The following is a 288358-nucleotide window of genomic DNA, read 5'->3' as shown; positions in this document are numbered from 1 at the left end:
ATAGGGGTTTCATATGCCTCCAAGGGAGGGGTGACACTGGAATTGTCACCTGGACCATGTGTCACGCAGTCATGTGTCTTGAAAAATGAGAGGAATTTAAGCCAGGAGGAAGAGTTGATAGTGACTGTTCTATTTTCCAATAATTGTGACACGCGCTGGCTTATTTGTCCCCACCTGAATAGATTTATTAGTTTAAAAAAAAAAAAAAACAGATAAGATAGCTCCCACAAAATGGACAAATGCCATGCAAATTTTTGTAAACTTTTCATGGACTGAAAGTAGTACTGATAAGTTAAATGCAAATTAGCAATGAGAAAACGGCACGGCTGACATTTCTACCTCTCTAAACTCATCATCACCTTTAATATAAGGTAAACACAAGAGAATCTTCACAGATCTGGCAGGACATCAACAAATGTTTAAAATTATTAAAAATTTTTAAAAAATTTGAAATACATCTTTGGATCTACTAGTATTAACCGTGTGCCATGTCCCTAAGTGTTTTTCCTTGAGGTGTAAGCTAATAACATGCAGACATCATAATTAGCATGATATTTTTTAAATGTGTATTTCCTTTATATCTCACCTTTTAAATTTTCTCTCATTTCTACATAATTTTCCAGAGCAGTTGTAGATATATATTTTTAAAAATGCTCTACTGATAAGGATATGTGATCAGAGTACACTGGTTTAACAGTAAAGCAGCAAAAATTCAGAGGTAGATAAATCAGTGGGGGCCGAGGTCAGGTAGAGTTTTGTAGAATTTGGATTTAGAATATGGAGGTGCATAGAGGACAAATGAGTCCAAGTGTAAGGGTAAATCTGTCAGTGAATAATGCTAAATAGCAGATCTGACTACTCAGAGGGAGAAACAAAGGCATAAGAGTTCAGACTGGGACATACTGGCCTCCAAAAAATTAGGAAGCCTGCTGGACTTACCTCTTCCAATCTCATCCCAGTCTGTCGGTCCATAACTTCAACTGTCTCCTTGGAGATGAATCCCACAGCCCATATCCAGGCTGACCTTTCCAGGTGCTGGCTGGCTATCTCCTCGTATCTCCCTAAATTCCACATGTTCCAAAAAATTTCATCAGCCTGAAAGAACCTCCTTACTGAATCTCCATCTTCAAGAATTCCTTTGCATTTCAACCAAGCAAGGGATTCATTAGACTGGAATCTATTTTTCCGATGGCTACATTTTTTACCTTTTTAATGAGTTAAAAGCAACTGATTCAATAAACATTTATTGAACACCTACCACATGCCAGGCACTGATACAATGGCTCTCAGGATACATCAATAGAAAAAAACATACACCAAGCAATCCCTGACACAGAGCAACAAGAATATCTAAGTTTACAATAAATAGAAATACCTGGAGGTAAAATGAAACGTCAAATCCATCAATTACCTGATCTTTGATATATTGGGCAACAATAACTTTTACTTTACAGGGGCAATCAACATGCTGTTTTGTAGAGTCAAACAGATTTGGACTCAAATCTCAACTCAGTCACTGATAAGCTTCTCTCAGGCAAATTTCCTGAAGACTGTTTCCTCGCCTGCAAAATAGACATAAAAGTAGCAAATTTGAATGTCATAACTTTCTAATAAATAAAATGTGCCAGTGCTCTACATATAGTTGGCACTCAATAAATGTTAGTTTCCTTTTTCTTTAGTGAATATGCTCATGTTGGTTTCTCTGAGAAATGACCTATGTGCACAGATAACATACAAATCAATTAAATTGAAAGTGTACCTTGGAATGGAGGAACTGAGGGGAAAAGCCCCACCCAGGCACAGCTGCCTCACTGGTTTCTCAACTTCCCAATCAGAATTCACTTTTTCTGGACTCATGAACTGTGGAGACTTCTGTATCTCCATTTCCACACTCCTTGAAGGGAATGTCTTGTCAAGCTTCTTGTTCCTTTCAGCAGCCATCATGGTGCCAACCATAAATATTAGCCTTGTTGAGTTCAAGTAACAACTGAACATTAGTGAAATATCCTGGTTCTTATGCCTGAGGAGGAATTTTACATGACAGGAGGAAAGAGTTGTGGGATAGATCCTGCATGAGTCATCTTGGGCCGCCATAACAAAATGCTGCAGACCAGGTGGCTTAAACAACAGGAAGATACAGTCTTCATTTCGGAGGCTGGAAAGGCCAAGATCAAGGTATTGTTGGGGTTTTGCATGAGGCCTGTGTTTCTGGCTTACAGACAGTCACATACTGTCATGGCCTTTCCTCTGTCTCATAGAGAGAGAGAAGGAGGTTCTCTGGTGTCTTATTCTCTTTTTATAAGAACACCAGTTCTATTAGAGTGGGGCTTCTCTTTTGTGGTCTCATTTGACCTCAATTACCTTCTTGAAGGCTCTATCTTCAAATACAGTCACATTGGGCTTCAACAGGCGTTTGAAGGGGACACAATTCAGTCCTTAACAGAGTCCTCGTTTTATTTTTGTCTACAAAAAGATGTGTTAATTAAAGAGAGAAAGAGACATGTTATCTTTGATCTCATGATGGTCCAATCTGTCTTTACATGCCTGTAATTCCAGCAGCTTGGGAGGCTGAGGCAGGAGGATCACGAATTCAAAACCAGCCTCAGCAAAATCGAGGTGCTAAGCAACTCAGTGAGACCCTGTCTCTAAATAAAACACAAAAAAAATAGGACTGGGGATGTGCCTCAGTGGTTGAGTGTCCCTGAGTTCAATCCCCGTACCCCTCCCCCTGAAAAATAAAAAGACTTGAAGTCAGAGATAAAATGAAGAGAAAGACAGGAAAGAATGAGGAGCCCTGATTCAACTAATATGGAGGCTGCTTTACCAGGGTAGAACAAATACTGCCCAGAGAACTGGCACTCCAGAACTTAATGTCAACCTGACCACTGTCTTAAAATGTGCTAATCTCAGGCAACACATCTATCCTCTTTTACTTAATTTTCTAGTCTGTCAATTGAGGTTAAGACTTCCTACTGGATAAAAAATGATGATTCTATGATTTGAAAATAAACATGGTAACATTTTCCGTGTTAAATAATCTGTTACCCTTATTAATGTTTTCATACTATCTCTAAAAATATTTTTATCTTGGTTATTTTTACATTATATAATGCTTGGTATGGATTTCTTCCTCTCCTTTACAATGTCCAGCATGTAAGTTGAAATTTTTACTCAAGTCCCCAGATCAACTGAGAAGCTTCATCCCTGACTTCTTGCCAAAGCAAGAAATAAAATACTGTTTCCCATGTCTTCCTTTTGATTGAAACTCATCTACCTGGGAAATTTCTTTCTGGGCCTATCCTCCACTCCCAACAAATGCACAAATTCACAGGTACATTTTCTTAACAAAACAAATGTGGCCCACTTCTTTAATGAAGCTCAACTACTCCATACTGGTCCTTGGATATAATTTTAGTTAATTTTGCCACAGCCAACCAAGGTCAAAAACACAATGTGATAACCAATAGACCTATTTGCTAAGATTTCTACCTCCCTGCCTGTCTTTTGGATACATTGTAGGATTGCATGCCCTAGTCATTTTGAGATTGAGTCTGATCATGAGACTAGTCCTAGCCAATGAGTGGGAACTGAGTAGGGACACTTCTGGGTTTGGTATTTAATTGTGCGAGCATTCAAAAAAATTTTACAAGAAGATATAGACTCTTAAGTTCAGGTAAAACACACATATTTTCATAATTCACTTGTTGGTATCCAAATTTAAAGTGCTGAAAAGGTTGAATAATTTCAGAGTCTTTATTTCAAATCTGTGCTCTCCTCTCCAATATGCTAACCATTAGCTACATGTGCTAATGAGCATCTGAAGTGTAGCTAGTGCAGTTGAGGGACTAAATTTTATTTGAATTTAATTAATTCAACATTCAAATTAATGCGAAAGGTTGCATTAACAATACTTGTGCTGATTATATATAGAAATGGTGGTAACATTTTGATATATATTGGGCTAAATAAAATATGTTCATAAAATTAATTAGACCTGTTTCTTCTTACATTTTTCAATATGACTACTAAAAAAAAAAAAAACCCTTAAATTTATGTATGAGTGGCTCACAGTATATTTCTATTGAGTGGTGCTGGTCTAGAACCTAATCCTCAGGGTTACAATTCTTCGGTACCAGGCATTGAACCCAGGGGCACTTAATCACTGAGCTATATCCCTGACCTTTTCATTTTTTTTATTTTGAGACAGGGTCTTGCTAAATTGCTTAGGGCATTGTTAGGTTGCTGAGGTTGGTTTGAACTTGTGATCATTCTGCCTAAGCCCCCCACCCCCACAAGCCATTGGGATTGCAAGCAATTCTTAATTCAAGTCACCCATCTACCTACCAGTTCCATGTAGAGCTATGCTGTCAACAATCTTTAGTTTCTAGAGTAATAAATTTTTCCTCTATGGCCCTAGACATCCCTAATTAGCTAACAGTTGAAAGAAGTGTTTCCTGGCTTCACTGAGTCCTGACAAACTCCCCAGGAATCCTACTATGCTGTTCTCTTCTCTGAGGAAGGCTTCCTCAGTTCTGCTGCCAGGCTTTCTTCAGCTCTTCCTTCTTGGTGTGTTGCATTCTAGTTTCCTGTTTCTCAGTCTCTGTCATTTTTTATAGCTCTCTCCTGCCTGGACAGAATTTGTATTTCATGCAGACTCTATCCCTCTTGGACATCTCCATAGCATTTCCCTTAAACAAGAAAATTACCAAGACACCCCCCCCCCCCCCAACTACCACCACCACCATGTTTATTGTAGGAAGAATAAGAACATATGCTAACATAGGAGACAAGGTGCCTATCAGTTCACCACTGGGTTTTAGGGAAGGGAAGCATTTATTCTCACCTCCTTAGAAGAGACTTGACTTAATCTATTGCTTTACTTGAGCACTTCTCAAAAAGTGTGTTTCCTGGACATATTTTCCTGTTAGAAAGGCTGGTTATACAGTAAAAGACTTCGGTTAGAAAACTGTGACATTCAGTGGCATCCCTCTGGAGTCTGTCCACAGATTTTTTTCCTTAGCTTTTACATTCTCTTGTTTTTTTGCAGTCAGGGTTTAAAGGATCTTGGATGCTTTAAAGCCTTGTTACTAAAACAAGTGTGCAGAATCTCCAGAGCCTGGGAAGGAGAGAGCATAAGAAAGCCTGCACTCCTTTCTTCACCCTCCTTTGCATCAGATATTTATCTGTCCTTTGGTGCTGTCCCTCTGAATGTCAAATCGCTGACCCAGTCTCATACTCTTAAAAGGCAGGTAAAAGGTCCTCCCTCTGTGGCCTATGGCCTACCAAAGGCCACTGACAGTGCAGCAAGATATCATTTTCAAAGCCTAGAAAGATCAAACAACTCTACAGTTGCTCAGACAGCCGCAGAAAAACTCCACCCCCTCCCCAAGCTAACTTCCTGACCCCAAAACCCAGAGTCTAATCGCTGAGCCAATAGTTTAAAGTTTGGGGTTTTGACAGCTACAGAAAGCCAGGTTACAACAAAGTGGCTTACAATCCAGGTTAGAGAGGGTTGCATGAGAAATTCTGCAGGTTTACTGGCTTACTTTCAATCTGCTGAATTCTTCTAATCCACTTGAGGCTGCTTTGGACACATTTTACAGGTTGAGTGACTTGTTCCAACCTTTGGAGCTAATTAGTCCCAGAGATTAAAGGCAATTGTTTCTATAAACCAATAAGTAGAACAGAATTCAAGCATACTTTGCACCATCTCTATTCCAAACTGGGGAGGTCTGGAATACCTGCTGAATACAGATTCAGACCCAGCTAGGTATCAAGCTTCTGACCCCAACTCAATGATCTGACCTCATACTTATTTAAATCCTTGGGCTTGGAGACTAGAGCTGTCCCAGCATTCAATGAGTTCCTGGACTAGTCTGCCTCAGCCTTGAGCAGTGAACGTCACTGCAAGTTTCACTCAAGCCAAAGGCCCCTCACTGTTCTGCAGACGGGTGTGGAAACACAGGTCATTTAAGAGTGAAAAGATGTTTTATTTTTATTTTAAGTGTGTTCAAGAGTGTAGACTAGGGGTTAGTGTTAGGGTTAGAGTTAGGGTTAGGGAGGGGGGCAAGAATGGAGGCAGGAAGGACTGTATAGAGGGAAAAGAGGGGTAGGAGGGGTGGGGGGAAGGGAAAAAAATAACAGAATGAATCAAACAACATTACCCTATGTAAATTTATGATTACACAAATGGTATGCCTTTACTCCATGTACAACAGAGAAACAACATGTATCCCATTTGTTTACAATAGAAAAAAAAAAAAAGAGTGTAGACTACTGTCTGGGCACAGTGGTGCACGCCTGTAATCCCAGTGGCTCGGGAGCCTGAAACAGGAGGATCACAAATTCAAAGCCAGTCTCAGCAAAAGCAAGGCACTAAGCAACTCAGTGAAACCCTGGGCTCGCAAAGTAGCTCAGTGGTCGAGAACCCCTAAATTCAATCTCCAGAATCCACACCCCCCCCCAAAAAAAGTGTAAACTGCTATGTTTTTGCATGTATGAATAGGTCGCCACTCATCATTTCAGGATCCAGAGCATATTGTCTGCCTATTCTACCTCCCATTCATGAATCATTGAAGCCTGAAATGTACCATCATCCTTACCGTCATTTCGCTTAAGGGTAAGATACTACATTAAAGCTTATTAATTAGGTATAATACTATAATTCTAAAATATCTTCTGTATCATGAAGTAAATGCATTTTATCAAACCCTTTCTGAGATTTATTTTGAGAGAAGAAAGAACAGATATTTAAGCTACCTAAGGAGGTATTTTAGAGAAAGAAAATGGCATTGTGAATTCCCCTCACATTTCTGCTTTAGGCCAGCTCTGGGTGGAAGTGGGAATCAGAGAAGCAGGGTGAAAGGGCAGCAAGGGAATTGGGCAGGACTGGAGGATCCCAAGTGTATTCTTCTCCTGTCTATCCAATTGCCCTTCACTTTAGACTGCTTATTGTTGGAACAAAGGGGCCAGACCAGCAGGGTTATCTTTGTCACCTGGAGGGGAAGGAGGTGTGGTTTTATTTTAACTCCACTTCCTTTGCTACTTGGGTGTAGCTCTTACAGGCATTAACTTGCCCCATTTGTTGGAGCTGAGTAGTTGCTATCTGAACCCAGGTACCTCAGCAGAGAGAAGGGGAAAAAAAAAAAAAAAAGCATACCTTTGAAGGGAAGGTGGGTGAAAAAGAAAGCCACATTAAAAAGGCAACCAGTGTTAAATTTGGGCTTGCTCCCATTTGTAAGAAGTTTAAAAATACCCTGGGCCCTTTTCTGCTTTTGCATTTTTTTAATTTAGCAGCTTGTCCCCATTTCCAACAGTCCCAAGTAAAGGAACTTCTTTGGACTGCTTTTACCCCTACCAGGAGCTTTTCTGTCTGTTCTCTGAAAAGACTCAGTGGCTCTAGAAACTCCCAGAAGAAACCTGAAGACTGGCCCCAGCAAGGGAAGAAGATCTGAATTCAAGCGTGACAAACAAACATGAAGAACTATTCATCCTGCCCCACCTACTGCGGCGCACACCCCACCCCAATCAAACCAACCTAAACCCACACTCCAGGGGTGTGTCCCCCAGGAGCTGCCTATTCAAAGATAAGTAGACTTCATTGTTGTTGTGAGAGAATCATGGAGTTTATTTGTTTGATATGGGGTGGGGGTGTAAAACAATTGAGCAAGCTATGGAAGCACAGAGGTCTTAATAGTAAATAAAATCTTTTCTGTGTCCTATAAGGTTGAGTTATTATGTGCTCAAAATGGGAAAACAAATGGGAAAAGACAACCGTAAAGAATGGCTAAATATTATATGGCATAACTGTAAATTAAAGTTGCAAAAAAAGAATGAGGAAGCTCTCTGGCCACTGATATGGAACAATGACCAAGAGATACTAAGTGACAAAAAGCAAAGTACAGAACAAATTGTGGACCGGTTACTAGCATAGAATAAAATATCTCCTCCCTTTTACAGATGCACACATCATCATCACCATCATCATCACTATAATATAATATAAAGCTGCTCCCTGCCCTTTACGCTGCAGTCTTTTCCCCGCCTACCAACTTACAACCTAGCTTGTCAATCTGTGAACAACCTAGCTAGCCATTGGTTCATCCATCAACTGGCAAGTATCCTTCTCTGTTATTGGTCCCTGTTAGCCCAAGGAATTCCACTGCTTAAGAATGCCTCCCCTGCCATTTTTCACTCTCTCCTCCTCACTTTCAGGCTCTTTCCTCCTGGCTTTCACTCTCTCTTGTGCGCCCTCTCTTTCTGTCTCTTTTCCTCTCATTTTCTGTCTTACCCTGCAGGGATACACTCTGCCTGTTTGCTTGATAAACTTTCTTATGTGAGTCCCTGAGTCCGGAGTGGTTTCTGGGTTCTTACAATCACCATCATTGCCATCATCATCATCATCATCAGCCAAAGCCCACAAGACAGGTGTATTTTGTAATGTCTCCCAGTGCTCCAGCACGTTCCAGTGCTAGGACCCATTCACTGGTCATCTTTTCTGTAAGGAATTTCCACAGAACCACGCCGGACAGGGGAAATCACATAAGGGAATTTATTAAGCAAACAGTGTCTCCCTGCAGGTAAGACAGAAAATGAGAGGAAAAGAGAAAGGAAAAGAAAAGGGCGCGGGCTAGAGGGAGTGGAAAGCCAGGAGGATAGAGAAAAGTGTGTAGGACAGACAGAAGAAAGGAAAAAGATGGCGGGGGAAGCTACAGTAAAACAGTTGAATTCTGCGGGGCTAACAGGGGACCAATATCGGAGAAGGATACTTGCAAGCTGACTGATGAACCAATAGCTAGCCAGGATGTTCACAGATTGACAAGTGTTTGGGAGGTGGGCAAAATGGCTGTACCTGGTGGGCGGGGGAGCAGCTTTATACATTACATTTTCAATGATGGCCTTCATTGGCTTTCTTCCCTACCTTCTTTCTTTGTTCTCCTATTAGAATGGTTATCATTTGGGAGGAAAACTGGATGCCTAAGGGAACAGGGATGTGAAAGGGATGTTTTACTGCTTCTATTTTTGGATTCTTCATTTTGAAATGTAAATGGAGTGTCTGCTGAGGAAACAAGAATAATACAGTTTAAATTTTTTTAAGTATGTAGGTTAAAACCATTGTGGAATAATAAGATTATTTCTGATAATACAGATCCTTCCAGTGGCAAACCTGGCCAATCCAACCAGAAGCCATTCTCTAGGCAGCCCAACAGCCTAATGACAGTGGGTCCAACCTGAAGATTATCCTCAGAGGGATGTGGCAACCTCTGAAGTACTCTCCTTTCCAGCCCTACACTTGTCAGGCAGAGGCTCGCATCAAGCCATTTTCACCAGGCTATCAACATGCAAACAGCACAAATCTCATGTTCAGTTGAGCTGGATTTCTCAGGTTCTCCACTGAGAACTTTCTGGGAAGAGATTTTGCTTAAGAAATAGGTTAGGAAACTCATGAGCTCCTGGATAATTCAAAATAAAACAGAATGTAATATTGATCTATTTAAACTAAATTTAAGGTCTGTTCCATGCAGATCGCTTAAAAGAAAAAGGAGGAAAAACAGAAAAACAGGAAGTTAATAATTGCATTATCCGAAGAAACTGTAGTTAATATTTTAGAGTGTGTATATTCAGCATACTGGCACAAAAATATATCTGTCATTTCATTTTCTGAAATGTTGAAGGATGATTTGGCTGATTACCAGAATGCAAGGAGAGACTCAGTGTTATGGAGGAGACCAACCAAAATCCCAGAAGCTAAATGCTAAGAAATGGAGATGAGTCACAAAGTACTACTACTACTAATTGAATAGATGCCATCTATTGAGTGCTGGTTATGTGCCAGGAATCGTGTCAACATTTTTGATTAAAAAAAATAAATAAATAAAACCCAGACAGTCAACATTGAAGGATATGGAAAATAACATCCCCCAAGAAAAGGAAAATGACGGCTCCCAGGGAGAAATGGAGGACAGGTGATCCCGGAGGGGAGGAGGGGAAGGCAAACAATAGGCTCTGGGCTCAAGTCTTTCATCCTCTCCCTAACACTGAGACCTGGAGGGGGAAGCAAACAACTGGGCTCTGGCTGATGAATTTTTATCCCGGTAACAATGAGTTTCAAGCTTTTACAGCTGTTTGCCTGAGTTAGAGTGAGTTTCAAGCTTTTACAGAGTTTTCCTGAATTAGATCTTTAACCTGCACAACTAGTTTCCTGATTATCTCACCAAGTCTCTAATGGTTAAGTCACACTAAACATTCTACTATGATTAACTCTCATTAAGAGCTATAAAAATCAGATCCCTCCTGTAACCAGTCACCATTTTCTCCCCTGAAAATGTCATGTGCCATTCCAGGGCTGCTTAATAAAAATTGCTTGTTGATCCATTTGAGGTCTGCCCCCTTTTCAGTTATTTTTGCTTACATTACAAAGAATAGCACAGTAAACACCCAGCTATCAGAGTCATTCACTCATTGTCACTCTAATTTCATCCATGACCCCTATCCACTGCCATATTTCCCTCTGACACACATTTGGTATTGTTCTAAAGGAGATCATAGACAATACATAGCATTTCATCTATAAAGATTTCACCATAAATTTTTAAAATATAAAGATTCCGTTTTTAAACTCAATCACAATATCAGTGTTACACCTCAAAAAAGTTAATAGTAATTCTTCAAAATCACAAGACCTTGTTCACATTTTTGGAATGACCAGATAAATTTGAATACTAACTGGATATGAACACAGTTTTAAATGTTAGATTTGATTTGTTCAAACTGGGCTCTAAACAAGTACATTTGCATTTGGTTGATATTTCTCCTGAGTTTTCTTTTTAATCTATGCTTTTTTTCTTGAAAATTATTTGTCGAATAAACTGGTTTTTAGTCCTGTAGAGGTTCTCACCTTCTGAATTTGGCCAACTGCATTCTCAGTTTCATTTAATACATTTCTCTGCTCAACTTTCTGTGTAAATTGATATCAGCTGTAGAAGCTTTGATTTAAATTTAATCTTTTTAAAAATAATAATCCATGTTGTGTGCACCCAGGAGGAGACGATGTATGGCTGCCTTTCTTTTAGTGATACTAGCAGTCCCTGATGGTTATTATCCGTGATCGCCGAGCTGCTGTGTCGGGGCGGAGCATCAGGCAGCGGGCAACCAATCAGACCCTGGCAGATAAACGCTAGTGGCGTCTTGCAACTGCCCGTCAATCAACAGAGTCCCCAGCCAACCCCAGGGAGACACTAAACACTCAAGCCTTTCCCTACCAATTCCGGACTATAAAGGCCTGGGGCCAGCCGGACCCACGGTCGGATTCCCAGGCCCTCCACCCTGGCCTTTTACCATGGAGGACTGGTGAATCTTGCCAGAGAGGTACCCTTAATAAAGCCTTGTTCGGCCGCTTTTGGTCTGACCCTTTTGGCCACTGGCATCCGACTTTACACCTAGAACCTTTATTACAATTAGCAGTTGCAAGATTGTGCTATTCCAGTTCTGCCATTCTTCTTTATTTATTAGTTGGAATACTCCTATACAGGAAAAAAAAAAAAAAAAAAGAAAAATTCTCATTAACGTTTGATTACCCTGAGATGTTCTTCCTTTCTACTTAGGGTAATAAGTTGGCTCTGTTGCATCCTCCAAGAGTGACCAAGTAGCTTTTTTCTTTTTAGTACAGTTATGAATTCATGGATGTTAACATACCTGGTGTATTTTAATTCATAATTTTTTCTGGTGCTCAAACTGCTCTTTGACCCACTGAAGCCTCTTCAAGCTGGTTCCTGAGAAATTTTGACATAACCACAATAGTCTTCAATAACTTCCTTGTATTCTGGTGTGACAACATCTCCAGAATGCCTTTATACATTGTCTGCCCTCAAACCTGGAACATCCATTTCCCCCCAAATCTCTTTCCTTTTGAAGCAAGAACAAAGGTCATGCAGTTGGTGTAGATAGATTATCAGTTCATGTCAGGAAGATGGCAGTTGAGTGGGGTCTGGAAAATGGAAGCTGATTCAAAGGGAATGGAACATTAATATCTTCAGGACATATCCCCTCACCCCTGGCCTTGGTCATCTGCCTCTGGGGTATTGAAATGCTGATACCTCCAGAGCCCTTCCCCTTGCTACAACCTTTTGTCAAGGTGACCTGCTTCCAGGGAATTGTTCCTTCCAACAAGGGACTATTAATGAATGCCTCTTGGTCAGGTCTCTTCCTGCCTGAACGCCTGGGTGTCTTCATTCTCCCCCTTGGTTCATCTTTTGGTCATGAGTCATTTTGTTAACAGGTCCCTTATGTAGGATGTGGAGAGGGGCCAGAGAACAACGGAATTCTAAAATGTATAAAAGGGGCAGGACACTTCCATGTCTTTGGATACCAGCTATGGCCCCCTTCTTCCTCCAGGAAGAAATATGTTTCCATCCTTTAAATAAAACTTGCTCTCTACACTTGTCTGGGCATTTCTCAGATGTTCAATCTTCACATCAAGGGAAACAGAACTCGGCTTTGATTGATTTTCATCACCTGTGGTATCACTTTAACTAGGAAAAGTTATTTAAAAGCCGCAATCTGGACACTAGTGGTGCTTATTTAAGGCCAGATTGACCTTTGTATGAACAGAACCAGGAAAGAAATAGTTTTAAAAAAGAACATCACAAATTTTATACTAATACTTTTGGTTAAACTCTATCCAAACAGGGTTTTGCTTCTGGGATTTTGTATCCTTTTTTAATATGGAAAATCTTGGTTCCTAATTTATTTAAGTAATCATGTCTTTACTTTAAAGGACAATATATGTAACCATGCAAACACTGTAATAATACAAAATAGTACCATCAAGGTTTTGACTTATTTGTTTTTGTTGTTGCTATTATCCGGCTTTCTGCAGTTCTTTTTGTCTTTACAGTGAACCACATTAGGAATGTATAGTTACGTGACTGTTTTAACTTACTTTGTTTTAAATTGTAAGAATTGCTTCTTTGATTTTGACTTAATATTAAATTATAAAGATATGCACATTGTACCAATGTTAGATCTACTAAACAAGCATATTCAGAAAAGTGTAACTTCTATCTTTATTCTCTCTACCCTTCCTCTTTCTTACCCCTTTAGGTAATTTATTTTATTTATTTGCTGATTCCTTAAATATGATCCAATGCACACATATATTCCTATTACCCTTCTTTAGATGAATTTTAGAATACTATGTGCACTTCTTTATTTTAATTTTTTGCTAAAAATTGTATTATGGTGGTCACTCCATGGCAATGTGTAGAGATATTCATCTTATTCATAGCTGCATGCTATCTTACTGCATGGATCTTCCACAGTCTATTGAGCACTCTTGCAATTGTGAACAATACTGCAATGTATAATCATGTATGAAAGTCTTTTTGGTGTTTTTACAACATATTTTTAGAATATATTCCTAGAATTTGGATTAGTGGATCAAAGGCAGATGCATATATAATTTTTCTAGATATGTCAAACTCTTATGCACAAATTTGCACCATTTTGCACTCCCACTAGCAGTGTATGAAAGTGCCTGTTTCTCTGAGGCCTTACCAAGAAAATATGTTGCCAATCTTTTAGACAATCCAATAGGTAAGAAAACTGTATCTCGGTGAAGTTTTAATGTGTATTTCTGTTATGATAGGTAAGGAGGAGAATCTTTTCATATGTTTAAGAGCCATTTTCATTTCTCTTTCTGTAAAGTATCTGCTCAGATTTCCAGTCTATTTTTCATAGGTGTGTTGAGGCTTGTTTTCTGTTCTTAGAAGTTCTCTATTTTCATGGCAATTTACTCCTTGTGATGTGAATTGTAAATATCTCTTTCCAGTTCTTATAACCTTTTCAAATACATACTTTTATATCCTCAGAGAAAGAAAATAAGACCAAAGATTAATAAACGCTCCCCAAGGCCATGAAAAAGACTAATGACATTCCACTGATCAGAGAGAATAAATACACTGTAGTTCATCTGTAAGATAAGAGGTGTCTCTCCAGACCCTGTTTCTCCAACTCAGGCTTTGGCATAGCAGCACATCTAGACTGAGTGCCGGAGTACGGGATCTGCCTGGATTATCTCAGGTATGTTGCGCCCATCAGTGCTTGGGGTCTTTGGTTTCCATGTCTGTAAAAAACCTAGCATAACACTCTGTCTCCATTTCTGCTGAGTTCATCATGTATTCTAGCAACATTTCTAGATACTTTCCATTTAGATGTGGAAGTTGGGCAGTCTCCATAAGAGGGTGATGGCTGTATGAAGACCTTAGGAGAAGAGAAACCGGACATTGTGAAGACCCAGGGAAGAGATTTCTAGTAAAGGGAGCAGCAAGTGCTAAGCCTCCCAGCGAACAAAAGTGTGAAATGCTTGAGGAACAGCAGGGACGTTCATATAGGTGAACACGGTGACTCAGGTGACTCAAGGGGCAAGTGGTAGTCAATGCAGTTGACTGCAGGGGACAGATGGCCTGGAATCTTCCCAAGAAGTTAGGAATTGGGGTTTTAATTGGCTTCTACCTTTATCTCCGGCTGAGTTCAGTTTTTTATTTGTCTCCCCCATGAGTTGATTATTTTCACTCTGCCTGGCTTCGTGTCTAGGACAGGAGCACTATTTCTCCCTCCCACCATGCATTGCCCAGTCTCTGAGATTCTGGCTGCCACTGTCTTTTCTCCTGGGACCTGGCTCCTCCTCACAGAGGAGAAAAGCAGCATAACTGTTCCCCGTGCTACCTACAGGAGCACTTCATCTAGTACACTCACCCAACAGACATCTCATTTTCTATAGATAAAGGAAATGCATGTTCACAGATGTCACTGACACACAACCTGGGCTTTGCCCAGCACACATTAAATATTTTTTTATACACGATGTAGATTCATACCATTCATGTAATCATACATGTACACAGGGTAATGATGTCTGTCTCATTCCCCCTCTACATAATCTAAAGTTCCTCCATTCTTCGCTCACTCCCCATGCCCCCACCCCCACTATATGTCATCATCCACTTATCAGGGAAAACATTCAGCCTTTGGTTTTTTTGGAGATTGGCTTATTTCTAACCCCTTGCCTATTTGGGAATCTCTTTCTCTGGTGTTAAACCTTGTTTCATTTTGTTTTCCTTTGTTTTGAGACAGGATCTTTCCATATGACCCAGACTAGTCTCCAACTCCGGGGCTCAAGGAATAGTCCTGTCTCAGCCTCCTCAATAGTCGGGATGACAGGCATGTGCCGCTCTGCCTGACTGCAAGTTGCTTCTGGCATGAAGTTTACCTAGGTACTTTTTAAGAACCTGTTGGGAAAGTATATTTATCTTTAACACCCTCCTTAAATTCTTAAGACATTGTCACATATGCAATAAAATTTAATGACTGCTTGCTTATTAATTAGCTTTGCTTAGAGATCAGCTATTATGAAGGCCCATTTTAGCTGTCATGCTGTTGTTGCAGGCCGTAACAACAATGAAAGAAATGGGGAAAACCCTTCAAAATAAATATGGCTTGGGTTTTAACATTCATCACCTTCCTCCCCACCAGTCCCCCACTGCTGATAATAAATGAGTACATCCCTACCTTAGAGGAAACCATAGAACTTAAGGACAGTGCAGAGCCAAATGAAGAACTCCAAAACAAATCACATGGTCTGCTAGGAGTACAGGAGACTTGGATGTCAAAGGCTGGCTTTTTAAATGGAATGCCTGTTTAATCTGAGTAGTAAATATTCTGGTTGAGAAATGTGTTCCTTATTCAGTTTTTATCTTTGGCTATAAAGGATATTTCTCCTCTTAATGACCATTTCTAATTTAATAATTTGATTTCCTTTACAACAGACACTTATTCCCAAACCCCATCTAAGTATGTGTTTAAGAAAAAAACCTAAAATATAGACATATTCCTTGGATCCCATTAATATTTAATGAGTGCCTACTCGGGGCTTGGCACTTTCACAAACACTGTTTTATTTAATGTTCTCCTCTACTAGTTTGGTTGTTCAGTAAATATTTATTAAGCACCTAGGGGTGCAAATACCACACCAGATGCTAAGGGCAAATATCAGTCAGGATGGATATGTTTATGTTGTAGTAACAGCACTTTATCATAGTGATTTAAAACCAAGAAGGTTTATTTCATATTCATGTGCTCCATGAGTTAACTGGGAATCTGCTCACTGTGTTCATCCTTCTCACTCTGGGCCCTCTGTCAACAGAGTTACTCCTACTGTTCACTGTTGGTCAACCCAGGGATGGCTAGGGAACTGGAGGGTGTCCCACTGGTGTTGCGCCCCTGGCACAGAACTGACACAGATCACTATCACATAGAACCCATGGACTAGAACTAATCCCATGGCTTCCTGAGATCAGGAAGTACAATCCTGTACATGCCCAGAAGCAGCGAGCTAGAAATTGTCAGTAACCAGCATTAAGAACTTTATAGGGCAGAAAACTGAAATGACATGGTCCTTGCCTTTGCCAGGGCAAACAATCTAGCAGAAAATTTTGAGTCCTATGTGCTGAGTGCCAACACTGAAGCCACCAGGGTAGCTGTGGGGCACAGAGGGAGTGTAGTAAATCCAGGAGGGAGGTACAGAGCGTAACAAGGGCCTCAGGAGCCTGAACGATGACATTCACAGGGACTGATACATATGCTGCTCATTTACCTCTGTCCAGAGAACAGAAAAATAGCAGATGGACCTTGAGACTTACCATCACATTGCCAAGGCAGATTCAGTTATAAGCTGGCTGCCTTAGAGAGCCTGGAGTTATTGGACCTGCTACTGGTTAAGCAATTCCATTTAGGCTAACTCAGGATGCAGTAAAAGAAGTCTCCTTAGGATTACTCTTTCCAACTTTACATGAGTCAGAATGTGTCCTTTAAGCAGGAATATTTAGGCCCCTGGAAAAGTTTTATTTTCACTGTGAATTGATGTACTGATAACCCAAAAGTTTGAGCTTGAAAGATCCAAGTGCATGGTAGAGTCACCGAGACAATGTCACTCCTTAAAATCTTATTTTAAAAGCCAGTTACATCTTCTTTCCCTGATCAAAAGCCACACTCTTTGTGCTGTCCAGTAGACATGAGACTTAATTCATGAATGAATTTATTTTTATTTAACTTTTAAAGTAAAAAATATTTCAAATATGCAAAAGTACCAGCAACACATAATGGCTATCCACATATCTACCATGAATTTGACCATGTCAAGAAGCTATATTTGGAGATGGGATTGTGGCTCAGTGGTAGATCGTTTGCCTCACACATGTGAGTCACTACTGGGTTCAATCCTCAGCACCGTATAAAATGAATAAATAAAATAAAGATGTGTCTATCTACAACTAAAAATTTTTTTAAAAAAATTACATTTGTGTTATTTGCTTATTGCAAATAAAATAATTCAATTACTACCTGGTATCCTTCCCCCAAATATACATCATTCAATTCAGATTTTTGTGATTTTTCTGACAAATAACTCATGCTTTTCTTACAAATAAACGACTGTTCTATTTCTAAACCTGACATGGAGTATATATTCCTTTTATAACTGACCTTTTTTTCTCAACACGAGATTTCACAAGATGTATCCACATCATTACATAAACATATAGTTCACCCATTTTTTAAAATTACATAATAATTTTACATGTTTGGGGGCTGTATTGTGATAATTCAGTACATGTGTACAATGTATAATGATCAAATTGGGGGTATTTTCCCTTTTTATATGTTTTTGTATTAGGAAGCTTCAATTTCTTCTCTTCTAGTTCTTTTAAGCAATATAATAAATTATTGTGAACTATAGTCATCCTACTCTGCCACAGAGCATTAGAACTTATTTCTTTTATACAAGCATATTTTGGTACCTGTTACCTAGTCTTCCTCTGCTCTCTTCCCCTCTGTCCTTCCTAGCCTCTAAAGACCACTAACCTACTCACCCCTTCTGTGAAATCAACTTTTTTAGCTTCCACATGAGTGAGGGCATGTGATATTTGTCTTTCCATGCCTAGCTTCTTTCACTTAACATAATGTCCTCCAGGTTCATCCATGTTGTGGCAAGTGGCAGACTTTCATTCTTTTTTATGATTGAACAGGATTCTATTGTATATAAACACCATATTTTCTTTATCCAGCCATCCACTGATGGACATTCAGGTTGATTCTATATCTTAATTCTAGTGAACCACAGTGCTACAATAAACAGAAGAGATGCACATATGTCTTTGATATGTTGATTTCATTTCCTTTGGATATATACCCAGTAGTGGGATAGCTGGATCACATGGTAGTTCTATTTTTACTTTTTGAGGAACCTGCATACTGTTTTCGATAATAGCTGTACCACATTCCCACCAACAGTGTATAAGAGTTCTCCTTTCTCTGCTTCCTCTCAGGCATTTGTTCTTTTTTGCCTTTTTGATTGTAGCCATTCTAACTGGGGTAAGATTGCATCCCATTGTGATCTTGATTTACTTTACTCTGGTAGCTAAAGATGTGTTTTTCATACACTTATTGACTATTTGTATATATTTTTTGAGAGATGTTTATTCAGATCTTTTGCCCATTTTAAATCAGAATGTTTATATGCTTTGGAGAAACTGGTGTTGAGGTTTTTTGGAGTTTCTTATATATCTATACATTAATCCCTTGTCAGATAACTTGCTTGCAATATTTTAGCTCATTCTGTGGAATGTCTCTTCACTCTATGGATCTTCATTGGCTATATAGAAGCTTCTAGCTTTTTGTAATCCCATTTGTCTATTTCTGCTTTCATTGTCTATGCTTTTGGGATCTTATCCAAAATATCTTTGTCTGTACCCATGTCTTGAAGTATTTCCCCTGTTTTCTTCTAGTAGTTTTGTAGTTTTATAATTTCAGTTCTTCAATTTAGGCTTTAATTAAATTTGAGTTGATTTTTGTACATAGTAATAGACAGGGGTCCAGTTTCATTCTTCTATGTAGATACTTATCCATTTTTTAATTGCTATAATACAGTGGTTCTCAGTCCTGACTGCACACTAGAATTAATTGCTTAGGGGATTTTTAGAAAAGATTGATTGCTGAAATCTACCACAGACTGATTCAACCCTTGTGGTCAATTTTGGTAAATGCTTTCATTGTTTTGTTTGATCTTCATTTGTTTATTTTAACCTTAAAACAAATATGTATTTTCTAACAAATATTTTACAAATATTTATCTTACCTACCATACTAGCTGAATCAGTCAAAATTCCTATGCCATTACTTGCATTTTCATCTTCTTGATCTATCAATTTTTGAGCAGTATATGCAATAAAATTTTCTACTATGATTGCTAATTTGTTAATTTATCCTTAGAGTTCTATAGTTTGGGGTTTGCATACTTTGAGACCGTGTTGCTACATATTTGCTGGCTCAAAATTGTAATTTTTCTTCAAAAATTGTTACTATTTATTGGTAGGTAATGATCATCTTCATCTATACTACTATTTTTATTTTAAGTCTGTTTTATTTTATATTTATGTGGTTTCTCAGCTTTCTTTGTGTTGGTGCTATCTCTTTTACCATTATTTTCAACTTTTTGTGATGTTATACATTATATATTTTAAAGTCATTATATAACTTAATTATAAAAATGTTTTTCTTTCCTTAATGCAGTCCAAATCTCTGTATTTCAAATCATGAACCTAGCCCATTTATATTTATAATTGTTACTGATATGTTTGTTTTACTCTACTTTTGTGATTTTTATTTTGTACCTCCTATTTACCTTTTTGTCACCTGTTTTCTTCTTTTTTCTTAACCTCCATTGGAACTATCCTATTTTCCACTTCCCCTTTTGCCTTTTTCTGGTTTTCATGTTTTATTTTCTATGTATTTTGAAATTATTCCTAAAATGTTACATATATAATAATCAACAAGATCTCAATTTAAGCAATATTTCTAACTTCCTTATAAATAATAAATGAATGTTAAAAGCTTTTAAATTCTGTAAACTCTTTCCTATACTACCTGTAAAAATTTTCTCCTATTTTAATTCCACCTTGAAATTACATCCCCCAAATAGTCATTATTTTGTTGTTACTGTTATTCTTACTGTTTTTATCACTGCTTATCAATTTATCACTAAGTTTCATGTCACTTATTATGCATCCTGGATACCAAAAACCACCATAGGTAATACAAATTTGGGTACCCAAACCATAGAAGGCTTAAAAGACTGTGGTTTCATTTTCTCAGGTCAGGATTTTTTTTCTTTTTTTTTTTTTTTTTCTTTTTTCAGTTTGCCAGGAACCATCAGAAGCAAAGAGGTTTACTTTTTGTGTCTTTGGGCATCACTTTAGGATTTTTTTTCCCTTTCCTTCCTTTCCTTCTCTCTTTCTCTCCCTCTCTTTCTTTCCACCTTCTCCCTCCCCCACTTTACTGAAAACACAGCTTTAACCTCTGCAGAAACCGCAGATTTACTGCCCACATCATCCTTGTTTCAACACTGTGCTCCTTAAACCCCCAAACCCTGGTTGCAGATCCCATAATACTGGCTCCAGGGTAGCCACCGTTTCAGTTCACAAGCTCACTGACCTAGTTTTCAGTTCCCTCTTCATTTCTGGGATCTAAATATTTCCCCCCCTTTTTTTTTTCTTGCAGGCTCAGCTATATATTTCAAAGAATTTTGAACTCTTTATTTGGTTTTCTCTGAATTTGTAGGGGGAGAGTTTCAAATTATCTTAGCCCACTCTTACCAGAAACTACAAATTTTTTATGCATTTGTGTGTGTGTTGTACATAAACTGTTTAAGAACTCCCATAATTGTATAAGAGCAAATTAATAAGAAATTCCTTATAATAAGATGATATAAAATCACTCATAGTGGTTTCTAATTCTCTGATTGAATTCCAACTAATACAAAAGTAATACTGGAAGTGGTTTAGTTGTTGCTTCCAAATGTGCTTGAGAACTCAGAGAATAAAAATTATGAACTCAGAATTTTGAATTGCCAGCTGCAGATCTTCATAACAGACCTAACGTTTAAGACAACCCTAATATAAACCTTCATATCCTGCTACTTGAAGGCCACAATTTTCAAAAGTCACACACCCCAAATCTAGTCCTACAAGTGGCTAAATTACAATGGAAATTGACCTCCTTACTTCATAGTGTCTCCTATGTTAAAATTAGGGTATTAATTGACAAAGAATGGGACTCTGAATATTGAGATGAGGACATATGTGTAAATCCCAACCAAGCAGGGTACCTCAAACCTTATCATCTAGGGCTGGGAATGTAGCTCAGTTGGTAGAGTGCTTGCCTTGCAAGCACAAGGCCCTGGGTTCAATCCCAGCACTGCAAAACAAAAAACAATACAAACAAACAAACAAAACACCCTATCATCTTTTAAGTCTCCTTTACCAAGAGAAGTAGTGTTCCCTCCCTGCCTAAGGAAGTTGATAACCTCTTGTCTGAAGAGCCTATAATCACTTCCTTAGAGGTGTTGTTCTCCTTTGCAAGGAACTTCTGGTTTTCCTTTAGTCTCAAATCCCAGGAGATTCAAGAGGTCAAAATACAAAGTGTGACTCAAGGGAAAGAACAGTAGACATAAAACGAATTGGATGTTTTGCCAAATGTATATTCACAGAAATCTGACAACCAATTCCCAGACGTTAGCCAGTTCACACACCTAAAACCACTAGAATGAAGAAGAGACTGGATTCCCTGGATTAAGAACCCTGCTGCCCAGATGAAAATTAATTATATTGTATTTTTTCCTCTTGCCTTTTCCCAAAGAGATCTACAATCATTTACTAAGGTAATTGTACACTGGAGAAAAAATAATTGAACTTTTCAAGATTTACTGGCTATTCACTAGTTTCTGGAGATCAAAATCACCACCATGGCCAACCAATCAGTAGAACTTTTTAGAGGCCAGGTGATGAATGGAATTTTGACTCATGTCTATACCATAGTAGCCCCAGTGAGAACCCTAACCCCTGAAAACATCATAATTGTATGCCATTGAGGTTTTGTGGTTGATTGTTGTGTAATATTATTATGAAAATTGATGATCGAATAAATTACTTAAATATTTAGGAGTGATTAATGCCTGTTAGAATGGCTATTATAAAAAATATAAAAGATAACAAGTGTTGGCAAAGATATGGAGAAAAGGGAAAATTCATACACTGTTGGTATAAATGCATATTAGCACAGTTATTAAAACAGTATGGAGATTCCTCAAAAATTAAAAATAAAACTATCATACAATCTAGCAATCCTGCTACTGGGTATATATCCAAAGGAAATGAAATTAGTCCATCAAATATGCCACAATTTATTGTAGCACTATTCACAAGAATCAAGATGAAGAATCAACCCAAATGTCCATCAGTGTATGAATGAATGGATAAAGAAAATATGGCATATATACACAATGAAATATTATTACATAAAAAATAATGAGATCCTGTCATTTGCAACATGAGTGAATCTGGAGGTCATTATGTTAGTGCAATAATCTAGGCAGGGAAAGACAAATATTGCACAGTCTCAATCATATGTGAAATCTATAAAGGTTGATCTCATACAAGTCAAAAGTAGAATAGTTATTTATGAGGATTTCGGGTGGTAGAGATAGGGAATGTTTCAAAGAATACAAAATTTCAGTTAGAAAAAGGAATAAGTTCAAGAACTCTGACTATAGTTAATAATAGTCTTGAAAAATGCTGAGGAAGTTGGTATAAATTGTTCTCCCCACAAAAATGATAACCACGGTTTCAAGATGGCGTTCTAAAGGGTGACTGCATCTCCTGGCACTACAGAACTCAGGATTCAAGAAGGGGAGGTATTGAGAGACTCGTAAGAACTCAGAGACACTGGGTGAGTCGCTCCCACGGGGTGAAGCTTGGCTCAGGCAGCAGGCAGGGCCAGTGGGCAGCTTCTTGGAGCAGGGCAGGGCTGCAAGAGGTTTTCCCCCAGGAGCCCGGCTCCATCCAGTGGCAGGCCCGTTCCACGGCCAGCTTCTCAGAGCAGACCTGCCCCAGTGAGAGGCTTTCCGCACACACCCAGTCCCCAGCGGGGGGCCCCAGTCCACAGGCAGCTTCCTGGACCAGGGCTGGGGAGCCTGTGGCTTTCCCGGGCAGCCCTGCTCCATCCGGTGGCAGGCCCAGTCCACAGCAGGCTTCTCGGAGTAGAACCACCTAGTGAGAGGCTTTCCGAGCACACCCAGCCCCCAATCTCACACCCAGCAGTGAGCCAGAGGCAGCTTTCTTCTGAAGCACTGCATTATCAAGTTCCTCCAAGACTTAAGGCTACTGAAGATTAAGAGGTGATATGCTGGAAATCTACAGGGACAGTATAAGCCAATAAAGGAAATCTGCAATATCTCAGAGTCCCACTGACATCTGACCAATATGAGAAAACAAGGGAAGAAAATGTACCAAACTAACCTAGATGCTATATCAATAAAACCCAATGACAGCACAGCAAAAGAAATGTCAGAAAGGGAGTTCAGAATGTACATAATTAAAACAATCAGAGAAGCAAACGAGGAGATGAAAGATCAAATGCAGGCATTGAAGGATGAGATGAAAGCAAATGCATGCATTAAATGATCACACCAATCAAGAGTTAAAAGAGCAAATACGGGAAGCAAAAGATCATTTCAAGAAAGAGTTAGAGATACTGAAAAGAAAAACCAAACAGAAATCCTTGAAATGAAGGAAACAATAAACCAAATTAAAAACTCCATAGAAAGCATAAACAATAGAATAGAACACCTGGAAGACAGAACCTCAGACGTTGAAGACAAAATGTTTAATCTTAAAAACAAAGTTGAACAAACAGAGTAAGAAATCATGAACAGAATCTACAAGAATTATGGGATATCATGAAAAGGCCAAATTTGAGAATTATTGGGATAGAGGAGGGCACAGAGAAACAAACCAAAGGAATGAACAATCTTTCAATGAAATAATATCAGAAAACTTCCCAAATCTGAAGAATGAAATGGAAAATCAAGTACAAGAGGTTTATAGAACTTCAAATACATAAAATTACAACAGACCCACACCAAGGCACATTATTATAAAAATACATAACATACAAAATAAAGAAAGAATTTTAAAGGCTGCGAGAGAAAAGAATCAAATTACATTCAGGGGAAAACCAATAAGGATATCAGCAGATTTTTAATGCAGACCCTAAAAGCTAGAAGGGCCTGCAACAACATATATCAAGCCCTGAAAGAAAATGGATGCCAACCAAGAATCTTATACCCAGCAAAACTGACCTTCAAATTTGATGATGAAATAAAATCCTTCCATGATAAACAAAAGCTAAAATAATTTACAAATAGAAAGCCAACATAACAGAATATACTCAGCAAAATATTCCATGAGGAAGAGATGAAAAACAATGATGAAAATCAGCAAAGGGAGGAACTGGCCTAAAGGAATAGCCAAATAAAGGAGAAACCAACTCATGTCAAAAAACAAAAATGAAGCAAATGACTGGAAATACAAATTATATCTCAATAATAACCCTGAATGTTAATGGCCTGAACTCATCAATCAAAAGACATAGACTGGCAGATTGGATTAAAAAGAAAAATCCAACAATATGCTGCCTGCGAGAGACTCATCTCATAGAAAGAGATACCCACAGACTAAAGGTGAAAGGATGAGAAAAAAACATACCATGCACATGGACACAGCAAAAAAGCTGTAGTATCCATCCTCATTTCAGACAATGTGGACTTCAAGCCAAAGTTAGTCAGAGGGATAAAGAAGGTCATTTCATACTGCTTAAGGGAAGCATAAATCAGCAAGACATAACAATCATAAATATCTATGCCCCGAACATTGGCTCATCCATGCACGTCCTACAAATCCTTCTCAATTCCAGAAATCAAATAGACCACAACACAATAATACTAGGAGATTTTAACAAACCTCTGTCACCACTGGACAGATCTTCCAAACAAACACTGAATAAAGAAATCATAGATCTCAATAACACAATCAACAATTTAGACTTAACCAACTTATATAGAATATACCATCCAACAAAGAATGAATACACTTTCTTCTCAGCAGCACATGCATCCTTCTCTAAAATAGACCACGTTTTATGCCACAAAGCTACTGTTAGCAAATACAAGTAGAGATACTACCTTGTACTCTATCAGTTCATAATGGATTGAAATTAGAAATAAATGACAGAATAAAAAACAGAAATTTCTCCAATACTTGGAGATTAAATAATACGCTATTATACGATGAATGGATAACAGAAGATATCAGGAGGGAAATTAAAAAATTCTTAGAAGTAAATGAGAACAAAGACACATCATATCAAAATCTCTGGGACACTATGAAAGCAGTACTTAGAGGAAGATTTATTTCATGGAGCGTATTCAATAAAAGAAGAAAAAACAATAATTAAACAACTTAACACTACAGTTTAAAGCCCTAGAAAAAGAAGAACAGATCAACACCAAAAGTAGTAGAAGAAAGGAAATAGTTAAAATCAGAGCTGAAATCAATGAAATTGAAACAAAAGAAACAATAGAAAAAATTAAGAAAATAAATAGTTGGTTCTTTGAAAAAATAAACAAAATTGCTAAACCCTTAGCCACATTAACAAAGAGAAGAAGAGAAAAAACTCAAATTACTAAAATTCGGAATGAACAAGGAAATATCACAACAGAAACGAGTGAAATACAAAACATGATTAGAAGCTATTTTGAAAATCTATACTCCAACAAATCAGAAAATCTCAAAGACATCAACAGGTTCCTAGAGACATATGAATCACCTAAACTGAATGAAGAGGACATACACAACTTAAATAGATCAATTTCAAGTAATGAAATAGAAGAAGTCATCAAAAATCTACCAACAAAGAAAAGCCCAGGACCAGATGGGTTCTCAGCCAAGTTCTACAAAACCTTTAAAGAAGAGCTCATTCCAATACTCCTCAAAGTAGTCCATGAAATAGAAGAGGCGGGAACCCTCCCAAACTCATTCTATGAAGCCAATATCAGCCTGATACCTAAACCAGACAGAGACACATCGAGGAAAGAAAATTTCACACCAATATCCTTAATAAACATCGACTCAAAAATTCTCAACAAAATTTTAGCAAATCGCATACTAAAGTATATTAAAGAGATAGTGCACCATGATCAAGTGGGTTTTATCCCAGGGATGCAAGGCTGGTTCAACATTTGGAAATCAATAAACGTAATTCATCATATCAACAGACTTAAAGTCAAGAATCACATGATTATTTCAATAAATGCAGAAAAAGCATTTGATAAAATACAGCATCCCTTTATGCTCAAAACATTAGAAAAAATAGGGATAGTAGGAACGTTTCTTAACGTTGTAAAAGCCATCTATGCTAAGCCCATGGCCAATATCATTCTAAATGGTGAAAAACTGAAAGCATTCCCCATAAAAACTGGAACAAGGCAGGGATGCCCTCTTTCACCACTTCTATTCAACATTGTCCTTGAAACTCTAGCCAGAGCAATTAGACAGACCAAAGAAATTAAAGGGATATGAATAGGAAAAGAAGAACTCAAACTATCCCTATTTGCTGATGACATAATTATATATTTAGAGGAACCAGGAAATTCCACCAGAAAACTTTTAGAACTCATAAGTGAATTCAGTAAAGTAGCAGGATATAAGATCAATGCTCATAAATCCAATGCATTTTTATACATAAGTGATGAATCTTCAGAAAGAGAAGTTAGGAAAACTACCTCATTCACAATGCCTTGAAAAAATAAAATACTTGGGAATCAATCTCACAAAAGAGGTGAAAGACCTCTACAATGAGAACTACAGAACACTAAAGAAAGAAATTAAAGAAAACCTTAGAAGATGGAAAGATCTCCCATGTTCTTGGATAGGCAGAATTAATATTGTCAAAATGGCCTTACTATCAAAAGTGCTATACAGATTCAATGCAATTCCAATTAAAATCCCAATGACATACCTTACAGAAATAGAATAAGCTATCATGAAATTCATCTGGAAGAATAAGAAACCCAGAATAGCTAAAGCAATCCTTAGCAGGAAGAGTGAAGCAGGGGGTATCGTAATACCAGATCTTCAACTCTACTACAAAGCAATAGTAACAAAAATGGCGTGGTATTGGCACCAAAATGGACAGATAGATCAATGGTACAGAATAGAGGACACGGACACAAACCCAAATAAATACAATTTTCTCATACTAGACAAAGGTGCCAAAAATATGCAATGGAGAAAAGATAACCTCTTCAACAAATGGTGCTGGGAGAACTGGAAACCCATATGCAACAGAATGAAACTAAACCCCTATCTCTCACCCTGCACAAAAATCAACTCAAAATGGATCAAGGACCTCAGAATCAGACCAGAGACCCTTCATCTTATAGAAGAAAAAGTAGGTCCAAATCTTCAACATGTCAGCCCAGGACCAGACTTCCTCAACAGGACTCCCATAGCACAAGAAATAAAAGCAAGAATCAATAACTGGGACAGATTCAAACTAAAAAGCTTTCTCTCAGCAAAGGAAACTATCAGCAATGTGAAGAGAGAGTCTACAGAGTGGGAGAATATCTTTGCCACCCTTACTTCAGATAGAGCACTAATCTCCAGAATCTATAAAGAACTCAAAAAACTCTACACCAAGAATACAAATAATCCAATCATCAAATGGGCTAAGGAAATGAACAGACACTTCACAGAAGATCTACAAGCAATCAACAGACATATGAAAGAATGTTCAACTTCTCTAGTAATAAGAGAAATGCAAATCAAAACTACCCTAAGATTCCATTTAGAATGGCAATTATCAAGAATACTAGCAACAATAGGTGTTGGCGAGGATGTGGGGGAAAAGGCACACTCATACATTGCTGGTGGGGTTGCAAATTAGTGCAGCCAATCTGGAAAGCAGTGTGGAGATTCCTCAGAAAGCTTGGAATGGAACCACCATTTGACCTAGCTATCCCACTCCTTGGCCTATACCCAAAGGACTTAAAAGCAGAATACTACAAAGATGCAGCCACATCAATGTACATAGCTGCTCAATTGTCAATAGCCAGATTGTGGAACCAACCTAGATGCCCTTCAATTGATGAATGGATAAAGAAATTGTGGTATATTTATACAATGGAATATTACTCAGCCATAAAGAGTAATAAAATTATGGCATTTGCAGGCAAATGGATGAAATTGGAGAATATCATGCTAAGTGAGATAAGCGAATCTCAAAAAAACAAAGGTCGAATGATCTCTCTTGATAAGCGGATGATGACACATAATGGGGGTTGGGAGGGGTTAGTGTTAGGGTTAGGGTTAGGGAGGGGGGCAAGAATGGAGGAAGGAAGGACTGTATAGAGGGAAAAGAGGGGTGGGAGGGGTGGGGGGAAGGGAAAAAATAACAGAATGAATCAAACAATATTATCCTATGTAAATTTATGATTACACAAATGGTATGCCTTTACTCCATGTACAAGCAGAGAATCAACATGTATCCCATTTGTTTACAATAAAAATAAACATGTAAAAAAATGAAAACCACATGAGGTAATGCATAGTTAATTAGCTAGATTTAGTCATTTCATTATGTATATATTTCTAAACAATATGTGCATTAGTAAACACATACAATTTTATCTGGCAGTTTGAAAAATATAAAGAATATTTAGAAAAGGCATTTATGGATGGTTAAATTTAAAGTGTTTAATTTTTAAATGTGACTACATGTGATATTACTCCTACTTACAGACAATGGGGTAAAGAGAGTGGAAAAAACCAACTTACTTATTCACAGTCACAAGGGTTGATATTAGAAAGTGTCTGGTCGATAGTCCCCATTGCAGTAACCCAGGTGTAATTGCAATTGCAGAGAGTTTATCATGCCCTATTCACTAATATATATTTGCAAAGTATGTAGTAAGATATTAAAAATGATGTTCTAACTTTCTTGACATTTTGATGTTGGCTAACTAGCATTTAGTCATAATGTCAATGATTGCCTATCTATCTCTACTTCTCAGCTTAGTATTTCACAGAATGGACTGTAAACACAATACTACTAATTTACTTTATTTTAAAATATGCCCAAAATGCATCACCTTTCCCTTTAACACAGTTGGAATTCAAGCTCAGCTATATACATAAACAGGGAAAGCAGCTATCTGTGAGGTATGATATTCAGTAGCCCCTCAAAATCAACTAAGTACGTCCTTTCTACCAATAATCATCCCTGGGTTTCTTATACTAAAAGGAGCTGGTCAAATCCAAATATTCCTGAAGAAGGGTGACATAAAACCCAGGAGTGGAATATTTTTTGTCACTGGTGGGAGGTTAGTGGGAGGGAAAGGGTGGAGGAGAAAGGTCAAGCCCAGTTAGGTGGATAGAAGAAAAGCCCAAGAAGATGGACAATCCCTCTTCCTGGAGTCAGGGAGATCCTTGGGAGGGATTTAGGAAGTTGGGAGCAGGTTTATATACTTCTTTTGAAGGGGATAAGTGGCTTCTTCCTAGGAGTCAAAGTGGGATATGCTTAATGTCAAGAATCAGGAAGAACAAAATAAAATAAAACAATGGAAATAATTCAGAGATTAGGTATTAGAAGAACTGGTGCTGGACTCCAGTTCCACAACTAGGGGGATGACTTTGGGCAGTCACTGTGTCTTTCTGGCCTCACTACTCATCCCCCAAGTGAGAATCTTCCCAAGGACCTTTCCTGCTTTCATTTGCTGGGAAATGCCTGCTAGCAGAGCCCCAGGATCAAAGCAAGTAATGCAACAGAAAAAATATTTCTAACTTCCAAAGATCCCAATGTTGTACTGTGGTTTGTGAGTAGAAGTGCTATGTTTAGCCCTCAGAGCAACCACATCCAGCACTAACAGAGTTTGGTTCCTTATCACAGAGGCTGATGTGCTCATGACTCGGAAGGTCTTAGCCATCATGGACTCTGGCAGCCCTTGTTGACTTAACGGCCCTGTTTCCAAAGATTAGTGCAAAGCCATCTTTGCTGTGATGTTCAGGGTAACAGGTGGTTGTGGTTTCAGAAGAGGCCTTTGTATTCAACCTCTTTCTTACTCAAACTCCTGTTCAAGTCATATCAATCTCCTGGATGATAGAAATCCTGAATCTTGCCACCAGTTGTAAGACCTGACACATCACACCACACCAAAAATATTGTTTGTAATCTCTTTGGTCCCAGGCTTTAGCGTTTATTCACCAAAGAGGCCCACAGATGAGCCATACTCTCCTCATTTAGAGGAAATGGCCTTTTAACTGCTTTCCAGATTAAGAAGACTTTTAAAATTCTCTGTAAATGCCCATTAATTCTCCCAACAGTCCCATTGGGGAATTTCTATGAGAAACAGTTTTTCCATATGATGGTGCCGAGATACCATGTCCATGAATTGCCCTTTACTACATCACAAGTTGGCCTCAGTCTAGATCACAAGACACCACAGGGACATGATATTCTCACTTGTGGCTCTGTCTCCCACATTTGGAAATCCTTGATCCATTTACAAATTTCCCAGACTCTATCTTCACAGCCAAGAATGTGTCCCTATCATTCTGTCAGACAGATAGGGACTAGCCAGTGTCATTCTGGGAATATTACATATCAACAAGTATTTATTAGGCTTCATTTAGCATACACCCACTTTCCAGAAACACACAACACACACACACACACACACACACACACACACACACATCATAATCACAATCAGCCTACGGCATCTTTCTCTCTTTCTCTTAGGCAGTAACACAAGACTCCTCCTAGCTATCTTGTTGTAAAAAATACCAGATGGATCCAAATTTTACTTGTCAAATGTGTGACTCCAAAATAAGGAGGAAAGACTTCTAAACCTGTCCTGCCTGGAATATTCATCTTAGTTCAGTTATAGTCATAGAAATTAACAAAGGTTTCTCAGGGAGCCTTTGACCATGTTCCAACCCAATTTTCCATGGGTAGCCGATGAAAGTTCAACTACCAGCGACACCCACAGTTGATCCAACTCTCCTAGTTTTAGAAGACATAACTGGAGTGGGGTCCAGGAGAGGAAGAGAAATGATCTAATTAGTATTCAAGGGGAAAGCAGGATGGTCCCTTGAACACCCACTTTAGGTTCAGATAGACCCTGGCAGGCATTTGAGCCTTGGATTTGCCCAACATTCTATGAAGTAACTTGCACTTCATCCAGGAGGAATGAATAATGGAATCTTCTTAGAAATTTAATTGAATTAGTCCAACTCTCCCCACCTATAGGCTTCCAGGCTTAATGAAGGCCTATGTCTACATGGGGAGACTGTCTCTCCCCACACATTCTTCTGGTGAGCAGGACAAGTCATTTCAGGAAACAGTCTCAAAGTTAAATCCTCCCCTCTCCCATCACTGTTTATGCCCTAAACTCAGTGACTTGAAACTACAATAATGTATTCTCAGGCTCACAGTCTGCAGTTTGGCTGGAGTGGCTCCAATAATGTGTGCGTCTGGGGTCCCCAGGTGAAGGAGCAACAGTCCCTGGGGCAGTAACTACCAGCTCTTCTCATGGAGCATTGAAGCTCCCAGAAAGGAGAATTTAGGAAGCATCTGAGACGTCTTAATGTCTAGATAGCTAGTAAGACATATTATCATTTTTGCCCATATTTCATAGATCAAAGCAAGTTACATGGCCAAGTTTAAAATAATGGTGCAGGGATAGATAATCAACTACTAGTAGGAAAAACGTCAATATAATATAGAAAAGGTCACTGATGAAGAGAAAGATAAAGAACTGGAAACAAACACCTATTGCTGAATAATAAATTATCCTTATAACAACAAATATTTATTATCTCACAGCTTCTATAGGTCAGGAATCCAAGAGCAGCTTAGCAGGTTGTTCTGGCTCAGATTCTCTCATGAGTTTGCAGTCTAGCTGTCAGTCAGAGCTTCAGTCATCTGAGACTTGATGGTTTAAAGGATGTGCTTTCAAGCTCTCCCCCACAGTTGTTGGCAGGCTCACTTCTTCTGCACGTGGACCAAAGCCTGCCTGAGTAGCCTTACAACTTGGCAGCCAGCTTTCCCCTGAGTGAGTGATTCAAGGGAGATAAGGGAGCACAAGACAGAAGCCGCGGAATTTTATAACTTCACCTTGAAAATGACATACCATCACATCTGTGGTATTCTATTGGTCATACTGATCAACACTGGTACCTTGAGGGAGGAGACAGGAGGCAGGGATCATCAGTAGCTATCTACTTAACAGAACCAGTTCTCTGAGAACTGAGAACTAAGAGTAGTCCTGAGAGTAGTTTGTTGAGTATTTCTTGACTGTTTTCTTCTCACTTGTGTTTTATCAGGGTCCCAGAACCTGCAGCCAGGAAAAGTCTTGAAGCTCTCTCTTTCATCTAAGAGGGCAAATTGTTTCTGGAAGAGTAGGTAAATTACAAAGAAGTTGAAGAAGCCCAGAGCCCTGCCATGGGCATAACTCAGCAGCAAAGTCCAGCTCCCAAAATACTCTCATACAAAGAAAAAAAAGTGGGGGCTGCTCCAGGCATCTGACTCCAGATGTCCATCACTGGAGCCAGGCAGAGAGCCCTGTGGGGTTTGACATTTAAAGGTCACAACTCCAAGTAAAGTTGAGAGGATGAAATGAGTGGTAGATATCAAAGCATTAGGAATTCTTTGAAAGAAAACTGCTATATGAATTCAAGAAAGCATTAGCATCCTTTGAAAAACATTATTTATGTTAATATCTCTTTTTTTCAGTCAGTTAATTTGGGTATGCATACATATAAAAACATATTAAAGTACATAAGAGATATCTTAATTTTAGAAAAATTAAAAATTGATTCATGTCACCAACAGGGGTAATGTGGCAATCTTCTCTTTTTTCTTTTTGGCTGTCCTTCCCACCTCCAACCTAGCAAGGTGCTAAAAACCTAGCAATAGCAAGACAGCCTCTGTGTTGTTTTCTCCCTGCGTGGATGCATACTCATACATACCCTAAGAGTATTTATTGCTTATTTTTAAATAGTAGAAAATATATTATAAAGCTTTTCAGCATTATGTTTCTCACTCAACAATATCTCATAGAAATTCCCCCAAATCAAATGCAATTGTCCTAAATTATTATTCTTTTGAAGGCTGCACAAAATGTTATGATGTGGATGGGCCTGTCATTTTTCTATTAATTCCTCTCTTGATGGACACATCTCCACATTTTTTGCTCTGCAAACTAGGTTTCAATAAGATCTAAAGATAGAGTTCCACATTTTGGAATTTCGTTTCTGTGGGTCCAGGAAGGGTATTTCTGGCTGCTGTAGTTTGGGTCTTGAATGTCCCCTAAAGGCTTGGTCCCTAATGTGATGCTATTGGGAGATGGCAGAAACTTTGAGAGGTGAGGTCATTGAGGGTGTGCCGCTGAAGGGAAGCATGGGACTCAGGCCCCTTCCTCTTTCTCTTTGCTCCTTGGCTCATGATGTAAGCAGGTTTGTTCTGCCACATCCTCCCACCATGACATGCTGCCTCACCACTGGTCCAAAATAAAGGGGACCATTTGCTCATGCACTGGACCCTCTAAGACTGTGACCCAAACTAAATTTATTCTCTTTTTAGGTTAATTATCTCTAGATTTTATTATAGTGACATAAAGTTGACTAATAATTGGTTTGAAGGGAATATACATTTTGGTTCTTAAAAAATTTTTTCAATCTGATGGGAACGAAGTGATGTGATAGCTCATTGTCACTGTGAAATATATATTTCCCAGACTACTAATGAGCGTAAGCATCTCTTCATCTACCTGTCACTGGTTTTATTTTTTCCCTGATGAATTTCTTTACTTATTTTTGCTGAATGGGTTGTCTTTACTAGTTTATGAGAGTTCTTCAAATATTATAGAAAAAAATATTGGTTTTTCTTTGTACAATAGAACTGTATGTTTCCATATGCATAATTTGTTCAATATTATTTATGGTCTCCTTTGACTTCACTGTTATTTTTGTGTATGTACCATATGTGTGTGTGTGTGTCTTTCTTGAGTTTTCCTGTCTTAGTTAAGAAAGCGTCCTCTACTAAATCATTCACAAGTTTTCATACATTTTATTGTATTTTTGTATTATTTTTTGCACTTACATCTTTAAACCATCTGAGATTTATTTTTTTTAATGTGGTTCTGAGATAGATTCTAATTTTATCTCTATCCAGATGAAAAAAACAGCTGTACCAATGCCACTTATTTAAAGAGTCCTCATTTCCCCTTGAAACACCTTTGTATGTATTCAGTCCTCATAAAAGTGGAAATTTTTCTCCAGTGTCTTTATCCATTCTTTTAGTCTATTTCTCTATTCTTATGACAACATCATATGGAAGCGATTAGAGATTGTTTTGCTAGCCAGTAAAGCAAATTCAATCCATTTTAAGCCCTTTCTTTCTTTCTAGTCACGATTTTCTGGCTATTCTTGAACAGTTGTCCTTCTATATGATATTTAAGATTATTTTATACAATTTCAAAGGGAACAATCTACTGAGCTTCTCTTTAAAGTTTGATGAAAATTTTATAGTTTATTTTAGGGAAATTACAATGCTAAGCTTTCATATCCAAAAACAAAATATGTCTCTATAAATCTTTTGTATTTGCTATGGCAAATAGGAATGGAATATTTTCTCTATGTTCATTTTAGATGCTTATGGTAACAAGAGGAAAAATTAATATTTTGTATTTATTTATATTATAATCACTTACATAATTCTTTTATTCTAGTATTTTTTACTAAATTACTACTTTTCTAGGTATACAATTACAAATCCAGCAGAAGGGATTATTTCTTCTTTTCCAAAGTCCATACAAATTACTTTGATTTTTTAAAAATATTATTACATTCATGGGAATCCCTAAGCAAATATTAAGTAAGGATATTGGTGACAGGTCATCCTGTTTAGATTTTAGTTGAATTGGTTTTAGCAAGGTTGTGTAATTTTGCAAAATGATTTCATCACTGCCTGGGATCTTATTTTCCCAGAAACCCTTTGCTTGCTGAGAGCTGCCCAGGAATTTGACAGCTTGATTCTGCTTTCCAGTTCTTATGGAAAGGAGACTGGAAAGAAGAGGTGATGAGAAGCAGTACCAGGAGGGATGGAAATCCTTTTCCTCTTCACTGAAGTGTACCAAGCTGTAAGCCATAGTGAGGGCAGAGGCCAGGGTACAAGGAGGCATCTAGGTAAGAAATTCCACCTGCCACCAAGTGGGCAGGTCCGTCTCCCCCAGTTAGGATCACTTACTTCCTATTGTCCTCTTTAATTCATCCCAAACCCAGCTTCTTGTCCTACACTCCTGGACTTGGAAAGCCCAGTTCCTCTCCAGCTTCCTACAGGCTTCCTGTCCACCACCCTGAGAACTCATGAAGTCTCACATCTTCCCCTAAATGAGACCCACCTAAGCATATACATTCCACAGGCCTGCATACTACAGACAAATAACAAATTCCTGCAGTAACAGATACTTCACTACAAATATTACAAATACAAATATTTGTGTAATAATATCTGACCACTTGGGAACTGCGCAGGGGGATCATTAACCTCCATTATAGAATTAAATCCCTAGGGACAGAGTTGCTCAATCTTTGCACTATGGACATTTGGGACAGGATCAGTCTACAATAGGAGAGGCTCTTCTGTACATTGTAGGATATTTAGCAGTGTGTTTGACTTCCACCCACCAGATGCCAATAACATCTCCCTTCCCAGTCGTGACAAAAAAGAATTACTACAAATATCACCTGCTAGTATGGTTTTAAGGAAGGAAAAATCTCCCGGTCTAGAACCACTGCCCTAGGCTATATGCACTGAAGCACAATACCTCAAATTGCCCAATTCTCATTTGCAAAACATTGCCTGTAAATTGAAGCATCTGCCCTGTCATTTTCAATTCGGAATTTATTTGAAACTTCAGTTTCTCTCTCCTCTGTTCAAAGAGATCTTAATACATATGGCTTGCTTCTCCTGATTGGCGGCCACCCAGGCCTTTTGTTGAAGGATGGTGGCTCAGAGAACCTGAAAGTTAATTTTGTGTGTGCCACATTGGGGTCAGTTCACACCAATGTCACCTATTTTTAACTGCAAGAGTGGGATCATTTTTATTTAGCTTGCTGGTATATCGCTCAGCATGAGGCTACATGTACTTTGGTTCCTATTGATGATGGAGATAAAATATGTGCAGCTTTCAGAACTGCAATTTTCAAAAGGAAATTAACTTTCCCCTGAGCAGTCTGACTCTGCAGTTTGGTTGATGACATCCCAGTAAACAACCTGCAAACAAACTCTTGACTTTAGAAATAAGTAGGAACTATTTATAGGTTAGCAATGATTTTCAAGTGGGCAGGTCAAGGGGAAAAACAAGCTGAACAAAGTCAGCAAGGAAACTCCCATTTTACCAAGTGCCTTGAAGTAGGGCCATTTGCCAAAATGGAAAGTCTGCGTCGCTATTACTAATGGAGGAATGATGCTTTAGTGAATTTTTAACTTCTTGAAATGCCAACCCATTTTATATGACACCACCACAGATTCAATTTCAAACATGACACCTGACAGATCTTTAAGACTAAAGAAACAAAAGAGGATCTTGGAAATATCAATTAGATGACACGTATCCTAGCAACAAGGATGCAGGTAAAAGGCCATCTTCTGAGAATATAAGGTTTCCTTCTCTGAAACTGTTTGAGATAGGTCCCTGTGTGCATGTAAGTATAAAGGACCTCTCAGTATTCTGCAATGGTGTCATGCCATTGCTCTTTTTGCCGAAAGCCTTGCCTTGTCCTTGAAGGAGACTGACCTGCAAGCAGCTCTAAGAACAAAGATGCAGCATGCTGAAAGGGCAACCCGATGGGTTCTGCAGAGGTAAAGGAAGGCTCTTGAGGGCCATGCACTCTTCCTCCCAATCAGTCTTTCAGGACTGCCTCTCATGGCTTCTGAGAGTCAGAGCTCTTATGGGTCCTAACTTCACAGATATTTAGGACAAATCTCAAGGCAGAGAACAACAACTGGTAGATAGGAAAGTGTAGAGCTTGGTTCCCAGAGGACAAGGATAAACCCTGCTCTCTTTGAAGACAGCAATAAACTGAGCATCCAAGACCTCTATGTAAGATGTAAGGATATTATTCATCTTGATCAGGGCCCAGCAAACTAGAACCAGGTGGTAAGCATTTTAGGCTTTATGGGTGATATGACTGCTGTCACACCAAAGCATCTATAGACAATAAACAGAAGAATGGGTGTGGCTATTTCCAAATAAAAACTTTACTACAAAAATAGGCTGTAGCCCAGATATAGCTTACCAGTCACAGTTTGCTGACTCCTGATCTCTGTGGGTGACATCAAACGCAGCCACTCCTCGCCATCTGGAAAGTCTACTCCTAGCAGCCTGGATGCCCTCTGCCTAGTACATGTTCTCCTCACCTTTTTTTCATGTTCTTCCTAACCCCAGCCTTTTCCTTCTCCAACAAACATTTTCCATTGTTTCCCTCTTAGAATACGCAGTTAACCCACCAGTTCTTTCCCTTAAAACCTTTAACTGTTTCCCAGTGCTTAGAGTAAAAAAAATCCAAATTCCTCAATATAACATTCAAATCCCTCCACCATCCACCATCTACTCTGCCTACCCCATAATAACCTGAGCTCTGGCTGTCCTGGCAAAGGCACCACTCCCCAAATAGGTGAAGCAATGACCTCCCTCCAAACCTGCCTAGTCAGGTCTCTACCCTGTGCTCCCATCCCCACAGTCCCCACCCACCAATCATTCTCATTCTCGCACTGTTGCTTCAAATTCACCTTCCAATGAAGCCATTTGTTTCCATTTACAATAAATTATTTGCTTCCTTCAATGGGCCTCCACAGAATTGGTGTTATCTTTTTCTTCAAACAGTGTGCCTTGATCCTATCTGCTGCCTATTCAATAAAGCACATTCTTTCTCACCAACACTTGCTTATATTTATGCCACAGAATGTTCAATTCAATTATTCAATCATTAATCCTTTAACAGATACATTTTATGGACCCATTATATGTTCGGCAGTGCTGGGGAGAGAGCTGTAAACTAGATAGTGGCACTACCCTCATGCAAGTAGGGAAAGACAGATATAAATATATAAACAAATCAATATATAAGACCATTTCAGATAGAGTTAAAGGCCACCAAAAAAACCCACACACACAACAGGATAATTTGTAGGAAAAGTGAGTGCTAAGGGGCAAAGCTACTTTTGCCAGGGCAAATATGGAGGACTTCTTTAAAGAGATGTTATTTAGACTGATACCAAATATTGATGATGAATTGAATATTGAATGAGGAGAGGCAAACACTTATATAATAAGCTCTGCACAGAGAAAACACTTCCAAGTGCCCCTTGAATTAATAATGAGAATATTCCTATAATTTAATAATGTATAATACAGTTGTTAAAAAGAATGAGGTAGGTATATCTATAGGTGCATATATGAAAAGTCATCTAAGATACACTGTTCAGTGAATGTAAAAACGACATTCAGAAATGTCTAAAATATGTTTTCAGTTTTGAAATTACAAATATCCATATGTGTGCACATGTGGATCCATGTCCAAGAAAGTTCAGGAAGGATATACAAGTTAAGAGTGCTGGCTAGTGCGGGGGTGCAGCTTAGCTAGTAGTAAGACACAAGCTTTCAAGTACAGGGCCCTGTGTTCAACATTCAGCACCAAAAAAAAAAAAAAAAAAAAAAAAAAAAAAAAAAAAAAAAAAAAAAAAAAAGGAGGGAGAGAGAGAGAGAGAGAGGAAAAAAAAAAGAGAGAGGGGAGAAAAACAGTGTAGCTTCTAGAGGTGATGACGTGGGATTGTGATACTTTTGCTTTCCATTTTACACTTTTCTGCACAGTTTGAAATTTTCACATGCACATATCCTTTCTAGAATCTTACCCCCAAAATCAGTTTCTTGTGGAAAAACATTTTCTTGTCCTTACAAAATCTTGTTCTGTTTTCTTTTTTTTTCCAGTGTATAACTTATGGGTAAAATTTCCCTGACATATTGGAAGAAAATTCTTCTCCATTCTTTTTACCACTGTTGAAACTTTTGTGCCTCCCCAAACCACCCCCTCAATGCCCTTCACACACACACACACACAGCTGCTTCCCTCACGATTCACAAGGAGCATCTTTTTTGAAATACCACAGTATCCTAAGGCGTGGATTGAGACTCACTATCCTAAACAGGCTGGGCTTACCAGATAAAATACAGGACACTAGTCAAATTTGAGTTTTGGGTAAACAGTGAATAACTTGTTAATGTACAATTATTCCAACTATTGCAAACTACGTCCATCTGAAATTCTAATTTAACTGAGTATCTTGTATGTTTATTTTCTAAGTATGGCAACCCTCAAACAGGCTCATGTCCTAAATGAAAGGTACTAACATCTTGAATGAAGGGTAGTACATCTTCTCCATGAACACTTGTCCCTGAATTAGAAGAATAATGGTGTCATTTTCCAAAGTCTGACTCTGTTAACATAGTCAAACATCATCCAAAGCTTCCCTTTTGTTGCCTTGCACACTAGGGTTGGATTGCAGCCTTAATATTTGTCCTATTGTCTTTTCTGAGCCTGGCCTGTATCCAAACTGCCTTAGTGGAAGTTCAGTGGAGAGAGAGGCCTCATGCTCACACAGGCCCATGGCATGCTGACAACCAACAGAGTGCCCAGAGCTCCAGAGCCAGGGCTCTGCTTCTCCTTTGGACAATGGTGCCGAGTCCTGGCACACATTAGAATCACCCAAGGAACTTTTCCAAATAACGTGCACACCTAGACCGGCCCCAGATAAATCAATACTAAATCTGGAACAGTGGTCCCAGGTTGTCACATGTTCCCCAGATGATCCTATGGTGCAGCCAGCATGGTGAATAATCACTTAACCCCTAGATCACCTGTATGTCACCCTCAAGGTTCAAGTCCCATAAAATAGTGTCTCTTAAACTCTGCACACACACAGAGAGAAGCTCAAGGTGTTAACGAGAAGCAAACTCAGGTTCTGGGTGGGCCTGAGATTCTGCATTGACAACAAGCTCCCAGGAAATGCAGATGCTGCTGGTACCCTAGAGACTTTGAGTAGCAAGGCCATTAAGGAAAAAAAAAAAAAAAAAAAAAAGACTAAGCTACCTAAAAGTCTAAGTCATTGCCACTTTTAACTTTATAATTCATACAATAGGAAAAAGAAATATTGTAATGTGACTGGTAATAAGAACTTTCTTTGGAGTCACAGTAGTCCTACGATTAGCACCATATGCACACTCCATTTTCAAGTGGCAACTTCTCTGGATTCATTTCCTACCCGTGGGAAGCTAAACAGAAAATAACATTGGTTTGTGTTTCAGCAGACAGATTTTTGTTCAGATGGGAATAGTCAGAAAGAAATTGCAGCCTGAGACTTCCTGACTAAGGGTCACAAAACCTCAACAGGTTTGCCAGGTTTGACTGTGGAATAAATTACAATTACTTATAAATAAGAACAGTATTTTAATGGAATGGTTGCATGATATGCTATCTATAGGTAAGGAAATGGGCTAAATGGCCTCAGGAAAGTCTTGCAGCCCTATGGGTGCAGGTCCCCAGAAGAGCTTGGGTTGGCTTTCCACGCAAACCTTCCATATGTCATGACAGAAACTGCCCGGGTTCTGGCTTGAATCTCTCCTCTCCTGTTAGGCAGATCTGTGACCTCGGATAAGTTATGTCACTTTCCTTAACCCTTATTTAGATTCCTCAAGTATCCTCTGTAAAATAAGAACACGAATAGATGTTTAGATGAGATTGCATGTCAAGTATTTAGGTAGCACAGGACCCGGCACATTAGGAACACTGAATCTTAGCTGTTATATTCATTGGCCCTCCTACAGTACCCTAGGTGAAATGGCAATGCACGTCTTGCTTATCACTTACCAAAAGAAGATGAATTGACATATTCAAGAGCAGCACACAGATCAAAAGTCCTGCTGCCTTCTGGGCTGGCCTTTAGTTCTAGCCTGTGTGAAGAACAACTGGAGACCACCATACGTAATAAGAATCACACCACATCTGCACATGTGAAACAAACTGATCAAGCTTGAAGGCAGACAGAGTGCACCAGCTTTTCTCCCATCCCATTGGAAAGGAAACTTAGTCTTGTGACCGGAGCTACTTACTTTTGAGATCAGGGAAGACAGAACTAAGGACAGCCTGAGTTACTTTGTGAACCCTCTGGTGGAGCAGAGACTTCCAGCCTGGTGCTCTGAGGTCTGCATACAGCAGGGGAAGGAGCCAGTGCAGGAAAAAGTGCCATAGGTTTTTAATATGGATGAGAAGCTGCCTGCTTTCTCCTAAGCAAATGAGGAGTGAGGGAAGCAAGGGATTCAAACCTATTTGCAGGCAGTCTCTGAGATGGAGGGGTAGACAGAGGTGCTGTGGTTCTGAACCATGCTTCAGTGCTGAACCTATCAGTATAAAGTCTGGCTGCTGGGAGACCATCTCCAACTTAAGGCAGCAAAGAGATGATAAAAATGTAAAAATAGCAGATAACCCTTGAAATTCCAGTGTCAGCCCCGAAGAACAGCTTCCAAAGATGAGGAGTGGGTGGACTTCCAGAGACACAGATTCAGCTTGCTAACTTTAGCCTGAACTTTCTGCAGCTTCTCAGCAGTACCAGGAAAAAGATTTGGTGTGAAGGAGGCTAAGAATAGTAGCTCAACTCAGACTGTGGAATCAAATGAGTTTCAATCAGCCATGTGTTCCCCCAACTCTTCCCCTCCTCCTTGGCCTCACTGGGACATGAGCAGCCATAGTGCCAGTGTTAGAGTCATAAGAGATGGGGTTTAGACCTAGAACAATGACAAAGACAGTTGACATTCTTTGAGTGCTTGGGACTTGCAGGCCTTATGCTAAAGCATTTCACATCAATGGATTCATTTACCACTTACCCCAATACTAGGGGTAGCTCCATTTTACAAATAGGGATTTTTATAGAGACATTAAGAATTCAATCCAAGATCAACCAGCTGATTAAGCAGTGAAGTTGGACAAAGAGTGACAAAGTGCTGGGAAATGGAAAGCCAAGAAGGCCAAGGACGTTGATAGGAAAAGCAAACCTTCAAGCATAGAAAAGGCTAAATAAAGGGTAGCCTGGGGCTGCTGCTCGCCATCTCTATTAGAAGTGAATAGAGATTTCTTGGTTTGCAGCAAGAAGATCAAAATTAGGTTAAACATAAGAAAAACTTCTAGACTGCAAAACTCTATGACATAAGTACTCATTAGTAAGAGACAATGAGAACCTGTTGAGCTAATTTTAAAAGAGGATGGGATGTTGTATTTCTACAGGTGTGTTCCACAGAACACTCGTTCTTTAAGATATTAATAGGAATAGGTATAATCAAATATTCTCCATAAATATTGTGCTAAATAGAGGTAAATATGTTTTTTTCCTTGAGGAACTCTAGAACTCTCAGCTAATATATGTTGTCTCTAATCGTGGAATAGGTAGGATATGAAGAGTAGGTGGTGTTGACCAGAACATTTTTTAAAACTGGTCTTTCCTCAAATACATTTGGGAAAAGCCTGGGGTTTCCTAAAATGTTTTACAGATGGAGCTTCCTGGAGGCTAGGGACTGGCTTTCTACTCAAAGTGCCATGTATGCACTTCATCAAGAGCATAAGCATTACTTAGGAGATTGAGAGAAATGCAGAATCTCAACCCCACCCCAGACCTATAGAATCAAACCTGCCTCCTAACAATATACCTGGGTGATTTATATGCAGATTGAATCTGGAGAAACTCAAATTTTCTTTAAACCTCAGGATTTAGTTGCACAAAATGCAGCCATAACAACCATAGCCCTAACATTAGATATATGCTGCATAACAAACCACCCAAAATTTACTGTGTCTTGAAACACTAAAGATTTATTGTTCACAATTTTGTAGGTGGAATTTGCTTCTCAGCTGGTAGTTCTTCAATTTCAAGTGGCATGGGCTGGGGTCACTCACTAGGCTATACTCATGGGCCAGACTGCTAACATTTCACTCATGTACCTAGTGCCTTAGTGCTCCTCCATGAATGTATTCCCATTGATAGGTTGAGCTTCTCAACACGCAGCATTCTCAGGTTATTGAACTCGCACATAGCAGTTGGTTTCCAAGATGGAGGAAATGGGTACTGTCAATTCTATTAAGGCCAGGACTTAGAAGACCTAGACAGTCATTTCTTCTGCATTCTACTTGTAAATCAAAACAAACCACAAGACCAGGTAGGTTCAAGAAGCAGGAAACTGGTTTCCATTTCTTGATGAGTGAAGTGGCATGCATATGAAGAAGGAAGGATTGGTGGTGGCCAGTTTTGGACTCTATCTACCATACTCCCCCCTTTGTTGATATTAGATACTGCACATAAGCACCCCTAAACTCCAAACTCTTGAAAAGTGCTCTAAAATATGTGTCCTGAACTATCTCTTCCTTCAAGTTAAATGGGTGTTCCAATCCACTTAACAAAAGACAGACATGAACTATCCACGGAGCATGTGAAGGCTGGGGACTGAAGTCCCATTCAACAATGCCAACTGCAACTAGTTAAACCTACTATGTGCACCAGGAACTGTTTTATACTGCATATTTAACAGCATATCACACAATTACAAGACTACTTTTTTTATGGTTTCCTACCATACAGATACTAAACAAAAAATCATTAAAGAAGCAAAATAATTTAAGAAAGTGACAAAAGCAATGAAGAAAACAAAAATGGGCAATGTGATTGTGAATGAATTCCTAAATTAACTAAGGAGGTCAAGGAAGGTTTCACAGAGCAGGTGTCACTGAATGGAGACCAGCAGATGAGCAGGAGAAGTTGCTGGAAGAGCTGAGGTCAGAGTGGCTAAGGGTTTAAGTGCAAAATCCCTGAGGTAGGAATATGCTCTGCATCCTCCAGGGACAGAAGGAAGGCCATTGTGCTGGCTTATGTGGCTCAAGAGGAAGGTAGCCAGAGATGAAACTGGAGAAGCGGGTTGGAGCCAGGTCTTCAGAGAGCTCTGTGAGGTACAGTAAGAACATGACATTGCATAATAACTTCGATGGAAAACCAGCACACAGTTTGATGCAAGAGGTGACACAACTTGATTTAATTTTTTGTTTTCATTTTATTTATTTGTGCATTTATTTATCGTGCAGTACTGGATCTAAACCCAGGGCTTGCCCACTTGATTTGCTTTATTTTATTTTATTTTATTTATTTGTGCGTTTATTTATTTATCGTGCAGTATTGGAACTAAACCCAGGGACTGGCACAGCATAGGCAAGTGCTCTACCACTGAGCTACACCCATAACCTTTTTTATTTTTTATTTTGAAAGAGGGTCTTGCTCAGTTGCTGGGGCTGGCTTTGAGCTTGACATTCTCTTGCCTCAGCCTCCCAACTCGCTGACTTGATTTGTACTGTCACAAGACAGTGACTAAGGGAGAACCAAATTGGAGAGAGAGAAGAGCAGAAGTAGGAAGTCCACTTAGGAAACTCCAAGAACCATCCAGGTGGGAGAAGATGGCAGCTTGCACCAAGGTGGGGCTCTGAGTGCTGAAAGACCATGAAGAAATTCCTGTCCCCTCCATCTTCCCACCAATAGGTAAATGCCCTTAAGACATCCTCTTAGTCCTTGCACTTAGAGGAATATATGTCTTAATTCAGGCCTTCACAGAGCAGAAGAGACAAACTTTGGGTTTACTGTTTCTTAGAGATCACTTTGAAGCCTTAGCATGTTGTAGCTTCTGATTTTGCAAGCCATGAGCATGGCATAGCAAGTGCAATTTTCTGATTTATATATTTATGTTTTTAATAACAATAACAATGACTCAGATGTGTAACAAATTTCATTTTCATACTTCTCTAGTTTCAGGTAAGTTCCAAAGTCAGAGAAAAAAAAAAACTACTAATCAAACTCTGTCTTCAACTTTTTTTCCAAAATACAATCACTAAAAATACTCTCTGCCTCTGAGAAAGTTACAATAAGTGTAACTTTATACATTATTGACCCCTTCAAAATAAAACATCTACGTTTTACATGCCATGCTGGTGCCAGGTGCCCTCAAAGAACTCACAATTTAATGTGGTCTTTGGCATTATGCTTTAATCAATTAAGAGTATAATTGATACCTCTGTTAATTATAAGCTAATTACTTTCTATTTTGTTGGGCAGAATTTGTAACAAACAGCCCAGGTAAACTATATGACAAGGAGAGGGGACAAGAGAACGGAAGGATCCAGCAGCTCGTAACTTTTTTCTGCTTTCACTTATTTCCACAAAACCTTCTATAGAGTCTGCATTTAAGAGGAGCAACAGGCAGTTTGGGGACTCAACCCTAATGCCAATTTGTTCAAGGACTAGTAAGAGGAAAGGGATGGGGTTTCACCAGGGGTTCAATCAATAAGGAACAATTTTCTTCCCCTGAGTCCTCTGGGAGTTTGTCATAGCAGCTGCGTTTAGGGCACTCTGTTCCAGAAGCTGTTACCTTTGAACAGAAACAGAGTGGATGGCAAGCTGGGCTGAAAGGGGAGGACAGAGAGAAGGAAACAACGAGGAAGCAAACAGAAAACAAGAGAAGAGAAAAAAGAACAGTAAGAGAGAAAATGGTTAAATGAAGGGGGAAAAGCAGTGCTCAGAGAATGTTAGAAAAAAGCAATGAATGCTGGGCATGGTGGTGCACACCTGTGATCCCAGAGAATTGGAGGCTGAGACGGGAAGACCACAAGTTTGAGGCCAGCCTCAGCAACTTAGCAAGACCCTGTTTCAAAATTAAAATAAATAAATAAATAAATAAATAAAAGTAAAAAGGACTGAGGATGTAGCTAAATGGTAAAATATACCTGGCTTCAATCCCTGTACAGAAATAAAGAATCAAGGAAGAAAGGAAGGAAGGAAGGAAGGAAGGAAGGAAGGAAGGAAGGAAGGAAGGAAGGAAGGAAGGAAGGAAGGAAGGAAGGAAGGAAGGAAGGAAGGAAGAACAATGAGGTTAGAATCACAGCATCCATCCCAAACTGGAAGTACAAACTCATTTTTCCAACCCTCTCTCAAAATGTGAAGAGACTAAGGCAAATGGAAGAGCCTGGCTCTTCTGAATTCCAGAGGTGTTTTCCTCCACAGTTCCTTTATTGCATTGTGATTTCAAGGATTCTGAGAGGCTTAGTCTCCATGTATAACCACATCTGTCATAGTACCATGTACTGTGTGGACCTTGTGAATATTTAGTGGCACGCCCCCAGCTAGTGATGCTGAGAATGCTCCTATCTGTGTTAGCACAAATCTTCCCTGGGGACCCTGAGCAATTTTCAAAACAGAAAAGTTAATGACAAGGGCAAGAGCAGGGCATGGAGCCTTGCAGAGACCTGCTGTTTATTTTTAGTGTGGAGCTCTGCTTGGCCTCAGAGTTCTTTCTCCATGGGGTTTTCTCCCTCACAGCTGCCGTGTGGGATGTAGGTGGCAGTTGGGAGGAGAGGGAGACTGATAAAGTGGCTTTCAGCCACTCAGGATTAATGGCACAGGCATAAATCTAAACAGTAACAATAAGATGAAGATCCAAAGGGGATGCAAGAGAAGAAAGAAGAGAGAAAAGAGAACTTTATAGACTCGTTCAGAAGAATCCAAAACAGGAAGGTGTCTGGGAAATGCCTGGCATAGAACATTTTATACAACTTTGATGAATAAGTAAATAACTCTGTGCCTTCTGCTTCCTCACTCTCATAAATATAACACAGCCCTGGGCACAAAGAAGAGATTTAAACATGTAAAATGAGAAGAAGCAAAAGGAAAAACAAGAAGATGGATGAGAAGGGGGAAAGTGGAAAATGAAATGCATCAGTTCTTCTATTACCTCTATGCCTCCTTTAAAGGAGGTCTATTTAAGAGGTAGGAGTTTCCCTTTTGAAACTCTTATTTAAATAGCCAAGAACTAATAAGTACACATTCAGTGGGTGGCTGAAAGTGGGGCAATCTGTAACGTGCATCTCACTTGTGAAGTAACACTACTGTCAAAGAAATGAACAGTAGGTAAGTTAAGATAAAAGCAAAACAGAAATAAGAGCCCCTCTGCATCTCTGGAGGCAAAGGGACTTGAGGACCACAGTTAGCAAATTGCACCTGGAGATTTTAGAAGTCCTGGCCTCAGTGAAGAGAAAAGGAAGAGACAATGAAGAGGATACTTAATTCCAGGTGGAGGTAGGAATGAGGCAAGCTCTATCTGTCACCATCTCTGCACTGCAGTTTCAAACTGACCTGGGCAGGTCTAAGTCTTGCAGCAGCCTGTGATACCATGACTCATGCTTAGGAAGCCAAGTGGAGAAGCAAGGCGAAGGGAGATAGAGAAAGGCAGTAATCTTGTTTTTACGTAGAGAGGCAAGCATTTAGACATCCAAGCAAACAGAAAAGAAACTCAACCTTTAACATAAAGAGTTATTCAAAACTCAGTTCGGGCCCCTTTAAACCATGTGGGTTTCACTCTATGAAGAATTCTGCAAAGGCAGGGGACTGTACTTCCTTAGAACTCACCCCTGCAGGATTATGTGTCCTAATATTCTCCGGGGTTAGTTATCTCCTTTAGGAGATAATAAGTTCCCTGAGGACAGGGCCCATGTCTAGCCCGTCACTGTGTCTTTCACAGGGTAGCCCACAATTTTTTTTTTTTGCAAAGAGTCACTGTTGAATGTCTACTGGGGAAGAGTACTACATCATCAGCTTTCCAGGAGTCACTCTGCTCTCTCCACTCCAAAGCAAGATTACCCTTCATAATGCATCTGGGTATCTTGTCCATTCTCAAAACTGGCCGTGGTTCCCCAGTGCATGCAACTTAATATTAAGTCCAGTTTTGCTGGCTGATGCTCAAGCCAATCTCATGCCAGCATAGTCACACCATTCACTCCCCTTTCGACTCCCTCTTCTTGCTACCCTCCGCCCGACTTTTCCTAACTTTTCCTCATGCTTCTCCAGTGCTATACCTTTATTCCTGCTCCCTGGAATCATAGCAGTAGAAGGACCAGATCAGGAGTCTGGACACTGGCTTTAAATCCCACATGCAGTAGCGCATGGGCTGTGTGACCTATGGCAAAATTTTTAACTACTAAGACTCGTTTTCCCCATTTTTAAAATTAGGGTCACAATATCTACCCCACAGAGGCCTAGAGATAAATTATAAAAGCAGCAAGCATAGTAGGTGCCAATAAGTGTTGGTCCCTTCTCTTTGTTATCATTCAAATTTGAGCACAAATGTCACCTCCATTTTACTGTAGGCATAGGAGCCTTCTCTTCCCCTGAACTGAGCAAGTAGATATGGGAGAATATTTATGCAACCAGGAGGGAGGGGCCTTCTCCAGGTCAACTGAGTCTGCCATGAAAGCAGGTGGGTCCGCAGACCTCCTAGTATACGTTCCCAGACACAGAAGCCTGGAGTCATAGAGCAGATTTTTACAGATTATCTAACCAGATGTCCTGTTTCATAGATAAGAAAATTGAGGGCAGTAAGGAATCCTGACTGGACTCTTCTATTTTGCTCTTCACTCTTTGCCATGCCATGAATAAAAGCCAGTATCCATGGAATCAACCAAAGGCACAGGAATGTGTTATGCTGAGACTGGAACTAAAATTGCAGGCCAAAGAGCTTCTTCAGAAGTGTCTCATCCATTGCCTTGTTCCCAAACAAGAATGCACATTTATCTTACTCACACAGCACGTATTGGACTCCTGATAAACGTAGGTCCCACCCCTCTAAGGAGAATATTCAAATGTCTGTGACACACCATCTCATCCTTAGGATTCAGAGCCCAGATAAGGAAGAGCCATGTTCAAACGATTACCCTGCAGTCCACACCACTGCAGGAGCACCCAAGGAAGGCAAGGTGCTCCCTGAGAGAGCAAAGAAGGCAGATATCCACAAAGGAGGCAGATGAGTTGGTTCTTGAAGAATAAACAGCTCACTAAGGAGACAGGTGTTTGGAAGGGCAGTCCACTTGATCATTTATTTTATTCTCCTTGCAAATATTTACAATGGCATATGCTGGAGGTGAGGCTGCACACCTGTGCCCACTAAGTACTGTCTTCTCATCACAATGGAAGATTGAGCTCCATAAAAGACAGTCCAGGACTGTTCCAAACTGTGCCAGGGTCAGGGATATTTTTGAACCAAATGCCATTTACTCAGTGTTGTCCCTAATGAGTATGTTTTATGTCATTGCTTCCATGGGTTCCTCATCACTTCTTTTATTACTGGGATCCGGGTAGGCCTAGATAAGAAAACCCAGAAGTTCAGATATAGGCCATTGGATCCAGAAAAAGGAAAAGAAAAAGGCCAGTAGGAAAGCTCGTAAGTGAGAAGTGAGTGGGTGATATCCCAAAAGAACAGGTACCTTTTGTACAATGGTTCACTTTGGTCCTCTAGAAAATGACTCCAACAGGGAGATAGAAGTGCAAGGGAGTTATCAGAGGTAAGGTCTGTGAAAGATAAAGAGAAGGGAAAGTAGCAGCATGTAGGGAAGGTCTTCAAACCACGATGAAGGTCTGACACTGTGAAAAAAACAGGGAAAGGAAGAAAGATTGGGTAGGAAGTTCAGCTGCAAAGACTGCTCATAGAGGAGAAAGGACTGGCCCTGGGTGCTGCTGAGATCAGTCATTGGCTAGAGCTAGCTGGGCAATGCATGGCTTCAGTTCACACACTGAAGTAGTTCCCAAAGGAATCGAGCACAGACAGCAAGTTCTGTCCACGGCAAGTTCTGTCTACGGAAAGTTCTGTCTTAAAGGAAGGTCTGAACAGCACATCTACATGGCTACTGAGCACATGAATCATCCTGGAGTTAAATAATTTACAGGGGAATATACTGTGCTGATAGATAGTAGAAACTTGTTCTGGGGGTATGCAGAGTAAACACAGATCTTAAGATAACAGATTAATTGTAGATTCTATCTGTTAATTATTAGTATAACTGGATGAGTATAACTAGTGTTTATGACTGGTCTGGATTGAGGGTAAATTTTTGGGCCCTAATCTCTTAGCTCTCTATAAACCAAAACTCTGCACTCTCTTAGCAAGTCATTCAACTTTGATCACTAAATGAAAAGAAATATAAGCCAAAACTCTTTGCCAGATATAGAGAGAAAATGCGGGAGGAAATGAGGAATAATCTTTGAGACTTTGAACACGATGAGGACAGGATCCCTCAGGTCTATTCCCCTGATAAATCACTAGCTGCTCTCCGAATCAGGCACATGGAAACCTCAAAAAGTGAAATAAAAAGATAACACATGAATGTTACCCACCAGTTTTCCATAGCTTATCCCTCCCTGTGTTTAGCTTCTCAGACTCACTCATTTTGATTTTGTTTTCTGTATTTTCACTACACCATGCTGTATCCATAGGTTTCAGTAGTAGAGAACAGAATCTTTTCTAGCTAGTATAGGTAAGAATGGATTAAATAGCTTATAGAATTACTTATTGGTTGAGCTGCTGGGAAAGACTCTGAAAGCGCACTGCAGAATCCAGAACCACACCACCACGGCAGTAACCAGGAAGCTGCTGAGATTGGGAACCTTCTACAGCTGCCAGCCCCAGGTCAACCCCACCTGTAGTGATATGAGTGAATGCCCCACACTTTGCTTCTGAACACCCATTCAAAGCAACAGTCACAACAAGCTTCAATAGTGCTGCCTCAGAAAGGCTAAAGATTCCACACGCCTGCTGCCCATGGAGTGTGGCTTCCACCCATTTCTGTCTTCCAAATCTTACATGAATGTCCATGGTTGGTCAAATCCAAATCACCTCAGGAAGTATAGCTACCAAGGAGTTGGTAAAATGTGTAGATTAGACTTCCAGCACATACAGGATAGAAGAAACCACTTTAATGAGGACAGAAAGAATTGAATGGGACCATTCTACCACATCTTCCTCTGAGGAAATCTCTTATGTACCTATTTTTATCAGTTGGAAACTAAGTACCTTCAGGTCAGTTCTAAGGCAGGGTTGTAACCTCACTTGTAAAGAGATTTTTAAAAATATTGTGAGTTTTTATGGAGATTAAAAAAGAAGAAGTCATTGGTCTTTAAAACCAGGAGCCACTGGTCTTCAGTTGTCTTCTACAAGGGAATATTGCCTATAGGCTCTGGCTCCCTACAAACTCTATCTATCCCATTTAGAACACCATGTAGCATGTTTGTGACTCTTTGTGTGGTCACCTTGTAGATCATCTCTCCTACAGTCCCGATTGACCTGGTGAATATGTGACTATTCTTGGTGGTCTCCTTTTTTAAAATTTATTTTAGTTGTAGATGGACACAATACCTTTATTTTATTTTTATTTTTATGCAGTGCTGAGCATCAAACCCAGTGTCTCACATGTGTTAGGCAAGTGGGTTACCACTGAGCTACAACCCCAGCCCTTCTTGGTGGCTTCTTGCAACTCTTCCTCTAGGCATTGGGCAATACACCCATAGCTCTTTTCTATGGAATTTCTCCTCTCCTCCCAAAACAGGACCCTTTCTGTCCCAAGATCCTCTACCTCATCTCTCTCATGAGGTCCTTCATCTTGTCCACAGGAAATAGAGAGATGTTTATGGTAGCCTTGCCCTGAAAAGTCACAGATCTGTCTGAAGTGTCTGAGAGACATAAAGAGGTCCTTGGGCTGTTTCTTCTGTAAATCTGCAGAGGGTGTGGAAGAGGGGGTTCTGTCTCACATTCCTTTTGGTAAATAACCATCACTGGTGCCTCAGTCAAAATGGAGACAGGAATGGTCCCACTGTAGCACCTACATATGATGTCCCATCAGAGATTTCCCTGACACTCCCTTTATTCAGTAGGTTCCACAGAGGTACAAACACTCACCTTGTTCTCCTCTGCTGTCATTATGCCTTTCACGTCCTTCAGGATCCAAGCTTGTCTCCCACTCCTTTGGTGAAGCATGAAATCTTTCTAACTCTTTCTGAAGGATTAATGTTTCTTAATCTTTCACATGTCCCCATCAGGTTTGCCTCCATAAAACCCTGATCCATTGTAACCATGACACATTAGTTCCCTCCTCAGAGCTCCCCTAGGACTTTTGCATATATATCTTAATACATTTTGTGATACTATTTTTTCTCCACTTGTTTGCCTTATCCAGGAAGTTGAAAATTCTTCAAGGACAGTACCCATGTCCTTGTCAAGTCATTCCCTAGCTTTGCACCATACCAAGCCCATACAAAGAAATCAGTTCATTCATTCAACACCTATTTATTGAGCAACTGTTATTGGCAGGCATTCAGGATCAAATGACCAAGAACTTTGCCTTCATGGCACTGGAGGGGACAAATGCATTTGTGACACCTGGTGGATTCCCCTCGCTGAGGTCCTCATCTGTGCTGGGTTCTACACAGGAACAGCCCATTTAGCAATGATGAGAGTCTCAAATACTCAGCATGGCAGTCATGGGACACCACTGTTACTCTTTGTAGATTCCATTGTACTTCTACATAGTTGCCACAGTAACTTCTGGTGAAGTCTGACTCTTTCCACTCACATGGACTAACACATTCAATGACACAGTGTACTCATAAGAAGAACTAGTGAAGTCCTGAAAGTCTAATTTGGGGGCTATTTCATGCCTCTTGAGACGGTGACACTCCCCAGAAGGGCCTGTTCTTCCCCATGAGTCACCCATGTACACACCCAGCCCAGGGCTCTCTGGTAATGACAGTGGATCAGTGTGTGCAGAGAGGAGGGAAACATAACTAATTTTCTTGCCTTTGCTTCTGATAAGGTGGTATGGCTCACTAGGTTATGAAAATACTGTTTTGTTACACTTTTGTGTAAGGGGCGGGAGGATAATAAAAATGAGGCAACTCATACCCCAGCATTGGAGGTTAGGAATGTGTGAACCTGAATCTTTCCGTGCTAACAACTGTTGTTCATTAAACTCCCTGATAGCAACAGTCTCACATGGCATGTGACCCAAGGACAGTAGGCCAAGAAAGGCCTTTGTATACAAAGAACATTTCTTCTTATAATCTCTGCACCACAGGCTGCTAAGGCAAGATATCTCTAGAAGCTCTATGTTAAGATAGCTGAGAAGGGCAGTGGACCTAAAAGACTCCCGTGATAGTTGTTAACAGTGTAGGTCCCAGAGCCCTAAACATTTGTTTCTGGGAATAATCAGAGTACAAGAACTATAGAATTTCCTATAGCCTTTATTATATTGGCTATAGGATTCACTCTAAATAGATTCAGTTTGTCAAATGCCAGTGTTTGATCTCAAAGGACACAGGATAGAGGAGAGCTGACAAGGGAAAAGTCGATGGGCCAGGTCCAAACTTTGGGCTGACAGAGAAGAACCCATCTCAGGGAAGAAAAGCTGTGGGAAGCTGGATCCTGCAGGTTGAGGTGGGTGTTTTAGAAAAGACAGACTCCACATCAGATCAAAGCACAGGCTGGGGGTTCCTGGAAGGAAGGGAAGTAGCAGCCCCGAGATCAGCATGGAGTTATGTATAGCAAACCCTAACAAGTTTTTCTGTAAGTCTTTATAGTTTCCCAGAAGCCTTCCTCAGCTAAGACTCCTCTGTCCTCAGTAAACCTTTCTTGTAAAGAGGGTGTTAGGACCACAAAACTAAGTGGTGAATCCACTGAACTGCCAACTTCCTGGAGGCCATCACTGAGCCTGAGACTGGCTCCAGCCAGACTGAACCGGCTTTTCCAGGTGTCTTGACTAAAGGAGCTGATCCAGAACTTCCCTGAAAAAAAAAAAAAAAAAAAAAGTCAGGCACCCACGGTGGAGGCCAGGAATAGAAATGAGATACTCTCAGGGCTAACTACAGGCTACCTAGCTTTACAACAAGGTACAACAGGAACTCTACTCCGCTTGCCTCCAAAAGACTGCAGTAAAAATAGGCCAAGTGAGGCCGAATCTGCCAAGACAAAAGCTCAACTGAAGCACGACTCTGCCCCAGTGGCCCTCCCTTTTGGACCTGCTGCTCCTGTTTCACAGGCCTCATTTCATCCCCACCCCGACCTGATGTTATGGAGAACCTAAATACCCTGCCTCTACTCTCCCCAGTCCCCACCTGGGATGCCTCCTACTTTTGTCTGTCTTGTACCTTCTAAGGTTCAGTTCTGCTTGCAACCTTTTATCCAGGCAAGACCTGGGCTCCAGGAACGCTAAACTCCATGGGTGATCTCTGACGGTGGTTCTGAAACCTGACTCCAAAACAAAACTCTCTGAGGAGCTTTTAAATATTTGCCCCACCTTCCTCAGGTTTTCTGATTTGAAATTTTGGGAGAAGGTCTCCTGCTGTTGTTGCTGTTGTTGCTTTTTAATGTTTCCACAGAACTTCACTTAGGAATCATTGGGCTATAAAGAACTATGGCACACTTGACATATCATATTGTTTTTCAATTGTTTCAAGTTTTAAAACTATTTTTGTTTTTTTCCTATAGTTCATCCATACTCCTTTCACCAGGGATAGGGTTTCCCACTCACACACACACACACACACACACACACACACACACACACACTACACACACATGCATATACATATGTGCACACAAGCAAACATACAGCACGCACACACAAACACACATATGCACACATTCACACAACACATACACACATATGTACACAGCACACATACACACTCCACACACACACAGCCCTGTGTGATACTGCACACAATAAGTCATTGATGCTAGATTACCATAACTGAGAAGAAAAGAAGGAAATAAAATTGTGGGAGGATGCATTATTTGTATTATCTTTCTTTTGTTGGGATTCCATGAAGAGCAAATCCTACACATGACTCACATCATCCTCTAAAGAGGTGGTCTTAAAGCGGGGGGCAGATTAGTGATCACTATACCATAGGAGAAGTCACACATTCCCATCAAAACTCCTTCAGGTGAAAGGAGAGTCACCATGGGGATGTAGAGGCGATGGTGTCTTAGTAAAGGATGTAAGTAAAGCCAAGATTTAGCAGAACTGAGAAGTCAGCAGAAATATTACTAGTAATGATAACAAGTGCTGTTTTGAGTGGTAGTGGCCACATGCTAGGTGCTGTGCTGAGTAGGTCCTGATAGAGGGCTCCCCATTCCTACCTTAAAGATGAGGAAATTGAGTTCTAAAGAAGTTAGGTGCTTTATCCAAGTTTGCAAATGACAGAGCCCATATTCTTACCCAGGCTTGTCAGAACTCAGAGCTAAAATATTTAACATCCTTCCATTTCTAAGGATCACATGACCTACTTTTCTCTGCCCTCTCAGCAAAACAACTCTTGCTATTTTCTTATCTACTTGCACGTGATCTAAAATGACTGCCTCACCCCTACAGTTTTTACAGAGACACTTATCTCTATGATTCCTATTGAAAATTTTTGAAGAATCTGATTAACCAATAAATGAGTGACCTTTGAATCGCGTGTCCATTGGGGATGCCCAGAGCCCTGTTGGTACAGTTAAGTTGCCTGGTATGTCCATCTACTAGGATCTCATTTACAATCCCTAAAGCCAAAACTCTGGAGTAGGCAATGTAAACTTGCCACTTTCCTTGCATGTGGATTCAGGATAATAATGGTACACCCCTACAGGACTATTTTGAGATTTAAAGGAGTTAATTTATGTCAAGTGCACAGAATGGTGTCTGGCACATAGTAATTGCTATGGATGGTGTTATTATTCAAGTTGTACTACAAACCACTTTTCCTCTGGTTCTCTAGTATGCTATGCCCTTGACCTCATCTTGGTTTGTTGGCTTTGATCCACCCCTTTCAAGATGTGCCTCATCTCAGAAAACATCTCTTTCTCGAGCATAGCTTTAATAACACCTTTAGACAAGAAAAGGTGGAAGATCCCAGTCTGAAAATGTGCAGTTATTCTAAAATGACTGAAGCTAAGACCAACTTTTATCTTTGAGAATGTGATTGTGAAAACCAGGTCTTATAGGAAGAGAATGGAGTTCATGGAAATGATAAGCAGAAAAGCCTTGCAACAAACTCTGCCCTTAAAGCTACATGTTTTCATTTAGCAGGAGACAAATTCACTAATGACCGCAAATAATAGGTTAAAAGGACTATCACACTGAGCTTGTTCAGACAAAGTGAGTTATGCATTTACTCAATATTCCTAAGAAATGCCACCCCAAGCAAATAGGGGGATTTAAACCTTTCAAGATGATTGCTATGAATCTCAGCACAGTTCTTCTAGAATCGACTTAAGTAGGGCCTTGTCCAAACTAAGCAAACTTGTTGATTTGAAAAAGAGTAAATAATGTACAAAGAGGGACGGCTCTGCCATGAATCATTATCCAAACAAATAAGAAAAGGAATTTCTGTCTTGGTTGTGATATGTGTTATCATAACAAACACTAACTTACACTTGTGCCATTTCAAGTTTCTCATTTGATACTCCCAACTATCACTCTGCAAGCAAAGTACAGTTGATAAAGTTGAGGCTTGGCAACAAGTTATTACTTGCTGCTGCTAATAAGAACATGGCACTAGAACCCACATCTTCTGACTCGTGTCCTTCAGCCACCCTATGACGTCTCTTTGTGGGGTGCATCTGGTGCAAGCTGTGGAATAAACCTTCAAATAGTGAAATCAACTGATTGAGAAATAATTGGCATCTTTTCAAGTTTTCCTTAAGTTACTATTGTGTCATGATACCCTGAGAATAAGCTTGAGAACCGCTCCTCATGTAGCCCATCTTGATATGTAATATGTATTAGTTTTTAAAAACTCTGAGCAACCCCATCCCAAAGAAATCTATATAATCTATACTAACTTTTCATTCTTCAAACTTATTTGACCATAAACTCTCTATTATTTGTTAATATCACACAGAGGAATATTCTCTGGAAAATATTTTAGATTATCTTAAAAAACAATTATGCAATAAAATGAGTAAATTAAACAAAAAATTATGCCTTATTCTACCTTGGCTGATCCCCAGTTTCTTTGACCCAAACTAATTAATACTATTATGAAAAGTAATACTAATTCTAAGTCAGATGGAGATGCAGGGTGTAATCAGGAGCATGTAAGGAGATGTGAGATTGTAAAGAAGTGAACAAACCTCAGGAGGGCAGATCAATACAGAAACAGAGCTCCATTCCCACCTCCCCTTGACCTACAGAAACTCCCGGTGGCCTTCGCACTTCACTTTTTCTCTCCACCTACCTAGCTTTTCATTTGTTTAGGGTTATAACAGTGGTTTGAGGAGTAAGATATTTCTCCTCCTGTTCCCATCTGTGGCTTTCCCCACAAAGAGAAATTGTCCTTCATCTTCAGGGAGAAAACTTGGGCTCTCTGGAGGTCAAGGGAAGGTCACCCTATGGTTGCAAGAACAAAGACTGGTAGCATTAAAGAAAGGGAAAAGTAACTTGTACACCTTCCAGAAACCTTTATCAAGTATTAATTAACCAGCCAATTGAAATCCACTGCACCAACAGGGAGCCCTTTCTTCATTAAATGACTTTTTCACACCTTCTTATCACTGGCTGCTACTTGCCAGTTAACTAATAAATCACCTTCCCTGGAGAGAATTAATGTTGACTTTTCTTGACTCCACATCTTTAGATCCATATTAAATTCATTGGGCTGTGTTGGCAGTATACTGTACATACGTCCCATGGATGGGGTTCAGGACATGCTCACCCCAAACGTAGTACCCTGGCATTTGCTCTTCTCACCTTCTTCCTCCCTTCTCCCAGAAATAGGCCAGAAATTCTAGCTGACCTTCCCCTGAAGTGGGTCAAAAGACTCCTTCCAGGGAGGTCCTCCCTCTACCTGGAGGAAAGGAGTCAAGGCACAGAGGTGACAAGAAGAATCTGAAGGAAGAGGCCTTGCTTAAGTACCCACCTCACCTAGGTCATTACCATGAAGTCATTCTCCCTTTCATCTAATCATACTCCTGCACAACAGCCCACACTTCATCACACCTATGCACAAGAATACAGTTCTATCTTTTTGGGTCTACATTTTTAAGTCCCGTGCAACATAAAACCCGTGTTAAATAAATGTGTGTGGTTTTCTCTTGTCATTCTGTCTTTTGCTATAGGGGCCCCAAACATGAACCTTGAAATGGGTGAAAAAAAACATTGATTTATTTTTTCTCTCCCACAGCCATTGGGGTAAACCCATGAGCATTTCAGCCTCTCCCATTCTGAGAAGCAATTGTTTTAAAAAGTTTCCTCATTCTCCACCAAAGGAAGGTTCAGGACTTAGCACCTGGGTACTTTCTGCAAAGTCATGTTTTCCTTCTTACATGATTCAAAATGGTCTAAGCCTCCCAGAAATCTTTCTCCTCAGGTTATCACCTCCAAGGTTCTTTCCTTACTATCAGGGCAGTTTTTCCAGGAAACAGTCCTGAAGTTTGAGATAATGTGTCCCAGAGGACACAGGGGCAAAGGTCATCCTTTCTTCTGGCCCAGAGTCTGCTGACATGGCCTGGGCAGGAAACATGTTTATTCTAGAAGGGTTTCTCAAGGTTGGAGGTGGGTTAGCATCTTTCTGAAGTCCAACAGGGAGATGCCCCATTTTCCTTCCAGCAAAGACTGAGGACTGGGATCCTGGAACACAGACTACCTGGCTTAATTGCTTTTATCAGAATTTTTGAGCACTTTTGAGTAACTCTCTAGGAAGCACACTATTATCTCCTTTTATCTTCCTCTTGCTCAAAGAAAGGGCAGAATTAACTTTCTAAACATGACAGAGTAAAGGTTTCTTTCTTGAGGACTTTAACCACCCAGAGCAGATATAAAAGCCCTGCTCAGATGATTCCTATCCTTGGATGGGGGGGTGTATGATATAATGGCAATAAGCCGGGAATGTTGCAAGGCCTGTTGGTTCAGATTCTCCTGTGTGTCCTCCATCTTCAGAGATGAGGGTACACCTTTCATCTGGGTTGGGGAGGGCACCTCTGGAGGGAGGGTGGGTGACCTGCTGTGGGGTAGAAGGTCCTGGGTGTTGTGACCTGTTCCAGAGGAGAAGGGCAAGAGGAAGGCAAGCACAATTGCCCTGCTTCTGCTGTTTTTGTTAAACGCCAAGGTGCCATACTTTGGAGTAGCATGCTCTGAATCTCTGAAGGCCTGTCATTTTATCTCTCTCTCTTTTTAAAAAATTATTCTTTGTCACTTTGGATTCTGCAATTTGATGGCTACCAATGAAATCTTTTCCACTCTTCAGTTCTTGTCTGTGACCTCAAATTACACCAGATACCAGATCATGTTGACTCTCAAAGGGAAGCAGGTTTAAAAAATAAAAAAGTTTTAAAGGGTTGCTTGCAAGGGAACTAACATCTGCTCAGCCATCTTTAAACAGTTGGTAGCAATTGCCTGAGGCACTGAGGCTGCACGGGTATAAAGAAAGGATGTGAGAGGTTATCTGCACTACACCTAAACTAGGGGAGCCGGACAAAGGTTTCATAAAGGGAGGGTGATATTAAAATGAAGAGAACCAGAGATAGTTCTAAGTCTCCTTCCCCCAAAATGCTGGCCTCTTTAAGAGTCCAACTTTTCTCTGCAACTCTAACACAGCAATGGAGCAGAGCCAGCTCTTATGACCAGGAGGGAGCACCAACACCACCTGACCAGCTGCCCCATTCCAGTCCTGCATTTGGTCTCCTCTGATCCTGCTTTACAGGAGCAATCAGGGTGGGAGGCCACCAGTGGTGAGTGGTCCATTGTCAAGCCTGATTCCCTACACCTCCCCTACCCTCCACCCCCACTGCCTCCCTACAGACAAAAGCAGGAGAGACACCACACAAAGGCAAGCAGCCTGATGTTGTCAGATATTGAACAGAAAGAAGACTTAAAGATCAGCTGGTTTCCAAGTATGTCCAAAGATCGCCTGCATCAGGATCACCCAGACAGCACGTTAGAAATGCAGATTCCTGATCCCACTCCCAAAGTTACTGAATGAGTTGGTGACTGGCATATATTCCATATTTGGTATGTCGTATATTTTAATCCAAATGTCAAAAAGGACGGAGTACATTCCTTATCCTCTGTGGGCCTTAAGAACTAGTGAGGGCAGAGCCAGAGTGGGCTCCAAATATTCCCCCTTCAGGCTCTGCCCACTCCACCCCACTGCTTCTTGGGCACAGATAAAGTGGAGAAATGAAACCAACTTGGTAAAAATATTTTGTTCTTCACCATCTGTTTATTGTTTTCAAGCCATTCCTTTGTTCTCATGAGCTACTTTGCCTATTAAGGCTTCAAGGAGTAATGATTAAAGTCATATTTTGGGCTTGGAACACCAGGATTTAAATTCTGTCTTTGTAACTTCCTGGCTATAAAACCCTGAGCAAGTTACTTATCCTCTCTGTGCCTCAGTTTTATGATCTATAATAATAGTATCTGAATAGATGCAGGACACACCACCCCAAATAGGGCTATACAAGACCAGAATATACCACCCCAAAATATGACTCTTGGGCGTCTTGATTATTTGGTGCTGGTCATCTTGAGAAACTACAGCTACAGAAGTTGCTCTAAAAGTTGTCCTTTTGTGTCAGAAATTGACATCTATGAAGGAAGTCTCTATTTGGAAGGGGTCTCCCGATAGATCTGCTCCAAGAAAAGGATGAGTAGATCACTCAAGATTCAATCCATGGAGGGGGCACCTACTCACATCTGAACAACAAACCTTGCCTTGTATTAATGTGCTTTTCCTGCCCATCCCACACCCTTCTTTCTTTAATTCAGAAAATGATGGAATTTGAGCCAAATATTGGGGAGGGGCAGGTAGGGGCAGTGTGTGCACCTTCCTGGAAGTACTGCAATAGCAGGTGGATGTGTGGAGTGGATGGAGCAGGCCCTATTCCATCTCCCTGCTCCAAAAATCTATTTAATGTATTCTCCTTGATAGAGGACTAACAGATATTAAACCAATAAGAACAGATAGTACACTTGATCTTAGCCAAAAGGCTGAGAAGCAATAAACCTAATGTTTAAACACTATCTTCAGGAGCTACTCTAGAATTTACTTATTCTCTGGATGTTCTCCCATGTATGTAGGAAGAGTACATGTTGATAAACTTCTGTTTGTTTTTCTCTTATTAATCAGTCTTTTATTATAGGGAGTCCCTGCTAAGAAGGGTAGAAAGAAAATTATTTTTCTTTCCCTATTATTATTGTTGGAAGTGTTGTGCTAATTAATACAAATTGTGACATTTCAGCTAAGACAGATTGTGAGAATTCAGATAGTAATACACATAGAGAGTTTTAAACAGAGCCCAGTATGGGATAAGTATTCAGTAAGTGTTAACTGTCATTCTTATTATTATTGGCTTCTCTCCTATGATTACTTCTAAAGATAGGAGGAGGTTTTAACTATGAATTTGGCTAGTGTAGGTGTAATATTGAGGGGTACTTGTCCAGTTACAATCTTAGGTCATTGGTTTTTTATTCTCTCACTTGACCATGTTAGTCAAGGTTACTCACTTCCCTTGAGGTCCTGCCTAGGTGCAGTTTCAGTGAGGACTGAGCTAGGTTAGTACAGAACTGCATGAGGCAGGGGTCAGGGGAAACTACTCATGCCTCTGTAACTATGCACAATGTCATTCCGGGAAATTCTTCCTTCAGTTAGTGTAGGAGCAAAGGAAAATTTCCCCTCTGTTCTCTGAAAGTTTGCTGGAATAAACAACACAAAGATTAAATAGGAGAAAAAGGCATACTAGTTTATTAATGTGAAAAAGGGGAAAATCATTGTATAGAGAAATAAAGCACAGGAGTAGACGACCATCTACTAGCCCAGCATCATTCAGAAATATATACCACTTTTCCTATGGGGCGGGGGAGAAGAATGGAGAATGAAGGTGATCTTGAGGGGTATAGTTGATTTTTAGGGGAAACTCTTGGGGTTTTGATAACATACAGTGGCCTAGGACAAAGTCCATTTAGCCAGGAGAACACATGATTCCTAAATGATTCTCTTTGGGACTGAAATAGTGGACGAAAGTGGGACTCAACAGAGAGCCTTTGTCTTCTATTCCAGTGACCGAAAGTGTGACAAAAGTCAGTCCAGGTGTGTTGACAGACTTCAGTCTTTCTTCCTGCAATATGAGCTTAATTAACAAAAGCTCGCAAAGGAACCTCAGCTAATTATTTTCCTCCTCAGGGGTCCAGACTGAGCAGACAAAGAAACCTTGCTGATAGCCTCTTCCTGAACTAGAAGAGGGAGAAACAAGGGAAGGTCAAAGAGACTTGGATTCTGGGGCAGGATCTCAGGTCTCAGCATGGCAAACACGTGTCTTTGGGATAATGTCTTTTGAGCCCTAACATTAGCTTTCAGTAGCACTAGAGGTGCTTTTAATACTTCTTCCCCAGACAAAAATCAGAGAGGTGTCTACTAAACAAGGGCACTGGCTCCTCAGGGAAACCACTCAGACCTGCCCCCTACCAGATTTGACCTTCTCACAGGTCTCATTCAGATATCCAGGTTAGTGACCCTCATCCTGGAGATCAATGCTGAGATCAATTCAGCACAACTTGCTGCAAGAAAAGGAGAACTAGGTTTCCTAAGCATTTATAGCACGAATCTTGTCTTTTTCAAAGAAGATGACATTAAGAAGTGGTAAGTACCCAACCCAAGTCTGTTATTTAAATAAAGAGCAAGCATTACTTGTCAGGAATCTGAGTGTGCTGAAATATGCCCTAGAAATGAGAATCACTTTAGATAATTTCTCTGCCTCCTTTTAGGAGAACTCATGAGGCTCACCATGCACACGGGGCTGGAAAGTCATCAAGACTTTCATGTTGCAGCGCACCTCTAGCAGAACTATTTGACTACCTGGAGGTAGCATCATGAGCCCCTGAGATGCTGTCTGCTTATTCAACAAATCGTCATTCTACCATGCCCTGGGGACTGGGGACCACAGGGGATGTATGAGATTCTGTTCTGCCTGGCCACTTGTTACCTGTCTGAGTTGGAATAAACAATACAAATCTCTTTGACGTTCAGGTCCTCATCTGGGTCCTAGGGAGTAAAATATTTACCTGTATTAGTTAGGAAACAGCTTTCTATAGCTAAAAATCTTATCACACAAAACGAACATGAGCACAGGTGTGCCATGCTGCTGGGCCCTGCCTCTGCTTTGTTTGGTTCTGGACTCTTCCCTCTGTTGACTGTGACAATTCCAGGCAAATGTTCCAATGGCAAAGACTGTCCTGTATGCCTCCTTTTCATCAGTGAGGAAATATTCCTTACCATCTACCCCCATCCCACCAGGCTTCCCCTTATACCTCACTGGCCAGAACTATGTTACATGACCAATCACTGGTGACATATTATATGAGTGGCTTAGACTTCAGTCCTTACCCATGGACAGAAAGCAAAATCTTTTTCTCTGAGGCACGGGAAAGAGAAAGGAAGACAAACTCCTAAACAAAAGCAGGCCTCTGCCAAGGAGAAAGCAATAACTGGCCGGTGCGTGGGCAGCCAACCATGTCTACACCTGCCTACCAAACTCTTGTGATGAAATAAAATCATGAATGAAAATGGCCTACTATAGTACCTGGCACATGAGAATAATAATAGCATTTGACATTTTTTAGGAATTATAATGTGACAGGCACTTTTATGAATTATCTAATTTAATTAGTGCTCTGGGAGGTTGGCCCCATTATTATGCCCAGTCTAGAGATGAGGAGATCAGAGCGCAGGAGGGTTAAGTAAGTTGAGCATGGCAGAGTCTGAATTCAAACTCAGGCAAGCTGACTTCAAAGTCCTACTTCATGCATTTGTTCTCTCAGATTTATGGCACTGAAATGTTAGTCAAATGCATCCCCCGAGTCCTTCCCTAATCTCCAGAAATGTATAAATATGATGCTTCATGGGATGGACCCACAAGAAAAATGGGCGAATAACATGAGATAGCCATTGGTAAGGTCCTAAGTGGAAACTAGAGGAAAGTTGGAACTCATGTGTTGAATACTGAGCTCAGGGAAAGACCGTGGGAGAATGGGAAGGCCACAGGGCCTAGGTCTTGGTGCAGTAGGAGTTTGGGAGGCAGCAGAGAGAACACCAAGCTGAAGTGACAGTTTATGTTTTCTAGAGACAAAAATCTATTCTTCTGTAACTTAGGAAAAGGAAAATGGCTTTGGAATCTGTGAGTTGGAAGAGTGGAGAAACAGAACAGTGGTTCAACTGCATTCAGCTTTAGGAAAACTTTGAAAAACTACGGACTCCTGAACTGTTAGAGTGGCCTTCGTGAATCATAAAACCTGTGTTCCAGGGAAGGCCAATCCCGTGGGTAGACTCTATAATTTCCCTAACATCCTCTTATACCTACTGCCTATCAGTCCCAATCTATAGAGTTATGAACTTCCAAGAGAAGTTTAATCTAGGTAGACAAGGCCTAGAATTTCCCCCTAAAATCAGGAAAGCATCTCCTTTTGTAGGTTTGGGTGGATCAAGAATAATGCTAGGGTTCAATCTTAAGGTAAGTATGCACATATCCTCATTTTTCACATTCCTTCATAATACATCTCTGTGTCCACAGTATGGATGCCCAAGTCTTCCAAATGACTCCAGAGATTTGCACATAACCTCACATCCTTATAAAAAGTCAGAAAAGGTTTTGAACCGTTGGATACTAGAAAATATTTCTCAGAGGAATCTGACCTAAAGAAGAGGATTTCTCTTTGAATTTTAAATCATTTCCTGTTACACCAACTTTCATGTCAAGAAAGGACCTTCAGGGACATGCTCTGGGCAGTGTTTTGTGTCATGTTCATGTTCTGTTTAAATCAAATTGATGGATCTGTATCCTTTTTAGAGTCTTGTCTATTAACAGGTTCTAATTCTTGTTAATCATCCTTTACTTTGTCTAGTCTCACTATTTCTTTCCAGATTTTTCTGCAATCAGACATCAGGCATCAGTTATCTTTCTAGGTTAGTGAAACAGAACCAGGTTGGGAAAGGATGGTCTTTGGAGTCAAATCACAGCATTGTCATTCACTGCTGGTCACTCATTGCTCAGTGCCTGTGATCCAGGGACTGAGCTTCTGAAGCAAAGATCTTGTGTACAGGACAGCACAAGGTCAGCTCCATCCTGAAAAGCTTTTTATAAAGAGGAGAAGGAAGGAGGAGAGGAAGGAGAAAAAGGAAAAACAGAATAATAAGAAAAGGGAGAAGGAAAGGATGGTCATCTAGATCAATGTCTGGTACATAATTTGTATTTTAAATGTTAGTTTCTTCTTCTCTGTTCTTTTCTCTTTAAAGAAAGGGACAGGGGAAGCTCAAATATAGTTAAAGCAAATGAACATTTGTGTACAGTTTTCATGATGACTTATCATGCCACTGAATTGCTATCTGACTTTGGGTGACTCCTTTCATCTTCTCTGGATCTCATTTTCTCATCTACAAAAAGAGCAGATTGAGTTTTATATTTTCAAAATCACCTGTACATTTAAAGTTCCATGTGTATATTAAACTGTCTAGTTCCCCAAGTTTTAAGTCACAGGAATTCCCCAAATTCATCTGCTATATCCAGGCTCCCAATTGTCTCCCTCCCCTGGGTGTGGTCCAGTTTCTTCCTTTTCAACCTTACCTGCAGGATCCCTCCTTCTTCTGATGTCTTGTGCAATGACTACTATCTAAGATTAACAAGTACCTACTGACCATTTAGGAAGGAGATGTGGCAGGGACCCAGTGATAGTGACCTCCAAAGGACCCAGCTAGACTGCTAACAATTCAATCAAAGCCACTAAGAGCAAACAAGTAGATGGAAAGGACTGTAAGGGTACCTCACACTGGTTTGCAAATTGCGTACCTCTGAGACCTGGAGGTTCTTCAGAGGCAGCAGAGGGAGAATGGAGGCAGAAAAAGATGGGGCCTGCTGTACCAGAACCTATTCACCTCTGACTCAATTACTTCCTAGGTTTCTGCTAAGAAAAAAAAACTTTTTTAATCACCAATAGTATCTTACCCTCTTCAGATTGATTCCTATATGTTTAGATTCAGCAAATTCACTTTCAGTAAGTTTTCCAAAGAAAATAATTACGGATTTGTGAAAGTGTTAAGAATATCCATTATGCTATGCTTTACATTAGTGGGGGAAAAAAACTAGAAGCACCAGAAAGAAAGAGAAGTGGTTGGATAAATATTGTCTCCCCAAACATGCCAGATGGAAATCCCATATATCATAAAAGAAATGTACTTACTATGGAAAGAAAATGTTCACAATATATTGCTAAGTATAACATACACAAGCACACTCACACACACACACACACAAGCTACCTATAATAGCTCCATTTGTGTCATAGGAGGACCTTCTGGAAGACTGCAAGTGGAACACCACTGCACCTATAATGGTCTGCAGTTGACCTCTGGTATTCGCCTGTCCTTTGTCTCATACATACACCAGCATTCTCTCTTGCATGGCCTCTCCCACTGCCACTACAAGAATAAGCATGTCCCCTCCAGATGCTTCCATTCTGGCACATCAGGACTCTGCTGAGTTCTTGACAAAAACAGATATCGCTGAGCCATGTTTTTCTTTGTTGCTGAAGCACCCAAGCATGTTCGCAGGCCACAGTCTTTCTTACATGGTTCAATCCATTTCGGGCCATCAACCTCTATGCAGCAGGTTTCAAGTCTAGCTCTTCAGCAAGAATGGAGACTTCCATGCTGTTTTCTGCTTTCACTTTCCCCTCCCCCCACAAAAACCTCCTCACTATTCATCGATTTATAACAAAAACAGGTGCATGTGCATAAATGGAGACAAACCAATAATGGAATGTGTCTTGCGATTGAAAAAGTATGATAAAATAACAGACCTCCTCAAAATGTCCACATCTTAATCCTTGGAGTCTTTGAATCTGCTTTCTTATATGGAAAAAGGGACTTTGAAGATGAAGATGAAAGATTTTGAGCAGGAGAGATTATCCTGCCTTACCCTGGGAGGCCCAGTAGAACCACAAGAGAGAGGCAAGAGGGATAAAACTGAGAAACAGGAGATGTGAGCATGGAGGTAGATGCCAGACTGCTGCACTTTGAAGATGAAAGAAGGAACCATGAGCCAAGAAATGCCAACCACTTCATTCATTCCAAGGAATGGCAGCAGTTGGAAATGTCAAGGGATCTGGTTCTCTCCTGGAATCTACAGAAGGAATGGAACCCTGCTGCCTTCCTGAATTTAGAATGATAGAACTCATTTCAGATTTCTAACCTCCAGGATGGTAAGGTAATAAACTCACATTGTATTAAGCCATGGAATTTGGGGTTCTGTGTTATAGCAGCAATAGGAAACTAATACAAGAAGGCAGAATGTTGTTGGCTTATTCTAGGAAGAGCCAACCTATTGTATAATGATGGAGTGGCAGTAAGAATGTCCTTTCCTTATATGTATTTCTTATTTTAATCAAATGAGCATGTAACTTTTTAATAAAAATGAGAAATTATTCTTTTCAAAAAAGAAGACTCTAGTGAGGTACTGCATGAATTTTCTAGAAGGGCGGTAACTTGAAATCAAGCTAATTCCATCAAGCTTAGGGAGAATGGGAAAGAGTCAAAGAGGAAACACTGGCATCGAGTCTGGAATGTCTCTAACATCCATTGATTTATCAACGACCACAATGTCCAGGAGCCCTAGACTGATGGTTAAAACAGTGCTTGGGAACATTAGGTTTCTCCAAAAAATAAACTGAGAAGGAGAAGTTTAGAAGTAAGCAGACACAGAAAGAATTTTTAATAAAAACTAAGAAAGAAATTCATTAGGAAAAGAAAAGAAAAGAAAAATCAAGATAATACATGAAAGTGAAAGTGAATATGTAGACACTGTAACAAAGAGCAGCTTCTTTTATAAATTTACAAATCTGGCCCAACCTGAGCAAACACTTAATGCAGGGGAATTTTACAACACTTTCTTCTGGCAGACTCTGTAGGGTTTCTCACCAAGACCTCCCATCCAGGCCCTCCCTAGAAACAGCCCTTTCTGCGAACTTTTCCTAACCCTTCCTTTCCCAGCAGAAGTATACCTGTCCTCTAAAAACAACTGTCATAGACACATCATTATGCCACTGTCATAAGAAAAAAGGAAGGAGGCACCACTACAACCTGCCATGTCCAACAGATTCTGCCAACCACATAAATAATTTTTAACCTTCTGGTGATTTTATTAGGAAACAAATAAAAAGAAACAAAAGAAATTAATTTTAACAATGTATTTTACTTAATTCACTATAGCCAAAATATTTCAACCTGTAATCAAAATCTAAAATGTGCTAATTTTGCTCTCTTTATTCCATGCCAAATCTTCAGAATTCAGTATATATTTTCTACTTAAAACACATATCAATTTGTATTAGCCACATTTCTTGGCTTAATAGCCACTTCTGGATAGTAGCTATCATATTAGACAGTGTACTTCTAGACTAAAAGAGATTAAAGAGACTGGATTTATCTGTTTTCTGTTACTCTAACAAAATACCCAAAACTAAGTATCTTAATTTTAAAAAGAAGTGATTTAACTCAATGTTTGGAGGTTCGAGTGCATGTAGCCAGAGGTAGATGACACCACAATGGTGGGAGTACATGCAAGAGGAAGATAGCATGCAGTAAGAAAGGAAGCCAGAAAGCAGGAGGGGCCAGTTTTACTCTTCTACAACAACCTCTTTTCATGGGAAGTAGATCAGAGTCCTCGTGCAACTACCTTAATTCATTCTGAGGGACGCATCCTCAATGACCTAACCAATTCCTACTGGGTCAACTTCTTAAAGGTCCCACCACTTCTCACATTACCACACTGGACACCAAGCCTCAGCATGTGAACCTGTGGGGGAGCAAACCATGTCGGAACCACAGCAAAGTTTTGACCCCATAAACCAGAGATTCTAGTCCACATGGAGTTCTGAAGAAAAGAGCTGTCAAAGACATTCTTAGGGCAACTGAAAACATGTGAAGATGGACTGAACAACTGGAAAAATTTGATTATGAACTGGTTATTGGATATTATTGTGGAATTATTTTTAGTTATAGATGAGATATTATAGGTGTGTGGGAAATTGTCCTTACATTCAGGAGATTAGGGCTAAAGTATTTATAAGTGAAGCATTGTACTATCTGAATATTATTATTGAAAAGAATATAAGAGCAATTCTTTTTTCCTTTTATTTTTTTCAGTGCTAGGGTAGAACACTGATGTATACCCTAACCCTTGAAAAGAATATTCATAAAAGGAAGAAAGCAAATGTGGCAAATTGTGAATTATTGGATCCAAGTGGAGGGTGGATGAATGTTCTATGTTCTTGTGCTATTCAGTTTTCTATTGCAGTGACAAAGGTTCCTGAGATGAACAACTTAAAAGTAGGGGAGATTAATTTTGGCTCATGGCTTCAGAGGTTTCAGTCCACAATCAGCTGGCTCCATTGCTTTGGGGTCTGTGAACTAGACAGAGCATGATGGCCAGGAGCACATGGCAGAGCAAAGTTGCTCACCTCACAAAGGCTGGGAAGCAGAGAGAGGAAGAGGCCAGGGTCCCAGATCCATCCCTTCCAAGGGCAAGTCCCTCAATCACCTAACTTCATCCAACTAAATGTCCCTGTCTCCTAAAGATTCCACACCTCCCAATAGTGCCACAAACTGGTGACCAAGCCTTTGGTATACAGGCCTTTAGGGACATTTAAGGTGCAAATTCTACTAATCTGTCTGAAGTTCATGGCAAAAATGGAGAAACACACAGACACAAACACATACGCACATGTGTACGTGTACCCCCACCACACACACACACACACTTCTGCCACAGAAACTCCATTTTGAACAGGGACAATATATCTGTGACAGGTTTTTAATCTGATGAAATAATTGTGCTAATTTTTTTAGAGTAGAATATTTGTGGAGAAAGCAGAATGGTTAGTAGTAAGAATACTAAATTTGAAGAAAAAAGATCAAGTTTCTGGTTCTAGGTTTACCATTTTCTAGTTATCTTATTTGAGTAGCCCTATTTTGGAGACCTCAATTTCCTCCTGTATTTATATACACAAACACATATACATACATATTTAAAACCTTAAATTACTGCACACAGGACAACATGAGTCTTTTTAAGGGGGAATTTAAATGCCTTAACCACAGGTTCATTCTAGGAATTTCAGGTCTTGGACTAGCAAGTGAGGAAGCTATTTTTGTTGTGGGAGGAGGGTCCAGTTCTATCATTTCTGTTTCTTCAACCCTGTTCACAATCCTGGCACCCTGGAAAAACAAGAGCTGTCTGAAGTCTGTGTCCCCAGCCACATTTCCCCTTTGGGGAAAGCCTTTTGCCCTGCACAGTTGTCAGCATTCAGCAGTGATGGGCTGAACTACACAGAAAGACTGTTCAGGAAGGTGGGTCATTTATATCTGGGAATGATTCTGAAACTATGAAATGACAAATGATATCTGGAAGTAGAAAAGTCCAAATGATGGGAGTGGGGAATCCCTCACAAGGACAAGGAGCATTTCACATTAAAAAAAATCATTTTTTCTAGTATGGTCTCCATTTGTTTTCAGAACACTAGAGAATAAAATGAGGAGAAGGCAAAAATGTCCAATCCACATTTGCTCAAAGCTGTCATAGTCTCAGAGAAGTTAGACAATCTTCAAGCACCAAAGGAATGAGTAAGAAGAACCCCACTGACTAGACTAAAGTCTCCAGGAGGGCAGGGATCATGCCTGAGTTCTCACTAGAAATCAGCTGCATGGCAGTTGGATTATTTTTTTTATTTGTTCTTTTTAATTATACATAACAGTAGAATGTATTTTGGCAAATTATACATACACAAACTTGAGTATAACTTATTCTATTTAGGATACCACTCTGTGGTTGTACACAATGTGGAGTTACCCTGGTCATGTATTCAAATACAAGACTAGGAAATCATGTCCAATTAATTTGACTATCTTTCCTATTCTCCTCCTCACTTCCTTCCCTTCATTTCCCTTTGCCTAATCCAATGGATTTCTACTATTCTCCTCCCAACCTCCTTTGTTTTGAGTTAGCATCCACAAATCCGAAAGAACATTTGGCCTTTAGTTTTGTGGGATTGGCTTATTTCACTTAGCATGATATTCTCCAGCTCAATTCATTTACAGGCATATGTCCTTATTTCATTCTTCTCTATGGCTGAGTAATATTCCATTCTGTATATATGCCACATTTTCTTTATCCATTCATCTGTTGAAGGACACCTAGGCTTCCATAGTTGGGCTACTCAGAGTTGAGTTGCTTTAAACATTGATGTGGCTGTGTAACTGTAGCATGCTGTTTTTAAGTCCTTTGGGTATAGGCCAAGAAGTGGGATAGCTGGGTCAAATGGTGGTTCCATTCCAAGTGTTCTAAGGAATGTCCATATTGCCTTCCATAGTGGTTGCACCAATTTGCCTTCCTACCAACAATGTATGAGAGTTCCTTTCTCCCCACACCCTCACCAGCAGTTGGATGGATTATTTTGTGCAATGCCAGAGTCAGGTATAGAATACAGATCTTTTGTTCTATGATGCAAATCTCAAAGCTCATTTATTATCATAAACATAAACATAAGGCAAATGGAAAACTAACCGTCTGCCTCAGAAAATCTATGCTAGTTGGTTCTACTTTTTATTCCACCAAACATCTTAGTATTTTTGATGAGGTTACATAGTCAAAGGTTACTTTTTTAATATTGTGAAGTCTTACTTTCTTGCTTTTACTTAATCCCCAAATCCTGAGATCCTTTCTCCTTTCCCATTCAGGTAACTCTGAGGACACTTGTTTATTTCCCTGAGTTTGCTTCTTTGAACTCCTTTGGCACTGAACACTTATCCTCATAACACACATCTGTATGTATGCACTTATAGACACATGCCAACACATGCACCTGAACAGACCCACACAGAGGAACCCTATATCTAATCCCAAAGGCCCTTAAATTGCCCTTGAAGAACCGAGGTCCTATCAGTCACCCCAAGACTCATAACTTTATGACAACTAGTTTAACTTCTCAAATTTGGGCCAATTGGTATGAAGCAAGCAAATGTCATGTTAAAAAAAGAAAGAAACTGATTTACAGAATAGCTTTAAGGAAATGGAGTTTTATGGTGTTGTTTTCATTTTTTCACTTCCAGGACAAACATTAATTGAAGATTCTTTTAGACTACTTTGCTAAACTTACCTATAATTAGCAGCAGTGCTTCAAAAAGTATGTGAATCTTCAAAGGTAGTTTTCTTCTTAGCAGGTTATGATTTGCTCCTACAATCATATGCTTAAGTTTAATAAACCCTTGCTTCATGTATATATTTTAAAAAAATGGTAAGCTTCCTCTCTTGTCTCTCCAAGTGCTGAGTATGGATGAGTGACATTTTACTGCATCACAGGTCTAATTGAAGAGCAGTCAAAACTAAGCCAGGTGAAAATTATCAGCTACCAACTGGAGCGTAGCTGGGAAGCTCAAGTTCTCAGAGGTGAGTGACTTGTCTACTGTGTTAAGCAAAGAAACAAAGAAATGAACTAACCTAAATAATATGTTTCTTAAAATCTAAGGGAAATTGCAAAACTCAAAGTCTGATAATCCCTGGCTCCTTTCTAGGTCCTGTCCCTTTTGGACTTGTTGTGGGGCATCCTGGCTGGTGCAGTTTCCTAGGAAAGAAGGAAGCAAGGAGGTAGAGCTCCAAGATCATCTGGTCCTCCTGAAGTTCACCACAGTCCTGATCAATGTTCTCAAGAATTATCTTCTCAGACAAGCTATGAAATTAAAAGATTGTTGGCATTTATATTCAAGGTAAACATACATGTGTACATTCAGTTTTCATTTCCTACTCGCAGATTAAAAAACAAAAAGACATACTAGAGACCAGCACTGGAACTCCTATTAGGAGACTAGCAAGGAATTTGCTTTCCTCAACCTCAAGACCATGTACAACTCAGAGCAAGAGATACCATGGACATAATTTCTAGACATAGAAAATGTCTACAAGCCATAAAAAAAAGGCTTACATGGCTTTCTGCCTTTCTTAATGAGGAAAAATAATTCAGCACAGAGAGAACGTGTCAAAAATCAACTTATGTAATGTGAATCAATTACAAAAGCTAATCAGGCTTTCACATAATACCTGCTAGAAACCAGGAAATGAGATTAAGAAAGGCAAAGGCCAACGCTTTCCCACCTGTGACGTAATCTTTTCAAGTAAAACTAGACACTCTGTTGGTCAGAAAGCCTGGCTGGGTTTTGAAGAGGTGATGCAATTCTGAATTTACTAATGACTCACCCTGTGGCACTTATCTCTGTGCCTTGGGAAGGACTTCTGGGGGCTATGAACAAAGAGCAGGAACGGGAAGACCTCTGTGCACTAAGAGGAACTAGCCACCTGTCCACTAACATCTCAGGAAACTTAAGAAGGTTTCCCACACCCTGATCCTGTAACTCTGGATCTGCCTGTGCAGTCAGTCCCCAGTTATGAAAGTTCAGTCTAGTCTATTTCCAGAAGTTCCTCACAACACTAAATCTCTCCCCCAAGAAACTAGCCCCCTTGAGATGTCCATGGGGTCCTGGTAGCCTCAGAATGTTGAAAGCTTCCCAGTCATTTCCAGGAGGGGAACTACTTCTTAAAGTCCACACCAGAACTGATAAGACCATCCTGTATCCTCAGGTCAGTGCTGAGGTCTGAGTTTAAACCTTTTTAAGAAACAGCTTGATTTCTATAGTCTTCAAGAGCTGTTTTTAAAACATGAAAGGAAAAAAGGAAATTAGTAAACTATAAGTTGTTTCCTTGAGCTTTATCCCCTTAGACTGTTATTGCTTTCTGTTTTATAAGTACCTGTAACTACAGCCATGCCCCTCATGAAGTACAAATGAGAATAATTGCAGATGAGACAGGAAAGGGCTACTTCTCTCTTCCCTTGCAGATGGACTTTATGCGGTGCAACAAGCCTAGGTATCTTTAGATGTGGCTGACCTGCACATCAAACTACAATCCTGCCTGGATTCCAGGCAGCACAGTTTGATGTACTTTCTCTCTGCAAAATGAGCAGCTTTGATTCAGTAAGGAGTGAAATTCTGAATACCAGGGACTAAAAGGACTTTTGTTTTAGACAGTTTTTCAAAACCTTAATTTTCTTTAACTCTGCTCTTATTTGTGTCACCCAACAATGACTTACTGTTTAGAAAGAGCTACATCTGCCAAAATCATGGGGCCTTGAGAGTTTGATTCAAAAGTCACTCCTGACCCTCAGAAACTTATCCTAGATATGGGATATGCACAAACTTACTAAAGTTACAAATATTAGGACTATTGTCAATCTCTGGCAACTCAACTCCCTGCCTCCAAGTCACTAAGGCAAAAATACAGGTCTTATCAGGGGGAAAAAAAATCTTTCACCACAGAAAGAAGTCAGGTAGGTCACAAATAATTTTTCAGGAACCTGGACCTGATATGTTTCTTTTTAGCAAAGCTGGGAGGTTGGTAAGTCTGCATTACCTTGTATTTCCTTATGTTTCATCTCTATTTCACAGGCATCCTTGCATAGTTTGCCATCTGACCCTTCCATTGTATATGTCAGGTTTAGGGCAGGATGTGGTATGTACTCTCAGGACTGGCAGAGCTACCAGGAATCCACTTTAATGAAAGATAAAATAAATACTTGTTCTCAAATGTCCTAAAAGAGTAAAAGGAACATTGAGACACTGACAAAGTAGCAATAAATAGAAGTTTATATGTCCCTTGTGAGTCTCTTCAGAGGGGCTAAAGACCAAGAAGATTCAAGATCACTGCTGGGCACCACGGTGGTGCACACCTGTAATCCCAGCAGCTGGGGAGGTTGAGGCAGGAGGATCTCAAGTTCAAAACCAGCCTTAGCAACTTAGCAAGGCCCTTGGCAACTTAGTGAGACCCTGTCTCTTATTTTTTTAAAAAAGAAGGATGGAGATGTGACTCAGCTGTTAAGCTCTCCTGGGTTCAAGCCCCAGTACCAAATATATATATATATTCAGGACCACTAGGTCAGGGACCTCTGAGCACATGAGTCATTCTGTATTGACAACAAGACAAGTGAGGCACCTTTCCCTTCAACCAGGTCTGAATAGGAAGCTGTGAGCAGGTAGGGGAGGGCAATTATGTAGGAGAATACTGAGAATACTGGGTTCCTGAGCTATGGCAGGAAAGAATGGCCTTGGCTGGGAACTTGAGAGACTGGACAAAATAATCTGAAGAAAAAAAATCAAAATTAATTCCTAATTTGACCAGGTCAGACCAAATATTTGAATTTATGTCTGTACCTCAGAAAAATATCCTTATCTTTTCAAAGTGGATTTTGAGATTGGAGCGTAATTCCAGTACTAACTTGACCATGAGAATGTTTTAAGAGTATACAAATAAGCTAAAATCCTCTTACAAATATACCTTAATGAATAAAACTTCTTGGTTTGTAGTTAGAAAAACCTGAGGAATAATGCTTGACTCACTGGATTTAATAATTCCCCCCCCCTCTTTTTTTTAAACAGGAAAAAAAATCAAAGTACTAGAGAAAGGAATCTGGGGAAGAGATTGTAGTAAGAACATGTTTCTGACTCAAGGAAATACATATGTACACACACACACACACACACACAGTGTCATACCTATCCTGTGAGAACTGATGGATTAAACTAGCATAGCCCCCACCGACATATGCATAGTGCACTGACAACACATCTACTTTCACTTTTCAGTAGCTTGAAAGCAAAAACTTGGGGCAGGGCCAAAGCAAGTCTAAGTTTAGGGTTCCTCTTCCCTCCCCCAATAGCCAAGTCATTTTTAGGGGCAATTCCCACCTGAGATAGGCAAGCAACAGCTTGTAAAGAGGCCAGATTCTCACCGCTATCTCAGACTTGTAAATGTTTAGCACTTCACTGAGACCATGAACAATCAGAGTTGATGATCCATCCTCCTTACCTCCCCTAGTACTTCATAACAAGTAGTGACCAACAAGCTCGAATGGTTTGGGCACAAAATCTAATACAGCATAAGCAAGCAGTGCAGCAAAGGGGACCTCTGGGCTGCAGAATCACATTGACCTGGAACCCAGCTTCACTTCTTACTAGATGCCTGTTCTTGCACGAATGGTTCAACCTTTCTCAGCCTCAAGATTCCTCATCTATAAAGCAGGGACAAGAACAATGGCAAATCATCAAGAAGCTGTGAAGACAAAGTGAAATAATATGTAGGTATTCTTGGCACAGTGTTTGACCTGTAGGAGAGACTCTGTAGGTTGTTGCAGATAATCATGAGGAATTTCAAAGAAACAGAAAATACAGAGAAGAAAGTTAAAAAAAAAAAAAAACATTGTTTGATCATAGTCTCTAACTCAATCTTTTAACAGAATTTAACCTATAATTCGGCCTTTCATGGTTTCCTTGTTTATTTGTTTTTGCCTCTTACCAATTTTGCCTAATAGTCTGCTCAACTTTCCTCAGTTGCCAGGTTTGCCAGGTCCTTTCTAGTCAGGTGTCTGGGTATAAAATCCCCCAGTTCAAGTCTGGCATGGAAGCAGTAAGGACTTGCCTGTGGGTATACACTTCTGAGTCACTGAGCTGACATCTGGTTGGACAGTGGAGACTGCCTTTTTGCCCCTTTAAATTAGATCCTCTGATTTTAAATGACTCTCTGGAGTCCTTAATTTTTTTTTCTTGTTTTAAATGGATTTTATTATTTTAAAAGAGCAGTTTTAGGTTTCCAGCAAAATGGATTTAAATACAGACTTTCCACATTCCTTCTTTTGCCAAGATGTACAGTTTCCCCCATCACCAGCACCCCCACCAGAATGGTACATTTGTTTCAACTGATGACCCTACATGGACACATCATCACCCAGAGTTCATGGTTTACGTTAGGGTTCATGCTTGGTGTTATGGATTCTCTAAGTTTGGGTAGGATGTTCAATGACATGCATCTACCATGATGATAGTGTCCTACGAAGTAGGTTCACTGCACTGAAAATCCTCTGTTAGAGCCCCCCACCCCACCCCTGTTTTAGGATTCTGTGTGTATGGCTCCCCGCTAGGCAAGCCCTCCCTTCATCCACTTTCCATCCCACTTCCCATCTGGCTGCTCTCAGGTGGTCCCTAAAGCACAAGGAGGGACAAGGCTCGGTAACAACAGGAAGCCACCAACTCTCCTGGAACCAAGAAAGAGCACTTCAACTTTTGGGAAGGAGCACGCCTAATTCCTGGAGCCCACAGATCCAGGCAGTTATAGGAGGAGCCCTTGGTTCTATTAAATTTCTTTTAAAATCAGACAAAAAAAAAAAAAAAGAATGTGATAATAATGAGTATGTAATAATGAATCCAGTCTATGCTGTATTCATCTTTATGTCCACAGTTATAAAATACAGTTTGAAATTATTCTGGAAGAAGAGACATGCAAATGTCAAAAATTGTACTCCTTCTAAGTTTAAACAGGTTTCAAGGGGTGGCAGTCCCACCTAGGACATGTCCCACCCCTGTCCTCTACACATTTACTTTCTCTTGATTACAAAGTAAGAGTCACATTGATTTTAGCTTTTGAGAGGATTTTGTAAATGAGCACCAAGATTGATTATATATAACTTGTTTATTTCACGCACGCATCATAAAACTAGCCCATTTCTTCACACCCCAAACCCAAATACAAACTAATGACGTCAAAGCAACTAACACCACAGCAGGATCACACCTGCATGGACCAAATTAAGATCCAGCATGATGTAAATCCCTCTGGGAAGTCTCACTTCTGGGGCACTTAAAAATCGCACATGAACAGGCGGAGATTACACTTATCACAACATATGGCAATGCTTTTCACTGATTAATTAACTTAAGGTCAATGACGCAGAACACTTGGTTGACATCTAGTCAAGACATGGTCACAGTCCATATTTGAGAATCTGTCACACAGACTACTTCAGCTGCACACTGTTCAGAGTCAGGTATTTTCATTTTAATGCAAGGTACAGGAAAAAACTAAAGCAATAAAAAACAAAGATGATTGTGTGTTTTTTTTTTTTTTTTACAGTAAATTTTCCAATCCCACAGATATGGAAATTATTTCTATCAAAATATTTGCACCTGTTGCAAACTAGACAAGGATGCGGGCCAATCCTAACCCATACTTGCAGCAAATATAAACTTTCAGCTTTGTTTCTTAATCAGTGCATTTCAAATGCTCATGATGCTCTCTCACACGTGACTTTATTATTTGTGAAACACAAATTCTATTCACAGAAAACAGGGTGAGACACATTGTCCTCAGTCTGTCTCTGAGTGCCCTGCTTGCCACTTCCAAGCTAGGCAGCACAAAAGAAATAAATGTAGAAGTCAGATTATTTGGACCCCAAGTTCTACTTTCATAAGGCTGCTCTCTGCCCTTGGAGGTGTGGCTTCCTATTACTGTAACAAAGAATCAGACTGAATAAAAAAGACACTTAAATCTGTATGTGATGGGGAAGATTGTACTTCGGCCCAGGGATAGTGGGATTGGGTATTGGGAACTCCGCTGTCAAAATCACATGGTGAAATTGACTACTTAAGACTCTTCTAAATATAAGTAAAGTATGGCCTCTTTTATTTATTTATTTATTTATTTTTTTGCGGTACTGGGGGTCAAACTCAGGACCTTGTGCTTATGAGGCAAGCACTCTACCAGCTGAGCTATCTCCCCAGCCCAGTATGGACCCTTTTAAAAAGGAAGACAATTTCTTGCAGACCTGAGGGTTCATCTGCCAATGAACCTCAGTTTGAGAAATATTCACCTACATTAAGCTGCAAGGATTTTCTCTGCTGCATCATATGCAAGTTTGTCTATTAACACTCAGGAGTTTTCATTTCAATACTATGCTCGTCACAGTACTTTTTTGACTGCATATTAAATTAAACAGTTTTTTACCCAGAAAACCACATCCTTTGATTGCTCCTGGTCATTTGAATCTTTCTATGAACTGTTTTTTTCCAGCTTTTACCCATGTATCATTGTAGGTGTTAAATTATTAAGCAGAACGAATGCTGTAAGGTGCTGGGTGCACAATAGGAGTTTTAAAAATAGTGGTTGCATGACAAAACTGGTTTGAGCATTTAAATTATTGCTGTTCAGATTGCAATGCCAGCCTTTTGAAAAGAGACCCACTGTTGAATTTTAATTAACTCAGCCCTCTTTTCTGTAGCACTTGTCTCAAGTACCCAGAGGCAAACCTGAGGAGCAGTGTTAATTGAATCATATCCAGAGTGGAATGAGGGATTTAAGGAGCTCATGGAGAATCTTCAAGGTGTGAAGCCTCCCAGACTCCATGCAGGCTGCAAGATTAAGTCAAACTTGAGAACCTTATTTATATATCGGGGATGGGGAACGGAGGGAGGAAGATATGTTCTTGAGTGTTGTGGTTCAACACGGCACCCTGCTCTTCCTTACCTCTGCAGATTCTGTTTCTCTAAAACGTCCTCCTCTCCCCTCATTTCTGTTCAGCTCACTATTCATCCTACTGGCCCACACCTCCTTTGAGAAGTTGGCCCTTCATCGAACAAGAACCTGGTGGTTGCCCCAAGAACTTGAACACAGGGCACTCACTATGTCATCTAAACACTTGGAACCCTGCAAGCTGGCACAGAGGAAGTGCTTAAAACATTAACATGTCTTCAGTGTTTACTTCATGTGAGCACTGTGGTTCATGTGTGTCCTGTGGTGCCATCGCCAGCAAGGTTATACAAGCTGTGCAATGCTTGTACCCATTTTCAAAAACAGGTTCAGAAAAGTTGTTAACCATCTTAAAGTCATATCACTACAAAGCATTAGGACTGAGAGTCAAACTCTAAGTCCAAAGCTCACACTTTTTTTTTTCTTTTTCTTTCTTTTTTTTTTTTTTTTTTTTTTTTTGGTACTGGGGATTGAACTCAGGGGCACTTGACCACTGAGCCACATCCCCAGCCCTATTTTGTATTTTATTTAGAGACAGGGTCTCACTGAGTTGCTTAGTGCCTCACCATTGCTGAGGTTGACTTTGAACTCGTGATCCTCCTGTCTCAGCCTCCCAAACCACTGAGATCATTCTGTCACTCAAACATTTGCAAGAAATGATGATAAACTTGATTCATTTGATAAACTTGAACAAAGTAGATTTGCCAACAAATTACTTTTGTGGCTCCAGTCTCTGAATCTCTGGTTTTTAAAATCCATTCAGGCCAGATTAGAAAGCAGTAAGTTCTATGTTGAATGATTTGAAATGGCATTTATTTATTGACTAGATGCATGAAAAATGGAAAAATAAAAATTAAAAAGTGGGGAACATGAAGAACCGCTCCTATCCAGAGCTATCCAATTCCCTTTCCCAGAAGTAATTATAAAGATTTACTGATGTCCTCAGGGGCAGAACTAGAACTGAATTTTTAAACTATAATCTCAACCCAGTAATTAATTGATTTAATAGATTCTGACCAGCATTTTTGAAATGAAATTGAGAAATAATAAATTTGAAGGAAACACTGTAAGAGTCAGGCCTGTAGAAGCACATGTAATAAAGATCAATATTGTCTCATGCAACTTGTGTTTCAGTTTTGCATGTAACTTAAATGTTTATCTGTCGTGGGCATAAAATGACTTTCTAACTGTCAAATAATGTTCAAAGCAGTTTGAAAGCCAGACCTGGCAGATCCCATACATTTGGAAATTAGGAGAGTCAGTTCTGCCCAGAACCTTCTACCTGTACCTCTCATTAGCCCCAGTGCTCAATTGAAGATGAAGTCAGATCCTAGCCCTTCTCTGTGCAAAACCCTCCAGGAACTCCCCTCTCACTAGGACTAAAAGTCACAAGACTTCTTTTGTCATTATTGTTGTTAGCACCCTAAAAAAAATACCAAGGCCAATTTTGATGGGACTTGGAGGAACTATTTAGGGCCATATGATTAAAAATATATAGGCTCTGGTAATGTAAATAAATATGACTTTGGGAGCTCTAGAAGGGACTTTGTAGAGGCAGGCAGCATTCTTCAAAACAGTTGAAAACAAAGATGGATGTCCACGTTTAGGGTCTGTGTTTGGGGTAATCTCACACAAAATACAAGATATATGCCCTCCATAAGGACCCCTTTAGAGAGTTCCAAGGATACCTCAAAGAGGCTGCAGTTGGAAATGTGGGTCTGAATCTTAATTGTCAAGGGTTTATATTCAGGAGAGTTATATGGGTTCTGCTAAAGTCATGGAAGAAAGTGAAAACACGTAGCTTGATTAAGGGAACATTGAGAAAATCTGATGTCCTTCTGCAAAATCATATAATGTCAGAGGCTTCATGTATAATCGTCCTATTATGGTTTGAATATGAAGTGTGCCTCCAAAGACAGCATTGTTCAAAAGTGGGGCTTTGGGGAAATGTTTGGGTTGTGAAGTCTCTGACCTCACCATTGGATGAGTAATTTGAAGGCATTATTGGGAAATGTAGAAGGTGGGACCTGATTGAAGGAAGTAGGTCTCTGGGGGTATGCCCTTGGGAACTATCTCTGGTCCCTGAACCCTTTTCTCCCCCACCCCCACCTCTCTCTGCTTCCTGGTTGCCAAGAGCTGAGTAGTTTTCCTTTGCCACGCCCTTCCACCCTGATGTTCTGCCTCATCTAAGGCCCAAAGCAATAGCACCAGCAGACCATGGACAAAACTCTGAGCCAATATTAATCTTTCCTCCTTTAAGTTGTTCATGTCAGGTATTTTGATAACATCAAGGAAGGGCTGACTAAATACCTCCCCGAATCTAAGTAAAATGTCCTAATTGAACCCCTGATTGAAAAAAGGAAAAATGACAGAGAAAGAGTCCAGAGGAATAACCCAAGGAATGCACAGAGAGTCTTAACTGCCCCTTCTTATCTGTTAATATTGCCTATCGAATAAGTAGGAGAGGCAGAAAAGAAGAAAACAAGGGTATAAGAAAAGGAAGACCAACTCTTGTTCTCAAGGTCAGAGGGGTCTCATATACCAGGGAGACTATGGAGGATGAAGAGCAAGACAGAGCTAACTACCATTAGATGTGTAGAAAAGTTGCATTGCTCAGGTAGAAGCATCCACAACACCTCAGGTGGACCCTTTCCTCTCCTGCTGCCAAGATACTAGTCCTTCTGAGGATTCTGAGGATGCTCAGACTGTGTTGGGTTGAGACTCTTACTTCCTCCTGCAGTGACAGCCCTGCACTCCTGCAGCATGGCCATGGCCTCCAAGCTTGTTTGCATCTATGCTGCTCTCATCCTCACAACCAGAGTTGACTTTCATGGAGGATCATATCAATGCCCTCAGCAAAGCAGCCGTTGTAAATGTTAAACCTTTTTGGTCTGTATTATATACAGAAACCCTGGGCAGTTTCCACCTTGAGAGCCTCAACTGCAAAATTGAGGAGGTGGGCTGCTACAGTTGCAGGTTTGCGCCAGCAGGAGATCTTGCCCTTCTACCACTGAGGCTGGGCCCACTGTGGAGAAAGTAGAGGAATCTGATGGAAAATGGAGAAATCAGAGGAATCTGATGAGAACAAGGGATTTGGTCTTTTCGACAAAACTCCTTTTGTAACACATTCAATAGAAAGCTGAACTTAAAAAAAAAAAAAAAATCTCAGGTGAACCCAGAGACAGAATCAGATACAGGCAGGTGCAGATTTTCAGGAAACCCAAGAGAAAGAGATTTGTGGAGACTGCGTAGGTCTCTTTCTTAACTCAGAAAGACTCATTTCATGAAAGAAGAAATAACCTCAATTTGTATTATTTATGTGTTTTGTGGAATTCAGGTATTTAGGTGTATGTAACTGCCTGCATGTGTGTTTAATATTATGAGCATGCACCAAATAGCCTATCTGTATATATAAACACACTCGTATATACAGTATAAGTCTGGATTATTTCCTTGACACATACAATACCTTTGCTGTCCAAAAATTCAGGAATGGATGCAACAGAGGGGCTCTATTCTCAACAAAAGCAATGAAGAAACGGTGAAGGGGACTATGAAACCTAGAGGCTACAGGCCTGGCAAGATTACCAGTTTTTCTGTACATAAGAAAACACATACCCTTCCTTCAGAAATAATCAGGAAGGATGTAAATTTCTTCTTTGAGGGCATTGTATTCCACATTGCAATATCAAATCAATAGCAGTTTATGATCCACATGTGTTGCCCAAAACTGGCTGTTCTTTGGAAGCTAAGGAAGCATAAGACCTGATCCTTGACCTCAAATCACTGACAATATACTTCTAGAGATAAGACAAAGACATGAAATATTATGTGGCAATATAAAGTATAAGTAACATTTAACTTTTTGAACGACAAAGAGCTCACACTGGGATAAGATCAGTGAAAGATTAATTGTTTACCCGGTAGTTAGAGAAGATCTCTATGAAGAAAACCAAAGCCCACACACTCATGATAATTGGGAAATAGATATGAATATAGATAAAGATATGAATCTTTACCATTCTCATCCACTTTTTGCTTGTCTGGGTTTTAGGGCTTACATAAGAGAGGGGGTATAAGAGTGCTAAAAACTTGTGGAAGTTAAAGCCCCTTAATAAGAAGTAGAGTCATTATTTAATAGTTACTTAACTTCTACCTGCCCTTCTCTCTGGTTATGAATGAAGACTTGGTTCTTTATGTTACCCAGTGTTTAGGAAGTTTCACTAAAGAAAATTTATTTCTGGTCTCTGTAGCAAGAACAGAAAGCCTGGAAGTATGGCTCAGTGGTAGAGCACTTGTCTAGCTTGTGGGAGGCCCTGGGTTCAATCCCTAGCACCAAAGAAAGGTGGGGGAAAAAGGACTCTTTATGAGGCCGTGTGTGTGTGTAGGGGGTGTCAAAATTTAGGCTCCACTGGAAGCAAATGTATTGGACCCTATGGAATACAAGTTTTTCAACGATGTCCATTCCTGGTCCCACTTTATGTGCCTTGTTTTTCATTTCACACACTTCTTTTTTGCAGGTTATGTACTCTTGCAAGCTTTCTTAAATTGTTCTTTATAACAATGTGGCATATAAATATAAGGAAATATATAAATGACATTACAGATAGAGGTCTTAAAGTCTAGAACACTGTGGCTGGGAAGACAACTATCATTGTGGCTAGAGTTAGGGAATGTGACAATGACAAGTGCTATTAAAAAAGGACAGTCAGGCAAGGGATTATAGGTAGCAGGCAGATCTCAGTCCTCTGCTGTTTGTTGATGGTGTGATCTGAGGCATGGTATTCTCTAAACCTTAGTTTTTCTGATCTCTTAACCAGTGACCTCTTTGTAATTAGAGGATTGGATTAACTGAGGTATAGAAAACACACAACACAATCAGCATCAGCTATTATTACCATCCTTTGGACAAGCTGGGGCGAGGGAGTAGGCCGCCACTTTTGTCATTGTAAGAAGTGTAAGAAGGCTCTCCCCACACTTCCACCCCTGCTCCTGTCCCCACGTCTCCCACACCCGAAGACGCCAGGCAGCTGTCTCTCTCCGGATCCAGATATGGATCTCGCCCCCGGAGCGCCATCTCCACACCTGCAGCCCTCTTGCAGGGAGCGCGCACACATTTGTGGCCCCGTCTTACGAACTACTACCAAGAGACCCAAATTCGAGGTTCCAGCGCCCCTCAGTTGTGTCGTAGTTCTCCACTCTGACTCTGACTCTGCGCTTTGATTGATATATACGAGAGAGGTCTACGAGGGTAGGGGAAGAGGTCCTACAAGAGCCGCTAGGTGAAGCCCGCTTCCTCGGGGCTCAGGTGGTAGGCAGCTGGACTTGCGGCTCCTCTGCAAGGCGCGGACTGGGCCTGGGACAGGGGATGATTCAAGGGAGTCGCGAGGGTCCGCCTCTACTGTTCCCCCCTGACTTAACCCTTCGCCTGGGAAATATGGACGGCCAAGGGTGCGAAAAGAGATCTGTTTGAGGCGCAGACCTGGGGCGCTACTGAGTAATGGGGGCAGGTTTCGGGGAAGAGCTGAGAGCCCCACACGTTTCCTACAGCCGATAACATCAGCGTTTGTCAGGTGGTTCGTGCGGGCGAGTGTGTGCGCGCGCGCGAGTGAGGAGAGGGGGCGCGCTCACACAAAGTTTGTGCCTGCGGGTGCGCCTCTGTCGGCTCGCCTAGCTCCGAGAGCTGCAGGCGGGCGGCCCGGGGTGGCGAGGGCCGGGGGCGGAGAGGCCGGGCAGGAGGCGGCGGCCGTGGCTATGCGCCGCGCCCCGCCGAGCCCGTCCCGCCGCGCTAGGTGAGCCGGCTCCAGGCGCTCGGGCCGCGGCCATGGGCACCCTGGGCAAGGCGCGAGAGGCTCCGCGGTGAGTAGAGGTGGCAGCGCCCTGAGGACCGTCAGTTTCCTTCTTGGGTAAAGGACAGCTGCGCGGGCGGCCCGTATGATCCTCTCGTTGATGGGAGGGCGGGGGGTGCGGGCGATAAGGACGTCTCTCCCAAGGGAGGTTGTTGGCGGGAGATGGAGGACCGCAGGGAGCCCGGGTCTCCGCTGAAGTCCAGGGAGACCCGTGCGAGAGGCGGACGGGTCCCGAGCTCCTAGCAACTCGGGCGTCGCGGGTGGAGGAGGGATCTGGGGCGGTGCGGTCAGTGAGGCTGCGAAACCGAGTTCGCCTGGCAGGATCCCGAATGGCGAGAGCCAATGCCCTTCACCTACCCGGTGCCCAACCGTCGACCTCTTCCCGAATTTTCCCGGACTCCGGGACACCCGAACTCATTCTCCCTCTCGCCGGCTCTCCGCGCCCCCCGCACCTGCTGCGGGCGCGGGGCACTGGCGCGCCACCTGGCGCTCTCTCTCTGCCCTGCCCAGAACGGCCAACAGCGTTCGTGCAGAGCAAGTGGAGGTGGCACCGCTTGGTTGCCCCTGCTCCAGAGAGGTTTCCAAATCCTTGGCCAACGAACCATATAACCTTCTGGATGGGAGCCCGCACTCCTCCCCTCGGCCACTGAGATTCTAGAGAGATGTTTAAGAGGGTCTTGGGATGACAGGAGATGATGGAAGAGTGACACTGAGTGAAAAGACTCTTGGTAAGAGAAAAAGGCCTGGCAGGGCCAAGTAAATGAAGAACTTGCTCCCAAAGGACCGGAAGTAGGCTGCAGCCTGGACAACGTCCGGTCTCTGTATAGGGCAGGGCAAGTTGTGCACTTCACAAATCCATTCACATGGACTCGGATAACTGCACCTACCCAGTCCGCACAGCCATACCCATAGGGCCAGGATGCTTTGTGTTGCTGAACCTTCTGTACTTAAAATCCCCTGGACTGAGGTTTTTCAGACCTCGATGCAGTCCTTGCCCCCACTCCATGTATGTGAGAGCCCAACGCTATACTTTGCACTAGACTGGGGGAGAGGAGCTTCAATTAAATGGAGTCTGCATTATGAGAAAGAAAGGACAGGACTGAAAGGAATCCTCACTAGAAGCTAATGGAAGTCACCTTTCCCTGCAAAACAAGCTGTGGGAGTTCCAGTTCTCTTCCTCCATTTCTTCCTTTACTCTTTCAAGCTGGATTTTATGAAAAGCTTAGGTTGAAACTGCGACCTCTCTGAGATACCTGAGCCTGGAGAGGATTTCATGCAAACCAGTTCAGAGTTTTGACAACCTATTTCAGCAAGCTCGGTGGGGTGTTGGCCACTTTTAGTCTCAGAAACACCTTCAAGTTAATTTGTTTTTTTTAATTTGGGTTTTTTTTTGTTTGTTTGTTTTTTGCAAATTAAATTGGCAACATTTGGCTTAATTATCCTTTAAAAATATGCTTTTGCAGATTTAGACCATTCATTTTATATGGATTGTTAAAACTCCCTTAAATCTTCCTAAAACAAAGCAGTTCATAAATCCTTATCTACCACCATTTCACCAGAAAGTCAGGAGCAAGTTGAGGATTTTTCATAAAGCAACCAGTCAAGAGACTGAATAACAAAAGAGGCAAGTTTCTGTTTATGGAGCAATTAATCCCATCGTCTTAGGGCAGAGAGTTTTTAATAAGCCCCCTCCCCTATTTCTCATGCCCAATTCCTCTTACTATCTCTCACCTTATTACTTTCCAAGTTGCATCTTTCACCCTCCCCTTTTTCTACCCTAAATACTTCCTTCTAGTTCTTTCTTCATTTCTATCTATCATAGTCCCTTCTAATTTTGGTAAAAGCGCCTACATCTGAGAAGTACCAAATGAATCAAAGTGGTTTCTCTTAATGGCCACATCAGGATACATTACTAGAACTACAGAACAGGTTGGGTTTAAGAGTCCTGATTGACCAATGCCACCAACTAAGAAATAAAATGGAATTTTCCCTGGATCTCCAGTCACCTCCCCAGTCCCAGCAGGATGAGCTGTGTTTGCAAAGCAGGACAGATGTCCTACAGGCTAGGTTGTTGCCTCTTTTCCAGAGTCTAGAGAGAAATGCTATGAAAGAGAGAAAAGAGACTTTCACCAAGAAGGACAGGCAGGACTTTTGTCTTTCTCTTACTCTGGCTTTGGGGGTGGTCTTAACGGTGCTAAGGCAGCAGGTGAGACAGAAAGCTGACTAATTCCAACTCTGGGCCAGGTTTAGGGAATTGGCTGTACTTCCAAGAAGGGAAGGGAGCCCAACTGGGATATATGGCATGGGGCCTGCTTTACCCTGGTAGCCAGTCACATTGCCTTTCCAAGACTGGACCTCTACATCTAAAGGCGAGGAGTTTGGAAAATGACTGTGAAAAATCCATCCAGCCCTGGAGTCCTGAGGAAAGTTCCAAGGACCTATAGAAGGAATAAGGGCTGACATGCAGCCTCTGTGTTATCAGCTATGTTTTTGAAAGATTCAACTTGTTTTATATTGAATTAACCTTTTCAACCTCCCTGTAAGTCTAATATCCAATTCTGAGGTAGTGAAAGGTACATGGTGACAGGCACAGTAAATATGTATTAATCTAAAGCCATGGAGGCTCCAGGTACAAATTCCAATCTAGCTTAAGTTGTGCAGCCTTTAGACTCTTTTCAACTCAGCTTCAGCATCATGAGATGAAAGTAACAACTTCAGAGACAATGCAAATCCCAGCACAGTGCCTCCATAGCATAGGTACTCAATTCACAGTGGCCATTACTGTTTTGTTTTTAGATTATCATTTTATTTGCAGATAATTATCTGATTCAGGGGCTATCGTAGGACCTGAGTAAAAATCAGTAATGACCAGAAACTTGTTTGAGTTCTGTAGCATCAGTTCAGTCTTTCGGGAATCAGTGCCTTGGGTTAGCAACAACTCAGTAAACAATTGTTGATTTGTTTTCACTGGCCTCACTCCAGGTTGGAACAGAGCCCCAACAGCTGCCACAGATCAATGCCCCAGAGCGAGTTTGAAACAGAACCTGAAGCCCTGAGGTGCTCCCTCCTTGAGACTGGCCTTGTGCTGAGTGACCCATGTTCAGGGCAAGCTGGTTTTCCAGAACCCAAGTGTGCCTAACATTTTTGGTTGATCTAAGCACTTCAGCCCCTTCTGGGTGAGATATTATCTTGTCAGAGAAGTTCTTCCAAACACTCACCCAGAAACACCTTCTCCCTCCTCTGAGGATATCTTATTTCTTACTCTTGACCCTCACAGGACACTTATTTAAAAGTTATGTAGTTACCTTTTCATTATCTCAGTCTGATTCCCCAACTAGGTTTTTTGTATTAAAGACATTCTAGAGTGCCTTTACACAACAGCTAACATATAATGAGCATATTTTATGGTATACAAAGTACCCTCAGGTAGACTCTCTCAATGTGGTCCTCTCTACCCTAGTGTCATGTCTTGCTCATAGAAAAAGCACTAACTGATTAATTGATGCCATTTTGTGCTGATCATAATGTGTATGAACATAAAGTCACAGTTATGGGGTTTATTTCTCTTGTGCTCTTCCTTTCTCTTCTTTGGGGGCAAATTGAAATAACCAAAGCCACAATAGGGAAGGAAAATTAACTACATGCCAAAAAAGTTACCAGCAGCAATGCCTATCACTATTAAATCTTAAGAGATTTTAGATATGTATCTGTGTGTGTGTATTTTTTAATAAAGAGGAAAATAAAATACTTAATCTTCATGAGCAGTTTTGCAAAATAATTTGTACTGACCAATAAGGTCATGACCAAAGGTAAATTAAATGAGGAAAATGAAGGTCCTCTGGATCCTGGGTCCAGATCCAGATCCAAACTTGTCTTCTTACATTTAGTTCTGGAACAAACTTCTCTTAGCTCAGCTTTCTTTTTTAATTGTTAAGGACTCAAACAAGTACATCATGAAATAATGTGTAATGATAAAAATGGCTCATAATGATTGCCTGTATTATCAATAATGACACAGTTTCTTAAAACTAACCAATATTTGTAAGAAAGGCAGAGCTAACTTAAAATCTAAACTCCACCACCACGATTCCTCACTCTGTATGCTTCAGTCTTTGACTTATCCCATAAAGTTCTTACAGACATTTTTGAGGCTGCCTGTCCACCTGCAGCATCTCTGCTATTGCTCATGAAGAATGAACTTAACTGAAGACAAGGCCAACTTAATTCTTAAGGTCCAAGTCAGTTGCCTAGCAGCTAAAATAAAAAATTATTGCTAGAAATAAGGACTATCAAGGTACAGTCTTGCCTTTTCCTCTCCCCTTTGGGAACCAGGAGACAGCAGGGCAGAGTAATCCTTAAGCCAGGGCAAAGAGCCCTAATTGCAATCCTGAAATCTCACCTGTCATTTGCTGGGGAGATATCTCTTTAACAGCCAACCAGTCCGTTTGGTGCATTTGCCAAGTGGGAGGGGTATGTCTTCTATCAGTTCAACTCCGGGGATTAATTGTTTTATCTCCACTCCTTTGCTGTCCAGTCTGCCCACAGAGCCTGGAGCTGTTCTGCTTGCCCTCACTGCCTTCTCTCCTTCCCCAGGAAACCCTCCCATGGCTCCAGAGCTGCCCCTAAAGCAAGACTAGAGGCGAAATCAGCCAGCAGCCCCTTCCCCTCCCATCCTAGCCTGGCCCAGATCACCCAGTTCCGAATGATGGTGTCCCTGGGACATTTAGCCAAAGGAGCCAGCCTGGACGATCTCATTGACAGCTGCATTCAATCTTTTGGTGAGTTGGCTAACTGCCCACGTGCATAGAAATTGCTATATTACTTTGTTCTTCCCTTAAAATATGTTTTATAGAATAGCAACCTAGATTGTATTTTGGCTTTAAAAATAGCTTTTGAGCCTTTGAAATGTTGGAGACAGTCTGCAGTGCCTATGTCACATGACTATGTGGGTGTAATAGGTCGTGATGAGAGGTGCAATTTAAAGTGAAAAAAGTTACTGAACAGAGTTTGCATTTCCACTTTTCTTCGGTTGGAGATCTGTCTCATGATGAAAAATATCATAAAATAATATTGTGCATCTGGTGCTCTGACACTTTTCTATCCTTACGTTCTTGGGGCAGAGAAAGTCTGTGTTACATGAGCAAACATTGTTATCCAACAGAAGTATGAAAGCCTTTGAATCATTTGGACAAATAATGTCTCCATAATTCCCCTTACAATCTGGAATTGTAATTGTGTTTGTGATTAGAAGATTCTGGTTAATAAGTGTTCTGATGGCGGGTCAACGAGCTGGGAAGTGAGCATGTGGACACACATGTGGGCAGCAAATTATCCAGACGCTGCCCTTTGTCAACACCTGTATCACCACAAAGGGTGCGCAGGTTCAGTGCAGCTAAAAAGCAATTCTCTGAAAAGATTTATTTATAATTTTATAAGCACCATCTTTCTTTTGATTATCATTTGTGTACTAGTGATTGGAAAGTGCTAAATACTTGCTTTGCTCCAAAAGGGGAAAGATTAAATTAATGGATTTCAATGAAATCTTTGAATTCAAAGATTTCCAATATCCAATTCCTCTGTGTGCCCCTTTTTGTATTCTTTCATCTCCCACTGGGAAGAAGATGAGTTTGTTGGCTCAGCTTTGTAGCTCCCACCCCAGCCCTGAGAGCCTGCCAGAGAGCAGAGAAGAGGGGTTAAGCAGATCCCAGGTAGAGCAAGAGCTATTAGATTTCAGAACTAGGGACTATTGACTGGACATGGTTAGTGTTTGCTTAGACCTGTTTATAGATTGGAAAAGATGTGGCATTGTAGAGATACTCATTTAGTACGACATTGAACCAACTATTTCAAAATTAGTTTAAAGCAGTCATTCTTAAACATCGATGCATCAGAATCATGTGGAGGGGTTTTTTGTTTTGTTTTATTTTTAAGTAATGCAGATGGCTGGACCCCACCCCTAAAATTTCTGCTCCAGTGGACCTGGGGCAGGGCAGGGCCCCAAAATTTGCATATCTAACAAGTTCCCAGGTGATACAGATGCAGCTGCTCTAAGAACCCCACTTTGAGAATCACTGCTTCACAGTGCTGTTTATTGTAAACCTTTTAACTTGGAAAAGAGGGAGAAAATCTAGGGGTGTAACTCAGTGATAGAGCACTTGTCTAGCATCCACAAGGTCCTGGGTTGATCCCCAGGACTGAAAAATAACGCAAGGATTTTATTTCTAGTAAAGTCCTCTTTATTTACACTTCGATCTTTCAGTTAAGGATGAATATGAGAGCAAAATGAATGACTTTCTATTTCAAAATATTCTTAAAACACATACATGCAAGGGGATAAATAGAAGACATTGTAGACCAGTGGACACATAAGCAGTTATTCGCATGCTGTGCTTGCATCTAGTTCCCAGCTTGGATAAATTGCAAAGTTCCTTACCCACTTTTTTTTCTGTCATATTTACTGGTCCTTATCAGAGCATGGTGACTGCTTTATGAATTATTTCCTTTCTGTTTCACTATTAAAAAAGTTGAGACCATAAATGTGTTTATTATACTATCTTTCTTCCTCAGGACCAATCATTCAACCACCTGCTGAGTGCAGGGCCCTTTTTCTAACTTTCCAGTAATCATGACATCAACTGGAAAAGTACATAACCAATTTCAAAGTCCTTCCCCAAAATAACCAAGCCTAACCAACTCCTCTCAACCAATTCTACAAAGGCACTGATACATTGTTTTTGGAATGTGCTGTACTTGAGAAAAGTGCCATAAAATACAATAGCTATAAAAATCCCACTGAATCTAATAGTCTTTTACCCAATCTCAAGAAGCATTGAGCAAGCACCTGATTGCATCTGACTCTGCTGGGCAATGTGCAAGGAGAATTACAGTGATCAAATGCCCATTCCATTAGAGCTTACAATACCTGAGAAGCGTACTATTTAGGAAAACATATATATTATATATAAAATATATACATATATACACACACACAAAGGATGAGTGATAATAAATGAAGGTATGCAGGGAGAATAAGTTCTTTACACCATACAGGTGTATACTGTGAGTAAGTACACTTCTGGGACGAGGTGGCAGATTGAGGAGAACAGCCAGTCTCCAGACTGTCTTGGGTCTGCGGAATGCTGTGGGGAAGTGGTAAGGTTAGAGCTCAGGGTTTTTTGTAGTATGTACTGCAGAGTTTCCTGTTACAGAGTTTACACAAAAGAAGCAAAGAAGAAAAGACTCTTATGTCTAGAGGGGATGGGAGTCAGAGGGGAAGGGATGATTTTTATTCTCTTCTCAATCTTCCATCTTTGGTTATCAGTTAAGGTATCTGTTGGGGATGGGGAGCTTCAGACTGAGCTACAAAAAAAGTTGTTCTGAAGATAGTCTGACTCATTCATTAGTTAATTTATGTTTCCTGCCTTCTCAACCTCACCTCCCTGCAGATGCTTGAGGAGGTTTCCTTGGCTTTGGCCTGGCTATCCAAAACAGTAGTCAGTAGCTGCTAGCCATACTGGTTTATTGTCACATGCATTTCAATTAGTTAAAAAATTAAATCAAATGGAAAATTAAGTTCTGAAGCCTCACTAACCCTAGTTCAAGTTCAAGTAGCAATACCTACTGCTGGACAAAGTAAAAAGAGAATATTTCCATCATCACAGTCTGTTGTACAGTATCAGAGAGGGTAGATGGTTGACTTGAAGGGGGAAACATAGTGGATAGATTTTCTGGAAACCATGGAATTTGCATTCACTAGCATTTCTAGGTGACAGTCCAAATACTGCTGCAGGCATACAGAAGTCTTTAGGGATGGCTATCCCTTTAGCATTATTAACCGTTAATTTTATCACCCACACTGTTCTCAGAAGAAGTATGCATTATAATGTTTTTGAGGATTGATAGCCTGCACATACAAATTAAGAGTACTTTTGAAGGTCTCCAGCAAACCTCCCAGTGCCGCATACAAGGTTACAGATCTGTGATTAGAAATTTAGTGCCTTGAGTCATAGTTCATTGCTTTAACCATGAAACAGCCCACTCCCGCCTTCTGTTCTAATCAGAGGTCATGTTTTACATCCCCAACATATTATTGCTAGTTAATCCACTCTTCAGCTGAGCATAATGAGGCAAATCATCACAACCTGGTACATTTATGTCCAATATATGTGAATCATACCATCTGTTTCAGAGGTAGAAAGACCTATGAGATCATCTGGGCTTTTATTTTATTTTATTTTTTTCACTTTATAGTAGGTCCGTGAACATTGGGGACAAATGGAAGACTTTAAATACCCAAATTCATGAAGCCTCTCCTTGTTTGCTCTCAGTGCAAGACAATTTCTGATAGCATCAGAAAAGAAACACACACACACACACACACACACACACACACATGACCCAGAAAGCACCTGTCCACAAGTAGCCCTTTTGCTCCAGGGAAGGGAGTAGGAAGAAACTTGGTGTTTTGTTTTTCCTGTCAATGCAAAGGGAAATGCATCCCAGCATCTCATATTTATGGAGTGTCATTTATTTCTTCTTATCATTTCATATGTACTGATTTTCTTTTATACTCAAAACAACTCTTTTATACTCAATAAAACTCAGGTATTATTATCTTCATTGGACAAACAAGAAAATAAATTGAACATCTGAGAATTGAAACAACTTGCTTCAAGTCCATAGCCTAGAAAAGAAACATGTTGCTCATGTTCTTCCCCTGCCCCCAGCAGCCACTACAACCTGAGTTGGGGCAGACTTGGCCATTTCTCCTAAGAACCTCCTTCCTGCACTCAGGAGATCAGGACAGGCCTGCATCCAATGCCTACAATTCTGCAGGCTTGGCCTCTCCAGATTAGAAATTCAACCCATTCTGTGTAAGAAATATTTGTTGGACCCCCAGCTATAGGCCATCATGCATCTGTCTGCCTGAAGTTCTTTTTTAATAATGAATTAGCGTGTGCATTTTATTAATGCTACCCAAAGACCTGGCAAACTAGAAACAGCCCCAAACTAATAGGATATTTTCCTCACCATGAAGCAGCTAGATGTTAAACATTTTATAGACCTTAATTTATTAAAGATAAACCACTGCAACTTTTGTGTGTGTTTGTTTGGTTGGTTGTTTCTTGTGTTTGGATATTGGGGATTGAACTCAGGGGCACTTGGCCACTGAGTCCCATTCCCAGCCCTACTTTGTATTTTATTTAGAGACAGGGCCTCACTGAGTTGCTTAGTGCCTCACGGTTGCTGAGGCTAGCTTTGAACTCATGATCCTCCTGTCTCAGCCTCCCAAGCTGCTGGGATTACAGGAGTGCACCACTGCACTTGGTTGTATATTTTTTAAATCAGTCAAAGAAGGCAAACATACATTTGTTGGGACCATAATTCCCCCACTGGCAAAAGGAATGTAGGGATTTCTCACCACTCTGCAACTTCAAGTCTGTGTACCAGAGCAAGGAGCCCACAAGCAACAGGAGAACAAAACCAGAAGATAAGGGCCATAACATCACTGAGCACCTAGACCCAAGAGCTGCCAACAGCAAGAACCAAGTGAAGAGTAGTGTCAGAAAGGAGCCTGAATCTTACCCTCTGCTGGTGACAGACCTTATGTGAAGCCCACAGCTGACCCCAAAGCCTCCTCAGTGGAACCTCCAGTCACTGGCAATCATGGCCACAAGGTTTCACATGTAAAAGATGGTTCTGGAGCACCATGGCTTGAGGCTTCTAGGCATCAGAGCAGCTCCCAGGCACACCTATTCTTAGCCTTCTGGAGTGAATTGCCATTTTATGGTCAGGATGCCTCTTTTTCTAATGAGCCCTCTGCTGCATCTTTGAAAGGCTGGCACCACCCAGTGCCTCAGGCTGGTACACCTGCTCTCTCCGATGCACAGTTTACAGTGACCACCAGGCCTGAGGAAGGTGGGGAGTCCCTTCGTGCTTATCTATGTTTCCAGAGTGCACTGTTAACAGCAGGCCTCCCTCAGTAATAGAAGACAGTCAGTCTTAACAAGAAAACTCAGGAATTCTGAGTTTTTTCAGTAAATCATGCAGAGAGATGGATTTCACTACTGAGAGAGACTGACAGTAGTTGAACACTTGCATATCAAAGTCTTAGGGCATGGAGCTTTTACCTGCCTTGGTCTGGTTATCTTCCTCACTACTCTGTGAGTTGGGTATTATTTTGCTCTTTTAACTACTAGGGAATTGAAACTTGGGAAAGTTCAATGACCTGTGTAAGGTTCAGCTCGTTAGTGGGTGGGTCAGCTCATGCTGACCTCTGGTCGAGGTATCTCAGGCTTAAGACGTTCCGCTGTACTAGAGATTCTCCAACTGTGACATGAGAAGTAGTCTTCAGGGGAGTGTGTTCAGCATTCAGATTCCTGTTGGCCAAACTCAGAACTTTCCATTTGACCAGTAGTCACTCTGGTTTTGATAGAGGTGACCTATGATCTAGGATAAAACTGCCCCATAGCCCACTTGCTTCCTGGACATGCCAGAGCTTTCTTTCACACTTCCTAGGAAAACCTGAAGAACATAAATCTCTGGAGAAGTGATAGAGCAAATAGGTTTTTCAAGTTATGAGCTAGAAAAGCCCATGAGGAAAACAACCTCTTGGGGATTTTTAAAGTAGTTGGGCCTGGTATAATTAGAGGCCCTGCCTGAAACCCTGAGACAACTGCTGTCAGATTTTCCTGCCTTTCTGTTTCTTCTCTATTGAAATAAACTTTCTATTGAGCTTACAGCCTGTCAATCTTTTGACCACAGGAATAAACAGAATGTGGATATCTGTTGTAACAATAATGTGACTGTTTGCGCTGAAAGGCATCTTCCCTAGTGTATGTTTTCGCCTTTATGCAGCTCAGATCCGTTTCCTAAGGGTGTGGTAAGGGCCCGCTGCCTAATTACACCCTGCCTCCATGGATCAGGGCCTACATGTAGTGGCTTAGCTGGAGAGGGCTTCCCAAGAAATCGTCCAGATGTACCGCTTTGCCAATAGATTTGTTTTTTTTTTTTAAAGGCAACCTGTTGACCTGAAGGTTATTAAGTCACATTAAGAAACAGTGTGAACACAGTTTGCTCAATAATTGACAGAGACAGCAGTGACAGAACTGCAGCCCCACCCCAGGCCTACCTCCTGACCTAAGAGCCTGCTGGCCTCTGCCTGGAGCAGTTACAGTGTCCAGGCATTGTGCCTTATTCTACAGGGGCAGTGAGTTGAAGCTGTAGCCCAGCTGGGGTACCCTAGAGTCACTGGGAAGAAAATAAAGGGCAAGAAGGAAAATGTGGGCCAGCTTTGGGGCACACCAACTAAAAAACCACACAGGGCTCTATGAGTGTTAATACTGTCACAGTCTTGAAATACTTAATAATTTTTGAACCAAGGACCCCTATTTTCATTTGTTGTGGGTCCTGCATGCTACACAGTCAGTCATGAGTGTAAGAATCACAAGACCAGTGGGGAAAATTGATTTGCCATGTGCCAAAGACATATAGAATGATATGGGTTTAAGTCTTACTTTCTTTTTTTGAGTACCAGGGATTGAACTCAGGGGCACTTAACCACTGAGCTACATCCCCATCCCTATTTTGTATTTTATTTAGAGACAGGGTCTCACTGAGTTGCTTAGTGCCTGGCCATTGCTGAAGCTGATTTTGACCTCTCAATCCACCAACCTCAGCCTCCCAAACTGGTGGGATTACAGGTGTGGGCTGCCACACCCAGCTTTATTTCCTTTCTTGATAGGAATATAAAAATGTGAAAGTGGTTGCATTATCTCCTGTCAGTGTTGTTCTGGATTGACTGGTACCAGCTCACAAGAGCAAGTTGTTAAATTTTCAAGAATTTTGCAAACCTGTTTCTAAACTCTGCATCATTAAAAATTAAATTATATACACTTAAATTATATTTTTACAAGAAGTCAGAAGTATTCAAAACTTATCATTTCCTGTTACATTACCACATTTTACTCTTGTCTATGCTTTTGAGGATACATCAACAATGTCTATTTGGTATAAATTCTATATAATGGTATGCAGCAGTACATTGCTTCCCAGGTCCATGGCCAGTGAAGTCATGCTATTAGCTTAGCTTAATTTTGTCTATGTTGTAAGTATTCATACTTTGGAAATCAACAAACACTACTGTTAGTACTTCCTCTTTAACGCCAACCCTAGAGAGCCCATTGTCAAACACTTACCAGCACACCACTGTCTTCCAGGTATAAATGGTGCTTGCTGAGCAAAGTGTTTAGAGGGGAAGGAAAACCCCAAAACTGGGAATCTTATTTTGTATCACCTAGTTAGGAGAAAATAATAATTCTTCCATTGTTTTGCTTCTTTTGTCTACATATCTTACTTTAAAAAAAAAATCCCCATGTGTTCTTCAAAGGAAAGAAACAATATACCTTAAGGATAAACAAATCAAATATTAGTAAGGTTGAGAAGTGTTCTTCAAGTGATAATGGAACAAAAATTTAAAACCAAAGAGAGATTCAGATTCTGGAATTGAAGTTATCACTCCAGGCTTTTTAACATTTTTATTTCACCTCTAAAAATTCTCCAGGATCAAAACATCCCTTGTTTCTGATCAACCAAATTTCAATTTTGTGAACTTCTGTTCATCATGTATTTTGTGCTGTGTCTATTTGTTTCTTATTCCACCAGTTTAATCACTCCACTACACGGTAACAGGCATAGTTGATATATATAACCAAAATTTTATCAAGTGCATTTTTATAAGTTTGTTTGATAACTGTATTTCAATTTTATAAACTGTTCATATCCTTTGCCTGTTTACCACCTGCTGCTTAATTAATGCATTTTACTACTAGAGATTTACAAAAGCTTTTTATATATTAAAAAATCTTTCAGCTCTATAGATATCATTTGCCCAAGGCATTTTCTTTCTATTTCCATTTTTATGCTGCTTTTAGTATTATAATGTGCAGGAATTGTTCATTTTTATGTAAATTTTCTGTTTCTTTTATCTTTTATTAACTCTAAGATTTAAAAATTCATATTCCAAAGACTTGGTGAATATCTCATTGTCATTTTAATCAAAGTTTCCTTAAATCCTGTGTGTAATGCCACATCATTCCTATTAGGGATGATCAGAAAAATTATGAGTTGCTGCTGGAGAAAAAGAAGTCTTGAGTTTTGTTTCTGAAATGGACATTGGCTTAAGACCAAAGTTCTTTAACAGGTCACTTTTTAGCCCAGAACTTTTGTTTCCCCTCATTGTAATACTGTTGAAATGAATTATGAAACTAAAAACATCTGGGAGAAGGTTTCATTCTGATGTGGAATATGAACTTGAAGAAAGTTCTTCAGAATTTATATATTTAAAGAAAGTGCTTTTGATTGTTTGGAGGGCCAATATTCTTAGTGTGGAGATTTAAGAGTCCCAGCCATATTTAAATTCATTTCTAAATTATTAATATAGATTGAGTTTATATTGTTCTTACATAGGAATTGTTTTCATTGTGGTAAAATATTCTAACATAAAATCAACCACTTACCTAGACTTTAAAAATATTTAATATATTATTGATTAGTAATACCTAACTTTTCAGTAATTACTATGAATAACACAGTGTTTTTATTAATATTTTATATGTATATTATCATTGAATTCCCACTATTCTGTCAGTTCTTGTATTTGTGAAGATCTAACTGTACTCAGTTCTCATACATACTTTTTAAATATTAATAACTTTTAAATCACTCATATTCACTATGGAAAACTTAGAAAATACAGACTAGCAAAAGAATTCTAATCATTCTACCACAAGCAAGATTAGCAATATCAACTTTCTTAGGTGTTTTTTTAATTTGCTTCTATTAATAGTTACAGGTAATATGTTGATTTTTGATGATAGATTTACTATAACTTTGCTTTCCATAATTCACATTTTAAACGATCTCAAAATCAACTAGTACTTATAAAGTGGTATGCTAACACACAAAGTTGCTATTCTATCCTAAAATTGATCTAAAAAAATAATTCTGGCATGATACCTTCAAAGATGGGATATAAAATTGAAGGTTGCTTGGCAACTAAAATGATGCTAATGAAGAATTAAAGACATTACAAGAAAAGGAGAGTACTTTGTTCTTTCCAGTGCTAAATGTTAACTGCAATAACCATGACTAATTATAATTGTAATAAACAAAGGAAAAAATAGTTCTACTAACTTAAAATTCTAGCTTTTATTTTTGTTATGTATAGTGAAAGTTTTGTTGAAGCTTTACTTTCAGAAACAAAAAATCTTTTCTTAGCTTTCTAAGGGAGTCTCAAGTACCCGCTGGGTGAGAAGTGCAAAGACAGACTGCAAAGAGGCTACCATGGTTATAGCTGTGATTCTTCTGCTGTGCAGAAGGGGTGGTGGGCAGCAGTTGAGGGAGGGAGGCTGTGTTGTCTACTTTGTTCTTTTCCAGAGTGTGCTCAAGGGCCCTGGGGAGATTGCCGAGGTCCTTCTAGAATCGTCAAAAAGAAGCAGCCAGAATGGAATTGAATTGGAGGGACACCAGTAGTTAACTGAAATAGACAAAAGGGAGTAGGGATTGGTGGTTTGTAATGAAGGAGGGAACAGAATAACCAGACTAGTAAGAAGGCAGTTGAGGATGAAGCCATCTGAGAATTAGGAAAGTGTGGCCTTAAGCCATCAAGTGAAAATTTCTGGGTGGAAGAGCAAAGGGAGCCATGTATGTTTCTTCTTCATTGATCTGTCTGAACCACTGTCTCGTACTTGTTTCTATTATCTTGTGAACAGGCCCCTTTTACAGAGGAACCCAGGGCATTCAGAGAGAGAAAAAAAAAAAAAAGTCTCAACATCATCATAGTTGAGTCTATTTTGACTCAGCTATGAACTTCCTTAAGTCTGATGAGTGGTTCATTGTTCAGGTTAATTTTGCATTCATTTATTTAAATGCTGTATGCATACAGACTCTTTCATGCTTCCTTCCTCCTTACCATGGATTCTAGGTTTTATCCATTCAAACCTGCCGTGGTGGGCTCATCATTTCCTTCCAGTCCCAGGCAGTCCAGACCAGACAGTGAGTCATTCCGCCTTCTCATATGCTGCTTCCAGAAGATAGCCAATGACCCACAGTGCCTGCAACTAAGCTGTCCACAGTTATTGCTAAGGACAAGTGCCTGCTCTCAGTGACGAACTCTGGGGCTCACCTGAGTGTGTGGCCTCAATGAAGCCTTTCCCCACACTTACTCTGCTTGTGGTCCCCCCACCTGCTGTGTGCCCAGTGGCTTAGAGTCTCATTAGCTTGTCAGCAACCACCAGTGTCAACCTTAATGGACTTAGCTTCAGTTAACTTGGAAAAAGGGCACCCTCAAAACTGTAAGGAAAAAGAGATGGAGGAGGACCCTCTGGATTAATGAATATCGGTTGTAGTGTATGATTCTTGTTTCTGAAAATGATGTGTGTATGTATGTTTTTGCATACACTTTTAATATGTAAGTACACATATTTGGAAATTTGTACATTAACTGTATATTTGATGATATTAAGGAATCACTATTGTTTTGTTTTGGGTTGTTAACTTTCTTTTAAATTTTTATCAACTTGTATTAAATGTATGTATTAATGGGGTTCAATGTGATATTTGCATCCACACATTCAGTGTGCACTGATCAAATCCAACCTTAATTTATCCACTGTTTTTCCTACACACACCCTCCACAGCTTCTGTTAATCACTATTCTACATTCAGGTTGACTCGTTTTAGCATCCATGTACTAAAGAGGGAATATGCAGTACTTGTCTTCCTGTATCTGGCTTATTTCACGCAACACAATGATCTCTACTTCCAACCATCTTTCTGCAAATGACAGGATTTCATTCTCTATAGGTTAATAATATTTCACTGCACAAATGTTTATCATGTTTTCTTTATCCATTCGTTCATTGATAGGCACCTAGGCTGATTCCATATCTTAGCTGTTATGAATAGTGCTGCAATCAACACCGGCATGCAGGTGTCTCTTTGGTATGCTGGTTTCATTTCCTTTGGACATATACCCAAAAGTGAGAAAACTGAATCATATAGTAGATTTATTTTTAGTTTTCTGAGGAATCTCCATACTGTTCTCAATAATACTTACACTAATTTACATTACTACCAACAGTGTATACAAGTTCCTTTTTCTCCACATCTTTGCTAACATTTATTTTTGGATTTTTTTTAGTTGTTTTTTATAATAGGCATTTGACATTCCAACTGGGCTGAGATAGTATCTCATTGTATTGATATACGTTTTCATGATGGCTAATGATATTGACCATTGTTTTATATATTCATTGGCCATTGGTATTTCTTCTTTTGAGACATGTCTATTAGATCACTTGTGAACAATAAAAAAATTAAATCTTAAGAAAGAAAAATAGATCATTGGCCCATTTTTTCATTGAATTATTTCTTTTTTTTTTTAGTTCTTTATGTATTCTGAATACTAACCCTGTGTCAGATGAAAAGTTGGCAAATACTTCCTCACGTTCTGTAGGTGGCCTCTTCACTCTGTTGGTGGTTTCTGTGCAGAAGAATTTTAGTCTGATGTAATACTGTTTGTCAGTTTTTTGCTTTCATTTCCTGTGCTTCTGGGGTCCTATTCCGAAAACCATTGCCTGTATCAGTGTTTTGAAGTGCATTCTTCTAGTGTACTCTTTAAGTGTATTCTTCTAGGAGTTTCAGGTCTTATATTTAGTTCTTTGATTCATTTTGAGTTGATTTTTGTACAGGATGAAAGTTAAGGCTCAAGTTTCAGTCTTTACGTGACTATTCAGTTTTTCCAGCTACACATGTTGAAGAGGCCATCCTTTCTCCAGTGCATTTTTGTCTTTGTCAAGAAGCAGTTGGCTATGGATGCCTGGGTTTACTTTTGGGTTCTTTGTACTTTTATTATTCTACGTGTCTGTTTTTATGTCAATGCCATGCTGTTTTGGTTACTATGGTTTTGTAGTATGTCTTAAAATCAGGTATTGTGAAGTGTTCAGCTTTCTTCTGGAATTGATTGCTTTCATTTTCTGGAGCAGTGAAATGGAGTGGCCATGTCTATTTTAAAGAAGGGAGAGGAAAGTTAAGAATGAAAATGGGCTACTTTGGTTGCACATCATTAAAATGATGTGTCCATGTATGTGACATTTCATTTCATACCAGTCCATTTTTCACTCAACCCTGAAATGTTGAATTCCTGGGTATTAAAAAAAAAAAAAAAAGAACATAAAAACAACTAGAAGCTTTAATCTTCATTTTTATTCTTAGAGACAGGAGCTGGAATTCAGTAACTGGCTCTCCACCCCTCCATTATGCCCTAGCCTTGGTGGAAAGACCCAGCCTGGCCCTGGGGCAGCCTGATGCCAATCAGGCCATGAACAGATCACAGTAGGGTCTCTGGTGGCCACAGGGCATGTGGTTTGGGGATTTAATTCTTCCCAGCTATTTACCAATTGTTGCCTAAGGCAAATTGGTTTACTTTAGTCTCCTCATCTATTATATTGTTAATAGTAAGAAAAATTTTAAGAATTCTTCTTGGTTAGGTAAAAATTAAGTAAGTTTGTCTTAGGTTGAGTACCTATAGAAGCATATCCTGAGACAAGAATTTGAACAATCCTTTTGTTTGGGAGGTGATCCTATGAAAAGCTGGCAGGGGAATAGGAAAGGCTGCTCCTGAAGAGTGCATTTTCAAGTGGACCCCTCCTCTGGATGTTAAGTTGAAGGCTCCCTACAGAACCATCCCATCCTGGAGAAGTGTGTTTATATTCCAAGTGCCACCAGCCATTAGTTAAAGGCTGCTTCTAGAGGGTGTTGGCTTCTCAGTGTGTCTGGTGGACCTTGCATACAGATGGGGGTGTGAAGGACCTCCAGAAGACTCTCAGCAGGTGAAAGTTGTGTCGGCATATATTATGATGGTACAACCTGAGAGTATGTGGGTGCCACCGACAGACTCTGATACAAAGCCAAAAAGTAAGTGTTCAGTAAATATTAAATGAGCAAGTACAAGCTAGATAAAAATCCAAACAGTATTTCAAGAGGAATAAATGAAGTCTTGCACTTCAAGTTTAAAAATATTGCTGCTTTTAAGTTCTGATGGGGGAAAACTGGATAAATTGTAGTTCTTACAATAAGTACTAAGGATTTCAGTGTATTATAAATTCAACATGAACTGGTAGTGTCATATTTCGTCTCAAAAAGTTAAGTGATCTGAAATTGTATTTATAGAAATAGAATTTCCATTAATGGAGTATTTCCCTCATTGTTTTCTTAGGTCCAGTCCTAATCCTGGAACCTAATTTTACATCCTGGATAGTAATTTTACATCCTTAGCAAGTTTCTTAATGTTTCTGAGACTCAGATTCTATCAACATGAAAGTTATTACATACTTCCCTGGATTGTTGTGAAATAGAAAGTTAGAAAGAATTGGGCTGGGGTATAACTCAGTGGTAGAGAGCTTGCCTAGCATGTGCAAGACCTGGGGGTTTAATCCCCAGCACCACAAAAAGAAAGAATTTGTATAAAATGTTATCATTACTACATTACACAATATATACTCAAAGGTGGCAGCAATAATTATTACTGTAGATTTATTGAATGTTAGTATATCACTACCTCAGATTAATAATTTAAAATGTCATAGGATCCAAAATCACACTGTGGAAACACTACATGGAAATATCTCGTTGGAATGGCTGTGTCAAATGATTACTGGATGTTGTCACAACAAAAGTGAGCCTAGTAGGTGTGAGCCTAGTAGATAGAGTTATAATTTAGATTTTTACACAAATTTGAGATATATTAATTTGGTACTCAGTAAATGAGACCCCAAAAGTATACATTTTTCAAAATATTAATTGAGACAATGACAACAATCCAACATTTACTGTTTTATGGAATTCATTAGAAGGAATATGTGTTATTAAATATAAAACATAATAAGAATACAGGATGCCTGTATGTAGGCCTTGGAATCATCTGAAATGAGGGATTAGAATATCATTAGGAGACTTCTCCATGTTTTTCCTCTCTGTCTTCTTCCCATCCAATACACACCCTTCTGCCTGTCAGCTAATCTTTCTCTTTCACAGAAAATTTCTTTCTTTCATGCACAAGGAACATGGCACTATCATGCATCTCTTACCTTTAAATATTTAATGTGTTTTTCCCTCAATTTCAATGGAAAAATGCCAGGAAAGAACTTTGGTTCCAATTGGGCCAGGTGACTACCACTTAAACAATCAACTATGGCCACAGGGGTGGAGTCATTTAAAATGCAGCATTTACATTTAGGAAAAGAATATTTCCCAAAGGAAGGCTTATATCCTGGACTCACAAAATATCTCTCTGTTGCACCAAGAGCTAACCAAACACTAGAGTGCAGTGTGCGATTGAGTTTGAGTTTTAAGGTAAGAATGGAAAGGTTGGAGAAAAGTACAGAGGTGATAAACAATTAAGAAATGACACAGAAATACAATCTATGAGGATTTAAGATGACAGAACCTAAGAAGAAGACAAGTGGATTTCTCTTCTTTATCTTAATAACATTAAGCATATGTATGTCTTGACAGTGTGAAGTATAGAAGAGATAGTATGAGTTACTTACCTCAACAGGGCATACAAAGAGTGAGTGCATTTAACTTTGACAAAGAACTTCGACTTACCACTTATTTTTTTGTTCTAATTAGTTATACATGACAGTGGAATTCATTTTGACACATCATACATAAATAGAGTATGATTTCTCATTCTTTTGGTTGTACGTGATGTGGAATCACGCCAGTTATGTAGTCATATATGTACATAGGGTAATGTCAGATTCATTCTATTATCCTTCCTACTTCCTACCCCTCCCCTCTCTTCACTCCCCTCTACCTAATCCAAAGTACCCGTATTCTTCCCTAGCCACCCCCACCCCCTTATTGTGAATTAGCATTCACATATCAGGGGAAACATTCAGCCTTTGGGGTTTTGGGATTGGTTTATTTTACTTAGCATGATATTCTCTAGCTCAATTCATTTACCAGCAAATGCCATAATTTCATTCTTCTTTAAGAATGAAAGCTGAGTAATTCTCCGTTGTGTATATACACCACATTTTCTTTATCCATTCATCTGTCCAAAGACAAATAACCCAATCAGCTAAGGAACTGAACAGACACTTCACAGAAGAAGAAATACAATCAATCAATAAATATATGAAAAAACGTTCAACATTTCTAGCAATTAGTGAAATGCAAATCAAAACTACTCTAAGATTTCATCTTACTCTAGTCAGAATGGCAATTATCAAGAATACAAGGGACAATAAATGTTGGCAAGGATGTGGGGATAAAGTTACACTCAGACATTGCTGGTGGAACTGCAAATTGGTACAACCATTATGGAAAGCAGTATGGAAACTTTCCAAGTTTTCCTCAGAAAACTTGGACTAGAACCACCATTTGATCCAGCTATCCCACTCCTCCGTTTAAGTCCCAAAGGACTTAAAATCATCACATTACAGTGATGCAGCCACATCAATGTTTACAGCAGCTCAACTCACAATAGTTAAACTAAGGAACTAACCTAGGTGTCCTTCAACAGATGAATGGATAAAGAACATGGACTTTCCTTTTATAAAGGTATTAAATATCAGAACAGGAACTTAGATTTTGATCACAATGGAATATTGAGTATAAAAATTATTTTCCTCCTATAAACAACTCTCAAACTGGATGAAATTGTGAAACAGTCATTTTTAGGTCTTAGAAAATGGGACGGACCTGTGACTGTGGATAAAATGAAAGCACATGAGATGAATTCAAAACTCACCTTGGCATTCTAACTGGGAGTACTTTACAAATCATGGTTTAGGAACTGGAACCCAGGGAGTACCAAGTTGCCTCAAAGAGAAAGCAGAGGTAGTGTTCAGGGCTCTGGGTTGTCAGGAATTTGTGGAATGACATATCGGAAAAGTGGAATCTCCTTTGGTCTTCAACCAAATTCTAAACTGTTCATGAATATCAATCCATGACACTAAAGAGTTACTAGGGGTGTGTGAGTCAAAGAAGGTCTCATAGTAAGAAAATACTACAGTTCCAGCCAAAGAGTGGAGAGACATTACGCTTTCTGCTTTCAAATTGGATGTGGAAAAGACTATAATATAGAAGTTGGAATGCTTTAACCCTAGAATAAGTGCTACACTTGATCCACTCTAACAAAACCTAAGTCTAAGCTTGGACAAGAGCAATCTAAGGTTCCAATAACTTAAATGCCTCTATAAAGGGACATAATCCAAATTCTCAATATCATGGTCACAATGCCCAGTATGTGATAAAAAATTATAAGACATAAAAAGAAGTAGGAAAATGTGATTGATAACCAGAAGAAAAAGGTCAATAGACATGAACTCAGATAACACAAATGTTGTAAATACTGGACAAAGAATTTAAAACAGCTTTTGTAAATGTTTTGGAGGATTGAAAGTAAAATGAACCGATGTGTAACTTCAAAAGAGAAATGGAAACAAATCAAAATTTTTGAACTGAAAAATAAAAGTATATGGAAAAGAGAAACTTATTATGATGGACTTAATACTATACTGAATGCTAAAAAAGGGAAAGATTAGTAAAGATGAAGGCAGGTCATTACCTTAGCAAAGGCTAACAGAGAAGAAACCAACTAGAATTTCAGGCAATGTAACTAGAGCTTATCTGGGAAGCAAAGAACCTAGAATAACTACAAGAATTTTGAAAAAGAATGAAGCTGAAAAATTTACACTACTTGTTTTCAAGGCTTACTATAAAGCTACAGTTTAGTTGGAAAAAGAATAGTCAGTTCAGAAACAAATCAACATATATTGTCAAGCAATTCTACAATGTTGGCTTAAAGTCATCTATTTAAGCCCTTCCCTTCCATTAGCCTTGAAATTAGCTGAAATACCTTACCACTGACTTCTGAAATTGGAAGGGTCTTCCTGGGGTCATTTAGTAGTTTGTAGACCTACTCCTGGCAAGGAGTGAACCGAATAGTCCAAATCAGCCTAATGGATCTTGACTGGTCATCAAATCCCTGGAGAGCTTTCTAAAATGCAAATTCTATGCTCCATCCCTGGATATCCTGATACAGTAGATCTGAGGCAAAGCCTTCGAATATGTTTGGGTGTTTATTGTTGGGTTTTTTGTTTCTGAGCTACTCAGGAGGTCTTAGAAATCAGTCAGGTTTAAGATATCCATTTACTTCTGAGTAAGCTGGACCTATTATTTGTTCTAAGAGGAGAAAAAATGTTGATTCTCCTCCTAAAACTCTCCAAAGAGTGAGCTGTAGCAGAATATTATATTAAGGTTTCCTTAATAGAAAAAAAAAATTGACCCACTTAAGCCAAATTTTACCCATTATGACATTTTCTTTTCTCTATGCTGTCTTCTCATAATGATTACTAGTGGATCTTTCCTGTGGTTTTCATAGGTGACCAGGTGTTTCACAGTGCTGAAAAGTAGAAGAGAAAGAGAAAAAATCAAGTGGAGAAAGCATCAAAGTGCTTACTTACTTTAAAGTCTGATCTAGCCCTGTTCTGACTGACTAAAGAGTGGTAGTTTTACTTAAGTCACTTTCCATGAACCAAGGGTAGATGTGCCAGCTGGTACTTTTGAAGGACTGATGATGAAATAGCCATATTTACCCCACTTGCCCAAGCAGGTGAGGCCAAAGCCTTACCAACTTTAAGCCCTGTTCTTACTGACTTCATATACACTTAGGGGATCTGAATTTCTTCCGTCAGCATCCAGGTAGCAGATGGTGGAGGCCCTAGAATCTTTGATTCTCTCTCACCACAGATGTCCTTCCATTATGGTTCCTCGGCTTCTCAAGGAAGCAGAGAAGGATGTGGACAGAAAGGAACTTCTGGTTCCTTCTGATGGTTAGGATACTAGTACTGGTAAGGTGAGGAAGGAAAAATAATAACTGCAAGTGGGCTAGTTTTCTAAATAACAACAAATTAGTCAAGTTCAGCAAAAGCTACCCTTTGTTTTCTTCCTCTACTATGACCTCACCGAGGCAGTGCATGCATGCCTTGACACATGTACTTTCTAGCCACCTCTGGGTGGCTGTATCTGTGCAGTTAGGGAAAAGTATGTATGTGGAAACTGAAATAAAGTTCAGGATTCTCTGGAAATGGCCCACCTTGAAAAGAGCTCTTAGGTCTCAGGTGATAAAGTAGAATGACAGCAGATGCCAACTCAGAGAGTCTGCTTTCCTCTCTCACTGGTTCATCCATTTTTGCAGTTCTATTTTCCCCACATTTTTTAAATTGGTACATTATAGTTATACATGCTTTTGCAGTTTTAAAACAAAAATCAGAGTAAGGGCAACTCCTCAATCTAATTTGTAAGGTCCCCAATACTGACCCTGGTCTACCTCTCCTTTTGTCTCTCCCTACATATAAGAGTTTTCTAATTTAACCAAACTGAACCTCACGTCCTTTCCCAAATATATTTTTACCTCTGTCATCTCCAAACCTAGAAGTCATTTATTCCCTGACTACACACCCCTACCTTTATCTTACTCTATCAAAATCTGACCCCCGTCTAAGGCCTTCCTCAAATGCCACCCTCTTCATGAAGGGTCAGACATGTATTCTTGTTAAATATGGCTTTCCTTTCCTCTAAACTGCCTGAGTATTTTGTTTGGGCCTTCTTACAAACCTTTCCTATATTCTGTTTGGATTAATTCCTGTAGCTTTCTGACAGTTCCTGGGACAGGATCCTTGTTAGGTCTGCAGCCGCCACAGAATCTATCATAGCATTTTTTTTTTTTTTTTTTAAACAAAGAGCTCTGGACTTGTGATGAGAAAATCCAAGTCCGGAACTCCAACTCTGCCATTTGGTGCTGGTATTATCTGTGGGCCAGTTATTTATCCAGTGATGCTTTTCAAAATATTTAATAACTGGGATAGCATCGGTCCCCAGCAATCTGATGGACGGAGTATCAGCCTAGTCTTTGTGACTTTCTCATCTGTAAAATGGATATAGTCCCTACCTACCTCACGAGACACCTGCGATGGTCAAATGAGATAGTGCCCGTGAAAGTGTTATGCAAATGTAAGTCAGGGTTGTTTGGTGGCATTTCTAGTGCCCACCTATGGGGTTGGTCGACTGACCTCAGCGTTGCCTTGATCTCTGCTCCGCTTCTGTCAGAGCAGGCTGCAGGAACAAACCAAGATCTTGTTGAGCAATTGATAAGGACACCACAAATGTGAAAAATCTTGGAGTCAACCTGTTAGATCCTCCAGAAATGCATAACATCAACTTCAAGCATGGCCCCTTACCGTTTTAGGCCTGTAAAATAATATGTTTTCAGTAGTAAGATTTGGGATTTTTTTTTTTTTGGTACCAGGGTTTGAACCCAGGGATACTTAACCACTGAGCCACATCTCCAGCATTTATTTATTTATTTATTTATTTTGTATTTTAAGACAAGGTCTTGATGAGTTGCTGAGACTGGCTTTGAACTTGCCATCCTCCTGCCTCAGTCTCCCAAGCCACTTGGATTACAGACATACACCACCACGCCTGGCAAATTAGGAAAATCTAACCAAAATCAAAAGCCTACAAGGGTTTTTTAATGTTAGTGTAAATTTTTCTCACATGAGGATATCTCCTACACATGAGATTCATGCCATTTTATGGCATAGTGACTATGAAATTCAGGATTCTTAAAGGTATCTGGGAGTCTCAGATTCATCTGATTGTTACCATATGGCAAGGGGCTGCCCTGCCTAGATCTGTAAATGGAATTAAATTCTAGTGACAGTAACATAGATTAAAAGAACAGTCTAAATATTAGTTACTGCTTTGTCCTTAAAGTTTCTTTTCTCCTCTTTTTACCTTTAATTTTTTTCCTTAAAAAACTGTTTGTTACCCTCAACTCCTTGTAGCCCCTTCCATCTCCATATGCTGGGGACACAAATCCTGAGCTCCTTCTCCCTCCCAAAGCCATGTAACTCTTTCCTTATCTTAAGTGTGCTCTTACTGTTTTGTGTTTGTTGATAGTTGTCAGATGACATCTATTCTTACATTCTTTGATTTAAATGAAGGACATGGTCCCAGTGTGCTCTGTATAGCAGGGTCCTAGAGATTATAGGGAATCACAAAAAGTAGACAACCCTTTTCCTTACCCTTTAAGGATTCCCACTTAAGAAGCAATGCAGATTTATCATAGATATGAATAAAATAAAAACCTAAAATTAAAATGATTAAAAAAAACAGGATAATAATATATAAGCCCTTTCCTGCTACTTTCTAGCTGCAGGACCAGTGACAACTTATTTTTACTTCTCTTGAATCTGTTTCTTCTTGTGTGAAACCAAGAAAACATCTACCATCCAGCTTTGTAGTAAAAACTAGAATATCTAGAACATGACTTAGCCTTCACCTGTCATGTGGCCGATGCTCTGTTCTGGTGGTGGCCATTGCTAGTGTGCTCATTTAGCATGTGTCTCACTCTAAGTGCTGAGCACAGGATGTGCTTTTTGTCTTCACACCTCTCAGGTTAAGAGGCAGTGGGATATGGAAGAAAGAGTAAGGTTTAAGTCAAAAGACCAGAACTTAAGTCCCCCCCCACCATCACTCATCAGATGTGTGACTTCAGGCAAGTCACATTGCCTTCTTCTCTGTTTCCTCACCTACAAATAATAAAAATAATGCCTTTCTCAAAGTTGTGAAACCCAGAGGAGAAAATATGCAAGGAGAGAGTGGTTGTCCACAAAGCACTAATAAATATATGTCGGTGTATTTCAACAGCAGTGAGGGCTTCGTGTGCCTACGTGACAACTGTCGAGCCACCTAGATAGTTGACACCCACAAATCAGTGAGACATCACAGTGGTTTGAACTCAGCTCAGAAGTTTGTTCACCCCAAAAGATATCAACATTCTTTCCTCTAGACTGATCTCCTGATTACCTGTCTGCTGGGAGACCGGGGCTGAGACGTCACCAAGCTATCCTTCTGCAAGTAAGCACACAGGCTCAGCAATGATCCGAATCATCCTGGGGCCAGGTAGCCTGGGTTTCAATCCCAGTCTGCCACTTACTAGCTGATCTTACTTGAGTTTTTTCATCCATCAGATGGCAATGGTAGGGTTAGTATATATATAAATTGTTGGAACAGTGCCTGCTACACAGGAAATGCCCCCAGTATGTTAGCAAAAAGATTGAGAGCAGCAGTAACTGTAGCTCATTTCTTCTGGTTAGATTCTGCCTTTTCTCCAACAATACAATTATTTCTCCTGGTCTCTTCCATCTTCCAGTTGGTAACAACCTTCTGAATTTCAGTGTTGCCTTTTAGAAGTTTCTGTAAGACAGTCACGCAGCATCACCTCACCACTTGGGATGTTTCAAACCACTTTCTTATTTGACTTTTAACTGCTGAATAGAGGCCAATTTCTTTCTTTCTTCAGAGAAAGATTCTTCACCCTCTCTTGTAGTTGTCTCCCCGTACCCTCATGTGGGTTTCTCCCCAGCTCCTCTGTAAACACTGAAAAATCCTTTTGTCTTGAGGATCTCAGGGGAGGGTACACTTAAAAGCTAGATGGGAAGGAAGCTTGGAAGGCCATCAGCCAACTGCCTTGGAGTGAGACCATATTTGAGGGGCACCCAAGTCCAATCACAAATGGTTTGCCAAATCACAGCAGACAGCAGCTCTTTGCGTTTTGCTTACAGTGAAGTGTTTGACAAAAAAAAAAATCTTAGTCCCACTCAGGATAGCCAAGGACCAACAGGAGCCAAGAAAAAAATAAGATGTTTTAAATCCCATTAGGGAAATAGCAATTTACCAGTGTTATAGTGATTCATAGCTTATTAAGCATTGTAATATATTTAATCAAATGTAATCTAATCCTAACTACAGCCAAAGAAGAGAAGGGACACTTCAGACTAGTTTCTCTCTGACTACAAAAGACTTTGAGCAATAACTTTTACCATGCATGGTGTTAAAATATTTTTTTGTATAGAACTCTTTGTTGCAGAGAATTATAAGTAAAGAACAATTTCTGTTGTCATAAGTATATTTGGTGGTTGGGCTGTCGTCAGTGTATTGCCATTTTATGTCAGCTCACAATGCTGCAATGCTGTCCTGCAGTGGAATGAGGCTATCTATTCTTTAGGATTACAGATTTGATAGGATCAAGTCACACATTCAGAAAATTTTTCAGAAGAAGGCTGAAGTGGTGGCTAACCCATAATTCATCCCAAGTTGCTTCTTAGTACCCATCCAAAAATAGGACCAAAAAAACCCCAGAATTTAATAGACAAGAGTGAAATGCTAGGAATAAATTCCAATGAGCACAGTAAGAGTGTGTTCCAAATTTTCTTTCCAATTTGCTTGTCTCTTTTTCTTTGAGTCCCCTGGCCTTTGCTGGCCTCCCTCCCAGCCATGTGCTGGCAGCTCTGTGTCCCTCTGGGAAGCTGGGACAGGGCCTTGCTTCTGCTTTCCCCTTGCCAGGTACATTCCTATAGCACTGCAGTGGGAATGTTCACTTGTTCACTGTCTGTGAGCTGAGTAGGCTGCACTGACCGCAGCTCACCAAAGAATCACATTGCACTTAACTACCCAGCCAGATAATTCAGTCATTCCCAGAGAGCTGGATGGACACTGGGGGAGTACAAGTTGGCACTACATTCTGACAATGGCTCTTAAAGTCTGTAGCCCCAGTGTTGTCCCACATTGGCTCACTGTGCCCAGGACCTATCATGCTTCCTCCCAGCCCTCATCTTTAGTCCTAAGCCTTGGCCCCACGCACAGAACTGTGTCCTCTTTGCAGAATTGAAAAGGACAGCTTCCCTCATGACTTCTCAGACTACAGATTCTTCAGACATGACAGATCCAGATCGAGACAGTAGTCCCTCAGGAAAGCTGGCTGTCATGCTCAGCAGAGGCAATACAGCTAAAAGCTCTTTCTCACTTTAGGCAATTCATATACTTGGTTAGACATTTACAGATTGCAATCACTCATCCAAAAAATCTAGGTCATTCTTTACATAGAGTTTCATGCCTCAGAAGGAAAGCCATGCCAGGGAGGAATGTTTCTGTTGGTGGCTGGCTTGGCTATGGGAGTGGAAAGCACTTCTGCTGGCTGTGCAGGGCACTGGGAGCCCAGAGCCCCTGACATCTTCACCCACTGGGCACTGGCTCACAGACTCTCTGGACACTAGTGGACTGATGCCAATAATAGCTTTCTTGTGTTGATGTCACAAAAAAGTGGTGGGTTTTAGGATTAGGATCTCCCCAAGACTTTTTAGAGTATGTGCCACAATTCCAGTGAGAAGGGCTAGGTTGATCTGTATGGGTTTCTAGGGCAGAAGGATGTGGGGGTGTGGGTAGGGGGTTAACCTGTAACATGAGTGGCCAAATGGTTGAGTTTTCTCAGTTCTTTCCTGCCCACTTCCTAATTCCAGGGAAAAGGAGGAGCCAGGGAAGAGCCCTAGGTTGGGGGGTTGGAGAGCCATTCCTGTCTAGGTGCCATCACTCACCAGTCCTTGAGGCATGAATCTTTAGTTTCCTTATTCTTAACATGAAGCCCATGGTCATCCTGTGGAGCACAAGACTTTGTAGGAAGGGATTCAAGAGGAAGCCCAGCGGACAGCAGCCCTCTGACCTCAGACCTGCTGATGAGCCTTGCAATGGTGGTTGCATGTTGGAGGTCACCCACACCTGTCTCCAGAGCCAACTGCAAGCATTTCTTCCCTACTCCATTCAGTGACTTCATGTTGGTAGCTGATTGACCATGGTGGGAGTGTTTGTACCACAGAAATATGCCAACCCTATATATCATTCCCCTTATTTCCTGTTGCTTACTCTGACAAGCATACTACTGATTCTCATACTTGCCCTGAGAAATGAGTCCTGATCCTTGGCAAATTGTTTGCTTTCTCCTGATTGTTCTCCTCTTCAGGGGCTGAGGATTTAAAAAAAAAAAAATCAAAGCAGTGTTGGTTATGTTTTAAACATCTTAAAGAATGGAAACTATTCAGTTCAGAGTGTGCGTCACCTCCTTCCTTCTTCACGTGCACCTACTACCTCAGTCACAACTTTCAGCACACACACACACACACACACAAAAAAAAACAATGAACAACAACAAAAACCAGTAAGCTTATTTTCCACTGGCCAACTTTTGCACATTCTCCAAACAGGATTTAACGCGTTATAGTCTTGCTATGGGGTGGGTTTTATGCCTCTCGAACATTCCTTCAGTCTACCCTTTGTGGAGAGTGTGACTTCCATGGACAGCTTCAACTCTGCCCCTGTGATTTTCTGGTCTTAGTTTTCCCATTACCATTTTCAAGCTCCTGTTTGCAACCCACCTGGTACTTCATGTTATACACCCGGTGCTGACAGGTTCCCTACCCTTAGTGTACTAGATTCTGACATTTTGCCTTTGGTACACTCAACATCCCTTCACACATCAAGAGATTTCCATGGAAACTAAAACAAAGGGAGAAGAAAAGACTGTTCTGGAGTTCCTCTCTGGTGTTGGATGTTTGTTTTCATGCATGCTCATTTTGCAGCATGGCTTTTCCATCTCACCACCCCCCAGACACATCTCACTGTAGGAGCTCTTCTCAGCAAGAGACAGGGTGTGGCTTGTAGCCCCTTGCTGGTTTTCACTCACAGGATTCTGATCATCCAGGAACAGTTCATCTCTCTGAAGCAAGCAGTTTATTTAAGATGAAGTCAAAGAAAGAAGTTGGTGGGGTTTAGAGACACAGATGGAACAGATGGCCTTTGAATATTTAAGTTGCAGGTCACCTTGCCAAGATCACATGAGATGCTTCCCAAACCATCACGTCTGGATGGGATCACTCTCTCTCTCTTAACTTACCAACTTTTAGCTTGGTCTTTGTGGAGCACCTTCTTAATCTTTACTACTTGGTAATACTAGGCTTCTTGAGTATGTGTCAAATCTCCAACTAGATTGTGAGCTACTCAAGGACAAGGGTTTCTTACAGATTGTCAGACCTCCTTTAGTGCCTACGACAGTGTCTTCCACAGAGTAGATTCATTGTCCATATTGTGTAATAGTACCAAAAAATTGTGTGTGTTTGTGTGTGGCACTAAGGATCAAACCTTGTGCATACGAGGCACATGCTATGCCACTGAATCACAGCTTCAGCCTCCCCAACAATCTTGTAATTGAAGTAGAATGAAAATTCCCTTACAGGATAGTTAGGAAATCCTTTCCTCTTGTTGGAAGGATGCAGGTAGAGGCTAGGTAGCCACTTACCAGTGATGCCTTCAGGAGGAAATAATGCCTGAGATAGAAATTAGAAGTAAAGGATTGTGTTTTCCTCTCTGAGAATCTGTGATTCCATAAAGCATAGCTACTGCCAGCACTAAGACTAATGGTGGAAAACTGGTTGTTGACTCATAGACAAATAAATCTCACATGGCTTTTTTGTTTGCTCTGTTGAGCAAATGGTCCACAGGTTAGGCATCTTTCATTAGTATACTTCTCTAGCAGCATACATTATTCCCTAAGTCAAGTGGTAAGGTATGTAGGATTGACAGTTTGTACCCCACTGAGGTTTCAACCCTTTGAAGAAGCCTTTCTCTGAAAGTATAAGGAGAACAGATGGTTATGAAAAAATATGCGCATTTTACTATGCATTGCACATTTTACTTAATAGAATTTTTAGTATGACACCCTGCATTTTTAAAAACCTAAAGATGAAAACAAAATGGAATAATTCCTTGAAATATTTAAATCAGCTTACAGCAATTGTATCAATATATATATATATATATATATATATATATATATTTTTTTTTTTTTTTTTAAAAACTCCAGCAGCCTGGAAGGTAGATTCCACCTTGACCACCGCTTGGTAAATGTGTTGTCCAAAGGGAGGTGGTTCTCAAAAGGAAGAGGTGTGCGCTGTATAGGATGAAGGTGGGAATGGAATGCAGCCTTGATAAGCTCATCTGGCAGTTGATGGTCAAGTGGGGAAGAGATGGGGGTGGGAATGAGGGCAAGTGACTACTACACTGAGCTGTTCTCTTGTTGAAAAAGAACCCAGGAGGGAGAGGCAGTGGAGCTCTGACTCTCTGTGGAAAGTCTCCCTGCTCTTTCCCTCACCCCATCTCTGCCTCCCCTTGCAGAGTGAGTCATCCCCTCTGGTCTTAACATTTGCCAGCACTCACCCCCACAGAGAACAAGGGAGGACTCACAAGCTGTAGTGTGGGAATGTCACTGGAACTCTGGAAGAGGCACAAGGTAAAGGTTAAGTGTGAAGAATTGTGACTCTGAGGCATGGCTACTCTGGATTTTCCTCTTAAATCAATTTTCAAGACCAGGACCAAGTGACCCAAGCTTACCAGTTTTTTTGAGAACTCACCAGAATATAAATGCCATTCTGCCAAGTGTGCCTTGGCTCCAACCCAGTATCCCCATGGCATCTCTTAGCCATAAGGACTGGAAGAGTTCTTAGCGCTCACCCTCATTAGCCTCGCATTTAATACTTGGCTCCCTGTCCCAACAGATGGCCTGCAGCTTGCAACCAGGTGGGATGGAAAGAGCAGGGCTTCTGGAATCAAACAGACCTAGGACTAAATTCTAGCCCTGCCATCCATTGTCCCTGTCCTAACCTCACTATGCTTTAATTTCCTCAGCTGTAAACAGTGAACAATGCCAACATTGCAGGGTTGTTCTGAGAATTATAAATAACATTGTTAAAGTCCTCCGCTCAGCGCCTGGCATTTAGTAGGGCTTCAGTAATGATAATTGCTATGCCAGTGACAGCAGTGCTTATTAAGTATTATCCTTCAGCTTCCTCTTGAGTACCTCTGTGATGGGAATACTTCCATTGTTGGACAGCCCTAATGGTTAGAATTTCCTGCCACATGTTATGCACAATCCTTTTTCCTATAACTTCTCTTTATCCCCTTTGGTGTTGCCTTTTGTGCTCCACAGAACTAGTCTAAACTTTTCCTAGCACGTAACATTTCACAATATTTGAAGCCAATTCTAATGTCTCCCCAAGTTTCCTCCAGGGTAATCCCTTTTAGTTTTGAATCCTTCCATATGTGACTTCATTTTCTCACCAAGGATTCATTCTTCTGAGTCCCTTTTCTGCATATATTAGCATCCATGGAAAGATCTAGTGAGCCACAAAGAGATAATGAGATAGCAAGTCTTGCATGCTATCCATACCCAGCAAGCCTGGGCCTGTGTCCATAGCACATGGAGCACATGGAAACATTCTAATGCATACCTTTAAGTGTATTGCATACTGCAGTTTCACTATTCAGGAATATGAACACTGCTATCTCATGAAGAAGGCCACATTGTAAAATCTGTTGTCAAATGCTGCATTGAGAAGTTACCCCTCTGCAGCTGTGGTCAGTTTTATTGCATGCTTGCCCCCAATCTTTCTATTTTTTTTATTTTTTTATTTTTTACTTTCCCTGTGTCTGATATTTTCCATGTGATTTGAAGTTACTGCCCTTTAGATTCAGGAATGTGACTTATTTGGCCAACAGAATGAGGCAGAAGTGACAGCATTCCACTTCCAAGACTAAGTTTAAGAGGCCCTGGATATATCCAGTTACCCTTCAGCGCCATGCCACCACGAGAAGAACCTGCTTGATAGCCTGCGGGTGCAAGGAAGCTGGGAGACACGTGGAGTAGTGGCTCAGCAAAGCCCAGTCTGTATCGCTTGCCCCCAACTAACTGAGACACTTCAGCAAAAATAAATGGTTATTATTTTAAGTTACTGAGTTTTGGCATAGTTTATTTTGCAGCATTTTGTGGCGAGAGAAATTATGTGCACCAGAAAACAACTAACCCCGCCTCACCACAGTATAAGTTCAGAAGAATTAATGGAAGATTAACACAACTATAACCAGGCTACATGAATATTTCATAAAAAAAAGTTTTGCTAAATTATAACTTTGAGTTTCTTTTGAAAACCAGCCAGAAGACAATGTGTGTGTATTATATATGGTCAATGAGATAACTAATGACAAGCAAACTCAATTTCCAGAGGCATGAAAAGTTATGGGATTTCCTGTTTGAATTAGTTCACTCATTTATTCAACACATCTATTGCGTGCATACCATTTGTGGGTACTGATTTAGGCTCTGGAAATGGGTTGTGGAAAAAAACAGATAAGGTTCAGGCCTCATGAAGTTTGTATTCTACTGGAAATTCAGGAAATTAAAAATTAAAGAAAAAATAACCAGATAACTTCAGAACATAAGTGCTGTGAAGAAACTCAAACAAGGGAATGGGTACCTTACGTACTTTAAGGAGGACCTCTCTGAGGATGTGATGTTGAAATTGAGACTTACATGACATGCATGAATCAAGGGAAGAAAAACCACATGGAGTACCATAGTGAATGCAAAGGCTGTGAGATAGGAATAAACTTGGAGTGTCTGAGGTATACATAGAGGCACAGAGAGGAGTAAAATGGTAAAAAAAATGAAGTAGGCAATATTAAAAGAGGCCAGGACAGGTTGGCCTCAGTAAGGGGTTTGTTTTATACCAAATATAATGGAATGTGTTGAAGTGTATTAATATAAGTACATGACCTGATTCTCACTGCTGTGTGGAGAATGGATTGTAGGTGGACCAGAGTAGAAGCAGGGGAGTCAATTCATTGCATCATGGTGGCTGAACAAGGGTGATGGCCAGAATGGAGACAGAGTGAACAAGCCTGAGATACCTTTTGAAAGTAGAATCAAGACTTCCTGATGAATTGGATATGAGGAAAGTGAGAAATGAAGCACAGCTCCCTGGCTTTTAGTTGGGGCAACTCTGAAGATGGTTGGTTGTGCCGTTTCTAGAGATGAGGATAAATGGAGGAGGAATGAACCAAGAGGAGGAAGTCATGATTTTGTCCGGGTGAGTTAAGTTTGAACTTGAACTTCCAAGTAGATTGCCAAGCAGGCTGCTGGACATACTCATTTGGTGGTCAAATGGAAATGTAAGTTGGGCAGTCATCAGCATAGAGCTGGTGTTTCAGTCAAAGGCCTAGATGATTTCATTAGAAAAAAGTTGATTTTTAAATTTAAAATTTAAGAAGTTTAAAACAATTTTTTTAAATGTTAGAAAAAAAAGAAGTGGGAAGACTAAGCCGTAGAGCATTATGACATTTAAGAGCTCAGCAGAGGAAGAGGAGACAGGAGAAGAACGTGAGAGAGAAGTGAGAGAGTGTGATGTTATGGAAGCCAAGGGAAGAAAGTGTTCCAGGAAGGGGAGTTGTCAACTTCGGGTTGTGTTTTGGGGCTGAATACAATTAAATCATGAAGTAACATGAGATTAGAGGTATGACTATTGGATCTGGCAATGAAGTAATCTTTGGCATTGGTAACTTTGGAAAAAAAATCTAGTGGAATAATGGAATGGCATAAGTCACAGTGGAATGACTGAAGAGTAAATGGGAGGGCAGAAAGTGGTGACAGCGAGTTTTTGCTGAAAAGGGGAACAGAAAGCTGCAGAGGAAGCAAGAGAATAGGAGGAGAGTTAGGGTTCTGTTTTTATTCCATTTTCTTTCAAGTAGGAGATACAGGGGCACATTGAATGCCAGTGGAAGTAAACCAGCAGAAAGGAAAGTATTGGTATTACAGGAGAGAAGGTGGCCAGATGCAGCACCAACATCCTTGAGGAAAGGAGACTGGAGTACTGTGCAAGTGACCTGTGAAAGGCCTTCCATACTAAAGTGGAGGGCAGCAGGAAGGGCACCAGTAAACCAGTGGATTTGGTGGTGGGGAGGGAGGAGCCTGTCAGTGTACTGTGTTTTCTCAATGTACTGTGACTTTAGGTTTCATTTGAGGAACCAGACTTCTGGGCCCAAATGTTCTGTCCTTTGTTTACAATTCAGTAAATGTGGAAGAGAATAAAATGAAAATATAATGTATTTGTTGAGGGGGGTTGCTGGGGGTTGAACCCAGGGGTGCTCTATCACTGAGCTACATCCCTAGTCCTTTTTTTTTTTTTTTTTTTTTTTAATCATGAGATAGAGTCTTGCAAAGTTGCCCAGGCTGGCCTCCAGCTTGCAGTCCTCCTGCCTTAGCCTCCCAAGTTGCTGGGATTACCAGGTCTGACCCATATATTTTAAAGAGCCGTCCAGATGACAAACAAGTCATGTATATTCTTTCATTTGATACTTTCCCCTGAACCATTCAAATTCCCAGCTAGGAACAGAATTCACTTGGTTTCTATAAATGAAGATACAGTAACAAATATTGCATCAGAGACTGCCAACAGTTAAGTCATTATTACCGTTAGGACCAAGGGTCAAAGGAAATTAACAGTGTGATATCCTAGCCACAGGTGTAGCCATGAAGGAAGGGTCATATAATAATTCGTCTAATCACATGTAGCTACTACCAGGGAAGTGCTGTCAAAGCAGAAATGGAATGAGACAGACATATTTTTACTTCTCTCCCATCTTTTGCTGTTGTTTCGCAATGGCTAAACCCGGCTGGTCAGGGAGCCCCGGTGATGTGATTCATGGTGAAGGCCAGAGAGTAGATATGGCAATGAGTAACCAGCTCTGGACCTGACACTTCATGCCACAAATGTTGAAAAGGTTTTGAAAACCACTCCAAGGGGAATCTTTATGTTCATTGCTGGTAGATAGAATGCATCTTATCTGTTGCCAGGTGGGATTTGGAAAACCCAGCTAACCATGCTCTTCAACACAAATCATCACGAATACCTGTAATCCACTGACAATTTCAAATGTCATGTTTGCTTCTAATCTGTCTCCTTTATTTCAATCCAGAGGCACATTAACCATGAAACTAGAAGAACTTTCATTTTAGGGCCCCTCACTTGCATGACTCACTCCTAAGGCTGTGAGAGGACCCTATTCATGTGGTCATAGCTTTTTGTAAAATTTTTGAAAGTAAGATATTTTAATTGCAATCAATTTATATTGTAACTTTTCTCATTATGACCCTAGAGAGGTCTTTCCTGCATTATGTGAACTTTAGGCCCACAAAACCTGGATCTGCCTCTGCTTTCAACAGAGACTCAGGTGTTTTAATGTAGATTTTATCCTTTTCTTCAAGATTTTGTCACTTTTTGGGCAAGGGGACTAATGAGCATCAAAATGGACACTTGGGATTGGAGAGAGTAGAGCAGGAAAAGAGAAAAGCCAGGAAGGAGTGATGAGCCTGGGGCATGCTCTGGCCAGCTTCCAGAGCAGTGGAAGAAGAGGGTGTCAGGTGTCCACCAGGTGCCTGATTTCTTTCTGGGCCTGACTCAGATGCTGTTCTTTATATTTTCAGATGCAGATGGGAACCTGTGTCGAAGTAACCAGCTGTTGCAAGTCATGCTGACCATGCACCGAATCATCATCTCCTCTGCAGAACTGCTGCAAAAAGTTATGACCCTATATCCTTTAGCATAGTGACTGGAATGCCAAAATGGGATTCATTTTGAAAATAGCTAAAGATTTAAAGCATGCCTTTGTTTTGGTTGGATTGGAATAACCTGAGTGTGAAACGTGCATTTCCTTTCATATGGAGTGTGTGCATATTCATTCATATATTCATTTGTGTATCATGTCCATTCACGCATTGGGTGGGACACTGTTTCTCATGCTGATTGCTCTGGGGGTGGTCAAAGGTACAAACATGGTCACCTTCAGTATCTCTTGCAAGCAAAAACTACTTTTCCTGTAGAATAGTCAAAATTCATATTTATCTTGTACTAACTGACAAGGACAACAGCATGATTCAAATGATGCATTCCTTTCTGGCTTCCCTGCCCAGTTCTAAGCCTTCCCAGGCTCTGAAGAAAGCTTCCCAAGGCCAGAGCATCTGGAGAAGCTGCTGGTGCCTTCTCGCTTCTGCCAGAGACATTGACTGTGCGCCAAGCAAGCTGGGCTGAATGTTGGCCTTACTGTGGGGTGTGAATCAAGAAGGGCAGGGAAAGCGCCCACTTCCTCCTTCTCACAGATGACACTGGGGGGTGTAGCCCCCAGGAAAAATGGGCTGTAGAGGAGGTGAGACCGTTTAGCGACTGAAGCCCAGGCCCCTGGGACTGAGTCATGACTTGTGGCTGCTGCTGTAATCCATCACTCAAACTCCCCATTTCACATTGCCACACATATAAAAAATCCTAAAACTTTAAAATTGCTGTGTGCTGGGGCACATGCCTATAATCTCAGTGACTCAGGAGGCTGAGGCAGGCGGATCACTGCCTAGGCAACTTAGTGAGACACTGTTTCAAAAATAAAAATTGAAAGGGCAGGGGATGTAGCTTGGTGGTAGAGTGCTTGCTTAGCATGTACGAGGCCCTGGGTTCAATCCTAAGCAACACCACCAAAAAAAAAAAAAAAAAAATCAGATTGAATCCTTCCTCTAACCTGCTCAGAAATCTTCATCTCCCATCTCAAAGGCATTGTTTCCAAGAATGTGCCAAGGGTGTAGTGTTAGGAGAGGTCCCCGGAATGAGAGGTGCAGGTAATAAGTGGGAGCCTCCTCTGCAAAAATTTTAAAACCACAGTAACACCGATTCAAAGTCTGTCTGCTTTTCATTGACTCCATGCACCAGTGATTATAAACAGTGTCAGTGATTATGTACTCCTCCTTAAAAATTTGTTTGAGGGCCTCTGAACTAAACTGTACCCAGGGTGCTCACCTTTGGAATGCACTGGGTGCTGCCCCTGACTTGGCCCCCTCTGCCCTACCATCACCCCACCACTTATTCCCTCTCCCTCCTGTGCTTCCAAACTCTGCCTCTTCAGGGGCACTTGCCCATTAGCTGATCCACACATTCAGGTGTCCTCAAGCTAAGAAATAAACTCTTAACCTTGCTACCCCTTCATTCTATTGTTAGAATTAGAAATTTGATGCAAAAATGTCTTAGTCTGCACTATCTCCAATCTGTCTACTCCTACTCACTCCATAAGTCAACCATGGCTCCTACCCCAGTACTCACACTTTCCTCTGATGTCACCTGTGACCTCCCAATTGCTAAGCCCAGGGGCCTTTTCCCCATCCTTGTTTACACTGACCTTCCAGCGGGCCTCACCAGTGCTTGCCACCCACCCACCCGCCCTTCAGCTCTCCCCCAGGGCTCCTGAACAGGACCTTCCAGGGGTCCTATCTTCAGACTGTCCTTTCTTCAGCATCTCAACTAGCCTCTTCTCTGAGTACCACTTTAATCCCAGGATAGCATACCGCTTTTCTGCTTACTCGACTGCCTTTCTGTGGGCAGTTTCTCCCCATGTCCACCGTGCTGATTCTGTGCTGATGGCGACTTCTTCAAGTCTATGTTTCTATAACTGAAGCCATGTTTTGAAGGACTGGACTAGTTTGTCCTGCCAACTCTTAAATTGTTTTTAAAATATTTCTTTAGTTTTATATGGACACAACATCTTTATTTATTTTTATGTGGTGCTGAGGATGGAACCCAGTGCCTCACACATGCTAAGTAAGTGCTCTTCCACTGAGCCACAACTCCAGTCCCAACACTTCAATATTCAAACACCTTGGTATGTTCATCCACTCACCATCCCCACCCCAGCTGCTTACAGACTTATTACATCCAACACTCACACCTGTATTTTCATTTTCAATTTTGGGTGGTGGTGTCAATACCCTCCTGTTGCCAAAACCAGGAACGTCAGGAGCAGCCCTGCCTCCTCCCCGCTTTTCACCTCCTACAGAATCTGCCATCCCCAGACCCAGAAATGACCTGTATGGCTTCAGAAATGATCTGTATCTGCTCTCATCCATTCATTTCTATACCACCATCTTAATCCAGGTCCCCATTGTCACTTTCCCAGACCTGTGCCCCTACTGGTCTTCTTATCTACATGGTTTCCCCTTCTGGTTATTATCCACCCCTAATAACTAATTAGGGAGACTGTTGCTTTGGAGCCTCTGCCAACTACTAGGTTCGTGTCCGACTCCTCAGGTTGCCTGCAGGAGGCCCTCCACAGTGTGAGCCTGCCCCTCTCCCTGCTGCATCCTGCCTCTGACATCATTCACCCTCCCTGGTGCATCCTGCATCTCTCTCAGGAGCATTGGACTCCTCAAGCCTCCAGATTTAAGGGGCCTCTGAGATGCCCAGGCCTGGAAGCCCTTTTTTCCCTCTGCCTAACAAAATGTTTTCCTCTCAAGACCCTCTCTACAGAGCCTTTCCTTGACTTTTCCAGTCCTCCTCTCCTTTTAAAAATACTTGTGGTGCTTTAAGATAGTCTTCTTGATTGAAAACCTATTTAACTGCTTTGACTTTAGTTTTGTATTGCTTAAGTCAAAGTATGTCTCCGACGTAATCTGCCTTGCAAAGCTTTTCATCTGTGACTGAGGAAAGTGTGAAGTGATTTTATTCTGTGAACTAACTAAGGGTATCTACCTGAACTTCCATCTCTAAGCTTTGCAATGTAATACTCATCCTCTGGTCTTTGCTGATGACTGTAACCAAGTCTAGCTGCTGAGGCTTGAATGTTATAATATAAAATGTTGTAAAGGTACTGCAAAATCAATTAAATTACAAATTACTTTAAGAGAAATATGTTTTTAAAGTACATGCAATGTCTTGTAACTTACCTATTTGCATATCATCTCCTACACTAGACTGTCCCCCAAGGGCAGTGACCAAGGCTTGCTTACCTTTGTTTCTCTGAGCCTAGTAGCAATCTCATAATAGGGTGCGATCAGTGTTGCACCATATGGATACAAAGCATTGCGATATCTTTTCTCTGCTTACCAGAACTTTTCAGATATCTGGGCTTTGACTAGCTTTAAAAAGTAATCTAGAGTGGTAATTCTAAGATGGGAGTATGAAAGAAGACTCTGTAATGGAAAGCCAGGTTAAACACGGAAGGCAAAATGATTTTTTCCTTCAAGCTTGGTTTCCCTGTTCTTTTATCTGGAAGTAATAGAATTTTTAGCTAAATAAACTCAGATGGCTTCCTATTTTTCATTGTTTAAAGAGAGAGAGAGTTTAAAGTATGCATTGAATAGTGCAGGTGCCTGAAAAGTAAGGTTGCCACGTGCTGGTGCTGGTGTTGGTGCTGGTGCTGGTGCTTCCTGGCACAGTAAGAGCTGTGAAGAGAAGAGTTGGGTGGAATCTGAGGCTTCTCGCAAACCCTAGAGTTCATGCCAGAGCAGCTGAGCCTCAGCCACTTGTTAAGTCTGTTTCATCCCCTAGAGTTGGAAAGAGGGAGCCCTTCCTGGCCTGTGGGGCTTCCTCTGTCATGACTTAGGGGCTCTGAAGACCTCAGTTGGCTTCCAGCCTTCCAGACAGCATTCAAAGTGGCCACAGGCTGCACTCTAGGTAGACAGACTGGATGTGTACAATACACAGTGGGCAGACTACACACGCTGTCAGTAGACATGAAGGGGAGGATGAAGAGCAACTGGGGAGGAAGGCAAATGCCACCAGGTTGACTTCAAATATCCACTTTGTTATTTTGAAAGAGAAGTATGTCTTTTGTCCCTTTCCCTTTAATAAAGAAGGGAAAAAATCCAACTAGCAGAGTAATACAAATACAGACTCTAAGAGGTGTTTCTCTAAAATGTACTTTCCACTTGAATCTCTGCATTAAAGCAATTTATGCATTTTTTATTGATTTGACATAAAGAAATATAAAACCATTTCATTCTCAATTTGCCTTTCATGCCTGCAAGAAGGCAGGCACTAGAACCTGTTATTCCATGAAGTTTGTTAGTTGTTTGTGCTTTTTTGTTTAAATTACCTTTGTTGATGTGGGGGGTTTCATGTGTGTTTTTGTTTTGTTTTCTAATGCTTTAATCTCAAGGACAGATTTTAATAGGCAGTAAGTCTATTAAAATTTAATTTTTTCAATTAAGAGTCATTTTATTAAAATTATAAATTTCATAACCATAGTTCTTTAGGTTTTCAAGTTAAGCTTGCAGATCTTACTTTTGTACAAGTCTAGCACATGTCGGCAAGCAATTTGAAAAACGTTTGGTTAATTTGAATAATGTTAATTGAATACTTTAAATGGTTTTAAGTGACAGTTACTCATTTTACATTTTATATTATTTTTAAATGCTTCAGAATTCTAAATAATTATTCCCTGAATTCTAAATAATTATTTATAACTCTAATAAATTAAAGTTAGTAAAGCTAGTATTATCTCAAAGTTTCAAAGCTGTGCATGAAATTAGTAAAGTTTCAGTTTAAAGCCACAAGTGTAAAGCACTCTAACATTCCTAAGTGAAGTTTCAAGGCTATCATTCTAATATGCTCTAAAACATTAAAAGCATATAAAGTCTCAAAATGCACAGGTGCCTTCCTAATAAATATCAGCACTGTGGTTTTGACTATCCTGGGCTTTTCTGTATTAACTCTAAATTTCCCAAGGATTAAATACACAGACCACAGACGGAAATCCACTGCACTGACACCCCAGTGGATTGCGATCTTTCCTGGGCTGCTCACTACACTCCTCTCCTGGGCTCAGCTGGAAGCCACTCAACCTTAGATTGCAGTGATTATGTGTTTGCTTTTCTGGTCCTGGGGATTGAACCCAGGGGCACTTTACCACCAAGCTACGTCCCTAGTCCTTTTTATTTTTTGAGTCAGAGCCTCAAAGTTGCTAAGTATGACCTCGACCTTGCCATCCTCCTGCCTCAACTTCCAGAGTCCCTGGGATTACAAGCATGCACCACCATGCCCAGCCTTTGAAGTACATAGCCCACATGATCTAATTCCTCTGTCCATTTATGGTGGGAAGATGACAGGACCCCTCCCCATCCCACCTCCAGGCTCCTCACTGGATTGAAGTTTCCATTTCTTTGACTCTTAAAATAAATGAATACACTTTCCATGTATCTCTGCAGACACAAAGACTTGATGAGATTTTTCTGTCCTATCATATTTTGGACTCTTCAGAATGACGGCACTCTTTAAGGTGGTCTCCAGTGGTATTTTGGATTGTGCCCACAGCCTTATCTGATCGGAGGTCACAGTTTACTGGCTCAGTCTACTGGTCAATATATTTGAACATATATCTCTTCCATTCCTAATTCACTATACATTTTTTTTTTTTTTTACTGCATGAATCCATTACTGGAATCATTTTAAAAGATAAAAGGCTCTGTTCAGCTTGTTGAAGCAGTCGGACTCCTCTCAGGCACAGGGAAGAGGTCATGTACCCCTTATTTCAGGGGGTTGTTTTAGCAAACATTTCCAGAGACCTGTGTTGTTTGGTTTCTGTGACAGGCTTCCATTTTCCTTAACCATGCCCTACCTATAAGGAGGCCTTGGCAAAGAATTCACCAGGGCTTTGCCTGAAGATCTGCTATTTTGTAAGGTAACATTTCTGTGGTGACTCTGGAGTAGGGGAGGTGAAATGAAAGGTTGCAGCCAGAGCCTGTAGTTCTTCCTGGTCCTCCCTGCCTTTTCCCTCCCCACCATCCATAGAACCCCTTGGACAGACCAAAAAGACCAATGCTTAATACTAGAACTGACTCTAGAGTGAGTGAATTTCTCCTGGTATAACGAGCTTAAATTTTATGTCAAATTTTTTTCAATTTTATAGTATTTTGGTATCAAATGGCCTAAGGAAGAGACACAGGATCTAGTTTGTTTTTATTTCTACTTCTAAAAAGTAATACAACTCACTGACATTTTGAAAATTTAGAAAATAATATAATAGTCATCACATCCAACTACCTATTCTGATATATTTCCTATTTTTTTCTACACAGATTTTTTTCTAATGTGGTTTGAGATCAAAAAAATATATAAAGTTTTATATTTTATAGTTTTCACTTAGTTTTCTATTACACCTTCTCTAGTCATTAAAGACTTTTTATAAACATTATTTTGTATGACCATATAATATTCTAACATGTTATAAAATATCTTTTACAGATACATTGTCACATTTTTGGACATTTGGTTTATCTACAGGTCTTCTCTTTGTAATTAACTGATACACATAATGGTGCATGATTGTGTCCTGGCTCCCTTGATTATGATATGCCTATCCCGTCAGACCATTTTGTGTATGGAGACACCAAAGGCTGTTGCTGGATGGTTTAGGTCCCTCCCTGTCCCCTGCCAGCTACTTCACTGTAGGACAGATCAGTCTCTTGTCTTTTTCTGAATCCTCTTTGTAGCCAAAAATTCATTTGGGAGCCCAGGCAATTGTGAGTCCTTGGCTTCAGTGTTGAATTGTGGTTTTTAACTCCCCCCTTACAGGTACTGGATAACAGAATTCTGGATCATGTTTAAAATGGATGCCAGCTTGACAAACACCATGGAGGAGTTTCAGGAACTGGTGAAAGCCAATGGTGAGGAGATACACTGCCGCCTAATTGACACAACTCAAATGTGAGTGTCAAGCTTTTTAAATCACCTCCCTCACATGACCGAGGCTGCTTTGCTAGGCTTCTGTCCCTGTGATGATAGCTGCTCCCCTTCCCTGCTGAGCTGCCCTCAAAGGGGTGGGTCATATTGCCCCACCAAGGTGAACTCTGGCACAATGTAATATTACTCAGCTGTAAAAAATAAAATTATGGCATTTGCTGGTAAAAGTATGGAACTGGATACTATCATGCTAAGTGAAATAAACCAGTCTCAGAAAAACAAATGCCAAATGTTCTCCCTGAAATGCAGATGCTAACACACCATAAAAGGGAGAGGTGATTAGGAAGAATAGAAGTACTTTGGATTAGACTAAAGGGAATGAAGGGAAGGGAGGGGGAACGGGGATAGGAAAGACAGTAGAATGAATCAAACATAACTTTTCTATGTTTATATATGAATATACAACCAGTATAACTCCAAATTATGTTCAACCACAAGGATGGGAAGTTATACTCCATATTTGTATAATATGTCAAAATACATTCTATTGTCATGTATTACTAAAAAGAACAGATAAAAATTTTAAAAAAACAAAGTGAACGCTGGACATTTAATAGGAAAACAGAGAAAACCTATGATTAAGGTATAGGTAACTAACATCCAAGAGTGGGACAAAAATAGGTAGGTCCCAATCAAGAAGACATCAGGTAGCAAGACCTCCCCTAAAACATATCCACCTCATGAGAAACTGGAAGTACAACATTGGATTCATGCAGGATTAGCAGTCAATGCAGGAACTTGTAAATGGGGAAAGAACTGCTTAGAAACATAGTCAACAGAGGGTTTATAACATCTACAGATGTCTGTGAAAGTCATTTAAATTTCCAGAACTGGGAAGGGATCTCAGGAATATTTTGATTTTTTCTTAGATTGACTGACTCAGGAAAATGAATGTCCTTCCTAGTTTGAGGGAGGGGTGCACACACATTGTATGCTAAAATTTTCACAGCATGGCCATGTTATTTTGCAATAGCACAAAACCCTAAGATATATAATTCTAGCAATGAAAAAACATTCTAGTTATCAACTCATCTAAAGTCCTGGTTTTCTGACTGGGAAACTGACCAGTCTGGGGTCACACAGCTAGGTAAGCTTGTGGCAGAGCCAAAGCTGGACTGGGAGGCCTGTTCCCAATACATGATGCCAAGGTCACATAGAAGTGACTCCAAAATCACATCCCAGAGCCCCCCAGATAAGTCTGTTCATCAGTTTGGATTCTGTGTACCTCTTTGCTTAGGAATTATACAACTTGAAGGATAAAAGAGATTTTGCAAAGTAAAAATTTGTTTTCTATTTTAAAGATGAAGAATTTAGAAACAAAACAATCCTTCAACCTAGGTATCTCCTGTCCTAATATTTCCTAGCTGACTTTCCTGTACTAGTATTTTCCACAAAATTATAATCTATGGGATATTATCTGACCAGATATACTTCAGAAGTAAGCAGTTAAATTTTCCTTTTACAATGCATTTGGAAGTTTATAATATACACATTGACCAAGATGGCTATAGAATCTGCTGCATTTCCTAAACTCATTTGATCACAGAACTTTTGTATCCGAGGCGAGGTTCCTAGGAACATCAGTTTGGGAAACACAGATCTGTAGCTTATTGCCTTTCAAAACTGGGCTGCTTCCCTCTGCTTCCTTATTGTTGGAAATTGAAACTCCATAAGAGACACATGGGTCGCTTATGAGGCACTAGAGGAGTGGGGGCACTCTAGGATCAGCAAGATTTCCTTGGTCATTTCAGTGGTTGGGGACAGTTGAGGAAAATGACTCAAAGCTGCCCAGGGTGATCACTTGTTCCTACATGTGATTTCTTCCAGTGCAATGTCTTCTCTGTGGTTCTCTGAGCTCTTCTGGCCTGAGAACTGCCTTCAGATTCCCACCCTCCTGTCACTCTCCTGAGAATACAGGAACACAGGCATTGGGAGAGCAGACATATCAGGGGCTGCACAAGAGAACCAGGATCAAAGGCAAGAAAACTGTGACTAGTGCCTGAAACTCTCCTTCCACTGCCTCAGGGTCCACTCATTTACTCTCTTCTCCCAGATGTAGTCAAAAGGGCTACCTGAAAACCAGCAAGGCTTCCTGATCTGGGGAAATTCTGTTAATACATTGTTTTAGCCAAGCAAAACTTTGGTGCTTTGCATATTCTTATAAACAACACTAATGTACTTACTTGCAAAAAGTAATTGCAATTATTCTTTTTCCTTGTCTTGTCCCTCTCACATTTACCTACAAAAGCAATGCCCGTGACTGGTCCAGGAAACTTACCCAAAGGATAAAATCAAATACCAGCAAGAAACGGAAAGTCTCCCTGCTCTTTGACCATCTGGAACCAGAAGAACTATCCGAGCACCTCACCTACCTTGAGTTCAAGTCCTTTCGAAGGATATCAGTATGTACCCCAGGGGCAGGGGAAAACCTACTCTGGGAAATTTCTGAAAATAAGCAGAGAAATTCAACAAACAGCCTGTCTACCTAACCCTAGGGGCCCCATCAGTGCTGGTAGGCTTTCCCATAGACCGTCATGATGGAAAATCAGTACCATCTGAGTTCCTCTGGTTTACTTCTGCTGTGCTGCCATCTCACATGTTCCACACACACTTACTCCACCCCAACACTCAAGTAATGCACTGTGGGCACACGGGAACCTTGCACGCGTGCATGTGTGAGAATATACACACACCCGTCTGCCCCCTGATGACCATTAGGCATACAGAACTCATTTAAAATTTTCCTAAAAAAAAAGGAATATGTTCCCCTAAGAGTTTGAATTCATTCTAGGGTCGGCTTTGAATGATTCTGGGAAATCCTAAAATGGAAAAGATACTGCTAGTCTAACCCAGAACATCCCTAAACCCCGGAAGTGGTGCTGAGGTGGCCCAGCAGTCACCATACTTCTAGAGATAAACTGTGCTGACCTTATCATTGCTATCAGGGTAACTAGGCAGAGCCAGAAGGAACAGTGCTGGACAGAGATGACAGGAGAGAGATTTCGATTTATTGCCGGGAACAGGGAGAGCACACACATGCATCCTGTCCTTGCTGTAATCCTCCTGCGTCATACCAGAGCATTTGGGTTCGTACAAGAGAAATTGTCAACCTGTTAGGTGCCAACAGACCCTCACTGGCCGAAACGCCTTCCCAGAAAAGACAGCATTACTCCACTCAGGCTCCACTCCTACTGTGCAGTCTTCACCTTTTCTCTAAAACTAGGGATATTAAGTTGCCCAGTGTATTCCCTCGAGTGATCTGTGCTCCCCAGGTGAGAGATGAGGCCCAGAGAGTCAAGGCTCAGGGCTGGGACCACATCTCACAGTCAGTGAATTAATTGAGGCAGTTGCATCTGGAAAGAGACATGCAAACCAGGTTACAAAGGTCATTTCATACTTTCCCCTCATGTTGACAACACTCCTGTTTTCACACAGATGTGTGGCCAGCCGTCCAGGAACCCCCCAACTTCCACTTGGAAATAAGTCTCCAAGCATTAACCTGTGGTCAGAGTCCCAGTCCCCTCACCTGCACCCTCAGACACTGAGCCCTGTTGAAAAATGTCACTTGGGGAGTTTCCATTTAGCAGTGCCTCCCCTGTCAGGGAGCTGGACACCAGTCCCAGCTGAGAGCCACTGAAAAGGGTCATTTATCACACTGGAAATCTGAGCTCTGCTAGGGGGAACTGGCAAGGCTGTTTAGTTGGGCCTGCAGGACATCTGTTTGATGCTAGCGCTCAGATCATTGCAGGCAGAAGTGAAAAAAATCAGTTTAGAACAAACAATCCTAGCCCATCTCCCTGGGGGGTGAACAAGTGTTCTAGTTCCAAATGAAAACAAAAATGAATCTTCATTTCTTTTGAGTGGTGTGGTTTGCTTTATAAAAGTCTATTTCAGGAATTTTTTTTGTTTTGTTTTGTTTTCCCTGCATGGTCCTAAAGAGTTTTCCCAATTTTCTTTCCAACATGAGATTAAAGGGAAATTTATCTCCGCTGTGAATTTCATTTGCTGCAACCCTTTAGCAGGGATGAGACTACGGGGCTAGCCCTTAACAACAGCAGCCACAACCAGGGGATGCAGTGGTGTATCTGCAGTGGGAGGGTGTTCACTGGAATGAATCATGGCAACTTTCAACTTTGTCTCAGTTTTCTAACCCAGTCTCTTGCACAAGTTCGCAAGCATGTTACTGCTGAGCCACATCCCCAGCCCAAGACTTTTCTTTTCTGTATCTCCCTTAGGTCTCCTTAAAGGAGTGGTTTTGGTCCAACTCGGATTTTTCTACCCATCAACTGTTAATCTACAGATTTTTTATTTAGGTTATGTGTTCTTCTCATTGGTGTTATTTACTACTCTTTAGGGAAGACTAAGGTGCACTGCAGTAACAACCCGCAACGCTCACGCGCGCACACACACATGCAATTTCAAAGTTCATTTTTCATTCTCACTAACATGGGTCATGTCTAACACGGGTCATCAGAAGCTGATCAGTGACTCAGGGCCCAGATGATAGCAGCTTCATCTTCTTAGGAATTGCTACCATTTCTGTATCAAAGGAATGGCAATTGGTAAATCATTCATTGGCTCTTAAATCTTTCTCTCAAATCATGTGGTTATGTCACATGGCTACACCTGCTTTCACTGAGAAGAGTTCAGACTGGGCACAGCACCAGAGACTCCCATGGGAGTATTGGAGGAGAACAGACCCTTCCTTCCTCTTGGCTACAGTGTGTAAGCAGAAGGATTCTTGTGACAAGGACATAATGGCTATAGGCATCACATACCAGATCTTCCAGGACATTTCCAATTTCACATATGCTGTTTTGTTGTCAACCACAGACAATGCCATTATCTGGTTTGGGGATCTGTGGTCACTGAATGTGTAGCTAACAATGTTTCATGTACCCCCTCATTTGGCCTCTGTTCAAGTTAGCAGAAGGAAATCCAAACAGACTTGTTTTAGCATGAGGTAATAATCATCCCATTAGCATCACCTTGCATGTATGTAGCACTTTGAACAAAGTTAGAAGTGCTTTTCATGTATTATCTTGTTTGATCAAGATAATTGCATGTCCTAAATAGAGCAGATTGTATTTTTCACATTTTTAAGAAAAGAAAATAGCTAGGAAAGATTTGTTTTTGTGAAGGGTATTATCTTTTTAAATTTAGCAGCAGAGCCAGAACTAATGGTGAGATAGTTCTATACTGTGTTTTTAGAATTTAGAGGGGACACAAACTAGCCACTCAAAAACAACAGTTGAATTAGGGTATGTAGCTATCCACTGATGCCTAATGAATTTTGATAGAGGGGCCATGATGTGATTTGCCTCCGTAATTCCTGTTGACCCCATGGCAAAGATGTAAGAGGAGAAGATACAAGTTTGTCCCATATCAGATCCCAGTCACCACTGAGCAGAGCTAACTTGTCCCTCAGATTTCCCAGAATACCAACTCACAGTCCTGATGGTTGTTTTTTCCCCCCAGTTCTCTGATTATCAAAATTACCTTGTAAATAGCTGTGTGAAGGAGAACCCCACCATGGAGCGATCCATTGCCCTGTGCAATGGCATCTCCCAGTGGGTACAGCTGATGGTTCTCAGCCGCCCCACCCCGCAGCTCCGGGCAGAAGTCTTCATCAAGTTCATTCATGTAGCTCAGGTGAGTGGGTTAAGATTTTTGCCTGAACTCTGAGGTAAATCATTCATCCCCTTTCCTTCTAGCTTACTCTGTCAATTTGAGCTGTTCTTCCTTCCTGAACCAGACAGGGTCTTATGTGCTTCAACTGTCCCCTGATCTAGATGTGATTTTTCTATTTTATTACCCAAGGACAATGTGGAGGGCCATAAAGGCCATTTCAGGATCAGGATTCACATTTAGATCTTTGAACATTTTTCAGAAGATGCTTACCTTATTTTCCCAAATCTGGCCCACATGGTGAAAGTCAGGGCAGTTCTAAGTTTTGCTGGAGCTCGACCAGCCTGGGTCTCCTTAGGTCTTTGAGCTCATGCTGGATTTAATATCTGAGGGGTAGAGATTCTAGCTTCTGTATCCCAGTTACTATCCCTTCTTCTGCCTTCAGACATTAAATATTACATAAGGACAAACTCTTTATGCTCAAGAATAAAACAATCTGATAAATCTGGGATAAAGGAATAAAACATTATACTTTATGATACATTTTTCCGACTCTGGATGGTCCACACTAGTGTTTCTCAAAGTTTGGTACATGGATCACCTATTCATTAAAGGTAGAAATCTTTGATATTCATTAAAGGTGGAAATCTCTAAGCCCAATCCAAGATCCAGGGAATCAGAATGTCTGGGTTGAATCTAACAGTTCTTGTGCTCAACAAATGCTCAGGATGATTTTTGGACACCCACTGATTTAGATGGTGAAGACCATCTATAGCAAAAGGAAGGAGATGTGTGACACCTTGCTAATTTAGGATCTGTTCATCTGGAATTCAACTGAAAGGGAGAGATGAAGAGAAAAGTGCAACTCCTGATAACTAGTCTTTGATCAGTATAAGGAAGACTCATGGCAGAGACAAGAATCAGCCTCTCATTTCCCCTAATAACTGACAATGTTATCTTGTCTTATGTGTCGCAGAAACTTCACCAGCTACAGAACTTCAATACATTGATGGCTGTAATAGGGGGGCTATGTCACAGCTCAATCTCCAGGCTCAAGGAGACAAGTTCACATGTCCCACATGAAATCAATAAGGTCAGTGCTACTGTCTCCTCTGGGGCCCTTAGGAGCATTCCCAACACCAGAATCATTTTCTCCTTGAGGTTGGATCAGCCATTTCCAAACCACACCATTGCTCGTCAACCAGGGAAAGAACCAGGGAGGCAAACCCTAAGGAAATCCATAGTACGGGAAAGTTATAGAATTGAAAATATTTATGATTCTGTCTGGTCTTAAGACAGTATCACTGCACACCTTCCTGCTGGGTCAGTTGAAATTATGAGTCTCTTTCCCATGTTCACAGGCAACTGAATATTCTGTCACCATCTTTATCACTTTATCATTTGACCCAGCTCCTTGCTCCAAAATGTTTTCCCAAAAGGAGTAGAAGTTCAGTTGACCAAAGTTCAGTTTGCATGCCAAATGTAGTTATATAGTGACATGTTAAAACCCTAGCTATCCAGAATACTTGGAGAATAATATTTGAATTTTCCCAGAGTTGGAGATGAGCTCTTCAGATTATTTTGTAACAGATAATGTTTTATTGAGAACTATTTTCCTGAAGTGTCCTCTGCACTGTTATACATTATTTAGATGTTACAGAACATATTTTAATTTTTATGACAGAGGGATATCTCTATAAATATCAACTGCCATGATATGCTGAGGATATATGCAGCTATCTATGGCATGGGCTAGCACTGGCTGCTGGTTGAGCATTTTCATCTTATGTAAGAGGACCTTACTATCCTCAAACCCCCAAAACCCAAGCAGCATGGAGGGCAACTCTCTTTTTAGGGAGAGATACCTGAACCTTATTGCTCCTATTAATTTATCCCAGGTGTTCACCCTGCTTTGGGGGAATCTCTTATTAATTGTCCCTGCTGTCATAATGCTGGGCTACACACACCCCCGACAATAATTGGGTCAAAAAGGGAATTTTTAGTCACTTTTCCAGTCCCTAAGAGTTCTGCTAAGACCAAATGGAACACTGGGAAAAGACTGACTATAAGTCAAAGGCAAGAGAGTAAATAGTCACAGAGACTTTTATATCCTATTTTAGTGAGCTTTTTATCACTATGAACAAAATAACCAGACAAGAACAAATTAGAGAAGGAAAAATTTATTTGGGACTCATGGTTTCAGAGAACTCAGTCCACAGATGGCTGATTCCATGCTCTGGGCCTAAGGTGAAGCAGAATATATCAGAAGGGCCAAGTGGAGGAAAGCTGTTCAGCTAAAGGAAGGACCAGGAAGCAGGGGGTTGGGGGGAGTGTGGGAGAAAGAGTCACGGGAAAGGTGCATCCTTCCAGGGAATATTCCCAGGGACTCATCTCTTAGCCATGCCCTACCTGCCTACAGTTACCATCCAGTCCATTCAAACTACGATGGACTGATTAGGTTATAGTTCTCATAGTTCAATCTTTTTACCTCTGCACTACCACGGGAGCTTTGAGGGGACAAACCATATCCAAACCATAACATGTCCCATGCCATTTAGCCTATAAGATACAGCTTGATTTCACCTATAGCAGTGCTTCCTGTCTATAACTGCTTGACCCTCAGGGTGATCTGCAGAGTAAATTAGTAAATCCAGGGTTGAAGCAAGTGTCCCCCAAGTAGCTGACTTCACCTTAGAGGAATGGAAATCTCACTTTTACCATCAGTCTTTTGTCCTGTGAGCTTACCATACTTTACACTCACCTGCAGTGTTTGCTGAAGGTGAGAGGAGGAGTCTGTCTTGCTTTATCGAGGGGGACTGACTCCAAACCTCTGAATTCTTCACTGTGGAGAAGTGGTATAGACCACAGTTTCATTAGATTTCATCACAATGTCTAACATGGTTATTTTGTGGGATAACATGATGTGAGACATCTTTCTCTTTGTATCTTTACTTCAGGAAAGCTAGTCATCCCACTTGGTGAGTGGGGCTCTGTGACCTGCTAGCTGACTTGAACTAGGCATATGTGAAAAGAACACCAGACCTGGCTGCTCCCCCTCTCTCTGCTATCAAGCAGTGGTGCCCTCTTCCAGGCTGAGGCAGGGTATGGGCTCTAAGAGCTCCTGGGGTGGTGAGGGCCCTCTGCTTCAACCTCCCCCTTGTCCTTTGCTGGGAATTGGTCCAGTCAACCTTTTGAGTTCAGACTGCAGTCTGTGATTGCAATATCACCTTATTTCTCTACACAGGCCCATTTCGAGACTCTTGAGTTAAAGGTCCACAGAGAGCTTCATAAGGAAAGTAACATGCCAGAGGCCACTGCAGCCCCAGTTAAAACACATGCTTCCCCCTTCCCAGCCACAGAGGCAGCACTTTCTGACATCACATTTCAAATATTAAGAACTGCAGTATCCTTAAACACTAGGGAAGCGAACTGCATGGTTCAGGGCCAGAGGGACACTTGTTATTTATTGTATCCTCCTGTACCTCTTCGATTTTTGTGTCAGGTGTTTATATTATTAATTTTTGAAAAGAAATAATTTAAATACAAAAATAATAAAACCCCACTTAAATTCTTTATGTAGTAAAATCAAATGTGTATAATGTATTCTGTGACCCTTGGCATAGCCAGTTTTAGTTTGGAAGTCATAATCTCTACCTTTTAGATGAATTGTGGACAGAATGAAATCATGACAGGAGATGAGATTAAGCAAGGTGGCAATTACAGACAACATACCTTGTCCAGCGGATACTTGTGACTGGTCTGTTCTACTTTATAGATTCTGGGTGAGATGACTGAGCTGCTGTCCTCCTGCAGAAATTACGACAACTACAGGCGAGCCTATGGAGAGTGTACCCACTTCAAGATCCCCATACTGGGGGTGCACCTCAAGGATCTCATTTCCCTATATGAAGCCATGCCCGACTATCTGGAGGACGGGAAGGTGAATGTCCATAAGCTGCTGGCTCTGTACAATCACATCAATGAACTGGTCCAGCTGCAGGAAGTAGCCCCACCACTGGAAGCCAACAAAGATTTGGTGCACCTGCTGACGGTGAGGTTTACACTTGAGAACAATTTTTTATGTGCCAAGCACTATTCAGTACACCTCACTAAATATAAGCAGTTAGTTCTCATAAAAACTCTATGAAATAGAACTATTATTTCCACTTTATGGATGGGATACTGGGGCACAGACATAACCTGCCAAGAGATCACACATTATTAATTATCAAAGCCTTGAAGCAGACCCAGGTGTGGAGACTCCTGGAGGCTTTCTCTTGAGCAGTGTGCCTTTTGGACTGCTGAGTGTTTCCTTATTCCCACGAAAGCAGCCCTAATCTCTCCAGGAGCAATGCAGAGTAAATCAGGATATAGGGTTGGTAACAAGAACAAACCGTGTGCTCTGTAAAAAAGGGGAGACAGTGAGGAGGACAGACAGGTTTGTTCTTTGGGTCCTGCCACCACTGGCTTAGAATCCTGCCTCTGGAGATGTCCAAGCCAAAGGGTAGGTAGACTCTTGTCAGTGGTGGGGAAACCAGGATTTACACTTTGGGTGTGGGGGGACAACAGCTGAGCTTCTTTCCTTCCAGTCTTGGAATTCTGTGGTTCATTGATGGGGTGACTGTGGGCCTATACTGCAAAGGGGTTAGTTTCTGAGATACCTTCTAACTTCTCAGTTCTAAAATTATACAAGTTTCAACCCAATTCTTTTTGTGGAGTGGAATAATGACCATAGCCTCTTTCTACCTTGCAAGAGCATTTTTATAGCACCCCAGGCTGAATCTTGGTGTTCTAGCCCTTTCTCTTTAGCTGGTGACCTTGACTGATCTCTGCCTTGGACAAAATGAACTCTATATAGAGGCTTAGATGTTAAATCAAATTTAACTATGAAATCATAGTTAAAAAGAGGGCATCTTGGGACTTCTCCAAAATTTAAAAACATTTTAACGAAAAGAACTAATGTCATGAGTGACTAATTAGAGCAAACTAAAAAATTAATTTATAAAAAGAATAATGTATGCCCTATTGCAGTAGCGGGTGTTACACTGGCAAAATTTTGTGAATTTTTAAAACAAATTGTTAAATGCCAAGAAGATTAAACAGATGGAGAAAAGGATCCAGGAAAGGAACATGAGTCCTGGGGTAAGTAGACAGCATCCTAGCAATTAACCCTGTTCTTCTTTGATCCACAGTTATCTCTGGATCTCTACTACACTGAAGATGAAATTTATGAGCTTTCCTATGCACGGGAGCCAAGGAACCACAGAGCCCCAGTGAGTTTCCCACATTAAGACTGGTGTGTGGTGGTACTTCACCAGTTGCTCCTCAAGTTAATTCATCTTAAGGAAGAGTTTTAGCTCTGTTTAATAAGTGTATTGTTTCTATGTGCCCATCCCTTGTGCTAGGAACAGAGAAAGCTTCTCAACATGAGTGACACACAATCCCTGTTCATATAGAGCTTGTGATCTAGTTGAAGGTATGACTGTGAATAGTAGATAACTATATACCATGAGAGGGTCATGAGTGGTGGAATCACTCAGTGGTTTACAAATTAAGAGAAGGGATTTAGTACTGTGAACCAGAGTGAGATCTTTTTCCTGTGAAAAGTATCCCCACATAAGTTGATTTACTATGATTTGTTGATTTTGAGGAAGATAGGCATACTAATCAGAAGCTAAACTTCTGGTGTCTGGCATGGTAGGTAGAAAAGGCCCATTATCCTGTGATGTCAGACTCAGACCTCACAGAACGAGTGGTCTGCTGGATCTTCTGGCCTCTTAATGACCAGCAGTCCTCAAACTAGCACCTAGTCCTGGCACCGCACAGTAGGAACCTCACAGGCTATCTGGCCCTGTCTGTCCTACAGGCATGTGAAATCATGTCTCCTTGGAAGCTTCCCAACCCCAAAACCAGTGGTACTCAAAGGAAGAGTTGTCTACACATAAGAAATCCAGCTGATCTGTTTAGAGGGCTGGATTTCACTGCCTCTATACAGAAAGATCAAGTTCTAGCTTCCTAGTATAATGAAAGATAGTCACTGGAAATATTTGGTAGGTTCCATTCTCAGGGTATTAGAGACACTTCAGTGAAAAGGTGAATTTCTCGTTTTTAGAGATTTTAACTTGGGCTAAGTTTCAAATATTTAGGAATGGATTCTATCTCAGCTTATCCATGCTTCAGTTTTTAAAATTTTTTCTTATGTGTCTTGCTGCCTTTTAACTAGTTTTTTTTTTTTTTTTTTTTTTTTTTTTCTTATTCACCTCTCTACTAAAAAGTGACTAGAGAACAGAGCAAATTTAAATGACCAACTTTACTCTTTGCTGACAGCTTGGACAATAGGTTTGATGGAGAAGGAATTGAAACTCGGGCACACTGAGAATTTTAAATTATCTATAGCTGGACATATGTGAAGAGCACTTTAGAAATTGTACAGCACAACAGCGTGTTCATCAACATTATTCGTACAGATTTCAGTTACATGTGTGCTCTCTGCTCTCTGCCACTGTACACAGCTGGGGCTTATCTATAGATGTAACTGTCAGGCAGTGGGAAAGGAAGGGGCTTTAAGTTGTAATACGACATTATGGTCATGGGGATTTCTCTGAATATTTCATTTTAGCCACTAACACCTTCAAAGCCACCAGTAGTAGTGGACTGGGCCTCCGGAGTATCTCCCAAACCAGACCCAAAGACCATTAGCAAACACGTCCAGAGGATGGTGGATGTAAGTACCTCTGTTTCAACAGACAGAAGCAAGGCACTGGCTTAGTTTTGTGTGGGGGCAAGGATGAGAGGAGCACAGTGATAGAAACACAGAGGTGAGAAAGTTGAAACTCATTCCTATGGGAGTACAAGGACCCATTTATACCATGACTGAGGAATGGTTCAAAAGGTATAATTTGCCAGCACTTTGGTCTCATATGTGGCAGGTTTGATTCTCCTTAAAGGTCTAGCAGGAGAGCATGTCTGAAAATTGCTGGTTGACAGGGAGGCAAAGAGGTATTGAGAAAGGTCTGAGTATAGTAAGGTAACAAGAATCTAAAACTGAACATTGTGGCCCTACTTGGTTCAAGTCCCCATGCTAACTGTGGAGGAGAGGGTCCACACTTGCATACTTCTGTCTTTACTACTGTGGGCCATGCTGTGTAACAACAGAAGCCAAAGAGCACAACAATGAGGAACAGAGGAGTAAACTGGGGAGAAAGCACTTCCAACTCTGCTGTTCATAGGAGCTTCTCAGAAAAGGTGCAATCTGAGCTGAGTGATGGCAGAAGGGTAGGGTGGAGGGAGAACATCTGTCCCTGCAGTGGACTAGCAGCACTTGATAACCAAGTGATGGCTTAGGTGGGTTGCTAATGGTCAAGAGCACCTGACCACCCCCACATTGCTGGTATAGCAAGAGCCTGGGATGCAACCTGCACCACCTTTGTCTCAGCTCAAGGTGCATATTTCCTCGATCCTCTCATTCAGGCTTTGAGAGGCTTGTCTCCAACTGCCCAGCCCCTTTGTCACTTGGCTAAAGGGAGGTGATGGGGTTCTCTCAGTTATCACCACAGGCACTCCTTTTTTCAGTCTGTCTTCAAGAACTATGATCATGACCAGGATGGATACATTTCTCAGGAGGAGTTTGAAAAGATTGCTGCCAGTTTTCCATTTTCCTTCTGTGTGATGGACAAAGACAGGTGAGGACTTGTGTATAGGAATATGTGGTTATGAGTGGGCTGGTGAGAACAGGTTTACAGGTGTTTTGCTAGAAGAAGCTGTAAGTTGGATGTGTTACTGCTGTGATTATGGAGTGAACATCAGAGCTGAGAGTTATCAACTGAAGGTCTCTCTGCCTTCAGTTTGGACAACAGACCATGAAATATGCATGCTTTTAAAAACATCTCAAAATCAAAGATTCCATAAATCTGCCATCTTAGGAACAGCCAACTACAAATGAGAAAAAGTTGTCTTCCTTCTTGTTTCACCTTACAAATTACAGGGAAAAACTAATATTTACTCATACTTTGCGTATTTACTTTTCTCAGTTATTATCTTATAGTTCTTTATGAGAAACCAAACATATGTCTGTGGGTTCTAGTTATATACTGTCTAAAGTCAGAAACTATAGCATACATAATTTTTCCTCTCTAGAAACAAATTTTTCATCATTTATTTTTCAAGTCTTATAGATGATAGTAAAGTTAGTTAACCTAGTCTGGCCAAAGAATGGCTCTGGAACTGAGTAATCTGCTTCACCTACTTATTACATGCTGTCCTCATGCTGTCCTCACCACTACCCTTAGGATGAGGAGTGCTTGTGGGAGCAATCATCAGGTAGTACACACTGTATTGCCACTGAGGATAAAAGGTGAGTATCTAAGGCTAGAAGCCACCTGTGCCCCCACTGACTGCTTGCCTGTCATGTGCTGGCAGGGAAGGCCTCATCAGCAGGGACGAGATCACAGCCTACTTTATGAGGGCCAGCTCCATCTACTCTAAGCTGGGCCTGGGCTTTCCTCACAACTTCCAAGAGACTACCTACCTGAAGCCCACTTTCTGCGACAACTGTGCTGGATTTGTAAGTTATTGTTAGACTACATCAAGGTTGAATTTGGGGAAGCATACCAGACATTTAAGTAAGATAAGCATGGGCTTCACAATCCTTATAAACTTATACCAGCTTAGCACCCAACATAGAGAAGAACCTAGTCGTCAAGTGTATGGGTCTTATTTGTGTTCACCTTCTCTCTTTTTCTGACTTTTTTAATCCCTGGTGAATGAGGTCTGGGATAAATGGTACAACAAGGTTGGACTTTGGATATACATTTTGAAGTATTACATTTATGAGCTGTTTCAAATGCCAGAAAAAAAGAAATGTGTGAGAGAGAGAGAAAAAAAAAAAAGAAATATGAGATACCCTCCTTTCCCTGTCAAAAACAAATAAACAAAACCTGCCTTTAAGAGATCACCTGAGCTCTGCCCCCCTCCTCTGTCCCACCCTGACCAGTAGTATCCTCTAAACCAGGTTCCTGACCCAAGACCATATCCTTGTCTGTCAGTATGGAGTCCAGAGCAGCCTCTTGGTCCTGATTCATCCACTTCAGGCCTACAGATCTGGATCAGAAAAACATTAGTCAGCTTCTGGAAACTTTGACTCTGGTCAACAGATGCTTTTTCCTGCTTTCAGTTTAAGGTCTGAAGAACAAGACAAGAGATAAAATAGGTGTCCTATTTAAGCTAGAGAGTAGAATGAAGGAAAATGAATGAATGTTACCCTGTAGCCTCACACGAGATAGATGAATGACATGTGTCTTCTCATTTGTCTCCTAGCTCTGGGGAGTGATCAAACAAGGGTACCGATGTAAAGGTAAGACTCAGCTTTGTTGCCTACGTTTGTTCTCCCTAGTTTGAGGGGCTCTCCTCTATAGCAGTAACTTGTGCATTAAGTCCACAACTTCTTGGTAGAGTCAGAGCCTCATCTTCAAACTGGCTTGCCAAAAGCACTCTGAGAGGGACTGCCACCACACGGAAGAGAGGAATGCCTGGGTGACCTGTGGCACAGTTTCTCTTTACAAGATCCTCTCTGCCTTGACTGCCCTGAAAAAAGGGATGGCTGATAGGAGGCTGTTCTCATACTCTCATGAAAGGGTGGAGATCCAATAAAAAGGACAATCCCTTCTGGAATAGAGTATCATGCTTTAAAGACCCTTGTCAGCTTTCCTTTTATCAGCAGATACCTCAAAACCTAAATGTCCTTCTTTGTGATTAGGACAATTTAGGAGTGAGAGAAGGTCTTACTTTTTCTTTTACTGCAAGAAAGGAAAATTAAAACCTAGCAGCTCTGGGAGTTTCCAGGGGGTCTCCCTAGAGTAGGCAGAATGTGCAGGATGACCTGGACACCATCTCTTCCCTCCAAGGTAACAAGATTCTGCTTATGATTTTGAGATTCACAGATAAGGAATATGATCAGCTTGTGAGGTCCAGGGTTTACCAAGAGAGAAGAATGTTGGGTTCATTAGGAATGTTAGGTATCCTAGCTCCAGAAGATAGGATAGACATGTTTGAAAAGAGACCACTTGATAACTTTGGTTGTGAGATCCTGGAGGAAAGAGAAAGTCTTCCTGACTAGGGTGTCTTGTCCACAGACTGTGGGATGAATTGCCACAAACAATGCAAAGACCTGGTGGTATTTGAATGCAAGAAGCGAGCCAAGAACCCAGCACCTCCCACTGAGAACAGTACCTCCATTGGGCCAACACCCAACCTCTGTTCATTGGGAGCCAAAGATCTGCTCCATGGTAAGCAGTCACTGGGAATGTTCATCTTGGAAAATATAGAGGGAAGGGTAAAGTTTGGGGGCAGGAAAGAATACCTCATGATTGTCCAAGTTTCAGTTAACCTTTACCTCTACTGCTACGCCAGGACTGATCCCTGCCACACTTTTGAGTTTCAGCTCCCTGCCTATGTCTCAGACCTAAGGGTACTGGAATAACAAAGGGCAAGATAGGCATAGCCATCAGGAGTTGTCAGAATTTACTGAGCACCTAAGTGCAAATGCACTTAGATTTCTGGCTAAGATAGTGTTTGGAGTTAACAATTGTCTTACTGCATCCCCAAACCTGAAAATAATAGGGTGACTGTGCATGTATACATAATATGATCTATAAACAGCATATTAATTTAAATGGTATATCTGCATTCAAAATCAATGAGGAAGTGAATCACTTCTTCTACTGCTCAGAAATGTACTAAAAACACTACAAGAAGTGGAACCTGAACCTATAGGTATTCTTGGTTCAATTTCCAGAAGCAGGCAAATGCAGCTGAGAATTTTATTTCTACAGAGTAATAGAGACCACCTTTGCACAAAAGGTGAAAAGAACCAGACTCATTGCTTAAAACTGAGACAGGAGACAGAATGAAAATTGCAACTGTTACTTAGGGCTATCCTTAGCCATGGGAAAGAAAGGTCATCCACTATGAGTGGCTACCTTTGATATTCCCAATTTTCTTCCAGGAACCTCAAGCCTAGACTGGTCCTAGCCTGGGGACCCAAAGATGACAAATGGAAATAACTGTTAAAATTCTAGAAATAGAATAGGAAGCACAAAAAGGAAGAGAAGGAGCAAAACTCCCACAAGACAAGTTGACAAGTTTGCAGATTAAAATTCCACATCATGCAAGGAAAATTCTAGGACTAAACCAAAATTCCCAACAATTGAGAGATAAATTTGCTTGTGTCAAAATATAAGAGAATAAGGAAAGGATTTTAAACTGTCCCTGAGACTTCCCAGATCTGAACTGCAAAGCAGCAGAAGTGTCTGCCTCTGTCTACTTAGCTAAGATAATATACAAACAAAGAGCAGAAACAATGCAGGAGGGTATATGCCAAGAGTCAAATAGACTACAGTGACACAAAAGACAGGAGTACAGAAAAGAGACTATTATCCTCCATTCAAACTGCTTCCACCTCTTTATTATTAATAATTAGGCTCTGGGATGGCACACCTGCTCATCAAATCAAAACTGCCAATGACTTCTCGTTAGCCCATCACCTCACTGTAAATTTTTCTAAGGATGAATTTTCACTTGTTGAAACTTACAGCCCTATTGGTTTTTTAACACTGCAGTGTCTTAGAACTCCTTCTGTAATTTTAGTTTCTGTTGCTTTTTTTATTTGCCTTTTTTATTCCAAGCTTCTTGTACATCTCGGAATTTGAACAAAATAGATGTTATATTCATAATTAAGGAAATGTGATTGGTAAAAATAGTACAACTAGGTTAAAGAAAAGTAAAAGAATAGGGGAATTCAAGACGACTGAATAGAGGTACCTGACACTCACCTGCTCCTTCCATAAAGAACCAAAGTAACAGGTGTATAGCTGCATTTTGAGTTTAGTGAGTGCTGGAGCAGACTGGAAACACTACAAATCCTTCCCACTACTGGCCACCCCGGGACCTTTTTTGACCACACACTTTTGGCAGGACTGAGTGTAAATACCATGGATGGGTTGCTGTGATTTTTGTCCCCATCTCTCCTGGTGAAGTATCTAGTTCTATAACCACTGTCTGATCAAGAAGTCAAGTGCTTCAGGCCCCTTGCCATAACTGGTACAACCAATACTAGAGGCTCTTACAAGTAATAAAGCCAATTATCACCAATGCCTGAGCAAACCTCTATCACATGACAGGGGCCACCACTCTATTGTGGTAGTAGCTATAAAGTGTGCAACCCACATACTATGCTGTCTGTATCACACCTGATTTCAACCACTAATGCGTCCCATTCTTACATAAGCTATAGAGACAGTGGGTCTCTCTGACTCGAACACAGTATGTACTGTACCTACATTCACTAATCACAGCCAAAGAAACTTCAGGGAGACTACAACATGGTGCCCAGCTGGAAATAAAGTCAAAACTGCATAACAAACCAATACCCTTACATCTTCAGGAGAAAGCTGCTTATAAAGAAGGCCATCCCATAAAAGTGGTAGAGATATCAGATCCACCAGATGAACAAATTTCAACATAGGAACACAAGAAATATGAAAGGACAAGGTACTATGAAACCCCCCGAAAGATCAGATTTTTCTAGTAAGATTCCAAAGAAATCAAAATGGATTAAATGCCTGATAAGTCAAAAGAATGATTTTTTTTTTTTTTTTTTTTACTTTTGAGAATCTTTTTTTTGAAAAATACAAAAAAACTTTGTTTTTTTTATGGAGTAACAGTATACCATTTGCATATTCCTATATTTACATAATGATGTTTGATTCATTCTATTTTTCCTCCCCCCCACCCCTCCCACCTCTCTTTTCCCTCTATACAGTCCCTCCTTCCTCCATTCTTGTCCCCCTCCATGCCCCATTAAGTGTCATCATCCGCTTATCAGTGAGATCATTCCTCTTTAGGATTTTTGAGATTGGCTTATCTCACTTAACATGATATTCTCCAATTTCATCCATTTGCCTGCAAATGCCATAATTTTATTATTCTTTATAGCTGAGTAATATTCCATTGTATATACATACCACAGTTTTTTTTATCCATTCATCAATTGAAGGACATCTAGGTTGGTTCCACAGTCTGGCTAGTGTGAATTGAGCCACTATGAACACTGATGTGGCTGCATCTCTGTAGTATGCTGATTTTAAGTCCTTTGGGTATAGGCCAAGGAGTGGGATAGCTGGGTCAAATGGTAGGTCCATTCCAAGTTTTTGAAGGAATCTCCACACTGCTTTCCAGAGTGGCTGCACTAATTTGCAGTCCCACCAGCAATGTATGAATGTACCTTTTCCCCCACATCCTCTCCAACTCCCATTGTTGCTTGTATTCTTGACAATCACCATTCTAATTGGGGTGAGATGGAATCTTAGTGTAGTTTTGATTTGCATTTCTTATTACTAAAGATGTTGAACACTTTTTCATATATCTGTTGATTTCTTGTACATCTTCTTCTGTGAAGTGTCTGTTCATTTCCTTAGCTCATTTGTTGATTGGGTTATTTGTATTCTTGGTGTAGAGTTTTTTGAGTTCTTTATATATTCTGGAAATTAGTGCTCTATCTGAAGTATGAGTGGCAAAGATATTCTCCCACTCTGTAGGCTCTCTCTTCGCATTGCTGATAGTTTCCTTTGCTAAGAGAAAGCTATTTAGTTTGAATCTATCCCAGTTATTGATTCTTGCTTTTATTTCTTGTGCTATGGGAGTCCTGTTAAGGAAGTCTGATCCTAAGCCAACAAGGTGAAGATGTGGACCTACTTTTTCTTCTATAAGATGCAGGGTCTCTGGTCTGATTTCAAGGTCCTTGATCCATTGTGAGTTGATTTTTGTGCAGGGTGAGAGATAGGGGTTTAGTTTCATTCTGTTGCATATGGATTTCCAGTTTTCCCAGCACCATTTGTTGAAGAGGCTATTATTTCTCCATTGCTTATTTTTGGCACCTTTGTCTGAGAAAATTGTATTTATTTGGATTTGTGTCCGTGTCCTCTATTCTGTACCATTAATCTACCTGTCTATTTTGGCGCCAATACCATGCGGTTTTTGTTACTATTGCTTTGTAGTATAGTTGAAGTTCTGGTATTGCGATACCCCCTGTTTCATTCTTCCTGCTAAGGATTGCTTTAGCTATTCTGGGTTTCTTATTCTTCCAGATGAATTTCATGATTGCTTGCTCTATTTATGTGAGGTATGTCACTGGGATTTTAATTGGAATTGCATTGAATCTGTATAGCACTTTTGATAGTATGGCCATTTTGACAATATTAATTCTTCCTATCCAAGAGCATGGGAGATCTTTCCATCTTCTAAGGTTTCCCTCAATTTCTTTCTTCAATGTTTTGTAGTTTTCATTATAGAGATCTTTTACCTCTTTGGTTAGATTGATGCCCAAGTATTTTTTTTTTTTTTTTTTTTGAGGCTACTGCAAATGGAGTTGTTTTCCTCATTTCCCTTTCAGCTGTTTTATCGCTTGCGTATAAAAATGCTGTAGATTTATATGTGTTGATTTTATAGCCTGCTATTTTGCTGAATTCATTGATGAGGTCTAGAAGTTTTCTGGAGGAGGTTTTTGGATCCTCTAAATATAGAATCATGTCATCAGCAAATAGTGACAGCTTAAGTTCCTCTTTTCCTATTCATATCCCTTTAATTTCTTTATTCTGCCTAATTGCTCTGGCTAGAGTTTTGAGGACAATGTTGAATGGAAGTAGTGAAAGAGGACATCCCTGTCTTGTTCCCGTTTTTAAAGGGAATGGTTTCAGTTTTTCTCCATTAAGAATGATGTTGGCCATGGGCTTAAGCATAAATAGCCTTTACAACGTTCAGGTATGTTCCTACTATCCCTATTTTTTCTAGTGTTTTGAGCGAAGGGGTGTTGTATTCTGTCAAATGCTTTTTCTGCATCAATTGAAATAACCATATGATTCTTATCCTTAAGTCTATTGACATGATGGATTACATTTATTGATTTACGAATGTTGAACCATCCTTGCATTCCAGGAATGAACCCCACTTGATCGTGGTGCACCATTTTCTTAATATGTTTTTGGATATGGTTTGCCAATATTTTGTTAAGGATCTTTGCATCTATATTCATCAAGGATATTGGTCTAAAATTTTCTTTCCTTGATGTGTCTTTTCCTGGTTTGGGTTTGAGGGTGATATTAGCTTCATAGAATGAGTTTGGTAGGGTACCCTCCTTTTCCATTTCCTGGAATACTTTGAGAAGTATTGGAATGAGTTCTTCTTTGAAGGTCTTGTAGAACTCGGCTGAGAATCCATCTGGTCCTGGGCTTTTCTTGGATGGTAGGTTTTTAATGGCTTCTTCTATTTCATTGCTTGATACTGATCTGTTTAAATCATGTATGTCCTCCTGGTTCAGTTTGGGAGGAGCATATGTCTCTAGAAATTTGTCAATGTCTTTTGTAGTTTCTATTTTGTTGGAATACAGATTTTCAAAGTAGCTTCTCATTATGTTCTGTATCTCAGTGGTGTCTGTTGTGATATTTCCTTTTGCATCATGTATTTTAGTAATTTGAGTCTTCTCTCTCCTTCTCTTTGTTAGTGTGGCTAAGGGTTTATCTATTTTGTTTACTTTCTCAAAGAACCAACTTTTTGTTATGTCAATTTTTTGAATAGTTTCTTTTGTTTCAATTTCATTGATTTCAGCTCTGATTTTAATTATTTCCTGTCTTCTACTACTTTTGCTGTTATTCTGTTCTTCTTTTTCTAGGGCTTTGAGCTGTAATGTTAGGTCATTTAATTGCTGACTTTTCATTCTTTTCTGGAATGCGCTCCATGCAATGAATTTTCCTCTTAGTACCACTTTCATAGTGTCCCAAAAGAATGATTTTTAAAAAGCTCAGTGAGGTCCAAGAAAATACAGATGTATAGCTAAAGTAGGAAGACACTGTAGGATATGAATAAGAAATTCCACAAAGAAACTGAGATTTTGAAAAAGAACCAAACAGAAATCTTGGAAATGAAGAGATCAATAAATGAAATTTAAAAAAAAAAAATCAGATGAAAGCCTTGACAAGGGTAGATCGAGGGGAAGAAAGAATATTAAAGCTTGAAAACAAGTTTTTGGTTTTTTTTTTTTTTTTTTTTTTTGGAGAAAAGTTTATTTGGGAATCACAATTTTAGAGGTTCAGTCCATTGTCAGCTGACTCCATCATTCTGGGTTTGACAAGAGGAGCAGCATCACAGTAGAAGGGTGTGGCAGAGGCAAGATATTCACCTCATAGTTATGAGGAAGCAGAGGGAGAGGGAGATGCCAGGGACAAAATACTTAAACTTCAAGGCACACTCCCAGTGACCTACTTCCTCCAGCTAGGTCTTACCTGCTTCCAGTTATCTCCCAGTTTGTCCATTCAAACTGATTAGGCTACAGCTCTAATAATCTAATCATCTCAACTCTGAATATTTCGGTATTAACACTAGAGCTTTAATACCATGTAAATTGAACTTTATACTAATAGATTTTGAATTACTTTTCTATCCGGAAGACAAGTCTTTTGAAATGACACATTCAGACAGAAAAAAAGAAGAGCACATTTAGGATCTTGAGACATTAAACAATCAAACGTCTGCATCACTGGGATAGCCAATGTGAGGAAATGAAGGTTAAGGGTGTAGAAAACCCATTAAATGAATAAAATCACAGAACTGCCCTAATCTAGGGCATATAGAGAGGTTTATAGAACTCCAACTAGGAGATCAGAAAAGATATTCTCTATGGCATTATATTCAAACCGTCAAAAGCATAGGACAAAGAAAGAACTTTAAAATCTCAAGAGAAAAGTGCCCAATCACATATAAAGGGTTCCCCATTAGACTAATCAGTTTCTTAGCAGAAACCCTACAGGCCAGGAGGAAATAAATATTTCAAGTTCTGAAAGAAAAATAACTGCCAACTGAGATTACTATACCCAGCAAGGGTATCCTTCAAAAATAAAGACCTTCTAAGATGAGCAAAAACTGAAGGAATTCTGGATCAACAGACCTGCCTTGCAAAAGATGCTTTAGGGAGTCCTATATCCTTAAGTGAAAGAAAGATGACTACCATAATACTAGCATTAAAAATACAAATTCCACTAGAAGAGTACATACACAAGAAAGTAAAGAATCAACCACTGCAATACAGTAAACCATCAAATCACAAAGGTGATTCAAAAGAGGAAGAAATTTAAAAATTTAAAACAAAGAATATTCAAAACAACTAGAAGAAACTCAACATCAACAAAACACAAGCACAAGTCTTTACCTTTCAATAGCATTGAATGTAAATGCACTAAATTGTCCAATTAAAATATATAGCCTGGCTGAGTGAATAACAAGAATTTGCTGCCTACAAGAAACTCACCTCACTAGTATGGATACATATAGACTGACTGAAAGTTGAAAGGATGGAAAATGAGATTTCAAGAATATGGACCTTAAAAGCTGTCCTTAAAAAGAGACAAAGAAGCTCACTAACTAATCAAGAAAGAAACACCACAGTTAAACTTTATTATAGATCATATAGATTTATAAAGTTCATATAGAGTATTATGGACTTGACATTTATAGAACATTCCAACAGCTTCAAAATATACATTTTCTCATCAGAACATGTTTTCCAGAATAGATCAAGTACTAGGCCACAGAACAAGTCTTAACAATTAAAAAAAAAAAAAAAAAATCAAACCACTTCCTGTATCTTTTCTGATCGTAGTGGAATAAAACTAGAAGCAATAAGAGAAACTTTAGAAATTATATGAGTACATAAAGGCTGAACACATTGAATGAACAGTGAGTCATTGAGGAAGTCAGAGGGAAATTTAAAAATTTCTTGAAACAAATGAAAATGAAAACACAACATATCAAAACCTGTGAAATGCAGCAAAAGCAATACTAACGTGGAAGTTTATAGCACTGAATGACTACGTTAAAAAAATCTTTTTTTAAAAAAAGAAAATTTCAAATAAACAACCTAATGATGTATCTCAAGGGTTTAGAAAAGAAAAAATCAGACCCCCAATTAAGGGGGAAATATCAGCAGAAATAAATGATCTAAAAAAAAATAACAAAACAACACTTAAGTAAAAGGTTCTTTGTAAAAATAAACAAAATTGACAAACCTTTAGACAGACTAAGAAAAAAAAGTGAAGACTCAAAGAAATAAAGTTAGAAGTGAAAAAGAAGACATAGCACCTGACATCACAGACATACAAAGGATCATTAAGGATTATCGGGAAAAACTGTGTTAATCAACTGGGAAATTTAGAAGAAACAGACAAAGTTATATGACCTACCAAAATTGAACCAACAGGATACAAAACCTGAATAAATCCATAACAAGTAATGAGACCAAATCAGTTAAAAAACACAAACAAAAACAACTCCCAACAAAGAAAGCCCAGTATTGGAGGGTTTTTGAAGAACCAACACCAATATTTCTCAAACAGTTCCACAGAACTGAAAGAGAGGGCGCCCTTCCAAACACATTCTGCGAGACCAGCATTACTATGTCACAAAAACCTGACAAGGACACAACAACAAAAACTACAGACCAATAACCCTGATGAAAATCAATATGAAAACCCTCAAGAAAATAGTATCTCATATTCAACAGCACATCAAAAAGAATATACCATGATCAAGCTGGTTTCACTCTAGGTATACAAAGAAGGTTCCACATTTGCAAATCAATAAACATGTCACATAAACAGAATGAAGGATAAAAATCCTTATGATAACTCAGTAGTTGCAGAAAAAGCATATGATTAAAATTCAACATCTATTCATGGTAAAAACCTTGAACAAATTAGGTATGGAAGGTGATTCTCTAAAAAGGTGCCAAAAACATACACTGGAAAAAGGATAGCCTCTTCAAAAAATGATACTTGGAAACCTGGACATCCACATGCAAAAGACTGAAACTTGACCCTTCTCACCCTGTACAAAAATGAACTCAAAACAGATTAAAGTACTATAGGAAAATATAAGGGAAACACTTCAAGATTGGTACAGGCAATGATTTTCTGGTTACAATGAAAGCACATGCAACAAAAGCAAAAATTGACACAATTACATCAAATTTAAAAGCTTCTGTACAGGAAAAGAAAAAAGAGTGACGAGACAATATGCAAGCAAATATGTGCCAGCTATTCATCTGACAGTTAATATCCAGAATATATAAAAATCAAAACTATGAGATACCATTTCATCCCAGTTAGAATAGCTATTTAAAAAAAAAAAATAACAAATACTGGAAAGGATATGGATAGAAAGGAACTCATATATATGGTTAGAGGGAATGTCAATTAGTAAAAACACTAGGTTCCCTCAAAAGATTAAAATAGATTAAAATAGAACTACCATATAATCTAGGTATCTCATTTCTTGGCAAATATTCAAAGAAAATGATGCCATAAATGAAGAAGATACCGGTATGCCAAATTTACTGCAGCACTATCCATAGTAACTAAGATATGGAATAAGCCTAGGTGACTGCCAACAGATGAATGGATAAAGAAAATATGGTATATGAACACAATTGAATGTTATTAAGCCATAAGGAAAAGTGAAATTGTCATTTGCAGCAAATGGATAGAACTAGAAAATACCATGTTAATCAAAATAAGCCAGACACAGAAAAGTGTTGCATATTATCTTTTATATGTGTAAATTAAAAAAAAAAAAAGTTCAACTAAAAGTAGAAAGAATAGTGATTACTAGGGACTGAGAAGTGGGGATCAGGAGGAGGGTGGAAAAATGGTGCTTGGACATGATCAATCATCAATATGCACATTTAATATGAATTAATTTAAAAAGTAGGAAAATACAGGTTGGAGTTGTGGCTCAGTGGTAGAGCGCTTGCCTGGATGTGTGAGGCACTGGGTTTGATTCTCAGCACCACATATAAATAAATGAATAAAATAAAGGTCTACCAACATCTAAAAAAATTTTTTTAAAAAGTAGGAAAATAAGCCAAGTTTGGTGGGACACCTATAATATCACCTACTCGGGAGGCTGAGTTAGGAGGATCTCAAGTTTGAGGCCAGCCTGGGTGAGTTAGCAAAACCCTGATTCAAAATAAAAACGTAAGAAAAATAAAGGGTTAGGATATAACTCAGTGCCTAGCACATGTGAGGCCCTGGATTAAATCCAATGTCTTAAGCAAAAACATCTACTAACAGGAAAAAACAAAAACTTTAATACAAATGTATACTTTCACATAATCCATCATTCCCCAAAGTCTGGAAGGATTTTTTTTTTTTTTTTTTTTGTCCCCATTGAAATAAACAATCCAAAATTTGTGTCTATTAAGTGTTGTACAGGACATAATAGGGCTTTTCAGAGAATCCAAAATTAGCGCTGAGTCTTTGCAAACAGTAAACTTAGATGAGGTGCAGTTTATCTTAAAGTCTACCACTCATCTCAAATACTCTACTTTTCCAGGAAATTACTCCTTATGGTTAACATTTCTATACTGCGGCAAAGGGAGGTGTACTGGTTCAATGAAAAGATCCAGAATGACACATCTGTCCTTCTGCATTAGTATCAAAACAAGAGCAACGTATTTTGGAACATATTTCCACAAAGCTAACTTTCCCCTCATATTTAAGCTGTGCCTATTATACAAATGGAAGCATTTCTGTCTCTATACTTACCCTGCTCCCTTTACTTGATGAAACTTTGCAGCATTCAGGAAGGGATTCCAACTTACCTGCAGAAACAGTAACCCTCCAGGAAAACTTTGTACAAACAGGGAAAAAAGGCTATAGTTTGAAATCCCTGGATTTCAGCCTTTACTTACCTCCCACATGGGTACCTGCAAATGGGGGCTATTTGGAAATGTGGAATTCCTGTAATAGTAAGAAACATCTCATGTGAAACTCATCTGAGTATCTTGAGTCTGCTTTCCCGAGAGTACTAACACACTATGTGTCTTCCCACAGCACCTGAGGAAGGCTCTTTTACATTCCCTAATGGGGAAATGGTAGAACACAGTGAGGAGAGTAAGGATCGAACAATCATGTTGATGGGAGTGTCCTCACAGAAGATTTCCGTTCGTCTGAAGAGAACTGTTGCCCACAAGTCCACCCAGACGGAGTCACTTCCTTGGATTGGCAGCGAGGGCCCTTCAGGTCACTTTGTGTTGTCTTCTCCAAGGAAGGCAGCCCAGGATACCCTTTATGTGCTTCCCAGTCCCACATCTCCATGCCCCAGCCCAGTCTTGGTCAGAAAGCGGGCTTTTGTCAAGTGGGAAAATAAAGAATCCCTCATAAAATCAAAAGAGGAGCTCCGTCACCTCAGACTCCCAACCTACCAAGAGCTGGAACAGGTACCTATTCATTTCACTTTTTATCAGTCTTGTGGTAAAGTAGAACTAAACAGGGCAGAGCAGGTAAACTGAAGATTCTGAAGATTTAGCTCAGATTGACTACTAACAGAATAAAGGGGGGGAGGGAGAAAGGGAGGAACAACATTGCCAATTATAGGTAACAAACCATTTTAGAGACAAGGAAGCAAAGCTATATTAGTTTTAACATTATCACTCACTTTATTAAAGGGGAGGAATGCTTGCCTGCCTTTTCCCAAAACAGCAAGGTTTGCAATATGTGTTGGGAGGCCTATAGCAGTACAAACACATAACCCAACATCGACTCTAGTTAGAATTCCTTACATAATTCTACAGACTATACAGTGAAACTGCCCACCAGGCCTCAGGATTTCCTGCACTGTTCTCAACACTGTACCTTTCCTGTCAGACTTCTAGGAACAGAATTAGAGAAACATTTGAAGAAACAAGTTAGAAATTGTTTGTGAAACTCTTGATTTGATGCCTGGAATGAGAGACATAATATTAGGAAAAACATGTAAAAACAAAACAAGAGATTTCCTGGATAAAAGGAAAGAATTTTTATTTAAAGTATTAGGATGTGCTTTAGGAATCAAGTGGCCAAACATGGATTACACAAACCCCTTTCTCCTTAGGGGTAAAAACTACCAAATAGAAGTTTTACCAACAGTGGAAGAAACCTTGAAAAATGAACTTGATAAAGTTATAAGGACTTCGGTCTTGGAGACAAAGATTTGTTTCCAATCCCAGCTGTTAAGGTCTACAACCTATTTGATCCTCTATAAAATATAAAGATGGAATTCCACGCTAAGTTTTCAAATCTTGACATTTTACATGCCTATGAACTGAACAGTGTAGCTGGCAGAAAGATTTCAGATGATTTAGGTCCAGGATAATTCTTCCTCAGTAATACCAGGGCCAGAAAACCCCCTAACCATTTTCATGGTTGCCTCTTTATTTTCACCCATGCCAAAGAGACTTCAGGACCATAATTCACTATGTACATTTTAGAGTAACAATGTGTCCCACTTTTCACTTAAGTAAAATCCTTACATGACTTGTCTGAAATTTGACAACTCAATCCATAAGAACTACCTATTATACCAGTATTTGAAAATAGCATGTAATAGATGAATAGAAATATTAATGAATATGACATGCTATACCTCTAAATAAGCATGGGACAAAAGAAAAAGCATAGGTTTTTGGGTCACTTGTAATCGAGTTCCAATCTCCAGTCTGACACCATATGGCAAGTTTTTTTTAGGGTGAGTGTGAGCGTTAAGATAGTCTATTATCACAAGCACCAGCAGGTGCTCAATATTATATAATAGCTAATGGACAGTAAACCAGGTAATTCAGGCTGAGAAACAACCCAATTTATCCCTCATTATACAGACACTGCCCACATATTCTTGTGGTGTAATCAATGCAATACAATGTATGAACACGGGCTTCAAAATCAGAAGCTTAGAAATAAACTGATGGCTCTTAAGTCACTACAAATTAGATTACTAAATCTCAGTTTCAGGGGTGAGATAAAATTTTTATCTGCATCAAAAGGATATATTAGTTTTCAATGACTTTGAGAGGGTCTTAGATTAACTAACTCTAACATCTTATAGAATTTGCAAGCACTGCTTTCACAGCTCATATCTGACCAGACTTTCTGCCAAGAAGATCTGCTACACAATATTCAAAGGTTTCGTCATCCTCCACCCACTACCCAAGAATAGTTTATTCTGCTTGCTAGCCATTCACATCTGTGATATGATAACAAAGATTAATTGCTGTTTGCACATGCACATTTGATATTTAACATGTTATTTTCTATTCAGGGCAAAATAACTTTTGAAAATAGTTTTAAATTCTCAACCACAATAAATAGGAGATGCCAATCAAGTGTAGTATTTCCAGTATTTTAGCTGATTTGCTATTCATTGCTGCTTATTAACACACCTTATTCTCCTTTCCCTTCAGGAAATAAATACCCTGAAAGCAGATAATGATGCCCTAAAGATCCAGCTGAAATATGCACAGAAGAAAATAGAATCTCTTCAGCTTGAAAAAACCAATCATGTCTTAGCGCAAATGGAGCAAAGTGATTGTTCTTAGCCCAGAAACTCAAGAAGCACAATCTGTAGATGACTACACTGGAGATCTGTTCCTTAACTGATTAACACAAAGACCCGGGGAACTTTACAGGGATTGTTTAAAAAGGGCACTTTAAAAAAGAAAAGTCAGTTACTGTTTTTGTTACTTGTTTTTACCTAAAAGATTCCTAATCTGTAGCACTGTTTTCTCTTTCAGTCAGTTGACTCAAAGGGGAGGAAAGTTGAAGAATGAAAAACTTCTGGCATTCATGCTAAAACTTTTTTCCCTTCCTGGGACTAATACCAAAAGTGTGCTAAAACATGATTACAGTTTCGTGACAAGGTAGCATTTCATGTGGCATGCATAACTGATTCTTCCTTAGAACTAAAATCTCTGAAAAATGCATTTGCTTCCTTGAGTTTTCTATAAACTGAAGAAATTACTTTGACCTGCCCAATTTTTTGTTTATAATGAAAAAATACCCAATTCCAAGCAGACTGTCTTCTACATGCCAGCACTCCTTGTGAATCTGTTTTCTACTTCGCTACCTCAGACCTAATCAATTAGCTTCTTTCCCCTCCTTCCTCACTGTGCTCACACACATGAGCATATCTATCTAGAAAGGAATTTCCAGAAATGCAGCCATGGCTTTTTAGGGACCTATTAAACAACATGACATTATCCAATTGCAGGTCAACTCATGATTCTAGTCTTGAAGTCATTATAAGTAATCAAATCCAATATCTAGAAATATAGCTATTATCATCTCATACATGACTAGCTTAATGAGCTAAAGAAACAATGTAAACATGTTTGTCTCCATATATTCTACAGTGGATAGAATTAGGAGTTTATGGTTTTAAGAAATGGTCTCTGAAGTGTATTTAACTCATTTAACTCATGTTCCATCTTTATCTTTTAAGTAAACTATTTTTAAAGTTCTCTTTTGAACTGAATGTGTGCTTAAACTGTCTTTCTAGTAATACTATTTAGAAATAAGCTAATTGGATTAGTGGCTTAAATAATAGCTGACAGCATGTACATATGTACATAACATGTATATACAATATCAGATATGCATGTGGCTTGGGATTTTTTTCCTTCATAAATGTAGAAGTAAATTGAACAATCTTTAGTCATTTATTCACAAATGTGACTTTCAGTTAAAAATTCACAAATATATAGTTCGGTTTGTTAGAAGATGGAGAAACTGCTAAAAATATAAACTGTTATTATTTGGCAAAAACAACAACTGTCCCATGAATATTCTACTATTAAGATTAATGATAAATTGGATCATTTGGTTGCCTAGGCAAGTAGTCACAAACTCCATTATCAGCCTTATTTTAGTTCTCTTTTTAAAAATCATACAACCACCATTTTCTTTTTGAAGGAATTTTCATGCTTGCAAAGTCTGGTATCAGGCTGACTTGCAATTCCTACACAAGTTCACCAACTGCCAAGAATATAATCTTAACAACTGAAAGTCTCAAACCTAAAGTCAATAATCAGCACAAAGTCTTCATAAAAATGCAAAGTATATATACTGTGCTGCCTACTTAGAGGATTCAGATCACTTAAGTAGCTTCTTTATGAAAAACTACTTTCCATCTGAACACTTTTTTGTACTGAGTTTTACTGACACAGAACTAGATTATAGTTAGTGTTTCATTACATTTTAAAGAATCACTTTGCACACAAATTTATTCTTTTTCTAAGTCCAAACTCAGAAATCCTCAAAGCAGGGCTGCTCAGGTCTACCACCTGGTATACAAACTCTTTGTAGTACTGTTACTTAATGTATTATGGGACAAATATGCACTTCTGACAAATTTTAAAATTGTATTCTTCTCTATTATTTTCCTCTCATAAAGACCAAAATGGCTGTATAACTCAATATTTTAAACAGTCACAGAAAAAAATTTTTCATTCTTCTTACTCTCCATCCAAAATGAAGACCCCCCAATTAGTTTTTAATGTAAATAATCTGTAATATGTAGGAATTCAAAAGGTCAGTCCCCTTAGTCAAATTATCATGACTAGACAATCTCAAGCACTGTAGAATCTATCATCAAAATGAATAGGAGACAGTAGTTTCATCTCAAGTTTTTATAATCCAGCAAGGGCCAAAGTACGGTGTATAAATTAATATTATTCATGTTGAGCTACAAGATCTGGTGGAATCTACAGAAATAATCTAAAACGTTTTTGGTTTATCAAAACTAGGCTGCAAATTTTGTTCCTCATATTGACTGAAATAAATTTGGGCACAAATGTATCTGTCAAAACAAGGACAAATTTTTTTTTAATAGCAATGTCACTTCTCATTTTCCTCGTTAATTGACTCACCTTTTCCCTGACCATTTGTGAATTTCTGTCTAAAGATGTATAATGTAAAAGAACTGCAAGGAAAAAAAAATGTATAGACTGTAAAGTTTTTTTGATACTTGATGTAAGTTTTTCTTGTGTAATATTTATATGATAAAAGACATTAGAATCCCTATAAAATAAATGTCCTGTGTTTCTTCAACTTCATGAATATGTAAAAACTTCACCTGAATTTTTACTATATCCACAATGAGATCACTCCCCTATGCTATTAAACAATCAATTTTCCTGAAAGGACAAGCAAAGCAACTAAATTTTCAGTTTGAGTTTTTAATATCATGAAGAAGTAACCGTAGAGAAGTATCTAACCTTTTCCCACCTTATTCATGATGACTTACAGTGATCCCCAAATATAAGTCTATAAATTCTTAACATTAATGGAGACAAACTTGAGGCTATCATTTCTCTGTGGCTTTCACCTTTAATTTCCCATTCCACAAAAACAAACTACCAAGTAAAGAAGATAACTCTGGTAGAAAATTATTCATCTGAGGGCACAGACCCACTCATAGTAGTTCATTCGTGGTCATAATTCTTTACAGTGATTGGAGATAGCCATGATTTTCCCTTAATTCCCAATTATTTTGTTAACTGGATCAATGGAGGTATTTTTAGTCACTCAAATTCTACTGTGAAAAGCATTCTGGTACATGTGGATGGAGGTGTATTTATCATTTTGAAAATTCATAATATTTCACACAAAAGAATGAAAACAATACTGACAACATGAACCTGAAGAAAAGATTAAACTGCCACCAAAATTTTCTCTATTCTGTACTTCTTACAAGGTATAGAAGTATCACTGTCAAAACATTTTCTGAAAAAGCATTTGATAAAATACAGCACCCTTTCATGCTCAAAACACTAGAAAAAATAGGGATAGTGGGAACATTTCTTAACATTGTAAAGGCCATCTATGCTAAGCCCGTGGCTAATATCATTCTAAATGGTGAAAAACTGAAAGCATTCCCCCTGAAAACTGGAACAAGGCAGGGATGCCCTCTTTCACCACTTCTATTCAACATTGTTCTTGAGACTCTAGCCAGAGCAATTAGACAAACCAAAGAAATTAAAGGGATACGAATTGGAAAAGAAGAACTCAAACTATCCCTATTCAATGATGACATGATTATATATGTAGAGGAACCTGGAAATTCCACCAGAAAACTCTTAGAACTCATAAGTGAATTCAGTAAAGTAGCAGGTTACAAGATCAATGCTCATAAATCCAACGCGTTTTTATACATAATTGATGAATCTTCAGAAAGAGAAATTAGGAAAACTACCCCATTCACAATAGCCTCGAAAAAAATAAAATAATTGGGAATCAATCTCACAAAAGAGGTGAAAGACCTCTACAATGAGAACTATACAACACTAAAGAAAGAAATTAAAGAACACCTTAGAAAATGGAAAGATATTCCATGTTCTTGGATAGGAAGAATTAATATTGTCAAAATGGCCATACTACCTAAAGTGCTATATAGATTCAATGCAATTCCAATTAAAATTCAATTAAAATCCCAACCTTACAGAAATAGAGCAAGCAATTATGAAATTCATCTGGAAGAATAAGAAACCCAGAATAGCTAAAGCAATCCTTAGCAGGAAGAGTGAAACAGGGGGTATTGCAATACCAGATCTTCAACTCTACTACAAAGCAATAGTAACAAAAACAGCATGGTATTGGTACCAAAATAGAAAGGTAGATCAATGGTACAGAATAGAGGACACGGACACAAACCCAAATAAATACAATTTTCTCATACTAGACAAAGGCCAAAAATATGCAATGGAGAAAAGATAAGCCTCTTCAACAAATGGTGCTGGGAGAATTGGAAATCCATATGCAACAGAATGAAACTAAACCCATATCTCTCACGAAACTAAACTCAAAATGGATTAAGGACCTCGAAATCAGACCAGACACCCTGCAGATTATAGAAGAAAAAGTAGGTCTAGATCTTCAACATGTCGGCTTAGGACCAGACTTCCTTAACAGAACTCCCATAGCACAAGAAATAAAAGCAAGAATCAATAACTGGGATAGATTCAAACTAAAAAGCTTTCTCTCAGCAAAGGAAACTATCAGCAACGCGAAGAAAGAGCCTACTGAGTGGGAGAATATCTTTGCCAATCATACTTCAGATAGAGCACTAATCTCCAGAATCTATAAAGAACTCAAAAAACTCTACTCCAAGAATTCAAATAATCCAGTCGACAAATGGGCTAAGGAAATGAATAGACACTTCACAGAAGAAGATCTACAAGCAATCAACAAACATATGGAAAAATGCTCAACATCTCTAGTAATAAGAGAAATGCAAATCAAAACCACCCTAAGATTCCATCTCACCCCAATTAGAATGGCGATTATCAAGAATACGAGCAACAACAGGTGTTGGCGAGGATGTGGGGAGAAAGGTACACTCATACATTGCTGGTGGGGCTGCAAATTAGTGCAGCCACTCTGGAAAGCAGTGTGGAGATTCCTTAGAAAACTTGGAATGGACCCTCCATTTGACCCAGCTATCCCACTCCTTGGCCTATATCCAAAGGACTTAAAATCAGCATACTACAGAGATACAGCCACATCAATGTTCATAGCTGCTCAATTCACAATAGCCAGACTGTGGAACCAACCTAGATGCCCTTCAATTGATGAGTGGATAAAGAAGCTGTGGTATATATATACAGTGGAATATTACTCAGCCATAAAGAATGATAAAATTATGGCATTTGCAGGCAAATGGATGAAATTGGAGAATATCATGCTAAGTGAGATAAGCCAATCTCAAAAAGCCAAAGGAAGAATGATATTGCTAATAAGTGGATGGTGACACATAATGGGGGGAGGGAAGGGTTAGTGTTAGGGTTAGAGTTAGGGTTAGGGAGGGGGGCATGTATGGAGGAAGGAAGGACTGCATAGAGGGAAAAGAGGGGTGGGAGGGGTGGGGGGAAGGGAAAAAATAAGAGAATGAATCAAACAACATTACTCTATGTAAATTTATGACTACACAAATGGTATGCCTTTACGCCATGTACAAACAGAGAAACAACATGTATCCCATATGTTTACAATAAAATGAAAAATAAAAAATAAAAAAAAATTAAAAAAAAAAAAAAACATTTTCTGGCCACTTATCTTTTTTAGGTTGTCATACCTTTTGTCACAAATACAGGTAGGTTTCTTTTTTTTTAAATGCTGGTTTAAAATGTTTTGTTTCGTTTATTCTCCCTAATGAGGCAAGGTTTCCATGGACACCTTGGAAAATAGATTCAAGGAAATAGATTCAAAGAAAATACCTATTTCCCCCGTTTTTTGTTTTTGTTTTGTTTTGTTTTTTGATGCGAGTTTATGAGTAATTGTGTGGTAATTACCTATGGACAGAATGCATGCTATTTTATGGCCCAGAGAAAAGGTCAATTACTACTTTAATCCAGAAACTTCCAGTAAGATCATGTCTATAGGTGCTATTAGGTGCCACTAGCTGGACAAAGACAGGCAGGAAAGGAAAGTATGAAAGTAGAAAATAATGAAGCTGAGAACCATTAATGAAGAGGTTGAAAAGAATGAAGAACTTGTATCAAAAAAAGCTGTTAGATTTTAGGAAGCAGTGGAGTACCATTCATCTTATTCTATATTTGTACTGCACTCAATTTATAAAACATTTTCACATTATGGCCTTTCACATTAAGGTCCTAAATAAGCTCACTGCTATTTTAAATATTGCTCAGCAAGCTGTTCTGAAAAAAAAAAAAAAAAATTTACAGATCAAAGATTATTATGAAAATCCCATGTTAAAAGAAAGAATAAGATGTTTGGGTCTAGATGACTGCTTTTCATTCACAGAAATGTGTAAATAGGAGTTCCAGCTCTACTATGACTCCAGGAGAGGTATTCAAATGAGAAAAGATTTATAGTGATTACAATAAACAACCAAGTGGTACTCTATGAAGGTATTACAGAATTTTACAAACTAATTCTTCTGCCATATTTATTATAAACCTTTAGTGTTAAAAAAGTTAAAAGTGATTATAAGTCTTTCCATATCAGCAACTAATGGTCTCAAAAAGAAAAGAGGCAGAAATATAAAAGTTTTAAATGAACATTTTTTAAAACTAACTCTTCTGAAACATTTTACTCAAGTGGTCTTTTACTTATACATAAATGTATTTTAAAGTATTTTCAAGTTTATAGCTACTGATATAGGCGTTTTCTTAATTATGTAAACCCTTTTTCCTTCAATTATCACAAATGAAATTAAGTCACTTCATTAAATATAAACACAAAAAACCCCTGAAGTTTACAAATAACCAAAACTTCGTTTTTCTATCCTGAACACATTTCTTCATTTAGCTTGATAAATACATGTCAAAGACTACACCATACACAATATTTATGTTTAAAGATTTAACATTATTTTAGATTTTGCCAGAGAATTTACAACAAACCTGCCAAATATCAAATACCATTTGCCCACTGGTAATTCAGCTATTACCAGTTGAATTGGTTAGATCCAGGTTATTATGTACAGGTATTGACCAGGAGCCCACACTGAGATTTTATAGGGGGAGTGAAAAAATTAATATGATCAGCTCTTTTTCTCCAATTCTTATGCTGAGAAAAATACCAATCATCTCTTAAACCACTCACAATAGGATCTCTACAAGTTTTCAACAAATTTCATTGCTAATTAAGTCTTTAAGAAACAACCTGAGCAATGGGCAAGTGACTCATTTCTCTTTTGACAATTAAGGACAAATCAATTCTTGAGAGCTAAGGTCATTTCAATCCATATCACCCCTGGCCACAGTTCAAATTCACAACTCTTGATCCCCAACCACATAACACAAAACCACATGTAGCCATTCCCTAATACTATGTTTCCCAAATTTAGCAGTGAATCAGAATTATCAACCATGCCTTACCTTACCCCAATCTACTGAAACTGGAAATTATTGCCTTACTCCTATGTAATACAGTTCAGTCTACCTTTGAATATTAGGTTACCTAAAGTGAGGGCACAATGAAGAGATCAGTTCATAGGAATATTTTTCACAACATTATGTAAAACGGGTATGTATCTTAGTCCCTTCAAAGTAATTCTGACCTCAAGTTTCGACTTAGCTTTTCAAACAAAACTGTACCAGTTTCAAATCCAACTGGAAAACAAAAATCAAATATGCATCATAAAAAGACGGCTTCAATTAATAGAACCTTAAACAGAAACGTGATCAGAAGAATCTCATCCTATAAAAGAAAAAACAAATCACGACAACTACCTTTTGAACAGAACTATGAGTCCCTTTCCTATTTTGTAAAATAGAATTAACAAATATAAAACATCTACAGGAATACAGATGAGGCAAGAGTCTATATTCTTTTCTATTACAGGCAGAATCATTTATGTGTTTCAATCCTGAACAAAATACAGGTTAACAATCTAAATTCAATCATGACAATAAAATACTTTCCATTTTCCAAGTCTGATGGTAATAAATATTTACATTTTAAAAAATATTTTTGTTCATTTTTTGTTTTTTAAAAAGACACAACATGCTCAAGAGTACACAGAATGTGGAAAAAGTCATCACTTTGAGAGATCAACTGGTAGTATAAAACAATGTTCTTACACATTAACCCAATTCAAGAATGATTTCATCAGGGAATCTAACGTGTTTCCTTCAAAGATGATAGTCAAGTTTGTTATTTAGAATACTATGCCTAAAATATCTAACAAGAAGTAAGCACTACTATCTAATTTTTGCAGTTTTTAATATCTTCTATATCCACCACCACCACCACCACCACCTCCTCCTCCATATGGATCTCCATAACCTCTTCCACCATAGCCCCCTCTTCCACCATAGCCTCCTCTTCCACCATAATCTCCCCTACCACCATAATCTCCTCTGCCCTGGAAACCTCCTCTACCACCACCTCCTCCACCACCTCCTCCCCACCCTCCTCCGCCTCCCCCTCCCCACCCACCTCTTCCACCCCCACCACCTCCTCTACCACCACCTCCACCGCCACCACCCCAACCACCCCTTCCACCGCCATCTTGTCTCTTTTGCCATGGGGGCATTTCAGGGGGTGGTGGTTCAATTTCATTTGGCCGTCCTCCCCTGTCAGGAACTCTTCCCATCAGCACCTGTGTGAAGAAATATTTTCTTTCAGTTTCTAGTACTTTAAAAGTTAAAATTTACATAAAGATTTCAAATAATACTAAAGTTATTGTTTCTAATAAAAAAGCCAAATATTTAACAACATGAAAGTATCACACACAGTAGTATAAATTAATATTGAAAAATATAAGTGTGATATATGACAAATTCCTCAGAATGTGATATTATTTTTAAAAAAATCTGGGGGAGTATTTCTGAAATGAAGAGCTTATTAATTTCCTCTTATTTAAGTCTAACAAATTCAATAACAAATGTAGTATATATCATGCTAAGAACTTCATAAGTAAAATATTTTTTAATACAAACTACATACCCTTTATTTAACATTAATTTGGTAATAGAGTATCAAATAAAAAATTGTATTCCTAAGCACATTTTATTTCAACAAAGCACAAAGTATTGATAATAACATGTGAATGTAATGAAGTCAGAATTGAATATAATAAGTATAATACCAGGCATCACAGCAAAGAGATACAAGGATTTTTCAATGAATCATTTTTTTCTCATGAGAAACTTAAGTTCACTTACTTAACTTTTTAATGACAGTAACTATAACATTACAGGTCGAACATCCCTACTCCTAAAATACGAAAGGTAAAATACTCCAAAATCAAAAACTTTCTAAGCATTAACATGATGTTCACAAGTAGAAAATTCCACAATTAATCTTATATAATGGGTCAGTCAACACATAGGTACACTAAAAATATGATATAAAATTACCTTTAGGCTATTTGTATAACACATATATAAAACATAAATGAATTCTGGGTCCCATCTGCAAGCTATTCCATTACATATATGCAAATACTCCAGAATTCAAAAGAAATCCAAATCTGAAACACTTCTGTTCCCAAGCACTTTAGATAAGGGATACTCAGCTTATATAAGAAAAATTAAAAGTTGATATACTTCCTTAACCTATGCTTTGCAATACCCTGAAGGACAAACTAGGGAAGAATTTAATTCCTAAACTTCTCCAGAAGGAACAACATATGCCGTGAGCAGAGTGAAAGGTAATTGAGGAGGGTGTCAACCACTCACCACAGTCAAGGGGAATTCAACAGCATTTTACTATTGCTTTTCAGGAAAGAAAGCAAAATATGTACTCCTTAACCAAAATGACCTAGGACTAGTTGGATTCCACTTCCACTGATGCTTTAATCAAACTGACTTTAAAAATTTATGTGGTAAATAAGTAACAGAAAGTACCACCACATTCTCATTTTGGAACAAAGTTCTAAGTATGCAAACACTCTTTTAATGTCAGCAATAATATCCTAATTAACAAACCCCCCCCCCCCCCAAAATCCACCTTCTTTTGCTTGTTATTCTCACTGGTCTCTCTAACCCAACATAATATGTTGGCGGGTATATGGAGATGCTGCTCCAAGAAATGATCTTAAGGTTACCCTCAAGTAGACTATAAACTCAGATAAAACATGGGCAAATGTTACTTAAAGAAACAGAACTTTAATCCAGTAAGACTAGATTTTGACTATAATCCAATTTAAGACATTAAGTAACATATTTAAGGAAAGAACACTTTCAGAATATAGAAGGGGGTGATCCAAAATGGAAGCAGAGAGGCAAACATTTGTGATGCCTAACTTAGCAATAATTAGAAAGTTCACTTTAAAAACAACTATCTCCAGGGCTGGAGGTCCAGCTCAGTAGTAGAACATTTGTCTATCATGCTCAATGCCCTGGGCTGGATCCCAAGCACCAAGGAGAGGAGGGGGAAGGGAGAATGGAGGAGGAGATGGAGTGGAGGGAATAGGAAAAAAAAGTAAGTCCCTCTGACAATATATCCTATCTCAAACTACACTGAAAAACAATGCCTTAAATTATCCATATCCCTTCCTTTTGATTTTTTACTCTTTTATAATAGTCTGCCATGAAGGATGCTACTGAAACAGAGAAGACATGCTAGCTAGCTGATATTAACATTCTAAATTAGTTTACTATTATTGACACTGTAAGAAAAAACAAACAAACAAACAAAAAAAAAAACTTCAGGGTCCTTGAGCTTTTTTAATTTAAGATCACTGTCAAAGAAATGGATCTATACTCTGAATCGGGAAATAGAAGCTCAAAGAGATTCAGTGACTTGCCCAAGGTAGTGATTCCTCTAAATAAAGGCCAGACTGGTATGACTAAACTATGTGCTCTTCTTCCCTTTATATCAAAGATATAGAGTTAAATCATCATTCATAAAGAAGAGTGAAATGATGGCATTTGCTGTAAATGGATGGAACTAGAGACTATCATACTAAGTGAAATAAGCCAATCCTCAAAAAGCACAGGCCGAATGTTCTCTCTGATATACCGATGTTAACAACACCATAAGTGCGAGGGGGGAAGGGGGATAGAATTTCATTGGATTAGACAAAGGGGAACGAAGGGAAGGGAAGGAGGATAGGAATAGGAAACAGTAGAATGAATGAGACATAACTCTCCTATGTTCATAAATGAATACACGACCAATGTAATGCCACATCATGTACAACAACAAGAATGGGAAGTTATATTCCATGTATGTATAATATGTCAAAAATACATTCTACTATCATGTATATCTACAAAGAACAAATTTCTACTGCCCCCCCAACCTCCTGCAACCAAAAGTCAATACCTGAAAAAATTCCTTCAGATTCCTACAAAAAAAAAGAAAAAGAAAAAGAAGACTACATACTAGAAATAAAGCAAATAATTCTTGCTAAAGCTACTGATAAAAGTAATTCTTAATTCCTTAGATTCAGATAAAACTTTAATTTATGAACACAAATATTCAAATGAATAATACACACTAAAAAGCATAATTAAGTCTACATGGACTTAAGCTCCTCCATGCTCTTTTCTGGCTCACAAAAGAACACAAAAGAAAAATGGACCAAACTCCATAAAAATGACAAACAAGGATAATGGTAAATTTACTCTCCATTATGTTGAAAGAAAAACCAACCTTATTAATGGCACATGCTGTCTTCTCCCGGCTGGAGCCACTACTTGTCCTAATAATCTTAGACAGATCTTCGCGAGCAGCAAGTAGATGTGCCAATGTAATTGTTGTCTTAGGTGACAAAGCATAACGTTTGGGCTGGTAAATTCTTGCTATGTTATCTGTTTTTACCTAAATGAAAAGATTAGAGAAAAAGTACAAAAGTAAAGTTTAACGAAAGAGCAAGAGCAGTCACAATCGTCAGAAAGGAAAAAGAGATAAAAAAATAAACAGGAAAGAGCAAAGGAATTCAAATATCTGATGATAATTAATAGGTACAATGAAAAAATAGACCAAAAGATGCTAAAAGAATATATAAATACCAGCAACAACTCACGAAGAAATTTAACACAAAATGATTCTATTCGTTATTAACAAAAGAAAAAGTAAAAGTTTTACTAAAAAAATAGGTACAGAACTTCAAAAAACAAAACTTCAGTAAATCTTGCAAAAACAAAAAGAAAACTTGAATAAATGGTGAGAAATAACAAGTTTCTGGGTCAAGTGAGTGAATATTCATGTCAACTTTCTCTCAAGCTAATGTATAAGTTTAGATTTACTGCAGTTCCATTAGAATGGTTTGGGGAAGGATGGGGAAAAAAAAAAAAAATGAAAGTGGCACATGCCTATAATCCCAGCAACTGGGGGGTTTGGGAGAGCTGGGACAGGAAGATCCCAGGTTTAAGGTCAGACTCAGCAACTGAGCAACGCCCTAAGGAACTAAGTGAGACTCTGTCTCAAAATAAAAAATAAAAAAGGTCTGGGGATGTAACTCAGTGGTGAAATGTCCTAGTTAAATCCCAAATACAAAAAAAAAAAAAAAAATCAGAATTCAGAAACTAAATATGAAAGAATGACTTGAAGAATTTTGAAAGAGTCCTACAATATATTAATATAAAACATGTAATTATCATTGCTTTAAGGGCTAACATTTAGACAGGTGGAGTAGAACACACCTATAATCCCAGAGATGGGAGGCTGAGGCAGGAGGATCCAAGTTTGAGGCCAGCCTCAGCAACTTAATGAGACCCTAAGCATCTCAGTGAGACCCTGTATCAAAATTTAAAAAATAAATAAATAAAGGGGATGTAGCTCAGTGGTAAAGCTCTCCCAGGTTCAATCCTCAGAAAAACAACAACAAAAAAAAGCTAAATATTCCAAGATGCTGTTAACTTAGGCATGATTTCTTTAATCCTCAAAACATCCTTTTAGAGTGGTTGATTTTCAACAGCCCCTTCTGTAGACAGGAAAAAAAAAAAGCTTAGAAAGGTTAGGTTACTATTCCCAAAATATGAAGAAGAATCCCAGTTTTGTCTGTTTACTAATAAAGGCCAAATGCCCCTCAAGCACAGGTGTATAGATAGTATACTATCCTACCTTCATATAATTAATTGAAACTTGGGGAAAAAAAATTGATGGAATGAAACAATTTATATTCAGGTTCTCATAAATGTATGAATACATTTACATAAATGATAAAGGAGGCATCAGAGATTAATACGAAATGAGAGATATTTTTAATAGGGCTAGAATAAACTGTTAGCTATTTATTTAAACAGTAATAATAACAACAATAAGGCACATCGAATACCAAAAAGAATTCTGAAGTGAATAGTTAATTGCTTGAAGTTTTATTTTAAAAACTTAACCATATTATAAAGATTAAAATTTCTATACATCAAAAGGTAAAACAAATAGACAATGGGGAAAATATTTTTTAACTAAGTAACAAAACTTCCTTAATATATAAAAAGCTCAACTGAGAGGAAAACAAGAAGACCCTGCAGGAAAAAAAAAGAAAAAGGCACAGGAAAAAAGAGAAGTTCAAGTGTCTAATAATCTTACAAAAAAAGTCCAATTTTTTTCATTTTTGTTAATATGAGAAAACATAAAACAAGAAATAAATTATGGCAAAATTTCAAAAGATAAATGTAATGCCAACATAAATAGGACATCAAAAAGACTGAAGTTTTTTTATATGTTACAACAAGGGCAAACCTTGAAATCATTATCTAGTGAAAGCAGTCAGATACAAAAGAGCACATGTCATGATTCCATTTATGTTAAATTTCCAGAATAGGTAAATCTATAGAGACAGAAAATTCCTTATAAAAATGGATGCCAGGAAATGGAGATGGGGTGTTGAGAATGACTGCTAATGGGTTTTCATATTGGGGCAATGCACATTTTCTGGAATTAGTAGCAACTGTTATATAATGAACCTATGAAATGCCATTATATTGTATATTTTTAAATGAAGAATTTTATGTTATGTGAATTATATCTCAAAAAGAAATTAAAAATTAATTTAAAAAGGGTATTGAAATAGAGCTTTTCGAAATATAGGACAATGGTCACAATATATTTAGTGAAAAAGGCAAACTATAAAATTAGACTAGCAAAATAAAAGAAACTAGATTAACCTTACTAATAACTGAAATTAATCTTTGAAGAGGAACCCCAGAATATGACTCAAAAGCCTTAAAATCATGAATATTCTTTAATCAAGAAATTCCACTCTTAGGAATATGACATGGACCTGGACAGAAATTTAGCTGCCAAGGTTTTCATTAAGGGATCAAACAGACAAAGAAGAAACCTCAATGTGTAATGTATCTATATGAAAAAATATTCTGCAGAGATTTAAACTCTTACAGAACAATATTTGATGACAGCCATTCAACAATACCAAACATTTTTTTTTTCTATCGTGAAAATAAAGGAAAAATAATAAAGATCTACTAAATTTGGCAAGAAAACAAAACCTAGAGTACATAAGCACATAATCAACCCAAAATGACAAAACGAAAGGCCAAAATTTATCCGTAAATAGCCTAAGGTAAAATATTTTAAAAATCTTCCAGACTTAGGAAAAGACAAAAAAAAAAAAAAAAGTCTCCCTTTCCTAATATATGATGAAAAAAATACCAAGATGAGAAGATAAACAACATAGCAACATATTTCCTAAAGGCATATTTGTTCAAAGCCTCTGTTTAAGGCCAGTAAAGGATCAATACACCCATGTATCCATGTCACTGTGAATGTTCAAAGAAAAGAATGTATCAAAACTCATTTGTTTAAGATTCCTCTATAATATTAAAGCCAACATTGAAAACATCCTCCAAGTTGGTATAATAAGGCAATTTTCATGCTACCATCTTTCATAATTTGCCTCATATTTCTAAATTCCTTTTTCTCATAAAAATTCTATCAGATTAAACTGAAGACCCAACATATATACAATATCTCTTAAGTTGCCAGAGATCAGTAAAAACTGGTACTTCCCACACAGCTGAACTCTTTTTCTTGAGGTCAACAATTATATCTATTTCTTTGATAATTCACAGCCTTTAGGGTATTTGTTTGCTTCTTGCAAATAATAGTCACTCCAATAACATGGACAAACACATCCAAGAGTTTATCCAGGTGCACATGCAGAAAAGAATTGGGCTTTAACCACATGAGAAGCCTAGTGAGTACTACAGAAACAGCCATCTTCTACAAATATCCTGTACCTATAGAGAATACTGAAATGCCTAACCACAAACAGGTACCTCAGAGTGCTTGACATATACAAAGTACTGCATGTAATATTTTCAAAGTATTCCTATGAAAGAACATACATGGATGATAATCTTCAGCTCTGCCTTACAGCTATTCTACTACTATGCTGAAATAATACTTTGCACCAACTACCCTATTCTAATCATTCTTCACTTTTCTTTATCTGTCCCCAGGTGTTTGAAAAGACTCTATGTAAGATATATAAGGGAGGATTTATAGATAAATAAATGAGTCAGAATGAATACACACTAAACATAAAAAGGTACACATATCTTACAGCGAACAGAATGAAAGGGACATAGAGAAGAGGAGAACCAACATCAGAAAACTATTCCAACCTCTAGTTCCAAGCTGCTGTCCCTCCTTCCCTGACCAAAAAGGTGTCGGGGGCAGGGGGAGTATAAAGTAAAATGAAGTTTCCCTTCTTGTAAAACATACTGGGCAGCTACAAAGGCAAGACTTCTGATACACTAAAGTCAGAAGTGCCACAAGCACAAGCCAGCTTCAAAGCCTGATGTTAACAATCCCTATCAATGACTATGGTTTCCAGTCTGATTTTCAGCTCCTCATCCTTCAATATCAACAACCAAGACCACCATCCAGCTGATGAAAGCCATGAGTATGAGATAAAGGGGAAAAAAAGACAAAGACAAAAACCACCCTGGAGGAAACTGAGATAATTGAAGGCAAAATAATAACAATAACAACAACTCCAAAATAAAAAAGTCCCCACCTGCATTCAAGAAGCCAGTACTTTCAAAAACAAGAAAAAATTATTAAAAAAAAAAAAAACTGAAGAATCAAAAAAGAATTTGTGGCAATTTAAAAATGACGGTAGAAAAAAAATTCAACACTAAGTACAAAATAAAATTAACAATATATCTAAGAAAATAAATCAAAAAGGAACTGATGGAAAATGAGAGAGAAAATTAATCATCTTAAGCAGATCTATCCAGGCTGTCCAATATCTGACTAATAAGAATTTCAGAGAACAAAAGGGAAGAAATTAATAAAGAAAAATATAAAAGCTAAAAGAATCTACAGATTGAAATGTCTAACTAGTGTTTGGTGTAATGAATGAAAAAAGATCCAAACCAACTCACATTGTAAAATGTCACAACTCCACAAATAAAGAGCCCAACAGTCCAGAGAGAACAACAGCAAATGACAATGGTTTTCATAACAGCAGTACCAAGTTCTTGAAAAATCTGAAACAATGCCTTCAATATTCTTAGAGAAAAATTTTTTTTACTTAGAATTTTATATTCATCAAAAAAAATCAAATGTGACAGAATATTTTCAGAATTTGGGGATTCAGAAAAATCATGTCCTATACACTGTATTAGGAAGTTATTTATAAATATATTATTGCAAAATGAGGGAGTAATCAGTGAAAGAACAGGTCATGGGGTCCAGAAAACAGAGGAGCAGCCAATGATAGCCATATAATCAGTTCAGCTTGCAATAAGAGGACACAAGTTTCTGAGAAAAAAAATATACCAATAATGGTGGCTTAATTTTTAAAAGTATTCCTATGAAGAAAAAAAAAAAAAAAGCATACCACCATTCTGCAGAAATATAATGCATGAAAAATAAAATTCAATTAAAAAATTAGATATCTATAGGTTCATTCAACCTCCCAAAAATGTCTACATCCTTATCCCCAGAACCTGGAATATTACCTTGCAGATGCATATGCAATTAAATTAAGCATCTTAAGATGGAAAAATTAATCTGTATGTATCTGTGGTCCCAATATAATCATAAAGATCCTTATGAAGAGAGATAGAGAAGTGTGTCAGCAACAGAAGGTAGTTTGACAACAGAAGCAGAGACAGAAAGATTAGAAGATCAGATTCTGCTACTAGCTTTGAGATAGAAGATTAGGCTAAAAGCCAAACTCTGCAGGTGGCATGTAAAAGCCAGGCAATGTGAAAAAACAGATTGTCCCCTAAAACATCCAAGTATACTACAATCCTGTAAATACCTTTGTTTTAGAACTTCTGGTCTCCAAAACTGTAAGAAAATAGTTTGGGTTATTTCAGCTACTAAGTTTGTGGCAATTTGTTATAGAAGCTATGGAAAACTAATACTCCACATGGAGAGAGAGGGACCATGTGAGAACCAAGAAAAGAATGGAAATACCACAACAGAGTCAGGACACACACATGAGACAATCATCTTGGTCATTCCAAGATTTCAGGCATGAGCTGAAAGAAGTTACATGTATTAGTTTTGTCTTGTTACAACAAAATACCTGAGGATGGATAATGTATAAAGAGGGTTATTTGGTTCACAATTCTAGTCAGTAGGGAGTTCAAATAGCATGGCCCCTACCTACATCACAACATGGCAAAGAAGTCAAAGAGAAACAGCTGCTGCAGAAGGGCCAAGTACATGGGGTGGCCATGCTTTACAACAACCCATTCTCACAAAAATGAATTCACTCTTGCAAGACCAAACCCACTCAAGACTAGCACTAAACTATTCCAAAGGGTGGATGACCTAATTATTTTCCACTAGGTCCCACCTCTTAAAGATTCCATTACCTTAACACTGGGGAACCAATCTTCCAGCACATGCCCACTTGAGGGGCAAACCATATCCAAAACAAAAGTACTGCATAAGTGGCCCCAACTGATGTTAATACAGGCAGAAGTAACCCAAAAAAAGTAAGTAACACCTGAATTCATCTGCAGACAATAGGCCAGATTTACCCTTTGACCTGAAATAATTTAAAAAAAACTGGATAACTCATGTGTACAAATGATTTTCAGATAGTACACAACAAAGAATCAGGATGGTGATCTTTGAAAGAAGGTAAGTTCTATAATTGTCCCTGTTTACTGCCTGGAGAGTATCCAGGTTATGATGCAGACTGGGACAGGGAGTGTTTTAGTCAGTTTTATTGCTGCTAAGACCAAAAGACCTGACAAGAATTTTAAAGGAGGAAAAGTTTATTTGGGGGCTCAAAGTTTCAGAGGTCTCAGTACATTGATGTACAATTCCATTCTTTGGGGCCCAAAGGGAGGCAGAACATCATGGCAGAAGGGTGTGGCAAAGGAAAGCAGCTTAGAACCTGGCACCAGGAAGCTGAGTGAAAGGGCTCCACTGACCAGGGACAAAATATACACAACATGGGACTGGGGATATAGCTCAGTTGGTAGAGTGTTTGCCTTGCATGCACAAGGCCCTGGGTTCAATCCCCAGCACCACACAAATACACACACACACACACACACACACACACACACACACCCAAAAGGCACACCCCCAATGACCCACTTCCTTCAGCTATACTCAACCTGCCACCCAGTTAATCTCAATCAGAGGATTGATACACTGATTAGGTTAAGATTTTCATAACTCGATCACCTCACCTCTAAACTTTATTGCATTGTCTCATACATGAGCTTTTGGGGAATACCTAATATCTAAACCATAACAGGGAGGATCCCAAACTAAACCTGAATACAAACTAAAGACATAAAATGGGAGTGATGGGAGACAGCTTTCTAAAAAGTTTTCTGAGAGATTCATAAATGGAAATCCCCCTCTCCTGAAACCTCCTTTTCAACTGGAACACATCCCACACCTACCCAGCTTTAAGATACTTTTAAAATCTGTTCAGGTATCAGTACTACCTGTTCCCACTCCTATACCCTGCTTTCTTAGTAAGTTGTTCGTTATATCTATGTCATTATCTCACAGGATGCCTCCTCCTCAATGCACATTCTGACATAAATCACACCATCTATGAATTTAAAACAAATGTGAAAGCCTGTGGAAAAATTAAGTTTTTTGCAAACAGGGGTTTATACAAAACTGGGATCATTATACATGACTAATAGTTGACTTAGATGATTAGTGATAAGGGACAAATGTGGTATAGTTGCAAAACAGCAAATGAGACCTTGAAGAGCTGTCACAGGACACCACCTACAGGATACAAATGGGAAAACAGCCTTACCTTTGCTCTATCAGACCATCCAAAGGACTGCACTGTCACATCTAATCGTTTCATTAACATCCGCCGACGACATTCATATTCACAGGAAAGGGCATCATTAATTCTTTCCAGTTGTTCCTAAAGAATTTGGAACAAAAACCATAAACTTCAGACTCGTTCTACACAGAAACCTAGAATTAAGTACTTCCTAGTAATTCAAAATATACTGTCCTTAACCATGTTCAGATTCCCATGAGACTTTATGGTGAATTATTTAAATGAGCATCTGACAGAACATTTATAATATTCAGAAGATATTAAACAAGTTTATCTTCAATTAAACATGTTAATTTAAGTAAAACATCTACTTTCTATGTAGTATGGACCAATATAGAAAAAACACACCAGCAATTTCTCTTCTCATCACTTTTAAAGATACTATCTTTTTGAAATCATAACACTAATATATTAGGCACAATCAATATTGTTGACCAAGAATGTTTTTATTTAATAATTTGACCGAAGAAATGTTTGAATATATTACTCTAGAATATCAATTCATTTTAAATCTCCAAAATAACATACTGCTATGCACTGTAAAATCTCAATGTCTGTTTACAAAATTAAGTCATTACTATGGTTTAGATTCTGTTGGTCCTCTCAAAGTTTCCTGTGTTGAAGACTTTGTCTGAAGGATGGCAGTAATGTGAAGTGGTAGGAGACTTAAAAAACAGGGCCTAGTAGGAGATCCCTAGATCAACTGAGTGTATCCCTGAAAGGGACTGGGGCCCAGCCTCTCTGGCTTCCTGTCTGACAATGTGATAATCCCTTCCACTCCCATCCTTGCAGTCATTAGGTTACAAAGCCAAGAGGCAAAAGCCTTGCCAAAGCCTATACCAGGTTATCTGGACATTGGCCTATAAGACTGTGAGCTGGATAAAGCTCTTTTCTTTATAAAGTTATTCTGACTTTAGCATTTCATAGCAACAAAAAATGGTATTAATACAGTTATATGCACCAATTTAATTATATCAAACTAATAAAAAGAAAGATTTACCGCCTGTTCTGAACTTAAATCAATTTTCAGCAGTGGTTTTCCCACATGATTTTTCTGGACTTTAGAGAGAATATCCTTCACCTAAAAGTAAATACAAAAGATTGTGAAAATGTATATACCTAATTTAAAACAATCTTACTCTGGTTTGAATGGTATTTTGAACATCAGAGAATAAACATTAAAGTGAAATAATTAAAATACACCTTCACAAACCAGGAAATAGTACCATTACAATGCAAATTATCTTTTCAAAGAAGCACCAGTTATATTGATTCAAGTTACAGAAGATCTTTCCAATAAGAAGAAACAGTGTACAGAGACTAAGGTACCTAATCAAAGGTTCTACTATGAGGAATTGTGTCTTATGTGAAATAATTTTGGAGTTTCTTCTTAAAAGACAGCAATCTCTTACTTCCAGGTAAATCTCAAGATCATACTTACACATTTAACAAGCACATTGATTTTTATCAAATAAATACTATGTACACATTCTAATTGTATTTATTCTGGTTTCACCACATACACATTTTCATTACTTTTGTAAAGTCACTGATTTACAATACTTAAGACATTTTTATTTTGACAAGCAAGATATCAGGCATTACTTTTGCTTTGGTATTATCAGAGGTCATCCAATAATAATAATCTATCCTGAATAAAATGACCATAGAATGAGAGCCTAAGTAGGCTCACTTTCCTAACTATAGAATCCTTCACTAACTAAAGAAAATGTTTCAAAATAAATGAAATATTTAAAGTTTCTTAGTTGCAAGGTAACAATGAAAGATAATCAGGAGCAGTTCAGATTTTAAGGAGAATAAAAGCTTATTTAATGTTGGGGGTATTCAAATAATTCAAAATCACCTTGGAAGATAGGGCTGTATGGGAAATGACTGTAAATGAGCATGAGGTTTCTTCTCACTGTTCTAAAATTAGATTTTAGACATAGTTGAACAGCCTGGTAAATAACACTAAAGTTCACTGATTATATATTTAAGATTAAATTAATTTTATGACATGCAAATCATATCTAGAAAGTAATTTTTTTAAATTAGCTTAGAAAGTACCTGTGCAAATTAAGAAGCCTCAGAGTTTAAGCTTCATAGCAAATCTACCTCTATACCAATGATACTGACATGATTTCTACATATTTTATGGAATTAACTTATTTTCTTAAAATATGCCACTTCTACAAGTTCCAATCATTGTAATGTCAATTTTATGTTATTTTATATATTATTTATCTTTTTTTTTTGGTACCAGAGATTTGAACCCAGGGGCACCTAACCACTGAGCCATATCCCCAGCCCTTTTCATTTTGAGACAGGGTCTCACAATGTTACTTAAGGCCTTGATAAGTTTCTCAGGTCAGCCTTGAACTTATTATGATCCTCCTATCTTAGACTCCCAAATCACTGGGATTACAGGCATGCCTCACATTTTAACTCCTTACTACAGAGGGATTCTGAATACACACATGTAATATTACTTATTATGGAGTGAATGAAGAACATAGGCTCTGGAAGTTGACTACCTATGTTCAAACCTCAGGTCTACAATTACTTGGAAACATGTTTATTTAAATTATTAAATCTTTCACTACCTCAGTTGCTTACCAGGGAGGTTATAGCTATTAACAGTATCTACCTCATGTGTAATATGATTAGACAAGTTATACATATAAACATTTAGAACAGTAAATGATACCTATTTGCTGTTACACATTTGAACAGCTTTAAATTAGATTGTAAAAATTTTCTTCCCAATGATAAGTTGTCTTCTGGGTACAACACAGGTAGAAGAAAATAGAGAAATTTTTATAGGAAACCATTTTAGGTAAATAGCCCAGATGACCATTATAATGGAGAAAGCATGAGGTACAAGAGTTGTACTTCTTTTTAATTATTCTATCAGAATACTCATGTATGAGTGCACACTTACATAATACGCACTTATGAATCCCTTATCAACAAAACAAATATTTGCTCACTGCCAAAGAAACCACACTCTAACATCCATTGGGAAAAAAGTTTAGTTTCCCTTTTGACTTTACAGGAAAACCATCCTTCTTTCATTATACTGTATTACATCCCTGATTAGCAATGCAATCTTTGAATTTGCAAGTTATTTCCATTATGGCAAAATCTGGCAAAGCCTAAGGGCACTCACCCATTAAGATCCAATTCCTAAATATTAGCTATAGGCAAATTAAGTCACATGCACATTAAGTCCCAATTCAAAATTTAGTTTACATGAAGACAAACTCATCTTGAAATGATATGTATATTTTACTCTTAAAGGAAATGTTTTCACTTTAATACAACATTTATATGTTAGTATTTAAGTTAATTTGGGGAAAATAAAAATAAAACAAACACAATACCTTTGATTCCACTTGGTTTAGCATAAGTGGAATGTCAGAAGTGGTTGACTTGGGTACACCAAGAGAATCACATATAACTTGAACTTCCTGATAAATTTCACTGTTTTTATCTAACTGAGAATTTTTACATTTCTTCTTCTGCAATATCTGTGAAGCTTGAAGTTCTGTACTTAAAAATACTATAACAAAAGAAGTTAAAATGAATAATGTTGATATCTGAACAAAATATCTTAAAAAATTTTGGTGAAATAATTCATTTAAAATAAGGATCAACAATACCAAAAACAATACCACCTTACAGAGAACAAAAGAGCAATAACGACAGTTGCAGAACACAGTAAACTTAAGGAGAAGGGGAGTACCTACCTAAAGTTATACAAAATACTCTTTCAAATTTATATTATAAATGGCTAATAGCTTTTCACTTTGAAGAAGCCTGAGCAACTCCCTCTAGATTAAGCATACAAGGCTCCAAGTCCCTGCAAAAGAGCTGCTTCACTTTCTTCTATTTTACCTGTATAGGTTTACTCTAAGACTTAGTTTGAATAGATGAATGAGTACAAAAAGGGGCACTAAAAATAAAAACTAAAATGAATTTATTTAATACCATCAGGCAAGAGGAATGAATGAATGACTTATGTTCTCCCTGAGTATGCACTAGCTGGCTACAGATCCATTTAATTAATACATTAAATGAGCTAGACTGCTATTTCAATAGGTACATATTTTGTTCTAAGTCAAGCAGAGCACATACAATGGGGATGCAACATCAAATAAGAGAGACTGCCTGCCCTCAAAGAGTTTAAAGTCCAGTAGAAAAGACTACCAGCAAATCAAAAAATTAAGAATGTATGAGATTTTACTAACACATTCTCTCTTGGTCAAAGCACTGAGGTAAGAGATAATGTGCAGCTCTAACTTATCTATACGTAGAACAATCTGAGTCAGGACAGACCACATGAGGCTGTTCACAACTCCCTCTCCTTTCACCATTTTATTCTATCCTTTCAACAGACATTTAAGAAAATTACAAAAAAATCTTAGATGGACAGTCTTATTTTAAAATTAACTTTTCACTATAACAGTTAAGATATTGTTTTTTGTCTTTAGTTAAAATTGATAATACACAAAAGCCCAACTTAATATAGCAGTTTCAAATTCAGCTGAGAACAATATCTAGGAAGACTGTATAAAAAGTATAGAATCCATCCTCAGAATCCCATCCTCAGAGATTCTAAACCAACAGAGTTGAAGCAGAAGTTAAACAGAAGTTGAAGTAGAAGTTGTTTTATACCCAAGGTGATTCTCATGGACAGAGAAGTAAAAACCACTAATTTGCTATGCAATTTACATATTACAGTCTAAAGAGCCAAATACCACAAAGTTACAACCAGTATCTACCATACTTTGTTTATGTGGACTACACCAAGGCCCCTTTGAGACTCATTAAAAGAGAATACCAGTTCTTCAGAAATGTGTCTTTGGAAGTCTGCTTTTGTTCAGTGGAAGCTTGCTCTAAGCAGTGCTCAATCAAGAGTTCAGTCTAGTATTTACAAAGCTAACCTATGTAGATTGTAAACAATAGAGAGTAAGCTGTCTTCCCACCACAGATCCTTGGATTCCCCCTTCCCAGAGGTAACCACCATTATTAGTTGCTTGGGTATCTTTCTAGACATGTATAATGTGCGTGCATGTTTAGTACACAGACTCACTATCTATGTAATTGGTTTATTTTATACAAACAAGAGTACATTACACATGTTCTACATTGCACTTTACTACCAACATGTCACAGAGATTATTCCATATAAGTACATTTGATCCATTTTCATTTTTCCTAATGATTATATAGTGATATCACTGCATAAATGTGCCATTCCTATTTAACTATTTGTGGACACCCAGGTTTCCAGTCTTTTTGCTACTACAATGTTGTAATAAACATCCTTTTCATTTATCTTTAAACACTTAGGGCATATGTATTCAGAGACAATGAACTACCAGGTCCAGGAGGAGTCAATTTTAACTATGATTTTGAAAATCTGCCCTTCTAAGAGACTACACAGTTATTCTACCACCATAGTACAATGCCTACAGTATATAAGAATTTGTTTTCCTACAAACTTCTATTATTCTATTTTTATAAGACCTTAGTGTTGAATAGTATTGTGCAGTTTTTCAGTTTACGAGCAATTTTTTAAAATTCTTTATCTTACTGGGCGTGTTGGCACACTCCTATAATCCCGCAGCTCAGGAGGCTGAGGCAGGAGGATTGTGAGTTCAAAGCCAGTCTCATCAACTCAGCAAGCACCTAAGCAACTCGGTGAGACCCTGTCTCTAAATAAAATATAAAAAAGGGCTGGGGATGTGGCTTAGTGGTTGAGCGTCCCTAGGTTCAATCCCCAGTACAAAAAAGCATATATATATATTTTTTTCCTTTGGAATACATGTTCATGTCTTATATACTTCATTATATACTTATATACTTTTTTCTGGTGAAGTTCTCATCATTTCCTCTTGATTCATAAAAGCTTTCCCAAAGGAAGGAATGTGGCCCTTTTTATTTTATACACATTGCAAACATTCCAGGAGGAACAGCAAGATTGTTATATGACTAAATATGATTCAAACAGCTAACTACAATTATAATTTAAACAGTAGAACTAAAGATAAAGAATAAATTCTAAAGCGGAAAGGCCACGGTTCAAATCCCCAGCACCATAGGATAGAAAAAAAAATAAAGAATAAATTCTGTTAAGACTATGAATTAATATACCTTTCTGAAGCAAAAAATAGCAATATAACTAGACAAGAGATTTTTTAAATTTTCACAGTCTTTGTCTAAGTAACCAGAAACATAAATTGTTTTAAAATAGGGGGAAAAAATTCAAATACCTCCAAACTTTAAATCTATTAACTAAAAATATTATGCCAATAAAAAGTAATGAAGTCAATTTAAATCATTTTGATAAAAAAAATAAGCTGAGCACAGTGGAATATACCTGTAATCCCAGCTATGTGGAAGGCTGAGGTAAGATTGCAAGTTTGAGGCCAACACTGGCAATTTAATGAGACCCTATCTCAAAATAAAATAAAAGGAACACTTGACTAGTATGCACAAGGTCCCGGATTTAATCACCAGTACCACAAAACAACAACAACAGGAAATAAATGAATAGGACAATACATTAAATGAGGGAAAGAGGAAAAGGAATTGCATTTGTAACAGTTTTTCAATCATTCCTCTGTGTATGTGTGTTGTATGTGTACACACAGGGAAAAGGGAAAAAAAAATACCAAAAATATAAAATAATATAATTTTTTCTAGGTAGTAAAATAATAAATTATTTTCTTCTTTACAATTTTATATACTAAGACTTACACAACGAGCATATAAATTTTAAAATTTACCATTTTAGTCATTTTTAGGTGTACAGCTTTGTGACATTAAGTACATTTATATTACTGTGCTATCATCACCCCATCCACCTCCAGAATGCTTTCATATTCCCCAGTGAAACTCAGTACCTATAAATATTAACACCCCATCACACTCCTCCTGAGTATGTATGTTTATAATCAGAAAGAACTACACAAAATTCTCTTATATCTCTTTAATTTTACGTGTACCAGAAACCTGTATTGCTATTACTACTGAGCTTTTCAGGAGCTAAGGTAAAAAGGATAAGGATCATGGATTATAAAGTTCTCATGGACTGACAGTAAGAGTGTGAAAGCTCCTCTAGGTTAGTGATTCTTAGCTTCCTTTCTATCCCAGTGTACCTAAAGGTTACTGTGACCTCATATTAATAACAATTGTTCATTAACTCACTGACTCACACTGAAAGGGAAGAAAACTGTTAAGAACTGGGAGTGTTGGGGGGCTACCTAATTTTGATGCCCTTCAACATATACAAGGTCATACAAATGTCAACACTTCTATCATCACTAAACAAAAACATATACAATTTTATCCCTGATGAAAAAAAAACTTTACTAATACTAAAGCCTATGAGGGATATGTTACATGGATCTTTTGTTATAAATGATACAACCTAAAATAATAATAAACTTCAAAAACATTGTAAGAAAATTCTTTCAAGTGGCCAATTTTTTTGTAGAACTTAAAAAAAAAAACAAAACTAAAGTCATTTTGAAAAGACTCATGAAATGGATCTATTATTTATTATTATTATTTCAGTATAGGTTCACCTGTACCCCCTTGAAAACAGGCCACATTCAAGAGCCCTAGAGGCAAAAATTTCATCTTACAAAAATAAAACAAAACAAACAAAAAACACTGACATCTTCCTGGTGCCTACAGCAATTTCTGGTACAAGAGTAGGTAATCAATAAATGTTTTTGAACAGATTATCATTCAATGCTTATCACTAAAACAAGATCTGATAATCTACTTAGTAGTCTAGTACCCAGAGTTTTAAGTTAAACAGAACCTTGGAGAGCACCAACTTTAGACATCTACTCATAAATGCTAAGAGATGAATTAGGTGAAGGAAAAAATTACTAAGATACTATATAAAGTACAAACACAGGGCATTCTATATTAGCCATATTATCACATATTAGAATTTATTTATTTTATGCAAACATTTCTGAGATAGCTTCATATTTTAAGCCAACTACTAATCCTTTTTAACAGATAAAATGGGTAATGCTTCATTAAAGAAACTGCATAAATTTTGACTTGAAAATAACAAACCAGATCAAACAAATGCATTTAAATGTCCAAGGAAAGATAACTTACATAGAAGTTTCAAACAGTCATCCTTCTTTTTTAAACGGTCTTTAATATCTCCTGATATGAGAACAGAATATGGACATGCCATTTCTTTTAAAAAACCACTTATCTCAAGTTGGAAGCTCTCTAGGTCATCTCTCCCTTCAAAACAGAAAAATCAAAACATATTTACTAAGTACTAACCATATAATTTGATACTATAAAATCCAGTACATTAATTTCAATTTTACATTCGATTTTCAATTTTCACTTTCACTTTTTTCACTTTTAACTTTTAGGTATATAACTAAAAAGCTTAGGTTAAAGCAACCCATTTCTATTTCAAAGTGTGTATGTGTGTGGGTGTGTGTGTGGGTGTGTGTGTGTGTATACACTTAAATTTAAGAACAAAAATGTCACTTAGGAACATATGTATCATATGATTGCAAACACTTTTATATTTAAATCTCTGACAAGTACTGTACAATGAAAACTCTGTAAAATCAGATAAACTAGAAATATTTGGTATTAGCAACTGAAACACTTAAAACATTATTAGGGCTACAATTATTACAATTGGCTTCAGAGTAGATGACCCATTTCTACTGTATTTCTATCTATTCATATATTAAATGAAATCATCTAATTAAGTCTCATTGTTTATCTTTAATTCACAATGTAATTATGTATGAATTTGTGCCTTGTTTTGAGTTCACATTATTTTGCTTTGTTTCAAGGGAACTGTGTTAAATCTGTTGCTTGTTTTGTGTTTTGCAGTGCTAGAGATGGAACCCAATACCTCTTCACCCAATACCTGCTAGGGAAGCGCTTTACCACTGAGCTACATTCCCAGCCTAACTTCTGTTAAATCTGGCAAGAAAAAAAATTATTTCAAAGGACAGATTTAGAAAGGAAGGCTACTTTGTTCCCTAGCAAATACCCAATACTTTTTCATTTCTCCTTTTATTACACTATCTGAAATTCTACCAAAGACCCACGAGGACTCCAATTAACAGATGATAATGAATTGAACAAACTTTGAGTCAGGACATATATTTTTGATAAAAGTATTTCTATGTGAATACATGTCCTGAGTTTTGGGCTTAGGAATAAAATTTAAATTAGGGATGACAGGTATTTAAATTTAAAAAATTCAAAATGAGTCATATTCAAAAAATAAACTTTTTAAATAATCAAATTAATATCTTTTTCTGAAAGAACAGTAGTAGGGTTAACACAGCTGATAAATAGTAATTGTTTATAATTTTACAGCAAATTTAAGAATCAGTTTGGGGTTATTACAACATTTAATCAAAAGATTTTTAATATTCCATACTGAACTACTCCATAGTAGCAACTTTTCTTTGTACAGTGATCCCATTACTAATAAAACTAGAAATTATGAGTTGTCAGTTTATTTTACTATTAAAAACGGAAAGGTAAATAAAACCAAATAACAATACCAGTTGAAGTGATACTTTCTTCCAAGTTGCATAATGATTTTATTTGAGAGCCTAACCAAATACAGAGCTCTGAAAATTCAGGAGAAGACAGTCCATCCTCTGCTGCTTTGGTAAGGGCTTGTTCTTCTAACAATGGTCCCTTATACCTAGAAAGGAAGAAAAAACAGTTAAAAAAGAAAAGAAAAAAATCTAATATTCTCTATTAAGACCTGCTACCTGCTTTTAAATAAAGTTATATTAAAACATAATGGGTAAAATTATTAATTTACAGATTGTCTATGACTGGTTTCATACTACCACGACAGAATAGTTACAATCAGGTAATTAGTCAGCAAAGCCTATAATGTTAATTATTTGGCCTTTTACAGAAATAGTTTACCAATTCTTACTCTATACAATTAGTATTTGGCTTTTTTTCCCATATTTTAACATTTTACCATAAAACTATCTTCCAACTGTCAATATTACAGATAACAAAAGGTTACAGGGAAGTCTTAAGAGTTTTATATTAGTTCCAAAACTAATATAGTGAAAAAAATACAGATGTGAATTTTAAATTTCAAAAACCTAACCCTGAAAAATACCTGAGATCAATTCAACCTAAATCATTTACTTCACAATTTTAACTTTTAAACACTTTTGCAAATAGTATTTGACAAGAACCTTAAAGTTTCAAAATACCTTATTATTTTAATTGAATTAGATACCAATTTTCTACTTTTGTTGTTCTTTCTACAACTAAACTTTTTAAAATGTTATATATTCATAGATTTTAATGTATTTCATGTGTTTTAATCCACTGCAGTTATTATTGATATTTAAATTGTTCTAACTCTGGTTAGTTGGAAGCCATTCATATGGCAAATGAATCCTATGACTTATCCCAAGTAGTCTTTGAATAATTTCCTTGCTTTCTATTACAGGATGTTCCTGCCCTAGACCTGCTGTATTCAGACTTCTAAGAGGCCCTGATCCTTTTTAATAGCATTTAGATATAATCTGTTATTATAGATTGGTCATTGTTTCTACATCTATTGAGGGGAGGGGTTGCTGCAGCTGAAGTCCAGGGCATGTACTCTACCACTGAACTATACCCCCAAACTCTATGCCCTTTAAAGAGAAACTACATCAGGAGTGTATACTGCTATTTCCAATTTGAATTTAAAACTGTGAGTTTTTTACTTGTTTATACATTTCTTTTAAAATGAAAATTCTAATGATATTTGCATAATCCTATTATATACAAAAAGGTATAAATTACCTAGTTTCAGAATAGAAAATCCAGCAATATTAACAAAATTACAGAAAATAGTTTAAGTTTTTAAAGCAATTAATTATCCTTGTGGGTCAAATTCCTCAACGATGATTAATCCCTATAAATAAAATTCAATTTTTCAATGGTTTTATTTTTGAGAAAATTTTCATCATTCTCCCAATGGATAGGCATTTATTAAGATATACTGTTAATTGCCACTGTGCTCCGGAAAGAGAAATATGGATTTCTAGTATTACAGATACCAGCTATTAGTTATTTGGAAACTATTGGTGACTGTTCTGCCCAAACCTTGCTGCCTATTCTGCAATATGTAGGTCAGTCTGGTTCTACCATTCACTCTGATTCATGGACTACTTTTGATTAGTGGGCTGTATATAACAACATTCAGCCTCAACTTGGATTCCAACATGCTAAGGTTACCATAATGTTCCCAACTTCTGTTTCATGTCACGTATTGGTGTGCACATCCAAAACATTAAGTCCTACTGGAACGAATATAATGCAAAGTGCAAGACCATGAGAGGAATTTGCCTTGATATGTTGTACTCATATGTGGCTGAATTTATGTGGCACAATGTGTAAATAATGCTTTCAATTCCCTTTCACTGTATATATCAGAACAATTTGCTATCAACTAACACAATGTTTTACTTTTAATTGTAACATGTTTTAGTAAAAATGTCTAGGAACAAATTCTTCAGTTAACTACACCCAAGAAATAAACTGTCCAATTGATCCAATTTTTATATTTAGAATATATTCCAATAAGACTGTACAGAAAAACAATTCATTTCCATGCAATTACTCCATCTTCTCAATGTACCAACAGACACTTGATTCATTAATTTTTAGGATTTTTAAAATTTTTAAGTCATTTATTTGTTCTTTCTAAATAATAGTACAGTATAATTTGACATATTTATACAAACATGTAGTACACCTTATTCTAATTAAAATCCCAGTCGTGTGGTTGTACATGAAGTAGAGATTCACTGTGGTGTATTTATTTATATATGTATGTATGAAAGTTTAAGTCAGATTCATTCCACTGTCCTTCCTATTTCCTGACCCCCACACCCTTACCTTCATTCCCCTTTGTCTTATCTACTTAACTTCTATTCTTCTCCACACTCCCTTGATACATGTTAGCATCCATATATCAGAGAGAACATTTGACCTCTGGTTATTGGGGACTGGTTTATTTCGCTTAGCATAATAGTCTCCAGATCTATCCATTTTTTGGCAAATGTCACAAAGTCATTCTTTCTATGGCTGAGTAATATTTCACTGTGTATATATACCACATTTTCTTTATCCATTCATCTGTTGTAGGGCCAAGGCACCTACGTTGGTTCCACAACTTGGGATTTTTTGTTTTGTTTTGTTTTGCTTTCATCTTTAATTTAATTCTGCTTTATAATTACATAATTATATAAAATATTTACATGGATTTAAATTCTAATTTACAAAACAAGGAACATTCACACAAATCTAGTTTACAATCTTAATCTTATTTTATTCCCTATGCTTTGCCTCCTACCCCACATGTAACCATATGTACTAGTTTTGATTTATACTTCCATAATGGTTTTTAAAATAAGCATATATATTTTTTCCCTTTTAAGATAAAAGGTAGCCCACTACATTCTGTTCTGTTCCCTGCTTCAAACATGCATGCTCACACACACATTTGCATTTACTAGAGTATTTACACATACAATTTTCAATCATTTTTACAGTTATATATTATTCAACTGTCTGAATACATCATATCTTCATCAACTTATAATGAAGAATTTTCAGGTTTTCTCTACTATTTTGCTATTACAATTTGACAAAATTTTTGTCAGTGTATATTTAGGTTAGATTCCTAAAGGTGGGATTATTGGATCAAAGAGTGCATGGATATATAATTTTGCTAGATATTATTATATCTTCCTCTATAGGAGCTATACCATCAATGTGTCAATCATTATATGATAACTCTCCAAAGGTATCAAACTTGGATTTCTGACTATGTGGTAGGTCAATGTAGTTTTAATTTACATTTCTTTTATAAGCAAGGATAATTTATCTGTGTATATTTGAAGGCATTTGCATTTGTTTTTCTTTGAATTCTCCAGTTGAATCACATGAGGAATATTTTCTAATTCCCACTTTGCAGGTAAAGAAATGAAGACTTAACAAGGTGAGGATATCTGTTTAAGTAGCAGGCTAGGCACAATGGTAGTCATATATAATTCAATCAATCATTACAACAATGCTTTGAGGTTAGTATTATCCTAATTCTGTAGGACTAGAAAATAAGCAAATAAATGATGGCATTAGGATTTAAGTAGATTTGAGCCCAAACACTCTTTATGAACTCAAACATCTGTCAACACCTATAGGGAAACTAAGCAACTAACCTGGCCCAGATGATTCAGCAAGTAAAAGGCAGATATGGACTGCACCCCCAGCCCAAGACTACTTCCTTTATGTGTCACCCCTTACTCCATACCTTACACTATCCCTCATTGAGATTTAATAGTAAATGTCTTATTTCCCCTATTTTCTTTCATTTCTGCAATAAAATAATCATAAACTCTTGAGAAATGTAACTAATTCATAGTGGTGGATGTACATCATTTTTCATTGCCAATTAAAACATTCAACAAAAACTGCTCAAATCACCAAAGGAAAAAATTCATCTTTAATACCTTAGCTAATCAAGTAGGGTAAAAATAAAAAGAGGAAAAAATAAATGCATTTAACAAACCTGAATATATAATAATATTCATAAGTGACTAACATTTATAAACTGCTTATTGCATATTAGGCTAGCGCTAAGTGTTATGTATATATTACCTCATTTAACTAACATGACACTCATTGGAGTAGGTCCTATTCTTAGCTCATTTTACAGATGGGAAAACTGAAGAACAGAGATAAATAACTCCCTCAGGACTGCCATAATCATAGCTAACTAGGTAGGAACTGAAACATACAATCTATCACTATAGCCCTATGTTCTTAATCCCTAATGCCCCTACTGAATTGTCATCACCCAGAAACATATCCAATTGTTTTGCAATAATACCAGTATCTGAAATATTCTGCTACATAATTTAATAAGAGTATAAAATAGTACATCAGACTAGAACAGTGCTTTTTAAAACTTTCATGTGCATATTAATCTCCTGAGGGTCTTGTTAAACTAGACTAATGCAGCACAGCTATAGTGAGGTCTGGGATTCTGCATTCCTACTCCCCAGGTGATATCCATGCTGCTGGTCCATAGACCTCTCATTAAGCAGCACAGTACTAGCATACTTCTTTTTTTTTTCCCACTAAAATATTTCTCAGTGTTTGTCATCACTGCTCATTGTTCTTCCCTTATAGACTATGAGAAATTACAGCAGGCATCATGAGTCTATTTATGTTACATCTAGCAAATGTTTAGTGCTTATCACTATTACTGCATGCTTATTTTGATTTCCAATGCAATTCTGCTATTTACTGAGAATAGCCATGCTCTTAGTGTGTTCTATATATGCTTATTTAATTAGGAAAGTGTTACTGGCAACACCTCTCCTAAGCCTAGACTACCCACCAGGGCCTCTTACTAGAATCATAGTTGATGGTGATCTGACATCACCTCAAACTAGGTGATCCACATCTTTAGTCCATTAAGGATATTGGCAAGCTTCCTCAAACAGACATCCAGGGCCTAACATATTTTCCATTTATTTTCATCAGCCAACGTAACACACAAACTTGTGTCTTTTCCTGTCATTTACCTACCTGACTGTCCAGCCTCTGGTTCAGCTCTCCACCTCTACCTGCTTCCCATCTCTTCTACTGTGTTCCACCCATAAACAACTCTTGCATTTTGTCCACCTCATCTCAGAAAGTTTATCCCTGCCACCTCCAGCTTTCTTTATTTTATTCTCAAATTGTATAAGATCAGTTGGTAAGGTTTTTGACCTCCTTGCTTTTCAAGACAGTATCCAAATCATTGTTCCTGCCTCTAAAAAGGACTGGCCAGTCAAATCTACCACCTTTTTCCACTTGAATTTTTCATCTATCAATCTCTTGGATACTCCTCAACATTCCCCCCCCTTTTTTTTTTTTTTTTTTATCAGTTTTCTTCTCCACTCATATTCTTGCAATTATATTGAGTTTTTTCAAAGTCCATATGTATACCCAATCTGATACCCTGAGCCCTCAATTCCCTAACTTCCTTTTTACCAACTTTCTCCATTTCATGTCAATCAGCTATCTCCTGGAACTTGCCATCACTAGACCTACTCCACCTGTCAAATCACAAATTCAAATGTAACATTCTCTCATCACAACCTACTATCTATCCTTCCAACTTGAATTTTTTACTACTCACCTACAACTATTCTGATCTCATCACTACTTCCATTCCACTGGTCCCTCTGCATTCTATTTACTAACTCCCTCCTTCCTTCACTTCATTTCCTACTCAATTTAGGTTCTACATTGTCATTTCACTTTGGTGCTTAATACTGACTAAAGAAATGAATTCTTGAATTCTAACATTCATTTCCTCACTAAGTCTTATAATGCATTTCTTTTCATATCAACTACCACTAAACAATCGTCTATCTCAGGCTACTAAATTCTCCAATTCATCTGCTGAGAGATGTATCTTTCAAACTAGATATATCATAATTCCCTTTTTTATTTAAATCTTCCTATTATATCCCAATGCTGTTAAAGAATAAAATCTACAACAAAGCCTAAAACGTTGCTGCATGTGCTGGTCCTCACCTGACTCTTGCTTCTAATCTCCCACCACTGTGTGCCTTGCACTCTATGCCTTCCCACCACAAGAACTAACTTCCTTTTCTCCTAATACAGCATGCTCCTTCCTACTTCAAGGCCTTCATATTTTGTTCTCACTGTTAAGGACACCTTTTTCTCCTTTTCCATCCATTCTCAGTTAACCTCAATTCTCCCTTCCTATTTCATCCCAAATATTAGTTCCTCAGAAACCTATCACCAACCCTTAGCCTTCTGAAATATTACCCTGTTCCTTTCATTTGAAGCACTCATTACAGTTTATAATTATTTGTGTGGCCACTGTACTTGATCACAAGCCCCACAGAGACCAGAACCAAAACTACTGTGTTCACCGCCAACACCTCAGAACAGTGTTCAATATACAGTTGTGCTACCTTTCATAACAGTGGCTCTCAACCTAGGCTGTGTAGCTTTGTAAAAATATTCATGCCTGTACTGCACCTCTGAAGATTATGAATCAGTCTGTAATATCTGCCAGAATGGGGGGGCCGGGGGGGGGGGGCTTTCTTCACAAGCTCCATAAGTGATTTTTTTTTTTTTCCTGAGACAGCATCTCACTAAGTTGTTGAAGCTAGCCTTGACCTTAAGATTCTCTTGCCTCAGGCTCCAGAGTCACTGGGATTATAGAAGGGTGCCACTGCTCCCAGTTCCATGCATGATTCTAAGGCATAACAAGACCTACTGGTTGAGATCTACTATTCCACAAAATCATAGACCAATGTGAAACGATCTGCTCAAACACACTCATTTCAGAGATGAGGAAACTGAGTGATTTGTACCCTGTTTTCATTCATAATATATCATTAAATTGTTCTTTATCTGATTTTTCCCTCTTAGTTCCTATTAATTTCTTTATAGTACAAACTAAAGCACCTTCACTAATATCACATATGTCTTAACCACAACAGAAAATAATTATTCACTATTTACATGGACATTAGAAAACAGTGTTAAGTTACAACATATACTGTAAATAAACTAATTTTTTTTTCACATTTCATTATCATGGAATCCAAACTTCAAACACTTTTCCTCAGATATTCTAGGAAAAAATAATTCTAAAGTATGCAAACTATTTTACTTTCCATACTGAATAATGCGAAACCAATTTTCCTTGATAAAAGTCAAGATTACAGAAAACTTCATTTTCTAGATCACTAAAATATGAACAATAAGTTCAAAGAATGAAAGAAGGAATAAAAGCACTGTTTTCCCCTTTTTCATAAACGATTTACAGGATCCCACTGTTCTTATTGGGAGTACTTTGGGACTCAAATTGTAGCCTGAACACTTTGAAGTATTTTAACTTGGAATCTTCATTACTTCCTTAATTAAGTTAAAGAAGAATTTCCAAGGGATTACAGAGAAATATTTTTAAAATGCCTCTTTATCTATTCCTTCATTTAACAAATATTTTTCCAAAACCTACTAAGGGAAAGTTCTCTAAAGCTGGGTCACAGAGAAGTAGTTTTATCTGGGTGCAAGTAAAGAAATAGTTGGTAGAGGAGCAAATGCAGTTTTCGGGGGAAAAAAATCAAGCACATAAGAGTTTCAAGCTTTACATAGTTCTGCAAAGGCACAGCTCACCTCATTAAGAAGCTCTGGCATGCAACAGAGCAAAAGATTGTGCAGATTGCTCCAAACTTTTTAGGTTTTAATAGGAATTTTTTTCGACTTTCAACTAATCTGGTCCTACGCTTACTTCTGTGCACTTTCCTTTGAACTCGTCTTCATTCATTTACCCATTCGCTCAACCACCATTTAGTGTGACAGACTCCATTCTGGGATGTTCCTGGGAGCACGGCAGTGAACAAAATGAGGAAGGTACCAGTTTTCCAATAGCTAACTTGGGAGGAGAGAGAAAAAGCAAGAGCGAAGTTAAAAAGAGAAAGTGGCAAACCAGATAGGGGCAAGGGCTGTGATGAAAAACCGGATGAGCATGGTTTATATTGTTGCATATAAGGACCTCCATACCTGGAAGCTGCTAACAACATCACTGCCACCTCCAACCCTGGGAGTTCTCATAACGGTACCCTGAATTGTAGACAGCAGCAGGCAAGAGATTCCTTGTACGTCCCACGGCTATGTGAGCTTATAATAATGCGAAAACCTTCTTTTCTAGCACATAAATATGCATGAACAAACAAACGAAATGGTTCAATGTATGGACTCACACTGAACTAAATAAAATGCTCTCTCTTGTCAAAGAAGCAGGAGTGATTGGCCCCTGGGCCCCAAGTAAGTCACTGGTCGTACACTCTAGAAGACACGAGTCCACCGCCATAGTTAGGGTTCCAGGACCGCCCCCGGGCGCGAAAACTACGTCAACATAAACATCACCTGCCTGCACCCGCGTGTCTGCGGGACAGGCGCTAACCCGCCGGCTCCGCGCCATCCCATCCCGCCCGCTACAGCTGCAGAGTTTCAAAAAGAGTTTGGAAGAGGGGGCCACGCTCCCCAGATCTCCGGCCCTGCTCCACCCTCCAAACGGATTTCTCTCCCGCCTCCCGCTTAACTCCGTCGGCGCCGGAAGGAGCAAGGCTGAGGAGGCCTGCACCAGGCCGCGCAGACGCAGCGGAGGCTGACGGAGAGGAGGTTGCAGCAGCCAAACGAAGGGAAAGGCTACGTTTTCGTGGGGAAAGCCCCAAGAACACTTACCCCAGAGCTTCCAGTGTGTCCAGCACGTCCCCCTCCATGGTAGCTTCGGGACCGGGCTCTGGCCCTCTCATGGTCCTTTGGCCCAAAGCTGTTCCGCGTTCTAAACAGCCCGCCGGAAACCAGCGTCACCGCGCCAAGGTTCCGGTTAGTATAAATGATAACTAAGTGCTCCTGACAGAGGCTTCCAAGGTTCCAGGCCCGAGCAAATTCATGCTTGATAGATAAGAGCCTAAAAATCACTTTATATAACAGTAGTAGTTTCTTAAAACAATAATTAAAAGTAAATAATTGTAATAAAAGGAGTCTTTATGTTGGGCCTTATCCGTATGTTGAAATTAAACTTAACAAATACTAAGTTGCTTGGGGCCTCGCTAAGTTGCTGAGGCTGGCTTTGAACTTGGGATCCTCCTGCCCTGTGCCACCACGCCCGGTTAAGACCTCTCTTTTTAAAACAAAAATTCTGAAATGAAATTATAATTATCTTGAGCTAAAATTATTAAATAATAGCATCTACTTACAAATATAATTATTAAATCAATATACACAGCAATGCTACGATTTTAATATAAAGAGGAACTGAAGGGAAGGTCATTTACAACAAAAATATAATTTCATTATGGAATATAGAAGACCAATGAAGTGACCAGATATTTGCCTCTCTTTGTAGAATCAGTTCAAATACATATACGAACTATTTGTTGTATTGCAAACAATATGTGAATTGTATAGGCAACCCAAATACCAAGAGCAGAGTAAAGTAGTGGATGTGAATTTCTAGAATTATGACTAATTCTCCATAAAATTTCAAACAAACAAAATACAATATTCCCTCTGTTACCATTCGTGAGAAATTCAATCTTTAAACAATGCAAAAAAAGAAAGAAAGAAAGAAAGAAATCCTAGGGTTCATAAGTAAAAGAGAAAAAGAATATTGGGTCAGATCATTATTAACAGTTATATCACCTACATGGGTATCTCAGGACCCCTTATAGACATGTAAGACATACAACTACTGACAAGTATTGATTCTTCTTTTTCTTTTTTCTTTTGGTACTAGGGATGGAATCCAGGGGTGCTTTACCACTGAGCTACATCCCCAGCAGTTTTTATATTTTATTTTGAGACAGGGTGTCACTAAGTTTTAACACCATTTGAACTTTCAATCCTCCGGCCTCAGCCTCCAGAGTCGCTGGCATTACAGGCATGCACCACCATTCCTGGATAACTATTGATTCTTGTAAAGGACTGTCATCTACATTGCAGAATACATAGCATCCCTAGCCCCAGTTCAGTAAAAGTCAATAATACTCTCACCTCCTAATTAGTGTTACAAATAAAAAGCCCACTCATAAATTTGTTACACACTCTGAGGGATACTTGCTCATAATATATAATAATTACTTATCCTATACTGTTTCTTTGTGTCCTACAAATGACTTGCACTTTAATGAATCTGAATTCCCAAATTAGAGAGAAGAGAATGGATATTGCCAGTGATCACCTTCATCAAGGAATTGGAGAGTTATAGAGGCACTATTCTTAGTAATCTTGACAGAGAGTGTAAAAATCTAATAGCAGTGGCCCAGTGTGGTGGCACAAGCCTATAATCCCAGCAACTCAGGAGACTGAGGCAGAAGGCTCCAGAGTTAAAAGCCAGCCTCAGCAACTTAGCAAAGGCCCTGAATCAAAATAAAATATAAAAAGGACTAGGGATGTGGCTCGGTGGTTAAGCACCCCTAGGTTCAATCCCTAGTACCAAAAAAATAAAAATAAAAAAACCCAAGTCTAATAGCAATGAAGTAACTTTTCTTCATTGTCAATCTTGAGTGTTCTGCTGCTGATTTTCATTAAAAATACATAAACAGCAGAACTGAAGCATAGTCAAGAGGTTTTTTGTTTTGTTTTGTTTTGTTTTGTTTTTTAAGCATGACATGTATGGGAAAAGGTCTCAGACAATAAATGGAACAATTAAACTTCAAAATGAAAAGCATTGAGAAAATGAAGCAGAAACAAAAAGAGATTTTAACCAAAAATGTTTAGATAAAACAACCACTGATTCAAGAGCTCTGCTAACTCCAAATCAAATAAATACAAAGAAAATCACAATTTAGAAAATTTACGATTTAGAAATCACAATTTAGTAAAAATACTGAACATAACAAAGGGAAAATCTTAAGTATGGAGAGGAAAAAATTCAAACTTCAATACTATCATAATCTGATGCACTGAGTGATAGCATGTTTTTCTAGCATGCACAAGGCCCTAAGCTTGATCCCCAGCACCACAAAAAGAAAAAATGAAACAAAAAACAAAAATTATAAGCTGACTTCTTAAGAGAAACAATGGGAATAAAAAAAACAATGGAATAACACCTTTGATATGCTCTAAATAACTACAGATCCATAATTTTACACACAGCAAAGACATCTTAAGAAATTAAGGCAAAAATAATGATGTTTTCAGACAAATTAAAGCTGATATAAATTGTTTCCCACATACTTATATTAAAAAGTATTAGGAAGTTCTTCAGGTAAAAAGAAAATAAAGTCAGATGAAAGCACAAAAAGGAATGGAGTACAAAAAGGAATGGAGAATAAGCCTAGAAAGAATAAATATGTGAGTTAAACTAGGCATAGTTGAGTATTTAGTAGTAATGTCTTATGAAACCAGAAATAGCAATGTCTTATGAAATTTAAAATATAGAGAGAATTGGGAAATGGGGGGGGGGGGGGTTAGCAAATAGAATTAAAGAACCTTAGGCTCTTCCATTATCCAGGAAGTGGTAAAATAACTAATTCATGGTAGTAAATCAAGATGACATACTGACATCATTACAGAAATCAGAAAAGGAATAATCTAATATTATTTAACTAACAACTAAGAGGAAAATAGAATAATGCAAAATATTTATTAAATCTAAAATAAGGCAAAAGAGAAAACATTAAACTATATGATAGCCAGGTAGCAATATCAATGGCAGAAAAATTAGTTATTAATGCAAGAAGTATTATGGAGAAATGTAAGTATGGGCATTTCATAATAAAGGGTCAAGACAGCAGAAACAATCGTGTCTATTTGCTTAACAACCAGTATCCAAATATATAAATTAAAAAACAACTCAAAAGAGAAATAGGCAAAACTGCAACATCAGAGGAAGAAGGTTAAGATACAGCCAGGGAAAGAAGGTTATGAAATATCAGTAGTCATCCATGAGACTTGGAAAATGTGATTTATAAATCTGACCTAATTGATATACATAGATAACTTCCCCCAAAACATCAGAATATGTATTTTTCAAGTACATTTATCACTTATAAAACTTGACTTTTTAATAGATCCTTCACATTCAAAGGTTGAAATCCTAAAGAGCATGATCTCTGATTAAACTTGGAATCAATAAGAAGAAAACTTCAAAAAAGATTCAAATATTTGATTTCCAAAATGTAAGCAGTATACTTCTAAATAATCAGGCATCAAACTAGAAATTACAAAGGAAATTAAAGAGTGTTTTAAACTGAAGGACAATAAAAATAGAACACATCACAATGTGGAAGATGCTGGAAATCAGTACCTCAACCTGCAAGATGTTGAGCCCCAGCTGAGTCTTCCATAGGCCATTTCGCCTTTCTGTGAGGACAGCTGCTTCTGATTGAGTGCATGGTAAGCAGCGAAACCAGCATTTGAAACTTGATTCTCTGCTTCTGCTGGTGGGTGGTGCCTGTGAAAGCTGAAGGACTCTGCAGCCAAAAAGGCCCCTTTTAGTGTTCAGCTAATCACAGCAAGCAAATGCCTACCTGTGGGGAGAGTCGCAGCCAGCAAAGCCCAATTCTTCTCCACTGCCATTGGGTGGCATGTAGCAGTTCTGAGTTGCAGCTCTTTTTTAAAAAAAAAATTATTTATTTGTTTGTTCTTTCTAGAAATAAGTGACAGTAGAATGTATTTGGACACATAGAATAAGAATAACTTTTTCCAATTAGGGTCCCATTATTATGGTTGTACATGACGTGTGTGGAGTTCCATTGGTCGTGTATTCGTATATAAGGATAGGAAAGTTATGTCTGATTCATTCTACTGTCTTTCCTATTCCCTCCCTCCCTTCCCTTCATTTCCCTTTGTCTAATCCAATGTTGTGGGTTAACATCCACATATCGGAGAGAACATTCTGCCTTTGGTTTTTTGGGACTAGCTTATTTCACTTAGCATGATATTCTCCTTTACAGCTGAGTAATATTCCATTGTGCATATGAACTGCATTTTCTTTATTCATTCATTTGTTGTAGGGCACTAGGTTGGTTCCATAGCTTGGCTATTGTGAATTGAGCTGCTACAAACAATAAAGTGGCAGCATCACTGTAGTATGCTGATTTTAATTCCTTTGGGTATAATCTGAGAAGTAGGATAACTAAGTCAAATGGTTCCATTCCAAGTTTTATCAGGAATCCCCATACTGTTTTCCATAGTGGTTGCACCAATTTGCAGTCCCACCAGCAATGTATGAGTATACCCTTTCCCCCACATCCTCACCAACATTTATTGTTACTTGTATTCTTGATAATTGCCATTCTGACTGGAGTGAGATGAAATCTCAGTATAGTTTTAATTTGCATTTCTCTAATTGCTATAGATGTTGGATATTTTTTCATATTTTATTGACCATTTGTATTTCTTCTTCTGTGAAATATCTGTTCAGTTCCTTAACCCATTTATTGATTGGGCTATTTGGGATATTTATGTGTGCATATGTGTGTTAAGGTTTTTTTTTTTTTTTAATTTTATTATACTGTATTTTATTTATTTTTATTTTTATTTTGCAGTACTTGGAATAAACTCAGGGGCACTGTATCTCTGAATTCCAACCCCAGCCCTTTTTTTTTTTTTTATTGTAAACAAATGGGATACATGTTGTTTCTCTGTTTGTACATGGCGTAAAGGCATACCATTTGTGTAATCATAAATTTACATAGGGTAATGTTGTTTGATTCATTCTGTTATTTATTCCCTTCCCCCAACCCCTCCCACCCCTCTTTTCCCTCTATACAGTCCTTCCTTCCTCCATACTTGCCCTCCTCCCTAACCCTAACTCTAACCCTAATACTAACCCTTCCCTCCCCCCCATTATGTGTCATCCTCCATTTATTAGCGATATCATTCGTCCTTTGGCTTTTTGAGATTGGCTTATCTCACTTAGCATGATATTCTCCAATTTCATCCATTTGCCTGCAAATGCCATAATTTTATCATTCTTTATGGCTGAGTAATATTCCATTGTATATATATACCACAGCTTCTTTATCCACTCATCAATTGAAGGGCATCTAGGTTGGTTCCACAGTCTGGCTATTGTGAATTGAGCAGCTATGAACATTGATGTGGCTGTATCTCTGTAGTATGCTGATTTTAAGTCCTTTGGGTATAGGCCAAGGAGTGGGATAGCTGGGTCAAATGGAGGGTCCATTCCAAGTTTTCTAAGGAATCTCCACACTGCTTTCCAGAGTGGCTGCACTAATTTGCAGCCCCACCAGCAATGTATGAGTGTACCTTTCTCCCCACATCCTCTCCAACACCTGGTGTTGCTCGTATTCTTGATAATTGCCATTCTAATTGGGGTGAGATGGAATCTTAGGGTGGTTTTGATTTGCATTTCTCTTATTACTAGAGATGTTGAACATTTTTCCATATGTTTGTTGATTGCTTGTAGATCTTCTTCTGTGAAGTGTCTATTCATTTCCTTAGCCCATTTGTCGACTGGATTATTTGTATTCTTAGAGTAGAGTTTTTTGAGTTCTTTATAGATTCTGGAGATTAGTGCTCTATCTGAAGTATGATTGGCAAAGATTTTCTCCCACTCTATAGGCTCTTTCTTCGCATTGCTGATAGTTTCCTTTGCTGAGAGAAAGCTTTTTAGTTTGAATCTATCCCAGTTATTGATTCTTGCTTTTATTTCTTGTGCTATGGGAGTTCTGTTAAGGAAGTCTGGTCCTAAGCCGACATGTTGAAGATCTAGACCTACTTTTTCTTCTATAATCTGCAGGGTGTCTGGTCTGATTTCGAGGTCCTTAATCCATTTTGAGTTTAGTTTCGTGCATGGTGAGAGATATGGGTTTAGTTTCATTCTGTTGCATATGGATTTCCAATTCTCCCAGCACCATTTGTTGAAGAGGCTTATCTTTTCTCCATTGCATATTTTTGGCCTTTGTCTAGTATGAGAAAATTGTATTTCTTTGGGTTTGTGTCCGTGTCCTCTATTCTGTACCATTGATCTACATTTCTATTTTGGTACCAATACCATGCTGTTTTTGTTACTATTGCTTTGTAGTAGAGTTGAAGATCTGGTATTGCGATACCCCCTGTTTCACTCTTCCTGCTAAGGATTGCTTTAGCTATTCTGGGTTTCTTATTCTTCCAGATGAATTTCATAATTGCTTGCTCTATTTCTGTAAGGTTGGGATTTTAATTGGATTTTAATTGGAATTGCATTGAATCTGTATAGCACTTTAGGTAGTATGGCCATTTTGACAATATTAATTCTTCCTATCCAAGAACATGGAAGATCTTTCCATCTTCTAAGGTGTTCTTTAATTTCTTTCTTTAGTGTTGTATAGTTCTCATTGTAGAGGTCTTTCACCTCTTTTGTGAGATTGATTCTCAAGTATTTTATTTTTTTCGAGGCTATTGTGAATGGGGTAGTTTTCCTAATTTCTCTTTCTGAAGATTTATCACTTATGTATAAAAATGCGTTGGATTTATGGGCATTGATCTTGTAACCTGCTACTTTACTGAAATCACTTATGAGTTCTAAGAGTTTTCTGGTGGAATTTCCAGGTTCCTCTAAATATATAATCATGTCATCAGCGAACAGGGATAGTTTGAGTTCTTCTTTTCCAATTCGTATCCCTTTAATATCTTTGGTTTGTCTAATTGCTCTGGCAAGAGTCTCAAGAACGATGTTGAATAGAAGTGGTGAAAGAGGGCATCCCTGCCTTGTTCCAGTTTTCAGGGGGAATGCTTTCAGTTTTTCACCATTTAGAATGATATTAGCCACGGGCTTAGCATAGATGGCCTTTACAATGTTAAGGAATGCAGATGGTAAAAATGTTCTCCCATTCTGTACGCTCTCTGTTCTTGATTGTTTCCTTTGCTGTGAAGTTTTTTTTAAATTTGATATCATCCCATTTATTGATTCTTGATTTTGCTTCTTGCACTTTAGGAGTCTTTTTGAGGCTATTGGTTCCTAAGCCAACATGATGGAGAATTGGATTTACTTTTTCTTGTAGTAGGCACAGTCTCTTGTCTAATGCCTAGGTCCTTGATCCAGGTTGAGTTGAGTTTTATGCCGGGTGAGAGAGAGAGGTTCAATTTCAGTCTATTACATATGGATTTCCAGTTTTCTCAGCACCATTTGTTAAAGAGGGTATCTTTTCTTCAATGTATGTTTTTGATGCCTTTTTCTAGTATGAGACAACTCTATTTATGTTGGTTTTTCTCTTTGTCTTATGTTCTGTTCCATTGGTCTTCGTGTCTGTTTTTGTGCCAATACAATGCCATTTCTGTTACTGTAGTTCTATAGTATGATTTAAGTTCTGGTATTGTAATGTCTCCTGCTTTGCTTTTCTTGCTAAGGATTGCTTTGGCTATTCTGGGTCTATTATTTTTCCAAATGAATTTCATGACTGCTTTTTTTATTTCTATGAAGAACATCATTTGAATTTTAATAGGAATTGCATTAAATATGTGTAGCGCTTTTGGTAGTATGGCCATTTTGACAATATAATTCTGCTTATCCAAGAACCTGCAGATCTTTCCATCTTCTAAGGTTTTCTTCAATTTCTGTCTTTAGTGTTCTGTAGTTTTCATTGTAGAGGTCTTTTCACCTCTTTTGTTAGATTGATTCCCAAAATTTTTTTGAGGCTATTATGAATGGGATAGTTTTCCTGATCTATCTTTCAGCTGATTCGTCATTGGTATATAGGAACACAGCTGATTTATAGGTGTTAATTTTATATATTGCTATTTGCTGAATTCATTTATAAGTCCTAGAAGCTTTCTGGTGGAGTTTTTGGATCTTTTAAATATAGAATCATGTCATTGGCAAGTAGAGATAGTTTGAACTCTTCTTTTCCTATTCATATCCCTTTAATTTCTTTCTTTTGTCTAATTGCTCTGGCTAGGATTTTAGACCATGTTGAATAGGAGTGGTGAAAGAGAGCATCTCTGTCTTGTTCCAGATTTTAGAAGAAATGCTTTCAATTTTTCTCCATTTAGAATGATGTTGGCCTTGGGTTTAGCATATATAGTTTTAAAAATGTTATGTTCCTACTATCCCTAGTTTTTCTAGTGTTTTAATCATGAATGGATACTGAATTTTGTCAGATGCTTCATCTATTGAAATAATCATGTGATTCTTTAAATCTATTGATGTGATGAATTACATTTATTGATTTTCATATGTTGAACCAAGCTTGTATCCCTGGAATGAACCCCACTTGATCATGGCACATTATCTTTTTAATATGTTTGTGTATATTATTTGTGAGGATTTTATTAAAAATTTTTGCATCTATGTTCATTAGAGATATTGGACTGAAATTTTACTTCCTTGATGTGCCTTTGTCTGGTTTTGGTATCAGGGTGATACTAGCTTCATAGAATGAGTTTGGAAGGGTTCCCTTCTTTTCTATTTCATGGGATAATTTGGGGTGTACTGTCTTAAGTTCTTTGAAGGTCTTGTAGCACTTGACTGAGAAGCCATCTGTTCCCAGCCTTATCTTTGTTGGTAGGCTTTTGATGGTGTCTTCAATTTCATTGCTTGAAATTGAACTGTTTAAATTTTCTCTGTCCTCCTGATTCAATTTGGGTAGATAGTATGTCTATAGAAATTTGTCAATGTCTTCATGATTTTCTATTTTATTGGAGTATAGATTTTCAAAGTAATTTCTGATTATCGTCTCTATTTCAGTGATGTCCCTGGTGTTACTTCCTTTTTGCAATATAAATTTTAGTAATTTGAGATTTCTCTCTCTCTCTCTCTCTCTCTCTCTCTCTCTCTCTCTCTCTCTCTCTCTTTCTCTGCCTCCTTTACCTTGGCTAGGGATTTGTCCATTTTATTTATTTTTTCAAAGAACCCACTTTTTGTTTTGTAGATATTTTGAACTGTTTTGTGTTTGTTTCAATTTTGTTAATTTCAGCTCTGATTTTAATTATTTCCTGTCTTCTCCTGCTTTGGTGTTGATTTGTTTTGTTTTTTTTTTTTCTAGTGCTTTGGGACATAAAATTAAGTTCTTCAATTAGTGACTTTCTATTCTTTTCATAAATGAGCTCAATGCAATGAACTTTCCTCTTAAAACTACCTTCATAGTATCCCAGAGATTTTTTTTATTTTATTTATTTATTTATTTATTTATTTTTGTGGTGCTGGGGATTGAACCCAGGGCCTTGTGCTTACGAGGCAAGCACTTTACCAACTGAGCTATCTCCCCAGCCTGTATCCCAGAGATTTTAATAAGTGTATTGCTGTTCTCATTTATCTCTAAGTATTTTTTAATTTCATCCCTGATTTGTTAAGCTATCCTTTGGTCAATTCTGTATTATTTAGTCTCCAGGTTTTAGAGTTGCTTCTTTTTTTATTGTTGATTTCTAATTTTATTCCATTATGATCTGATAAAATGCAAGGTATTATCTCTGGGTTTTTTTTTTTTGTATTTGCTAATAGTTGCTTTGTGGCATAAGATATGGTCTATTTTATAAAAGGATTCATGTGCTGTTGAGAAGAAAATGTATTCATAAATATTCATAAATGTATTCATAATATTCATAATTATGTCTGTTAAGTCTAAATTAATCATTATAATTTTAATTCTGTAGCTTTTGTTTTTGTTTTAGTTTTTGTTTGTAAGATCTATCCAGTAATAAGGGTGGCATGTTAAAGTCCCCCAATATTATTGTGTTGTGGTCTATTTGATTCTTGAAATTGAGAAGGGTTTGTTTGATGTATGTAGATGCTCCATTGTTTGGGACATAAATATTTAAGACTTCTATGTCTTATTGATGTATATTTCCCTTAAGTGGTACGAAATGTCCTTTGTCCTTTCTGATTTTGATTTGAAGTCCACTTTATCTGATATGAGGAAAGAAACCCCTGCTTGTTTATGAGATCCCTGTGAATGATCCTTCTATCTTCAGTCTGCAGGTATCTTTGCCTAGGAGGTGAATTTCTTGGTGACAGTATATGGTCAGGTCTTGTTTTTTAATTCAGTCTGCAGTCTATGCATTTTGATTGATGAGTTTAGGCCATTTACAGTCAATATTATTATTGAGAAATGGTCTTTATTCCCTGTCATTTTGGTTTATTTCTGGTTTTTAATTTGAAGTAGTTTCTCCTTTGTTTAACCATTCCTTTAGTGTAATTCCTTCCTTTGCCGGTTTTCTCTTTTATTTTTTATTTCTTCTTTATGAAATATTTTGCTAAGAATATCTAGGATTTCTACTTAAAAATTCTTTTAACTTTTGTTTATCATGGAAGGTTTTTATTTCATCATCAAGTCTGAAACTTAATTTTGCAGGGTATAGTATCCTTGGTTGGCATCTACTTCCTTGCAGAGCTCGGTATATCTTATTCCATGACCTCCTCACTTTAAGGGTGTGGGGTTGAGAAATCATCTGACATCTGGATTGGTTTCCCTGTAAAGGTAACCTATCATTTTTTTTCTCTGAAAGCCTTTAAAATTCTGTCCTTATTCTTTTAGTTGGGCATTTTCATAATAATGTGCCTTCGAGTGGGTCTGTTGTAATTTTGTATATTTGGGGTCATGTATGACTCCTGCATTTGATTTGCCATCTCATTCTTAATGTTTGGGTAATTTTCAGATATTATTTCATTGAAAAGAATATGTATTCATTTGGTTTGTATCTCTGAGCTTTTGTCTATACCAATAAATCTTAAGTTTGGTCTTTTTATGTTATCCCATATTTCTTGGAAGTTTTGTTCTTAGTCTCTTAACATCTTTTGTCCATGGTCAACTTTATTTTCTAGATTATATATTTTGTCTTTATTTCCAGAAACTCTGTGTTCCAATTGTCTAGTCTCCTAGTGATGCCTTCCAATGAATTTTTAATTTGGTTTATTGATTCCTTCATTTCAAGAATTTCTGCTTGTTTTTTTTTTTTTTCAGAATCTCTATTGAAATGTTTTTCTTCCTGTATTTTCTCCCTTACATCATCTTTTACCTCACAGATCAATTTAACTATGAACATCCTAAACTCCTTCTCTTGTCATTTTTTCCACTGTGGTGTCGATAGATTCTGTTATTCAATTATATTGGTTTGTTTGATTGATTTGTTCACTTCCCTTTTCATGTTGTTTGTGTGTCTGCCCATTTGATAGTATGATTTTGAGGAAGTAGAGATTCTTCCCTGTGAACTTATAGGGACTCTGAAGTTTCCCAGTACTTCACAGTTTAGTGGGAGACAGTAACAATGACCAATGCAAACAATTTACAGCATCAAACTAAATAGTTCCAGCTTTGGTATCTACTATGTTAATTGTCACCATAAACAGATATGATATGATCAGTTGTTACCCATAGTCAAAAAAGTAAGTTTACACATGGATTTATAATTTTAAGTAGTGAACAGGGATAGAATAGAAGTAATGTAGGATGTGATGTTTGTGTGTAAAAAGGAGGAAAAAAAGTAGAAAATAGAGGATAAATGATAGATCAATAGAGGTTGGCTATTAGCAGAAGAAAAGAAGAAAGAGAATCTGGGGAATAGATAAGTGAGAGAAAACAAAAGTGTATAGAATAAATATTTAAAAATTAATAATATAAATAATAAGAGTGAAGGAGTTCCAGTGGCTCGGGAGGCTAAGGCAGGAGGATCACAAGTTCAAAGCCAGCCTCAGGAACTTAGTAAGGCTCTAAGCAAATCAGTGAGACCCTGTCTCTAAATAAACTCTGATAAAAAGGCTGAGGATGTGACTCAGCGGTTGAGCACCCCTGGGTTCAATCCCTGGTACCAAAAAAATTAAAAAAAAAAAAAAAAAAGAATAAGAGTACAAGTACAAAACTGATATATTTTAATCAAACATCTTAGTCCTCAATATATTGATCAATGAGAAATAACTGCCTTAAAAATGCTAGGAATGATAAGTAAACAAATAAAAAAAAGAAAAAAACAGATATGAATGTATAAGAGTCCATGAACTATTCAGATCACAATTGAATGACAAGTAGAAAAAAAAATTTAAATAAAAAACAAACTAAAATAAAGAAGAGGATCTTGATGAAAAGTTAGGGAATCGTTTCTGTTGGATTTCCAAATACTCTTCTCAGATGTGTTAGATGGGGTTGCTGGAGTGAAGGGAGATCCCGTATGAAGGCGGTGGGGTTTGGGCTTAATTAGCATTCAAGCTCTTCCTTGGATTGGTCTGAAGATTTAAAATCAGTGCACCTTCCAGGTGGGGCAGTTGCTGGGTCATGCTGGGAGACTGTCCCCCAGGAAAACCCCCTGGATTTCACTCATGCAGTGGAGGAGCTAATTCTTGCTCGCCTCAGACACGTGCGAAGTTGGTGCTTTTAGGACTCTCAGATTCATTCTCTGGACTCACTCAATTCCTCCCGACCCCTTCATGTTCTTGGCTGGGCTGGCGTTTTCTCCCAAACTCTCATGTGACCCATCTTACAAGTGGCCCTTCTAGAGCAGGGAGGACGCCTGGTGTGTTTTCCCAACTGGTTTTCCCCTATATAAACCCTGCTCCACTTTGGATTGTCTTCTTGCCTTTTAGACATATGCTATGCCTGGTGTTGTAGGTTTGCCAAACCTGTTTTTCAGGTTTGGCACATTGGTCAGTATTCAGATGCCCTGGCTGCTGTCCCCTGTGCTGGAGCTGCAGAATGGTTCCTTCCTCTTAATTCCCCCAGTAGCCAGGAGATATGTGGTGTGTGTGTGTGTGTGTGTGTGTGTGTGTGTGTGTGTGTGTGTGTTTTGTTTTGTTTTTTCCTTCCCTCCTCACGATATTGTTGTGCAAGACACCTTTCAGGTTAGTCATGCAGTGTCTTTGCTCTCTGGTCTCTTGGTACTGATAGGCCCCTCAGACCTCCTGAGACAGGGGGTTCCTCTAATTGATGTAGGGCTTCACTATTTTAGTGCAAGGGAGATTGCACCCACTGGTGCCTCTAGTGGCAGTGGCAGCACTGGGAATTTCTTTATTTTCTTATATCCAACTGCCTGATCCCCTCCCACCCATCTGTTTTGAATGTGTAGAGTTAATTCCCAGAAAAGTTCCCCTCTCTCAGCTTGCTGAGTAGCTGTGTGTCTGAATTCTTAGCTTCATGCCACGGAGTGACCAGGAAAGCAACTTTCTCTAATCCACTTTTTTGAGTCTCCATGTTGCAGCCCTTTTTATTTTGAGACAGAGTCTCACTAGGTTGCTTACAGCCTCACTAAGTTGCTGAGGCTGGCTTGGAACCTGGGCTCCTCCTCATGTTGCAGCTGTTTGTTAATGCAGGCCATGCCCTCCAGTGTTACAACAGACCCCAGCTGCTCATGGCCAATCTCTTTCCAGGTTCTTATCTTGTAAATTCACAGAATGAAATCCATAGCACAAGGGAAGGCAAGAGTGAAAGGAGTAATATTTATTCAAGTGTAAAGGACAGAAACAGAACTCATGCAGGGGCAAGAGGGGATCCCCACGGGGTTGTCGCTTGATTGTTCTAGTCTAGAGATTTATATCACACTTGGGTCAATGCTGTTGGTCCAAATTTATGCTAATCAGGGTTTGGAAAAGTACTAATGCTGCTGGTTAACCCTTGGACCTGAACTTCCATTCGGGTCTACCCCACTTCCATTTTCACACCACTTGGGGAAGTGGGAGAGTAAGGTTGTGGTATTATGAATGCTGGGGATTCGAGGCTGTGGCATTGTGTGGGGCAGGCATCCACCAGGGGTCTGGGCCAGGGTGCCTTGGTGTGACAGATTGGCAAGTGCCTCAGACCCAGGCTGGCTTGGCAGTCTCCCAAAGGCCATGGCCCATAGTCTTCACTCACACTCCAGCCCACCTGGCTGCTGCTCCACTGCTCTGCCCCTCTGGGACAAGGACTTGACTTGCTCCGCACTTATAAATATCGTGACCCCTCACACATGCCTTGCCATAAAATGGATCCTTCATTTTAAGGTGATAGGTCAGACATTCTGTGAACACTCACACTGGTGATGCTGGGCAACAAACTGGGCAGAAAAGGCAAACTCCCACCTAGAATCATTATCCCTCCAAGATTACTTGTAATCCAGTCTTCCACAGGTGACTGCTGGAATCCCGAGGACATGCCACATTGAGGGCTCTGCTGCTGGTAGGTTAGCATTCAACACTGCAGTAAATGTACTTCTATCTATTGCTCTCCTTCCTGCCTCTTTCCCTTTGCATCATTCTTTCTTTCCTAGTGTTGTACTTACTGATAGTATCTTAGCGCCTAAGCTTTAGTCTCAAACTGATTTCTAGGGAAACTAGGTTAAGAAAATCACTACCATTTAGTAAGTGATTTACACCAAAAATACAAAGAACCCAGTCACTAAATGGGCCAAGGAATTGGACAGACACTTTACAGAAGAAGACATACGGGCGACTAATAAATATATGAAAAACTGTTCAACATCTCTATTAATTAGAAAAATACAAATTAAAACAATTCTAGGATTTCATCTTACTCCAATTAGAATGGCTATTATCAAGAACACAAGCAATAATAGATGTTGGCATGAATGTGGGGAAAAAAGCACACTTTTACATGGCTGGTGGAGTTGAAAATTGGTGCAGCCACTCTGGAAAGCAGTGTGGAGAATCCCCAGAAAACTTGGAATGGATCCACCTTTTGACCCGGTTATCCCACTCCTTGGTTTATACCCAAAGGACTTAAAATCAGCATAATACAGTAACACAGTCACATCAATGTTTATAGTGGCTCAACTCACAATAGCTAGATTGTGGAACCAATTTATATACCCTTCAACAGATAAATGGATAAAGAAACTGTGGTATATATACACAATGGAATATTATTCAGTCATAGAGAAGAATAATATTATGGTATTTGTAGATAAGTGGATGGAATTGTAGCAAATCATTCTAAGTGAAATAAGCCAAAAAACCAAAGACCTAATGTTTTCCCTGAGAAGTGGATGATGATATATAATGGGGGTGGGGGTGGGGTAGGGGAGAGAGAAGAACGGAGGAACTTTAGATTACATAGAGGGAAATGAAAGGGAGGAAGGGCATGAAAACTGGTGGAATGGGACAGACAGCAGCACAAAATGGACTGGATTATCGGAGGCCCTTAGGCAAATCTATATTCATTTGTATCAGCATGGAGAACCTACCTGACTGATCTCAATGTAGATTGACATATTCAGATAAATGGTCTGTGTTCAGACATTTATATGCTTGACCAAGGAATTTACATTTACCTTACTAGTTGCGGAGGATGAACAAGACCTCCCAGACTCTCACATTTGCAGGAAATCCAAGGAGGTCTTTTACTGGGCATCATACAAACTAGAGGAGCAATCAGAGGCAATACCTGTGTCTTAATATTAGTCCTTTGAGTTTCTTAGCAGTGGAAGTAAGACTCTTTGAAGGTAGAAGTACAAGACTGAACCCCTAACCAATATATAGTTGACAAGCAAATGATTTGATGTGGGCCTTACACAAAAGAGGTAGCATTTATTGTGCTACTCCAAGGGCTCTAAGAATCTCTGGAGGGATGATTATAAATTATGCAAAATAGAAAATTCATTTGAACATATGCAATTCTCAGAATCACAGAGAAGCATTTCAAAACCAACTTGGAGTTTAAATAAGATTCTGGCACATGCAAAATAGAATTTGGGATTTACCTAGGACTAAATATTCTGTTTGATATTTTGGTATCTTCATTTTTTTTTTTATTGTAAACAAATGGGATACATGTTGTTTCTCTGTTTGTACATGGCGTAAAGGCATACCATTTGTGTAATCATAAATTTACATAGAGTAATGTTGTTTGATTCATTCTGTTATTTTTTCCCTTCCCCCCACCCCTCCCACCCCTCTTTACCCTCTATACAGTACTTCCTTCCTCCATACTTGCCCCCCTTCCTAACCCTAACTCTAACCCTAACACTAACACTTCCCTCCCCCCCATTATGTGTCATCCTCCACTTATTAGCGATATCATTCATCCTTTGGCTTTTTGAGATTGGCTTATCTCACTTAGTATGATATTCTCCAATTTCATCCATTTGCCTGCAAATGCCATAATTTTATCATTCTTTATGGCTGAGTAATATTCCATTGTATATATATACCACAGCTTCTTTATCCACTCATCAATTGAAGGGCATCTAGGTTGGTTCCACAGTCTGGCTATTGTGAATTGAGCAGCTATGAACATTGATGTGGCTGCATCTCTGTAGTATGCTGATTTTAAGTCCTTTGGGTATAGGCCAAGGAGTGGGATAGCTGGGTCAAATGGAGGGTCCATTCCAAGTTTTCTAAGGAATCTCCACACTGCTTTCCAGAGTGGCTGCACTAATTTGCAGCCCCACCAGCAATGTATGAGTGTACCTTTCTCCCCACAAGCTCTCCAACACCTGTTGTTGCTCGTATTCTTGATAATCGCCATTCTAATTGGGGTGAGATGGAATCTTAGGGTGGTTTTGATTTGCATTTCTCTTATTACTAGAGATGTTGAGCATTTTTCCATATGTTTGTTGATTGCTTGTAGATCTTCTTCTGTGAAGTGTCTATTCATTTCCTTAGCCCATTTGTCGACTGGATTATTTGAATTCTTGGAGTAAAGTTTTTTGAGTTCTTTATAGATTCTGGAGATTACTGCTCTATCTGAAGTATGATTGGCAAAGATATTCTCCCACTCAGTAGGCTCTTTCTTCGCGTTGCTGATAGTTTCCTTTGCTGAGAGAAAGCTTTTTAGTTTGAATCTATCCCAGTGGTTGATTCTAGCTTTTATTTCTTGTGCTATGGGAGTCCTGTTAAGGAAGTCTGATCCTAGACCAACAAGGTGAAGATTTGGACCTACTTTTTCTTCTATAATCTGCAGGGTCTCTGGTCTGATTCCGAGGTCCTTAATCCATTTTGAGTTTAGTTTCGTGCATGGTGAGAGATATGGGTTTAGTTTCATTCTGTTGCATATGGATTTCCAATTCTCCCAGCACCATTTGTTGAAGAGGTTATCTTTTCTCCATTGCATATTTTTGGCACCTTTGTCTAGTATGAGAAAATTGTATTTCTTTGGGTTTGTGTCCGTGTCCTCTATTCTATACCATTGATCTACCTTTCTATTTTGGTACCAATACCATGCCGTTTTTGTTACTATTGCTTTGTAGTAGAGTTGAAGATCTGGTATTGCAATACCCCTGTTTCACTCTTCCTGCTAAGTATTGCTTTAGCTATTCTGGGTTTCTTATTCTTCCAGATGAATTTCATAATTGCTTGCTCTATTTCTGTAAGGTACATCATTGGGATTTTAATTGGAATTGCATTGAATTTGTATAGCACTTTAGGTAGTATGGCCATTTTGACAATATTAATTCTTCCTATCCAAGAACATGGAAGATCTTTCCATCTTCTAAGGTGTTCTTTAATTTCTTTCTTTAGTATTGTATAGTTCTCATTGTAGAGGTCTTTCACCTCTTTTGTGAGATTGATTTCCAAGTATTTTATTTTTTTCGAGGCTATTGTGAATGGGGTAGTTTTCCTAATTTCTCTTTCTGAAGATTCATCACTTATGTATAAATATGCGTTGGATTTATGGGCATTGATCTTGTAACCTGCTACTTTACTGAATTCATTTATGAGTTCTAAGAGTTTTCTGGTGGAATTTCCAGGTTCCTCTAAATATATAATCATGTCATCAGCAAACAGGGATAGTTTGAGTTCTTCTTTCCCAATTCGTATCCCTTTAATCTCTTTGGTTTGTCTAATTGCTCTGGCCAGAGTCTCAAGAATGATGTTGAATAGAAGTGGTGAAAGAGGGCATCCCTGCCTTGTTCCAGTTTTTAGGGGGAATGCTTTCAGTTTTTCACCATTTAGAATGATATTAGCCATGGGCTTAGCATAAATGGCCTTTACAATGTTAAGGAATGTTCCCACTATCCCTATTTTTTCTAGTGTTTTGAGCATGAAGGGGTGCTGTATTTTATCAAATGCTTTTTCTGCATCTATTGAAATAATCATGTGATTCTTGACTTTAAGTCTATTAATATGGTGAATTACGTTTATTGATTTCCTGATGTTGAACCAACCTTGCATCCCTGGGATGAAACCAACTTGATCATGGTGCACTATCTTTTTAATATGTTTTTGTATGCGATTTGCTAAAATTTTGTTGAGAATTTTTGCATCGATGTTCATTAAGGATATTGGTCTGAAATTTTCTTTCCTTGATGAGTCTCTGTCTGGTTTAGGTATCAGGGTGATATTGGCTTCATAGAATGAGTTTGGGAGGGTTCCCGCCTCTTCTATTTTATGGAATACTTTGAGAAGTATTGGAATGAGCTCTTCTTTAAAGGTTTTGTAGAACTCAGCTGAGAACCCATCTGGTCCCGGACTTTTCTTTGTTGGTAGGCTTTTAATGACTTCTTCTATTTCAGTACTTGAAATTGGTCTATTTAAATTGTTTATGTCCTCCTCGTTCAGTTTAGGCAATTCATATGTCTCTAGAAACCTGTTGATGCCTTCAAAATTTTCTGTTTTGTTGGAGTATAGATTTTCAAAATAGCTTCTAATTATATTTTGTGTTTCAATCCTGTCTGTTGTGATATTTCCTTGTTCATTCCGAATTTTAGTGATTTGGGTTTTCTCTCGTCTTCTCTTTGTTAGTGTGGCTAAAGGTTTATCAATTTTGTTTATTTTTTCGAAGAACCAACTATTTATTTTGTCAATTTTTTGTATTGTTTCTTTTGTTTCAATTTCATTGATTTCAGCTCTGAGTTTAACTATTTCCTGTCTTCTACTACTTTTGGTGCTGGTCTGTTCTTCTTTTTCTAGGGCTTTGAGCCATAGTGTTAGGTCGTTTATTTGTTGAGTTTTACTTCTTTTATTAAATGTGCTCCATGAAATAAATTTCCCTCTAAGTACTGCTTTCATAGTGTCCCAGAGATTTTGATATGATGTTTCTTTGTTCTCATTTACCTCTAAGAATTTTTTAATTTCCTTCCTAATATCTTCTGTTATCCATTCATCATATAATAGCATATTGTTTAATCTCCAGATGTTGGAATAGTTTCTGTGTTTACTGTTTCATTTATTTCTAACTTCAATCCATTATGATCTGATAGAATACATGCTAGTGTCTCTATCTTCTTGTATTTGCTAACATTAGCTTTGTGGCATAATATATGGTCTATTTTAGAGAAGGATCCATGTGCTGCTGAGAAGAAAGTGTATTCGCTCTTGGTTGGATGGTATATTCTATAAATGTCCGTTAAGTCTAAATTATTGATTGTGTTATTGAGATCTATGGTTTCTTTGTTCAATTTTTGTCTGGAAGATCTGTCCAGTGGTGAGAGAGGCGTGTTAAAATCACCTAGTATTATTGTGTTATGGTCTATTTGGTTTCTGAAATTGAGAAGGATTTGTTTGACATACATGGATGAGCCACTGTTTGGGGCATAGATGTTTATGATTGTTATATCTTGCTGATTTATGCTTCCCTTAAGCAGTATGAAATGACCTTCTTTATCCCTTCTGACTAACTTTGGCTTGAAGTCCACATTATCTGAAATGAGGATGGATACTCCAGCTTTTTTGCTGAGTCCATGTGCATGGTATGTTTTTCCCCATCCTTTCACCTTTAGTCTATGGGTATCTTTTTCTATGAGGTGAGTCTCTTGCAGGCAACATATTGTTGGATCTTTCTTTTTAATCCAATCTGCCAGTCTATGTGTTTTGATTGATGAATTCAGGCCATTAACATTCAGGGTTATTATCGAGATATGATTTGGTTTCCCGGTCATTTGGTTCATTTTTTAAATTTTATTTATTTATTTGTTTGACACAACTTGTTTCCTCCTTTATTTGACAATTCCTTTAGGATAATTCCTCCCTTTGCTGATTTGCTTCTTTGTTTTTCATCTCTTCCTCATGGAATATTTTGCTGAGAATGTTCTGTAATGCTGGCTTCCTTTTTGTAAATTCTTTTAGCTTTTGTTTATCATGGAAGGATTTTATTTCATCGTCAAATTTGAAGGTAAGTTTTGCTGGGTATAAGATTCTTGGTTGGCATCCATTTTCTTTCAGGGCTTGAAAAATGTTGTTCCAGGCCCTTCTAGCTTTTAGGGTCTGGATTGAAAAATCTGCTGATATCCGTATTGGTTTCCCCCTGAATGTAATTTGGTTCTTTTCTCTCACAGCCTTTAAAATTCTGTCTTTATTTTGTATGTTCGGTATTTTCATTATAATGTGCCTTGGTGTGGGTCTGTTGTAATTTTGTGTATTTGGAGTCCTATAAGCCTCTTGAACTTGATTTTCCATTTCATTCTTCAGATTTGGGAAATTTTCTGATATTATTTCATTGAATAGGTTGTTCATTCCTTTGGCTTGTTTCTCTAGGCCTTCCTCAATCCCAATAATTCTTAAATTTGGCCTTTTCATGATATCCCATAGTTCTTGTAGATTCTGTTCATGATTTCTTACCATCTTCTCTGTTTGTTCAACTTTGTTTTCAAGGTTAAATATTTTGTCTTCAATGTCTGAGGTTCTGTCTTCCAGGTGTTCTATCCTATTGGATATGCTTTCTATGGAGTTCTTAATTTGGTTTATTGTTTCCTTCATGTCAAGGATTTCTGTTTGTTTTTTTTTCAATATCTCTAACTCTTTATTGAAATGATCTTTTGCCTCCTGTATTTGCTCTTTTAACTGTCGATTGGTGCAATCAATCAATGCTTGCATTTGCTCTTTCATCTCATCATTCAGTGCGTGCATTTGCTCTTTCATCTCATCGTTTGCTTCTCTGATCATTTTAATTATGTACATTCTGAACTCCTTTTCTGTCATTTCTTCTGCCATGCTGTCACTGGGTTTTATTGATGTAACATCTAGATTTGTTTGCAGCATTTTCTTTCCTTGTTTTCTCATATTGTTCAGGTATCAGAGGACCGCTGAGATATTGCAGATTTCCTCTATTGACTTACAATGTCCCTGAAGATTTCTATATATATCCCCCCTTAGCCTTCAGTAGGCTGAAGTCTTGGAGGAAGTTGATAGTGCAGTGCTCCACAAGGAAGCTGCCTCTCTAGGAGTGGTGGCCTTCAGGTGGGGTATAATCCCTGCTAGTGGGCAGAGGTGCCTCCACTTGTTGACCAATGGTCATCCAAAGCGGACCTAGGCTGTGGGCTGAGGCAAGGCCTGTTTGGGCCTGAGTCTCTGATTTTACCGTCCTTGTGGGGAAACCTCACCCAGCAGGAAGACTCACCCGGTGGGGAGGTCTCGCTGGTCAGTTCCCTCCTAGAGGTTCCCCTCAATTTACAGCTACCGCGTGGGCTGGGCTGCCTTCCTCTGCAAAGTTCCCAGGGGCCCGGCCCTACCTCCTGGGCCTGGGAGCCTCACCCTTTGCAGATGACTCTCCTTAGGCTGCCCTTCCTCAGAGTATCTGCCCGCAGGCCTGGAACCCTCGCTCCACCCTAAGCCTGTCTCTGTGCGGCTCTTCCACCAAGAAGCCTCCTAGATCCTGGGACCCTGCTCTGCACCTAATCGCCTGGCTATGCGGCCCCTCCTCTGAGCAGCCACCTGGGGCCCTGTACAATCGCTCTGAATCCCAGAGACCCGCCACACGCCTCTTCCTCCAGACAGCCGCCCAGTATTCCGGTGGGGTCACTAGGAGTCCAAGAAACTCACTGCGTGCCTCCACCTCCACCAACCACCCGTAGCCCTGGGCAATCAATCACTCCGAGTCGAAGTGACCCTCCCCGTTCCTCCTCCTTCTCCAGATAACCCCCGGGGTGTTCAGGAGCTGTCGCTCTGAGTGGCTCTGAGTCCATGTGACCCGCAGCACGGGTCCTCTGGGCAACCGCCCGGAGCTCTGGTGCGGCCACTCAAGACCAAGCGTCCCACCACACTTCTCCTCCAGGCAGCCCCCCTGTGTTCAGGAGCTGTCACTTTAAGTCCAAACAACTCACCACTCGCCTTCTCCTCTGAGCAGCCGCCTGGAGCGCTAATGCAGTCACTGCGAGTCCAAAGGACCCGCCGCGCTCCTCCTCCTCCTCCTGCTACTCCTCTGGGCAGGCCCCGGGGTTCAGAAGTGGTCTGAGTCCAAACAGCTCGCCACGCAGCCCCTTCTCTGGCAACCACCTGTAGCTCTGGTGTAGTCACCTCGAATCCAAGTGGCCACGCTCCTCCTCCTCCTCCTCAGGGCAGGCCCCGGTGTCCTGAGTCCACACAGCTCTCCTCGCCACTCTTCCCCTGGGCAGCCGCCGGAGCCCCAGTGGTTGCTCCGAGTCCCAGTGCTGTGCCGAGCGGCCTCCTTTACGATGCTCCCAGCTGTCCGAGTTCACTGCTCCAGCGGGGGGAGGGGCGTCTCGCCGGCAGTTCTACTTCACAAAGTTTCCTGCGTTCCGGGACCACCATCCCATCCGGGATGCCTCCCCAGGGGGTGAGAGTCACCCGGCTGCTTTGAGTTGGTCCCAAGCGTCTCAATATCTCCTCTTATGAATCCTGAGTCCTGGAGCAACATGAAATGCAGCCACCCTCTAGGCCGCCATCTTGAAACCTCGTATCTTCATTTTTAAGATAAAGTACTACTTCCTTATGCAAGATGAGAAAAGGCATTACTGTGAATCCAGAAGACACGAGAATAACCCCCCTGTTGAAGCAATATGATGTATGGTAGTTAGAGTAAACTAACTGCTATAACAGTCCCCAAATTTCAGTGGATTAGGATCATATAAGTTTATGTCTCATTCATGTCATAGACCAGGAAAGTGTTTGGTGGGAGGGTATGAAATACAGTGTTTCCAAAGATGATTAATGATAATGTCATCAATACCATATGATATTTGGCAATGTGACTTTGCTACACCCCAAACAAGAAGTATTATGCCTCTCTTGAATTAAGTCAGGCTCCTATGACCATTTTGATCGCTTGAATATGGTAGAAATGATGTTATGCCATACCAAGTGTAGCTTTTAAATGGCTGGTTGCTTCTCTTTCTTGCCTCTTATAGTACATTAATGGGATGCTTCCTCTTGGAGCCCAACACCAGATTGAAGAGGCCACATGAAAGCATTCCAGTTGACAGTCCAAGCTAGGTTTCCAGCAAATAGCTATCTGCCTGTCCATTCTTCCTAGCTAAGCCATCTGATGACTGACTGCAATCCTAGCTAACAACTGCCTACATGAGCTAGAACTGCTAGCAGAGCCCAGTCAATCGACAGAGTCACAGAAATAATCAAATGCTATTGCTAAAGCCACTAAATTTTGGGGTGATTTTTAATTCAACAGTAGATAACCAGAACAGTGACCCTTCATGTGATAATTCAGGGACCCAGGATCCTTCTTGTGACTCTGCTATTTTTGACACATGGCAACCAAAATCAGCATAAAAAGGGATATGGGGAGTGTAGATGACAATACAAAGGGTTTAATGGTAAAATCTCTAGAAGAGAGCACATGATTTCAGCCCACATTGCACAGATGGAAACTGTCACCTCATCCTAACCTATCTGCAGGAAAGCTGGGAACTGCAGTCTCCTGTATGCCTAGAAGGAAAAATAAATGGTGGATGAAGACATTGAATTTTCTCCACCAAAATATTCTCTTAAAAGACCTATCTCTGTTAGAAGTCATCCAGAAGAAACTTTTATCAATACCTTTACCATATACAAAATTTAACTTAATATGGGTCAGATATATAAATGTAAATCCTAACAACAACAACAACAAACTTCTGGAAGAAAATCTGTGTGATCTTGGCTTAGAGGCAAACATTTCTGAGAAATGACACTAAATGCATAATTTAGAAAAGCAAAAACTGATACACTGTGCTTCATCAAAATTAAAACCTTTTGCTCTTCAAAAGAAATAATTAAAAGAATGAAAAGCAAGCCCCAGGCTCCAAGAAAATGTTTATAAGCCATAGGTGATAAATGACTTGTTTTCAGAATATTGGAAGATCTCTCATACCCTCAAAATAACAAAACATACAACCCAACTTTAAAAATAAGCAAAAGTTTTGAATAGATACCTCACCAAAGAAAATATGGAAAAGTACATAAAATTATGTTCAATATAATATTTCATAGATGCAAGTTAAAAATCACAAGATACCATTATGTACTTTTAGAATGGCTAAAATTTTAAAAAGACTGACCATACCAAGCCTGAGCAACACACAGAGTAACTTGAGCTCTCACACACCACGGGTAGATAAGATGATACAATTGCTTTAGAATACAGTACCATGGCTTCTTAAAACGCTGAACACACATCTTTCAGATGCCCTCCTTTCTATGACTAGATGTTAACCTAAAAGAAAGGTAAGCATATGTCCAAAGGCTTGTATGTTGATGTTCACAGAATTGTTTGTAATCACCCCAAATGGAAAATGATCCAGTAATAGTAATGTCCATCAAAATGTAAATGGAGTGTAGAAATAAATTGTGGAATTTCCATACAGGATACTACTTAGCAATAAAAGAAATAAACCACCTGATATACCAAGAAATATGGATGAATTTCAAAATAACTGTGAGGGAAATCAGTCCAAAAAAGAGCACAGAGCATATTATTTTATTTATGTAAATTGCTAGAAAATGCACAGTGACTGACAGTGACAGAAAGCAGATCAGTGGTGGCCTGGAGACTGTTTAAGGTGGGGAGTGTCAGGTAAGAGGGAGAATTACAGAACAGCACAGGGAAACATTCCAAGGTGATTGATGTTGTCACCATCCTGATTGTGGTGATGGTTTGATGTGTGTATAAATTTGTCACACTTTATTAAACAGCACATTTTAAATGAGTGGCTCTTCTGGTATTACACTTCAATAAAACTTTTTAAGTTGATAAATATAGCAAAGTAGCCATCACTCTCTTCCTTGTTCAGTCTATCAGAGGTGACAACCTGAAGAAGAGACAGTTTGATTTGGCCAGAGGTAAAACACTAGAATCTTCTTCAAAAGGCAAAATGAGAATGTTCCAATGTTTTTCTCTTAATGTCCCCCTTCCTTACGTGGTCCTGATGAGGGACTAGGACAGGGGGTTAGGAGGAGGACAGGAGGAGGAAAGCTCTCTTACATGATACAACATTGAAATGTTATGAATGCTTTTCTATGAAACTTTATACGTAAATAAGTTGGTCAGTTCAGCTCAGTATTTTGCTCTTTCTTTTACTGAACATTTTACCCTATCTCTCACTTACAAGTTTTTGTGCTGAAAGTAACAGAAATGCCAATCCAAAACGGCTGACTCTGGAATGGGAGTGTGTTGGCTCAAACCAATTTAGGCTCATAGATATTTATAGTTTTAGGAATGGTCCCAAGAGTTTTCACAATGCTATCAAGGCCCTAACTCTATTTTTCTGCAATTCTCCCAGTTCTATCCCTGATGTAGACTTTCTGGATATTTGCAGATTTATGCCACAAGGAAGAACTTATTCTGATGACACTTTCAGAAGAGGGGAAGTACCTGTAAAGGGACCTCAGCCAATCTCCTTTCTTCTTACTGGTCAAACTGAGTTCTGTGCCCTTCTTGCACTAGTTACCTTGGCCAGAAAGAGAGGTTTTGCTACTTTATTTGAACGTACCGGCCTAATCTTTAAGTCTGGCAGCATGATTAGCATCCTCTGAGCACATGGAGATAGAAATAGTATACCAAACAGCAATTGGGGACCTATTACTGAGAGGAAGGGAAATTATTGTTAGGTAACCCAAATAACAAAAGTTCACCTTAAGAGTTTCATATTTACTTTTATGTTAAATTTTAGTGCAAATACAGAATGTATTTTATATGTATTTATATAATATATAAAGAGAATATACATAATATATACTCTCATACAAGATGGTACCCAGTACACGAAGAAACATCAAATACATAATTGTTATTGACATTATCTTGTATTTCTTTGAAGTATGAAAAAGGTCATTACAAAAAAAATGCATCATAAAAGTATCAGTTGACATTTACTTCTTTTATTTAACAATAGGCATAAGTAATTAAATGACTCTGCATTTATATTTATCCAATTGAAAGTACAAGTTTCCCTTTTTTAACCCATATAATGCTAGATACACATACTTATTTTAAGGAATAAGCATGATAATTCATAGCCACAAAATGCTAAATGCTCCAGGAGGACACAGAAAATTTAAACAAATCAATTTCAAGTAATGAAATTGAAGATACCATCAAAAGTCTACCAACAAAGAAAAGCCCAGGACAGGATGGATTTTCAGGTGAGTTCTACCAGACCTTCAAAGAAGAACTTACACCAAGCCCCCTCAAATTATTCTGCAAAATAGAAAAGAAGGGAACCCTTCCAAACTTAAGAAACTACACCAATCCTTCTCAAGTTATTCCATGAAGTTGAAAAGTAGGGAACCCTAACAAAGTCATTCTTTGAAGCTAATATCATCCTGATACCAAAACCGAACAAAGACATATCAAGGAAAGAAAATTTCAGATCAATATCCTTGATGAACATAGATGCAAAAATTCTTAATAAAATACTGGCAAATTGCATACTAAAACACGTTAAAATGAAGTGCATCATGATCAAGTGAGTTTCATCCCAGTAATGCAAAGTTCGGTTCAACATATGGAAATAAATGTAATTCATCACATTAATAGAGTTAAAGATAAGAATTACATGATTATCTGGAGAGATGCAGAAAAGCATCTGACAAAATACAACATCCATTCATGTTTAAAACACTAGAAAAACTAGGGATGAAAGGAACATACCTCAACATTGTAAAAACTATATATGCTAAACCAAAACTAACATCATTCTGGATGGAAAAACAAGCTGAAAGAATTTCCTCTAAAAACTGGAACAAGATAGGGACGGCCTTTTTACCACTTGTATTCAACATAGTCCTTGAAATTCTTGCTGTAGCAATTAGGCAAAAGAAAGAAATGAAAGGCATACAAATAGGAAAAGAAGAGCTCAAACTATCTCTGTTTGCCAATGACATGAATCTATATTTAGAAGATCCAAAAACTCCACTGTGACGGGCCCCGCCCATCGGCCATTAAGTCTGAGAGCTAAGATGGCGCTGAGCGGAAGTTCCTCGGAGCACTTAGGTGGTAAACAACTTTCAGGAGGTCTGACAGCGGGAACATGAGATGCACGGGAACACCGCATGCCACGGAGCAACTGCCAATGGACTGGCTGAGTCCATGTGATGCGCACGTGGACAGGCTGCTGATTGGCTGATGGGCTCTATAAGGGAATGGTTTCTGGGGTAGGGGGAAGAAGAAGATCTACGGGAACTCTGTAAGAACCTGGGGTAATAAAACTGCTTGAGGAAGATCGTGTAAGAGTCGTCATTGCGAGCGACACTCCACCAGATAGTAGGAGGATATAAAATTAACACCCATAAATCAATTGCATTCCTATACACTAATAATGAATCAGGTGAAGGAAATTAGGAAAACTATCCCATTCACAATAGCACCCCCACAAAATACTTGGAAATCAATCTAACAGAAGAGGTGAAAGACCTCTGCAGTGAAAACTACAGAACACTAAAGAAAGAAATTGAAGACCTTAGAAGATGGAAAGATCTCCATGTTCTTGGATAAGCAGAATTATATTGTCAAAATGGCCATACTACCAAAAGCGCTACACATATTTAATGCAATTCCTATTAAAATTCAAATGATGTTCTTCATAGAAATAGAAAAAGCAATCATGAAATTCACTTGGAAAAATAAGAGGCCCAGAATAGCCAAAGCAATCCTTAGCAAGAAAAACAAAGCAAGAGACATCACAATACCAGACCTTAAATCATACTATAGAGCCACAGTAACATGGCATTGTATTGGCACAAAAACAGACATGAAGACCAATGGAACAGAACATAAGACACAGAGACAAACCCACATAAATAGAGTTGTCTCATACTAGACAAAGGCATCGAAAGCATACATTGGAGAAAAGATACCCTCTTCAACAAATGGTGCTAGAAAAACTGGAAATCCATATGTAATAGAATGAAATTTAACCCATATCTCTCACCCTACACAAAACTCAACTTAAAGTAGATTAAAGACTTAGGCATTATACAAGAGACTCTGCGCCTACTAGAAAAAAACATAGATCCAAACCTCCATCATTTACCAACCAACATCCTCAAAAAGCACAAGAAATAAAATCAAATATCAATAAATATCATAAAACTAAAAAGCTTCTTCACAGCAAAGAAAACAATCGAGACCATGAAGAAATAGCCTACAGAATGGGAGAAAATCTTTGCCATCTGCATCTCAGATAGGGTGTTAATTTCTGGGATATACAAAAAACTCAAAAAGTGTAACACCAAAAAAAAAATAACCCAATCAATAAATGAGCAAAGGAACTAAACAGACACCTCTCAGAAGAAGAAATATGATTCATCAAAAAATATATGAAAAAATGTCCAACATCTCTAGCAATTAGAAAAATGCACATTAAAAATACACTGAGAACCAGGCTTGGTGGTGCATGCCTATAATTCTACAGGCTCGGGAGGCTAAGGCAGGAGGATTGTGAGTTTAAAACCAGCCTCAGCAAAAGCGAGGCACTAAGCAACTCAGTGAGACCCTGTTTCTAAATAAAAAATACAAAATAGGACTGGGGATGTGGCTCAGTGTTTGAGTACCCATGAGCTCAATTCCTGGAACCACCCCCTGCCAAAAAAAAAAAAACCCAAAAAACAAAAAAACCCTGAGATTTCATCTCATTCCAGTCAGAATGGCAATTAGCAAGACTACAAGTAACAATAAATATTGGCGAGGATGTGGGGAAAAGCTATACTCATACATTGTTGGTGGAGCTAAAAATTAGTGCAACCAGTCTGGAAAGCAATACGGAGATTCCTCAAAAAACTAGGAATGGAAACACCATTTGACCCACTTATCCCACTCCTTGGTATATATCCAAAGGATTTAAAATCAGCATACTACAGTGACACAGTCACATCAATGTTTATAGACACACAATTATGATAGCTAAGCTATGGAGCCAATCTAGATGCCCATTAACAAATGAATGGATAAAGACATGTGATATATATGCACAATGGAATATTGCTCAACCATAAGAAAGAATGACTATGACATTTGTTGGTAATGGAAGGATCTAGAGATCATCTTCCTAAGTAAAATAAGCCAATGCCAAAAAAAAAAACAAAACAAAACAAAACAAAACAAAACAAAAAAAACAAAGGGTGACTGTTTTCTCTAATAGGTGGAAGCTAACTCACAATAAAGGGAGGGGAGAATAGAAGTTCATTGGATTAGACAAAGGGGAGGGGGACAGGAATAGGGAAGACAGTGAAATGAATCTGACGTAACTTTCCTATGTACATATATGAATCACCAAGTAAATTCCACCATCATGTACCTCCACAAGACTGGGGTCTTAATTGCAATAAGACCCATTCCATGCATGTATAATTTTATCAACATGAACTCTACTATCATGTATAACTAAAAAGAACCAACAAAAACATATGAAGAAAAATGCTAAATGCTACCTAACTCATTAATATCGATTTAATATTTTGTTAGTTTCAAGCATTTATGAAGAAGAATGTTCATGGTCATGGAATATAAAGCATTTGTATCAGATTTTGCACCCTCTTGCATATAAATTGTTTGAGACTCCCCTGCATTTGTTCAGCTACAGAAAATCTTCACATACCACATTGTACAACTACCATCTAAGTAGAGACTGAATGAATTGTGATATCTATTTTGTGAGCAATACTAACAAGCAATTACAAAGGAAAATAAACTCAGGTCTATTATATCTGATCAAGTCTTTTCTCAGAAGGAAATGATTTGGTTATCTTTATGAAAACAATAATCTGTCATTTTTTCCTCCACCAAACTGCTTAGTATTCAAAGCCCTGTCCTATTCTCAAATGCTTTAGATGAAGATCAATAAAATTTCCTTTGACATTAGATTCCCCTATGAGATACTCCCCTTGGAACCTCACTGAATATTAATTTTTTGTATATATTGATATTATAAAAATACATGGAATACCAGAATCATTAATTTGATTTATCAGTGCTGGAATCCACTTAATTTCCTCCTTTTACTTCTGTAATATGAGCCTGAAACCACTCATTCACTAGTCCCATTCTTGAAAAATCTTCCGTTGTCTAGAGACTATTGGCTCAAATGGGCAGAATTTCTAGTAAGTGCTTTTTATCTTTCACCACTGTTTTTCTAACAGAAAAGATAAGCTTTCCTTCTCCTGGGCAAATCCCACACCAATGCTCAATTTAAACATGCATTGATTGGTTCACAATGGAAGCTAATGCCATTACTCATATTGCCCGATAGGACACAACTATTTCCAATCCCAGTTAAAGTTTGTTTGCATTGAACCTAACTCTTGAACAGAAAATTTTTCTTATAAATTCAGCTTTAATTGTATGAAGATGTAAAAAGTACTTAAAAATATAGGTATGAGAGCAAGAAATAGCTTCCAGAAGGAATCCTTGGATCTATACTGCTCTTCACTATATGAATACATGGAAAATGTCTTTAGGATATGTAGAAAGATGGAAGGGAAGGGAGAAAAGGAAAGAGAAAGGGGGACAACATTGATTGTGGCTATTTAATACATGTCCACAAATTCCTTGACATTTTTTTCCATTGAGAAGTGAGGTCTATAGACCCTCCTTCAAACGTGGGAGGGCATGTGACCTATAGGGCACAGTGAAAGTGGTGCTCTACTGCAGGAGAGAATATCAAAGTCGACATGGTTTATGACCGGTTCTCTTGAGCAACTGATTTTGATGCTCTGCTCTACCATATAAAAAGTCTGAGGTTACATGCTAGGAGAGCATAGTCTACCTGAATAGGCCTCATGTAAGTGTACTGACCTATAGTTTCAACAGATGTCCAGGAGACACACAGCATTGACTGTCAGATCTGTGAAGGACAAAGATTCCAGCTGATATCTGCCAGCCATCATGACCCACTAGCTTCTGTGTCAGCTCAGCCCAGGCCCAAATGCATAGAAATAGTCCATCTTTACTGTATCCTTTTCTGAATTCTTGACTTGTAGAATCTCCAAGGATGATGGCACATTAGTTATTTGAAGTTGACAAATTGGTGTATTAGGCAGCATAAATAATACAAAGCCTACAGGAAAAATAACCAAATGGATAAGATCCATATAATGCAGAATAAAATCCCTTTGTCTGCAGCAAAATGGATGGAGCTGGAGGACATTATGTTAAAATAACATGAAATAAGCCAGTCACAGAAAGACAAGTACAGTATGTTCTCCTTTGTATGTGGAAACTAAAAAAAGTTGACCTGAATATAGAATAGTAACTAATACAGATTGGGTAGAGGGGGAGGGTATATGAAGGAAGGCTAGATTTGATCAGTGTGCATCATATGTGTGTGTTAAAATATCACACTGAACGCTGTTAATATGTACAGTTAATACAAGTTAAAAAAACAAAATATTTTAAAAGATCTATACCAGGCCAGCAGCAGTCACTCTGTCTTGGTATGCCATGATCCCCTTTCCCACTTTTACCATCAACACCTATCTTTCCACATTCCTATTTCTATTATGATTTCATATTAAAAATTAATTATATGTAATTGGAACTCCTGGGGGTAATGTAATTTTGATTTTTGTGTGATGCTAGATATTAAAGGAAGGATATCTTTAGTGACATACTGTCAAAACCATTCAGATTCACCTGGAGAGTTTCCAGCAAAGATTGGTAGGTGCTACTTAATACAGGAAATCAAGAGCACACAGAAAATACTATCAGAAAACATACTGGAAGGACTAATTTAGGGTAAATCTTATATAGGGAGGCACATTTCTCCTATGTCTCTATTAAAGCTTAATCAGTCAAAGACTCCCCGGCACCAACCTACAATCAGACAAAATCAGATGTGCTGATTTGCAGGGATGAGCACATGCTGTAGAGGATCCATGGCATTCCATTCAATAAGAAGAACAAGGAAACATCTCTTGTACAGTTTTGGTTCCATTAAAGAACTCTGAGGAGAATGTAGGACATACACACCAGCTCTGGGCTGGTTGTTTCTGGGGAAGTTTACAGCAGTGGGGAACTGGGTCTGTCCTAAGGTGTACCCTGTAATGCATGGGTGTAGCAAGGCAGGCTCAGGGCATGGTTGGTAAGAAAGCAGTGGACACTCAGAATAGGTCTTTGTAGCATTGGAAAGAGAGGCTCCTTGTCTCCAAAATTGCTTGTAGTAGGACCTGGACATACTTTGTCATCACGTGAAGAGAACATGAAGGATAAAATTGGCGAGGAGTGTTTTAGTCAACTTTTTCCCAGTTGTGACTTAATGACCTGACCAGCACAACTGTAGAGTAGGAAATAGTTTATTTGAGAGCTCATTGTTTCAGAGATCTCAATCCACAGACAGTCAGCTCCATTCTTCAGGGCTCCAGGTGAGACAGGAAAAACATGGCAGAAGAGTGTGGCAGAGGAAAGTGGCTTCATGGTAATCAGGAAACAGAGAGAGAGACTACCCGCTCCAGACACAAAATATATACCCCATAGCTACACCCCCAATGAACCACTTGCTTCAGTCACACCCCACCTGCCTCCAGTTTTCATTCTGTTAACATCAGGGATTAATTCATTGATTAGGTTAAAATTATGACCTAATCATTTCTCCTCCAAACTTTTTTGCATTGTCTCACATGTGAGCTTTTGGGGAACACTGCATCTAAACCATAACAAGGAGTAAATGCAATCTAAGACACACTGGAATCCCTCAAACCAGCTCTATCTGAAAAAACAAGATCCAGCTCCTAAACTTCCTATCACAGAGGCCAGCACATTGCTGTTTGTTTGTTTGTTTGTTTTTAATTTTTTTATTGTTTTTACTGTAAACAAATGGGATACATGTTGTTTCTCTGTTTGTACATGGCGTAAAGGCATACCATTTGTGTAATCATAAATTTACATAGGGTAATGTTGTTTGATTCATTCTGTTTTTTTCCCCTTCCCCCAACCCCTCCCACCCCTCTTTTCCCTCTATATAGTCCTTCCTTCCTTCATTCTTGCCCCCCTCCCTAACCCTAACTCTAACCCTAACACTAACCCCTCCCTACCCCCATTATGTGTCGTCATCATCCACTTATTAGCGATATCATTCGTCCTTTGGTTTTTTGAGATTGGCTTATCTCACTTAGCATGATATTCTCCAGTTTCATCCATTTGCCTGCAAATGCCATAATTTTATCATTCTTTATGGATGAATAATATTCCATTGTATATATATATATATACCACAGTTTCTTTATCCATTCATCAATTGAAGGACATCTACGTTGGTTCCACAATCTGGCTATGGTGAATTGAGCAGCTATGAACATTGATGTGGCTGTATCTCTACAGTATGCTGATTTTAAGTCCTTTGGGTGTAGGCCAAGGAGTGGGATAGCTGGGTCAAATGGTAGGTCCATTCCAAGTTTTCGAAGGAATCTCCACACTGCTTTCCAGAGTGGCTGCACTAATTTGCAGCCCCACCAGCAATATATGAGTGTACCTTTCTCCCCACATCCTCACCAACACCTGGTGTTACTTGTATTCTTGATAAACGCCATTCTAATTGGAGTAAGATGGAATCTTAGGGTGGTTTTGATTTGCATTTCTCTTATTACTAGAGATGTTGAACATTTTTCCATATGTTTGTTGATTGCTTGTAGATCTTCTTCTGTGAAGTGTCTATTCATTTCCTTAGCCCATTTGTCGATTGGATTATTTGTATTCTTGGTGTACAGCTTTTTGAGTTCTTTATAGATTCTGGAGATTACTGCTCTATCTGAAGTATGATTGGCAAAGATTTTCTCCCACTCTGTAGGCTCTTTCTTCGCATTGCTGATAGTTTCCTTTGCTGAGAGAAAGCTTTTTAGTTTGAATCTATCCCAGTTATTGATTCTTGCTTTTATTTCTTGTGCTATGGGAGTCCTGTTGAGGAAGTCTAGTCCTAAGCCCACATGTTGAAGATCTGGACCTACTTTTTCTTCTATAATCTGCAGGGTGTCTGGTCTGATTCCGAGGTCCTTAATCCATTTTGAGTTTAGTTTCGTGCGTGGTGAGAGATATGGGTTTAGTTTCATTCTGTTGCATATGGATTTCCAATTCTCCCAGCACCATTTGTTGAAGAGGCTATCTTTTCTCCATTGCATATTTTTGGCAACTTTGTCTAGTATGAGAAAATTGTATTTATTTGGGTTTGTGTCCGTGTCCTCTATTCTGTACCATTGATAGACCTTTCTATTTTGGTACCAATACCATGCTGTTTTTGTTACTATTGCTTTGTAGTAGAGTTGAAGATCTGGTATTGCGATACCCCCTGCTTCACTCTTCCTGCTAAGGATTGCTTTAGCTATTCTGGGTTTCTTATTCTTCCAGATGAATTTCATAATTGCTTGCTCTATTTCTGTAAGGTACATCATTGGGATTTTAATTGGAATTGCATTGAATCTGTATAGCACTTTAGGTAGTATGGCCATTTTGACAATATTAATTCTTCCTATCCAAGAACATGGGAGATCTTTCCATCTTCTAAGGTTTTCTTTAATTTCTTTCTTTAGTGTTCTGTAGTTCTCATTGTAGAGGTCTTTCACTTCTTTTGTGAGATTGATTCCCAAGTATTTTATTTTTTTTGAGGCTATTGTGAATGGGGTAGTTTTCCTAATTTCTCTTTCTGAAGATTCATCACTTATGTATAAAAATGCATTAGATTTATGTGCATTGATCTTATATCCCGATACTTTACTGAATTCACTTATGAGTTCTGAAAGTTTTCTGGTGGAATTTCCTGTTTCCTCTAAGTATATAATCATATCATCAGCAAACAGGGATAGTTTGAGTTCCTCTTTTCCAATTCGTATCCCTTTAATTTCTTTGGTTTGTCTAATTGCTCTGGCTAGAGTCTAAAGAACGATATTGAATAGGAGTGGTGAAAGAGGGCATCCCTGCCTTGTTCCAGTTTTTCGGGGGAATGCTTTCAGTTTTTCACCATTTAGAATGATATTGGCCATGGGCTTAGCATAGATGGCCTTTACAATGTTAAGGAATGTTCCCACTATCCCTATTTTTTCTAGTGTTTTGAGCATGAAGGGGTGCTGTATTTTATCAAATGCTTTTTCTGCATCTATTGAAATTATCATGTGATTCTTGACGTTAAGTCTATTGATATGGTGAATTACATTTATTGATTTCCTGATGTTGAACGAACCTTACATCCCTGGGATAAAACCCACTTGATCATGGTGCACTATCTTTTTAATATGTTTTTGTATGCGATTTGCTAAAATTTTATTGAGAATTTTTGAGTCGATGTTCATTAAGGATATTGGTCTGAAGTTTTCTTTCCTCGATGTGTCTCTGTCTGGTTTAGGTATCAGGGTAATATTGGCTTCATAGAATGAGTTTGGGAGGGTTCCCTCCTCTTCTATTTTATGGAATACTTTGAGAAGTATTGAAATGAGCTCTTCTTTAAAGGTTTTGTAGAACTCGGCTGAGAACCCATCTAGTCCCGGACTTTTCTTTGTTGGTAGGCTTTTGATGACTTCTTCTATTTCACTACTTGAAATTGGTCTATTTAAATTGTGTATGTCCTCCTCCTTCAGTTTAGGCAATTCATATGTCCCTAGAAACATGTTGATGTCATCGAAATTTTCTATTTTGGTGGAGTATAGATTTTCAAAATAGCTTCTAATTATGTTTTGTATTTCAATCGTGTCTGTTGTGATGTTTCCTTGTTCATTCCGAATTTTAGTGATTTGGGTTTTCTCTCATCTTCTCTTTGTTAGCGTGGCTAAAGGTTTATCAATTTTGTTTATTTTTTCAAAGAACCAACTATTTATTTTGTCAAGTTTTTGTATTGTTTCTTTTGTTTCAATTTCTTTGATTTCAGCTCTGATTTTAACTATTTCCTGTCTTCTACTACTTTTGGTGCTGGTCTGTTCTTCTTTTTCTAGGGCTTTGAGCCATAGTGTTAGGTCGTTTATTTGTTGAGTTTTACTTCTTTTATTAAATGCGCTCCATGAAATAAATTTTCCTCTAAGTACTGCTTTCATAGTGTCCCAGAGATTTTGATATGATGTTTCTTTGTTCTCATTTACCTCTAAGAATTTTTTAATTTCCTTCCTAATATCTTCTGTTATCCATTCATCATATAAGAGCATATTGTTTAATCTCCAGGTGTTGGAATAGTTTCTGTTTTTTACTCTTTCATTTATTTCTAACTTCAATCCATTATGATCTGATAGAATACAAGGTTGTGTCTCTATCTTCTAGTATTTGCTAACATTAGCTTTGTGGCATAATATATGGTCTATTTTAGAGAAGGATCCATGTGCTGCTGAGAAGAAAGTGTATTCGCTCTTGGTTGGATGGTATACTCTATAAATGTCTGTTAAGTCTAAATTATTGATTGTGTTATTGAGATCTATGGTTTCTTTGTTCAATTTTTGTTTGGAAGATCTGTCCAGTGGTGAGAGAGGCATGTTAAAATCACCTAGTATTATTGTGTTATGGTCTATTTGGTTTCTGAAATTGAGAAGGATTTGTTTGACATACATGGATGAGCCACTGTTTGGGGCATAGATGTTTATGATTGTTATATCTTGCTGATTTATGCTTCCCTTAAGCAGTATGAAATGTCCATCTTTATCCCTTCTGACTAACTTTGGCTTGAAGTCCCTATTGTCTGAAATGAGGATGGATACTCCAGCTTTCTTGCTGAGTCCATGTGCATGGTATGTTTTTCCCCATCCTTTCACTTTTAGTCTATGGGTATCTTTTTCTATGAGGTGAGTCTCTTGCAGGCAACATATTGTTGGATCTTTCTTTTTAATCCAATCTGCCAGTCTATGTCTTTTGATTGATGAATTCAGGCCATTAACATTCAGGGTTATTATCGAGATATGATTTGGTTTCCCGGTCATTTGGTTCATTTATTTTATTTTGTTTATTTATTTATTCATTTGACACGATTTGGTTCCTCCTTTATTTGAGAATTCCTTTAGGATAATTCCTCCCTTTGCTGATTTGCTTCTTTGTTTTTCATCTCTTCCTCATGGAATATTTTGCTGAGAATGTTCTGTAATGCTGGCTTTCTTTTTGTAAATTCTTTTAGCTTTTGTTTATCATGGAAGGATTTTATTTCGTCGTCAAATTTGAAGGTAAGTTTTGCTGGGTATAAGATTCTTGGTTGGCATCCATTTTCTTTCAGGGCTTGAAAAATGTTGTTCCAGGCCCTTCTAGCTTTTAGGGTCTGGATTGAAAAATCTGATATCCGTATTGGTTTCCTCCTGAATGTAATTTGGTTCTTTTCTCTCACAGCCTTTAAAATTCTGTCTTTATTTTGTATGTTCGGTATTTTCATTGTAATGTGCCTTGGTGTGGGTCTGTTGTAATTTTGTGTATTTGGAGTCCTATAAGCCTCTTGAACTTGATTTTCCATTTCATTCTTCAGATTTGGGAAATTTTCTGATATTATTTCATTGAATAGATTGTTCATTCCTTTGGTTTGTTTCTCTAAGCCTTCCTCAATCCCAATAATTCTTAAATTTGGCCTTTTCATGATATCCCATAGTTCTTGTAGATTCTGTTCATGATTTCTTACCATCTTCTCTGTTTGTTCAACTTTGTTTTCAAGGTTAAATATTTTGTCTTCAATGTCTGAGGTTCTGTCTTCCAGGTGTTCTATCCTACTGGATATGCTTTCTATGGAGTTCTTAATTTGGTTTATTGTTTCCTTCATGTCAAGGATTTCTGTTTGTTTTTTTTTCAATATCTCTAACTCTTTATTGAAATGATCTTTTGCTTCCTGTATTTGCTCTTTTAACTGTTGATTGGTGTGATCATTCAATGCCTGCATTTGCTCTTTCACCTCATCATTCAGTGCCTGCATTTGCTCTTTCATCTCATCATTTGCTTCCCTGATCATTTTAATTATGTACATTCTGAACTCCTTTTCCGTCATTTCTTCTGCCATGCTGTCATTGGGTTTTATTGATGTAACATCTAGATTTGTTTGCAGCATTTTCTTTCCTTGTTTTCTCATATTGTTCAGGTATCAGTGGACCACTGAGATATTACAGATTTCCTCTATTGACTTACAATGTCCCTGAAGATTTCTAGTATATCCCCTCTTAGCCTTCAGTAGGCTGAAGTCTTGGAGGAAGTTGATAGTGCAGTGCTCCACAAGGAATCTGCCTCTCTAGGGGTGGTGGCCTTCCGGTGGGGTATATTCCCTGTTAGTGGGCAGAGGTCCTCCACTTGTTGACCAATGGTCATCCAAAGGGGAACTAGGCTGCGGGCTGAGGCAAGGCCTGTTTGGGCCTGTGTCTCTGGTTTTACCGTCCTTGTGGGAAAACCTCACCGGGCAGGGAAGAATCACCCGGTGGGGAGGTCTTGCTGGTCAGTTCCCCTCCTAGAGGTTCCCCTCAATCTACAACTACCGCCTGGGCTGGGCTGCCTTCCTCTGCAATGTTCCCAGGGGTCCAGACCTACCTCCAAGGCCTGGGAGCCTCACCCTTTGCAAACAAGTCTCCTTAGGCTGCCTCTCCTCAGAGAATCTGCCCACAGTCCTGGAACCTTCGCTCCGCCCCTAAGCGTGTCTCTGTGGGGCTCTTCCACCAAGAAGCCTCCTAGATCCTGGGACCCTGCTCTGCAACTAATTGCCTGGGTATGTGGACCCTCCTCTAAGCAGCCACCTGGAGCCCCGTACCATCCCTCTGAGACCCAGCGACCCGCCGCATGTCTCTTCCTCTGGACAGCTGCCCAGTGTTCCGGAGCGGTCACTAGGAGACCAAGCAACTCACTGCGCGCCTCCTCCTCCCACTAACCACCCGTAGTCCTGGGCAGTCACTCCGAGTCCAAGTGACCCGCCCCGTTCCTCCTTCTCCTCCGGGCAGCCCCCTGGGTATTCAGGAGTGGTCGCTCTGAGTTGCTGTGAGTCCAAGCAAGCCGCTGCACACCTCCTCTGGGCAGCCCCCGGAGCTCTGGTGCTGCTGCTCAAGACCAAGCGACCCACCGTGCTCCTCCTCCAGGCAGCTCCCCCGTGTTCAGGAGCGGTCGCTTTGCGTCCAAACAACTCACCACTCGCCTCCTCCTCTGAGCAGCCTCCTGAAGCTCTAATGCAGTCACTGCGAGTCCAAACAACTTGCCACACTCCTCCTCCTCCTCTGGGCTGGTCCCTGGTGTTCAGAAGCGGTTGCTCTGAGTCCAAACAGCTCGCTGAGCAGCTCCTCCTCTCGGAACTGCCTGTAGCTCTGGCGCCGTCACTCCAAGTCCAAGCGACCCACTGCGTTCCTCCTCCTCCTCCTCAGGGCAGGCCCTGGCGTTCAGGAGTGGTGGGTTTGAGTCCAAACAGCTCACCACGCAGCTCTTCCTCTGGCAACCGCCTGCAGCTCTGGTGCAGTTGCTCTGAGTCCAAGTGGCCGCGCTCCTCCTCCTCCTCCTCCTCCTCCGGCCAGGCCCCGGTGTTCAGAAGTGGTCACTCTGAGTCCAAACAGCTCTCCTTGCAGCCCCTCCTCTGGGCCGCCGGGAGCCCCAGTGGTTGCTCCAAGTCCCAGCGCTGTGCTGAGCCGCCTCCTCTATGACACTCCCAGTTGTCCGAGTTCACTGCTCCAGCGGGGGGAGGGGTGTCTCGCCAGGCAGCTCTACTTCACAAAGTTCCCTGCGTTCCGGGACTACCGCCCCATCTGGGACACCTCCCCAACGGGAGAGACTCACCCGGCTGCTTTGAGTTGGTCCCAAGTCTCTCAATATCTCCTCTTTTGAATCCTGAGTCCTGGAGCAACATGAAATGCAGCCACCCTCTAGTCCGCCATCTTGAAAACCCCCCCACATTGCTGTTTTTGTCTAAGCTACTTTAACTTACTCCTTGAGAGCTAGTCCTGACTGTTAAACAAGCCTGATAACATTTCCTGAGGTCCTGCAAACCAGACTCATTTCTAGATACTCATTCAAAGTTTTTAACATTCACATGGGTGATTTAGATGATGAACCAGATCTGGGACCAGCAGCCTTAGAGCTGTTATCAACAGCCTACTCTTGTCCTTCTACAGTGTTACCTTCCTTTTAGGTCAGGGACACAAACTGCATGGTAGGGAGACAAATCCCTGATTCCTTCAGTAGACTTTGAAACTAACCAACAAAGTGAAACATTAGTACCATCAGCTGAAACATGGTGTTTTTTTTTCCTCACACAGATTTGCAATAAATCATGCAAACGTAGCCCTGAATAAGTGCATGCTTAATACATATTTTCCTAGGCATAAAAGGAGTAAGAAGGTTTGAGAGTAAAGAAGGGATCTGAGTTATGAAGTCTCCTACACTAAGTTAGGAATAACTTGAACTTAATTCAGATTGATTAAAAGACTTGATTTAAATTTTATTGGTTAATCCTAATCTGAGTATGTGTTGCACAAACCACACTACACAACAGACAGTGCTGTAATTTCCTGGCCTCATGCTTCCACGGAGAACTTTCATTCTTTTCTAGTTTGTCTTCCTTTCCTATGAGCAGAGTGCATTTTGTTTACACCTTGCCATGTGGTAAGGAGCCTGCCTTTGTCCAGCTGTACCAGCATCTGCGTGCTAAGGGCTAATTCATGGGTGATGTACTCGAAAGTCCACTTGGCTCAGATTTAAAGTTGTACAGTTGTTATGGTTTAGATATGAGATATCTCCCAAATTCTCCTGTGTAAGACAGTGCAAGAATTTTACAAGGGGGCATAATCTAATCAGTGGATTAATCCACTGATATGGATTAACTATGCAGTAACTGTAAGCAAGTAGAGTGCAGTTGGAGGAAGTAGACCACTGGGGGTACGCCTTTGTGGTTTATATTTGTCCCAACTGAGTGACTCTCTCTGTTTCCTGGTTGCCAGGTCCTGGGCTGCTTTCTTCCACCATGCCCTTCTGACATGATATTCTGCCTCACTTCAGGTCCAGATCTATACAATCACTTGAACATGGACTGAACCTCTGAAACCATGAGTAAAAATAAACTCTTCTTCACTGTGTTGCTCTTGTCAGGTATAGTGGTCACAGCAATGCAAAAGCTAACTATAGCAATGGTACCTTCAGTTTTATAGGTAATAAAGGTGATTTTTTAAGATCTTAATCTTTATAAATTTTGTGTATACCTCTCATCTGCTCTCAAATTCTGGAGAGGGAGAAAGAAAGATTATAAACTGGTCCATCATGGTTTTTCAGCTTTTCCTTCAATTTCACGAATTGCCTTCAATTTTCCATAATTTGCTTTAACTTAAGTTAGTTTCTGGTGTTTGTAACCAGCCAAAGCAAATGGAGACACCATTCAATATCAAATAAAACTAAATTTATTCAACAATAAACTTATGAATATATATTATAGATAGGGAAAAAATATTGTATCAAGAGTTCTTTAGTTGTAACCTATAACTTCAAAATATCCTCGAGTCCAAGTTCTATGAAAATCATAAACTGTAGGATTCATTTTTCATCTCATTGTCATAAATACTATTAGTATTGTTTGTTTCCTAAATTATAGTCAGTTATATCCATTATTGTTACATGACTTATTTCAAATTGATTGCAAGACAAATTTAATGATCATTAACTTAGAAGGGGTCATGAATAAAATTCTAAAAAGTAGGCTAATTTTACCTTAAGTTTGCTATCTTTAAAATATACTTCTTTCTTTCTCAAAAGAAATAGTACCAAATTATTCCTTGCTGTAATAAATCATCACTTAAAGACAAATTTTAAAAACCAGGTAATTTTCATGTCATATTAAAGTACCTGCTAAGAAAAAATTTTATGGTATTAGATGAGATTTAGCACTGTAGAAAATTAAATAATCTTTCAAATCAGAATTAGTATCTTTATAACTGTAATGAACAAGAGCATAAGTATGTGGCAGGCATTTTTAAGGAAACAATCTTTTGTAAAATTCATGATAAACTTTGAGTGATTGTATTTTCTCGAATGCTGAGGTAGGTATTACTGCTATTATCTGGAATGATGAGATCACATGGTATTGTTTGTAGTAGACCAGGAGTCAGAAATAAAATAGAGAAGCACTGAAAGGACACCATGCATATGGAATCACAGAAGAATTTGGGAAATTTTTGAATCTTGCTATGCATACACTGTATCAAGCTCAGTTTTTCACAAGCAGAGAATATTATATTACTGATTTCCAATGCAGATTTTGGAGGCGCCAGGAAGACCTCATTTCTCCAGCTGCCATATCATCCTTACCCACTTACTGGTTTCTGGAATCCCACCAGACATTCTGTGTCAGTTCTTGGGCTTAACATTGCATAGTCACTGCAGAAGCAATGACAGAGCTTCCGCTAATCCACCCAGAAAGGACAAGGGTTCTTCCCAACACTCCAATGCAAAGTTTTGGTCTTAGATTTTCATAATAAATCAAGACCATTCAAATTACAGAAAAATCTATTTCAAAGTTTTTTTTTTTTTTTTTTTTTTTTTGGTTTCGTTTTTAAATACTTGGTAGGAACTGGAACAGCCTTTCCCTGAAAACAGTGAAATCTTTTATAGAGTATCCTGCTACTTGGCAACATCAATTTTAATTCACATGAATCAAAAATGTTTAAAGTAGCCCTACAGTTTGTAGCTAATTATTGCAACCACCAATATTCACTTCAACTTGGTGAGCCATTACTATGGGCACTCATTGAGTGGTCAACCACTGTACTAAGCACTTGATATTTAATTCTCCTTACAACCCTGTGAGGCTTAAGTGACTCTGCATGAGCTTACAGATTATTCAGTGGTAGAGGTGGGAGGTGGTTTGTCTGGCTTCATCCTTGAGTCACTACACTGTCTCTTCAATATAAGAGATGCAATGTCAGTACTTAAAACAAGAAACAAAACTTCTGCAGTTCCTCACTCACCTCCCAACCAACCACATGTGCACACACTCACACACACACACACCTGCAAAGCTAACATCTTCCACAGTTTCTTCACTTTATTCATACATATATCTCAGTTCAACTATATACACATAAGTCATATATATCAGCTAAATATCTGTATATAAGTGTAGGGCATGAGCTACATATACACTCACTACCAATACAGACACATCTATTGAGCCTGTCCAGCAAGGGGTTCTGTTTGCACTGAGGACCTTGTGAGCATAAGGAGGAGGGGAGGTGGTTCACTAGAGAGTTTGGAACATTCTTTCTGTTCTCACCCTCCTGGTCCCACTTGGACAGGTAGCAGTCCAATTGGAACAGAAGATGGAGACAATGGGTAGATTTGTGCCAAACCAAGGGTGAGGTATCTCTTTGAGGAAAAGCCATGGCTGGCAATGATCTGAGAACTATACTGACAGAAGAGGAGAAGAACATCAAGCAGGGGTTGGGTGGTGGTGCTGGGAGTACCGGGGCATACATGAAAAATACTGAGCACAAGAACCCATCGCCTCTCCTTGGACCTCACGCCTTCGTAACAGCATGTTCCTGTTGTGCTCAGGTCACATTGTTAACCTCTCTGTAAGAGCCCAAAATGAACAGCTTAATGAGGGGAGCTCAACATCTCCACATCACTACCATTCACCCCATCCTAGATAAAACAGACGGTGTTAGCCTCTAGGAGTCAGCATCCTCTCTACATAAAGAGTTTCAGTTTGTGTCCAGTGGATGAAAAACAGGAAAATGTTGTTGCTAAATACAGTGTTTATCTCTTCTTGGACTCTTTTTAAGTATGCAATGATTCTGGAAGAAAGGTATGCCAAGGGAAATAACAAATTTCCCCTACAAAACTAAAGTTGAGATAGGATGCCATCTATACACGAACACCAATTAATTAATTAATGTTTATTAAGTATATATCATGAATAAGACTTTATGATCAGAACTGAAGTTACAAAGAAGTCCAGCACTCAATGGGCTAGTCTACAATTCAGCAGAATACATTTCTAAAACCCCTAACATAAACTGAATTGCTTCAAGAGGTCACGAGAACTGCTTAGATCTCTTGCAACTCAGTGGCTCTAAAACGAATGCTCTCAGATGTGCTCAGAGTGCACTACCAGAGGTCAGATGCCCTCAACAAGCACTCTTCAGTACCTCTGCACATTTGACCTCACTTGGGGTCTCTCCACCAAGATATGGAAAGGATTCATCTGCAGCAAGCAGGCATCTGCTAAGGGGAAATGAAGAACTTTAATTACTGTTTCTATGTTTCTGGAATCTTTTTTCATTCAAGGCCATGCAAGATGGAACAAAAAGCTCTGAATTCAATTGATTTCAGAGACAGATCTTGCTGTGGCAAACACACTGGAGCCACCAGCTGGCAAGGAACTGCAGCTGCTAAGAGGTACCAGGAGGAGAAGTTGCCATGTAGCCACTAGGGGGGCCTGCAGTTCCAGGGAGCAGAGGGAGTCACTCCCCATATTTGAGGGAGCCACAGGGTTGCTTCCTGCTGAATGAATTTTTTCCTCCAAATTCTTAACAGATTTTTGCCTCTTTTCCCAAACATCCATTAACAGGAGAGCACCCGGTGCTGCAATAATACATTTAAGATCATTAAAAACATAAGGATATTAAATAAAAGATGTTCATTGAGGTCTCCATGAAGGGGCAGGAAATTTAAGGTCTCATCTTAATCTTTTCTTTTAAATTCTGTCATAGATTTTATCATAGACAAAAAATAAGAAATAAGTGAGGAGGGGCTGGGGATATAGCTCAGTTGCAAGAGTGCTTGCCTGTCAAGCACAAGGCCCTGGGTTCAACCCTCAGTACTGCAAAAAAAAAAAAAAAAAAGGAAGAAGTGAGGTATAAAATATTCTGCATGTCATGAATGGTTAATAAAATCAGCAACAGAGAGCAGAGCCACAGCCCAGACCAGATTCACCACAATCAAAAGTCTTACATGCAACCCACTATTTGCTACAGACTGAGGTCATGAACATTTTAGTGAGAGAGATGTAGACTGGCCACATGTCTATCAGTCCAAGAATGGGACATGAGTATTTCTGTATACAACAGGCACTTAGCCATGACTCTCCATACACTAACTTTCAAAAAATTCAAAATATGAGATGGGAGCCTAAGAAACAATTAAACTCAGAGTTTTGTTCACATTATAAAAGTGCAAACATCACAGAAGTGCTATCACTTCTTGGAAGGATGCACTTGTTGCAGGATTTCTCTTAAAATAGGTGAAATTACTAATGTTTTGGAAACAACTTTTCAGCAATAAGTTTATAGCCTATTGAATTAAACTAATAACAAGGGGGGAGAAGCATACTCTTTTTAAGAATTCAATGCCATTACCACTCATTTTTATTCTAAGGTTAGTTTTATGTGTTCCGTGATTATCCCAGAATGCAGGTATTGAAGGATAAATATAAGACATTTCAATTTAAATTTAGAAATGGGAAGGAACAAAATGCTAATCAGTTGTAAAAAAACAAAAATATGATGGACATGCTAAGATCAAGCTTAAAAGCAACGGGAGCGGGGAGGAGATCTACTCAAATTGTTTGCTTCTTTGTTAAATCTTCCCCCCAACACACTCCATCCTCCACAGTGCCATGGATGAACCCAGGGCCTCACAAAAGCTAGGCAAGCACTCTACTACAGAGTTATATTCCTAACCCTATTTTAAATACTTAACGATGCAACAATTTAACTATCTAAATTCACTTTTCAACTATATTGCTAAACTAGAAATTACTGAGATCTTCAAAACTATCATTTATCAAGAAAAATAATTTGAATGAACCCTACACTAATCAAAACTATGAATATAAATTTTCAGGAGTATTTGAGCTACATATTATTCACTTCTATTTTAGACTGGGGGCTGTAAGGAAAGGTAGAATAAGGGTCAGTTCAAGGCAAAATAATGGGCTCTGCTCCAACCCCAGGAAACCAGATATTAAACCTATAGTAACTTTGGCAAGTTGTTTGCAGTGCACTTGCACAGGAATGATCTTCAAGAGCAGTCTTCACAGGAGCCTCCCAAAGGCTGAGCATCCCATGGAGAGGCCCTGGGGGTCTATTGTGAATCAATGAGGGTCAAGTTGAACAGCAGGCCCCATACCTCTGCCTCTAATGCAGCCCTGTGTCATCCATTTACACATTGGACATCTATGTATGACTTTACTCACAGAAAAATTTGTGCTGTTAGAATATATGAACTAGATGAGTTAGAGGTGTTGGTTTTATTGATTGATTGGTTGATCATCAATGGTTATTTCCCTATTTTTGTTTTCTGTATCTTCCAAAATTTTCACAATGAAAAAATATTCCTTTTGTAATTAATAAACATGCAAAGTTACATTAAAATAAAAGGCTTTGCCTGCTTCTCAAAAAAAGAGTGCTAAAATGCTGAAAATAGAATTTCTGCTGCGATCATAGCATTTTAAATGTGAGTTGCAGTTTTCAAACATAAAGCACAGCTGTTTTGTCTCTTACCCTGACGCTGTGAAAAAGAAGAAAGATTTTGAAAGCAGGAACAGGAAAAGACTACTGAGAAAAGTAGCTGCTATTTCTAGGCTAAAGTCTCCCTGGCAACACTGTTCTCTGAAGCTGTGTCTTCCTACAAAGACTTAATGGGATTGATGAGTGATGAGTCCAGAGGACTCTTGGGGCTCAGTCAGCAGAGATCAGGAGAGTAAAAACAGCAAAAGAAATGTCACAGGTGGTTTACTGCAGTCAGTGCTGTCTAATGGTCAACATAGCAATTGGGCCTTTAGAGATCTGCAAGATAGGACCAGAGGATCACTGAATCTGCAGGCTTGCAGTAAGGATGTGGTCCCTGAGATAGGAGAGGGCACAAGGACTTAGGAACTGTGGCTGAAGAAGAGCAGCTCCAAGAAACAATTGCAGAGAGTAGATGTGAGTTAATCTGAGCCAGGCACAGAGGCACACACCTTTAATCCCAGCATCTTTGGAGGCTGAGGCAGGAGGATCGAGAGTTCAAAGTCAGCCTCAGCAATTTAATGAGGCCCTAAGCAACTTTGCGAGACCCTGTCTCTAAATAAAATATAAAAAAGAACTGGAGAATGGGCTCCATGGTTGAGTGCCCCTAGGTTCAATTACTGGTACAAAAAAAAAAGTGAGTTTATTAGCAGCTGGCCAGCAGAAAAAATCTGCATAATTATTAAAAAAAAAAAAAAAAAGTCTGTTGGAATTTAGGTTAAACCCTAAAGTCATATATTAATGAAAGTGAGAGAGTGGTCACTTAATCCAACTATGGTGTTCAGAGAGAAGGCATTTGGAAGGACTAGACTTAGATATGATACTCGGGGTAGAGCCCTGAGAACTGAACCTCATGACTTCATAAGAAGAGGGAAAGAGACCAGATATGGACTTAGCATAGTCTCACCATGACTTGACAAATAAAAGGAGGCTCTCAGCAAGCCTACGCCAAGCTGTTTTGACTTCCAGCCTCCACAACTGTGAGCTAAATAAACTTATTTTCTTGATGAAGTAGTAATGAAAAACTGACTAATACAGAGATTTAGGAATATTTAGATGTGAGAAGCTCTAAAGCCACCACTGTTTGGGGTGGGGGAGACAAAGCCCTATGAAGTCTAAGAACAAAGGGCAACAGATAAAAAATGGTCATAGCTTCCTCACTAGGTCACTGAGAAGTGTCCCCCCAGTTCATCTGGGGAAGTTAAGTCACGAATTTGGGACTCAAACACAACAGAGATACATTAGAGATGTGAAAAACAAACAGAACAGAACGAGAAACTCACCAGAAAAGGGAAAAAATGCACTAGAAACTTAAGCCAGTACCGAGAGCCTGAGTAGGTTTCATAACCAGCATACATCTACAGCAATGTTTTTCAAGTGTCGTCCCCAACATCGCTGGCATCACCTGGGAGTTTATTTGAAACACAAATTTCCAGGCTCAGTCTTAGGCCCACTGAGTCACAAACTCTAAGGCTAAGTCCCAGGAATCTGATTTCTTTGTTCCATGTGTAAGGGTCTCTCCTCGGTGCCTTGACAAACTAAGTTCACCTAACCTCAAGGCCTCTGTACCTACATGTTCTTCTTCCTGTACTGTGTCTAATCTCCATCTCTCTTTTAATGTCATAAGTCTCCTTATTTTAGTTGACATTTGAAAGAGTTCCAATACTCTTTGAAGGTAGTTTTAAAGGCTGAATAATTTCCCATGATACACCATAATTTATTTAACAATTCCTTTAATATGTTCCTTAATATGGTACATTTAGACTTCTCATTATTTTTGTTGTTATTAATAAAGCTATAATAATGAGTCAGTTATGGTTTTTGGTTGCAACCAATACAAACTACCTCAGGCAAAAAGGGTATTTATTGTAATGGTACTGAGACTCCTCCATAAAAGACATAACAAACAATGAAATTGCAGACAAGGCAGGGATAGAGGAATAAGGAGAGACAAGAATTAAATACCATCAGGAGACTGATTCTCACTCTCTTTCTCTCTGCATGTGCATATGTGCACACATACTTACACACACATACACACACACATATGCTCATCTAAGGGGGGGTGGGAACATTCTATATGGCTCTCAATGCTTTCAAATCATGGCTCCTACCACCAGAGAGAGAGATGAAATCATATTCTCTAGTCCCAAGTTCAAAATTCCCCAAGGAAGGGATCTAATTGACTCAGCTGGGGTTAAGTGCCCTCCCTTCGGTCAAACAGATTTACCAGCATTCGCACAAACCCATGGTTAACAAGAAGTGGAGGTTCAGTAACAGGAGGTTCTTCTTCCCAGAGCAAAGGTAGAGAGATACTGAGCAAACAAAATTACAGATATCTGGTACAGATGAATTTACTTTTTTGTAAGGGTGTGGAGGAGGGGCTCTTTAATCACATGCATATTTTTAAATAATTTAATAAAGACATTAAAGGAAATGGTTTTGAAAGCCCATATTTTCAATCTCTTAAAAGTCTTTCCACATGCAGTTTTATAAATATATAAAACAGTTTTATATATGCTTATATATATATATATGCATATATATAAAACTGCATGTGGAAAAATATTTCAAAGGAATATAAACTATGAAAGACTTTTAAGAGATTTTATGTTAAACATAAAATCATATGTTGGTTGGCCTTCTATCATGATAAGAAATACCTGAAATAATCAACTTATAAAGAGAAAAGTCTAATTTGGGGTCACATATCTAGAGGTTTGTCCATGACTGATTGGTCCTGCTGCCTTGACTGTGGTGAGGCAGCACACCACAGCAGAAGCGTGTGGTGGAGTGAAATGGCTCACCTGGTCAGGAAATGAAAACACAGAAAGAAAAAGACCAGGGCCCCTCCTGCTCAAGAGCACAACCCCAAGGACCCAAAGATCTCCCAGTAGGCCCCACCTCCTACAGGTACCGCCACTTCCCAGGAGCGCCACCCTGAGGTGTCAAGCCTTTAACTCGTGGGCCTTTGAGGAACATTCCATTTCTAAACTGTAGCATAAGACTTTTGCCACTTACCACTATCTTTGTTACTTTTGTTTTTTATCTCATTATAAAGAAAAGATTTGCTCCCTGCAGTGCTACTGCTGGTATTGGCTTCAATTGGAATGGGGCTTCTACATTCCAGGCACTGTCCTAAGCCCACTACACATTTTGTTGTATTTAAGTTTGTCCCGTCTGCCTGACATGCCCTTATGAGGCATGTGCAATTATCACCATTTCTTTGGGAGATGAAACAAGTATGGAGAGGTTAAGCAACACGTGCCAGCTAGGGGCAGATCTGAGGCTCAATCCCAGGGAGCCTGGCCCTAGATTCACAATGGCAACTCTTACAGAAAGCAGGGGAAAATATCACATGCTCCCAGCTATCTAGGCCATGTCTGTTTATGCTTTGGTATATCTTCCTCTTGACTCTTTTTGATTAGCATTCTTCTTCTCACACAATTGAAACTATGCCAAAGGCAGATGGCAAATATTTGGACAGTATCACACCATCCCCTACCCTGATCCTCATGATATCCCAAATTACCAGAGCCCACAACTTTTATCCACACCATTCTTTCTGTTCTGTCCTCTGCGACCCAAATGTGGCCTCAAAATCCACCTGAAGAGAGAGAGAGAGAGAGAGAGAGAGAGAGAGAATGCTATCACAACCAATCTAGTTAACATGAGTGAAACTTTATATACAATTTCCATCCTATCTATTGTTATGATTCTTGCATTTCCCCATTTTGTTAAAATCCTTTTTAAAACATCACTTTAAAGCCAGAATGATTTTCCACTTTCTGAAGATGCTCATTTAGTATTTTACAATAATTTGCTATCATAAATAATACAAAGGTACTTTAAATTACTAAGTGTGCTATAATGAATAATTTAAAAGTTGTCTTTATTTTAGATATTTCCCCCTTGGTATAGGTTCCAACAAGGAGCATGAACTTCAGACCTTTTATATTACAACTTCCTCAATCTTTGGTTTTTCATTTTCGTGTATTTCTCAGGCAGCAACTATGGGGAGATGCAATGGGGAGCAGGGGGATGCTTCTTCCTTACTCCTGATGGTGCCAAGGGGACAGTCCTGGCTTCTTTGTCATTGCTCACTCACTTTCCCACAGTAGGAGCAGGAGTGGAGCAGGGACTCACCTGACCAAAAATCCACCAAGTCAGGATCTGCACCGTCCTTTTTGAACCCAGCCTGCTTCCAGAGCCTCTACCCTGCCCAGTCCTCTTTGCTCAGAAGGCACTTGGTGGAGACCTTTGTGAGTCCAGATGCTTAGTCCTTTGGTTCCGGTATAAGACACAATCTCCAATATGGCTGTTATCACACTATAAGGGAAGTGTTTTGGTGCATCTGCTTCACTCCTGTTTTTCTTTCAGGGAACTTTATTTATTTTGCAGAACTTGAGCAGAAATGATGGACGTTATTTACTGTATCACAAGCTCTTAATAAATTAGAACATATATTGTAGTATGCCATGCTATTTTCCATTCTAATGTATTTGTAACTGTTCTGCATTTTTAGGCACTGTGGTGCTATGTGTAAAGTTACTAACTTACAATCATTAAACCTCAAAACTTTGGCAATTTTGCTACCTTTTTATCTAGCATTTTGTTTTAAAAATGAATGGTCTGGAACCAGGGTGGGTATTACATCTTTTTTAGATAATTTTTATCCCTGTTGAATATTTTTAAAATCATTTGAAGCCACTATTAATTTTTTTTTTTAATTTCAGTTTATGCTTAAAGGTCATTCTCTTTTCATTGATTCTGCCGGGAATATAGAAAACTAACTCATTTATGTATCATACTTGCTTTATTTTTTAAACATGGGCAAATTTGGTTGTCTTGGATCATGGTTTATGCCCTGGTTGTCCCTGTCTTTATCTTTAGAAGCATCTGTTACTGCTGAAACCAACAGTCCCTGTCCTGCACACTGATCATCTTTTCTCTCACTGTCATCTCTTGGTCCTTCTCCCTGTATTTTTTGATGATCTTCTCAAGTTTGTGTTCCACACCTCTGGTTCAATGTTTATCATGTTTACTCTGCTCCTTACTGAGTCTGTTTCTATGCTTAGCACATAAAACATTTTCAATACATGTTTCTGGAATAAATAACAACTGAACAATTTCTAGGAGATTCTTAATTTTTCTGTTCTCTTTTTTTTTTTTTTTCTCTCCTGCACCTCTTTTCACTTAATGATATTGCTTTTGCATCTCAACCATGCTCTCTTTTTGTCTTTTGTGGATCTTTTGTACCTATTAATTAGAATTGTGTCTTCCTACATCCTAGGCTTATACTCATTTTCTCTTGGTTCTTATGATAAACTATTTTCCCTACTTCGAATCTTCAGAACAGTGCTTGCTTCTTCTTACTTTGGCAGTAGTTTTCCCCATAAGATTCAAATTTCACCTGTTTTGCCATCCTAGATTGGACTCCATTCTGCTTAGTTAACACACACACACAGAATGTATGCTTTACTCTTGGCCCTAGGCCAAGTGGGGTGAGCGGAGCCATCTCAACTCAGTTTGGGTGGACAGTCCCTTTCTTAGGTCCATGGCTGATGTCGGTGTATGATGAGCTGATGCACATAATTTATAGCTGGTTCCATTTCCAGCAGGGTTTCATCTAGCTGGGAGATGCTGGAATGAAATAGAATCTTGCCCCACCCCACCGCATGCCTCGCGGATGCTCGGAACAGATGGAGTTCATAAAGCAGGACGGTCCCCATGTGCCGCCAATGCTTCCCGACGGCTCCCACCACGGCGCTTCACTTGTGGGAATCAAACCTCCCAGGATGAAATTCAGTCCTCCCTTACTTCCTGCCCAGTTGTTTCTTGAAAGTGTTTTTATTCTGCTGAATACAAGAAAAAGGTACAGATGGGAAACAGGGACAACACTGGCTCCTTGGAGACAAAGGGCCAGCACAGCGGAGGGAAGATCGCCCAGTTCTTCACCGGGTGCAGACCTCCTTTCTGAAGGAGATGGAGAGGTGTGGACCATCCCGTCTTTCTTCTAGTTGCCACAGCACAGAAAAAATTGAATTGTGTTTTCCACATCAGCTTCTTGGGCTTTGTAACTGTAAAATTCTTCCATATTCTGACGCTGGCTTAACTAGTGGTCGGTCAGTGTTTTGTGATAGTTTTTAAAATGTAAGCTGTTTATGAGACTGAGGAAGGTCCCTGCCTAGTTTACCGTGCTTAACATGAAGCGATGTTCACTTTGATCAATCAAGTGTCTGTGTCCATGAGGATAAGCAGAGGATTTTTTTTCTCCTTTATTCTGTTAACATGGTAAATTGAATTAGCTGATTTTTTTAATGTTTGCAAATCTTGCATTTTTAAAAAATATTTTTTTAGTAGTAAATGAATCCAATACCTTTATTTATTTTTATGTGGTGCCAAGGATGGAACCCAGTGCCACACACAAGTTAGGCAAGCACTCTGCCACTGAGCTACAACCCTAGCCCCAAATCTTGCATTTTTGAAATAAACCCAACATTACAGTGATGTTTAAACCTTGTTACTCATTTTTATTTATGATTTTTGCATTCTTTATTAGAGAAATTGTCCTATAATTATCTTTTTGGTAAAATCCTTGTTAAGTTTTTAAAATCCATAGTATGCCGGCCTTGTAAAACAAATTGGGAAGCACTCTCTTTTCCTATTGTTATTTGGTTTTGCTCTTCTTATTGTTTTTGTAAGGTTGGATTGTTTTCCCCTTATTGAATGTTTGTGGTAATTCACAGCTTACATTGACCTGTAGTTGTCTTTTTAATTATGGATTCCATTTCTTCATTAAGACTTTTCAAATTTTTCTCTTTTTTAACAAGTTTTGGTAAATTACCTTTTTTTGCATTTTGTGCATATCATCTAAAATTTTTCATTATTTGCCAAAAAATGTATAATTTTTTTGCTTTTTAATTTATAAAGTGTAGCAATGTCCTCTTTTTCATTCCATTTATTTTTGACATTTCTTTTATCCTTGATTTGTCTTGCCAAAGGCCTGTCAAAGTCCCAGATCAGCAGTATCAGCAACACCAAGAGACTATCAATTTTTAAAGTCACTTTTCATCTTTTTAACCTGTGTTCGTATTGATGGTATGTCGATTTATAAAAGTTTTGCATGGTTATGTAAAAAAATCCTCTTTTTTTTTCTTTGTAATTATGGTCTTTGTATGTTTTTCCCTCTCACAATCAGAAAATTATTTATCTGTACTTTCTTTTAGTTGTCTTTTATTGGTTTTTTAGTCATTAATTAATGAAATTTTCCAAATAAAAATAATATATGCATAAAAATACCTTGCTCCAAATATGGATAAAAAATGTGGTACATATATACAATGGAATATTACTCAGTCTTAAAGAAGAATGAAATTATGGCATTTGCCAGTAAATTAATGGAGTTAGAGATTATCATGCTAAGTGAAATAAAACAATCCCGAAAAAATCAAAGGTCAAATGTTTTCTCTGATATGTGGATTCTATTTCACAATAAGGGGGGCAGGGCACTAGGGAAGAATAGAGTTACTTTAGATTAGGTAGAGGGGAGTGATTAGAGGGGAGGGGATGTGGACATAGGAAAGATAGTAGAATTAAACGGACATTATTACCTTATGCACATATATGACTGCATGATCAACGTGATTCTACAACATGTACAATCAGAAAAAGGAAAAATTGTACCCCATTTATGTATGATATATGAAAGTGCATGAATGCATTCTACTGTCATATAAAACTAATTAGAACAAATAAAACATTTTGAAAAGTAACATATGCACATATTTAAAAGATACAAAATAGTTCATAAAAGTATAAGGTGAAAAGTAAAATTTTCTCTCTTCACCCCAACACCCAGAATGAGATCCACTGTATAATTCCAGAACATATTTATGATGGAGCAGCATATGTGTGTCCTGTGTCCACATAAAACATACACTACCTTAACATAGTTTAGGACAGACACAGTTCTAAAGCCTATAAATGTATTCACATACTAGTTATTGGGCATTTGATTGCAAGGAATGTCTTTGTTTTTCTAAGTTAGTGATTTTCAAACTATACCATGCTCTAGAATCATCTCTGAGGTTTATGAAACTAGAGATTGTTGGGCTCCACTCCCAGAGTTTCTAATTCAGCAGGTCTGGGTAGGGACCTGGGAACTTGCATTTCTAACAAACTCCTGGCGTTGCTGATCCTGTTGGTCTGGGACCATAATTTGAGAACCACCACACCAGATGATGATCTCCAAGTCTCAAAGTAATGACCTCATTCGTGTGTCTTTAATAAAGTGGAGCAGGAATGGGATGAGAGCAGTCACTGACATGGCATGGTCTACTTGAGAATGCTCTCTACCTTACTGTCAACGAGGCACCTTTCCACACAGACATCACTTTCAAAACTGACACCTGAGCAGAGAGAGTGCCCCTCATTTACTTTCTGACAACATAATCCTGTTGCATAATCAAGTACTAATATATTCCTGGAGAGATGGACTTAAGCCATTATGGTCTGGGAGCATCTGTGCATGGTTCACAGGACACAGTTTCCTTGGGTGGCAAACAGGAAGGTCTGGAGGACCTTTGTTTGCAAAGTGCAGGCCTCAGACCTGCATCAGGATCACTGGAAACATTCCTACAGATTCCCACTCCATCATCCTAAGCCTCTGGAGCATGCAACCTGGGGGCCTATATTTTAAAAAGCACCCAAGGTAATCTTTACTCATTGTTGAATTTTATAATTCTGGTCTAGGGAACAGAACATGACTGTGAGACCACTAAGGAAAAGGTAGTGAATGAGGAGATCGTTATGGAAGCCTCTGGAAGCAGGGAGTAGCACACAAGAAAGAACAAAGAAACTGATATGGGCAGTCTACCACCAACATTTACTGTTTATTAAGCTCTAGGTACCCAGCACTCTTTGGCCACTTCCTATATGTTACCCCTTTATTCTCACAATGCTATGATAAACATGAAGCAGCATCATTGAAGGAAGAAAATAAGTGGCCATATTGAGATTTGAACCCATGTTTGACTCCAAATCCTGGGCTCTTTTGTACGTGATACTTCTTTCACCATTTCACCCAAATGAAGCAGGAGGTAGGTAAGGGTACTCCCCAGGCATGAGCTACCCTTTGCATGGGGAGGTGGTGATGTTGGCAGAACTGTTGGTGTTCGTGATGTTGATGTGCCAGCTGAGGTAGAGGATAAGAATGGCCAAATCATCAGTAAACCTGATGATATGGAGAGATGACCTCGCATAATTAGAGTTCAAGGGGAATTTTCGGTCTGAGATGCTAGTTTGGCAACTGGCAAACCCTGTTTCTCAGCTAACTGCTCAGTCAACCATCCTTTGGATCACCATTGCAAAAAAAAAGAAAAAGAAAAGTCTGACTATGGAAACCCACCAGGCACCAAGAACAGCAAAGTATTTGGAGAGTCTGGGAAAGCCCAAAACTAACATTACCGAGATCGCCTTTCTTCTGCTTTTTAAATCCATGTGTGCTTCTTGGAAAATTTAATCCACATGTTTTGGGAGCATTTGCCCTTAACCCATCAAAATGCAACTTTTAAAGATCCATTGGTGTCTAAGAAGCCTGATGTGCTTTATTCTTCTTTTAACATAAGCCTCTATAAGAACCTCCTTTTCCACCCCTACCTCCAACTTTTGAAGCTGGAAGTTATATTTTGTCAATAAAGGCTGAGAACTTGAAAACTGACAACCTCAGATCTAACCTATGAGCTTATGAGTAGTGACAAGTTTGAAGTCTGGACAAATAAGTTCTCTCATTTCCCAGAAATGTCCACTTGCAGCTGTGGGAAGCAGGCCCACCATGCCACAGATGCAGGCTTCTCCACAGACAGCCTCCACTTGGCAGGAGAACACAAGATGTGTTCCAGACCTTTGTTTTTTATTTTCTAATTCAAAGAGAGCTCTGCCCACTTTTCTCAGGGTAGCATTCTGGAAGCCCAGCTTAATGATTCATTCCAGAGAAATCCACAGGGTATCAAACCATGATGAATAGACTCCAAACTGCTTCTGTCTGACTACTGTGGAAGTGTTCCTCTGCAAAAAGCACGCAGGCTCTGCCAAGTGCTAATCACCCAGAACCTCTCAGAGGCACCTGAAATAGCAGGGGAGTGTTGGGCGTTAGCCATTGCAAAGTTCCAAGTAGGCAGAGTACTTACATTTAAATTCATTGTTCATTATTTATGTCCTATGCTCTATTCCCCTCTTGTTTATTAGTTGGTTTGAATTACCACAAGATTTTTTTCAACTTGGGGCTATCATTAAATTGCTTTGTTTTCAACAGTCCTTCAAAAGCAAACTCAAATACAGGGTGGATTGCTTGCTACCATGAGAGTACATTTTAAGTTGAACAGAATAAGCAGCTTAACAAGCCCTCGAGAAATTAAAAATAGAATTACCATATGCTCCAGCAATTCCACTTCTGGATATATAGCCTAATGTATGGAAAGCAGGGTCTCAAAAAGATATTGGTACATCAGTATTCAAAGCAGCATTATTTATCATAGCATGAAGGTAGAAGCAACCCAGTGTCCACTGGCAAATGAACGGACAAACAAATGTGATGTGTACATACAATAAAATATTACTCCAACTTTAGAAGGAAAGAAATTCTGACACATGCTACAACACAGATGCAACTTGAAAGCATACTGCTACGTGATATAAGCCAGTCATAAAAGGACAAATACTTCATGATTCCTCTTAGGCGACGTGCCCAGAGATATCAACTTCATAAAGACAAAAAGTATATTGGTGGTTGCCAGGGACTTAAGGATGGGAGAATGGGGAGTCATTGTATAATGCGTACAGCATTTCAGTCTGCAAGATAAAGAGGTTCTGGAGATGGTCGGTATTGATGGTTGCACCAAACTATGAATGTAGTTAATGCCGCTGAAGTGGACACTTAAAATGCTCCTTTAAAAAGTGATGGACCAAAAAAGAGAACATTTCAGAAGTTGACCTGATACTCCTATCTTACCACTCCTACAAAGCTCTCCAAAACAGTAGAGTATAAGAATGGAATGGAAAAATCCCCTGAATCAAAGAATTAGGAGGTAGGTTGTACTTTATTTTATGTGCGTTATCCTTTAAAATATAAGTTATACTTTAGAGCTATGGCAAGGACTTATAATCAACCCCTTCCCCCCCACTTTGACTTGGAGTTTTGACCTTCATTCAGGACATTCTGTATGAGCCCTTGTAGAAGTGGGGGAGAGGTGCTGGTTCATTCCAGAACAAAGCAATTGCAAAAGAAGAGTCGTTCTTCATAGCATCTGAAGTGTGCATGGGCTTAGATTTAAAAAGAATGATGATAACAACAAAAAAAATGGAGGTGGAAGGAAGAGAGAAATTAGGGGCAGATGTGTGAGAATATATGAAGGGATCTAGAAATGATTGTAGAAAGAAGCAACTCAAAAAAAATGTGAGAAGAAGTTTTTGATCACAAATTAAATACTGGGGAACAAGCATGCAAATCATTGCACTCACCTTGTTCACATGTTTGGGAAGTTGAGGCACAAACCAGAGGGACTTAAAGGTTGATTGGAGAGCTGGGCAGGGTAGCACACGCTTGTAATCACCGCGACTCAGGGGCTGAGACAGGAGGATTGCAAGTTCAAGTCCAGTTTCAGCAAATTAGCAAGACCCTGCCTCAAAATAAAAAATAATAATAATAAAAAGGACTGAGTATGTAACTTAGTTGTGAAATATAATCTCCAGTACACCCCCAACCCTCTACAAAAAAAATTAAATTAAATTAAAAAGTTGATCAGAGAAAAGCTTGGAAATATGAGAAATTGGATCTTTGCCATGGGAGAAGATCAAAGGATGACTGGTGGGAAGATCCCGGAGCCCTTCTCTGTCATCCAATCAGAGTGGCCCCTGAACCGTCCCACAGTGAGCTCCATCTTGAGTACCAAACCAGAGAGATAAACCACAACTGTCATTTGATTCTTAGCCACTGCCTGACCAAATGGGAAGCTTATCCTACTGTCTACAGAATTCACACTGTTTGTGGAAGGCAGGAGTCTTGCCAGAACACAGTGAATCAGCCGCCATTACCCAGAGGAGTAAGTTAGGGCAACCACTTTGGACAATGTGTTGTTTTGGAAGTAAGGATTTTTTTTACAACATTTGAGCCTGGGAACATGGTGTGCTTTATACAAAGCAAAAAATAAATAAATGATTTCAAGGAATTCCTCTCCCACATGACCAATTCAAAAACCCAAGCCGACAAACCCAAGTACCAAATGGATTCAATGAGCATTCATTTACTCTAACTTTAAAAATATAATACACATGAAACTATTTTAGTAGTTTTTTTCCCCTGAAAAAAGGGAAGTCACTGAAATAGAGACAACTGGCCACAATAATTTGGTTTTCATCAAATGTGGGCTTTCAAATTACATCAAAAGGCACCAGGAAAAAAAAAAAAAAAATATATATATATATATATATATATAGGTTTTTGTTTTCTTTTTTTTTTTTTTTTTTTTGTAGGAAAAGCAGAGTACAGCAGTTTGATGTATTATTAGGAAGTAAGGTTAGCTCTATCCAAAATAATTGTTAATAGTTTAGCATAAGTGATTTAACTGTCTGAGGATACCTTGAGGTTTTGTTTCTTTTTTTCCTTTCTTTCTCTGCTTCCTTATTTTCAGTGCTGGGTATCAAACACAGCACATGCTACCCGAGCACTCTACCTCTGGGCTACATCTCCAGCCTAGGTACCTTTGTTTTAATTTAAGGACTAAATATCACATTGTTCCTTGTTTGCTATAATAATGTCTATTTGTAGCTGATATTAGCTGAATTATTGTTAGTTGTCTCCTGATATCATTTGTTTCTCCTTTCATATTAAAAAAAAAAAAAAAAAACTAAAACATGATTTTGAACTGATTGTATGGTTGCATGGAACAAAGGTATGTCCTATTCTCCCTTGCAGCTAGGCATGGCACCTGACTAATTCTGGCTGATGCAAAGAGGAAGTGGTATGTGCAACTTATGAGCATACCCTAAAAGAAGGGACAAGCTCTTCTTTGTCCTCTTCCTCTTTACTGTTGGTTGGGATCCAGATATGATGAGTAATGTTCTTATAATAAGTTAGAGCCACAGGATCCTTGAGAATGGAAACTGAATGTGGTGGAACAAGAAAATGGAAGAAGCCTAAATCTTCAGCCCAAGGCAATGCCCGGATTGTTCTGCATTGACAAACTAGATCTCTGGAACATGAGAGGATGAACTTCCACTCTGCTTAAACCCACTGTGCTTTAAGTTTCTCTATTGTTTTCAGTAAAAGCAATCCATAACTAATAAGCTATTTTTAAGGGTTGTTTTATCAAGGGAGTGGCAAAGAAGTCTAAATTCTCCAATATCTAAACTTAAATCCATTCTGTTAAGCTGATATGGTCATAGCATCCATCCTATCCCTGTCTACTACTTATTCATTTGATGCTGTGGCTCTCAACACAAACAAGACACCTGGGAGGTTTTGGTAAAAGAACATAGAACATCTGAGAATAGTGAGGCTACCACCCTAGAGAAGATGCATGTACAGGCTAGATTATTTTCAAGGTAAAAAAGATCTGTGATTAGTGATGTTTCTCAGATAAAATAATGGTTTGAAAAATATCTCTAGCCCAGGAGTTTGACATCCTATCACCAGAGATTCATTTCTTTGGGTTAAGTAAGTGTTACAAGTTTCCCCTTTAAAATGCACACTTGTTAAGAGGCAAAAGAGCAAGTCCCTTACACTCTAGTGTAAAGCTCCTCCTAGTTCATTCTAACTTTAGAAAGTCTCTGAAAGCTAAAAGATACGTGTATTGGGGAAGTGAAGGGGAAAATTATGAAAATTGAGGAGTCTGAAACAGGAAAGAAAAGAGAGACCAGAAGTCCATCAGGGGACTTTATAACTATTCCAAGGATTGTCAATGTAAAAAATGTCCAGAAGAGTACTTATTTGTACTTATTTCCTGGGGTAACTGAAACCAGAAAGTAAATAAGTGGTAAGACAATTCCATGGATATGAACCACATAATCTGAGCTTCAACTTAACTTAAAAAATGTAAAGCACTTAAAAACCAAAGTATGAGGAAGAGAGTAAACACAGAGAGGTACCAGTAGCTTAGCATTATTCCAAACAAATAATCCATTTAGAAGTTTCAAAAATCAGTGGACAATAGCCATTTGATCAAACGAAATCTGCTGAATTTTGTAATCCCTAATGAAACAATGGATCCAGGCAATGATCATCAATGATGTGCTAAAACTATTAATTAAACTAGGATGGGGGACTGCATCATGGGTAGTTCCAGCTAAAAACATCTGAACTCACTTATCAATTTTTTTTTTTTTTTTTTTTTTTTTTTTGGTACTGGATATTGAACACAGGGGTGCTCCATATCCCCAGCCCTTTTTATCTTTAATTTTGAGACAGGGTCTTGCTAAGTCGCTCAGACTGATCTCAAACTTGCCATTCTCGTGGCTGCACCTACAGAGAAGTTGGGATTACAGGAGTGGGTCACAGCCCCTGGATCTCTCTCTGATAAATCTTAGCATTACAAAATGAGAGATAACTGGACCATATGTAATTTCTGATAGAATGCAGAAGGAATTTTATGGCATCACTTAGGAAATCATTTTTCCAAAATATGAAAATTGAATTTGATCCAGCTTCTAGGTCTAACTCTTTATTTACTTGGAAACCCAGAAAATAGAGAAACACAATGAATGATACCTTGGGGGCAATCAGCAAAATCCAGAATAAATTTTGGATTACTTGTATGGATAATGAGTGGCAAGGGAAAAAGAGTAAGAGGAGGGACTGTTTTATTAAAAAAGACATTACCAGATGCCATCTTTTAAATTCTTCTTTGAATTATTTAATTATCAATCAACAAAAACCAATTGCAAAAAGGCATTTATGAGACCATCAAGGAAATATGAATATTGACTACAAATTTGATGATATTAGGAAATTGCTATAATTTATTTAGTCATAGTAATAATCTTGCAACCTTGGATTAAGCAACAGTTTCTTAAATATGACACCAAAAACACAAACAACAAAAGAAAAATTAAATTAGATTTCATTCAACATTAAAACTTTTGTGCATCAAAAGACACCATCATGAAAGTGAAAAGAAAATCCACAGAATGGGAGAAAATAATCTTCATATCATATATCTGACAGGGTTGAGTATCCAAATATAAAGAACTCTTAAGTGTAACAACCAAAAGACTAACAACTAAATTAAAAGTGGGTAACAAACTTGAAAAGACATTTCTCCAAAAATATCTATATAAATGTTCAATAAACACCCAAAAAGTGCTCAATACCACTAGTTATTAAGGAAATGCAAATCAAAGCCACAACAATATGTCATTTCACACCCATTAGAATGGTTATAATAAAAATGATGGATAAATAACAAGTGTTAGCAAGGATATGGAGAAATCAAAACCACATATGTTGCTTGTGGGACTGTTAAATGATGCAGCTACTTTGGAAAATGGTTTGGCAGTTCCTCAGAAAGCTGAATGCAGAATTACTATATGATCCAGTAATTCCTCTTTCCACTCATAGGTATAATCCTGGGTTAGTCAGGATTTTGTTGCTGTGACCCAGATACCTGACAAGAACAACTACCAGGAAAAGCTTATTTTGAGCTCATGGTTTCAGAGATTCCATTGCTCCAGTCTCAAAAATGGGGCAGAACATCATAGCAGAAGGACATGGCAGAGAAAAGCTGCTCAGCTCATGGCATCCAGGAAGAAGAGAGAGCAAGAGAGAGAGGATACACAAAGAGCAGAGGGAAAAATATAATCCTTGAAGGTATATATTCAGTGACCCACCTACTCTAGCCACATGCCACCGGCCTACAGGTACCATCCAGAATTCATTCAAATTATTAATCTGTCAAATGGACTGATCACTGATTAGGTTACAACTCACATGATCTAATCATCCTATCTCTGAATGTACCTGAATTTCCATACGATCTTTTGGGGGGACAACTTTTATCTAAACCATAATGATACTTAAGAGAAAGAAAAACATATGCCTTCTTAAAAATTATACACAAATCCTCATTGCATCATTACTACTATAGTCAAGAAGTAGAGGAAACAACCCACTGCTCATCAATTGATGAATGGATAAACAAAATGAGATATAGTCATACAATGGAATAGTAGTCAGTCATAAGAAGAAATGAAGAACTACTAACTGATTCAAAGTTAATGAATCTTGAAAATAGTATAAGTTCAAGAAGTCAGACCAAAAAAGTCTCATGTAGTATAATTCTATTGATATGAAATGTCCAGAATAGGACAATTAGAAAGCAGGTGAGTGGTTGGGAGGATGGAGGGAGAAAGGAGTGGAAGTAACTGCAATTGGGTGGCTGCTATTGGGTAAGGGATTTCTTTTGGGGGTGGTGACTAAAATGTACTGAAATTTCCAATTTCCCATACTCACTGTGGTAAAGGATGACTTTGCCAGTGGTGAAGGACAACATTGTAAATATGCATAAAATCACTGAAATGTGTACTTTAAAATGATGAATTTTATGTTACATGAATTGTATCTCAATAAAAAGATGTTTTAAATAGTATAGTGATGTTTTAAAAAGAGCCTTTATCTCCTATATACACTTTATTTATGGATGACATGATGATGTCTATGATTTGCTTTTATAAATTCTAGTGGGATGGAGATAGGTAATATGGGAAGGAATAGATGAAATGAGATTTGCCATGAGCTCAGACTTGTTAAAGTTGAGTGATGAGTCATAAGGAGTTGTTATGCTATTCTCTCTATTTTCAAATGTGTTTGAAATTTCTCTTAAGTAAAAGTTTATGATCAACCAGTTGTGTTGTCAGGTCACAGATTAACAATAGTGGCAGAGCCAGAGCACACTGGGCACTAACAGGACCTTAAAGATCATCTAATTGAGCTCTTTCTTTCTATATAAATGTGGAAACCGACATACCCACAGAGCGTGGGGAAACTATTTTCCCAAATGACCAGAGGTAGGTCTTGAATAAGGACCCATAATATGAAATTGCTTTCCTCTGCTCTCCTGTGTACTTTGATTGAGCTATGAATTAAATTGACACCAGACAGATGAACAGGAAAAATCATATTTAATTATATATATATGCATGGAAGACCCACAAAATATACAAGAAGAAGAGTCAGATGGCTGAAGCTCCTTTAGCACCCTGAGCTACAGAAAGGCATAGAGGTTTTGGGTTCCTGTGGGTCGTGAGTTATGGGAAGGTGAAGAGAAAAAAGGTATAATGGATAAAGGTGTCTTGTTACTCAGATAAAGTCTCTCTAGTAATTAAATTGTCTTGGAACAGTTCTCAGAAGTACAAGTGATTGGGCATGGTGTCCTTTTCTGATAAGTTTTCGGCGGAGGAGATTCTTGACTGATTCTTTTTGGAGGATCTGTCTTTAGGCAGATAAAGGGGACTCATGGAAATCCTCTGTCTCACTCTTCCCCAAGAACCCTCAGTTTGAAGTAATCATCACACCAAAGTGATATATTTTGGGGTGATAGTTCCTAAACACCTTCAGCAGTTTTAGGTTATTATCAGTATCTCTCACCAAAATGGTATACTTGTTCAATTGATGAACTTACATTGACACATCTCTGATCACCCAAAGTCCAAATGTACATTAGGGGTTGTATATTCTGTTGGTGTGGACAAGTGCATAATGACATGTACCTACTGTTACAGTACCCAACAGAGTATTTTTACTACCCTAAAAACCCTATGCACCCTATAGGCTGTGCATGTATGATGGAAGGGGGAACTTAAACTACTCTAAAAATTTAAACTTAAAAAAAAAAAAAAACTTCTGTGCATTTTTTTCTCTTCTTCCCCCAACTTCTGGGAACCATTGTTTTGTTATTGTTGTTGTTTGTTTTGTTTTGTTTTTTACTATCTCCATAGTTTTGCATTTTCCATTATATCATATACTTGGAATCATAAAGTATGTGGCCTTTTCAGACTGACTTCTTTCATTTAGTAACATGCACTTACATTTCTGTCTTTTCATGATTTAATATTTGATAAATTTGATTGACTGATTACAGCACTAGGGATTGAACCCAGTGACATTTTACCACTAAGTTATATTTCCAACACTTTTTAATCTTTTTACTTTGAGATAGGGTCTCTCTGAGTTGCTGAGGCTGACCGAAAGCTTGTGACTCTCCTGCCCAAGCCTCATGGAGTCACTAGGATTACAGGTATGCATGCCCCATTTATCTCATCTGTGTTTAGCTCTGAATAACATTCTGTGGTTTGAATGTACCACAGTTAATTTACCCATTTCACCTAATAAGGGTTATCTTGGTTGCTTCTAGATTTGGACAATTATGAACAGAGCTGCTGTTAACATTGTTTGCAGGTTTTCACCTCTAGATTACTGTTTTGTATGGTAAGAATATGATTTACACTTAACTTATTAGAAACCAACAAACTGTCTTTCAAAATGTCTGTGCCATTTTTCATTCCTGCCAGCAAGGAATGAGAGTTTCTGTTGTTCCACACCTCACCAGCATTTGGTGTTGTCAGTGTTCTGGATTTTGACCATAATGAATATGTGTGTAGTGGTATCTCATTATCCATTTTAATTTGCATTTCTCTGATGACATATGATGTACAGCATCTCTTAATGTGCTTATTTGCTATTTATCTATCTTATTTGGTGAGATATCTGTTAAGGTCTTTGGCCTATTTTAAAAATCAGGTTGTTGAGTTTTAACAATCCTTTGTACATTTTGGATAACAGTCCTTTATCAGATATGTCTTGCAAACATTTTCTTCCAGTGTGTAACTTATCTTTTCTTTCTCTTGACAGTGTTTTTCATCACAGAGCAGAATTTTTAAAATTTCAATGCAGTCTAGCTTATCAATTCCTTCTTTCATAGGTCAGATCTCTGGTATTGCATCAAAAGAAGTCATCACCAAAAGCCAAGACCATCTAGATTTCCTCTTATGTTACCTTCTAGGAATTTATAATTTTGTATTTTATGTATGGTTTTGTGATCTATTTGTCGTCAATTTTTTATAAAGAATGTGACATCTTGTCTTGATTCAATTTTTTTGCATTTGGAGAGCCAGTTTTTTTTTTTTTTTTTTTTTTAATTGTACTGCTTTGCTCCTTTGTCAACAAATCAGTTGGTGATATTTTGTGGGCCTGTTTCTGGACAGTCTGTTCTGCCCTGTGGTGTTTGTTCTTCCACCCACACCACACCAACTTCATTAATGTAGCTTTCCTATGTCTTGAGTTTGGGTCCTCCATCAGTATTGTAAGAATCTTCTCCTTATTATCATATTAGCTATGCTGGATTTTTTGCTTCTACATATAAACTTTAGAATCAGTTTGTTGTTATACACAAAATAACTTGATAGGTTTTTGCACCAAATCCGTAAATCAAGTTGGGAAGAATTGACATCTTGACACTTGAGTCTTCTGCATCATGAACATGGAATATCTCTCCATTTATCTAGTGCTTTGATTTCTTTCATCATAGTTTTGTGGTTTTCTTCATATAGATCATGGGCAATTTTGTAGAATTTATACCTACATAAATTCATTGTGGAGAATACTACTGTAAATGGCACTTTTTAATTTCAAATTCCATTTGTTCATTTCTGGAATATAGGAAAGTGATTTTTTTTTTAGGTATTAACTTTTTATCGTACAATACCACTATCACTTATTAGTAATGGAGGTTTTCTGCTGATTCTTTTGGATTTTCAACACAAGTATTTTCTGTAAAGAACCACACAGTAAATGGTTTAGGTTTAGCAGGTCAGCTTCTCTTGCAACTACTAAACTCTACAGTTATGATAGGAAAGCAGTCATATACAATACATAAAGAAATGAGTATGCCTGTGTGGGAAGCCGTCCTTATTTAGCAGAATCAGACTAGGTGGAACCATGGGACGCAGAGGCCTGACTTCTGGGAACCGCCAGGAAGTATGGCACTGTGTGGGAGTGGTTCCCTGTCTCCTTCTGGAATATTCCCCCTTTAAGAGAATGGCTCCCCTAACTCCACCCTATCCTGTCCATCACAGAAGAAGCTCCTCCAGGTCCTGGCCCCCTTTACCTGTTTATTTTAAATAAAAAAGAGTTGGGCGAGTTGTTGTTGTGAGAGGCCAGAGCTGGTATGGCCAGACCCATCAGGCCCCCTCTCATTTAAAGAGTATTGGCTCTTTGTTTATTGAGTAGATAATTTTTTTGAATGATTGAGTGATATACAGCCAACATCATTCTCCAGCAGTTAACCCTTTTCTCATCCACACAGGATGTGGCAGAGAGGACCCCCACATGTCTGTGTTACAAAAAATTCTTTATTCACTAATTACATTATTTATTACATTATCACTTTATATATGTCTGTATGTATTTTCAGGTGCTGGGTAGACTAAGTTTGTCTGGTTCATAAACTGTAGTTTACCAACCCCTGGTCTAGAAGAACCAAATTCCTCAGATTCTACTTTCTGTTCCCTTTTCACTGGTCTAAGTTACACACAAAATAAAAACTCTGGAAATCTCCACACTAATTGCTTTGAGTTCACAAATGAGGACTCAGAAAAAAAAAAAAGAAAAACAGCATCCTTGAACCAGAGCCTCCCTGTCCCACCACCCAGTCCTCACGTCTCAATTTGATCTACAAGTGGTAAGGGTCTCATGGCATCTTCTGTTTTGTAACATAAATACCATTTGAAAATAGAATGTACTAACTTTAACCTGAGCTCTAAATCACATTGAAAGTAAGGAGAGGAGGAAAAATGTTTCAGGGAAAGTCTTTTCCAGAGATTGCAATATCAAACACAATCCTGGGTATAATTTTTTATCAGAAGAAATATGATGTTCATCTGGTAACAGAAGATAATAGTATCTAATATTTAATGATCTTTCAGTTTGTATTAGGCATTCTGATACATGGTATCAATATCACCTTGCATCCTTGCAAAAACTCAGGGAGTGCCCAGTAAATGCAACTATAAATCCTGAACTGAGTGAGTGTATACAGCAGCTATCTGAGGGCTCTGGAAGGTAAATGGAAGAGGACGGTTTTGAAAAACACCAGAGTTCAAAGTGGTGGTGCTTATCAACATTTTCTTTGCAGACATTCCTCAGCCTGAACTTAATGAAGTCATGAATAACTGGAGAGTGGGTATTAGCATGATATGAGAGAGAAAGTGGGAGAGAGGGAGAGGGCGGGGCGGGGGGGAGAGGGAGAGAGAGAGAGAAACCCTCTGGTTTTGGAGCAAAAAAGGAATCTACCAAAAGAGAAGATGCAGAAACCTCCCTCCCTTTTCTTCCCTCCTTCCCATTTTCTTATACCCTACATTCTGTGGAAGCAGTGATAGAGGCTATAATTCAACAGAAGTCAAAACTGTGGCAGAAATGGCCCTTCCTCCCCAGTCCAGGGAGCTGTGACCCTGCTGCTCTCGCGCGCGCTCTCTCTCTCTCTCTCTCTCTCTCTCTCTCTCTCTCTCTCTCTCCCTTCCTCCCTCCCCCCAGTGTTCTACCACCTGGTTCCATGGATGGTAGAATGGGGTGACTAAAACCTCGGCAATCTGTCAAAGGATGAAAGAGGAGACTCTGAGAACCAGAAATTACTGAAAAGTCGCCGAGAGAAATGAACACTGAAAAGGAACCCCATAAAGTTGATGATGAACTACTAAGCTCACCCCGCTACTTGAGCATTCATGATCTAATCCTAATTTTGATAACAGAACAAACAATAGATCCCTACCCCGGATTCAGTCTGACTGTTGGGGTGGTAAAACTGGGGGTGAGTCGGCAGGAGGCAGTTTGCCAGATAGGAACCTGTTCTGTATCCTGATGGTGGTTGTGTGTGAATTCACACAGGTGTAAAACTTCATTACACTGTATGCCAATATTTGAACTATTTCTGTGTGATCATTCTAAAAATAAAATGAATGATAGTTAAATCACAGGGAGATAGCATGTCTGTCAAGATCCTTGGAGACAAGCATCCAGGAGTGATTCCAGTTAACTTAGGCAGAAAAGAGTTGTATATGAAGACTCTTCATTGGCTCACAGAATTAACAAGGACAAAGAGTGAGGACTGGGAAGGTGATACTCCAGCAATGCCCTGGCTAGAATCCCTTACTTTCCTTGTTAACACTGAGAAATCAGTTCTACCATGGCAACTGGTGTTCTGCCAAGTGCAGAAAAGATTGGATGCTTTGGTTTTCATAAAGATTCCCAAAGTGGAACAATTGTAAACTGGAGGGTACCTCGCTGTCAGAAATAAATAAGCAAAAATATTAACCTGTCCTATGGGTGAGAAAACTGGGGCGTGTGAAATGTATATAACTTCCCTGAGTTCACACAACTTCACCAGAACCCAAAACTTTTGCTTCTAGCTACCAAGGGATGGCTATCTCTGGCCTCCAAAGAACTTTGTGGAAACTGTGGTGCCTGTCTGAAAACAAAGAGAAGTAATTTGAAGCAGAAGCTCAACTTCCGCCTGGCTCTGCAACCTGAAAGAATGCTAACCCAGCTGTTTTGTTGCTGGTTTGTTTTTTTTTTAAAGCAGTTTGACTGTTTTGTCTTTGAAATATAAACATTGGGATTCTGTTCTTTTCTCTTCTGCATATGCTGACTCTGATATAGTCCCTGGAGAAGTAGCATTCATATTTTTGGATTAGATATCCATCATTAAATATTTCTAAGCATTACTCCTTATATATTTATATTTTGTTTGTAAATGATACATATACTACAATACTTATACATTGTCTGTATGCTAATTAACATCTAAAAAGGAAAAATGATAAAATATTTTTAAATAACATATATTGAAACAGTAAAAAATCTATTTCATTAAGGAATTGCTAATGTAAGTTAACTGAATATGCTTCAAATATGTGGTCCTAAAACAGCTTATTTTTAGACTTGATGTTAAAAGGTTGCTATATTTAGAAAAAAATTCACAAAGATATGTAAACCCAAATGAAAGAAGTTCATCATTGGGTATGTTTATTAAACAACATTTCTTATTACTTTTAATTCCAACTACCAGTTATGCAAAAGATTTTGGGAGAGGGGACTGTAGAAAGAAGAATTTAGAATTTAGTCAATTTCCATTTTTGCTGCTGTTAGGCAAATAATTAGAAGATGTTACATTTTTGTACTTTTAGCAAATGGCTTCAAGACACTGAATTTTTTTTTCTGTTAGAAAAATTTAAATAGGTTAGCAAACTATGATTCCTACAGTTCAACTGTTATGCAGATGGGAGATTCTATAAGGGCTAAACTTACCATTTTCAGTGACATCTTAAAATGATGGAAATGTTTTACAAGTGCTCCATTGCAAATTTCTCTCTCTATATATATATTTTTTAAGTGGTCCCTGCCTGGGTACGGCGTTGTACATCTGTAATCTCCACTATACAAGAGGCTGAGATGGGAAGATTGCTAGTTCAAGGTCAGTCTGAACAACATGATAAGACTCTTTCTCAAAACAACAACAAAAGTGAAACAAAAAAACTGTACTCTTCTAAAGTATTACCTGTCTTACTTGACTGTTAAATTTCACCTTTATCTTGAAAGTATGGATCAAGTTGGGCTTGGTGTTTCATACCTGTAATCTGAGGGACTCAGGAGGCTGAGGAAGGGAGATCATAAGCTGGAGGCCAGCCTGGGCAACTTAGTGAGACCCTGTCTCAAAATTTAAAAATAATATTTAAAAGAACTGGGGATGTAGCTCAGTGGTAAAGCGCTGTGGGTTCAATTTCCAGTATTAAAAAAAGAATGGGAAGGAAGAGAAAACATAGATCAAGAAAGTTTATTTAAAAAAAAACTACAAGTATGTATACTATCAATAACCATACAGCATCAGCAGAAACAATAAATTTGTTATGTTCAATCCTTCATAAACAAAAGCTCATACCTTATCTTTCCTTTTCAATGGAATTTTGCTGCCAGTTTTGGTAGACTAGTTTGTTTCGCAAGTATTTTCTTATTTAAAACTTCTATAAAAATTAAACCAAAAAAAAAGAATCTTTTAAAATCTGAAGGTATAAGAGAGCTGCGAAGGTGGCAAGGCCTCTCCTTGAGAGCAGGGGAGCCCAGGGAGGTGAGCATGCAGTTAGAGCTGCTTGTTCCTTTGCAGGCACTGCCAGTCTTCACAGTGAGGACTGAAAGCCTAAAGGAGCTTTCAACAGGTCACTGACCTGGGCGACAAGAATCAGAGGAGGGGTCTTGGTAAATACTGCAAGGTAAGTTGTATTAGAAATAAAACAACTCTAAGATTTCATCTTACTCCAATTAGAATGGCTTTTACCAAGAACACAAACAATAATAGATGTTGGTGTGGATGTGGGGGAAAAGGCACACTTTTACATTGCTGTTGGAGTTGAAAATTGGTGCAGCCACTCTGGAAAGCAGTGTGGAGAAAACTTGGAATGGACCCACCTTTTGACCCAGTTATCCCACTCCTTGGTTTATACCCAAAGGACCTAAAATCAGCAAACTACAGTAACACAGCCACATCAATGTTTATAGCAGCTCAGTTCACAATAGCTAGATTGTGGAACTATCCTAGATGTCCTTCAACAGATGAATGGATAAGGAAACTGTGGTATATATACACAATGGAATACCATGCAGTTATAAAGAAGAATAATATTATGGCATTTGCAAATAAATAGATGGAATTGAAGAATATCATGCTAAGTGAAATAAGCCAAGCCCAAAAAACCAAAGGCCGAATGTTTTCCCTTATAAGTGGAGAATGATATATAATGGGGGTTGGGGGGTGGGGAATGAGAGAAGAATGGAAGAACTTTAGAATATGTAGAAGGAAATGAGAGGGAGGAGGGTATGAAAAATTGTGGAATGAGACAGACATCATTACCCTATGGACATGTATGATTACACGAATGGTATGAATCTACATCGTGTGTAACCATAGAAACGGAATGATGTACCCCATTTGTGTAAAATGAATCAAAATACAGTCTGTAAAAATTAAAAGCTAAATAAAAAATAATAACAAAAAAGAAAAGATCAGAAATAAAAAAGAAAGAAATCATAACCGCTCAAGGACTAAAGCCCAGCTGCACATCATTTCAGTCCGCACCTGAATTAAGATGATCTGTAATTGATATTACTCCTTACTTACACACCTGCTGCAGAAAACACATTATTTCTTGGGGGAGGAGAACATAATCTAGAGCTTTACAATATTTCTTTGATGTCAAGATCTCAATAAAAAAAATTATCAGGCATAGAGAAAGGCATAATTGAAAATCAAGAGAAAAAACATGGGATACATAACAACTAAGGGATCTGGACAAGGAAGCTATTGGGTATAAACATGATTAATGTGTTAATATTAACTTACATATGATTACTATGTTCAGGTAATAAAAAGGCAAGTTTAAGAATATTGGTATGAAATTGGAAAGTATAAAAACAGTCAAATAAAACTAAAAAACAAATTATACTTCAATGGATGGATTTAAAAGCAAATAGCACAGCTTTTAGAAAATTGTAAGTAGATCAGAAGAAAATATTAAGACTGAAGCACAAAGAGATTATATAGATATTTCGATATTCACATATACACACACACATATATATATACCTGTATACACATGTAGTGTGTTTGTGTGTGTGTGTGTGGTAAAAATGTGGAGGAAATAGATAAACAGAGCCACAGAAAGAAAGCAGAAAGAAAATTGGGGCTGAAGAAACATTTGAAAAGATAATGACTGAGAATTTTCCATACCTGCTAATAGACTGGAAACTATAGTCAAGCACTTTTGTACTGGTAAGTAACAAAATTTTTTGAGGCACAAATAATTACACTTTTGTTTGTATATTTACCTTATTGATGACATCTGGTGACTCTCTGTAAATTCCTGGCCTCACCCATTTTCGGAGCAATAGCTTGCCTATGAATCATGCGCAGAATGAGTTTTATATGGTGCTATATTTGTAACTCCAGACTCCTTTATTTGGGTCAAAGCAGCCACTCCTTTCAGTGGGTACATATACGTGAACCTTCAATGCACATTGGTATTTATTATGTTAAAATGTCGTTTACTACTGAAATTATATATTTTGTAATGCAAATTTACAAAGACTCATGCAAAAAACTTTTGCATATTTCATCCCTAAAACATTCCAGGAAATAAAGGGCCATTTTACTTTCATCTTACTCAAGGGTCAACAGACTTTTCCGTAAAAGGCCAGATAGTAAATATTTGAGCCTTGCAGTCTATGTATGATCTCTGTCATAAGTACTCAATTCTGCCACTGTAGGACAAATGTAACCGCAGACGGTACGTAAGCAAGCGGGTGTGGCTGTGTCCCCGCAATACTGTATTTACAGAAATCAGTGATAGGCCAGTTTCACAACATGGGCCACAGTTCACCCATCCCTGATCTGACTGGATGGCAAACATCCACTCTGCCTGTTTTTTTAATTTTTATATCTGCATTTTATCAGCAATGATTTCTGTGTCTTCCAACAGAATCTTCTAACATCAGAGTGCAGTTTACGTCATTGCCATGTCAGTTTCTATGCATCATTTCAGTTCTTTTAACCCAGAAAAAGTTTCCCAATGGTGATTTTCAAATAGCAATGAAAAAAGTCTTCTAAACACCTATTATTGAGTTTAGAGAATGTGTACACGGTACTGGGCTGAGTGTTATAGTACACAAATTTGAACACTGCTGGAGAAAATGCAGAGGTCTGTCTTCACATTTGGATCATCTGTTTCTTTCTTTATCTGCCCAAGCTTGCTGGCTTATATTTTAAATAACAACAAGAGTCAGGATCAAGGATAGGAGATAGAAATTCACACATGAAATGGTGTGTTTAACGTTCTTTGAGTCTCTGGACTGACTCTAAGGCCTCATCGTTTGAATCTCATGTTGTTGTCACAGAGCTTCTACTGTACCAACATTTCCTTTCTGTAAACGTGCTTACACTAACAGTATTATCTTCAATTTCTTTGCAAGAATCTGCAAAATTCTTTTTCTCTATTTTAATATGGTTTATTTGTTTAAAATGAAATAATTTTATCTCTTAGTTCCTTTAACGGGTATATGAAAACAGCAGCTCTTTACCAATAGGACAGGCCTCTGAAATGGTGAGCTTCTAGGCTTGTCTCACATCACCTTGGTTAAAATCTGTGTAACATGATTAACATACAGATTTCAGTGCCTAGTATTTGTAAAACTTGATACTTTTCCAATTTTTAAATTAAAAATAAATATATGGAGAAGTTCTATTATTTTTTCCCATGTTACATCAAATAATTACTTATTACAACCAAACTGCGTTTCTACTGGCCAAAAATAGGACAATTTGAACACTAATAAAGATTTTCTCTGTAATGTATTGAAACACATCAAAGCCCCTCAATCCCCTTGGCTGCTTTTGAAGGACTGTAGGGGACCACCTCACTGCACCCTTACTACTCTAACCATGGCTCTAAAAATTAAAGAACATCTGAAACTATAATACCCTGCTCTTTTAAAATTCAGATGGCCCCTGACTTACCATGGTTTATTTCTCAAATTTACATTGTTGTGAGAGGTTGTGAAAGTAAAATGTACTCCATAGAAATAGTACTTCAAGTCCTCATACGACCATTCTGTGCTTCACTTTCAATACAAAATTCAGTAAATTACAGGAGTTATTCAATGCTTTATTATAAAATAGGCTTGGGGAGCTGGGGTTGTGACTCAGTGGTAGAGCACTTGCCTAGCATGTGTGAGGCACTGGGTTCAATTCTCAGCACCACATATAAATAAATGAAAACAGTAAAGTTCCATCAATATCTAAAAACAAATATTTAAAAAAATAGAATAGGTTTTGTGAAAATGATTTCAATTAAGTGTAGGCTATTAAGTGTCCTGAGCACATTTAAGGTAGGCTAGGCTATGCTCTGATGTTCAGTAGGTTCAGTAGATATAAGTTGCATTTACAATTTGGGATATTTCCCACTTACAATGGAGTTATCCCCATCACAAGTTGGGGAGCATCTGTACTTCCTCATCTGAGAACTCCAAAACATTTAATTACGTTCCAACAAGCTATGTCAGTGATAGCTCTTAACCATTTTCATGGGTTCTTTTGAGAGTTTATTTCTATAGAATCCTTCTTGAAACAAAGGAACATTAATTCTTCCTTACTCCTTCATTTCTTTGTCTATTCCTTCCCTCTTTTCTTCCTCCTTCCCTCACATCGCCTTTTCTCCCTCTCTTCCTTTCTGGTTCAGTTTATAGATTTTTATAGGCCAGGGAGTTGGGTGAGTAAGATGTCCCTTGGGGTTGCTGGAGACTCATGTGAGAAAGTTAAGCCAGTGAGAGTAGGAGCATCTCAGTGGTGGGTACAGGGCCCACACAGGAATATATTCTATGTAGGATGAAGAAAGAATGAACAGATAAGGATATACGGAGGATAATGAGATCTAAGTTTCTCATTGTTGAAGAATACACTTACAAACACAAGAAGGGAGAAGACAACGATCAACCCTGTGGTGTTGGATTGGAAGTAGAGATAACAGAATTAGCTCATGTTATTCAAGAGATGAATGGACAGAGATGTAAATGTGTGAATATGTGTATGTGTATGTGTGCATATATTCCTGGATTTGTCCACTGAGAAGCAACACCTCATAATAGCCACACACCTAGTGTGCCTAGATCTTGATTTCTGAATGCTATCCTCCACTAGAGCTCACTGGAGAAATGGCTTGTCTTGGGACTGGGACAGGAATGTTCAAAATGAGACTGGAACATCTGTGGTTTTAGAAAGTAAGAAGATGCTCAAAGAACAATGGGTACCTGACAGAAGCTATTGGAAGGGAATCACATAGGCCAAATTAATAGTAATAATAATATGCTCTAACCCTTTGAAAAAATGGGGGTCCATATTTATATAATGAAATAAATAATAAATGCTTAAAAAGGAAAGCATTACCTCATGTACATATATGACATCATGACCCATGTGATCCTACAACATGTACAATCAGAAAAATGAGAAATTATACTCCATTTATGTATGATGTATCAAAATGCATAAAGGCATTCTGTCATGTACAACTAATTAGAACAAATTTTTAAATTTTTAAAAAAGGAAAGCTTTGCTTTATAGAATAATAATATATGTGGAAATATATGTTAAAATGAACCAGAGAAGGTTTGATGACTGATGAATGAATAAATAAAGTAAGTATAGCAGCAGTAACAATAGTAACACAGAGACAATCCTGGGGAAATGAAACCATGTGATCAAAGACAGGAAAATTTGGGACTGGGGCTGTGACTCAGTGGTAGAGCACTTGCCTAGCACGTGTGAGGCACTGGGCTCCATCCTCAGCACCACAGATAAATAAGTGAATAAAATAAAGGCATTTTGTTCATCTATAACTAAAACATATTTTTTAAAAAGATAGGACAATTTGAACATTAATAATGATAATATCTGTAAGGTATGGAAACACATCAAACCCCTTAAATTTCATTGGCTGCTTTTGAAGGACTGTAGGGAACCACCTCACTGTTTTGAAAACTGGCATCTGAAGAAAAAGAATAGAGGGCTTATCCTGCCTTTCTTGTATTTTCTAAACCTCAGGGCAACTTAACAGCTTCTGAGAGCTTTCCCTTTATGGAAGCATCCCAGTTCATTCCACCTACTCTGTATAGATTTGAATTTTTCCACAATAGAACATTTTTTAAAAATGAGCATCTGATCTCAGTTAAACACAAGGCTACCACATATGGTGTTCACAGGGCACCCACCAAGTTGAGAGGATACGTAAGGACAGAAGCCCAGTCCTGACTTTCCTTGCCAAACCATTTGCCTTGCTGGGCAGTCAGTGGGAAGAAGGGCCTTTTTTTTTTTTTTTTTTTTTTTTTTTTTTTCAAATGGTCCATTCGGAGCAGTCATTTTGCTGTTCATGCTGGGAAATGTTCTTTACAATTTTTGCATAAGATGATGCAGGGGCTGTAGACAGGAGTGGCATTCAAGAACCAGTCTCCTTGGGAAAACCTCTTCTTTAATTCAGAGAACTGCTAAAGAACTGTCAGTGGTAGAGACATCAGCAGCAGAAGTGAGGGGAGAGCACAGCAGGGAGAACAACACATGCCTAGCTCTTCACAGAGCAGCAGAAGGGCAGCAGGAAGAGGAAGGGATCAGGACAGAACAAAGTTACGGCCACTAGGAGGTGCATTAGACTCACTGTGGCCTCAGTGACAGGTGGGGTGAAAGGCATTCTGGTTTTAGTAAGTGCTTTGAATGAGGCTCAAAGTTTCTACCTTGCAATTATAAGCCAGGTGGGAGAAGTCTCCTGTCCCTAAGGTGGGAGAAGCTTTAGGAAACAGGCTACATAATACATGCCCACATACCATTCTGCCCCAAAGCATTCATAAATTCTCAATACCCTCAGGATGCTGGCTAATATTCTGCAAGTGTCCATTCACTGATTCTAGCTAGTTGTGAACCTGGGGAGTCCCATTGCAAGTCCATGGTTATTAGGCAAATATACATCAGGAGCCTGGTTTTCACCTGGTATATTTCAAAATGGTGATTGACTTTGCCTCAGGTCACTATTATTTCAGAATGACTAAAATGTATTTAAATTGCTGTCACTGTTGTTTCAAAATGGCTAAAAATATATTTGAATTGCTGCTAAGACTCTGGCTTCTGTCAGGCAGGCAACTGATTGGAAGTGAGTCTTTCCACACATCACCATCCTTGAAGCCCCGACTTACACTCAAGTGCAGATGCACGGCCTCCCACACATTCCCACGATGCATGTGCACCGACTGGGAAGGAAATGCCTGTTCTCAGACGTGCTGCACGGGGAGCCTGGCTTCTCAGTTTCCTCCCTGGTGACTTCCCGACTTGGCTTCTGTAGGAAGCAGATTTGCTTTTCTCCCAAAGGAGGCCAAATGTCATAATAGAGAAAAAGGCTGCTAAGCAGCAAGGGGGCCCTAATGAGAGAGCAGGGGAAAGGCTGGACCCAAGATCCTGAACAGATCATTTTACTGGATTGGAGAGAGAAAAATGAAGGTCTTTCTAAAACTGATTCAACCAACTAGGACACATGCCTTCCTGCATGAGGCTCCTGCATGTCTCCCTGGAGTCCGTCCCCACCCTGTACAGCCCCTCATTGCTAGTTCTGGATGTCAGTGAGTGATAGGTTAGCATGGTGCTCATCCCATGGTGTCACCTAGCAACGCGATGTTCATAAATAGCCACAATCTTCTCTTCTCCAAAAATGGTTAAAATGTCTTTTAAAGACATCAGTAAAAATGCTTAGCTCCTCCAGAGCTAATGTGAAATATTCCCTTGTCTCAGTCCCCCCATTCCCAGCCTTCCTCTTCCTCTTTTCAATGTGACCTCCCAGCATGCTTATTATTTATACTTTGCCCTCCCCCCCCCTTTTTTTTTTCTATAATGCACATTTCCTTCTACCGGGTCCCATAACAGCTGTGCAAGTAAGTCTCCCAGTAGTTTTGCAAACTTCGTTGAGCTCAAAAATATCTCAAAAGCCAAAAACACTCCTACTTAATCTTCATCCCTTGCACTTTAGAACAAATCAGACTAAGAGTCACAGAATATTAAGACTCAGAAAGAATTACCTCCACACAAGTTAAGATCGTACAAAATGAATAGTACTATCAGATAAAAGATTTATCCTTTTATTAAAAGTTTAAATGCATGAGAACAAAAAGGTTCCATTACCCAACAAATCCTAACTCATAGACCCAATGTACACTTTGGGGGCCTCTACTATATTTCATATTCTGAGCTACATAATGATACAAAGGTGAAAGCTTATGCTATTGAGAATTCAAAGTATAATGAGAAATGCTAGGAAATCCTCATTGCACATGGACAAAACAGTATTCAGAACAAGTCCCAATCTTCTAATTATACCTTGTCATTGGTACAGATGGAGAAAAACAGATAAATATATCTGTATAAAAATGCTGAGGACCAAGAAAAATTATATTTTATAATCAAATTGAGTCTTAAGTTTTTTGCTTGAACAAGGATGCACACTGGTATTTATTGTGATAAGGAAGACTGGGAGGTCTAGGAAGGAGATGTGTTTTATTTTGGCCACATTGAATTTGAGGGGTCTTGTCTTGTAGATAGCCATTATCAGTCAGAATCAGGCAAGAACCAGATGTATGGTCAAACTAGATAATTCACGAGAGAGTTAAATGATGGAACTGATACATGAACATGGGCAAGAAAACCAACAAGGGGGTGGTGGAGTGCTCTGGGACAAGCCACAGCACAGAATGATTACTATCTCTAGCCTTTAGCGACAGTGGGAGAAAGGTTGGACTGACTGGAAGCCAGAGAGTAGCTGCCATTGCTGGGAAGGGTTGACTTCAGTAGAGGAAAATATCCAACTCATGGTGAGCAGGCGACAAGGAAGACAAGGAGATGTCTATTCTCCTCTCCCAATCCTTCTGCCTTCCCCAGATAGCTAACACCTCCCACGGGACCAACTCAACTGGCAGCTAGAGGCCCAGAGAACCTGGTGATGTAGCACACAGGCCAGCTTCCCAGGGCACAGAATAGGAAGGAGATGGCTGGAGATTTAATCAGGAGGGTAAAATGGAAAATATCCACTACTACACAATGGAAATGCTAAAAAGCACTTTTTGGTTAAGCAAGTCTGAGAAGAAGTGTAAGTAGAGATAGACATTTGGGAGCTATCAGTTAATAAGTGGTAAGTAAAGTCGTGTTTCAGGATGAAAACACTCAGATAAAAGAGTTGAAGCATAGCTAGCTGCTTGGCAGAGGAGGAGGAGCTAGCAAAGCTATCAAATGATCTCACTGGCCTCTTGGTGGTTATTGCTACTGAAGAAAACTGGCCTGATAACTTAGGGTGTTCTCACCCCAGGGTACTTGTGCCTCAAGAGAAGTTCAGGGAAAGAGGAAAATGCCTAAAACTATTCATTTCTTCAAAAATACTGAGCCCCTAGACTGCTAGGTACTGTTGAATTAACAAAAAGAAACTTGGTACCAGGTCTCAGGGGAGTTGCAGTTTATTGCATATGAGAAAGTTACACAAATCAATGTCAAGTGTGTTCATGGAACTGTGAAAAGGCATAACTGCTTGGGATTCCAGATCAACTTTCCTGATGAAATGATGCTAGGGCTGCTTGAAAGGTCCTGAGGAGGAGTTGGTTAGGAGGGGAGATATGGAGGGAGCTGCCAGAGTCAAGATTTCATAAGTGAAGGCCCTGTGGAGGGAGGGAGCACGGACTGAAAGACTGAAAGAAAGATAAAGAAACTGTGGAGTGCACACAGCAGTAGTAGGGGGTGTGCTTTGGCCCTAGGGCCAAAGAGAAACCGGAAGGGATCCCAGCCTATTTGAAGTGTAGGGAAGGAACTGAAGGAGGTGGGTAGAGCACCTATAGATGTAGGTGGAACAGACTGATACAGAAGTCTGAATGCAGTTTGGACTAGGGGGATGGTGCTGAGCAGTGGTCCAGGCACAGGAATGCAGGAGAGGGTGAGTCCAGAAGGACTCTGGGTTTCTAGTTTGTAAGCTGGTGAGATGGTGATGGACAGTGAAAGTAATCACTTATTCAATGAGCAAAGAGGTGGGAGACTGTAATGTAAGGAGCCTCTGTCTCTTAAAAGAACCTGTTTTCAGTTCTTTACTCTTCTTTGGAGTACCATTGGTATAAAATAATTGCCAGTTTTGTTAAGGAGATAGGAAACTATTGAATGTGGTATTTCACTCTTCAGTAGGGGTGGGACTTTGCATAAAACACACAAACATTTTCAAAGCATGTTCACATCCAGCATTTTACTTTATCCTCACCAAAATTTCATCACTCCTCCTATTCATCCTTACTGAAAGATCAGTGCATTCACAATCTTGGTCCAATTGTGATGTGTATTTCTGGGCACATCATCAAAAACCTGCAGCTGCTAAATCCATTATGAAATCTTAGACTCTCTGAGGTTTAAGGGAACATTAGCTCTCAGTTACTACCAAACCACTTATTTTTCTGGGCCCAAAGAGCTAACTAGAGGAAGAACTACGATTATAGTCAAATAAAACAAGTACACATCCAATTAATACTCACAGTCTCTGATAGTTATTTTATTATTTTCATGTAGAGTTTTTAAAGAAATGAACAGAAGAGTTAGATTCACCTAAGGTTGCTCAGCATGTCCATGTGCTAAAAGGACAATCCAGATCTGTTGACAAGCAGTCCCATCAATCAGCAAATGGCCTGTGGCTCCGTGTAGTGGTGCTGTTGGCACTAAAAGATGGAAAAGTCTCACTCATTTTCTGCCTCTCCTATGAAGGGACTGATCCACACCAGGCATTTTCTTCAATGGCCTCTCTACAAAGCTGCACTCAGCACTCAGAGATTCCCAAAGGGTTTAAGTGAGCAGGTGAATCATAAATGTCTGCTTTGGCAGGAACCTAGGGCAATTCTTTGAAGGTATGCTAGGATATTGCAAATTGGTGTTCTGAAATTTAATGGTAGAATTTGGCTGTAGAATTTGGAGGACAAGACTATTAAGCAGGCTGGGAGTGTAGCTCAGTGGTATAGTGTTTGTCTAGTATGTGTGAAACCCTGCGTTGGATCCCCAGCAATGGGTTGTGGGGAAGACTGTTAAATGAAGAGGAGTAGAGGACAGAATGAATAGTGGGTGCTTAAACAAACAGACCAAGCTTCATATACATAAAGTCAACTTAGAACTCAACTCCTAAGACCACTATAATGTTTGAGACAAATTTTCTATAACTCCTTTACCCTTAAAGCTTGCCCTTGAAATTTATTTCAATTTTATTTGTTCTGTAGGAAAATGTTGGAGACAAGAAATGAGAAATGTTCTAAATAGGATTTAGCTCAAACTTAAATCCTGTCCCTCACCACCAGGATGCCCTCATCTTGGTCATTTGTTCAAACACCATTCCTTGGGAAGTTTTCAGTGCTAGACTTTGTGCTAGGGCTGGAGGATATGACACAAACATGAAAAGATGTTCTATCTGCAAAGGAGTTAAGAGTCTAGCAGGGCACTCGGACTGGTGAACAAATATTACGTATATAAAGACAGGTGCTCACCAGCATGTAAACACATGCTGGAGAGGGTGCTAGAAGTCTGTCGGGGACCACTGGAGGAGGTTTCAAAAAGGACATGGTGCTTCTGTGAAGTTTTGAAGAGTACCTATAATTTGGTAGGCAGTCAAGAGCATTCCAGGAAGAGGGAGTTGTGTGTGCAAAGGGCACCTGAACATGGAACGGCTGGGAAGTGATGGTCAAGTGATGGCAGGAGATGAGAAACCAGATCATCAAGGAATCCTAAGCCATGCTAAAGGGTAGAATTGACTCACAGCAGTGTGCTCTGTTTCTGCTCAGGGTTTTGGCTCACAGCATAAACTCATTTTGCCACCATCATGCTGAGGAACAGATAATTTCAAAATCTCAGCGTTTGCAAAAACAAATGTTATTTGTCATTCATGTCACATATCAGCAATGGATCTGGTGATGTTCAGCAGCTCTGTGATTCTGAGGTTCTGCTGTAGGAGGCAAGTGGATTGTGTGCCAGTCCTGCATGGATGTTCATTCTAGGATCTAGGGGGAAGGAGTGGCACTTCTCTGAATTGCTCCCTTCTCATGCATAGGGCAGAAAGGGAACTTCCTGTAATGCATCTGCTTGGAAGTCACATCAGCTCACATGTCCATTGGTCCAAGCAAGCTCCATGGCCACACCAACGGGAAAAGAACATACACTCAGCCTGCAGAAAGGGACAAGGATGGATACATAAAATGCTCTTTCAGAGGTGGGAACATATGATTGGAAATGACAACACAATGTAATACAGATGGATTTAGGAGGAGTAAGCAAAAAGCTGCCATCATAGCCCAGAAAAAAAGTAGTGGCAATATTCTAGTTGCCTGTTATAGCCTAATGAATCACTCCCAAAGTGTAGTAGCTTAAAGCAACAACCGTCTTATTGTTGCTCATGGTTTCTGTGGCCAAGAGTTCAGGGAGGGCTCAGCTGGGAAGTTCTGGCTTGGGAGACCACGCTGAGCTTGCAGTGTGGTTGTGGGGATCTGGGGCAGAAGACTGGAGTAGCTCTCTCTTGGGTAGTTTCAGGGACTCTGCAAGTCGGCTGTGGAGCACTCCTGCAATACAGTGAGCCCAGGGTGTCAGACCGCTTCTATAGAGGCAAAAGTCTTCGAAGTTGACAAGGCAGTTTACAAAGCAGGAATGACATCACCTTTTATGGTCTAATCTCAGAAATTGCCCAGCGTCACTCCAGCTGTACTTTAGAGTGGGACAAATTCTTTTCTATAAAGGTCCAGCTAGTAAATGTTCTAGACTTTGTAGACTGTAAGGACTCTGTCATAACTACTCAATTCTACCACCATTGAAGTCAGCTTTTGCATTGCTCTGACCACAAGACCTGATAAGAACAATTTTTAGAGGAGTAAGAGTTTATTTGGGGGCTCATGGTTTCAGAGGTCTCAGTGCACAACATAGAAGGCTGATTCCATTCCTTGGGGCTCAAGGTGAGGCAGAACATCATGGTGGAAGGGTGTGGTATAGGAAAGTGGCTCAGGACATGATCATAAAGCAGGGGGCGGGGAGGCACTCCACTTACCAGATACAAAATAAATACCCCAAAGGCAGGTCCCAATGACCCGCCTCTTCCAGCTACACCCTACCTGCCTTCAGTTACCACTCAGTTAATCCCTGTCAGGGGATAATTTCACTGATTGGGTTAAGACTCTTATAACCCAATCATTTCACCTCAAACTTTCTTGCATTGTCTCACACATGAGCTTTTGGAGGACACCTCACATCCAAACCATAACAACCACTAAAGCACAAAAGTAGCCCCAGTCAATACAGACAAGTATGACTGTATTTTGTTTGTTTGTTTGTTTTTATTTTTCTGGTACTGGGGATTGAACCCAGGGGTGCTTTACCACTGAGCTACATCTTCAGCCTTTTTAAATTTTGAGACAGGGTCTCACTGAATTGCTGAGGCTGATCTCTAACTTGCAATCCTCCTGCCTCAGCCTGCTGAGGGTCACCTTTTTTTCCAATCACTTATATGTGTAAAACCCATTCTTAGATTACAGGCTAAATAAGACCAGGTGGTAGGCTTGGCTTACTCCCCAGGCTGTAGTTTTCTAAGCCCTGCTCTACTGCAAAGTTAATTGGAACACAAGTTTTACCCTTTTGAGAAACATCTGAGCCAGAATCGTAGAGGCAGATGTCACCGGTATTTGGTTGGTGTTTGAGGTCCCCAAAGCCAGTGAAATTTCCCCAGCAGTGTACACTGAATGGAAGCAAAGTATCCTGGAATGGAATCTTAGGGACTCTAGCAACTAGAGGTAAGGAGCTAGTGAAGAAAGGTTGGACCATGGTTTAGCCCTCTTCTGTTGGCCTACCCCACTTGAAACCTGAACCTCTTGTCCCTACTTTCATTCTCTGTCCCCCAATCCCAACTTTCCATCCCCAGTACTATTACCAAAGTCACAGGTAGAGTTAAGGCATGTAACTCTGAAATGTGGATCTCTTCATACTCCTGTCTCATTCATTCATAAGAAAACTCCAATAACTTTGTCAATCTTATGCTACTTAAATACTAGGTGGCATTATTGCATATAAAGAGTTTCTTAAGGAGTACTGGCATAATTAATATTTATAAGCTGTGATAATTTAGCAAATGGAGAAAGAGACCAATAAATCAAACTATGAATTAGTATTTGCAAACATCATTATTTGTACCTCGCTGAGAAGGAAAATAAACTTTTCTAGAGGTGTCATTCAATAGATTTTAGAAAGACACTGAGAGTAGTACTAACTCTATTTTCTATAACCCTTCTTTATTCAAAAGACTCTAACACTGGATACATAATGTAAAGAATAAATGCATATTTTATTCAACATTGGGAGTGGGAAATGATAGCTCTCTTGGTCCATAAAAAGCCATTGCAGAACAAGCTTGATGAACAAGCTAAGTAGTTGTGTGTACAGGTGATCTTGTGACTTGACACCAGGATAATCATGGCAGAAGCACAGAAGTAGCAGAGTGTTATGATGCAGTTCTCAAGGATGTCAAGAACAGTCCCATCACCTGACACATTCTTGGCACATAGACAGCTAAGTGGCAAGGTGGGAATGCAGGGGACCTCCCATCTCTAAATTCCCCTCCCATCTCTATGATTCATTTCTTCTCCTTCCACATGGGCTTGCCCACCCTGTAACCAATCATTCCTTTATTCTGCAAATATTCTTTGAAGAGACACGAATCAAAATGAAGAGCACCCTGTGGTACTGAAAGATAAAAAACATTTAAATAACATTTGGTCCAAGAGAAAATTGTATTTCTGGGGGGGAGTGTGTACCAGGGATTGAACTCAGGGCCACTTGGCCACTGAGCCACATCCCCAGCCCTCTTTTGTGTTTTATTTAGAGACAGGGTCTCACTGAGTTGCTTAGCACCTTGCTTTTGCTGAGGCTGGCTTTCAATGGTCAATCCTCCTACCTCAGCCTCCCAAGCTGCTGGGATTACAGGTGTGTATCATTATGCCCAGCAAAATTGTATATTTTTTTAAGAGAAGTTTCGATAAGTATATATGAAAAGGCATCTGTGGTGTGGACTGGAAAATTTTCTATTGCCCTCCTTCCTTTGACTGAGATTTGTGTGGGTAGAAGCCCTGCCTAAGGAAACTATCATTTCAAAGCCCGGTTTGCTTGTGTTGATGATAACCAATGATCAGGAGGCTGACATCTGTTTCAGAAAACACCTTGAGTGATGTGTGTGTGTGTGTGTGTGTGTGTGTGTGTGTGTGTAATGCAGAGTTAGTTCCTGAGGTCCATGAGGAGAGCCAAGCCTTCTCATTCTAATAAAGAGGCTCTCTACTGTAGACAGGGGAAATCTTTGCATAACTCTGTTTTGCTATTTTAAGGATTACTTCCGAGTTTCTAGTATAAACATTTAACAGTCTATCTTGGTGATGGCATAAGGTTTCACATCTTAAACAGAACCCCATGATGCTGCTTCTCCCCTCCTAGCTTTTGTGTGATTGCAAATGTTTTCTATATTAAAAAAAAATCCTCCATTGGTTTTAGTTGTGATGAAACAGCCAATATTCTCCTTAAAAGAATTAAATATGGGGGCTGGGGTGGTGGCTCAGTGGTAGAGCACTCGCCTAGCAAGAGTAAGCCCTAGGTTTGACCCTCAGCACCACATAAAAATAAGTTCAAATATAAATAAAGTCTTTATTGATCACAGGCTCCTCCCTCCAGCATGCTCACTTTGAGGGTCTAGAGTTTCACCTGGTGTCCTCTCTCTGGCTGAAAGGCCTCCTTTTACACCTCCTGCTGTGTGGGTCTGATGGTAAGGGATCCATCCAGTCTTTGTATATCTGAACAAGTCTTTTTTTCATCATTGTTTCTGAAATATATTTTGATGGATATAGAACCCTGATTTTGTTTATTTGTCCCTTCTTTATTTGGTCAATCTTGCCAGAAGTTTATCACCTTTATTAGTCTTTTCAAAACCACCTCTTGGCTCTGTTGATCTGTATTGTATGCTTGTTTTCTAGTTTATTAAATCCTAATCTTATCTTTCCTTCCTTCCTTTACTTTCTTTGACTTTATTGAGTTACTCCTTTTGTGACTTCCTATGTTGACTCTTTAGTAAACTTATTAAGACTTCCTTCTTTTTTACAATTAAAAGTTAATTTAAATCTGTAACTTTCTCTCTACTGCTTTGGCCATAGCTTACATGTTTTGATATTTCATACTGGTTACTATTATTCTGGCTTAAATTATCTTAATTTCTTACTATAGGTCTCTCTTTGAACTGAAAATGTTTTTCTCAGTGTTTTTCTAATGTTCCAGATTTTTGATCAAAGATTATTCTCTTCCGCTGAGCATGGTGGAGCAACTCAGGAGGCTGAGGCAGGAGGATGGTAAGTTCAGAGCCAGTCTCAGAAACTTAGTGAGGCCCTAAGCAACTTTGCGAAACTTTGTCTCAAAATAAAACTTTTTTTGTCTCAAAAAAAAAAAAAAAAAAAAAAAAAGGGGGATATGGCTCAGCAGTTAAGCACCCCTGGGTTCAGTCCCTAGTACCAAAAAAGAAAAGTTATGCTCTTTCATTGAGTCCCTCCTCCCACTCCATTTAATCCATTAGGAAAGTCTGTTGGTGCTACCTCTAAAACATATGTAGCATCTGCCTACTTCTTTTCAACTTTACAACTGCTATCCTGGTCCAAACAAAAATAACTCTCATTCAGACCACTGTAATAGCTTCTAATTGGCCTTCTTGCTTTTTTTCCCCTTCCTTCCTCCCCAGTCAATTCTTAGTGAATATAATATAAAGCTGCTCCCCCGCCCTTTACACTGCAGCCATTTCTTCCCCTCCCATCTTACAACCTAGCTTGTCAGTCTGTGAACATCCTAGCTAGCTATTGGTTCTTCAGTCATCCTGCAAGTATCTTCCTCAGTTATTGGCCCTTGTTAGCCCGTGGAATTCCAATATTTAGGAGAAGCTCCTGCGCCATTTTTTTCTCTTTTCCTTTCTTTCCCAGCTCCCAGCAGACTCTCTAGTCCTCTACCTAATAAAATCTCTGGTGTGAGTTCCTGCATCCTGAGTGGCTTTCTGGGTGCTATTGCTGGACCACAACTCAGACTGGGCACCCCAGAGTGCCTGCTCCCCTGGATTTAAGGTCTGAGCTGGCTTGGGACCCGAGCTGAGCCTCATTTTTCTTACACCGTGGAGTTGCCAGAATAGTCTATTATAATTATAAAATGCCCTGTTCAAGTAAAACCCTTAAATTATGTCCTCATACTCGGAGTGAAATCAAAACTTCTTACCTTGGTTTACGTACGAAGTCTACGGAATTTGACTTCTCTCTCTCCCTTGCTCACTCAGCTCCTGTCCTGTTCTCCTCTCTCTTGTAACCCATAAAGCTTGTTCTCACCTGAGGGCCTGTATTACAATAGGTCAGGTCATACTGACAGACTCCAGCCAACTCCAGGCTGCCCTCCTCCACCTTGTAGCTACACCAGCGACAAGTGACCTCCAGGATCACTGTAGCTAAGCAGAAGAGAAAAAAGCACACTAGTCCTTAACTGCCCTGCCCTGAATGTAACTCATGTCACATGTCATCCCTTAATTTAAATTATGTTGGCTAGATGTAGTTGCATGGCCTCAACCTATCCCTCTGGCAAACTTGGAGAGAGAGAGAAGCATATCGATACTGGAAAAACACCAACCATCTCTGCCTTAATCAGGCCATCAATTATTCCTCTGACCCTTTCTATCCATTGAGAAAGATTCTCTGAATGGCTGGAGTGTGGCTTGTGAGCCCACTGTTTGACCAGGCTCCAACTCTGAGCTCTGTCCTCAGCTCATTAAGTAAAGTTTTAGCAAGAATCCTGCTGGGTCAGTTTAGTGACAATCCCTACCCCTATTTTTGATATCTGATCCAAGTCCTGACCCACCCCTGTTGATATCACTCTAGCTTGCCTTCAGCAAGGATCCCGTCAAGTTGGTTTAGGCAAAATCCCCTTCACCTCTCATGTTTCCTCTCAGTAACTTTACATCCACTGGCACCTACCCTTCTCCCTAACTATAAATTCTCACTTTTTTTTTTATTGTATTCAGTTGAGACCAATCTTTCTTTCCTATTGCAAAACCCTCAATTGCTGTTGTCCCCACGTCTATCACAATAGTTCTGAATAAAGCCTGCCCTTTGGCTTTAACAATTCTCTGAATGATTATCTTTAACTCCAAAGAACACACTCAATCCTTTCTCACAGTGAAGAATGTAAAGTAGCATCTTGCATCCAGCTGTCCTGAATCGCCAAGTGATCTGTGCATTCTCTTCTTTGAGACACGGTTCTTCTCCTTAGGTTTATGAACCAAGAGCCAAAGTACTTGCCCTTCCTCCAACACAAGCAATATATAAGAAGCAAGAAGAAGATAATTGCAATAAACATTCTCATTTGAAAAGAATAGGAATAGTAAATATAAATCAGTAGCCCGTAGCAGTTCTAAAATCTCACTCAGGAGGAACCAGGATGGTCTCCTGCCTTAAAAATGGGAGAGAATCCCTTTTGAGTCACTGATTCTTCTGAGAACAAACAAACAAACAAAATGCTGTGACCTGATGCTCTGTTTTCGGGAGGTGTATTAGTTTCCGATGACTGTTAAAACAAATTACATTTTTAAGTTACTACAGTTCCAGAGGCCATTGGTTTGAAATTAGAGTTGCTGGAATGAAATAAATCTAGTCCTCTGGAGAGTCTAGGTAGGGGAGAATCTGTTCTCTGCTTATATCAGCTTCTGTTGTCTACCAGCATTCCTTAGACTGGCTACATCTACACCGGCGCAATCTTCAAGTTGCCTGTTCTATCTGTACTTCACCTTCTTCTAAGTATGTTGTTTCCTCCTCTACCTCTTTCATATAAGGACATTTAGAATACATCTGGATAATCTGGAAAATCTCTCCATCTCAAGATTCTTTATCACACTCTGAAGGCAATTTTCCAATATAACATTTATAGATTCCAGGAATTAGGAGCTGCTGTCTTTGGGGGCCATTATGAAGTACCCAACAGGAGGTTGTTCCTTGTTTACTATGCTCCATAACTATATCTGAATGGGCCTTTTGAGGTTGCACAGATCTCTCAGCCTGTTTCTGGCTGACGAAATTTTAGTGGACCAAGAGTGGTCTTATGCCTTAACAACATTTTTTTAGAGTTCTTGTTTTTTATCCCATTTTCTTTTGAAATTTTCTGAGCCGAACAACTTCTTGAGAAACACAGAGGCATACAAAAATTAGATAAATCTACTGCTAATAATTTTATTCCTGATTAAAAACACTATCATGTATCATTAGGTGTTATGGTTTGGATGTGAGGTATCCCCTAAAGGCTCATGTGTGAGACAATACGAGAGGGTTTAGAGGCAAAATGATTGGCTGTGAGAATCTCAACTGAATCAGTGAATTATCCCCTGATGGGATTAATTGAATAGTAACTGGAGGCAGGTGGGGTGCGGCTGGAGGAGGTGGGCATTGGAGGCTTGGCCTTGGGGTATATATTTTGTATATGGTGAGTGGAGTCTCTCTCTCCTGTCCTCCTCTTCTCTCTCCCTCTCCCTCTCCCTCTCTCCCTCCCTCCTCCTCCTCTTTCTCCTCTCGTCTCTCCTGCCTGACCATCATGTGAGCTGCTTCCCTTTGCCACACTCTTCTGCCATAATGTCCTGCCTCACCTTGAACCCTGAGGAATGGAGCCAGAGACCTCTGAAACTGTGAGCCCCTAAATAAACCTTTCCTCCTCTACAGTTGTTCTGGTTGGGTCTTTCAGTTGCAGCAGTGAAAACGCTGACTAAAACATTAGGTTTGCTTTTATTAAAAATTAAGTGGAGAAAATAAAAAGCCTAAGAAAAATATCATTCCTATAGAAGAAAAAGATTTTTAAATGCCAAAGAGGAGACATTCTCTATTAAGATATAACCTGTTCACATCTGTGTCATCAGAAGTTGAGATGTCTGGGGTTGGGATGTGGCTCAGTGGTAAGTAGAGAGCACTTGTGAAGCCGAATTCAATTCCCGGTGACAAAAAAAAAAAAAAAAAAAGATAAATCAATTGTAGATCAAAATACAGCAAGTAATGGATAGGTGCCCACATTTTGCTAAAGTACAATGGACTTAATGCTGCACCGTTACCAGACAGCAAATAAAGACCTCTTTGTTAGAATCTAGGCATAGCAGAAGCATGCTACAGAGGCTCACCCTGACCTCCTAATGAGTCATTTTCTTTCTAAAATTTCAAAGCATAGACTTAACATCTTTTGGTGACTTCGTTATTCATGGGAACCATGAAGTTAATCCCAGTTTATCTTTTGAAATTTCAGTATTACTTGAATCTCATTTGTGGGTAAGACAGATCAGTGAGTGTGAAAGAAAATGCAGAATAAGAGAAAACAGAGGCAAGAATTTGAAGGGGGAGAAAAGGAGACAATGCAGATGGATGTTGAAATAAAAGCAGAGGAGAGATTGGAGACTGAAAGAGGGGGACAAAGGAAAAAACATCCCACGGAGCCAAAATGTAAGCCAAGAAAACGTGGGAGTCAGAAACACTAGGGTTTGGATTTCAGTTCCCCTGCTTAATTAAGAACCTAGTTAAGTTTTTAAATTTCTCTATGCCCAGTTTCCTTATCTGTCAAATGGAAGCAATTATGCTGACTTCACCAAGTTATTGAGTAATTAAATAATATATGTGAAATTTTCAACACAGTGCCTGGTACCTAACAAGCAGTCAATAAATGGTAAGTTCTCTTCCCTCATTACAGGTGCACAAGATACGGGGGGAAGGAAAGAAACAGGATAAGGGGAATAACTGTCAAATCCTCAAAAAAAGTAGTAATAATCCTGAAACTAATATGCAACGAATATAAGGTAAAGAATCATTCTAAAAATAGAAGGCCCTGGGGAGAAAGAATGGAAGCAGGAAGCTCTTACAGAAATTGTAGGCCAGAGATAACTAAACCATGTACTGAGATGGTAGTAGTGCATGTGGTGAGACTATTCAGATTTGAAATCTATTTAAGTTGAGTCTCTGGCAGATGGTCTAGACTTGACACATGATGCAGAAAGACTAACTCTTTAGCAACTGGGTAAATGATCATTTTTAAAAATGAGGGCAGGCTAGAGGTGAAGCAGGTTTGGAGCAGGGAATCAAGAGTTCTGTTTTGGCCTTATAAAACTGAAATGCCTATGAGATGTCAAAGTGGAGATGTCAAGAAGATCTAAAAGTAGATCACTCTAGCATATGTTATTCACCTATGAGAATGGATGCAATTCCCCAAGAGGGGAGTATCTATTACCCTGAGAAATTCCATCCTGTAGTGATTGGAAAGAGGAGGAGCCAGTAGAAAGGAAGAACCAGTGAAAGAAGAGAAAATTAGAACAGTTTACTGCCAAGGAATCCCAGTGAAGAATGTGTCAAAAGCTGCTCAGCGAGGTAAGGGTTAAAAAACATCCACCAGGTTCAGAAGTGTGGAGGTAGTGGGAGAACTTGTTGACAGCATTTTAGTGGAATAGCTAGGATAATGCCTGAGGTAATGCAATACCAGTCCAACAAGATCTGAGACCAGAAATGGGGTTTATGGTTAAAAAAAGAAAAGCTACATAGGCAATCATATTTCCCTGTTCAAAAACTTTCCAGTAATTTCTTCCACACTCAGAATAAAATCTCAACTTATCATGACCTACAAATTCCACAAGATCTGGCACTTCTTGCTTCTGTCCTTAGCTTCTTCCTCAAGCTGTATCATTTAGTCTCATTAACCATACTAGTCTTCTTGCTGCTCCTTCAATAAGCCAAGATCTCGTCTACTAAAAGCCTCTGCGTTTGCTTTCTTTAACTAGATGGTTCTTTCTCACTGTGGGCACAGCCTTCCTGGTACATAGCTCCACAACATCATTTAAGTAGTTAGCCTTGCCTAGAGGTGTGACTTACAAAAGGGGATGAAAGTTGCACTAGGTAGGTTATTTTTTATTTTTTACAACTCTTTTTTTCAGCAAAAAAGAGTTGTAAAAAAAGCAAAGGTGAACTTTTGAAGTAGGCTCACCTGATTATGCAGCTATTATAATTACTTATAATGCTATCAACAATGGGATTCTAAAACTTTCTAGTAATGGCCTCCTTTTTCACCCAAATTCTTGGAAAACAATAACAAGAGATAACAAACTTTAAATTACTTAGAAAAAATTGAATTTGAGGACAGGGAAAAACTAAAGTTCATAATTTCTGTAAGGTTGCATTCTATAGTTTGATTTGCTCTCAATTACCTCCAGGATGCTGAACTGCTCTTCCAAGTCACAATGATTCAATTTCAAAAACTTTTTTTTTGTTTTGTTTTTGGTACCACAGATTGAACCCAGGAGGCGTTTAACCACTGAGCCACATCCCCAGGATTTTTTATTTTTTATTTAGAGACAGGGTCTTGCTAAGTTGCTTAGGGCCTTGCTATGTTGCTGTGGCTGGCTTTGAACTTGGAATCCTCCTGCCTGTTTCCTGAGTCACTGTGATTATGGGCATGTACCACTGTGCCCAGCTCATGATAAAATCATCTAAAAATTTTTTTCTTAATCTGGGAATATCTCAATTTGAAGATCCTAACTTTCTATAACTATTTGGTTGTAGTATAAAATACTTCCATATTCCAATTATATTTAAAATACAAACCATCTCTGGTTAATAAAGACACAAGTGATTTATCGGTTGTTTAATTTCCAGGGTCAGTAGCGTGATCTGACTTCTACTAGAAGAGTGACACTGGGGATAGAAGAAGGTGGGTCAGATTTGAGGGACACTTAGAAAACAGAACCATAGGAAATTCAGAATCAATGGTGAAAAGGAGAAAATGAGGAAACTAAGGATGATCAGGTTTATGTACAGAGCAATTAG

At 38.9% G+C, this 288358-nt stretch overlaps 2 protein-coding genes and 1 long non-coding RNA gene across 4 annotated transcripts; 1 reads left to right on the top strand and 2 right to left on the bottom strand.

The window, feature by feature from the left end:
* Nucleotides 1-513: 513 nt before the first annotated feature.
* LOC306653111 lies at nucleotides 514-2683 on the bottom strand. Its single transcript, XR_013761645.1, has 3 exons — nucleotides 1760-2683; nucleotides 1412-1562; nucleotides 514-1061 (listed from the first exon to the last, which is right to left on the bottom strand). It is a non-coding gene; the product is annotated as an uncharacterized lncRNA (long non-coding RNA).
* An 82319-nt stretch (nucleotides 2684-85002) lies between these two features.
* On the top strand, nucleotides 85003-158873 carry RASGRP1 (RAS guanyl releasing protein 1). 2 transcript variants are annotated; one of them, XM_079128074.1, is made up of 18 exons: nucleotides 85003-85243; nucleotides 89827-90011; nucleotides 121514-121619; nucleotides 127459-127521; nucleotides 128415-128546; nucleotides 130831-130984; nucleotides 134061-134234; nucleotides 135187-135303; nucleotides 137986-138261; nucleotides 139403-139483; nucleotides 140830-140934; nucleotides 141783-141892; nucleotides 142629-142773; nucleotides 143526-143562; nucleotides 144341-144493; nucleotides 155144-155529; nucleotides 157528-157648; nucleotides 157858-158873. In XM_079128074.1, exons 1-18 carry the CDS (start codon nucleotides 85209-85211, stop codon nucleotides 157863-157865), a joined length of 2388 nt encoding a protein of 795 aa, XP_078984200.1. In that variant the 5' UTR covers nucleotides 85003-85208; the 3' UTR covers nucleotides 157866-158873. The 2 variants fall into 2 exon arrangements, with proteins under 2 accessions (XP_078984200.1, XP_078984199.1); XM_079128073.1 differs by having other exon boundaries at nucleotides 157528-158873.
* A 6197-nt stretch (nucleotides 158874-165070) lies between these two features.
* FAM98B (family with sequence similarity 98 member B) lies at nucleotides 165071-195244 on the bottom strand. The gene is made up of 8 exons (XM_079125967.1): nucleotides 195126-195244; nucleotides 186380-186525; nucleotides 184944-185078; nucleotides 180179-180357; nucleotides 177796-177876; nucleotides 176760-176876; nucleotides 169190-169357; nucleotides 165071-166187 (listed from the first exon to the last, which is right to left on the bottom strand). Exons 1-8 carry the CDS (start codon nucleotides 195194-195196, stop codon nucleotides 165807-165809), a joined length of 1278 nt encoding a protein of 425 aa, XP_078982093.1. The 5' UTR covers nucleotides 195197-195244; the 3' UTR covers nucleotides 165071-165806.
* Between the last annotated feature and the right edge of the window lie 93114 nt (nucleotides 195245-288358).

Source organism: Sciurus vulgaris (genome assembly GCF_902686455.1).
Source record: "Sciurus vulgaris genome assembly, chromosome: 2".
Classification (NCBI taxonomy): domain Eukaryota; kingdom Metazoa; phylum Chordata; class Mammalia; order Rodentia; family Sciuridae; genus Sciurus; species Sciurus vulgaris.
Note: the sequence above shows the minus strand (reverse complement) of the source record. Positions and strands in the feature narration are given on the sequence as shown.

What these genes read in the sequence shown, in the direction of transcription:
- RASGRP1 (XM_079128073.1), top strand. Translation starts at nt 85,209, where the DNA reads ATGGGCACCCTGGGCAAGGCGCGAGAGGCTCCGCG. An exon ending in AAGATCTGCTATTTTGTAAG is followed by an intron (nt 127,522 to 128,414) that starts GTAACATTTCTG and finishes CCCCCCTTACAG; the next exon opens with GTACTGGATAACAGAATTCT. An exon ending in AGTCCTTTCGAAGGATATCA is followed by an intron (nt 130,985 to 134,060) that starts GTATGTACCCCA and finishes TTTTCCCCCCAG; the next exon opens with TTCTCTGATTATCAAAATTA.
- FAM98B (XM_079125967.1), bottom strand. Translation starts at nt 195,196, where the DNA reads ATGAGAGGGCCAGAGCCCGGTCCCGAAGCTACCATGGAGGGGGACGTG. An exon ending in AGAAAGTATCACTTCAACTG is followed by an intron (nt 185,079 to 186,379) that starts GTATTGTTATTT and finishes TCTGTTTTGAAG; the next exon opens with GGAGAGATGACCTAGAGAGC. An exon ending in CAGCATGTGCCATTAATAAG is followed by an intron (nt 166,188 to 169,189) that starts GTTGGTTTTTCT and finishes TTCTTCACACAG; the next exon opens with GTGCTGATGGGAAGAGTTCC.